General features: G+C 46.7%; 5 protein-coding genes across 8 annotated transcripts; 3 read left to right on the top strand and 2 right to left on the bottom strand.

The window, feature by feature from the left end:
* Positions 1-2,927: 2,927 nt before the first annotated feature.
* Positions 2,928-6,962, top strand: TMEM207 (transmembrane protein 207). Its single transcript, XM_062498768.1, has 5 exons — positions 2,928-3,023; positions 4,831-4,868; positions 5,285-5,329; positions 5,776-5,915; positions 6,814-6,962. Exons 1-5 carry the CDS (start codon positions 2,928-2,930, stop codon positions 6,960-6,962), a joined length of 468 nt encoding a protein of 155 aa, XP_062354752.1.
* Positions 6,963-14,955: 7,993 nt separating this feature from the next.
* CLDN16 (claudin 16) lies at positions 14,956-21,821 on the bottom strand. The gene is made up of 5 exons (XM_062499408.1): positions 21,705-21,821; positions 17,066-17,168; positions 16,659-16,823; positions 15,413-15,604; positions 14,956-15,095 (listed from the first exon to the last, which is right to left on the bottom strand). Exons 1-5 carry the CDS (start codon positions 21,816-21,818, stop codon positions 14,956-14,958), a joined length of 714 nt encoding a protein of 237 aa, XP_062355392.1. The 5' UTR covers positions 21,819-21,821.
* Positions 21,822-35,207: 13,386 nt separating this feature from the next.
* On the top strand, positions 35,208-44,851 carry CLDN1 (claudin 1). Its single transcript, XM_062499088.1, has 4 exons — positions 35,208-35,430; positions 43,506-43,670; positions 44,118-44,202; positions 44,689-44,851. Exons 1-4 carry the CDS (start codon positions 35,208-35,210, stop codon positions 44,849-44,851), a joined length of 636 nt encoding a protein of 211 aa, XP_062355072.1.
* A 41,360-nt stretch (positions 44,852-86,211) lies between these two features.
* On the top strand, positions 86,212-148,543 carry P3H2 (prolyl 3-hydroxylase 2). Its single transcript, XM_062498998.1, has 15 exons — positions 86,212-86,667; positions 133,317-133,463; positions 134,420-134,609; positions 137,332-137,463; positions 138,523-138,665; positions 140,063-140,152; positions 140,626-140,666; positions 141,150-141,244; positions 144,427-144,554; positions 145,093-145,188; positions 145,283-145,433; positions 145,961-146,078; positions 146,239-146,314; positions 147,250-147,390; positions 148,451-148,543. Exons 1-15 carry the CDS (start codon positions 86,212-86,214, stop codon positions 148,541-148,543), a joined length of 2,097 nt encoding a protein of 698 aa, XP_062354982.1.
* Positions 148,544-166,806: 18,263 nt separating this feature from the next.
* Positions 166,807-265,011, bottom strand: TP63 (tumor protein p63). Of its 4 annotated transcripts, XM_062499604.1 has the most exons (14): positions 264,935-265,011; positions 245,872-246,000; positions 245,003-245,135; positions 212,977-213,231; positions 185,775-185,961; positions 183,976-184,091; positions 183,676-183,785; positions 183,290-183,426; positions 182,183-182,265; positions 181,094-181,230; positions 171,202-171,359; positions 170,174-170,318; positions 169,290-169,383; positions 166,807-168,060 (listed from the first exon to the last, which is right to left on the bottom strand). In XM_062499604.1, exons 1-14 carry the CDS (start codon positions 264,994-264,996, stop codon positions 167,767-167,769), a joined length of 2,040 nt encoding a protein of 679 aa, XP_062355588.1. In that variant the 5' UTR covers positions 264,997-265,011; the 3' UTR covers positions 166,807-167,766. The 4 variants fall into 4 exon arrangements, with proteins under 4 accessions (XP_062355588.1, XP_062355589.1, XP_062355590.1 ...); XM_062499605.1 differs by lacking the exon at positions 264,935-265,011 and having other exon boundaries at positions 245,872-246,344; XM_062499606.1 differs by lacking the exon at positions 264,935-265,011 and having other exon boundaries at positions 183,302-183,426; positions 245,872-246,344.
* Between the last annotated feature and the right edge of the window lie 21,830 nt (positions 265,012-286,841).

Here is a 286,841-nt window from a genome sequence, read left to right as displayed (position 1 = left end):
AGCTTAATGCAGAGAGTGGGACTGCCCTGATGTTCCTTGCCCCCCTCCCATGTCTCAGTGTGTTCTTCATTCTGTTCCATGTCCCACCTCTCCTGCTGCTACTCTCCTTCTTCTCTTTCTGAGTCTTTGACAGTCTTATTCTGGACTGTTCTGGGAGGCTGGTCAGAACCTAGCAAGGTGATTGCTTTCCCAAAAGCCACCCCTAGCAACCACCAAATGCTCTGAAGGCAGCCTAGGAAGACCTTGAAATGAGTTTGAGCCTCTAGCTGTGCTTACAGGCTGCCAGGTGTTTTGTGTGGCCTTGTTTGCCAGTGAATTGCCTCCCACTCTAACCAAAATCCAGAAGTCCTCAGGATGTTCCCTGAAATTTGGCTAAATCAAAAACCATGTCTGTAATTAATTGTATGACACCCAATGAAACATAGGCCATCACTTCTAGTACACATAAATACAATTTGGAGCCCATTTCCTGAAATTTGGACCCCTGATGCAACCCTGGCCCTCTCAGACTTGACCAGCTAAATCAGCTCCTCCCAAATTCCTCCTGTCCCCTCAACTTTCATGAAACCCAGCCCCCAATGGAGGTGGTTTCTGTGGCAACTCTACAAGTCACCCTTTGGGTGATCCTAGAACTGCACATCTTCCCACTGAAAGGACCAGGCACTTTAAGGAAAGTGTTAATGGACACTCATAAATTGCTGTATGGTAGTTCCCTTGCTGTCTGGGAGATGCATTTGTCACCTAGCAACGACATGAGGTGATGAGGAAATAACAGCATGTTAATCTAATGGCCACCAGTTAACATCTATCAGGGAGCAGCCTCCCAAGTCCACCAATGAGGTGAATATAATTGAGGAGGAAAAGGACACCAAACTTTTCATCCAGTAAGTAGAGGAGGAGTGAGCAGGGGTTATTTTCATGTGTGTGTGCATCTATCTCCTCGTGGGGGATGACAAAAAGCCTGGAGAAACCCCTCAGGCTGAAGCTAGCCCTCAGACACAGAGATATCCAGAAGATGGGTCTCAGTTTTGCAAAACCACAGCAGGAGGGCCCCAGCCCACTGTGAATTTTAGTGCAAAACTCCTCTGGGTTTTTGGTGTCCAGTCCTGACTGTCTTAGAGCAAGTGCTGAGGCTCTTTTTGACATTCATATGTTCAAGCTGTTCAGCTGATCATGGACAGGGAGAGTTTTCCTGCTGAAGCAGCAGCTCTTTTCAGTATTGGAATCCCTCCTGAAGCAAAAGACAGGGCTATTCATGAACCCCCTTTAAGCCAACTCTCTCTCCTCTTGGCATCACTACAAAGAGTGCAGGACAGGCTTCACAAATTGCCATCATCCCTTGGAATCCCTGTATGGGTCCAACCAGCAGAAAACATCAAAGTTTGCCTCAAGGCCAGGAGCTGAGCAGTGATAGAATTCAATCCTTTCCCTTTTCTTCTGGAAACAGATCCAGAACAGATGCCTTATCTTATTTTTCAGTACCAGGAGCTCATTGAGGTACCTGCCCCCTGAAATTCTGGGGTTAATCCATTTGGTGGCTCTAAATTGAAAGTACCCTGGGTTCTGGCATGAGGGAAGTAATTGTGAGAGGAAGAAGACTGAAATTAGTTCAATGATGGATGACCTCAATGAAGCCTGAAATTGTAAGAGCCACACAGTTCCCAGCAAGGCTGTGCACATTTTTAGACTGCAGGAGCTTTTTCTTTAAGAAAATAGCCAAGAAATTGGTCTGGCAATTTACTGTTGAGCAACACCGAAAAGGATTGGTCTGAAGCAGGACAGCATGTTCAGACCATTTATATTGTGCAGCACATGCACTTAGCACCATCATGAGAGATGCTTTCTCAGCGGGCATCATTTCAGGGGCTTGCCTTTCATTAGTGCTGAGCTGAAAGTAGACATCAGAGAACACCAGGGCTTGGCCTGGGTTTATGCAAAACTTGAACATTAAATAACAAACCTGTGTTGTGCATGTATATCACAGCTGGTTAGACTTCTTGACCTTTCAGCTGAATCAAAGCCACAGAAGTACATCTCAAGAGCAGCTCAGCTTTGTCAATCATTACAGGAGTAATAGCACCCCAGCATAATGCTTAACTCTGGAGTGATGACTAAACATATTCATGGCAACACCCTTTGTGTTAAAATCTGGGAGAACCACAGTTAATGGTGCATTTCAGCCACGGGCTGTAAACTTCAGTGACAACCTATTACTGACTGCTGAACAAACTGGGGTTGTCCCTTCCCAGGGGATCAGAGCTATGGTGCAAACCATCTCCTACCCCTGTTTTACCACATCACCTGGATGGCTCTACAGGAATTGAATGTGCAGTGAAATTCTGTGACCCTTGTAAGAAGCACTGGGGATGTATGTGATTTTTTCAGCTGCATTTTCCTGGCAAACCCTGACAGCTGCATAACAGCAGTACCTGGTGTTGGTGGTGGTTATCTCAGGCTGGGAAGGGTTTCCTTCATCCTTGGTGCAGGTTTGAGGTGGCAGGCACAGCACACAGGACACGGTTAGAGCTACCTCTGCTTTTTCTGTAATGCCAGTATTCCATCTGAAGGCAGCATGCCATGGAAGCATGGCCCCACTGCACGGACACCAGTGACTCTTTATTTGTAGCAGGTCCTGTTAAATGCAGCTGTGGGTTAATATGGAACTAAGTTCAGCAGCAGGAATTTGTGAGTAGCTATGAAAATACTGAAACAACTGCAAGGTGCTGACCTTAAATCAGTGTTCCTTTAACTTCTGGTAGCTGTTTGTGTCCCTGCAAACCCAAATTCACTCCCTGGCTAGCAGTGATTTCTGAGGCACAAGAAGCCATTGGGTAACGTGTTCTCTGGCTGCAGGCACGATGTGCAGAGAAGTTTTAAAAGCACCAAATTACAGAGGGTAAAACACTGCTGCAAACAAAGCTCTTCCAATGTTTCTCACACTGATAATGGGGAGACCTGGAGCTTTGTGTTTTACTTCATGGATCACAGCAGGAACTGGAGTTCTGTGTTTAACCTTCTTCCAGGTAACCAAACCCTTCACTGGGACCAGGGTGATTTTGGGGATTTTGCAGGGGAAAGAGTCCAACTTTTATAGAATTTAGTCATCAGCTTTTTTTTTTCCTGTTATTATTTTATGAAGGATTTTTTTTTTTTTTTGAGGACCTAATGAATTTTGGGAAAATTTAATGCTCACAAAAATTCCAATTAATGCAGAGAAAACATTACTGCCTTTGTCCTTTATTCTGTCTGTGGCTATTGAAATGGAAGAGCTTGGAGCTTCAGCAGCACGGGTGGGTGTTTGGTTGCTCTGACAGATTCCTGCCTCAGAGCAGATGCACTTTGCTGCAGTTTAACTATGCTAAGGTGGCTCTGCTGAGCTGGTTTGAAAGATGATAAAAGAGAGTTCAGAGGTTGTCATTCAGCCATGAATAATACTCAGGATACATGTAATCACAGCAATCAGCTATTTGCTTTTGACCTGTTATTTAATAATCAGTTGAAGTGCAAAAAAAACCCTAAAAGAATTAAAATATTCTGCACCAGGGTGCATGTGTGACATGGCAAATTAGCTCACTTTTAAAAGGACACGTCTGGAAGAGTTGAAGCTTCTGTCTTTCTCTCTAGTCCTCATTTGGGTTTCAGCCACTTGTGAAATTTCACAGATAATGCTTTCTGTGAAAGACTTACTATACGCAAAGACCTCTGGTGAAAGTAGGGACTGAAAGGCAGTATGTGCACAGGATCAGACACATTATAGAGATTTGGAGGGGGATTTCTTGCTGTTTACAGTGGCTTGAGCTTTGCATAACAAAAAGAACCTGTTAATTAGAGATTTAAAATGAGATCTTTCAGTTACGCATATTTAAAACAAATTTCTAATTCAGAGCAGAGCCTTCCAGTTTGACGTAAAGTCAAAAATCTCTAAGTGTTTTGGATGTATGCAGAGGGAAATCCAAAATAATTATTTACAAATTACCTTCTAATTGTTTTTTTTTCCAATAAATAAATCTAAATCCCCCTATCTTGTTCATTCTGCTTTCCAGTGTTATCACAATCCTATACCTGATCTGAATTTTTTGTAGCACCATTGGGCAACTGTAATAACACACCTAACACCAGTCAGCCAAAAAAATCTATTGAATTGGATTCAATTATACTGATGAACTGCTCGGGTTACTTTTTGCACAGATAATATGAAACTGAGGCTAAGATCAACAAGGCTTGCAGAAGTAAACTGACTTGAGCTGAGAATAGAAAATATACCTGAAAAACAAGTTTCAGGTTCACATATTTGCAATACCTGAAACCTGACTCTGGGAATGATGCACCACTACTACCTGAAAACAGGAAAATGCTGGGTAGAGCACAATGCTGGTCAAAACAACTCAAATTTACTGCTGCATTCACAATTATCTCCCCCCAGAAATGAGCCACAGAACAAAAATTTGGTTATGGGGCATTTTCAGCAGGCGTTTCAGAATAGCAAAGCCCAGTGCAGTAAGCAGGTCTCAGACTCCAGCTGGTGTTTCCCTGCTCTTGTCTTTCTTTCTTTCACATCAAAAAGAATGCTTTCTCCTTGGCCTAGTTTTCATCTTCAAGCTATTGAATTTATTGAGCTCTTGGTGAGGTTCTCTGCTGGTTTTGGTTTGAGCTGGCTCAAAGCAGACCCCCACAGACGCAGATCCCTAAGGAGAGGTCTGGTTTCAACCCTGCAGGACCTGCACTCATATGGGTCTTCCTCTCCAACTTCCCACTCTAACAGTAATTATACTGATAAATTGTAAAAAACAAAACATACCTGCCCTCTCTGATTTACATGTGTGTTTTCAGTCAGCAGACTCTGGGTCGGACTGTGAGCTTGGCGAGAGGTGAGTGTGGCTTTGTTCTCTCACTCGTGGCTGCCCCTACCCCATACTCTTTCAGGGTGCTCCTGCCTGGCACACCATCACAGCAGAGGAATGAGGACTTCTAGGAAAAGGTCATTTAGGGTTGGGGTTTTTTTTCAAAAGAGGAAATGGAGGCTGGAAACCCTTTGGGTTCTCAGCAAAAACACTGGTGGCAGGTGCCAGTGTTGAAAGGCAAACAAGTGGCACTCTATTCTTGCATCATCTGCATTGCTCCCATCCATACAGAGAAATTTTTAAGGGGCTCTATTCATGGGAGAAAACTTCTCAATCTTCTGCTTAGTGGTGGTGATTGTCTTTGTGTTGGTAGGTGTGCTGAGGTGGGTACAGCAGCTCCCTCACACTGGACTGGAAGTCCTTTCTATTCTTTCCCTTTTTAGGTGTCTTGGACAGAGCAATGAAAACTTTAGCAGCTGGTATGTGTGGTAAGTTTCAGGTCTGCTTTAGGGGGAAAAACTGGCAAATAATATTCTTTGATGGATATATGGAGAGAAAGGCATTAAGAGAGACTGATAGCTAGAGAGCATTGCTCCTAGGCTGTCCCTGTGTTCTGTCTTTACAAACTAATGGAAATCATTTATCCATATCCTCCTCACTGTATGCTGACAACTGAGCTGGGAAAAAACAATGGATGATTTCAGGGAGAAATGTTTGAATTTCCAGCCAGCACTCGTTGCTGAGCACTCAAGAGTGAGACATTGGTTTCTGGGGACTTTGATCATGTCCAGTGTGCTGGTGGGGAAACCACAACGTTTAAGGGCTATTTGCAAAAGATGTTAATGAATACATTAATTTGAAGATGTGCAGCCATCTGTCAGCACTGCGCGCAGATGGTGACAGTGCTGTCCCTCCCCTGCTGCCTCTGCCTTAGGTTCCTGGTGTTGTTTTTCCTGGCTGTGCTCCTGTCCTGCGGGATCTGCTGCTGCCTGCAGTGCTGGCTGAAGCGGCGGAGCTGCCTCCCCCGAAGCACCATGGCTGTCTTTGCCCTCAGCAGCTCGGATGCCTTTTGTGGTTAGTCCTGTCCCTGCTGCAAGGTCCTGCTGGCCTTCCTGTGGTCCATCCATAACCCAGGAAAAAGCAGTCAGGCTTAAGTGGGGGTGAGATGCAGCCAGGGGCATTGCTGGTGAACAGCTGGCATCTCAGGGACATGTCCAGACCATGGGCTGGAGGGTGAAGCCACATCCACTTTTCACTGAGCCATATCTTGGTGCTGTCCTTGTGTGTCCATGTGTCCCAAAGGTGCCTAGCTGGGGCTTGGCCAGGCAAACACCAGGGGTGTGGGACTTTCTCCTCAGTGCCAGGCCACTCAGCATCCCAACACATGCAGCCACAGGCTCTGGGGTCAGGCAACCCTTTCCAGTGTCCTTCATTTCTCACTCAGTCAAAACTGTACTGGTCTAACTCGAACTACCCCAGTAGACAGCTCAACTGGCTAATACACTCTGGGGTCTGTCACCCTGGTGGGTGCTGTTCATTGTGGCATCCCCCTCAACATTCCCCCAGGATCACCCAGATTTTGAAGACTGGGCTATAATGACTGTGCAGCATGCAGAACTGACCTGGAGTATGGCCAGCAGCATCAGCAGGCTGAGCCGGACAACATCCCTCCAAGAAAAAGAAAGCTAATCCTGTCATTAGGCTAAGCCCTTCCCAGAGGACATATTACCTGCTTTCTGGGTGGTCATAGCCAGGGAGGACCCACCCCAAACCCACCCAAATTCCTCTGTCCCAACTTCTTGTATCTGGAGTTTGTGGTGAAAGACTTTGTGATGCCACCCTTCATAAATTACATCCATGCCCTTCTTGCTTCCAAGTGGTTTGGCAGCTCCTTCTGGGCTTACCCCTCTCACTCCCACACTTGCTCTTCATGCCTGTTTGCTGTACAGTTGTGACTTTGCTTTTTCCCCAGCTACTGAAGCACCTCCGTGCCCATTTGCTGGATCCCTGAGCCCCTGCATGAGTGAAGAGATTTCCTCTTCTCCTGGCCCATGCTTCAGCCTCGGGGGACCTGAATTACCTCCATCTTATGAGGAAGTTATGAAGGAAAACAAGCCTTAGACACCACGTTGGCTTTCGGTGATCCTACTTGGTTCATCAGAGATCTTCCATCAGGCTAAAGGAGTGTGAGGTCAAATCAGTCCTTTCCACAAGTTGGCCGAGAGACTGAAAAGCAGCACATATTTCATCTGAACCTGAAAGACAAGACTAAATGCAACAGAATAAATGCCAAAAATACGTGTTGAACCTGTCACAGGAGTTCAGCTTGACACTTTGATATCTCTGGATTTCAAGAAGCTTCCTTAAAGGCCTGTCTGTATTTGGGGTATCTGGCTCAGCCTCTAGATTTATCTCTGTAAGGCCGCTTGAGCTGGTGCAACCCCATGTATTTTAGAACCAAATGTTGATAAATGACTTGATAGTTACTTCTCAAGCTTGGGCTGCCTCCTTGACTGTGCCAAGAAACACCCTCTGGCAAAGTCATGTTGTTCTAATACATTGCAATGCAATCACTCTGTGATGAAGGATCGTTTGCCATATTTAAAATATTTAGCACAACATATCAGATTTGTCTAGTGCAAAAGGCAGCAAATTTACAGCCAGGGAAGAGAAAAGAGAAGAGAGGGATTATGGAGCAGTAGCAGTGGCAGGAGCTGGTTACAGAGCATTTAAGAAAAGTGAGTTTGCTCATTTGAGATGTTCTTAATTTCATGGTGACTGTCCTCAGCTACTCTTGCCCTAGCACTGCAGACCAGAAGGCTTTGAATGGCCCAGGATCCACATGGAGTTTCCCCACAGACATGAATTAGGGGCTTAGGTACTTAGTACTTAGCTGCAGAAATCTATTAGGATAAAGAACACCATTTTCTTTGAGGTGATCACTGCAGACAGAATGGAAAATTCTTGAACAAGCCATCCAGACTTCCTTGTGCCCAAGCAGGATCATCTCAAACAAAGTCATTCCTTGGAGGTATTAGCCTAACTAGTTCTCAAATTACTGAAGAAAGATGCTGAATTTCCCCCTTAGCTGGATTCCAGATGAAAGCAAAGATTCCCTTTTGTCATGGGCAGGTCACTGAAGGCTGAATTCAGCCTGCCTGACCTCTGTGCCTCTGCTCTCTCAGTGGCAAGGGCTGGGGGTGCAGTCAGACCTCTCCTGTTGCAGAAGGCAATGTCACCCCCGATCCTATGCTCTGGGACCATCAGCCCAATTTGGGCAGCTGGGTCCATCTGGGATTAGATTCCCAAAAACTGAGTGGAGACCCACAACCTGCCTCATGGAGCACCTCCCCACCTATGGAGTGAGATTAGCACCAGTTCCTGTGCTCAGGAAGGAAACTGGGAAGATGAATGCACTGAAGGTTATCATATCCTCATAATTATTCTATGTAAGTACATTTTCCAGATAAAGAATTGCAACGTATTTTGAGAAAAAAATATTTGCCAGCACCACTGCAAATTATCTCCCTAAAATCTGATTTTAGAAGCAGCTTTAATGTTTGACTCTTGTGTGAAAGGAAATAAATGTTACTCGTAGCCAAATGAATATTTGTGCCAGCAGGCTAAAATGGTACTGGGATTATTAATAAGGAAAATCAGCAAGTACAGACTTAGCCAGGGGAGAAATCAAGCAACTTCTGAGTGTCCTCTTGCTGGCTGAACTTGGTAAGAATTGCAGGTAATCCCCACCTCTCAGGATCAGATATTTCATGTACATAACTGCTTCTACCAATCAACCCCTTCAATTTATGCCCTGAAGCATGAGATTTGATTATGTTTGTCACTGCAGTTTGCATAGCCTGTTAGTGGGCATTAAATCAGCTGTCACTTATTCCCACCTACACACTGTTTGCTTCAGTGACCCCTTCATGGCAGAGAACTCCACAGGTTGTCTGCATTATGTGCTGCATAAAACATTACTGCCTCCTGCTTATTAATGGCTTGGCTCTAAATAAATTGCTGCCTTTAATTTCACTGAATGTCACCTTCTAATCAGATGGCTGCAGAGGCTAACAAGCAAGGACTGCTCAGGTTTCAGTGCCTCCAATCCCTCTGCATCCCTCTTTCTTAAGTGACTCCCGAGGTGATAAATCCTTCCCCAGCCACCCAACAGAGGGCAAGCAAGACTTTCAGCACACAGAAACATTCGAGGGAGCGGGTCTGTTCCCTTGCTACTTGTGTTCATACAAGTGCCTTCAGTTTCATGTTTGAGGCACTTTAATTATGCACAGAAGGAATCAAATTATTCCATCAGAATTGTGGCAAGTGGCTCAGAGTAAAAGTAAGCTAGTGGCTGTCCAAAATCAGGTTCCATCTGGAGCCACCAGCTTGGTAGAACCTGTGTGCTGTGGTACCTGTGCAACATGACAGGAACAACAGGAGCTTCCAAAAACTGCTGAAAGCCAGGAGGTATCTGCACAAAATAGCTCGTGTAGGGTTGCTGTGGGGAGGACATAAACTAATATTGCTGCTGCCCTGGGGTAGGGAAGGGAATGGGCTCAGGGTCCTGATCCTTGGTTTCCTGATCACTGGAATGGAGAAGAGGATGGGGTTCTTCCTTCTACAAAAGCACTTTGGGCGGCCCCACCCTTTTATTCCCTGCAGAAGCTGCTTCTCCCAGCTTGCCACCTCACTCTCGTGTTCTCCAGCAGAATGGACAAGGTTTCTTCAGACCTGTGTTCCTATTCTTACACAAGTAGAGATTTTGCAGGGTAATTGGTATTTTTTGTAAGCATTCAGTTCTTAATGAGGGCAGTTAATGAAGTTTGGCTGATGTTTCCAGAATTGCAAGGAAAGAAGAACCATTTCCTTGTAATTCATCACCTTAGGAATAGGGTTCACCTTGGAAAAGCACTAGTCCTGCTGTGACTCTTTGGCTGCCACTCGTCCTCTGACTTACACTTCCTGCTGACTTTGAGAAGAAATGGCAAACAGCTCAAGAAAAAAAATGCAGAAAATACTAGAAGGCAGATGTGTTTGTGGGAAGAATTTGTCATCAGCAAGACTTGTGGGGGGAAATGGGAGCAGTGCAGAGGAACCAATTGCTTGGTGACCTTCTGGAAGCAAAAGACAAAGGGCATGTGGTGAGGCGCATGGCTGGACTTCCACCTCTGCAGATTAAGAGCTGAATAATAATAAATCAAAGTGGCTGTCAGGCAAAATAGAGCAAAACCAGAGGTAGCTGAGCCATAACAGGGCATCAGTTTGGAATGCCAGGAGGGTTGGACATGAAAGATGGGAAAATAATTTATATGCTCATTAATCTTTTTTTTGGTAATTGTCATCCAAAATTCTGCATTATGGGCTGAAGACTTCTGTGCAGGGAGGGTGAGGACGGGACTGGGGACAGATGCCCGCTCTCTTTGGGTCACTAGATGGCACAGTTCTGGCACTTTTCTTCCTCGGTCAAAGGCATTTTACAGCAGGAGCCCAGGAGCTCCAGGGAGGAAATAGTTCTCACTGCCGTAACTGCGGTTGGACAGAGTATTTCAGTCATTAATCACTCGCCCGCAATATTTAACAGATGCAGAAGAGCAAACTGTGGGAGTCCAGCCCCAGCTGAGAGAGAACCTTGCATTCTTGGTGGAATTTTACTTTTGTCTCTTGGAAAGTTTATGAAATGACTCTAAGTAAATGTGTCTAAGCTGGGACAAAGACTTCAGCTGCTGGAGATGCACTGCTGCAGGTGTAGACTGGGGTCTGAGCTTTGCAGCTGCCAGCAAAGGTCTAGGCAGCCTGCAGAATCACTCCCCCATGCCCAAGAACTGGTCCTGTTTGTGCTGCTGCCTTTTGTGTGTCCTTGCAGGACAGCAGTGATTCCCCTCACAGGAGTCAAAGCAGGTCACTTGGCAAAACACCTGAGCAAAACCTGGATGCAGGTTAGGGAGATGCGACACTCAAAGGCAATTGTGTTTATTATGTCCCACTGATGTTACAGCGTGTAAGAAAAACACAGTTCTACACTGCTGCTCCTGTCTACTGGAAATAATTGTTCAGATCTGCTGAATTCACACCAAACTCACATGGCAATGTCTGTGAAAAGGCAGGAAATCCATATCTTGGGAAACTGATGCAGCTGCAATAGGAGATAGCCTAGTTCACAAGGTCACAGTAGGAGTGAGCACTAATTACAGCTGGAGATGTTAAAAGCCCTCATGAGCAAGGTTGATCCAGGCAAGTAGAGGATGAGATGCTGCAGGCAGAAAAGGACAGCCATTGCAGATGTCATTTTTTTTTATCTCCCTCACTTGCCTGTATCAAAATGGGAAATCAATAGCTATCTGCAAGGCATGGAATCAACTTAGCAAAGACCTTACCTAAACACTTCACTGTTTTCCATAACCTGCAGCCAGCTGGATCCCTGGCAGAATGCAGGGAGCTGTCAGGGGAGAGGACAATGGGGAGCCCCAGCTCAAGGAAGCACCCTGGGGCAGGCACACAGGGAGGAAAGGTGCTACTCCATGCTCTCAGCTAAATCCCTGACTCTCCCTATGCCCTGGGAAATGAAAACCGAGGTACCCAAACATAGAAAAATACTCCTCCTTATAAGCTAGTGAAAACATGGAGAAACCTAAAAAGCTGTTGGAACTGATGGATCAAATGACCTCAGCTCACCTGGAAGTTGCAATTGAGCAAAAAACCCTGGTAAGCAGTCAATGACCATCAGGAGAGGGAAATCAGTCTATTGTCATTCCTAGTGAGCCGCTGCTGAATGGAATGCAGGTAGGTATTAAAGAAATACCTTAATAACTGAGCTCACCTGATACATCTTTAGCCTTAGGGACTGGTTCTGATTTTGAAAGAAAAAATAAGTCCTCTTTACTTTCAGGGAGGTTTCTCACTAATGAATATAAAATTAAACTAAAATAGATCTGCACCTGACCTGATAATGAGCTAATGAGGAGTGAATCCTGCAGTCATGAAAACAGTGTCAATATTAAATCAAACAGGGATTAACAATTAAATATTAACAGCTGATCCAAACATCAGATAGACTGTCAGCAGAATTTGAATAATGAAGCAATGCAGTATTGGACTTGCTACAAAACACTAACCCAGCAAAACTTAAGTTTCTGTGACCTTTTCCTGGTTCTCTTGTGCAGGAGATAGATTCTCAAAACCTACCATAGAGTTTGTCTGGAATAGAAGTATGATTAAAGAATTAACTCTTATTCTATACAGATACTGAAAAAGGGAGGCTCACAAGTGTTGCTACAATATTCTTCTTCATATGAAAAGAATATTTGTACATAAATTCTTTGCATCTGAAGTGTTTTTGAGGAGGATGAGTTAAAGCAGTATTTGGGGTATGTGTGTGCTCTATTTGTGTACCCCAAGGAGGAACACAGGGCTGGAGGGACTAAAGAAACTAATCCTCAATATTCACCCCTGATCAGTGCAGAGCCTTTCAGTACCCACTGAGCCACTGCTTGTTGTGATCCACGTGTTACAAGTCACAAAACACCTCCCACCACCTTAAAACAAGCTGAAGACCATTAGGACAAAGGCCCAGAATTCTCCTCAAGCGCTGAAGAGGGGAAATCGGTGGTATGAGATTTGTAATTATACCTGCATTTCTTCTCTGGTAAACAAAAAATAAATATTCACAGCAAGAAATAACCTTTGTGCTCAGAAAAAAAAAAACTATAGAAAACTGCAGCAAGAGGCTGGTGGGCACCCCTGGGTTTTTGTGGGGAGGGATAATGTACTGGCTGCATAGGCTGGGGAACATTTGATTCAGAGTTGAGGATGTCTTTGCTGGGTACCTCCTCCCCAGGAGCCTCTCTGAGCTGGGTGAGCCGGGCTGAGGCTGCCTGCAGCATCTCTCCTCCCCCGGGGAGGCTGAGGGAGTGTTTGGCTCTCTGGGCAGGAGCGGGGATGCGGGCAGTGGAGCAGTCACTGAACACAGCTCTGCCTCTGGGGTGTGTTCACCCTCCATCTCCTTCTCAGTGTGTCTCTGAAGGACCAGGGGAGCAGGGACACAGCCCAGGAAGCAGATCCAAAAATGTTCTCAGAGTTTCCCTCCTCTGGCAGAGAGTATCAGCAGTGTCAGTCCTCCTACCCCAAAGACCCACAGAAAACACATTTCTGATGTGGCTGTAAAAGAAGTTTTTAAAAAATTAAAAAAAAAAATCAAAAAAAAAAAAAAAAACCTCAGCTATCAAGCTCTGAATGTCTGAATGCAGTTTCCTGCAATAACAGACAAAAATTCCTGTCACCTCCAGATCTCTTTGTGCATTCTTGGTACAATCTGTGAATCCATCGCATCACTCATAACTCTTGTGTTCGTTGTCTCTCAGGACCTTGTAAAAAAGCCTCTGTCACCTCTCCTACCGTGTTTACATCTGTTTGATATAGCTCATCTGTTGGCAGTAACCTGCTCTCAGTTTGGCTGACATAAACGTCTGCAGCTGAAGCAGCATGAACTCTGCAGGCACGAGCCTCCCTTGCCTGGGCAGCAGAGCTGCCACCAGGGCTCTTGCTGAGATGGTTGTGCTGTGCTCTGAGCCCTGTGGAGGTGCCTGGGCCTGCAGCAGGGCCATATGGACCTGTCTCCTGTCTGTTCCAGGCCCTGGTGCTTCTTGGCTTGGAGCCACGTCAGGGCTGTGTTCTGGCCTTGCTGGTCAGTTCTGTGCTGCAGCACAAGGCGCTGTTTCCAGGATAATTCATCAGAGGACTCAGCCCTTCGTTTTCCATCATAGGAATTATCAGAAGTGCTGCTTGGGACACAGCTCGCTCCATCCTCAGCCAGCCCATCTCCCTGTGGCCCACATAACATAAGGTTTCACTTCATACTGCCTGGGAGAAGGAAATCCAGCTTCCCCATCAAGCAGTCCATGGAGGAAGCCTACCTCTGGTAGTGCTTCAGCACACACAACTGTGCACACCCAGCTGAGACTCCACCTTTGTTTCTCCACTGCCCCTAAGCAGTTAAATCTCTGTGCTGGGAGATTTTTCCCAACCCTCAGTGCCCATGATAGGGTGTGGTGTCCATGGTCAGAAAGGATTTCATTTGGGCGGTTCCTACCAACCCTAAGTAAACTCCGTCTCAATTTCTCTCTCTACTAAAGGCATGAAAGAATGTCCACATCCCTCCTTAGGGAACATGTTAAGCCATACAGGGTTTTTCCTCCCCCACCCTAGTGAAGACCTGGCTGGGGCTTTAACCTCATCCAGCCTATGGCAGCCTGGATTGCAGCAGGGGACAGCAGTCCTTAACTAGGTTTAAATACCTTTGGATGGAAAGAGACAATGGGTTTTAGTATCATTTATCCTAGTTTCTAGCTAATGTTGGTATATTGTAATGCACCAGTTCAGTTTTTGCATCTTCACTCACTTTGTCCGAGCAATGTTTTTATTAAGCAGAATGAAGCTGGCAGTTTCCAGGTTCCAGTGAGTTTAGAGCATCTGTAGTGTACCTTTTAGCACTGACTGAGAAGGACTGTATTTTTCAGGGAAGAATGCACCTGCATTTAGAATCTTTTTTCAGTGCAGAGGTTCATGGACCAAAGAGAGAGTCAGACATTCAACATGGCTCTTATCTCCTGAAAATCTCCCCAGCTGCCTGTAAGAGGGGCAGACCCCATGCTGAGTGCACAGGGTGCAGATGTTGGTCAGAAAGTCAGTCCCTCCCTTTGCCAAGATTTTCTCCTTTGTACACTCTGTTGACACACTGCCAGACATGGAACAGATCCATCTTGAAATTTGGGGATCTTCATACAGAGCAATGTGGTGTGATTCAGGAATGGCTGATTTATCTCACTTCTACCAATAGTGTTGAAACAAATGCTGAAAAGAGTTTGTGTTGGTTATTTCAGTCCATGCTTGTGCAAGTGGCCTCAGCTTTCAAGACAAGAGGATTCCAGAAAGCAGGATCTTCTCAGTTTACTTTCTTGAAGGAAAGGTGCTTTGAAGCTTTCATAATGCAAACATGGTAGCATACAGTAGATCCTTGGAATTCAACCGCATCTGTATCACAACCACAAGAACTTGAGTCTCTGTGCAATCCGCCAGAAATAAAAGCAGAGCTCCTTCTGGAGCACTTACCTCCTCCTCACACCCTTGTGTCCACTGCATACATTTTGGAGGTGGCTGTTTGTGAGGATGGCAAATGCGCGTTTGTTACGACGGTCGCAGCTGAGGAATAGCCTTTCCTCAAGGAGTAGGCAGAGTGGAATCTTCCAGAACTGGTCTCTGTGATGCACAGGGAGAGAAATAGGAACTGCTAATGAGTGCTTGGTGACTTTCAGTTGCAAAGTTTCATTATCCAGGGAAAGCAGCACTCCAAGATGTGACATAATAACAACACACTTTATGTCATCCTTACACCTCAGCTCCCGCATGAAGACCTTGATGTGCTTTCTAGAGCTGCCTAAGACTGTTCCCATTTTACAGCTGAAAATATCACCAAGGGAGATGAGCAACCATGCCAAAGGACTTTCCCCACTCTGTGCACCCGTAGCACACCCTGAGCACTACCCCTGAGCTGTGCTGCAGCCCTGCTTCCTCACCTCTGAAGAGATACATGCACCAGGTGAGCAGGGACCCGGACAAGAAGCAGCCAAGTGACCCTGCCATGCCGAGCCAGCAGGACCAACCAAACTTGTACTGGATGCCCAGGAACACGTTGTGGAAGAGCAGGGAGGAGCGCTCCACGTAGACATCCACAGCGTACCACACGGAGCCCGTGATGCCAGGGAGACCTGCAGGGCAGGAGAAGGGTGTCACACACAGAACCACGAGGAATCAGATTTAAAGCTATAGCTGCTGTCTGCTGGGTCACACTTCAGGGTGAGAAGACCTTCCTGGGACAGCAGGTTTTGGCCCCTGTCCATGCTCAGCCTTTGGAGGGCTCAGCCTGGCTCCTGCTGATACCCCGTGCTGCCAGGCAGGGGCTGCACCTCATGGCTTGGCACTCACACACACCTCCAGCTCACTGGCAGCACTCAGGTTTCTGCAGAAAAAGGCAGAAAGCTCCTCCCCTCTCAGCTGCTTGTAAAGTTGTCTCCAGAATTTAATTTTCTGATCTGTTTTGATTTTCAGAACTTTGATGATGCTTTTCAGACAAACTTTGAGAAGTGAATGAAAGATGTTTAAAAGAGCCTCTTGACATGTTTTACATGTGCTCCCAGTGGCTCAGGTGAGTTATTAAATCTGCTTAGTCTGAAGAAAAGGTAGCTGTTTGATACTGGCATAAAGTCAAATGATATTATTTGGTACCTAGTTGGCTATTTATTTTTGTATTTAAAATTCTCCCACTGGCTGTAACAGCAAAGCACCTCAGCTAGTTGGGTATTTATCACCTAGAAGGGACAGACATGTTATTATCCTTTTATTAGAGATCAGGTGCAGAGATTTTCGGCTAAGTGACTTGCCCAAGGTCACAGAATCTGCAGCAGAGCCAGGTACCAAAACAGGATGCCAGGACTTTCTAGTCCTTCAGCAATTGGTCTAGAAATGTACAGCAAGGCCTCTCTGCCATATCAACAGCCTCGACTGCTCCACAGTGAAACAGCAGTAAATGGGTGTCAGTCAACTCCAAGCCAAGTCACCTGGTCAAAGCATGAACTGAAAGCTGATAAACTCAACTACTTGCTATTTGAAGCAGGTGGTGAACAGAAGAAGATGTATTACACAAATAAATCAAATAAAGATCCTTCCTCCTACAGAAAATCACCAACCAAAATAAAAGGCTTTTAATGCTTCCCCATTTTGCTAAAGGGTGTCCTACAGAATGGGGACACAGTGTGGAAATACCTGCAAGGAGCAACAAAACCCCAGACACCAGGCAGATGCGCAGCTTGATGAGCGGCTCATCAGGAAGGAACTTCACACAGTCCAGTCCCAGGATCAAGAAGAGAAATCCAAATCCTGACAGGATGTCTGCTGTTATCATCATGGCTCGGGTCAGCACCAGCTTCACTGGAGGACAAAAGCAGATAATTCTCGTGCACAAGGAATAGAAATGTGGGCAGGTAATAGGGTCAAATCCCATAGGAACATTTTTTTTCCCTTGTACAGCTTTTTTCAGCTTGCCTTAGGAGTAACACCTGACTGAGAAAAGAAACATGCCTCTAATTATCTGTCACTGAGTAGAACAGATACTCTTAATCTACACTCAAGTGCTCCCACCACTTGTAGAAACATCTTTGACTCTTACATACCTGAATGCTCAGCGTAGATGGAGTCATACTCATCACAAGTTTGGATCCCATCAAAGACGTTTGTGACACATTCCCACCACAGGCCACGGCATTTTGTACTCACCTGTGGATTAAGACGACAAAAAAGACCATAGGTTAAAATATCCACCTACACAGCAGGTGGTCATCTCAGCCCTTCAACAGAAATCCTGGTCCAGTTACAATGATGGTAAACCAGAGTGTTTAGCTGGAAGAGAAATATCAGAAGGGTGGAGGAAAAGGACAATGTTTTCTGTGTCTCTACTGATGTATTTACATTAGAGAAAAAAAAAATCAGACTAGACATTAGGGAAAAAAATAACCAAAAACCTTTTCTACTGGTAAGGATAAAAATTTTGAAGGAAATTTCTGGGAGGGGCTGGGGGCGTGGCTGACCAGAAATATCTAAGAGCAGGTTTGTTCACTCATTGCCAAATGCTTGTCTAGGTTGAAGCTGGGCAGGGCCATGGACCAGACAACCTGAGATTCTGCTGCCTGTGCTCCCCTTCCTTACACCATCCTGATGGAGGAGGAGCAGCTCAGAGGGTGGCAGAGGAGTGCACAGGAGTCTGGATGCAAGCCCCTCCGCAGACACCTGGGGAGGGCTGTCCCCAAATGACTCAGCCGTAAACACTGGCTGGAAAATGAGAGGCAGCCGCTGCTGATCCTGGCCCTGGGGCTCCCGGTGTGCTGCCAGCCGTGGGACCACGCGTGCCCAAGCCACAGTCACCACTGAGACATCCAGACTGGGGCAGACCATGCCCTAGCATCATGGTTCATCGTCTCTGCTGTCCTCAAGCTGTAGATATCATCCCCAGCCCAGCCTCCCATAAATCACTTTACTATGGGAGGTGTTTTCATTACCAATGCAAATATGGCTACAAGTACCTCTAAAATATTCCTGGAATTGCTCATACAAGGAGCAGAGTTAATGTCGGTGCAGCTTTGGACTCCAGCCCTCCCACAGCTGCCAGCGATACCCGCTGCAGTTAATGGCAAGGGAAACTCTTCCAGCAAATGAGTTTCATGCAGGGGAAGAGGACCAGGCTTGCTTGGATGATGCAATAAATTAATTTTCCTTGCACTGTGTAAATCACAAAGCAGATAATAACATATCTCAGACACGTAATAAAGTCTTACTCAGGATGTATTGAAGTCTGTAGCCAAGTGCAATATTTTCTCCACAACACAATGTCTGAGCCAAACTGTGCACCTCCTCTGTGATACTGCTCTCTGGATCAAAGGTGAGGAGAAATTACTCATTACTTCAGACTGATACTAGATAGAAGAGATACTATTTATATGTGAATGAGAATAATCTACGTCTTTTGTTTCATGAAGATGAAAAGTGCTTAACATTTCTGGGAATTTCAGGGCATATTTAATGAAAAATATGATGAAAAATGAGAAGCATTGATGGAAAAAACTAATTTCATTGATTCTGTGCTTTTCAAGAGAAGAAAGTATTGTAAAACAATTTGTCATTCTTACATTCAATGTATTTTTACCATGGCTCTTTTAATGCAGTTGCAGGTCCTCTTCTGTCTTAACTCACGACTGTTCAAGCTGCACTTGAAATTAGCATATTTTTATTAAATTACATTTTGTTCCACTTGTATATATATAATATTTCTTTCCTCCTAAACCATCATAGGCTTATTTATACTACTCTGCATATATTCAGCTAATAATGTCAATTTCTTCCTCACTTGCTGATGTTATTACTGGTTTTTTTGAATCTTACAACCAGCATCTACATCTAAATTATTTATAAAGAGACTAACGGGATTCCAGGCTTTATCACCCTCCAAGCAAAACAGAGGTCTTAAGCACAACAGTTACAATCTAGCTTGTGAAACAACCTCCTTCCCAGACTAACAAAAACTTGACTAATGATTTTCGACTCTTGGGATGTTTCAGTTGTAACTATTCCTGCTAGAGCCAGCATGGGCAAAGCAGGAACCAGCCCATCTCCACAGAGTCTGTGTGCAGCCAGGGATAAATGTCCTACTGCCTGGTGCAGGAGGGATAGGAGCAGGTGGGGACCTGTGGCTGCCCTGAGCTGCTGCTGAGTTATTCTGGTTTCTGCTGCCAAGGGCCAACACTTGCTTCCCTCTGCTTTGTGCACTGTTGATCCTTCTGGTTGTTAATCTGCTCCCAAACCATCCTTTGGCATCTTCCCTTGCGCTCACAGCTCAGATCTTCAGGCACATGGAAACTCGGTGTTGTAAAGGAGACCGGGGTCAGGGCATCATGTGGGTACATGGATTTCCCCATCCCATGGCTGCACCATGTTGGTGTTGTTCCCCATCACCTCTCTCCCCCTATAGCAAAACATCACAACCAGACTCCTCATCCCCCACTCCGATTACGAAACTCATTGCCACGACCTGCTTTCCCTAACACAAATGTGCATGTAAAACATAAACTGCATAATGACTGTAATACATATAATTATATCCCATTCATAATGTATAATTAATATCAAAATAATTCTCATACAGAAAGAAAAATAAAATGACAGAACAAGCACACACTTCTCCTTCTGGGGAAAGCAGAGAACACAAACACGTAAGGGATGTGAGTCAGTGTTTTACCCCGCTCTGAGAACGTGCCAGCAGACAATGACTACAAGCCCAGCCTGAGAGTAAAACAGGCAGCGTTTAACAGTAGTGATGGTATTTATAATCCACCTGCAACAGCCAGGGACTGTCTACACAGTACAGCACTCGTCGAGAAGCACATTATGGGCTTTTTCCACTACAGACTACAGCAAAAATTGACCCAGCCCTGTCTTGAAGCTTCACAAGGAGTCACCAATTTTAAGCAACTTTCTGTATGGCTGCAACCGGCTGTTTCTGAAGGGAGGTGAGGGGCTGTGAAAGCTGAGTCGGGGCCCCTGCACCCTCCCTGAAGGTGGCTGCTCCTGGCACTCCCTGGCCTCTTCTTCCCGGGATGCTCCTCTCCAGTGGGACCACAGTGAGGGCTTCATCCTCCCCAGCTGCTGGGGGCCAGGGCAAAGCCAAGCAACCAGCCAAGAGCCAGCAGCTGCTGAAGGATTCAGTTCCCCTCTCCTGGAGTCGAAGTTGCCTAACTTACCCTTTTTCCAGCTGAAAACAGGAGTCAGTGGGAACTCCACGCCTTTCTGGCCTTGGACATTCCCCCGTTTAGAGAGGCAGTGAGTCATTAGGGTCATTAAGGAGATCAGTGGTCAGGGATTAAGGCTGGGGGCGTTTTACTGCATTATTTAGTATTCACACTCAGAGCAGGAATGTGAGAATAGTGGTTGCTAATAACCAAACTGGGTGTTAATGGAGCACTTGGGACAGCCCATCGCAGGTGCTTTTGCGTCAGGAAGACAAGGTTACACAGCCTCAGGGTAATGGACCGGCTCTTTACTGGACACATTCTGCTCAGGAGCTGGGCTTCTCTCATCTAGTTTACCCCACTATTGGATTGCCTTGGCTCTTCTGAGTATACTGATACATTCATCTGAATATTTCCTGAAAGGAATCTGAAATATCTCCCAAACGAAGAGTCATATTCCATCCAGCATCACTGGGTGTACTCTATTTGCCCTGTAAAGAGGCTCACTGAGCAGACACACTGACCACCAGGAACTGCATTGGATCATCACCTCAGCACTTACATCCATCTTTCAGGGTTTCTGACAGTCAGATTGTCAGGATTTCTTGTGGCATAGACAAAAAAGTTTTTCTTGTCATTAGTTTTATCCTTTTTTCCTTGTGTAATTCATCCCTTCATGTGCTACAGCTAAACTCTGCATTGCAATCACTGAGTGCAGAGGAGCTCGTGGTTTCATATGCTGGACAGCAGATAGAAGTTTCCTCCTTATACATTCAGCCAAACTTTCTGTCCTGGAAGGTGTTTCACATTCAGTGCCTAAACGATACAATTTGCCAGAAAGCAGATTCCTACACTGTGGACCTGCAGCTTAAATGTACAGAAACGAATGGCTGTGCTAGGAAGAAAATTACAAATTTTCAGTATTGAGTGCTGGAGGAATAGCATGGAGTAGAGTCTTGAGGCGTGGAGCCTTTGGGGCACACCTTGCCTGTAAGGGGCAATCTTCTCCCTTGTTTGCAATTAATTTTTGCCAATACTTTTCTCTAGCATGCGAGTGCTACTGTCCACATGAGTTCTAGGAAATATTGAGTCCCCATGCTTCCCTTAAATTTCTGGTAGCCCTGTAGCTCAATGGCTGTTCAGAGAAAGACTTGAAGACCAGAGTTGTACATGCTGGATCTCTCCACCAAGAAGTCTGAACTACAGAACTAGAAACATCTCTAAAATATCCATGCTGGAGGTACAGAATTCCTCCTCTCAAGTTCATGCACATTTAAAGCTAGAGCCTGTAGAACTTTCCTGAACTTACTAAGTAAGTGCACAGTCCGGATTTAAAAAGTCTGGCAAAGAGAATTACAAAAAACACCACTTTTCTCCTGCTCTTGCCACAGTAATTTTGTTCATTCTCATCCACTTTCATCGAGTGCAACAGGGAGAAAGAACATGAGAGTGGAGCGGAGCAATGATACCAGGAACAAACTCTCTCTGGGACACATTGGTTTTGGTGATCAAGCTCTCCTCACCCCAGTCTTACCTCCAGGGAGTCGTCAGCATTCACCATCCAGCAGTCTGTCCAGGTAGATATAATCAAAAACCCGGCAGAGAAAAAAGCAAAAAAGCAGCCCACATATTGGAGGACAAACTTCATGCCAGCAGGTGCTCAGCACATCCAGGGGAGTGCAAACAGCAGTGCCCAGCCTTGTTCTTAAAGCCGGGGCAGAGACAGGGTCTCAGTGTCCCAGAGGACCAGCACCCTCTGGAAGTGACCATGAAGAGCAGGACCTCCTGGCTTGTGAAGATGCCATGTGGTAGTAGATGGTAGATGGCTGCAGGAGCAGTGCTCACCTGCCAGGGGTCAGGAGGAGGGTGAGAGCGCCCACGGGAGCTGCTGCAGCCAATCCGCCCTGCACTGCTGCAGTTCTTGTCATGCCTGACTGAAGAGAAATGGGGCTGGGCACAAGTGACACGCAGTAACTGGAGCCCTGCACTGGCAGGGGAGGCAGGTGTCATGGCAGGTTTAGTCAAAATAGGGATTAGAAAAAAGAATCAAAACTTTTACTCCAGGGCAGAAGTTTTGAGCACTGCTGAGGGACACAGAGAGGAACTCTCTTGTGCATGCATACATTTATTCCTGTTCAGTGGTTTATGCCATAGCAGAGGGCAATTATAAAGTGTCTTGGTGCAGATCCCAGGCCCCTTGGTTGTTACCCTGTTAGCCTCTGGTGCAGTGATGGTCTAGCTCAATGCAGGAATGTCATTAGGGAGGGAAAGGAAAAGGTGGCACTCACAGGTTTTCAGAACCAAGATTCACTCCCATCCCAGATAAGGAACTCTATATTCTGAATTTAAGTCAAACCTCAATACCTCTCATACCCTGGGCCTCAATTTGTTCGTGGCATGAGTACAACTCCCATGTGGAAATCTTGAAGTTTTCAAACCAATGCCATTCTCTGGAGGATTTCAGTTGGTTGGAATTTCCCTGCTTGCTTACTTTGATTGCAAATTTCCTGTTTTCCTGCAGGTGAGCAGGGGTCACACAGGCTGCCAGGGGCAGAAGGCTGGGACCTCTGTAAGAGGCTTCTCAATGTCGCCTCTCCTGCAATGCTGAGAAAGCCATCAGGGCTCCAGAGTACCTTTCAGGAAAACCAAAGAGGAGTGGGACTAGAAATTCCTCCCACCCCAAAGGAACAAATGCGCAGAAACCATCGCATCCTCAATTACCATTATTTTTGAATGCAAAAAGAAGCAGTGACAGGGTGAAGACCTGCTTTGAATGGGCAGATGCTCAGCACAGGGCAGGGGAGCAGGCTCTTGCTCTGCATCCAGCCCTGCTCCCAGCCCTCGCTGTGTCTGCCACCTCAGCTGTCACCTCCAGATGGAGCCAAGCGGCGCCTTAACACAGCTGCTCCAAGTTCCTCTTCTCCGGGATTCCCCTTCAAATACCACAGCAGTCAGAAGTTTATTCTCACAATAGATAACCCGTATGATTCCAGCCATAACCTCATGAAGCGGCTTTGCTGACAGAGATCACAATTTTTACCCTCGATACCAAGTTCACTCACAGAAGTCACTCTGTGGAATAGGTCCTCAGCACATGCTATGGGAGGCTTAAATAGAGAACAAAAGTCCCAGGTTATAAAGCCAGGAGGCTCTGTTGCTTCAACTTTCTGCTTTCTGTTTCCTAATTCCATTTGTAGAAGCTGACAAGTGAGGAACTTTTCTTCTTCCACCTTTCCCAGATGCAGGTCCTGATGTGGTTATGTGGATATGATGCTTTCTGCTGAGTTTTCTGGTATCCAAATGTCTGGATATGTCAAAGAAACATTTATGATTTTCATTTCATGGCTTTCTGTCACAAGGGTAGCTTTGTGTTTTCAACAGTTCTGACCCATGGGAACATGGCAGTGGCCACACAGATCCCATAAAGGATAATGACTTTCTATAGCATATATATAAATGTATATAGATTGCATTTGTGTGAGACAGGTACTGAAAATACACATCATCTTCCTATACCTGTCTTGTACTGTGTTCATGAACTTCTGTGTGCATCATTTTTAAAAAAGCATCCTAGTCAGTTGTTATTAGTGGCAACTCAGAAAAAGTGGTGTGGTGAGCTAGAAAAGGTCTGAAAAATCTGAGACAGTCTTCCCACAATCAGCATTAAGTCCTTAGCAGTGTCAAGACCAGAGTTTAACAGCAACAGAGCCTGGATTAGCCAGCAAATGTATTACAGCCATATGAATGTCCTTGCCTTCTCCTTCTGTCCTGTACCCAAATGCAAGCCCCTTTCAGAGAGGATAAGCCCAGTGGAAAGAAAGGGGACATTTTCTCTTCTGTGGTGCATTGGTCAAAGTGTCTCAATACAAGCATGACAAAGGTGGAAAGTGAAAATCTCCCATGGTGATAGCCAGAGAGGTGTTTCTAAGCTTTTGTGCTGGGTATATCATACTCTGTTTTTCCAGCCCAGCCCAGCCCATCAAATGTCCATGGATATCAGAGCAAGAGGCAAATTCCACCAAGGGATGAAGGCAGCATGTGAAGCACCAGTGCTGCCTGTGCTTCACTCCATCTCTCCACAGCTGTCATTGTAGTCCAGGTGATGTCTTGTTTATTTTCCACGTGCCCAGAAATGTTTTGCTGTCCCAGCTCCTTCCACCTCCCTGTGCTCACCTTGCCTGCAGGGCAGGGCAGGTGAGTGACCCTTCCTAGAGCAGGATGCCAGTGCTTCCCTGGCCATGAGTCACCGGGGACAGGAAGTGGCTCCAGCCATTTGCATCTAGCTTGGGGCTCTGGAGCATCCTGGCCTGGACAGCAGAGCAGGTCAGGATCCTCCAGTTTTCCCTGGTGTAAGGCTCTCCAGAGTGTGCCACACAACAAAGATGGCTTGTGGCTTTTCATCTGGTGGACCAATATCTGGTCCTTTAGGTCTGTGTCTCCAAACAATCCCATAGAATCTGCTGTAGTTACAAGAAAGAAAATAATATTCTTTATTTAGTTTAAAATTGCAAGATACATGTTCAATGCTCTTTATTTAAAACAAGTCATCATCTTCTCGAAGCAATGTCTGTAGCAGTTTTTCATCATGGTCTGTTTTCCTAACTTGCATGACAGATGTCCCCTCAGCTTCAGAAAACAGCTCTCTCAAAATAACCTCCCAAGATGTCTTTGTATAGCCCAAAACCTTCTCAGAGTAGCTTTCCAGTGAATTTGTAGGCTGTACTACATATGCTAACAGTGCTTTGACACGAACAAAAGCATTAGGATATCCTAATACTTGATTGTCAGAGCTTGGCCTTGTTGGGCTCTCACTCTGTGTGGTATTGATGCAGCAAAACTTTGCTAATGTCAGAGTTTTATCACCTTGACTACACTCAGTCCCTGCTCAGGGACAAATGCACCATGGGTCGATTGCTTTTATTACTCATTAACACAAGGTGGTCTGTGCTCTCTATTAAAGCCAAGCTATTTATGTTAGAGAAACTACTGCCAGTCTTGGGAGGTGGTTGTCACCAGTCTACTGACAAAACCATTTTTGCAGCAACACCCCACTGAGGTTGCAGTCCTGTGAACATAGAAGGGTGGTGTTCTGCCTTTACTTCCTCAGTGTCTAATATATAGTGTAGCAGAGGGCCTGGAGCAAGAAGGAAGTGGTGATGCTGTGCATTCATGCATGGAATACAGACCTCTCTGCAAACAGGCAAGCAGCCCATGAGGTGACGTGTTCAGGACCAGGGGCTTGTCCAGCAGAAAGGGCTCAGGAATCTGAGGTAATGGAGAGCTTTGGAAGGGGTTTCCCTGAGAGCTCTTCTGCTCCATGGGCTTGTCTGCCCAACCCTTCCCACTCCTCCCTCCTGGATGCACCCCCTCCATTTTCCTTTGCACACCACCATCCATGCCCTTTAAGCGTGTTCACCTCCACAGCAGTGCTCCTTGGGTGTGAGATGTGTACACCAATAAATTACAGAGCAGTGTGTAATGTACCCCTTCAGCCATGCTCATGTGGTCTCAAAACCTTGGGATTCAGCCGGGCTTTAGCTCAGTAACCCCAAGGAAAATAGTAAGACTTCTGAGCAGCCTATGATTTTCCACGCAGGCAATACATAAGATTAAAGGAAAATAGGAAAGTAAAGGTGTGTTCTAGTAGATGAAAGCTTAAGATTGGTAAAAAACCTGTTTGTACATGTGTGTGTGTGTAAATATTATACATGCACACGTATGATGCTTGCACACACTCCTTTAAAACAGCTTTTTTAGTCACTCCAAAGCAATAAATACTAAAACAAGCATTTCATTACAGTCTTTTCAGGTCCTCCAAGTACCGCGCTCTCCTCAGTACAATAAATTTAGTTTTATGGCTGCCTATGAAATCTCACACCTGAAAAACATAATCTCAGTGATGTATTACTAACCCCATTTTAGAAAACGAGGGGAAAACGAGGCCCTGACTAAGCGCCTTTAGATGGAGAGCGAGGAGTCCTCTCCTCTTTAGCACCGGGGCAGGACTCTCTGCCCGGGCGTGTAAGACTTTAGCAGTGAAAACGCGTGTGAGCTCTAGGACTCTCTGCCCGGGCGTGTAAGACTTTAGCAGTGAAAACGCGTGTGAGCTCTAGGACTCTCTGCCCGGGCGTGTAAGACTTTAGCAGTGAAAACGCGTGTGAGCTCTCGGCTTTCCCGAGAGCCGCCGGAGAACACGCGGCGCTCGTCACCGCACACCAGCTCCACGCAGGGACGTGTTGGCAGAGGAGCCGGCTAGTGGATCAGACACACCTTTTCTCGGCATGCCACTAGTTGCAGTCCACAGCCCTCGTCCCCAGGCACCCCGTTGATGCCCTGCCACGTCCCTGCGGCGTCATCCTCATCCAAGCGTGTCCTTCCCGGCATGAGCCTGAACTTTCCGTGCGCTGATACCAGCGTGATTAAATGCAAGTGAAGTACAAGCTCTGCCACTGCTAGCAATGGTGCGGGAAGGGAAGGGAAGCATTTAGCACTCTCCGGAGTACCAGAGAAGAGCGCAGGAGGAAAGGTGGAAGAGTTTGTGTCTCGTACGTGCTCGGATGGCTGCTCCTCAGGGACCCCTTAGCGCGCTGCTAAGTCACCCTTAGTAGGTGCGTTCGCCCTGCAGGGCTCTCCTGGCTGGAACCCAGCCCCACCGTGACTCACTGCACAAGAAACATCCGCTTCAGACCTCTGTGCCTCTCGCTGATACTCACCAACCTGCTTATCAGAGTGACGAAAGACCCTCTAGGAGGCTCATCGAGAAAGGGATAAAAGTAACTGCGGGGTTATAGAAATGCACAGTTTAGTAACAGGATGTTTGGTCTGCTATAAAAATGCCGGGAGGACAAGAGCTGAGGCTCGGAGAGAACAGTTGCTGCTGTGATTCACAGAGCATCAACACAATAGAGTTTTGAGATCTGGTTAGATGAGTGGGGGCCAGGTTAGGGTACAGGATCTGCAAGGAGTTTCCCTGCAGTGCTCTGGGGCTGTGACTCTTAAAATCAGTGTCTGCCCACTTGCCTGGCATCTGTCCCTACCGACATACCCCCTGCCCTGTTCTCTCCTCCACATCGGAGTCTCTCTGTGCACTCAGAAAAGAAAGCAAAGCATATCCTTTTTCTTTTACCCTGCCCCTATTCTGCCCTTGTGGTCCTGGTTCATGTAGGGCCCAGTTTCTGTTCTTTATAAAGATGCGTAATTCCTCACCCACGCTCTCCCAAAGGAGATCATCCCTCCCCCATTTTCAAGCATAAAGCTTCATTTGCACCTCCTTTGTCAACAGCACAGGGCGTGGGCTCACCGGGGCTCCCGAAACACCCGTCGGCAAAGCCTCCGTGTACATCGGGCTTAAGGGAGAGTTTCACGAGCGGAGACACAGCTGTGAGAGAAACACCCCCTACCTCTGACCTCCAGCCTGATAACTGGGGTTTTAAACTCCCTCCAGGCATTGAAACATGACCTTGGGTTTCCAATGCGCTCTCCCAGTCCTAGCGATAAAGGGTGTGTTGGAAAGTCCAGGGAAGAAACTCCTTTCCTCCTCCTCTGCCAACACACAGCTCTGCTTTCAGTGCAAATGGGTCTTGCATTTAGCCAAGGCTTTCCAAGAGTTTCTTTTCCTTGCAGGCATTAGAATAACTTGCTACATTCAAATACCCTTCAAGTGCTTAACAATGCTCCCCACCCCACCGAAAAAAACAGCCTTGTGTGTCATGGCAGGGGCTACTGAGTGCTTCAGAAATACCCGGCTGTGATTTGGGTGTCTTAAAGAGGAATGACCACAATGAATGTCAATACTTACAGATCCCATCCTTCTTCTCTTCTTAGTTTTCAGAGACAACTGCTTGTTGAAAGATGTTTGTACCGGCCGGTGTAGCTCTGAGGATGCTGAGCAGTTGTCAACTGTTTCTGGCATGTAATGAGATTTCCTACAGCACAGTAATCTGTGTATCTTGAATTTTTCCAGTGTCCAAGGACAGCACAAATAAGTTTGGTCTTATTGATCCCCAGAGGAATTTCTAACAACATGTGAAAGGGACTAAGTTCAACAACCTGAAAAAGATGTGAAACTTCATCTCCTAATCTTTGCATCACCCCTAAAAGTCTGATCTAGAAATCTGGCAAGAATTTATGGCAGAGCCTTTCTAGGAAAGACACTGGATTGCTTTATCTTCCCAGCACAAATTATCTGACAAGTCATAAGGGCTTAGGAAAAGGGCAGAGGTTGTGGTCCAGGTGACAAAAAGGTGAGACATAGCCATACCCTGAGATGAGAATCTTTGAGTAATTTCTAAAGTGCTGAGTACTGCTTGGGCTTTTCCTTGCCGTGAAGGTTGCCCCCAAAACCAGACTCACAGGTACTTGATTTCATGGCTCACTTGATCAGTGGTTGAGTAATGTCAATGGTGGTAACTCTGACTTCAAAGAGGTAACTCTGTCTTCAGGACTGTCTGAACAGCAGTTCCTGCAGAGGATCTCAGATTTAGTCACTGGGCATCTTCTCCCTATGTCTTTGTAATATCATTCTAATGTCCCCTTCCTGCCTTAATCTGATTTCAGGAAGAACAACCTGAGGTTATTCCAAAGAGGAAAATTTTTCAGTGGCGATTCTGAAGGTGATCAGATTCATGCCAGTCTCAGGAAGTTCATTTCATAACTAGGGCATCAAGTTCATAAATGAGCATGGGCACCATCCATCATTGAGTTCCTGGTGGACACTTGATGAGATTTGGGTAGAAAATTGATTCTAGCTATAACTGGTCTTGGAGGATCATGACCGAGACTTTGGAGGCATCAGGAGCATGATGAGAGCAAACAGGATGGGTAGATGGCAAGGACTAGGTTTTTACAGAGTCCACCTCCTGGAAATGTATTTAAAAATGCACTCTTCCCATGGATGGCACCAGGGATGATTTCTGTCTTGTCAGGACCTTGGTGCACATCTCTCATGGCTCATGCACTGAGCATGATACACATGCACATACACACACACATATGGATCTGCCTCCCTCTCGGTCCAGCCTGGGTCTCATTCATTCTCCTTGCTTCCCCTCTTCTGCCCTGGGAATGTGACACCAGGAGCTGCTGTGCTCCACATGTTCCTCGTGGCACATAGCAGGGAAAGTGGCCACACTTTGTGGCTGACCCTTCTGACAGGGCACACTTTCCATCTGCCATGTCACCACTAAACCTCTTCCCCAGATGCATCACCACACCTGTCCCATTATGACACCATGATTAGTTTCATACCTTTTGAAAATGACATTTGTTGCTGATACAATGTAAAGCTGCCCTCTATCTAGATCATTTAACTCCCTGCTTTTCCCACCATTACCTCTCTAGTTCTATGAAACTCATTGTTTTCCAGGAATCTGATTGTGTCTGACTTTTGTTTTCTGTTTGGCCTCTGGTACAGAATGTCCAGTGAAATAACAATACTAAAATAGAAAAATTGAAAACAAAATAAATCCTGCCATACAGGTCAAATCTCTTGGCCTCCAAGGGTTGGGTTTTGTGCCATGGAATCTCTGTCAGAACTTCCAGTATTGCTTTGAGAAACAACACATAATCAGCCAAGTGCAGGACCACCTTTATTCCTCAGCAGCTCACTGCCTTGCACAGGCAAGCCCTAAGATCTGAGAGCTGTGGGTAATGACACACAAAGTACAGCTTTACACATGCCAAAACCACTTACAAAGAGAAAGATTCCAGTGTTTTGGGGACATTCTGAAGCACAGTCTTGGGCCCTGTACGCATTTGTTGGTTGCTGATTCAGAAGAGAAGAAAAAACAAAGGTAACAGGTGAAAACTGAGAGGCTGGGGAGGAGACATGATTTCTTTCAGAGCCCTCACTAGAGGGAGGTTTGGAAGAGAAGTCAGGAGTTCAGCCAGCCTCACACAACTTCAGTGTTACATATAAGCACATTTTAGCTACAGCTAGATGAAATCTATCATGTGAAGAATGGAACTAAACTACTCCCAAAACTGTAACCTTATTACAACCGGTGGGAAAATACAAATGTTTGAATGACTGCAAGAAGAGGGTTGATTATTAGCTTGGTTTATCTCCAGCTGATTAGGAATTCCAGGTCATGTCTGCTGATCAAACATGGATAGGTTTATGCTGTTTTTGTCCCAAATATTTGAGAATGAATACGATTTTAAATTGCATTTTCAGAATATATTCCCTGTGTGTGATCGGTATCAAATAAATCACATCAGTCCCTCCAACAGATGCTGCCTTCATCAAATCAAACCACAAATTTCAATGCCAAAGAGGAAATCTGAGTTTTGCTCCTGGAAATGATGGCTTCAATTCATCTGTGTAGGTAAAAGCTCTGGTTTTGGTGCTGCTGACTGCTCTGTGGTTTATGGGCAATGGGAGCCATTTGAAGGAAGTCTTCTCCAACAACATCTTTGTAAAACTTTGTAGTGAATGGCAGCGCTGCAGGAGTGAGCAGCAGATGAAGGGTTACACTTTCCTTGTGTTGCTGCCCTCTCCAGCCCTGCAGGCTGTGATCTTTGGCTGCTTCAGCTGCTACCATGGTCAAACACAGTCTCCCCTCACTGCAGACCAGGCTGGACACCACTCTGACTAATCCCAGGGAAGATTTGCAGAGGTTTTAGGTCCTCCTGACATCTGGGCAAAGACATCTGGGCGCTGCCTGCAAAACAGTGCTTGGAGCTAAGGTTCAGCAGGCGTGTTTCTCCTGGACAGATGGAGGAATAAGTGGGAGAGAGAGAAGAAAAAGCAGCCTGCAGATAAACAATGGAGTCTTTTTAAGGTTTTTCTAGACAATGTAAACCTGAGCTAAACACATGTGATTCTGCCAGTCTGCTCTTTTCCTCCAGTACCCTGAGGACTTCAAATGAAACAGCAAGTCACAGTGCTCAAAAGAAACAAGGTTCCGCACTTTCCTGTGAAGCACAGAATAAATCTACAAGACTCCTTCCTGCAGAATGCTGCAAGTACCAGAAGTCTAAAAAAAAAAAATAAAAGCTGAATTTATGGAGAAAATTGAGTGAACAAAATTAAAGTTAAAAGTACTGGCCCTGCCTCAAAATATATTCAGACATGGATCAGGAAGGGCTGTAACACGTTTTGAGGAAGGGTCAATATTGTTGCATTATTTCCTGGTTCTGCAACCAGCTGCCACCAGAAACATGGGCTGGAATGCTGCTGTCTGGCCCTTCCCACTTTCTGGTCCAGTTGTGAAGCTTGTGCCTTCACTCTGAAAAAAGAATAATGCAGCTGTGCCTGCTCTGCACACCTGCTGCTCTGTGCACCTGCCCATACTTATAATAACTTAGAATCAGATGTTTACCTTATTACATTAATTTTAGATCAAGGGTGAATTCAGGGGAGTCTGGGGGCAAGCTTTATGTACACAGGACAGAGAACCACATGTGAGCCTGTGCTTCTCAAACACAGGCGTGCACAGTGAGACTTTCCCCGAGAAATGTCTGAGAGAAGAGGAAACAAGGCTGCTCACCTGCAAGTCTTGGCAAGTGTTAAAGCTTGTTTTTGCCAGAAAAGGAAGCAGGTATCGTTTACTACCCACAGAGCTGAGATCTCTACTGAGTACAGCGCTGAGGCTGCTCTCTGACTCACACCCCCCAAGGGAATGACATGACCAAGGTGTAGAGCATTTGGCCGGTGCAGCCAGGGCTGTGGCACACGAGGGCAATCTCTCTGAACAATTAGAGGAGTCTCTACCTTCAGACAGAAACATCCCGGTTTGATTTCAGGGAATGTCAGTGCACACGCCTCTTCTCACTTGGTCATGCTATTGTAAAGGACAAAAAATTCAACTTGCATGTTTACTAAAGAGCAATCACTAAGGACTGTCACTACGGGAGTACCTTTAGCCTCAAGAATACAGAGGAGATTGCAACATCTTGGACAAACCCAGGTCTTTCAGCTGAGATTAATGATCTGAAGGAATGGTATTTCCCAAAAGTCAGGTATAAAAACTAGGTGAAAATAGAGTGAAAACTCTTCGGGACTTCCAATGGAAAAACAACAACAACAACAACAACAACAACAACAACAACAAAACCCTCAGGCACAGGAGGAAAGACTGATTATGGAGTAAAAAGGTTTTATTTTGCCTATTTAAAGCAGATCAGAAAATCATCCAAGAAAACAAGTAAGATATTTCATATCTCAAAGAAAGGAAGGAAGTTCAGAAGAGGAGACTCTTAGGGTAAAATCCACTGCAAATTCCAGAGCACTGAGAACACTGATGAGTGATGAAGGGGAAAAGTGGAGTTTCAGAGTTTATCTTACTGTGTAAATTCCTCGTGATGATTCCACAGAAATAGTTTCTGGGTTTTGAAATCTTTCATGAAACTTGAATAAAAAGTATAAACCTCAAATTGTCCCTAGAAAGCAAAATACAGTGTTCAGGAGGCTGGCAAGGTGCACGAGGGGACTGTGTAGAGTCTGTACAGATTGTTAGGGATGTTCAGTGGTCAAACAGACACTGTCAACTTGTGCTGCAGCCTATGAGGACTGCAGGAGGTCTGAGAGCATATAAATGTGTGTCCTTATTGCCTTTCATTGGCTTTGTTTGACCCAAGGCCACTCTGTCACCCAGTAGCACTGCCCAGTGCAGCACCACCAGGGTCAGAAGAGCAGTGGGATGGCTGTACAGTCCCTCAGGAGCACAGCTTCCATCTCCAGGCAGGTGAAGGCTGCAATCCCACAGTAACCCTCACAGAATATTGCTGTCTCCAGTCTAAGTCCCGTATCCTCCTGGAAAGGGAAGAAACTGAGCACAAATTCTGCCCTACTGTATGAGCAAACAGTCAGACTCACACTACAGGCAATTCTGGCACAAACTGTCCCCAAAGTGTCACCAGGATAAATTCTAAGATAAATCCTATGCCAAATTTTCCCAAGGACAGAGTGGCCATGAATTTCACCCCATCCAAGAGCTAACAGCATGGTCAGGGTGCTACAACATGCATAACATACATTTTCTCAAGATCAGTCTTGATGTCCCTCCCAGTACCAGTGCAATCGGATCATTGGTACCCAGGACTCCTCCCTGTACTTTCCTAGAAGGTTCAGTATAAAGTCCAAGACCTTCCCATGAAGAATGGTTCTGTTCCCTCTCCTGTCTGCACAGAGTCTGTAGACAAAGGATCTAAACTTGCTAAAAGTGTCTTGGTAACTTTCAACCTGTCCTTGCACTGCAGGAGTCAGTGAGGAGCTGCCCAGTCTGTCGGGGTGGGGGCTGGCAGGACGGTCAGTCAGTGCTCTGAAGCACCAGGATCACTGCACATTCCTTTGTAGACAGACACTGTTGGACTGAAATGACTATGCAGATGTCAATGATCAGATCCAGACACTCCTAACTCCTCAGGTTCACATGAGTTTCTGCCCTGCCTCTTTACCAGGCAAGGAATTGTTCCTCACAGGAACCAGCTCCAACAGCCAGCACCATGCTGGCTTCCCTGCTCCCTGTATCAGAGCTCTTCATGAATACACAGATAAATGCATCTACTTTGTTATCTCTGCACTGCCAAAGAAAACGTTGCTGTCTTCTTCTTCAGTCCCAGAAGTATTAAAACTGTTGTCCACAGAGACTTAGGAAAACAAACATGCAGAATCACAGCTCCCTAATCCTTCAAAAGTGAAAAAACCCATAACTGGAAAAGTTTGCTACCAGGCAACTTGGGTGGATTTCATCACACCAGCACTGCTGCCTGGACACTGGAGACCTGCAGCCACAAGTGTTTTCAGAGCAAACCAGCCTTGCTTTGTCTCTGGCCAGTGGAGTAAGATTGCAGTGGCTTTTCTCCCCTTTGACCCCCTTGGCATTGCACAGGACAGGTCGGGTAATCACGAGTCTGTTTGTCTGTTTGCACATCTCAGGAAGCAGCTCCAGCAAAATCTCCTAAATCATAAGAATGCAGCAAAACACGGTGTCAAAACAATGCAACCCCATCCCTATCTCCAGCAGGACCTTTATCAGGAATTATCACCTATTTATCTCATAGTTTGGGATTACATCAGGTCCAGGCTGAAGGACCCCTCCATCCAGCCTGTGGTGAGGGCAGGCAGCACCACCCAGCCCATGCCGTGCCCTCTGAAGGAGACAACATTTCCTCACTTTGCCTATTCTGAGTCCGGATGTGTCAATATTCAAATATTCGTGCAGGAGAATGGGAAACTACAGTAACTGGGCAAACACACTCCCAAGAGAGAGGACACTCCTTCCTGGTCTGTAATCCCCTGGTTCAATAAACCTTGGCAAATCACTGAAGTGAAATTTCTCCCAGTAATGCAGAGGTGCACAGAACACTGTCTTTATTAAAACGGCAGGTTCAAAAGTTTGGATTTGTACGTGGATGATGAGTGTTTGCACAGCTGCCTCTCTGAAAGCCCTTCAGAATCAGAGCGCTCATAATTCCCATGACTGCTCTGCTGCCTCCTCTGTAGCTGGTTATCTCACGTGTGCAGCATGTCCAAGAGCCAGGCAGCGAATCCTCCAGGGGGGAAATGCCCCCCTGCCTTGCCCGGCCGCACTGAGGTGCGCTGGGGAAGGCGCTCACACACACAGCAGATGGACAGGCGGAACAGGCACAGCCCCGTCCCCACCGCCCTGCCCGCTGTGCCGGCTCCGGGAGAGAGGGAAGGAGAGACGGGGAGCCGGGCGTGCAGCTCCAGCCGGTGAAGGACAGCAGCGGGCTGCTAGTCCCGAGGGAGGCGAGTGGAGGTTCACGCTCTCAGCACCTCCAGGTCGAGGAGGAGGAGGCAGACCCCCGAGCATCCTTCCGAGGTGTCAGAACATCGGGGCTTGGGGTGCCAACGCAGCCCCCGCGTGGGGGACAGAAGGGATCATGGTACGAGGGCTTTCTCCAAAGGGAGGGGAGGGGAGGGGAGGGGAGGAGAGGGGAGGGGCCGGGGCGCGGCCGGCAGGGGGCGCGCTGGGCGCGGGTTGAAGAGGCGCGCGGGGCGGCGCGCGGGCGGCAGAGCGGAGCGCGGGGCAGAGCGGAGCGCGCTCCCCGACCCCGACCCCGGCCCGCAGACATGGCCAGCGGAGGGCTGCAGCTCCTGGGCTTCGTCATGGCCTTCCTCGGCTGGATCGGCATCATCATCAGCACCGCCATGCCCCAGTGGAAGATGGCATCCTACGCGGGGGACAACATCGTCACGGCCCAGGCGCTCTACGAGGGGCTGTGGATGTCGTGCGCCATGCAGAGCACGGGGCAGATCCAGTGCAAGGTGTACGACTCGCTTCTCAAGCTGGAGAGTAAGTTGTGCCTGGGATGCGGTGAGGGTGTTGGGGTGCCCGTCCCGTCGGGGCCGTCCCCAGCGGCGCTTGCTGCGGTCGGGGCGGAGGGTACCAGTCCCGTAGGGTCATCACACCCCCGTCGGTGTCGGTCGCATCAAAGTTCAGGCTGAACTATTTGGTCTGGGTTTGCCGGTCCTATTGCACGTCCAATGTCCTGTCTCCGTCGTCGTCGTCCGTGTCCTCCCCACATCCCTCGCCCTCCTCCGAGTGCCTGTGCTCTCCGAGTGCATTGGGGCTGCTGCTGCTGTAGGGTCTCATGGTCTCTGTCCCGTTGGATTTAGTCAGCCTCTCCCTTCAGGGTTGAAGGTGCAGGGCTCGAAGTCCCCCATCTCTTTCATGCCTCCTCGTCCTGTCGGGGGTCGAACGCGTGTATCTTGGGGTCCCCGCTGGCTCTCCCCGCCGGAGCTGGGGGGTCACTCCCCGGTGACTGTCCTTTGGGGCACCCTCGGTAATGCCGTCTCCTCGGGAGGGGAGCAGGGGCGCTCCAGAGGCAATGTCCAGGCAGGAGCCGGAGCGGCCCCGCATCCCTCTGCCCGCTGCCCGTTTCCCCCCCCCCCCCCAAAAAAAAAAAAAAAAAAAGTCCCGGGGGTAGGAGGGGTAAGATTCTGTACGTGCATTACGGAAAGCGCCGTGATTGCGAACGAGAGATTTTGGCTGGGGAGGTCCAGCCAGGATCTGCGCTGCCCTCGCTGGGCACGGCTGAGAGAGAGCGGAGTTCAGCAGCGTGGATGGAGTGGGCTTTTGAAGCACGGGTCCTGTTTGCCTTTGACTGTTTTGGTCTTTTGTTCTCTGGGAAAGTCGCTGCTGCTCCCGTGGGGCTTTTAAGCTGAGGGCTGCCAGGTGAGCTGGCCTCCTGCCCAGGCAGCACTGCCTGGAGTTTTTAGGCAGGCCAGTGTGCCAAGATAATCTTTGGCTCTCTTATCTTGTCCTGGGACAGCGAAGCCATGTCATGCAGGTAGGAGCTGAAGTCTGGCTGGCTGGGGTGTCACCGGGGTATCAGCCTGGCTGGCTGGGTGTAATTCGGGTGCTCAAGCACAGCTGGAGCCTCAGAGAGGGCTGCTTCTAGAACGCTGGGGCATATAACTTATGCTGACACCCAAAGGGGTTAAAAAAAAAGTACTGCTTTCTCAGTACCGCTCATCTCATCTCGAGTCCTGGGACACCCTCATCCCTCCCTAATTAATAAAATAATAATTGCCACCTTGGTCACCTTCTCTTTCCCAAAGGAATGAGCAGGCAGTTTCACGCAAACCGAGGTCCGCGGGGAGTGTCCCCGAGTCCGATTGCCACCAGCCCTTCCTGTGTGTCACGCGGTGAAGCCGGACCCACCTTCGCCACCAGCCCACATCTGTCCCTCCTGTTTCCCGGCCCCAAAGCCCCGTGGGCCCGGCTTGGCACTCGCAGGGTGCGGGGCTGTGCTGATGGGGCAGGGCTGAGCGCACTGCCCGGAGTGTTTGGAGTGGTAATTATGTGTCAGCTCAGCTCCAAGCCTCTTATCTCTCACTGGGGGTGGGGGGGCAAAGATGCCAGCGGTGGCTGAGGAATCTCCATCCACCCCCTGGATGGCTTGCGAAAGGTAACCTTGCCTCGGGGGCTGTGTGCAGCCCATTGTGCTGTAAATGAGACCTGCCTGCGGAGCCCGGATTGAACGCGCTCCCCAAAACCTGCTCAGGCCCTCCGGACCTGGCTCATTCATGGCTGAGCGCCGAAACCAGCTGCTCCCCTCACCTTTGTCCCGCGAATAATAGGGGCACTTCCAGAGCCACAGGACAGGGAGGTGACAGGGACCGAGGCTGAGCTTGTGGTGGCCTTTTCTGTTCTCGTCGAGCTCTCCAGGACAGTATGCCTGAGAATTCTTAAATAACAGGGAGATCACAGGGTATGTTATTGTCACGGGGAAAATCAGTGAGGGCTGGCAAAAGGGCTCCTCGTTTTTGCGGTGCTTCGGCTTGCTTAGGGATGTGCCTTTCCTGCTTTTAAGCAGGTTATGCCTGGGGACATACACCTTATCTGTCGCTTTCCCTCCTGGTGTCCCTTCAAGGTCTTGCAGCCACAGAGGCCTGGGCAAGGACCAGTAGTGCTGGTTTGGGTGGAGGTGCAAACCAAAATTAAAAAAAAAAAAAAAAAAAAAACTAAAGAAAACTCCCAAGCCATTTATACCCAGTTCAACAGACACACGCTAGGACAGGTGCAGTGGAGAGCTCCCTTACTGCATTCATCTCTGTCCTGGTGAAGGTGGCACAGCTGTGTGGGTAGAACTTCTGCCTGGCCATGCTTTCCTGCCAGGGATTCGTATGCCTCAGGTGCTCTGAGCCACATGTCAGAGCCTCATGCGCTGATGGGAGAGGCTCAGATCCGTAATTACTTTGTCCCTGTAGAAAGGACTGAATCTTCTTGCACCTGCAGTAACTCGTGTCTGTGGGAATGCTGGAAGGCTTTGCCACCAAGTTTTGGAATATCTGGTAGCTGTTGCCATTCCTCTGGATGTGTCAGTGCTTGGCTGCAAGGCAGAGATGGGGTTGGCGCAAGCTGATGAGCACCATTAGCCAAAAAGGGGGGCCTCCAGCTTCCCGTGTGGGCACACTGCTGGAGTGCACCCATGCTGGCACTTCTCCCGCAGCTGTGTTCAGCTGAGGGCTTATGTCACTGCTCCTATTCAGGCAACAGAAAGGCTGAGTTTTGCTGGCTTACGTGAAAAGCAGTGCGTGGCCACACGCAGACACAGAGGCAACAAATGCCACCCCTGCAACAAGGCTTTGTTGCACAGCCTCAGCATTGTTCTTGTGGCCCTCCAGCATGGTCCATGGAGCTTAGCTCAGCTTTGTGCTCCTCGGGGTCTCGGGGGATGGTCTTAGACAGGAGGGAGTAGGGCTCCTGGTACCTGTTTCTGAAAGTTTCCAGCCCCACCTAAACACATTCTCCTGTTCAGAGCAGATGTTGTTCTGGATCCTGTCTAGGCTGTTTGAGCTGAAGATACTTATCGACCAGTTTGGTTTTGCTGGGAGAGGTTCTGTGCTTGAGACAAGCTGAGACTCGTCTATCGCTTCATCACCAAACCTAGTACATTCACAATGAGCCTTTATGTCCTAGCCCAGAAAATAAACAAGGTTTTGAATGCCCTCTGGTTCAACCAACATGGCTGAAATGTGAAATCTTCCCTCCTACACCTTTACCACCCTGGCTGAGCCTGTTCTAGGAGCTGGGGAAGAGAATGGGTGGGGGGGGAAGGAACGGTACATGCTCAGGTTACTGCTGCTCAGTTCTGGGGGTAGGGGATTTGGGACAGTGGCTCAGGGAGGGACAGAGCATGAGGGACATGTGTCCAACTCTCCACCTTTAGATCTTGATTAAGCAGGTAGAACCTGCTGGTATCTGTGCTTTCATGTGGGTTAAGGGTTAATTTGCTACCGTGTTTCTCAATCCCTCTTCGCTCCTGATGAAAAATCATGATTGAGTGATAAAACAGTCTCACTTGTGCTGGCTTTGAGAAGGTAGAGGGTTACTTGGAATGCCACCGAGGCTGTTCCTGTGCAGTGCCCTGGTGTGTCTGCAACAGGGGATGGGAGTCTGTTGCAATACACTGGCTTTATTGCTCTGCGAGCAGCTTCTAAGCAGCTTTTAGTAGCTGGTGTTACTATATGTTACTAAATCTCTTGGAGAGGGAATTTCCAGGCTTCGTGGGAAAACAGGCTGCCCAGGTCTCCTCTGACCAGGAATCTGGAAATGGAGGCATCAAGCTCGTCTTACTACCAGTCTTTATTTGTCAGTGAGGGTAGGAGGGTTTTGAACCTTACTTGCTTTCAGCTGTGCAGAGTACAAGGCCACTGTTACCTACTGAACTTACCTCTTTTGCACTGGACAGTAGGGAGTTCCCAGCCTTCCTATTTTGTGGAGAGAAAAAAAAAAAAACAAAAAAAACCAAACAAACACACATACAAAAAAACCCCAGACTCCCAGTCCTGCCTGGATACCTCAATACAGTCTTTTAGACTTGTAGGGAGGTGCTTTGGAAGTGTCTGGACTGGAATCTGATGCTGATGGGTATGCAAGGTGGGTCTTTTGCAGGGTCTGGTAAGGGGTTTGAAAGCCTCCAGCCATTATCACACTTTGGGTGCAGTGAGAACAACCGCAAAGTGTGAGAGATGTTTGCTGGGCAGCCCTGAAGCTGTTACTGCTTGCTCAGATCTCAGTCCCCTGTCTGCTGTACAGAAGTAACTTTCTCATGCTGGCAGGGCAGACCAGCAGGATCTCAGATCTCACTCCTTCCAGGGAATCTGGCTTTCATGAAACCCCAGTGGGAAAGCTTTGAAGGCTGCTGACTTGTCTCGGAGGTGGACAGTGGAACATGCTTCCTATACTGCAGGGGTGCTTGTAACTCCTGGGGAACTTACCTCATAAGGATTAGAGGGAACTGCTCAGCATCCATTTCACCTGTATTCTGTCATCAGTTAGTTGGATGAAGGCCCATGGGAAGGGAAGGAAAAGTCCTTATTTAAAATTAAGGCAGTTGATGAGCATCCCTATCAGAGAATAATCTGCACACAGAGACATTACAGCAATTTTGCCTTACAAGCAGGCATTACAAAAATCCCATGGCACTTTCCCAACAGCTTTTCTGTAATATAAATGACATAAACAGATTGAATAAGGAAATGGGATGACAGAGAAAACTCTCAAACATCTGCAGGTGAAGTACTGAAGTATTTTTTTATATAACTAAGCAGTTACCAGCAATTACTTTTGTCTCAGTTAATGATAGTTGTGGGAAGGAAAACGTATTACTTAGGCTTCAGATAAACTGAATAAGGTTGTTCATGTCCAAAACCACTAATGATAATTCTGAATGGTTTGTTAGTATTTTTTTAAAAGGTGGGGTTTATTCTGTGAAACAGATGTGAGCTGTAGCTGCATGTTTGTGGGCTCTGGTGGTGTTTTATACCTTGTAGAATGCACATTTGTTATTAATTGTCATCAGGAGTTTTAAGCCTCTGTTCTTGCTGCTTTGTTTTCAGGCCATGTCTCTCACTGCTAACCAGCATTCAAAATGCTTGGCTTCAAAGCTGGTACTGGTTTGTACTGACAAAATACTGTTGCCATCTGAGGGCTGTTGTTTGGTGCCAGGCCAGTTTGTCTCACCTTGTGTAGGACTGTTTTTTACCCAAGGGCTCCCAAGACTGCCTGGGCTTTCCTGTTCCTATTGGCGAGACAGTTGTAGCAGGGGAAATCCTGTTTTCCCTCTAATACGGTAGAAGTTGTAAAGTTAAATTGCTGTGGATTACTTCTACTTGCTGTCAGCAGCTCGTCCTGTTTAGCAGGTTGAGATAATATTATACTTGTATAATTTTGGATTTTTAAAGCATCTGGAAGGGCCCCTGTGAACAACAGAATTATTATTAAGGTAGCTTTCCCAGCCCCTGGATGTGCAGCTTCCATTGACAGTGCGTCTGTTAATGAGTAGTTAATAACTGGTAGCTTGTATGATGATTAACTGGCCAGTGCACTGCACACATTGCAAAAGTGGTAGGACAAAAGCACTGCCTGCCAGGCTGTGCTGGGAGCACAGGGCGGGTGGAGGATGGTTGGCTAGCACAGTCATGTCACATTACAGCTTCTTGGGACAAAGGAACAGAATGTTCTGCAACCTGTTCTGCTGTCCCACTGCAAGTTGCCTACATGCTTCTGTCCCCTTATGCCATGCATGAGGAGGGGGTGAGGGTAGCAGGAATTGTCCCACCAGTGTCTGCTGAGAGTGGGCAGCCCTGAGGAATGCTCACAATGCTGCATTTTGTTCAGCGGCTTCTGCAAAACTTTCGTGGCATGCATCCAGTTAATACTTGTACATATGGAGATTTTGGTGTGTTTCACAGTTAGGTTTTTAGAGGTCATAGTAACTTTTTCTAGCATTTTCCTGTGTTTGTCCCTTGACACTGTGTGAAGGTGAAATGTTTCTTCCCACCCTTATAACTACTTTTCTAGTTTTTAGAGATACTGCTGCCTATTTTGAGCTTCATAAAAGAACTCTTTCAAAACCCTCACCTATAAAGTAATTCCTTCTGCAGCAAGACCGAGCCAAACTTACTGTAGTCTTGATAAAACAGATTTGTTATCTGCAGACAATATGGTTTCCCATGCCTAGTACAAACTGGTATGCAGCCATGGGCATCTCCAGACCTTCTGCTTTAGGGCACAATTTATCCTTAAATGTAAGGCAGCTGAATTGGTTGCCTGGGTGGCAACCTGTCAGCTGGAATCTTTCTGAAAATTGGCATTGCTTTTCTAAGGTAGAAATTACTTTAGGTATGTCATCTCTGATATTGGAGATATAGCAATTAAAAACGAGTGCAGTGGTGATGTATGCTAAGGTGACAGATGTCTTTGTTAATGGGTTTCTGTAGCAGATAGGTTTTGATGAACACATGGGTGATGTGGAGGTGTGTCACCTTCCCCTTTGAAGGAAGTGAGGGATATTAGCCAAGCTGATTGAGGAATTTTTCCCAAGAAAGCCAACACTCATCAAAGTGTGTTCCTTCCTGTTGCTCTGATTGTCTTTTTATTGTGTTGTTTGTAACTGGTTTCATAATCTATTTACAGAACAATAAGGTTGTGTGTGAAGGGGCAGATCCAGATCTGTTTTAGAGCAGAATTCGAGCCTGGTGTTGGTATGGGTCATAGGAGTTTTCCTGCACGAGCAGTTCTGTGGGACAAAGTGTGGTGAAGAACCTGCAGAGGATGTGTGGCTTTGCTCTCCTGGCCAGTGCCAGGTCTGAGCTCTGAATTTCAGATTGGGCCACAGAGCCCAGTGTTGTGGCAAGGACTCAGATGGGTTCACTGTGCCAGCCTTGAGTGTGCAGGTGCTTTGTCAAAGGCTTAAATCTCACAGTTCAAGCTTGAAATGCTCTGCAGAGCTCTACCAGGATGCAGACGGGGTCTTTTGAGGGGTGAACTCCAGACCCGAGATTTGTGTCAGGGGACACTTGTGCCTTGGTTACAGCATGTTCCTTGGAGCTTATTCATTTTGTTAACCAGCCCTCTTTGTTCTCAGGGCTTTACGGGGCTGTATATGAAAATTCATTCTGTTTAAACAGACCTGATTTGCCAGACAATAAAGCTTAGGCTCTTATTTCACTGCCAGTCAGGTGTTTTGTCACCTGAGGATTTTTTTAGTAATGACTTAATATACATTACTACTTTTCTTTGGTACCCGGAAGATCTAAGTTCAGTAGCTCACATTCATAGGGTTAGTATGTCTTCATGCCTTCAGATGAGTCCATATAAAAACCAAATCCCAAGGTACACCAAGTCTGTCTGCTGAGAACTCAGCCAAATTCATAGCTTGCCTATGGGAGGCATCATGCCATGCTCCAACTCTTCAAAAGCACAAGAGGCTCTTTAAGCATTTGTGTATCTTTGAGTCAATTAAGCTAAATATTTTAAGTAGAAAACAAAACATGGTATTTTTCAACTGGCTGGGAAAGTCCTATTTCTTATGCAATTGTATTTTTGTACCCTCTGTGACTCAATCTGAGAATGTAGCACAAAAAGAAAATTAAATCACAGCTGAGTTTATTTGTATACAAGAGGTTTTGGAAGTGTTGAGCAGTAAATGGGCCTTGCTGTCTGCTGTGGCACTATTCATATGTATGTCACTATTCATATTAAAACGTATGCTTAAGTACTTTGTCAAGGTAGAGCCTAAATCTGAATACTTCTTTTGATAAACAGATATATCCTTCCAATTGGGATTCAAATGATCAAGGAACAAAAGATATCTGAGGGCAATTCCCAGGTCATTTCCTGCAAAAAGCCACTGCTTGCCCTTATTTGCTATGCATTTTAGAAGAGGCTGAGAGTCCTCTGATCTTAATGCATGGCAGTCTTGAGACTAAAGCTGAGAAGGAATGTCTTTCTTGGATGTATCCTGTGTATTGGGGAGCAGGAATATGTAGATACAAGATTGCTGAGCCTAGTAATTTGAATTTCGATTTGTATCTTGAGTTTACTTTATGGGCAACTCAAATCCTATTGTCTTCCAGGCAGTCTGCAGGCCACGAGGGCTTTGATGGTGGCTTCAATACTCCTGGGGCTCGTTGGAGTGTTTGTTGCTGTGACAGGCATGAAATGCATGAAGTGCATGGAAGATGACCAGGTGAAGAAGATGAGGATGGCTGTCTTCGGTGGGGTGATCTTCATCATTTCAGGTTGGTAATAGATGTGTTGAGTGTTAATTGTGCTGTTTCCTATGTCCTGTGCAGAATGTGGGAGGGCTTGAGGCTCCAAGAGCATTTTGGTCTGGGAGCTCCTTGGAGGGCTTTGGCCCAGGTTACCTGAGGCACCTGACACTGGCATTACAATCTCTATATGGATTTCGTTCTTCCCATACCTGTAGGCAGAGCTGAATTTGACTGTGCTTCAGTGCAAAAAGGCTGTTAGCAGAGCAGTCCTGCCTTTGCTGCAGTGTAACTGTGGGGAAACCTCAAAACTGTTCTTAACTTCTCTCCCAACCGACACTAAATGGAACAGCTCAGAACTTCAGGGTAGCAACAGCTCAGCTTTACTCCAAATGCTGATTCTGCTGCATCCTTATTTTTGCAGTGATTTTGCCAGTTGTTTCTTCTTAAGCCATGACATGTTCTCTTTATGTGCAGGTCTGGCAGCACTGGTGGCCACGTCGTGGTATGGCAACAGAGTGGCTCGGGCCTTTTATGACCCTTTCACCCCCGTCAACACCAGGTACTGACCCATTTGGTATAACACACTCTGGTTTAGCATGACAAACACTCACAGGGCTTAGTTTTGAGTAGCAGTCACTCAAAACAAAGGAGAAAATTTTCTGAACTAACTGGGTTGGCTTCAGGCTGTGCAGAAAGAGCTGGGACCAGATTTCATTATCCATGTGGCTCTTGGGTCCTGGCTTTAGGGTAACATCACTGCCAGACACCTCACTAGTGGGACTTCTTTGATTTCTGCTGCACTGCATGCTAAAGGCCTGGTTTGCACAGATCTTAGCCTGCAGCTGTTTGGGGGTGACCTAAAATACTGGAGATACCCAGCTCTGAGCTTTGAGGGTCAACAAAGCCTGACTGCTCCAAGCTGCTGCCTTGTAGGAAGCCACAACCATCCCAGTTTCTGCTTCCTTCTGCTTTGTGTGAATGTATTATTACAAGTAATACCTCTGGATTACAGTGATTCTCACTTTTTCCTTTCTTTCTTCTCCAGATTTGAGTTTGGGTCAGCTCTCTTCATTGGCTGGGCAGCTTCATCTCTGGCCATACTGGGGGGATCCTTCCTCTGTTGCTCCTGTCCACGGAGAGAAACTTCATATCCACCCACCCGAGGCTACCCAAAAAATGCCTCATCCACAGGGAAGGATTATGTATAATGAAACAAAGAAGAGGAGCCACCAGCACTGGTAGTGAAAGCATTTTGGAGAGGACACTACAATGCCACTGTCCTGAGCAGAGTCCAGGCTCTAGGTTCTGCCTTCCTCTTCTCCCAAAAATGTGTATATTTTTGTAATCCTCTTTGCTACTGGACGTAACTTCTCCTTTCTCTCCCGGCCCGTGGAGGAAGGCTAGCCTAGATTCATAGGTATTGCCACTGGAAAGATGAAACCTCCAAGCTTGGGTCAAGTTTAGCATTTGGGAGTAAAAAGGAAAATGATACTGTTTTTATAGATGGATGTTGGTGCTTTTTTTTTTTAGTTGGTTGTTTTTATTTTTTTTAATAGACGGTAACAATTCAGTCCCATATCCCATTAAGTTAGAGCCCAGTGTGGTGTGTGTAGAAATTAAAAGAACATATATTATATACAAAATGATGAAACCAATAGCTTAAGGGGAAACATAATTTTGGGGGAAAGCCTTTACATGTAGGAACATTTGAAGAGATGTAAAATGCTCTCGTACTTGTCCTATTGGCATCATCTTCAGCACCCTCCTTTCCATGCAGACAAAGGGTCAGAAACAAATTGCTGTGACTTAAGTGGAAATCCACACTGTCCGTGCACATGCTGTTGGCTAATGGAAGATGCCGTGTAAGGTAGAGATCACAGAAGTTACCAGACTCCCAAAGCATCTGCAGGTTTCCCTGGTGCCAGGGAAGAGCTCAAGGGAAGGATTGCCTTCTGTTTTCACTGTGTGTCTCTGGTGAGGCTGTGGCTGTTCCTTAGACACCGAGTGCTGCCAGGGATTGTTTCTCCATGTTCCCACCCCGGCAGCTGAGCTTGAAGCTTTATCTTCCTGTGTGTGTTACAGGTCACCTTTTAACTCTTTCCTCGAGGCTTTCTCATTTGGGCTTAGTTTCCCAATCTCTGTTTGCCTGATGCAGCTAGCTGTGTTAAACCAAACTGAATGCACTGCCACTCCCTGATGTTTCCCCAAGGATACCTCACACGCTGCCATTCCATCCTGTCTGTTTCTTGTAAACACTTTCAGTGATGATATGAAGGCAAATTCCAAGAAAACTGACCCGAAGGTTATGGCATTTGCATGTAATCCAAGCTCACCAAAGAGGAAGAAACAAACATTTTAAAGATATAGCCATCCTTGCATATTGAGTCGTATCTGAAAAAATAATGCTGTTCATCAAAGGTTCCTGCCCCTTCCCCAGCCAGTCACTTGATGTTGGCTGACACTGGCAGTTAAGTCTTGTGATTCCTAGAGGGATGGTGCCACTTCTCCAAAGCTCAACCTTTTTGTCTAGAAGGAAACTGGTGCTTCTGACCAGGCTTGATAATTGTGTATATGTTCGGAGGCATCAGATCTCTTGATTTCCTTCTGTAGACAGGGAGAGCCTCTGGCTGAGCTAATGTACCACGTTGGTGGTCTGTACAAGCCTTGTACCTCAGTTTTACCTGACTCCTGCAGCATAAAGTTACTAAAAGAAACCAACCAAAGCATTTGCTTCAGGCTCGAGTTGATGTTGGCCTGTACTTACAGCTGGGCCATGTGGCTTCCCCTTCTCCATGGGGAATTGCTTGTGCACAGCAGCTGCCTCAGGAGACCTCTTGTCTTGGGAGGTGGCAGCTCAGGTCACATTAAAGGGCTGCTGAAGTCTGTGCTTTTGTATTTGCATTAACCCTGAGACAGGGAGCAGATGCTTGCATTGGGAACTTGTACAAAGTGTTTAAACAATTTCAATAAATGGACTTTTTTAAGGAAAATCAGACTATTACTTCATTTCTTGTTTTTGAGCGCAACTTGGAACACTGCACATGGAAGTGAAGAGTGGGACTTGGGCTTTTGGGAGCCTGCCTGCCTGGATGGAGCTTGTTTAGCTGTGTGTATCTACAGCAGACATAGGTGGGGACAGATCTTCTGCAGTGAGTCAGGCAGCTGTGGCCTCTGGCAGAAACTCACCCAGTAATCTGCTCCGATTGCAGCCCGGGAACCAGAAGGTCTGCTCTGCTCCTCGGCAAGGCAGGCTGCACCCTGGGTGGAGCAGGAAGGGGCAGGGGGAAGGCAGACAGCTCCCTGGCAGGGGGAGTGGGAGCTGCAGGAATGGGGAAGGGATGGGGTGTGGAGCCAAGGTGCTCCCGGGAGAGGAGCTGTGCCTTCAGAGCAGCGAGACTTCTGCTGATCCATGTGTGACTCCTTCCATCTCCCTCTAAAGCCCTTTAGGGAGTGTACTGTCCTTCTCCTGTTGTGACAGCATGACATTTTTTTGCAGGCCCGGTACAGAATGGTTCCTGTTGGGTATATGGGGTCTTCTAACCTGCACTGATACCTCCCCAGGATAGCAAGGCTCTATCCCCCTGCCTTCTCCCTGCCCTGGAAACCATTTTCTGTTCATCAGGGTTTTGAGTACACCCCTTTCATATTTTTAAGTGCTCGTGATGAGAGGTAAACTGTATTTAAAACATTTTCTAAAGCTCAGTCAAGGAGCTGCCTCCTCTAGTCCCTCACTCTCCAAGGGCTGTTTGCTTTTGTAATTACAAACAATAGGAACAAAGCTAATTAGGCCTTGTAAAGCTGGCAGAGCAAAACAGCCAGGCATGTGGCTGGCTGAGTGAGCTGGCAGTGCCTGGAGCAGGCTGGTTGCCTGGCATAGTTTGGGGTCTATGGTCATTCTTATTCCAACCTGTCAATTAGTCAAGGATTTCCATTGAGATTCATTTTTTCCCATGTTTTCATGCTCTCTCCCTCTCCGAGGACTTTTGCAACTTCTACTCTGAAGTTCCCTGGGTAGAAGAAAATAGGAAAGCAATCCCACCTATAAAATGATAAGACTTCTCAGCAGCTGGCAAAGATAGACCACTGCAGGAGATACAGATCTGTCTGTCTGTGAGGCTGGCACAGAGGCAGGAGCCAGAGGCTACTTTGCTTGTTTGTTTGTTATACTTTTCACTGGACAAAATTCCAAGCCAAACTTTCATTTCCTCTCCCTTTCTGCCATGATAATACAATTCTACTTGGTCACATTTTCTTCAACCCTTTGGCCATCTGTGCTGTAGGTTGCATAGAAAAGGAGTTACATGGGTTGAAAGTTGGGGGAGTTTCTCACTGGATTTCAGACTTTGCACGTGACTGACATTCCTGCTGCTAAAGCCATCTTGCAATGAAATGATGGCATTTGTCTCTGCAGACAATGGGAACTTTGACTGCTACTTGGCATCTTCTTCCATATCATATTTATTATTCACATGGTGCCAGAGCTCTGTATACTATGCAGGGAACTTCACTGTCAGTGGGAATTACATGCTCACTTATATTGCTTAGATATTTCAAAGGAGTAGGAGATCTCAAGATGTTTTTGGAATGGCATCAGCTTGTGGGATTTCTTGGCTTCTGCAGCTCAATAATTTTAAGAAATCATCCATGCCCAATGCCTTTTTCAGATTCAGTTTCTCATTTGCACATGAGCTTCTTGTACCAAGTTTGGCTTTGTTTTCTGTATTGCTCTGAACACATAGCTAAAGAGTGTTAAAGCACTGAAAACTGACAATTAAGATCACAGAAATAGCTAAGAGACCTAGTGGCAGCTGTTAACAGCTGTTTGAGTACTATTTGCACAAGCTCAGAATCTAAAATTGTCTTGGTGTTTTCGCAAAGGACAGCTAAAAGCTGCCAAAAGTAGCAGCATCTTCCAGAGTCTTACACCTAAGTCTACCTGAAAAGTTATTTTGTGGTCTTTGCACGGTGTCAGCGTTGCAGTCAAATCACAGAACAGCCTGGGTTGGAAGGGACCCCTAAATGTCACCTTGCCCATGCCCCTACAGTGGGAGGGGATATCTTCAATAAATCTTGCAATGTCAGGCCTCACAAGTGGCCAAAGCCCTGGCAGCTAGTGTGTATCCCATCAGGATTGCCCTCCCACAATGTTGTTTGCCCACCACTTTAGCACCTTCCAGCTGGCAGAGGAGATTGCTGGTGTCACACCCAGCAGAAGAGCCACAAGCTCACACAACCACGTGTGTCAGCTGGGGCTTTGCATCCAACTGATCTGAGCTTTCCAAACTGGCCTTTGGATTGCAACACAAACAGTATTGCAAGGGTGTCCTCCCCGTCCCCCTTCATTAGGCTTTTCATTCCTCTGCTCCCACTGGTTCTTCAATTTGCCTTGTTGCTGTTTCCCTGTTTCTAGAAGTCCAGCCTATGACAAGGAGCTTGTTCTTCTATAGCATACTGCTTTTGACCCTTTCTGCAGCTCCTGAAGTCCTGTGCTCAGGCATCTGCATCACTGAGCAGAAATGGAAAAGCACTCCTTTGTTGAGCCTCATGTGCTTCATTGGAAAACATCCCAACTCCTACAGCTTTTCCAGAAAAGCCCTGCCTGGATTCCTAGCATACTGCATCAGGGACTTGGTGCTCCTAGGGTCTACATTTCCTACAGGGACCTGCTGTGGACATCAGGAGCCCCTGGAGCTATGGAGCCTGGGGATGCTCCTGCTTTGCTCCCTCAGGGGCCACAAGAGCCTTCAGCTGGTGGGTCCTGCCTGGGGAACCAAGCCCTGGGCAATCCACATGGATAACACATCTGCTGTGTTTGCCTTGAGGCACAGAAGCCACCCTCCCCTCCTATCTGGTTCATCAGCTAGGCACAGAAGCTGGTTTCATGTCAGAAACATGAATTTGGATGTTAAGTTTCCCATTCCTTTGCCTTGCTCTAAAATGGCTCTGCTTCCATTGTGTCCTGATTCACTGTAGTTGCTAGAAGAAGGACTACTTGGAAAAGTGTTTTCATCACCAGTGAGGTCCATCTGACCATACCAGGCTGTTGCTGGCTGGTACAGCCAGGCTGGGTGGCACATTCTGGGAAATTGCATAAGCCCACATTCTTACCGTGGTGTTTCTGTACTTCGCCTACCACATCACAGAATTCCATACCTGCAAAAGCATCACTGCCTCTTGTCCAGGAAGGTGAAGGATGCGATTGACATAAAAACCTGCATTTTCACATCAGGGCAGAGGATCCCCAGGATTGAGGGGTACAAAGACAGCCTTTGCCAATGTCCTATAGCTTGCAGGTGGGTTTTAATGGAAAAAAAAAATTGAGGAAGTGAGGGAAGAACAACATGAACTACCTAGTGCCAAACTTTCTTACTTCCCAAGCTCCTTGAAAAGTCCCAGCTATGTGAAAGTTGCTCAGTGCTAGTACCCCTGTTCTCCCCTACCACAGATTCACCTCCCACTGCAGCCAAGGGCTTTGACTCTTGTTTGGGAACCACACAGCAAGGTTCAGCAGGTGGGAGGCATGGGATGCTGCTATTCCCAGCCCAGCACTCCTGGCTGCCCTTGGAGCCGGCTGCCCCAGCAGGACAGCAGCCGGGGAGACTGAAAACAAGCTAAGCCAAGGGGAAAAAAAGAGCAAGAAATAGCATTCTTATTACAAGGTAAACAGTATTAACTCCGTCTTGGGGGAGTAGAACCATCGCGGCGGTGATCGGCTTTTCTGCCCACGAGCGGTGGAAGGGCGGTGGAACGCGCTCCACCCTCCCCTTGTGTAACACTCCCGCAGCAGCTGTAAATAATCATTTACCTGGGTCTGCTCCTCTTTCGCAGCCTTTTTGGTTAACTGCCGCTGCTCCCGGAGGGGTGGCTGCCCCGAGGTGTGCATGGCAAGCCTCAGCCCCGGGGCTGGCAGAGTTGTGTCCCCGCAGCCCGAGCTGGGAGCCCCGGGTTACTCCTGCGAGCAAGGCTGCCAGCTGCGCTAAGGGGGATGGGAGAGTGTGGGCTGCATTTTTTGTTTTTCCAGGGAAAAGAGCTCAACGATTCATTTTAATTATTGTTTTCCCAGACCCACAATAACATTTCTCCGCACTGCATTCTCTAGAAAAGGTCTGGTAAAAAAACGTTGGCCAAAACACATCTGTCAGAGTGCCAGGTCTGCTTGTTTACCTGATGCCAGGATTTCAACATAGGCACTCAGAGGTCTTCTTTGAACTTTTCCTGACTTCAGGTCCTCAGAAACTGGGGACAGAAATCCCTTCCTACGTGCTTTTTTCCCACTCCCAATTAGTAAAAACCCTTCAGAACTGACCCAGACCTATGGGCGGTCACTTTTGTTGAGATTTACTGGTCACTGTCACATTGTAACACGACAAAAGCATCTTTTGGGAAGTATGCATGGGACGGATGCTCTAGGAGCATGAGCAGAGATGTGACCATGGCCAGGCAGCCCCATAAACAGAGCAGGGGAGAGGAAGAGTAATGAAACCCTCAGCTGCCTCGCTTCAGGGAGGGATGTGGCCTTGGCTCAGCAAGCAGAGTCTGCACAAGAGGGAGTCTAGTTTACAGTGCCCTGTAATTTGCTGATGCCGTAATATGTTTAGCTTGGGGAGAAGGCTGTGTTGATGTTAACGTGTTTGCTCACACTGGAGCTGTGGTGTGTTCCATCCACATGGAAAACAATGCCACACAGGGAAACAATGCCATCCTCATGAAAATAACGGGCAGTAGCTCAGCAGGGGCTGAGCTGCTGGGGCTTTTGTGGGTGGGAGCAGCCCCCTGAACCCTCCAGACCCAGGTAGGATGTGACAGCCCAGCATCTGCTGCAGTGACACTCACTCTTCGTTAAGAACTACTGCCGAGGGTAATTAGACTTCAAATGTCAGCACAGGACCAAGCAGGATTTCCCCAATGCTTTTGAACTGTCCCCAAATCACTGATTTCAGTGTCAGAAAACTTAACTCCATCCCCCCATCTATGACTTTTCCTCTAGCTGGTGCTTTTTTGAGTACAGGCATTGAAGGTGAGAATATTGTTGTCAGTACCAACAGTGGTAGCAGAAATACCACAGATGATCTCGAGACACAGACTGGGGTGCCAGGGTGATACTAGACCGACAGACAGCAAATAATTGCTGCTCTGCAATCAGGTCCTGCTTTGGGATACAACATTGTTGTGGCTTAAGCACCTCTCTGTGTGCCTGGTAGATTTGTTAGTAGTAATTGCTTACACTTGTGCAGCGTTTGAGCTCGCGGCACTGCTCCAGGCTGTCTGCTGCATCTTTCAGGGTAAGACTGCAGCACTAAGCCCTGCAGAGCCAGAAAATGCTTGTTTGAAATTCAATCTAACTCCAGAGCAAGTATTTCTCTCCACAAGACTTGTATGGATCTTTACACCTAAATTCTTCATCATCCTCAGAGCAGCCAAGTGAGTTAGGAGAGTGCGTTTGTTCACTCTGCTTACAGATGAGCAGCAGGCAAACTACAGCCCTGAACCTTAAATGCCTGAAACCAAGTGAAGTGCCTATAGAACCAGGAGACTGTGGACTTGGGTCTTCTGTCATCTGTGCTGGTGCTTCTCGTCCTCCACAAATGCAGCACATACTCAGGGAGCTCTGTGCATGTTGGTGTGATTGACCCTGTCTGCAGGCACAGGATACAGATGGACCACTCCGTCCTCAAGCTGCCCTGGAAAGGGGGAAGTCTCCCTTGCCCCATCCTTGCCAGCCAGATGTGCTTGAGTCCTTCTTTTTGTCATCTCTGGAACACACTGAGCAGAGTGAAGAGCTCTCTGCTGGGTTTGCCAGTGGGTGGTCAGGCCAGCAGAAGGCAGGGAGCTCGGCTGAGACCCTGAAGCTCAGAGGAAAGGGAGAAGAGCAGAGCTGTGGGAAGTGTGTGACCACACTTCTGGCACCAATGAATTGGTGCAGGTCAGCAAATGAAGGTGTGCAGGCCACCAATAAAACAAGGCAGGTCCACAAAGTTCCCAGGCTTTCCACAGAATTCCTCAGAAACTGGAACATTAAGTAAGAGTCTGCCTGGGGTTCTATGTTTCAGAGAAATTCTGAAATTTTCCTTGCACACACCTAATTCTACTGAAGGCAAGAATTAGTCCTGATTCAGGGCAGCTCTAATCACTGCAAGACAATGTTTTAATAGGAATTCCCTTACAATTTGCTCCCAGAGTCAGGCCAGCTTTGAAAGATTATGACATCAAGACCAAAGTTAGGAGCAGATAAAAACTGCTCTTATAGAATTGCACTTGGCATGAACCTTTTTCCAAGGAAGACATATCAAGTGTTTTGAAATAAGTTAAAATCATTAATTACAGCTGTAGCAGTAGTTCAAAATGTGACAGGCATTTTAGAATTTGTTGCCATAGATCACAATGTCAGTATTGCAAAAGAGTGGTTTGTTTCCATCATAATCAAGTTGTCTAGCACTGAATAATGGACTACTGGAGGCTGCCTCTTTATCTTGGCATACACAGAGCTCAGCAGTGTGTGTCAACACCAAGAACACTTGAAGGATTGCATTGCTTTGTCTGCTTGGACCCAAAAATACAAGGGCTTTGGAGGGAATTCAAACTGTTTTGTAAAGTACCTACTCTAAGCCAGCTTACCCCCTTCTCATATGGGCAAACTTGCTTATCTACGTCCTGGTGCTCAGAACTTAGCCCTCCCTTTCCTCCTATTATTCACCTGGATAATGAAATCTGTGCTGTGTGAAATGGGCAGTGACACACAGTGCACCCAGACTTGCAGAGGTTTCCATTGGCTCACTTCTACCCAAATTATTTCAATGTTACACAAATGGTGTCGGCCTCCAGCCCCTCTGAGCAGTGGCTCCTGCTGTACAAACAGCTCAGAGCTTGAAAAAATACATAATATATTAAGGGTGGGAGAGAACCAAATATATACACTTAAATCAACTTGTTCATGGATGATTGGAGTGCAGTAACAGCTCCAGTGAAGCAGCTCAGTGTCCCTGAGCCTGAAGAACCTGGACTCCCTTTTGGGACATAACTTGGCCTTTCCTACTAATTTTAGAGAAGGCATACCTTGGAAATGATAGGACAGATACAGCACAGAGGATCCCAGGACTGACCTTAGTCTTATCCCTGTTTAGCTCATTCCAGCGTTTCATACAGAACAGCTGCAGATGGCACATTAAGTGCAGGGCAAGCTCTACTCCCTCCCTGCTAGAGCAGAGATGTGCAAGTAAATCTCTCTGCTAATCTCTTCCATGATGAGATTTAGATAAGGGCTTGTTTGGGACTCCCCTGTGACATGGGTAATTTTGATTCATGTCTCTTGGACAAATGGGAACTAAAAGCAGTAATTACAACGTCCATGACTTCTCACAGGAGATTCTTTCAAGACATTTGAGCTTTTATCCCTTTGCAGAAATAAAAGAAGTTCAGAAAAAATTGCTAATAAAACCTGAACACACACTCTTCCTTCTTTCCATGGAATTCAACTGCAAAACAACTTACAATGTAGCTAATAAAAAATGGAAAGTTTCCTCTCAGAGTCATAGCTTTTCCTCTCAAGAGCAATTGAGGTGATTTCCTATGAAAGCCTGTTTCTGCCCAGTGCCGGTAGCAGTGTTTTTCTTCTCAGGATAGGTAGCTGCACATATTTGTGCACTTGCTGCTGGATGTGCCATAACACCCAGCCTGGAATGGGAGAAGATGTCCCTCCCCACAGGCATGGGTCTGCTCCTAACACCAGCAACTCTTCATCCCCACGATCCTTGGGGGTTCCTGTTGGCAGTGAAATCTCTTCCATGACAGAGATTTATTTTTTCCTGCTGGATGTTTCTCATGTGGCTTTAATTCTGTTTGTGGAGGCAGCTGCATGCACAGATCAGAGGGACGGGCTGGGCACAGAGTCAGCTTCCCACAACTTATCTCTGGTTGACTAGGGCAGGTGGGAAGGGAGGATGTGGGCTCCATCCGTCCCAAAACCAGTGGGATGGCTCAGGATTGTTACTGTAGTGATGATATCTTCTTGCAGAGAAGACCAGAAGAATGTGGTGGGTGCAACCTGGGACACATTCCCACACCACCTTTGTATATTTACACTCATTCAGCTCAAACATCCCATTAAGCTTGGTGGAAGCAATTTAAAAAAGCAGCAGTAGCTGTTCTTGTTCGTTAGTGAAAACTAGCTAGTGAGATTCTGTTACAGATGAGCAGTCAGATTTTAAACTGACTGGTGAAGTTAGGCTCTCAGGGTAATTCTGTCTTTTGGAAATGTTGTATGTGTGTATGTCAGTGTATAACATAACCCAGCCCAACACAGGGAGCCTTCCAGCAGGGTGAGTTTTAACTGCTTAGTAGAGTGGAGAATGGGGATCTGTTCTGACTAGGACCAACTGGAGAAAAAGTCTTTCTATGCAAGCATGCATGTCTGTAGGTGGCACACACACACTGGAGTGTTTGCAAAGGCCAACACCAGAACACTAGAGGTGATTCCAGCATCTGCTTGAAAAAGACTTCTAGTGGTATCATAAGACTAACAAAAGTTTGGAACTGCTGCCATTTGTGGGGCAGTTCCTGTTGTTTTTATGTGAGGATCCCAGTGGGGAAAAGGTTAAGTCCATTTGTTTGTTGTTACAACACAGGAAGGGAAGAGGTTTTCCTTTTATCCTGCTAGAACAGCTACCTTTGACATCCTATCCCTTTTCTCATCTGGTTGAGATCCATATTCAAACCAACAGAGCTTGTCCATAGCTACCATTCAGTAAACAGTAACGAGCTACAACCAGCTTTTATCTAGATTGAATTGAGCAGGCAGCACATCGAGGGTGTAACATGTTCACCTTTCCTTTTGCTAGACCAGAAAGGGATGGATTGAACCCCACCAGGAAAGGGCCTCCCTTGGTTCTGATCACAGAAGCTTGTGACTGCAGCTGATCAAATAGCAAGCCCTTGAGTTACAATAAAATGTCCTAAATATGGTTGACAAGCTTCTGACAAAACCAGTGGTGAACCCCTTCCTCAGCTGGGTACTCACATCAGTTCTAATCCAGAGATGATCACAGTCTCTGCAGACTGGTACTATTTGAAAATGCCATCAGATTTTCCCCGACCTGGAAGTGTCCTGAGGCAATCCTCAGCTATTGACTCTGGACTTCCAGCAGCCACCGAAACTTAAACTAAGTCCCTTCTTGTTTAGGATAAACAAACCACCCTTTGCCTCCCTGTTCCCCATCCAACAGAACACTCACTCTTGTAAATGAAAGCAAGCTAATTTACTGATCTCAACTGCTCTTTTCACAACATAATATTCAATGCTGTGAGTCACCAAAAAAGGCTCTCCCCTTTTCCATTGAGGTCAGCAGCAGCTTTAGCAGGGAGCAGGTGCCTGGTCATAGCTCCAGGCTGAGCTGGCAGCACCGGCAGCCGTGTCCAGGTGGAGGAAGATCTTCTGCATCTACCTCTGCCACAGATAAAACACCTTGGACTGTAATGTCAGAGGAGGTCAGATAAGCAAGATAAATTGCATTGCCTGAAACTTCTTTTTTAATAACTCTTTTCGGATGCAAATAATTCAGTTTAATACAGGTAGGTGCTGCCCCAGGTCTAAACATAATTTGGGTGACAAACGAGGAATGCCTTAGGGGCAGGGAGCAGTCATCTAACTTTAGAAACAGTTTAATCTCTCTCTTAGAGCTGCAACAAGGAGGACTTTTCTTTGTGTTTCTGCCCCCAAACAAACTTCCTTTGTTCTGGTGCAGTTTCTCCTTCCCTGGAATTTGCTGTCCCAACTGCCTCACTCTAGTCATGCTCAGGCTTGCTCCAATGCCACCAGTGTCTCAGAACCCTGATGAAACCTGAATGCCTTCTCCCCCTGTATGCCTGTGTCCAGCCAGGAGCCATTTCCTGCAACAGTGTTGGCCCAACAGCAGTGCATGAGGAGCAGGAATGGAGGGATGGCACCTGCTGGAGCCGAGCCTTTGGGTACAGATACTGAGTCACTCAGATGTCCAGAGTGGTGGTTGACTCACCAGGAGCATGTCAGGCTCGTCCTGAGACCCTGATGACTCCAGGTGTGTGACCCAGACACACCTCAGCTGGAGTGGAGGATGGGAAGCCACCCAGAGAAGCCACCAGCTCAAGGTTAGGGCACTGCCTTGGGAGGACACTTGCAGCCTCCAAACTGACCTGAGCAGGAACATAAATCTTTCCTCTTCACATGGATACCCCAAAGGTCAGCACCAGCACAGGCTGCCTTTGTTCAAGATGGCCCTGCTTTTGGCTTTGAGCATATCTAGGGCAGCCTGAGCTGCTCCATTTAAAGCTCTTGGACACCTTGGCACAGCTCGGTGAAAGCTTGTTATCCTGATGGGTACGAGAGCACTCCTGAGTGAGGAACTATAGGCTAGGAGCCCATCCCATTCCCACTAGCTGAGACCAGTGGGTCAGCAGTCTTGGTGGCTGACTCAACACAGCTCTCCCATTCGACCTCACTGAGGAGCAGCTTCTAAATCATGGTGTGACTTCAGAGTCAGATGAATCACACACTTGATCAAGAGTTACTCTAGGATTTATGGATTTGAGTGCAAGCTTAACTGTGGCCATAGGCTGAGGTCATTGTCTGAAGGGCAGTATCAAAATGCAAAAATCAGTGAGATGCCTGCTGCAAGAAACCCTCTCCATTTCATAGCTGCTCATGGAGCTGTGCAGCCTGCAATCTCCTGTGTCACAGTTAACCCTTATCAGGTTCCTCTACACATAACTGCAGCAGGTAGGATCAAGCCTAGAGTGAAAAAGCAGCCCCGTGTCCAGCGAGGGATTCTCACTGGTGGTGTCCAAGCCATGTTGCTCAAAGGGCCAGTGTGAAGTTGGGAGCTGGAAGCATTGGAGACAACACAGTTTCACCTGGAGGGGCTGTTTCCATCAGCACTGCCTGCCTCTGCCTCTGTGATACCCACTCTGAACTTGTAAGTGGAGGAGCAGGAAGGGACCCACTCTGCCCCTAATCGAGCCTGTATCTACACCCTCACCTTAGCTTCTTACTGTATCCTGGTTTGCATTTTCTCCTGTGCCTTGTGGGAGCAAAACTCAGGTTTCAGGAAGCATCTCATTAAACTTTCCGTATTTTGAAATGGCGTGACTCACTCTTACCAAACCAGCTGCTGTTTTGTCCTTGCTCTGTGCATTGAGACAAGCACAGGACCCACCCCTGCCCCACGACTGGCCCCAGAATTCTGGGGAGTTAGGGGTCCAGGCAGCAGCAAACACTCATCACCTTCCCCCTCAAAAAATGTCCCTCTGTGGCTTTTAGACACAAACATGAATGCACATGAAAGGCCAGTGGGTGGGGGCTTGTGCTGAATAATAAGCAGTGGCCAAACAAGTAGAGCAGGTCTGTGGAAGCAATTCAGGTAAGCCAAAAAGATCGGTAAGGTGAGATGTAATTATAATCCCTCTGAGCTGGGACACTAGGAGGAGCCGAAGGACCCACGACACAAACATCGCCCGTGCAGCCCTGCTACACCAGGGGGAACTAGGCCTGAGTAACAACTTGTTTACAACTTCTCATTCGTCCTGGCTGAGCCAGCCCCACAACAATGGAACTCTGAGCACCTAATACCTTGGCCAGGCCAAAATTTTTTGGCGTGTAAGAGGAGATAGGGAAGAGGCACACAGGTACATAGGTCAAATTTTCTTTTTTCCTTTCCTGTGTCCTACCCTAGAAATGTTTAACTGAAGAACAATTTATTCAGGATTTTTCCCCTGTTTTCTATTGTGTGTCATGTGCTTTGCTGGTGTGTGTCGATGATGGAGGAACTGCAGAGCAATAGCTCATATCCAACAACAGTAAAATGAAAGTTCAGAGCCCAAACAAATGGTCTCCAAACTTCCAGGACCCTGTTAGATAATAAAGAAGCTAAAATGTACCTTGGTTATCACCAGAAAGTAGCCTATGGGAACATCCTGCTCATTCAGCTATCCCTAACTTGTTTTCTTTCTTTAGCTGTGTGAGGTTTCTTCAGTCTCAGCTGTCCAGTGGCACAACATGAAAGGGTGAAAGGGTAGCCCTTGGGAGCCAAGTGTCCAACCAGAAGCTGAAAAAAAACCAGTTATAGCCAAAGACAAAGCTTAGCCTAATGAGCATCATCAACAGAAAAAAATATGAAAGCAGGAGTTTCAAATTGTCTGTCACTTCAGATAAGATCTGACTTTCTACACGTAAAAATGGAAGTAAAATTAAAGGGGGGGGTGGGTGAGAAAGAAACTGGGGAAGTGCTGAAAGCTTTCAGGCTTTGTTCTTTCATCACAAAAAAAAGAAAAAAGAAAAGAAGGGCACGTTTTCCCCTTTGTAAGTTGCAGTTAAGAGCTAGACCCTTCTTCATTTCGAGCAAAGGGAATTTTTGCTTTTGAGTTTGAAAAAAGCAGAAACAGGATCATGATTTTTAAAAAGCTTAAATCCCAGGCATGTTTTAGAAACAGATTCAAAAGCACATGCTCACTGCAATTATCTATGCCTGCGGTGTTTTCAGACATGTGGACTTCAGGAAAACAATAGCCAGCCCTGTTATCAGCACAAAGGAGGATCAGTTTGGAATTACCTGTAACGTAGGCAGCCCTCAGCTCTGAGGGCTTCCATTCCCACTGTTGTTCAGCTGTGAATTCACTTACAACATTCCAGAAAAAGGAAGAGAAGAGAAGAGAAGAGAAGAGAAGAGAAGAGAAGAGAAGAGAAGAGAAGAGAAGAGAAGAGAAGAGAAGAGAAGAGAAGAGAAGAGAAGAGAAGAGAAGAGAAGAGAAGAGAAGAGAAGAGAAGAGAAGAGAAGAGAAGAGAAGAGAAGAGAATTCCTGACTGAAGTGTGGAGCAAGTGAGAGCTGGCACCCTCTAAGCAATAACTCTCAGCACAGGTCCTGCCTAAAATCAGAGGGATATTCTGCCACTGGAAACTGATGTTTCTTCAAGCAGGAAAAAAATCAGAGAGAGAGGATGTTTGAACACAAGCATGCTCCAGCTCCAAGGCAGGCACTACACAAGGGTAGAGACATGAAGGATGTGTCCCTGGCTGGGATGTTCTCCTGCACAGGTGCCATGATTCTTTCCATCCATTTAAAACAAGGGGCAATAATGAACCATTGCAGCTCCAGAAAAATGGTTCAATAGAAGGGTTTGGCACTGATGGCAAATACCCAGATGCTGTGCTGCCCGGTGTGATCACTCAGAGGCACACACACCTTGGCTAGCCGGGCTGGGCTGGTGAAAGACTGTCTCTTGGAAACCCTAAGCTTGTTATTTAGGTTAACTGCATGTGTCTCTTTCATGTATTTGAATTTAAAACTCCCAGGGATAATACTGCTGAATATCAGAAGGCTGGGTTGGAATCAGAAAGGCATGCGTGGTCAAGCCTTAAGGACTTGAGCTGGGGGAAAGGAAAAAAAAAAAAAAGTGATGGTGAGTTTCAGCAGGTCCTGTCTCCCCTGAGCAGCTGAGCAGCTCCAAGGGGAAGTGGTCCCTGTGTGGTGTTTGCATTGCAAACTATGCTGAGCAGGCAGTGACGTTGCTTAACCAGAGTACCAGAAACATCTTAGAAACATCTTAGAAATCCTGGGTCTCTGTGTCAGGGGCTACAAATCCTCGGTGGCCGGTGTCCTGAGTCTCTGTGCAGCCGAGGGACAGGGGGACAGGACACACACCCCGGTATCTGTAGCAGCCATCTGGGCTCCTTCCATAATCGATGGGGAGAAACTGGGAGGAAAGCGTGATTCATCCCACCTGCCCGGCGCTCCGCCCGCCTCCCCGCGGGTGGCAGCTCTGTCTGTGCCGGCACTGCCCTGCCTGTCACCGCCCGCCTGTGTCCCCTGCTGCTGGCCCCGGCCCGGGCAGAACGCTGCTGGCATCGCTCTGCTGGCACCTTGTGCCGGGAGTGCCGGGATGGGGCAGAACCGCCATGCGGGGCAGCAGCACCCCAAACCAGCACCCCGCTCCTGCTCTTGCCATGTGCAGCAGCACCCCAAACCAGCACCCCGCTCCTGCTCTTGCCATGTGCAGCAGCACCCCAAACCAGCACCCCGCTCCTGCTCTTGCCATGTGCAGCAGCACCCCAAACCAGCACCCCGCTCCTGTTCTTGCCATGTGCAGCAGCACCCCAAACCAGCACCCCGCTCCTGTTCTTGCCATGTGCAGCAGCACCCCAAACCAGCACCCCGCTCCTGTTCTTGCCATGTGGGGCAGCACCCCAAACCAGCACCCCGCTCCTGCTCTTGCCATGTGCAGCAGCACCCCAAACCAGCACCCCGCTCCTGTTCTTGCCATGTGCAGCAGCACCCCAAACCAGCACCCCGCTCCTGTTCTTGCCATGTGGGGCAGCACTCCAAACCAGCACCCCCCTCCTGCTCTTGCCATGTGCAGCAGCGCCCCAAACCAGCACCCGCCTCCTCCACGGGCGATCCCTTGTTGGCGCTTGGCAACAGGACACGTTTTTGTCACCCTTATCTGCGGGATCTCAGCTGTGCACTTCATTTCTCTGTGTGCCAGAGGAGGAGCTGAAACCTGCACCCGGTGTGATTCATGTGCCATTACCATGGATAAACCCTGTGGTGGCGATTAGCAATCGCTTATATAAACCGGGTTTCCAGGGTACTGGGCACCTGCGAACTATGTTAAATCCTAAGCAGGGTGCTCGGGAACCTTCTGGACCTTTCTTGGCACCCATGGGCTCCCCCCTGCTCCAGGCTAGCCCAAATGGATTGCGATGCTGCGTAGTAGGGAGCCAAGGCAATAGGCCTACCAGAGGGCTTTCCCCCGCATGGGGAGCAGCTACCCGAGCCTCCCCAGCAGGCTTGTATGGAGTGAGAAAAAGACAGCAAGAAAGAGGCTGGGGTGGGGCGGAGGTAGAGAGGGGTGATCCTGGAAGGGAGGGTTGATTTGGAGAGGGGGAAGTGCTTGGAGGCTTGACTGGGGAGGAGAGGCTGGTGGAGGTGTGGGGTGAGAAGGTGACAGTGGAATGTGGGGACTCTGAGAGCAGCCTTGCTGGAATGATGGGATGGAGCTGGGAGAAAACCAGTGGAGGAAGGGCAATGAGGCAGATTGTTTTCCAGCTTTCTGCTGCAAATGAACAGAGGTGGGAGAGGCTCTGAGGGGAGATAGGGAGATTCAGCTAATCTCTACCAAATTAGCCATTCTTTAAAGACTTGCTGAGCAGGCAGTCCATCCATGGGGGATACCGGTGCCAGTCCTGATCCTTATCCTCCTGTGCCCATGGAAATGCACTGCTCACCACTAACAGCACCGTGCAGAGCCTGAGTGAGTCTGGCTGATGGCTGGGGGCTGAGGATGCCCCGTGCCACCCTCACACCCCCGGGTCTCCGGCAGGGGCCACACTGAGCTTTTGATGAAGCTGCATAAAAGGATCTGGGAGAACTGGTCCTGCAGGGAGCCGAGCTAAGCCCACCTGACAGCTTGTGTCCAGCTCTGCTATGCACTGGTTAAAGTCAGCTCCATTCTCAGCCAGAAAAACCCTCTGATAAATAGTAAGTCAGCCAGCTGCGTATTTACCTTCCAAGGCTGGCCAGCACTGACATGCTTTGCAGAGCCAGGCCCAGCTCCAGTGAGAGGGGGAGTGCCCGGGAATGCTGCGGCGGGGAAGTGGGAGGATTTATAGCTGTTTGCGATGGGGGTCGGGTGGGTCACCTGAGCCGAGGGGGCCTCCCAAGTCCTTCTCCTTTGCCAAGAAAGATTTTCCTTGTTTGGCCTCCCAGACAGTTGGAGCGAGCAGCCCCTTCCCAGGGAGCAGGGTCACTTCGGAGCAGCTGAGCCTGGGAGATGAACCCATGGGTAGGGCTCCCATCTCGCTGGGAGCAGCATCCTGCTGCTGGGACGAGGAGATGGGCCTGGAGGACGCTCGGCAGAGAAATGAAGCGGGCTGCAGACATTGTTCTGTATTGCTGAGCATTTATCTTTTCCAGCTGACCATCTCTTTGTACACCCCCACCGTTCCAGGCTGCCCTCACACCAAATAACAGCAAAAAATAGGTATTTCCTGGGTAAAATGGGGTCAATGCCTGACCCAGTAGGGGTGCATAGGGATGGACTTTGTTTTCAAAGTGCAATGGCTTAGAGACACTGCTTTTCCAGCCAGCAGAGCGTTCTGCAAGGGCTGTAGCACCTCAGTGTTGCCCCTCCTGCCATGGACTGACACAAACATAGCTACAGCTGAACTTCCCCCAACTCTGCTCACTTGTTGGTTTGTTGGTTTTTTTTCCTCTTTTACCAAGAATGAAGGAACCTGCTGCTCCTGGATGGCTCCGAGATGAGTTTCTGCTTCCAGCACTCCCAGTTCCAAAGCAGAGCTGTGAGTGCAGCCAGCCGAGCTGCCGGAGAGCTGCACCGTGCCAGGGAAGTGCTTGGCAGAGGCACCGAGCACCCTGCAGTGCCCAGAGCAGCTGGCCTCGCACAGGCAAGGGGCACGGGGCATGAAAGGGAGATGTAAAGGGAGCCCCGTGTTCCCCCTTGGCAAGACACAGCTGTGGGGAGCTGGGGGACATTGATCTGGGTGCTGCTCCAGGGGAGGTTGTGTGTGAGGAGGGCTTGTAGAACAGTTTTCCACAAAACTGGAGTGTCACAGAGTGTTTTGAGGGGTAATAGATGACATGTAGGTTTTTCCTCTGAGAGCAGTTCTTGCGGGAAAATACAGAAATCTGAGTAAGGTCTGGCAGGATTTCCTATAGCCAGGCCCTGGGGACAGGGTCGATCTTTCCAGGTCAGAGAATATTGAATATTTATGCTAATTGAAAAGCCTGGCAAGGTGAAGGCTGGCTCTACAGGGTCATGGTATGGTAGTCCCACTCCCTGTCTTAAACTGGGATGAACACCATGTTCAGCTTATTTTCCAGCAAATGCCCTGACATGGTTTGAGTGCTTCTGCTGTTGGCAGGGCACTTTTGTCCAATCCCCATCTCTGAGATTTCTCACCCTGGTTAGGAAACCAGTTGCAGAGCACCACAGATTCCTCTAAACACGACTATTTCCCAGCCTGGTGAACCTCCACATTCCTGAGACAAAGCCTGTGGCCGGGTGGGAGTCTGTGTCCCTCTCCAGCCCTGCCTGGCCGCCTGCCTCACCCACCATGCTTTGCAGGCAGGGGATGCTGCTGCTGCTCTTCAGGACCTGCTCTTGCAGCTCCATCTGCAGGTGCTCACCCAGGTTGTGCCTGCACTTAGCCGCTCCCCGGAGCGTGGATTTCCAACCAGACTACATTGCTCATGCAGGGCTTGCACAGTCTGTTGTTGTCTGTCCCTTTCCATCGGGTTCCTGCCCTGGGTTTCGACACCGGTGTGCTGCTTCTCCTGGCTGTCCCACTGTCTGCCTCTCCACGTGGTGTGTTCTCATGCTTTGCCTCCAAACTCTTTGAACCAGTCTGTAAGATCCTTCTTATCCTCCTCCAGATCTTCCCCCCGAGAGAATTTCTCTAGGGCAATGATGGGAAATTAATCGTCTAGCTAAGAGGAGAAGAAGGGTGTGGGATGGAATCTTTATCTCCCATCCCTGCCGGGACATTAGCTCCTGATGTGATGTGACCCATATGCTGACAACCACGTTTTCAACCTGTTCAGCAGTTGTTCTGCTCACTGCTGGGTGAGAAGAGGATCACAAAGCCACAGGCAGCAAGTCCTGAGAAGATGGTCCAAGCAGTGTGCAAGACTCCTGTACCCATCAGTCCATGTTACCCTGTGTCACAGGCAACTGTCCCTGAACAAGGCAGGAAGGTGTGTTGGCCCCAGAGCAAAGTCCAGCAGCAGTTAAAGCAGAGCTTGTAACAACATTTCATCATCCCCGTGTCCCTCTCCACTCAGTGCTCCTCAGGGCACGCAGGGGACTGTGGCAGCCTGTCCCAGCTTCTGGCAGGGCTGTGGCCAGCACCTCCTGCTGTTCCTTTGGTGGCTGCAGCAGTTGTGATGCAGGCCCTTGCACACCTTTGAAACCACAGACACAGGGTTTCTGCATCAATGTGGACAGTCAGATTAGCATCTGCAAAGAGAGGATATAAGGGCTGAGAAGGGCTTAAACACAAAAAACATCTCCAGATCAAACAGATTCCTCAGGGGCAGTCATGACTGAGGAGGAGCCTTCTGGTCTTGCATCACTAATAGCATAAATTCTACAATACCTAGCGTGGGGTTTGCGCAGGCAATTAATGTCCTGTTGGCTGTGCTTTGTGAAAGACCTGCTCTGAGATTCTGTGGGCAGAGTTTGGCAAACTCTACACAAGTGGGAATGTTGAGATATTGGAGCAGACTCTGGGTTTACTTTCCAGGAAGAAAAAGGATCCTCTGCCCAGGGCTGACTCACTGTCAAGTACGATTTTAGGAGGCTGTTGTACAAGATTATAAAATAAACAGGAACACCAGCCTACAAGGCTTTTAACTTGACAATTTTCCTTGATTTGTGATACATGAATACAAAATGAGCTGGAGGTGATCAGTCCATGAAGTTTCCAGCTCCGTTTGAGACAAATTGTTCAGCCTGGGCTGCTCATGGGATGTGTGTTGTTCCTTTAACCTGAGAAATCATGAACACAGTCCCACCTGTCAGCCATGAGTACTTTGTACTCTGTCACTTGTGCTACATGCATAAGCCTTGTTCATCCTTCTACCTGGAGAAGATGGCAGCAAGGGCAGTTAGAATGACCACTGGCCTAGAGTCTGGGAACTGCTGGCTTGGAATTTTGGGCTTGAAATTCTGCTACTTGTGATGTATAAAATAGGGGGTAATGATGCCTCAGCAAAAGCTGCATAGAGTGGTTATGGGGGTTAACTAGTTAATCCCTGCAAAATGCTGTAGGTATGTGAAGTGTCATGGTTGTATTCCTGCCTTTCACACAGACAAACAGTGTTCATTTGAGAACTCAAAGCAGACTGCTGTCATTAAGACTCCCAGAAGAGTTTTTGCAACCTCTTGTGTATATGACCTTGTCAGGACTGACAAGGCCAATCTGTGTGAAATAAGCTGTTGTGATCCCATTCATTTTTCTAGCAGGCAAGCATGGTTCTTTGATCAGCTCATTTGAATGATACAGTGACCAACGCCTGGGATTTCAGGCCCCTGGACCAAGCTATGAATGGGCCAGGAGACCAGTTCCCTTTCAAAATGCCTTTATTAAGGATGGGGGACCCGAGGGGCCGTACCCACCACCACTGCTCCCACTGGGCAACAGGAAAGAGAAAGAGATCTCAGCTTTATCTCTTAGCAGATCTGGGGTTTTTATTCTCAGGAAAATCCCTACAATAACAATTCTTGCTGCCTGGTCTAAGGGTGCCATGGTGGTGAGGTGCTACGCGGTCATGTCAACAAATCAGAGGCTACTCTGGTTGGTAATCTGATGTCCCTCACTTTCCACCGGCCCGGTAGTATTATTTTTAGTCTTTAATTTTACATTGGCTCATTGTTCTAGGGGTCTTTTTGTTCTGAATAATGCCGGATCTCTCTAATTTGCATGTAGCCTTGGGTGCACAGCTTCTTGGGAGCAGCAGGGGTGATACTTGACAGAAGGGGATACAGTTACAGAAGGGGATACAATTACAGGGTGGGTGGTGAAAGGGGTACAGGCTTCAACTGACAATTTGTTTCAGAACATTTAACAATTGAACCTCAACCTTTACAACCTTAGAACTTCAACATTTAACAAGTAAACCTTCAGCAATTTCAACCAAGGGCCTATAGCTAGGGGTTCCATTTCCCACAGTATTGAGCTGGCTTCACCTGCAAGTTTAGAAGCTCTCCATCCTGAGTAAGCTGGCAAGAAGTACCTGAACAGCATCACCCGGCAGCCCTGTCTGGAGCAGAGCGTGCCTCGAGAGATTCAGAGCTAGGAGCGGGCAACGAGCAGGAGGCGTGCGCTGGGAAATCAGCTGTTGCCCAAGGCTGGGAGGGTGGCAGGCCGAAGAGGATGGCTGTTTTTGGACTCCGCGGGGATGCGGAGCTGCTCAGCAGAGCGGGGCCGGCCGCACGCCCGAGGCTCCCGGCTCCGCGGCGGTGGCGAGCAGCGGCCGCCAGGTGGCGCTGCGGCCCCGGCGCGCTGCGGGCGGAGCGAGCGGAGCCGGTGCCGGGATCCCGGGATTTCACCCCAAATCCTGTCCCCAGAGCACCGTGCCTTCGGCTACAACGGGCTCCAGAGCCCCGAAACTGCACCGTATCACACCCAGTCCTGCGTGTGCTGCTCCTTTGTGCTGCTGGATACCGGCGTCTGTTACCCGGGCTCGGCCGAGGGACGGTGCGGGGGATGGATGGAGGCTGGAGTTCGCCCAGGATGGAGGCAGGAGTTGGCCCAGGATGGAGGCAGGAATTGCCCCAGGATGGAGGAAGGAGTTGGCCCAGGATGGAGGCAGGAATTGCCCCAGGATGGAGGAAGGAGTTGGCCCAGGATGGAGGCAGGAGTTGGCCCAGGATGGAGGCAGGAGTTGGCCCAGGATGGAGGCAGGAATTGGCCCAGGATGGAGGCAGGAATTGGCCCAGGATGGAGGCAGGAATTTGCCACCTGATTCTAACCTTCCTACTGTTACCCCTTTCTTCCCCGTTGGAATGCAGGGGTGGCTGCTCACCCACCTCACAGGGAATGAAGCGCCGAGGGGAGGATGAGAAGGAAGACATTGTGCCCTGCTAATCCTCTCGAGCCCACATTTGTTACTAAACTGTGCAACTTTGTTCTGAAACCGGGTTTTCTGCCTTTCCAGTACAGCCAGGAGACTTTGTCCCTAAAATACTGTGTCCCTTTCAAGTGGCTGCCAAGCTATAAGTTCAGACATCCAAATGGGATGGCAGAACGGCTCTGTGCCTTGCTTGTGCTATCGCTTCTCTTTTCTTTGCCTTGTACATCTTAACTCTTTTAGCAAGAACTATGTGAACTTAGTCCTTATAGTTCTGCCAAATTAAATTTCCCTTTTATCTTTCTTTATTAAAGGGAGATGTTTTTCTGGTGGCAAGGACTCACTCCTCCAAGAGGGGATGAATCGGGGGCTGAGGCACTGCTGTGTTTTGGTGGGAGTGGATGGCACACCAGAGAGCAGGGGGATGCGAGGGGGAGCAACATGTCACCTGGACAGGTTATCAGCCCTCTGGAGAGGCAGGGCAGTGCATGGGAAAGGAAACAGAGGAATCCCCCACCATGGGCTGATATTTTCCAGTCTTATATTTTAGAACATAAACTCTCCCAGGATGAGAGCCTGGGCAAGCTAGGAGCAGAGAGGACACCCTCACAGTCATCTCCTGCAGGTTTTCTGTCTCCTCAGGCTTGCCTGCACACAGCATGACCCTCAGGCCTTCCTCTTGGCCATCTTTGTCCCTCCTTTGCTCTTGCTTCAGTTTTCAGCTCTCCTGCCTACATTCCAGCCCCAAAGGAAGAGCTGGGAGGAGGGCAGCAGAATGAGACAAGGAGCTGGGGTTAGGAGTTAGAGAAAGACCAGGGTGGCCATAACTTCTTTCTAATGGTTCATTCTCCTCATATGCCCCCCAAAATCTCACTGCATCTCATTGCATCCCAAATTTCTTCTGCAATACAAACCCCTTGCTTGCTTGCTTGCTTGCTTGCTACCCTCCAGCTCCCAAAATACAGCCCATACAGTCCTGTACTTTCTCTCTAACACTCCTATACTCTCCTTCTTGCCCTGCCTCCCATTCCAAGGAGAGAAGGAAAACCACTGTCACTGTTCCAGTTTACAGGGCACTGTATCCTGCTTCTCCCCCTTGCACCCATCCTAGCCAAGCAGCTGAGAACAGGGGGCTGTGGACAAACATCCAAACTCTTGGGGCAGCCATAGAAACCATAACTCTGAATAATACTCTCCCATGAAACCCAAGCCAAGGGCTGCCCCTTGCACATGCACCATGCTGAGCTGGCCTTGATTTTCAGCACACATGTGAGGCCAAATCCTGATTTATTCATGGCCATTTTCCAATCAACTGGAGTAGACCAGGACTTAGAGTGAGACACACATGCTCACTAATGTTTTGTGTAGCTATACTTTTTCTTCCAACACAATAGTCTTGTTAGTAGCTGAAAGGCTTCAGAAATGTGCAGAACAGATGCAGGTAATTCGAGATTTCCAGTCTTGGGAATATTTTGTGCCCACTGAAGTCAGTGGGAAAGCTACCACCACTTCCAGTGGGTGCTGGAATGCCTCTGAGCTATTTGGCAGAATAAATTTGATTGCCTTAATAAGTAAAGGGGGGGTTAGTTTTTTCCACAGGATAAAACAAGCAGCAGCAGTGAGCTCTGGAAATGGCTGTGTTATCACTTACGTCTCTCATAAAAACAGACTAAACTCAACAACAGCAACAAAGTCTTGAGTGAGGGGAAAAAGGACATTTTTTTTTTCTTAAAAGCTCTGGGCATCTGGAGCACTGGGAATCATCTCAGTGGAATGATCAGTTTGAAAATGAGGGTGTTTCTTAACCCCAGTTTGTTGTGGGAATATGCAGCCTGGTATTTCTGTTCTGAGCAAAGATCTTATCTGGCAAATGAGCCAAATTACCCAAAAAGCCTGTGTTTATCCCATTTCTATAACGCAACAAGGTCCAAGTCCCACTCCACAGACTCACACATCTGTGTGTTTAGCAGAGCTCATTTCTGGAGGACCTTTGAGATGCAGATTTCCAGGAGTTCTACCGTGTCCATGGGCCACCTTTTTCCCCACATCATGGATGCTTCATGCACTCAACTCACAAAGGCTTTGTCTCATCCTTCTCAACTACCCAGGGAAGTCTGCCAGGTTGGAGTCAAAGGCTGAGATTCAAACCTTTGCTGCACCTCTTCTGTTCTATTATGCCATGTTTTCCCTTCCTCCAGTAAGGAGGTTGCTTTTTTTTTCTCTCTGAAAAGGGGTTCAGCAGAGGCAAAAAGAGCCCTCCATACAAGAGCCAAATCTCTTGCATGGTGTAATGACAATTCTCAGCCTCCTGTTACACCTATAGGTAACAGAAGTGTCACCTGTGTAGTGGGGACAGTATTCCCAGGAGAGCTGAGGAATCTTGGACTAGTTGCAAAAGTATCCCACTATCGAAATTTTAAATCATGAGGCATCAGAGGCCCTTTAAAGAAATCCTGAAAGCATCAGCCCTCTGAGCTTGTTGCTCAGGGAACTGCATGTTTTCCTAATGTGGGAACAGGTGGTGGAAAAGCCCCCTTCCATTATCAAATGTTCATGACTGACCCCGGCCAGGAGAGTGTTTTCCCTGTAGTGTATTTTCCCTTCACATTGTGATATTTCATCAGTTTAATATCCCCTGCTTGAATTTCTTCAGTTCACAGCTACAGAAAGTGGCTTCAGCTGTAGCTGTCCTGCAGCCAAACTGATGTGCTGCACGTACTGTGCATCACCCCGAGGTGACCCTGCAATGACTTCACTCGGTGCCTCACAGGAACCTATAGATACTGGTGCTGTAAAAATGGTTTTGTGAGAAGTATAAATACAAACACGGTGAGATCACATATTCCGGGCTGTAACTGAATGCAGACTCTTGGAATGAAAACAACTCAAAGCCCTCCTGGAAAAAGCTGTCAAGTACAAGCACGCTTCATACATTTTTCCAGAACCTCAAATGTACCATGCACCAAACAGGCTTATTTTAGGAAGTGGGGCCGTGAACCCCACAATGGCTGGGCATTACCTGTATTATTTGTAATCTGTCCTGGATGGGGAGGAGGAAGGTCTATCTCAAGCTCTTGTTGTGTTGATTTTCTTAGGACCTCCATGGGAACCAAGACCATCAGGAAGGAGCTGTGCTTGCTCTGCAAAGTGAGCGTGATGCCTTCAGTCTGGTGCCACGCAGCACTCCCCTTGCCCAGGGAATATCCAGTGTGGCTGTTCCAGGCAGTCCCAGCAGTAAAACCAACCCGTGCCTCAGGAGATCAGCCCACCCAGCCCAGCAGTGACACCGGGCAAGGAGGACACCAACTGTGCAGGAAACTGCTGAACCTCTGCCTTGCTAGACTCAAGTGCCACCAAAGGACCTGAGAGTCAAACACAGACCTGCCCACTACATTGATTTTTGCTGTCTTTTCTCTCTACTTCTAGGCAAGCCAGAGCAAGGACAGTCCAAGCAGGTTTCCTAACAGCTTGCTCTGGAGCCATCATCCTTTAGATTTCATTGGAGAAGGTTAACTATCCTGGCAGATGCACCTGCTTGCAGTCAGAATAGCAAGCATCTGCTGTGCAAGTGATTTATTGACAGTTTACCTGGCTGTGAAAGGTGCCATGACAATGACCATTGCAGCACAGCCATAGGAAGCTCAGAGCTCCCTACATTCCATCTCACACTTGTCTATTAGTGTCTGATAATGTTGCATAAATGCCTAGAGCAGGCAATCAAATAGAATTATGAGCTTAATTAAAACCCACCATGACCATTTAGCTAGGCATAATGAAGCTGTCCAACCTGGAATTGGCTCAGCCCTCAAACATTTGCTATTTCAAATGAGTGAGAGTGGTCAGCAGGGGAAAATGGCTTGTTCAGTCCTACAGTCCCTCTACATCCATGCCAAGGCCTCAGTGCAGCACAGTTGTTTGTGCATCTCCTATCGAGCACTGTCTGGGCACAGGGCCACCCTCACACAGCCCCTGCCAGGAGCTTGGCCCCAGCTCAGTGTGCTGCACACCACCTTCTGCTTCTCTGCATGATTTTCTCCCTCTTTCCAGCAGTTACTCTAATTATTCACTGGAGCAGGGACTGGATGCTGTGACAACAAAACTTCTGCCACAGTCTAGCAGAGTCCCTCCCAGACCAATAAATAGTTGTTGATATTGAAAATAACCTATCTGGGCTTCTGTTCAGCCTCAGAGGAGGAGAATGCAGGGGCTGCACACAGCCTCCACTGCCATCTCCTACTCGTGCTGCTTTTAATGAGGCTTAGCTGTGCTCCTCAAGGCTCTGTCCCAGCAAGGGCCAGCAGCACAGGGACATCTGGCTTGGGAGAGCTGCCAGAGCTTGGCCATAATGCAGGACCCTGTCCATCAACAGGGTCAGCCCTGGTGACTGCTGCAGAGTTGTCCCTAAAGGCACCAAGCATGGGCTGGGGGCCCACCTGCACCTCTGGGCAGCACCTCCCAGACCTTCTGTGACTCTGTTAAGTACTGTGAGCTAAAGGTTTCCATGTGGTCTGTCCATCCCAGGCATTTCCGTGGTGTTGGGATGTTTCAGCTATAATTGTCCTATGCTCTGTGGCCAAGATTTGGGACAGATAGGTAGTTTTGTGCATTCTTGCCTCTGGTTTGTTGCACAAACAAAGTGCTGCCCAAGCCTGGAGGTTTGGCAGGGAGTGCCCACTTTAATTGGGAGGTTTCGTGCTTTGCCCAAACTGGACAAGTTACAGATGTCTGAAAATTTTCCTGTAGCACTTCTCAGTGAGATGGGACTTGTATATGCTTGCTGATATGGCTGATGTTAACATTAAATTGTGTTCTGGATAGAAAAAAATAAGCCATACCCTGAAATATCAGCACATTGATGCCCTGGTAGGCACACCAAAATTTGTTGCTCTATTTAATTTTCATTTTGTGTGGATCAGTTTTATACAGATAACATGGAGCTAATAATATTTATTTCTTGCACAAAGAAACTAATGAATGTCAGAGCAGCATTTAGAGACAGCATAAAACAGTCAGAGAAAAGCTGGAAGTGGTGTCCTCAGAGCAGCATTTAAACACTTGCACTGAAGCTACAAGCTGAAGAGGAGAAAACAGAGGATGAAATTTTTTCATATTACATGAACATCTACTCTCTGATGTGAGCAAACCACAATGCTGAGGGGGAAGGAGGAAGGAAGAGTGAATAATGGACAATATGCCCTGGAGATGTCCTGTAGAGCACTCAGCTCACAGGAAGAGCAGGAAGCAAAATAAAGCACCCTCAGCTCTGATAGTCTCTGATTTCAGAGGGTTTCACATGATCCTTCATTTTCTTTAGCCAGTTTAGGAACAGAGAACTTCCTTGCATGACCTGATAAAGCCATTTATTTGTGGTTTGCCTTCAGTGTCCCTGGCTTTTCAACCTCACCTGGGCTTGCATCAGTCCTGTGGATCTCTGGGGTCCTATGGTTCTTTAAGAAACCTGGCCAGGCTCAACATTGATGTCTTTTTCATCTTCTTGGATTACTGGATGAATGTCAAACCCACCTAATCCTATAACTCAAAAGTGGGGGTTCATTTCTTCTCCCATCTGCAAGGTGCCAGGTTGGGACTGAGGGCAGGGAAGGCAGCAGGAGGCTGGGACCCTTCTGCCAAAACTGGGGACTGGATGCGATGAGGGAAGGGGGAGCTTCACCAGGTTGGTTTATTGCCATGAACTTAGGCATAATAAGTTTCCATTTTATTCATTTTCCTCTTTGTCTACCTGCTTTCTGTTTTTATATTGTGAGATCCTGAGACAGGGGGACTGAGGACTTTTTATTCTGGATTTTTACAACACTTTGCACAAACCCTGAGTGCTGTCATAACAGATGAATATTGTAAAAATTCCTGTATATATAATAGGTTATGTTGTTTCCTGGTCTCATGATGAGGTGCCTAATAAACCTTGCATCTAATGCTTGGACCAGCTCCATAACTGATGTAAACCAACACAGTTGCCTGTTTCTTACCCTGTGGCAGTAGAGTTTAACCTGACAGCCACTGAAATATTCCATGTGTGCAGGGACTTCTGTCTGATTTTCTCACGTGCACATGTCACTGTGAGAGATCATTTTGGTGCAGGGCAGTGTTAGTTATCAGCCCTTCAGAGGGAACTGGTTGCCCCAAGGGGTTGATCTTGGCTCTGTGTTTTGCTGACCTTACAGTCTGTGCAGGAAATCAACAGAACCTTTTTGAAATAAATGGGTAGCACTGACATATGACAAAAATATAGCTCAAAACATGTTTAAGGGAGGGATACCTTGGTCTTTTCTCTCCTAGCTGTTTGGATAAAGGAGAGAAAACCTAGGACAAAAATAAGACAACCAGGATGGTTGGAGGCCTGGGGGAGAAGAGGTTGGGCTGTATTCATGGGTGCCTGCCTGGCACTTTCTCCCTGTCATGCTGAGAGGCAGTTCACAAATGCAAGCATTTATTGTCTGCGTGTCACATTGCTGAATGTCACTGAAATATCTCAGACTTTAGGTTTTCTGTGCTAAGTACAGAAGAAATCTCCATGGCCAAAGCACTGCAGAGATAAAGTGCTCCTGGCATCAGCTGGCAGCTGGTTTCTCTTTATTTTTGGGCTAACTCTTCCCACTTCTGTGTTAATCCTGCTCATTGTTCAGGGCAGGAGAAACCCAGCCTTGACATAGCTTTTGGGCTGGACACACCAAAACCTCAAATATTGCTTTTTTTGAGCACAGAAGCTCATTCTATTCGCACAGGAACGTTTGTGTGCTTGCGAAGCTGGGGGTGCAGCATAGAAAAAAATGAGTTCCTGTGATGTTTTGTGATGAAAAAGTGGACACACAGTTAAAGAAAAAAGGTCCCATTTTATGCCAGCCAAGCCTCACTGGGGAAACTCCAACAAAATCAGTGATGTTTGGCCCAGAGAGAGCATGTTGGCTTAAGCATAAAATGAAGCATCCAACTGGTCACAGATGATTTATGAGAATTCCTCATGCCTTTACTGCCATTTCCTCCAGCTGTCTGAACTCCTTCCACACCATCCTCCCATCAGAGAGCAGGAATTAGCCTCTTTTTTCCTAAATGCTACACTTGGGGAAGACATCTGACTGAGCAGGCCCTCTCTGCAGATGGGAATGGCTTCAGATATCGAAGGGTTTCTCTTAACATAAACATGCTAGCTCCAGCTCCCCTGGAAAACCAAACAGCTCCCTTGGGCTCCTTTAGCAGGCATCATTTCCCCTCATGGAAAGTCTGTGTGGAATGGATACAGCATCAATTAGGGAAAATCTAGCACTGATGGGCAGTTTGGTGCCTCCCCAGTGTAAAAAGGACAGACTCGTTTTACATTGGGTTCTGTACTTGCTTGTACTTGCTCTGTCAGGTTTGTCCCAGAGCTGAAGAATGCTTTTACATGTGTCCTTCTCCACGGGAGGGTCCTCTGGGGCCTCTGCAGGGCCACGTTCATGTCCTGCAGAGACCTGCCATGACAGCTGGGGGAGGAAGAAGGTCACAGACTTTTGGTGTTCCTGTCAACCTGATCATCATGAGCTTGAAAAATCACTGCAGCCTCTCACTTCCACTGGAGCACAGGGCCCCTAATAGGTCTTGCTGATCCCTCGTGTCCAGGGAGCAATGCTCAAACTGGCTTCTTTGCTGCCAAGTGACCTCTGGCTGGAGATGTGCCATGCCGAGGATAGGAGCCAAAGGGAATGGCAGTTTTAAAGCAGCTGGGGGTTGAGGGTGGGTCAACAAAACCACAGCCCTGGGAGGTGCCCTTGGTTGCTGCTACCTGGTACTGACCCTGAAGCCAATATTAACCCTCAGCACTGTCATCACAGCTGAATTTTGCAGTCTTGTCTCCTCAGGTTCTGTCTCTGGCTGCTGTGTTGTCCATGAGCCATCCCTGTGGCCTGGGGACTGTCTCTTGCATCTCCACCAGGATGCTGCTCTTTGGGGTGGGAAAAAGTTGAAGAAAAAAGCTGTGGGCACAGCCACTCCAGGTGCCACTGATATGCAGGATCCTGATTGCAAGCTGCTTTCATGAAGCTGGGGGGAATCCCCTGAAGGCCTACCAGGCAGGGAAGCTCTGGCCAGTGCAGTGTGAGCTATTCTTCTCAGATGTTAGTGCAGAGGGAGAAACTTTTCCCAGGGATGACTCACAAATTCCTGAACGTGCTGAATGTGCTGAGGTTTTTCTGAGATGAGGTCAGCTCTCACAGAAGCAGGACTGCTGCAGAAAGGGGTGAGCTGACAGCTTGATCTCCATCCTGTGTGTGTTCAAAGGGACAGCACAACAGCCCTGGTGCAAAGTCCAGTACAGGCACACATCCCTCTCCAAGGGCTGAGCAAATACAAGGATCTCTGCCAGCCTCCCCTTTGCTACCTCTCCCTGCTGGATTAGTATCTGCATCTGGAAGCAGAATGTCAGCAGTTCCTTGGGATTTGGTCAGTGCTTACAACCAGCAGTGTAGCAGGCTTAGAGGCAGACAGAAGCAGAAAGAAACACAAGGAAACACTGCAGGCAGTGCTAACATCTGACATGCTTTTATTTCAGCTTTCAAGGTGGTTTTCCAGATCTAATTGTGTTCAGTAGTTAAAAAGCACATTAATTTCTTCATTACCCACAGCATATTGGATGTCCCTGTTCTTATGTTGTTTTGATTTCTATGTATTTGAGGGTTTAATAAGGTTTTGTGTTTGTTTAAGGAATTATTGCCCACCCAATTGAAAGATAATGGGATGCTGTAGCCTTGCCAAGTGTTTTTATGCTTCAATAAAACAACAAGCAATTTACACAAGGCAATAAAACGGTACCCTGCCTCCTCAATGAAGAAACACAAAGCCATGTTTGAAACCATGTCTAGCTCAGAAAATAAATCCACCCTTACTCAATGCACTCCATAAAATTAACTGGGTACAAAATCCCCCATAAGCTCTCCTTTTTTCAGAAGTTTGGAAAATTAGCACAAGATGTGTTTGAAAATCCTGCAATGTATCAGCAGAATTTGTCCCAAGATATGATGCTGTCCATGAAACAACGGACTGATTACTCATCAAGACTTCCAAAGAAATGTAGGTTTGATCACATACCCCATCAATCCCTTATTTCTTTTCTCTTTGGGCTCTGTCACTTGATATAAGAAATTGCCTCTTTATCCACTGCTTCAGGTCTCAGGCATTTCAGGGTAGTTTCCACACTGGCATTCAGAAAATTTTGAAGGCTGTGCTGACCTTTAGCCCTCTGAACAGCTCTGGCATCTCTATTCAAGGGCTGAGAGCATCCTTGAGCCCTCAGGGTGGGCTCTTGTTGCCTTGCCTGCTTCTTCTGTAGTAGAAAAGGAGAATTTTGGAGTCTCATGGGAATGATTGTAGCAGGGAAGTAAGAACCTTGTTCCCTCAGGAGTGTCTTGTCATGTGTTTTACCTCAGTTTGAGTATTCAGCTTTGAAAGCCTGCCTGGAGTTCCATCTGAAAGTCCCCCTGGCCACAAGGATGCTCTGACCTGCCCTTCAGGGACTGCCATAGAGGAAAGACTTCAAGCTCATCGTGACTATAGTGGCAAGAAGAGGTCTGAGCTTAAAGTGGAGCAGAACCCCCTTCTTGTTCTCACACAACACTTTACTCCTCAGCAGAAAAGGATTTCTGTTGGCTGTTCCAATGGGAAATGCCCCAACAAAACTGAGCTTTGTGTTTTCCTCTGTGCAGCAATTTTTACTATAAGTGTTGCTGTTGGTAATGCAGCAGGGGCACTACCTATAAATAAAGGCTCAATTTTGCCTTTGCAGATGCCAATCAAGCTGAGGCCCTGAAGCACAGGATGGTGGAGACTCACAGCAATAATGCCCCAGATTCCAGCTGGGAGCCAGTGAGGAGCACACTCCCCACATTCCCCAGTGAATCCTCCCTCAAAACCCATCCAGCCCAGCATATCCAAGCATGTGTTGGTTAAAAGCTTGGAGTCAATCACAACAGCATTATCCCTACTGGCACGAGGCACCCCCAGAGCAGCATCCAGCTGTGGCCAAGGACCTTCTGAGATGATTTTTAGGCCTGCATCTCCACCCAACCAACTGCTAATCCTCTGGAAGTGCTCTGGTGACCTCTGCTTTGGGGCACCCACCAGCTTCTTCAGCAGCTGCTGCTCTGAGTGACCTTCCTGGCTTACAAAAATGGAGGCTGTTTAAATAAATAAATATACAATCTGGCCCATTGCAAAGCCAGGTTGACGATAATCCATCCTGACAAAAAAAAAGGTCAAAATCTTCTTAAATAGAAACACACCCTGGTACTACGATTAAAGCTTTCACATTAAAGCTTTCTCTTTTGCCATTAAAATCCCACTTCTCATGAGAAACATCTTTTCTCCTTCCATTAAGGATCCAGCTCATTTGAGCCATCAGCTTGTAAAAGTATGATGGATTAATGCAGCAAAAGGTTGCTGAGGCTTTTAGCTATCCTTCTCTGGAAGTATACTTCAAAAACCACCCTTGACCTGGCATACAGAGCAAATTTCACTCCTAGTCCTGAAGGCTTGGCCAGGGGGATGCCTGTGAGACCAGATCACTGCTCTCTGCAGAAATGACAGGGGTCAAAGATGTAACCACAGTCTAATTTCTAACAGCTGAGACCTTCGATGCAAGGAGCTGATACAAAAGCAGCACTGTCTGTGTCTTACTTATTTTCCACTAAAAGCTGAAACAGAAACCAGAAAATTAAGAAAAACTGAGTCCTTGCTACTGTGTTTAGACATCATCTCCTCTTGGCTACCCTCCAGAATCTTTTTTTGGACAAGTCCCAGAGGTAATGTAATATAGGAGAGAGGGAGCAAATACACACTGGGGTCTATTTTTAGTGATTATAGTAAGGCTGAAATCTGTTCCCTCCCTCCAGTCCATCCTCAGCTAAGAAAAGGCCCCGGAGAAACTGCTGAATCTGTACTGAACAGGCTGTGCCAGTGACATCCTCTCTGCTGGGGTGTTCAGGTGCTCACCTTCCATGCCCGAGCCAGCAACGGGTGTCCCCTGCAAGAAGAGTCAGAAGAGCTGGTTCCTCTCTCCTGGGTGATTTTGGGCTGCTTGCTTCCCTGCCTGCGTGCACAGCACGTGGTATGCTGGGAATCTGCTCCCTCCACACCTGCTCCACCATATCCCATTGTTTCTATATCCAATCTTTCTGTAATTTACACTACTGTGAGACCAGAGTAAGTTTGCTGCTGCAGGGGAGTTTGTCCAGCTTTACTTCAGCTTTAATGAAGCCTAAATATTATCCATGGGGGAAGAGAAGGAAAAGAGAGAATGAGGGAACATGTCATTGCTTGGATTGGCAGAATCTTTTCCAACCTGAATGTTTTCCACTGGCCTGCAGTAGTTCAAAAAATAATGACATTAATAGGCTCCTTCCAAGTCTCCTTCCTTCATTCACCCCATCCAGCCCTTTCTCCAGAAGGAATGGCCCTTCAGAGCATCTGTGCAGCATCCAGCTCTCCCCAGTTATTGACACAGGTACAAGGGATGGGATGAGAGGAGGAATGATGGTGCCATCTCCTGCACAACTTAGCTGGCCACAGAACCTCAGTTGCCTTATTCCTTTCAGCTGGAGCCCCTGCTGCTGTGTGTTCCCAAGCTGGTGCCAAGCATGGCAGTGTAGGTATTATGGACCCACTGCCAGGGGAATCTGAGCATGGTCCATCACAGGCTCCCAGCACAACTCTGAAATCTTCGTGTTTTCTCTCATTTGCCCCAGGGCACACAGTTGGCTCCAGCACTCTGACTCCAGCATTACATTTGTAAAGAGTGACCAAGACCCCCCAGAGGACTGCATTACACAAAATGTTAAGAATTCCAGTTCTGCTTCCTTTCCCAGGAGTAATTTCCCTTAAGACAGGATTTTGCTGAGATGTTCTGGGTTGGTTATTCCCTTCCCACATCTGGGTGGGAAGCAGTGTGCCAGCAATCTGTCTGCCTAACAGCTGTAGTGAAGTGAATTTTATGTGTATAGCATTAGCAGAACATTTTAGGATTCTCTAGGATGAAAACTACGGCCATATAAACCTAACACCTTGCAGTAAAAACAATTCAGCCAAATGTGCTCTGAAGTATAGTTTTTATCACCTCTGGGCCTCTCTCTCTGCATGCAGTGTCTGTGATCTTCCTCAACAGCGCTTCACCCTCATGAAGATTTGTGACTTTTAAACAGGGCAGGTCTTTAAGGAGATCAAAAGTTATTCAAATTTATACTTAAATACACGTAATTTCTTCTGTTTTCCCTTGTGCTGCAGCTGATAGGCTATACATGCTATTTGCACCTCTTGGTTAGCTCAGTTAGAACTGCATTAATGTTCAGGAAAGATGGACTGTGAAAGGGAGCCACAGGGAACCTAGTGCTTGTGGAAGAAGTCAGCTTAATATCTTTTATAGTCTCTCAGCCCCCACACTTTTCACTGAATCATAAAATTAAAATTGGGAAAGACTGACAGCACAGGAGTCCCCTCTACCCCTCTGCCATGCCACTGTTGCTGAGATCCTCTGGTGTTTGCTGTGGTCCTGGTGGGAGATGCATCCCAGTTATCACTGCTGGTGCTTAAGCAAGGAGCTCCTCTCTGCTGAGCGTGTCCTACCATTGCCTGATTGCTTTTTCATTTCCTCAGTGGACTTTGTCTTTTGGGCTTCCACTGCTGCTTTCTCCACCCCTCTGGCTTCACAGGCAGGATGTTGGGTTTCCCACTGTGACAACTCCCCATTCTCTCCTGTTGGGTTGCCCTCCTTGTGGGCCTCTTCCCCCTGCCTGACATTTCCTTCTTTCTTCAATAAGTTGGGGTCTGGCTCATGTGGAGAGCTCTGTGGGGAAGACAAATATTTACTCTTGGAGTCACAGTCTCTCACTGCTGGGCAATGCAGGAATAAAACCTTGCTGCTTGCGAATTACATTTTGGATGGGATGCAGCATCTACCTGAGCTGGCTCAGCTGCCCTATGGCTTATGAATAATCTTATTTTAAAACGTCTTCTGAGACCTGAATGATATTTTGAAACCAGACAAGAGCTGATAAGATGAATGACCAAAAAAAAAAAAAAGCAAAAAGCATCAAGGTGCCCAGATTATGAGTTAATGCATACGAAAAATAAGCATGAGATCATGCAGAGGAAATTTATGGCCACACTGGATTTAGGGGTAGTTATATTGATTTTAATGAAGTTTTATTTAACATTTCCACTAAAAGACGCAGGCTGTTTCAGATAGATTTTGAGATGCTCCTGAGTATTCTCCTGTTGTCCCACTTCGATGCCCACATCTCACTTTCACAAACTGTGATTTTTCCATGCATCTCAGCCCTCACACTTTTGGCACAAACAGCCCCACTGCAGGCAGCAGAGCTTCCAGCACAAGGAAACCTGGGAATTAAATCCACCAGATGTTCACCCCAAAGGTTTTCATGAGCAGGATTTTAATGGGAAGCTCTTCCCTGGAGACGTGGTGAGTCTGCAAATGTCCACATCAGCTGCCACTCCATCCGCACACACACATCTCCATCCACCTCATTTTGGGCACAGGAGGAGGTTTGCTCTATGGGGCCTCTCTCAGCCATCCCATCCTTTTTCTCCCTCCGCACACCACCACAGAGGGCTGCAGTTTGTCAGATAGAAGTGTCACCTGTGGCTCTGTCCCTCCTACAAGAATTCTGTATCACTCAAACCCTGTTCAAAGAGGCCACCTCAGGCAGGCTGTGCCACCCCCATCCATCCATGTCTGTGACCTCCTAGAGCTGCAGCCAGGCTCTGGCTGTGCGAGTGCACGCTCTACACTTGACCCATCATTTTGGCAATGTCACTGACTTTGGTCCAATTACAGCAGTCATGAATTGGACCCTGTTCCTGCTCTGAAACCACCACAGCTTACAGCTAAAGTTCAGACAGTTACACAATGAAACCATTCACACGTCTCATTAACTCCGGACTATGCATTGAAAATAACTGTGTCATATGAGTCTCTGATTAAATTTTCCCACTTTATATCATTTATAGGTACCTTCCTGTTCATAACAGCAACTCTGGTTATGTAAAACCTTTTGTCTGTCAGTGTAGAAAAAGTGGTATGTAAAGCACAATATAATAATTCTTTAGGGTTATTAATTGTTGTCATCCCAAATAATATAGGCCATGGAAGCACTTTAAATCCAAGCTCAAATGTGACAGGCATGGAGCCAACTCCTTCAAGACACCAGTGTGCCTTTCTGTATTTTGTACTCCTTGAACTTTATTTTTATTGGTTTTTAATTTAAAACAGCAGTCAAGTCCAACTTTCCAAGTAAGCAAAGTGTGAAGGCACTTGGAATTCAATAAGGTTTATATTGTTGTCTACACATGGGAGGAGACAAGGATCTTCTGCTTATGTGATTTATAGGATTGTATTTCTCTGCCGAGTGCCAACAGCAAACCTTATGTTGCATTTGCCTGTGCTCTTGTATTAAGGCTTTTATAACAGATGCAACACAGGGGTTTCTGTGTATCACAAAGCAGTTGCAAACTAAAGCACACGTGTCCAAAGCTTCAAGAGGCACAATGGAGGGATGATTGCAGAGATGGCTTTGGGGAGTTAGTTTTGGTTTGTGCTGCAGTAGAGAAGCAATGGCAAATTCTAGAACACAAAACCCTGTCCAAAATAGGCAGAGATACAGTAAGTCCCGTGAAATGAAGCAGAGAGACAGGACAGACAGAGAAAAAAAAAAGTGCTGTCAAGCCTGTTATTTATAATGGTTTGCTGGAGAGAGAGAGAGAGAAGTAAACAAGCCTGTGCCAAGGCAACTTTGCTGGATGCTGCAAAGGAGGACATGAGATGACCTTGGTGGTCATGGTGTGAGGATACAAGAGCAGGTCATGCACTTTTGAGCAACTCTGTAAGCAAAGCTTTGCTGGCAATCATTTTGTGCTTCTGCAGTGGTAATGTCAAGAGGAAGTCATTAAGAAAAATGAGGCTGTCATCATCAAGATATGAGACGGACATGTGTTGGAGAAATGTCAGGACAGGGGGCTGCTAGGACAGAAGACATTCCAGGTTCTTGAGATTGTAGTTCGTGAAATAACAACAGCTGGTGTTTGATCACAGCTCAGATGTCTGGAAGAAAGTGATAGCTGCTCCCAGATCCTGAGCCAACAGAAATATTGCTAGAAGGAAATAAAAGTTAAAGTGCATAAGAGGAAATATTAAAGACCTGTTCACCTGTGCCAACCTCAAGTCATCTGCAACCCAAGCAGAGCAATGCAGGCCCAAACAGACAGTGGGACAGCTGTGGGGAAGGAGATTTGTAAGCCACCAGCAAAGAAACAACAGGTAAGAACCTGAGGCAGATGAAGTGGCATCCCCAGCAGGAGCCTTGTGTTTTCTCCATCAATATTCTACACTGTTGCAATGTGCTACATCTTGCTATACCAAGATTAATAATTTACAGAGAAAATTCCTCCTTGGTCACTCATCCTTTCACTCTGCCTAAACCCAGACTAGCTTTATGCAACTCTGATGATGGATTTTTCCTAGAAGGAGAGTATCAAAATATGGTGCAGTAGTAATATTGTAGCACATCTTTTTATTTGGTATTAATTTCCTGACATTTACTGAGATTCACAACTACTCTCACACCTTATTGATTAAAAAAGGTGTTGGGTAGATGGAGGCATTCTATGGAATTCAGGTATGGATTTGGGTCTCAATCATGAAGTACTTAACTAATGGATGTGATAAATTAAATTAACTTGCACTTTTGTACATGAGGCAAAACCCAAAGCCCATTAATAAGGGTATGTTGTACTTTTCCATCTGATTCAAAACTCTCTATCTCAATAAGGTACATGGCTGAAGTAGTCACCTGTGTTTGATTTGGAATTATAAAGTTTGTGCATGATTAACTGTGAAAGCAAATCTACAAATGAAACAGAGAGGGCTTGAAACCTAGGTCTGCTTATAAAGTGCATGTTGGAAAGCTATTTTGAACAGCATTTTAGATTTTGCTCTTATCTTGTTGCCAAATCATCAGTGGTTTGACTCACATATCAGAGTTTTCAAGGAAAAAAAAAACCTTCAGATGAACCTATTTATGTAGGAAAAGGTTTTTCAAAACAACTGCACAGGGGCCAGGATCAACATTTGAACAGGGGCTGAATTGTTGCATTTTTAGAATTATTCCTTTCATTAAAGTCATGAGGGATATCTCAGGCATCTTGGGGCCTGATTCAGAGTTGTAACATCCTAAACCAGTAATTGCTATACTGGGTGAGAAATCCTCTCTTTATATATGCAAAACTTCCAAACCCAGTTGCTTTCCAGCTCCACGCAGGCAAACCCACCTTGCCTATGGTGCTGATGGCCATAGCAGCAGCACTGCTGAATGTTACAGTCCAGATCTTCTGCAGGAACAAGACTCACAATAAAGGGACTAGCAAACTTCTTTCTGTCTGGTTGTTGCTCTGGCAGTGAGCAGGCTCAAAAACTAAAGGTGGCTGTTCAAGCAACTGCAGCGAATGTCGGAGAGATACACTGGGTTAAGGGCCTTGTGTGTGCCAATGCTTGTTGAGCTCTTTGCTGCAATTAGCCAAAACAGACCGTCAAGGTGAGGGAAAGCCAAATGTTTGTGAACAAAGAATGTGCGACTCCAGGCAGGGAGACTGCAAAGTGGAGTGGTGCCAGTCTGGCTCTAAAGTGAGTGGGTGCCTACAGAGAAAACCCTGCAAGAAGGGCAGCAGAATGGGGCTGCAGGGTGTCAGAACAAAAAACTTTTTCTTCACTTCTTCACTGTTTTAAAATGGACTTTTAATGAAAAACAAAACAAAACAAAAAAAACCCCAAAAAACCCCAAAAAACGAAAATAAAACAAACAAAAAAAAACTGGACCAGAAGATGCAGCAGTGTGAAATAAAACATTTTGTTTGACTTCCCTCTCTCTCCAGTCACTCATGTACTTTCTGCATTCCTTCCTATACAGGGCCTCAGTTACCACTGCAAGTGCAGAGTTGTTGCTGACTTGGAAACAATGTGGAATTAGGTACAGCACTTCTGCAAATAGATCATCCGAGATGCATCGTTCTGAAAATGCACCCAGGGAGATGAGCATTTTATCCCTGTGATTTGGGGCAGAGGTATCCCCAGCTTGAAACTTCTGCAGTCACCAGTGGCACCTCTGGCACCCTTGAGAGGATTTAAGTAGCCCTCTCATAATGTCACCTCTGCTCCCAGAGGAGTGCTGATAAACTTTTCTTTGCAGAAGGCTTTATCTGGACCTGAGACCTCTGTTTTGCACAGGCAAATGGCTACAGCACGTACCTCTCCCGCTGCAGACACCCCTGCAGGGTTGTCCTGCTGTGAATACATTCCCCAGCATGCCAGCCTGGCAGGAAGAAGGGTTGAGGGACACCCAAACCTTTAAAACATTTTGCATCAATTTGCAAGAAAGCAACAAAGACAATTGATATGAAATCTTTGCCAGATGGGAAAGATCGTCACCAAGAACTCTAGTAATCTCTAGTCATGTGGAAAAAACTTCTTTTAAGTGAAACTGTTGTAAACTGACTCCATAATCTGATCACTTGCCCGATGAGAGGCTGTTGAGCCCTGCTTCTGATCCTGGACACGGCAATATAAACAAGGCATGATTTGATCAAAGTCACTGGAGCAGCAGAGGGGGATGTACAGCATGACCGTGAGGAACATCTGGCTTAATGCAGTAACAAAATCTCTGGACCAAGTGGATTTCAAGCATCTCCCATTTGCAGCTATTTTAGTCTATGAGAAGATGGGCAATATCTCTAGAGATATTCCTGAAATGTCTGAAAGAAATAAGGCCACAATTCCTTGTGAGAGACCCTACTGAGAGGAGCGCTGTACGCAGAGACTTTGGTGTAGCAGAGCTCAGAAAATTGTACAGTAAAGCACCTAGCCAAATCCAGGATTTGGTAATTCCCCATCACTTAGGAACAGCTGATTTCAGCTGATTAATTGTGTTAATATGAAAAACATCTTGGTGACAGGTGTTCAACACTGAGATTATTTAAAATGCCGTCTAAGGTTTTTTTTTTTCCATGCCAACTAAGGTTTTTTTTTATGTGTCACCAGTCTGCATTGCCAAGCGTCTCTTCACAAGAAAGCATTAAAATTCATGCAAAAAAATGAATAACATTTTTGGCAGGGCATGGCATTGCAGCGCTGAAAGAGAGAAATCTTGGAGGAATCGAGACAAACACACAGCTGGGAGCCGAAAAAGCTTCGCCAGCCACTCACTGTGCCCATCCCAGATTATTTATTTGCAGATTTCCCGAAGGAAGGAGGGTGCCGGGATAAGAAAGGCGAGGAGGGTGGAGAACCCAGCCAACAACGGCTCCAAGCAGCAGCCTCGCAGGCAGACGAAACCAAGCATCGTTTGAATAAGTGCGGGGATGCGGGGCGGCAGGAGGAGGTGCGGGGCACGGCAGGGAGAAGCGGGAGGAAAGGCTGCTGCCACTGACATCACTAGGGGACGATTTACATTTCCCGACGTCACTCACAAGCCCCTGCGGCCGCGGGGGAGCGGGGATGCTCCGAGCAGCCCCGGCCGCTGTCGCGCCCCCTCCGCGCCCCCAGCTCGCTGCGATGGGGCCGGGCCGGGCCGGCGGGGCGGGCGGGGCGGGCGGAGCGGGGCCCTTTAAGAGGTGCCGGCGGCGCGGGAGGCAGCGCAGGCCGGGCGTGCGTGGAGCCGAGCCCCGCGGCACCGAGCACCGCTCCCGCTGACGGAACCCCGCGGCCCTTTACACCGAGATCCATCGCACGGACCCCCCCCCCCCCCCCCCCCCCCCGCATCCCGCTGCGCGGCGCCGCTTGCACCGACCGCACTACAGCGAGTTGCGCGGCGCGGAGCCCCGGACCCTGCCGCATCCCGCCGCCCAGCCCCATCGCCCCGAGCGCGCCCGGCCCGCGCTGCCCACGGCGCGTCCCGGCGGGGCGGCGGGCATGGCACCCGGGGGCCGGCCCGGGGGAGCCCTGCCGCTGCTGCTGCCGCTGCTGGTGCTGGTGCTGCCGGCGGCGGGCGGCGGGTGCGCGGCGGAGGGCGGCCCGCTGGAGCCCTTCGATGCGCTGTACGCCAGCGGGGTGGAGGCGTACTACGGCGGGGACTTCGCGGGCGCCGCGCGGTGCCTGGAGCGGGCTCTGCGCAGCCGGCGGGAGCTGCGGGCGGCGCGGCTGCGGTGCCGGCGGCTGTGCCGAGGGCAGGTGCGGCTGGCGGCGCCGGGCCCGGGCGCCGGCGGGGACCTGGCGTTCTTCGGCTCGGTGCTGCGGCGCGCAGACTGCGTGCGGCGCTGCGAGGAGCCGAGCCTGGGGGCGGCGTCCCGCCACCGCGCCGCCGAGGAGGTGCGCGCCGACTTCCAGCGCAGGGTGCCCTACAGCTACCTGCAGCGCGCCTACATCCAGGTAGGCACCGCCCGCCCCTCCTAACCTCCCCCTCCAAAGGGTTGCCTACGCTTCCATACTCCCGAGCATCCCAGCTGGGCCCCCTCTGCCGTCTCTCCCGAGCCGTTCAGGTATGGTCCCCTACAGCGTTCTCACTGGTGTGTGCGGTCAGTGGTCCCGAGACGAAGAATCCTGGGTGGCAAAGTAGATTCTCTCCAGCTTTGGCTCGCCTGCGCTTTTCCTGTCTTGTTTTGGGCCTTGCTTTGAGGAAAGGATGCTTTTGTTTTAGTGTAACATAATATAATTCTGGAAATTGTCTGGCTTCGGTTCCCGGAGAAAAGCCCCCCAGAACCCCTCAGTAACCCCCCCAACACCCTCTGCCAGAGATGCTTCCCTTTCAGACAAGCGGAACCGATTCCGTGTTTCAGGAGCTAGAACTGTACGTGGAGCTGGAAGGCACATAACCTGTGTTCCAGAGACCTGATGCTCGTTATCCTGATGTGATGTGAAATACTCTGTAGTGTTTCTGCAAATTAACAGTGTGCAGTCAATATGTAGCAGCTACTGACATCCTGAGTATCATCCTCTTATCCCAGTAACTTCTGCCTTTTAACTGGTGCCTTCCGTGAGAAGAATGGTGTTACTCTTTGAACTTCCTTGCCAAAAAGAAGAAAAAAAACCAAACCACCAAATGACCCCCATAAACAATAATAGTTAATGTTATTTTTCTTATTAATTCAAGACTTGTGCTCTGTCAAGCTAACTACCTGTAGTAAGTCTTCCTGTTCATGACTCTTAAGGACAGAAACGCTGGGAATTTCATTTCATGCCAAGCGGAATGTTTAAAGCATTTTTGGAACATCTCCCTGTGGATTTCTGCTTTATTTGAGCACATTCATAACCTTTTAGTTGCTATAGGCAACTTAATAGGTGAAGACCTGCATAGTGGAGCACAGGAAGGGTTATTCTGCTGAAATCCATTTCCAGGTGGAGAAGCAAACATCTTTTCTGGGCAGTGCTAGTGCCTGTAGTGCAGTGCTTACACAGTAACACATCAAGGAAGCAAACCATCAGCGCTCTGAAACCTAGTGGAAAATCATAGCTAAGTTGCTTTTTCTATGCTTCCTTCTTTTGTCATTGCCTTAATGTCAGTTTTACAAGTCAGGGATTAGAATTGCATTGGGTTAAACTCGATGTGATGCATAGAGTTCCTGAAGGAAATCCTGGGGGTGAACTGGAACTCTGGCTTGTGTGTAATGCCAGTGCAGCTGGTGGTCCTTATTATGCAAGATACTCTACATAGTGTCAGCATCTGTGGCAAGCGACACAAAATTTTTCATGCTAAAAAATTAAGTGATTTCTTAATCTGATTTCAAAGCCTTTTTCAGACTCACTGATGTCAAACTCGCTGAAAAACTTTCCTCTAAATTAAGTAATAGGGTTTTTGTCTCCCACTTCAGTAAAATTGCTATATAAAACCCCAGAAGACTTTGGGGTATGGGCTGTTCTTGCATGTATGCTTCTACTGAGACTGAGGTAATTTTCATCATTTAAAATGGCATTCTAAGCTTGTCAAAGCAGTGTGTTGAAAACAGCCCTTTTAAAATTTATTTTGTGTGTGACTCATCTTAATTTGCTTTTGCAACATCTGGGGATTTTATGTTCATGCTAACACTGATTTCACTGCTCTCAGATGGTAGTGGATGTTCTTGTTACCTGCATGGCTGTCTGGGTGTTGGGCATTGGAGCCAAGGGAAGGTACTCTTTGACTGGACTTGTTTGTGTTTTTAATACCTTTTTCTTTAACCCTTTCTGATGCTCTTGGGTTTTATAAACAGCACTCTGCCCAACCTCATCCCTCATGGCACCCTGCAGTGATTTGTCTACATCCTCACCTGGCTGCTGCCTGTACCTGAGCTCTGCTCTCAGGATTGCCCTTTTGCTCAGGCTCGACAAGTCTGTGCACAGGAGAAAATACCCCACACGGGATTTGCCTGCACTTGCACCAAACACGAGGTCTTCATGTCATATGCTTGGAAGTGAACCATCCCCTCATGCCAAGGCTAAGTGCCAAGGCTTTGGCATGTTCCCTGAGGGTTGGGATGCATCAGCTCCACGCCCTCTGGGTTGACTTTGGCTGCAGCATCCTTTCAGCATTTTGTCTGCAAAGGGGAGCTGCAAAGCAGGACTTGTGCAGAGCCCCCCACCTTGCTGTGGGTGCACAGACTCTGGGGACAGCCATTTCACCCTTGTGTTTTGCTTCTTGAAACCAAAGAGGAAATGAGATGAGGTTAAATGTCCCGTTGTGTGCCCTGTCCAGCTTTTCCCTGGGCTGCACGATGAGGCCAGGATGCTGGGCACTTGTACAGAGCCCTGGGAGGATGGCAGGGTTCGATGCCATTTGTGGTTTGAGAGAAGAGGAGCAGCCTGGAATGTGCTTCCCACCTCCCACTCTTGCTGACCTCGTGCTTGTTTGTTTCTCAGGAGGGGAGAAACACATCCCGTCAGGAGGGAGTGACAGAGCAAGGAACAGAAGAAAAAAATCGAAGGGTTTGGCTCTTGTGCAGCGCTTTGAAAAATGGTGCTGAATATACATGAAGTAATCCTTGCAACACTCTGTGGGGTAGGAAAAGCAAAGGCTTTTAGTCCTTCTGGACAGATGCACAGCCAAATGTTGGCCAGCACTGTGCGTGCCTTTGCTGTTTTGGGAGCAGCAAAGCCACCTGGATGCCCTGGGAGGGCAGGGCTCCCTGCTGCCTTTGGTGCCCTGGGAATAGGTTGGGGTCTCCCACTGCCTCTGGGCTCTCACTGCAAAGCAAGCACCAGTACAGCCTGGCCCAGTCGTGATGATGTGACTGATACTCCGCAGTGAATTGGTGGAAAAGTGATACTAAATTTGGAAGGTTTGGACTTTTTTCTTTTTTTTTTTTTTTTTTTTTTTTTTTTAGGACTTTTTAAACTGGATGATAGCAGCAGCTGCACTGGGCTGCATTGCTCCTGCTTCTGAGCAGATGCTCAAGATATTCCTGCATAGAGCACTGTAAAGGGTCAGGGAGTTGATGGTGTGTGTAGGTGAAATACCAATGCTATCCCTCTATAAAAGCATGTTCTGTCAGCCTCTGATATAATCATCCCCATCATCCTATCAATTATTTCCTAATTTATCCACACTTTTCTGAAACAGAAACGGTGGTCTTCTGAAGATCTGATCTGAGTGTCTCTGGTGACTCTGGCATGCTGTGAGGGGAGGCTGTGGTGCACTGCAGGAATGGGACAGCTTGTGGATTCAGCTGAAGATTTCTGTTGGCTTTGGGCTCAGGATCAGGCTCCTGAGGTTGACTGCAGACTCTACAGACTGTAGACAGTTTGCATTGAACAAGCAGCCCAAGTCTAAATGTGTTTGCAAGACTTCTTTGCAGCTTCTCAATATGTACTTTAGTAGGAAGACTCCTCCTTTTCCTAGGATAGCTGGTATTGTCACATAATTTGTAAGTACAGTGGTTACATCTGATTGAGGCAGTTAGGGTGGGGTGGGTTTGAGAAGGTGTGGAAACAGAGGAGGAGATGATAACATGCAATGGGTGTAGTGGGCTCTGCAGCCCACCATGGAAAGGTTCTCCAGTGGGTTTCTGCTGTCACATCCCATGGGCTGGACAGTTTACCTAATGCTGGCGAGTTTCAGCTCTTTGCTGACTGCTTGGTCTTTGTCAAAGAAATAACCTCTAGGCTTGGCAGGTGGATGTGGTGGGATCTTTTTGCCCTCTTAAATATTTTATTAGTCATGTCCTCCTTCCTTTGCTGCTTTAGTCATCGTGTTTCTGTAAAAACCTAGTCTGCAGGCCATGATGTTTCTAACTCTGCTTTTTGGAGTTTTTCTAGCTCTGAGAATGAGTGGAGGAGGAAATGTACACAATGTACGTTGACAGCATTTGCTGCTGTGAGCTGCTGACTCAGGAGCTGTGTTGGAGCTTGCACTGGATGGTCTGCCATGAGCCCTGTGACAGAGCATTACTTCCAGTCCCCAGTCTAACTCCTGCAAGTCAGCTTGGTCCAGAAACAACAAGTAACCTGGAAAAATTGATCACTATGTCAATTGCAAAACCAAATCTTGTTTCTCTTCTGCCTTACTGACCCTCCCTTTGAGGTCTCTTTCCTTTTTCTCATCCTCTTCCCAGCCACAGCATTCCCTGGCCTACTTGTGGGGTTGATGGCTATAGCCTGTTTTAATTTTCCCTGGATATTGGTGTGCTGTTGCTGGGCACTTCCTCCCAGTTTGTAAATACTGAGTTGCAGTGGTTTCATCTCCCCACTTGCCTGAATGCCCTGTTGCACATTGGTGAAGCATGGCAGGAATTGTACGTACGTGGTTTGTAACCACCAGCCTTGGATCTAGATGAAAAAAAGCCTTTTTGTCTGTGCTTGGATTTAAAACAATAAATAAAACAAATCCCCAGCATGCTGGACATTGCTCCTCTCTTAGTAATACCAGATTGTAGGGTGGAGCAAAAGGGTCAAGAGTCTGACTATGTCTGGCTTGGTCTGTCTTTGGCTTGAGTTCCCCCTTGACATGTCTGAGGTGTTCAGTTCTGTTACCATCATGACTTCATGTGCTACAAGCACAAAACAATAATGTTTAGGTTTTCTATGTTGTATGAGAGACTGTTTATTTGTTCTTTAAAGCTGTTCCTTAAAAAAAAATAAAAAGGTCTTGTCTGGGGAGAATTTCCTCTTTTTTCTTCAATGCTGGGTTTTCCACACTGCAGCAGATGGGGCAGTGCTGGGGGCACTGCTGGGAACATGTCCCTGGGTCACACTGTGCTGTCCTGCCCACCCACACCAGCCAGATGTCTGAAATGCACGACATAATAATCACTTGATAAAAGACTGCAAGAGTGAGACAAGTGGGAGCCCAAACTTCAGAAACGCTTGTGATACAGATTATTTCCTGACTCCAGTTCTGCCTTTGAAAACTCCCTATTTATGAGAATGCAGACCCAAGGGAGGGAAGTTGTGCACGAAAATCTCTTGGCCTTTAATCTCTCCAGTCTGATTGTTCTGTCCTCTGCCAGTGCTTATGTAATCTCTCCACCAGCCACATTTGGGTGTCTGAGTGCCTGTACCAACCCTCGGCGTGGTTGTTATGACACCTCCACCAAATTCTTTCCACCTCAAGTAACTCCTCACTGCTGCCCACCTCTGTGTGGTTCACAGGTCCAGACACTTTTGTCTCTATGACAGAGACAAAATCATATGTGGATCACCTACCTAGGGATTGTGGAGTAATTCTGGATTCATGCCAATGTAGGTACTTAGGGAATTTGGTTTGTTTTACTCAAGGATTGCTGTTTTCCATGAACATCTTGCTCAGTTTTCCTTTTTTGCCACAATGCTGCATGGACCTAAAAAGATAATAGGGTCCTGTCCTGGGGTGAGCCACCGCCTTTGGGGAAATGTGATTTCACTTGCAGCATCTCATGGGCAGTGACACAGGACAATGTGTTAAACCTCTAACTTGAAAGTCTTTGGAGGAGCAGCTATTTTTCACTATAGGTAGCACCTGTCCTGCAAGGTCTGCTTGTGCAGACCTCTGGTTTTGGCAGGATTTCTGTGACATCTCGGACAAAGACCCATAGTAAAACTGTCAGATAATCATTATTATTTGGATTTTTACTATTAGTGGTGTTTATTTATCTTCAATCTTGAGAATTGGTATTACTCAGATACAGGATAAATAAACAGATCCCAGAATTAATCTCTTGGAACGTCTCTTTATTTAGATTTTCTGAGAAAGCGTTCCTGCTCCTCAACAGAGGGTAAATGTTAGTGCTCAGAAAGTTAAAATTATTTAGGACAAAAATAAACTCAGTTTATGAGGAATGGAAAACTCTATGTCTTGATGGTTGGGTTAGTGTCCTGGTTTCACAGCAGAATATTTAGTCCTGCCCTAAGCCCAGGACACTGATCTAACTGCCCCTGCTCCTGTTCTTGCTGACCATTTCAAATGAAATGCTTCTAAAATGTTTAGAGTTGGAAGTATTGTCAGAGAGGGGAGGAGGTGACCCAGTGGTTCAATTCTGCTGCCAGCAAATGCAGACCAGGTAGATCTTTGTGGTGAAGGTGTCTCACTGTCTTCACAGAAGTCTCAGTCTTGACTTTTTGGACTTGACTATAGGCTTGTGATGTACTAAAAATTAGACTAACTGTAGTGATTTTCTGCTGGTTTCTTTTGCTTTCTGAGTGTTTGGGTTTGTTTTTTTTTCTTTTAAAATAGAGCAAATCCAAAAGCAAAACTAAGGTGTTTGAAGTTTGCCATATCATTTCAACTGGCAGTAAATTAGCATAGCACTGCCCAGCAAATCAGGACACAACCAGTAAACACATACAGGTCTTAAACACACTAAGCTCATTTCATGCAACCTAGTAATCATCCATTTGATAGCCAGAGCTGCTCTTTTTGTCTTGCCAAATTCCTTTTTCTCACTTTATGGCTATGCAGTTGTGCCAGGGCTTCAAAATATACTTTCAGTAGGTCCCAGCCTGCAATATTTCTCAGTCTGTTAGAGAAGACAAGGTATCCCTGAATTATTCCTTATTTCTTGGCAATCTCTGTGCTGTGGCTTGGATGATGGACGAGACAGGTGTGACTCATGTGGTTTGAATGGGTTTTTTGAGACCTTGATCTCAAGGCCTCCGTGTGCAGGAGTGGGCACCGATAGTGAAGGAGAGCTCAGACTCCTGGTGCTGGGATGGGACCCAGGAAGGAACTCTTCCCTGTTTGTGCATCTCCTTAGTTTCTTTTGGTTATTGCACCTTCCCTTGCTGGCTGCTCCTTGGCAGAGCCTTGCTGCTGAGCTGCCCTGTCCATGTGCCTTGGTGTGCTGGGATTTGTTAAGTGGCTTTTTGTGCTGCCTGTTAAATCTCATCCATACATCCAAGAGCTCCGCTCTGGCTTCTGCAGAGCCCTTTTGTTGTCCTTGGCCACAGGAATAACAAACGGCAGCTGATGATGAACTGCATGTGAATGAGCAATGCGACTTAGCCCTGCTAAGCAGACTTCTGCCCAGTTGTGGATGAGGTTTCAGCAAGGATTATTCCCATTTCCTTGTACAACTGATGACTTCATCGTGGATGGCACCAGCAGTGGTGAGAAACTGTCCTGTCAGTAGCTGACACATTTACTGCTAACCTCCTGAGCCCTGCTGGAGCCTTGCTAGCAGGGTTCTGAGCTCAAAGCACTGCTGGACATCTGGAGCAAGGAACTGAGGAGTTATTTATCTTAGTTTTTTTTTCCTTTGGAGGTGGTATGAATTAGTCATTGTGATTAGATTTGTTCCCAAGGAGTAGGAACCCCTGTACTGTGCACAGGGCATATTTCCATGTGTGCAGTCTGGACTGAGGCTAGGTTGAGTTGGATAAATCGATGTGAACCCGGAGTGACCCAGCTGAGGGCCATGGAGGTTCTCTGCCCTAGCACTGGGGAAGCTGAGATCAGGACTTGGCCAGTGCATTTCAACAGTGATGGATGGCAGGAAGGAGGGCGCAAACTTCTCTGGATGCTTTTGTTTCCAGCCAATCTATCAGCAATAAGGTATTGACATTTTTATTTCTTGGCCATGAGCTGGTGATGACTAATGAAGGCAGGGGGTCTGCCTGTGGGTGGGTTCAGGCAGCAAAGAGCTGTTCCTCATCAGCCTCTACCTCCCAACTAGTCCTTCTCCCTTCCATGACAACTGGTCAGTTTAACAGCCCCTCCAGGGCTGACGTCAAGGGTCAGGGATTTGGCCACCAAATAATTATAGCAACAAAAATAGCATCACTTCCCCACCCCTTCCTTCCCACATGATCCTGCTGAATCCCAACTCATAAATGTCCTTTTTTTCCTTTCTTGGATGAGAAGTAAAGCCCACATGTATTAGCTGGAACATATGGCAGGGTTTGGCTGTAGCCCATAAGTTGTGAAGGCCAAATACTCACTCGTAGCTTGTTATTCATTTAAAAAAAAAAAAAAAGGAGAAAGAAATATATTCTTTCAGGATTGGATGAAAGGCTGAGTGTGTGCTTGTGCTGGGAAGGGATGGGAAGCAGATTGGATATGGGACAGCACCTCGACTGTGCTGTTGTGACAGGGAACGTGTTGCCTTGCAGCATGGAGGTGATAGACTGGCACTGAGAGGTGGCCTGGTGGCAGTGGCCACTGTTCCCTGCTCCTTGCCCTAATGCTGCTTCTCAGGTCAGGCAGACTTTGCAGACAGGCCGCTCAGGAGAATGTCACTGGCACCAGGGCCACAGAGCAGTCAGCAGGTTTTACATGTGGGCTAGCATTGTGTAGGAGAAAATCCTGTCTTTGCAGCACTAAAAGTTTTATTAAGGGTCATGGGAACATCTGGGAGGTTGCAGAAAATTTGTGAAGGAGAAGAAAATGAAGGGACATTGTCAGAAATTGACTGTCTGCACCACCAGAATGTACCTGGTGTACCCGAATTTAAAAAATCAGAAAGATCGCAAAAATGCTTGTTAGACACCAACATGCTGCTTTTCACCATGGGTTTTCTAAAGCAGCTGCAGTGGTAGCCTTGATCTCAAATCATATCCCTGCAGAAAGATGAGCCTGAGACTGTGCTGTCAAAGTTAGAAGTGTGAGCACATGAATCTGCAGAGCCTTCTTCCTGAAAAAAAAAAAAAAAAGAAAAAAAGGGTGGGCAAATCCTGCCTCAAAGTATTACAGGTAGGGCACTGCTTACACCCACAGCTCTTTGAAGTAAGGGCTGGAATCCCGATGGTGCAGTGGTGAGATATGCTGAAATTCATTTCCCAGGGCTGTGGGTACAACTTCTTTTGAAGATGGAGCCAGCTATATTCCTTACCAGAAAAGATCAGTGGGCTACAGAGAGAAAGAGCTTGGAAAATATCCTTCAAAATATTTGCCAAAGGTGTTGCTGTGACTGCCCAGGGACTGAAGCACAGTCTGTTGATTCCCTTGCTTAGAAAGCTGCTTTTAAAGTGGTTTTTGCCAAGGCACTGCCTGTTCTAAGGTGTATATTTATTCTGGGGCATCTGTGACCTGAGTTACTCTGTGTCCTTGGAAGCAGATGAGAAACTGCAAAGTTTCACCGAAATAGTCTGAAAGGAAGAGCACTGACTTGTGGTATGTTGCACTGTTCTGCTGCTGGAAAACACTTCCTCATCCAGGGCTGTCAGCCTCATCCAAAGGATCTGTGATGAAGCAAAATATTTTAGTGAAAGGGAGGAAAATATTGTGTCTTATCCCCATTTTTCTTATTTATGGAGTTGCTGGTCTCTCTGTTGCAGAGGCTGAGAATGGACAGGAGTTTTCTTACCTGTGGGCAGCACTGATCCTGGAGATGGCTGTTAACTAAGAGTTTGAGATGCACTGAGCTCCAGAGGTGGGTGAGGAAAGGTTGTTTTTGTGGAGGGAACTCATGCTGTTTTGGGAGAGGCTTTTATTGCATGGTGATGCAGTGTCCTGGTCTTTGCTGCTGAGAGCAGGTGGTTGGGACAGGGTTTGCTGAGTGAGTGGTGCTGGTGAATCTTGTGCACTTAATTACCCTGGTGCATTCAGCATGCTGTGTGTAGGCACTGCAGGCTGCTGCTCTAACTGCAGATCCCATTGTGGGCTGCTGGAGAAGCTGGTCACCACTGCTCCCTTTGCTTTAAATACTAATGGCTTTTGGCAGATGGTGGTTCCTTGGTTGGCAGCCCTACTCCATTTTCTTTCACATAAATGTTGCACCCTGGTACCCAGGTGGCTCTGCTGCTTCTCTGGAGTTTCCTCCAGCCAGCTACCTTGGCTCACTGGGGTGCTGCTCTGTAAAACTTGGCTTCAGTTTGGATCCTGTTACAAGGCAGGCAAATAGCAAATCAGTGATGTGCCATTATAGGGAGCAGCTTGTCCACTCAGCTGTCAACTGCACATCCCTTCTGTGCAGCCTAGGCTGGGCTGCAAGACTGTGGTAGCTCACTGCAGGAACGTCCCGCGTGTTGTGAGGATGCAAAGAACATCCTCAGGCTCCCCAGGAGCTGTTTCCCCAGGTAATGTAGTGTCCCCAGTGTGTCTGTGTCCCCAGTGTCCCCAGCTGAGCCTGGCTCAGACTGGCTTCATGCAGCACTTTTGCCGGCATGGGGGAGCTGAAGCTGTCTGCCATCAGCATGACCTTTGTGTGCTCTTCAGCCATCCTTCCTGCTGCCGGAGTTTGCTCTCCAGCACCCAGTCTGGCGGAATCTTTCTCACTGTAACCTGAGCATTCCTTGACCAGACTCACTGCCTTCTAAAGGGGTGGATCCTGTGCACACTCAGTGCTTTAGTGCTGGATTTAGGTCTCATTCCTGCAGCCTCAGTGACCGGGGCGTAGCAAAAGCACAGTATGGGACAGCAGTGCCTGGTTGTTCCCCAGTGCCTGGGCACAGTTCAGGCCTGGATGCCGGGGGGTGCAGCGAGCACCGTGAGAGGAGGCAGCTCTGCAAGGCTCTGCTTTGTACAGGACAAGGCTTGTAGCTCCCCAATGGCCTGGGATGTGCAGGGCAGTTTCAGTTTTGGCAGCTGGACTCTTCCGTGTGATAGCTGCAGCTCTGGGAGTTGGACTAGGCTATGATTCTTTGAATGTTGCCAAACTCAGAGCTGAGCTTAACAAAAGAGATTTTCCCATCTTGGGAGACTCATTCCAACCTGATTACGGTTTGGGTTGTTCAACAAAACAGTCCCTAGAAAATGACTTTTGCACTGTATCACAAGGCTTCACAGAGTGGTGTTTTTAACTCCAAATCACTGTTTCTTTAATGACTGTGCTTCTGTTTTCCAAATATATTTTTGAATCCTTGCTGGGAAATCTGGCTAGATAACAAACTCCCAAATAAACCATTTTTAGCTTCTAATCCTTTTTGAATCAAACCAAACCATGTAGAGAGACCTACATAACCATTCATCTGGACTTTCTATTTGAAAGTTACAGCACTTAAAGCTGCCAGCAGTTAAATGAGTTAAATGAGTTTCCAGTAGTCAGTACACTCAGCTATTTTGAAAAGCACAGTATAGAAGCCATAGTATCCTTCACCATGCTTTTGAGAAGTATTAGATAGTGAAGGTTTGCATGTTTCAGGGTTATTATTTACATTCCTGTCCCTTTGCTGCTGTTTTACATAGTGGATGTTACAGCTCAGCTCCTGAGTGCTGGAGCCCTGCTCAGAAAGGGTTCCAGGTCCTCTGGGATCTTCTTTGCTGCTCTTTGGGGTTGCTTTGGTATTGCAGCCAGCCTGTGCTGAATAACAAAGTCCTGCTAAGTAGGATTGCCAGTTGAGCTCTTGCATGCTCTAGGTATGTGTTACTGGCTCTCCTTGTGTGCACAGATGTGCATGGAGCTGGGGAGATGAACAGGAAAACACTCCTGGTGTTTGCCTGTGCTGCACACCTGAGATGGGAAGGAGTGCTCATGTGTAAGAGCCAGCAGTGCTTAGCCCCTGAGTGAGGGATTATTTCACTGGGGTAAGAATGTACTCAAGCCTAGAAAAGACTGTCTGGGACGTGATCAGGATTTACTGTGCCAAGTGAAACAGAATGCTGATGTTGCTATCAGTGCTTTTAAGTGCCAGTTGGTCAGTGGTACATCTGGGTCAGTAGTGCATTGTATGAACCACTTTACTGTCCATTTTATTTAGGCCACTTAATGACAGCTTTGGAAGTTATTCTCTGGTATTGAGGGAGGAGAGCCAAGCCCAGATAGCTGAGAGTTCAATTATATTTAAATTTGCTGTTTGCTCTTGAGTCCTAGGGTTGGAAAGGTAAAGACTGTAGGAAGACAAGGAAGGGAAAATCTGCTTTTCTTTTCATAGTGTTTCCTCTGTGTCAGGAGGATCATCAGACATTTTGGAGGTTGTCCTTGTAGATTCCCCTGTTGCAAAACTGCAGTAGAATTTTGGCTGTGCTGTGTTCTCCCTTTTATGTGCCAGCAAGCTTGGCCTCTGCTCTTATCTACACTTAGTATTTTAGCAGTCCTGAGCACGGAAAACTAGATCTGCTTTTGCTTAGCATTATAAGCCAGAAAGCAACACTTGACTATCTCTTGTTTCAGAGCCAGGGTGCTGCTGAGTGCAATCAGAGATTTTGTCCAACCAGTGACGGGTGACAACAGAAAGATGTCAGTGCTAGGGAATTTCAGATAGAGATATGTACCAAAGGCTGCTGAAAATAGCAGGGTTTGAAGCCTTCTAAGCTGCACACTTTGATCTTGGTCCATGCTGAGGACAACTGTTCTGACTGATGGACTGCACTGTAAGTTGGTGATGGATTTAGCAGAGTCCTCACAGGTGTCTGGATTTTAGACCTCCTGATACTAGCAATAAGCCTGTGTAAAATGTCCAATGGTAAACGTGTTTCTGTCCTTTAATCTGAAAGAGATGGAGGTTGTTAGGATAAACGGAAGGGAGTGTGATGCAGCTTATTCAGAAAGAAAAAGAGCTGAAGTGGTGACTATACTTGCTGTGGAGTTACATGTGTTCTAATGACTCAGGTTGATGCCTGATGACTTACTAAAGCACAGCTGCATTGTACATTGAAGCGTGTGTGTTGAATCCAGCCTGCTGGGTTTTCATTCTGCACAGGGCTCAGATGAGATCTGGCAGATCTCAGGCTTAGCAACTGCCTGATAGTCCCAACTGTGTTTTATTTGGGAGCGTGTGACCCAGACACCAGAGCAGCCCGTGAGGCAGGACAGGAATGGCTGGGTTTGCTCCAGCCCAGCACTCCGTGCCCTGGTTTGCCCATCTGTGGAATGAGTTTGATGTGCAGTAATTACACACCAGGCACTTGGCTCTGGAAGACATGACTGACATCACATCTTTGGGCAATGTCAGATGCGCTGCGTGGTGTCCGTGCTCTGTGAGTGAGTTCCAGCAGGAATAGCACACAAACAGTAGCAGATTAATTAAAGATGTCCTGTTCTGCAAAAGGCCAATTATGGAGCAGCTTGCTCAGAGTCAGTCAGCAGGGCTGCCTGGCTTATTAGCAGGGCATGAGCTAACTGTCCCTTCAGAGGAGAGCAGTCTTACAGCTGTGACAATTCACTGTCACAGCTGTCCTGCATGTGAAAGAGGAGGCATGGATATCAGCTGTGCAGACCCAGGGCAGGGTAGCTTCCAACCCTTTATTAAAGCTCCTTCACAGGCAGCAGAGCAGTGTCTGTGCTCCATACAGCAGATATTTGCAGTCAGGTGTTCCTTACTACCTTTGCAGAGATGTTATTGACTTCAGTACCTTCACTGTGTTTATTCCAGATGCTTCTCCTTGAGCTGCTCCTGCTGTTCTTGCTGCTGTTGCTGCTTAAAGGGCCCTCAAAACCTGATAATATCCCTGGGGAAATTGAGCATTTCAGATGAGTGGGAGTCTGAAATCATTGCCAGGCTGCAGAATAATGGTTCTCCTTGTTTTGAGCCTTCAGAGCCTGATGGGATCATTGTAAAAAATGTGACTCAAGGGTTTTCTTTGGAGTGGTTCCTGAGTTACAAACATTTTCTGGTTGGGACCTGGACTGAATGTGGAAAGCTGTCTGCCTTGTCCAAGGGCAGTAGCTTTCATCTCATGGGATGAAGGGTGAAGTGTCATAAATGTCCTAATGTCCTAAACTCAGTCCCATCTCTCTGTCACACCACTGCCCAATGCCATAAATCCCATTCTGTAGCTCACCATAAATTACCCTGTCAATCTTTTCTACACACAACTCTATTTCTTTCTGATGAACCTCACTAGCAAGACCCCTACAATCAGCATGAACTACTGCAAAGAGAGTCAGACCCATCAGCCATGGGGCTGAGCAGGGCTGACAGCTCATCCTGTCTCAGCTGCACTGCTTGAGGAGGGTTGCTGAGAGGGATTCTCCCTTTCCAGCAATACTTTATCTATTTTTCATATTGCCTTACTTAAAATAAACAAACACAAAATCATTGCTGGAAAAATAATTATTTCAACATCCACTGAGATTTGTTTTGAAAGGCTGATACTGTGCTTGATTTCAAATTCATGAGGTGAACTGAAATTTCACCTCTGGAGCATATTTCAGTTTGTCTTCACCCATGGGAGAGTCGAAAGAGAAGTGTAAGTGAGAAATGTGGGGCAGGGCAGAGAAGTGGCAAAGGGATCAGGGAAAGGAATCACAGCATCAAATGTGTTTGGCAGATTCCTGTGCTGAACTGGAGGAGGAGGTCTTGCTTGGATGGGGATGCTCTTGTGTTGAGGGGCACTTGCCTGTACCAGGGTTTGTTTTGTTTTGAAAGGAGGAACTTGCCAAAAGTTGCATTTGAACTTCTTCCTGCAGAAAACTGGAGCAAGAGTTCATGCTGGAGCTGAAGCAGCCAGGCAGGCTCACTGGCTGGGAAAGAGGGAGCTGATGGTAATACCTCACAGGAACCATTGCCAACCTTGCACAAAGCAAACAGCTGATGTTCATGTCTCTTACCTTGTCACTTTTGAAGGTTTTGAAGGCCATGTAGCTTTGCTTTCACTCCCTAAAGCCTGTGTGGCAGGTGTATGGAAGTGCCAGCACTGTCTCATGGGGAATTTGGTCCTTCCTCAGGAGAGGCTCATCCTCCAGGCAGGTAGGCAGAAAGGTTCAACCAGGGTTATTCTCAGGTAGTGTGCATTGGGTTTTCACATCACTGAAACATGTCCTAAATTTGTTATTACTTTTTTCCTAGTTCATAGTAGAAGATTTCATATTTACAATAGGACATTGGCTCTTCAGCAGCAAGCATAGACACATTTCTTTTCTGATCTACAGAGACATGGATTGCTGCAGAAGAAAATTCACAATGACTGGTGTTTTGATGGGTCCCAGGTTAGCAATTGGGAGTGTCTTAGCCTGTCCATAAATGCCTTTTCTACTCTAAGTAAGGCTTTCCAAGAGCTTTTGGCCTTCGCTTTAGCAAAAAGGATACACTTCCCTGGCATGGGATGCAGTACCCCAAACCCTGCTTTACCTCAGACATACATCTTTGTATGAAATGCACAAGTGTTAGTGTGTTCAACTGCTGTGTGATATCTTCCACAGAGGCTTGTAAATCTGGGAGCTCTTGGAGCTTGCATGTGCACACACACTGGTTTGCAGTCATGCGTGCAGAGCTTTAGGAATGAGTGCAACTGTTGTATTCCTTGAGTCTTTTCTTGCTCCCCAATAGAAGAAAACTTGACAAAAAATATGGCACCCTGAATTTGTAACTGTTTGCTTCTTTGTTCTCATTTGCTCATATCCCCAGAGGAATGAAGTCATTTATTTGATTTGCCCTGCTGCTTCCCACTCCTGCTTATGAATGGCTGGGACAAGACTGGGAGTATGAACAGCCTGGCTGCGTGTGGTTTGGAGAGATGTGTTCAATTGCACGTTGGTGTCCAAGCAGAGTAGCTGGCTCTGAAATCCTATCAGTAAGGCTTTTGAGTAACTTAAAACCATTCTCGTAGATGCTTTGAATTTCTTCCACTCTGACATTGTGTAAGCCCCTGTTGAAGTTTCATTACCTCAGTAACCACAGAAAAGCAGCCAGCCTTTTCACTGCAACCTTCCCCACAAAGGTCTGGATTCATTCCCTCACCCCCTTTTTCCTTGAATGTGGAGCACAGTTTATTGTAGTTTAAATAACAGGGGAGAAGGCCAAGACTGCATATGGAGCTGGGTGGCATCATGCTAAAAAAGGAAGAATGTGTCCTGTCCCCTGACTATCTCTGTGCCACTCTGTACTAAATATGGAAGGTGACCTGTATAATTTTCAACGCAATTAGGCTGTTCACTGCTTTCTTTAGAGTACCTTATGACAGACCAGTCCCAAACAGCTGCTGTTTCATGGGCCATTCTTGGTATTTTCTGTGCTTTAAATAACTCCAGAGTTTTGTGATGTGCTCTGGTGAGACTTTTCCCTACTTTCTCTCTGAAATTTGTTCCAGAGCTTTGTGTATTGAGTCACTGATTCACCATTGGTTTAGCAGGGCATTGTGGTGTGAGCAGTCACAAGATTCCTCTATTGCTCCTTCTCTTAGGGGCAGCATTCCTGGCACAGGAACTTCAGCCCTCCCCAGAACGGTTCAAGTCATCCTCAGCACAAATATTCCCTTCCCACATTCACTACTGAGCCCCATCCAGGTTGCTTCTGACCTGATGTTTCCTGCTACTTTTAACATAGATCAGAAGAGTTATCCAGGAATAAAAAAAATGCATTTTTGGCCAATTTTTCATCTCATCTGGTTTCACCCAAGGAGACAATAACACTGTATACCACTGCTATGTAGAGAGGCTAAAATATCCTGCTAAAAAATTTAGGCCAACCTCTGCCAGCAGTCATTACGTGGAGCTTCTGAGGACTTTTCCTTGATGTGGAATATTGATAGAATTATAGAATTTAGGAAAGATTTTAATTCTTGGTTTTTTTGTTTTTTTTTTTTGGTAGCAAACTGAACATCAAGTTGAAAGGTTTTTTTATTTGAACACCACAAGTTACCAGTTTAAATCAAGTCAAGTTCCACTTGCTTATGCTTGGAGAGGGAAAGACCTTTTTAAACACCAGGCCATGCATTATATGTGCCTCCCCAGACACTCTCATTTTCAGCCTTTTTTATATTCAGACACCTTTAAAATTAAGGGATCATTTTCTTTGGCACAAGATCATGTCTATTTTCAGAAGCACCCAGAGCTGCTCCAAATGTTGCAGTTACTGCTACTGGGGGAATTGGTGCCAGGCAGCTGCTTTTCATTTCTAGGGAATTTAAGAAAAGTTCACAGTGTTTAGCTGGTGTTCTGTGTTTAGTAAAGCCTTTGTTTTCTCCCTCAAAATTTCATTAATCACATTATTTGTTGCTTAAGCAGCAAGGTAGCAGTTGGGCAGAAATGATTGATGTTACTCGCTCATATCCAATCCAAAGTTGTTGAAGCAAGAAGATGAGAAATCTGGGTCCTGAGAAAGAAAAGCTGTTACTTTTGGCTGTGCTGTGGGAGGTCCAAGGCAAGTTTACCTTAGCTGAGCGAATAAGCACAAAAAACCCATCTAACAGCTTTCCTCTTTCATGGTGGTTATGGCTTTTTTTCTTTTCCCCCTGTAACTAATGATTTTTTCATGTGCAATTTGCACAGAGCCCATGAGTAGTTCTGCTCTGTGCTAGAGGATGGATGCTCAGAGCCAGTAACAGGTGTACAAACTTTCAGAGTTCTTTCATCTCATAGAGCCTGCAGTGCTCGCACTAATGTGGTAAATAAATTACTGAGAGTGTACATGTTCAGCAAGGTGAAAGCAGGAGAGAGAGTTCTGCTCTTGGTTTGTGCCCGTGGTCAGAATCTGCTGGGCATCAGGCACTCACCCTTGCTGGTAAGATGAAAAGATATGAAAGCACTAGAAGTGTGATCATGTGCTTTGCCACAGATCATACCATGTCTTGTTGGAATTACTCAATTTAGAAGACTAAAAGAGCCCAGTAATTTGCCTTCCATGGAAAATGTTAAAAAAAGAAACCAAAAAAGCAATGTATGCCAGAAGGGCGGCAGTGGGAAATGGACCAACAGGGCTTCTCTGCCCTGCTTTGGAGATCATAAGCCTCTCCAGTGAAATCCATCCCTTTCTTAATTTTTAAAATTCATTTCAGTGGTGCAGCTATTCAAACTGCTGTGCAAGTGGGTGGATTTGCTCTGCATGTTTTCATTGCAGGTAACTGCAGAAGGAAAGAGGGTTCATCACACCACAAGGGGGGCTGAGCTGTGTGTGTTGGCAGGAGGACAAGAATTATCTCTTCATTAGCAAGCTGTGAATGTTTGCTCTAAACGTGTTGTTGTGAATTGGCATCTGCAATTCATGTCCTTCCCATGCCAGATGCTGTCAGGCTCATCAGTAAAGCCACTCTTGGCCACCCTGTAATTCTGGTTAGACCTAACCAAACCCACAAGTGGGGTTTGAGGGGAAACAACTCTTGGTGCATACACACTTGTAAATGGTGAATGTGAATGAAAGAGACACACTCTTGGTATTTTCTTAATGTTTCCAACACAGAGGTTTGCCATCTCTTTGAGTGGATGCTGGCATTGCCCTCTGGATCCCTCTGACTGATGTGCAGGAAACCATTTTGCCATAAAATCTATGGTGCTAGAGCTGCTTCCCTGAGACAGCTGACATTTCACACACTCCTTGCTGAGAAAGCCTTGTAATCTGCTAGATAAGGAAAGTATTTTTATTTCACCTCCAGATACACTGCTTGCTCAGAGTGTGGCTGTCCCACAACTGCACATTTTTGCAAGGAGAGGATCTTGGTTAGCACAGATGCTGATCTTGCCCCTCACAGCTTGCTGAGTCACACAGATGCAGCCCAGACGTGATGTAGGTTGTATCTCAGAATTCCCAGGTTTTTCCACCCTTGCGGATGTCCCATTGTGGTTTCAGCTAAAAATAGAATTGAGGGACTTGATTCATCCTTCAGGGAAAGAGCAGAGGAATGACCTGGATTTTCATGTCTTTTCCGTGCAGCAATTGAAGTTCCAAAGGCAAACACTGGTATTGGCTTCTTGGAGAGATGATTGGCATCCTGCTTCATTCTTGGGGACTCGGGGCACTTTCTGACTGTCACATTTTGGGCTGTGTGCTAGCTCCTGTGGCACTTAGAGATGGGAATCCTTGCTGGGCTGGGAATTTGCTGTGGTGCTGATTCAGGGACGCAGATGGGGAAGATGCTGGAAGATGCCTGTGTTGTGACATGTGACCAAAACTGTTTCCAGAAGTACAGAGTTGCTGTACTTCTTTCACAGCTTCAGTTATAAGCAGCCAGCCTGGAGCAGAGCCTGGAAAATGTAGAGAGTCATGGGCTTTTTCGTCCTTGGTTGTGCACAGCTTCTTCATCTTGGCCCTTGAGAAAAAACAGAGCTCTGGTTTATTATTTTCCAGCTCACAGCCAAAGCAGGCTAGTCTTTTGGAAACTGGATCCTTGTGGAAGGAAATTTTAGAGGGTGTTGGTTTGTTTTCTTTGCCATTTATCTTGCTTGAGGAGATAGATGAAGGAGTGGGAATTAAGCAGGTATATCACCATCTGAATAATGTGGATTGTATAATGTGTTTTGGGATGAATTCCAGTTTCCTTTGGCTATTTTTATCCTAAAAGGTGTCACGTGCTTAGGTAAATTTCATCAAGTGACTTGTTGATGCTTCTCAAGCAATAGATGCTTCAGTTGAAATGAGACATGTTTCCCAGCATGAGGAAACAGTCAGAGCCTCATGAGTGCCCTGGGGGGAGCAGTAAATTAGGCAGAAGCTGGAGGTACCAGCTGAGGGGAAAGCTGATGGTGACAGTGGTGCACCAGTGGCTGCCTGTCTGCCTCTGACACTGATCTTGCTCTACAGATTGTTTTTTTTTCTCCTCTGTTTTCAAAGATGTCCATGATATCAGTCCAGCAGCTCTTTTTCATCTCTTTTACTGTGTCTACACCCATTCAACTGGGTGCCAAGGGACCGCAAAAAATGAGAGGTGCCTGGCTCCTTTGACTTATGGTTTCAGGAGGAGGCAGAGTTGGATGAGAAATTCCAGTTTCCTACCTGGAATTTCCTGTTTGGGTGCTGGGAAGGTTGTTAGGGATTCCAGTCTTAATTACGAGTTTTTTGTTTCAATTAAGATCCCTCCCAGATAAACTTGAGCCCAGTACCAGATGTGTCACGAACTATTGCCTGCCATTCTGCTCCTTTGAAGCTCCTTGCAATAACAGACTGGACATGCAGTGCAGTGCAGAAACTACATTTGGATTTTCTAGTGAGAAAACCTATTTGTCCCAGGCTTTTTGGTGTTGCTGTTGTTGCTCTTAGTAATGTTTGTGTGCGCTAGAAAACACATGATTAATGGTACTGGGGAAGGAGGAGGTTTGCTTTTGGTTTTTGTTTTTATGCAACTGACACTGAGAGCAGCTGCATCCAGTTACAATGAAGGTCCCCAAGAGTGGCCAGCCCTGGGCAGTCAAGCAAGGACAGAAAAACATGTTCACAGCACAAACAGGATGCTTATTTTCTATATAAAAGGCAGTTAGGAATTGCAGTGGTTCATTAAGAACTGGGGCAAACGATCTGGCAAATTTTCTCAAGATCTTTCAGGAATTGTAATTAATTATCAAGGATCATAGATTCCTGTGAATGCTGCATTGAGAGATACTTTGAAAATTTACATAGTCCAGCCATCTACTTGAGAAAGGTGCATGCCAGATTATTATGTGTGCTTTTAAAATCTTCCTGAAGAGAATCTTGAATTCCCAAAGGAAAATGACCTTGAAGTTGGGTATTCTTTTCCCTGATACCTAGATAAACATTTCTACATGGTGCAAACTAAGCCAGTGGCTATATTCTGGTTCCTCATCACCTTTCTTTTTATATGTCAACCAGCATCTGAAGGGTGTTTTCAGCTCCCCTCTGTGTTTTCGATTCTAACCTGAGAAAGTCAACTGCTTCCAGTCCTCCCTCCTGGACCAGACCTTCCAGAGTAATTTTCTCTTGTCTCCTGTCCCTGCCCCAACTCCGCTGGACGTGTGTTTAACTTGGTTCCACTTTCCCCAAAGCACAGACTTGGCGTTTCTTGCTGCTGGTGCCCTGCAGTGGGAATCTCACATGTTATTTTGAGATAGGCTGTTTGCAAGAGCAGCCCACATTCTTCAAGTTATTCTAGCCCTTACATTTCTGCAGAAATCAGATCGCTGGCAGAGCAGGTGTGGCCTTGCTGTTTGTAGGTCCGAGGCTGAGTTAACTGTGCAGGGAAAGAGCAGAGTGCTTGTGAAAGGGCTCTTCCTGCAGAGGGAGGCTCTTCCTTCTGGCATAGGCACAGGCCAGGGGCATGCTGCCTACCCCAGAACACTGACAGCATGTGCAGATGTTTTAGAGATGGTGGGAAGGACAAAGGCAGCATTTCCTGTCAGAGAAGGTTCATTTGCTGAGGAAGGTGGTTTCAGGGCCAAAAAAGCAAGAGCGGAAGAGTCCCGTGGGTGGTTTCTTGCGGTGTTTTTCCAGAGGAGATGCTGATTTAATACTTCCTGTTGTTCAGTGGGATTCTCCAGTTCCCAGGGCAGGAGAGTCCATGGTGCTGAGCCCTTGCGTAATGGTGTGCAGTGCAGTGACCACACATGCTCTCCACGGCAGTAGACGTGGGAGATGCTGGGTGCTGCTGCCTGTCAGGCTGGAAGACACTGTCAGATTCCTGGGGAGGGGTCTAGAGAGCAGGGGCAGAGCTGCAGGGTATCGCTCTGGGAGCAGCTGGCATTCAGGGAGCCTCCTGCCTTGCTGGGAGCTGGTGAACAGGATAAGGTTATAGCAGGGGGTCTGAGCCAGCTCCACAGCAGCTCCATAGCTCCATGAAGCTACTGGTGAAGACAATTGTTCCTTAGTGTTTTACTTATAAGCAAATTCCCCTGCACTGGATAATTAATTATCAGATCCAGACAGAGGAAGTCTCTGATAATTCTCTTCCTCTGAGGTAACAGATTCTTTGTGAATTAACTTGTTTTACAAACTGGAAACATAGGATACAAAAACAGTGGTTAAGAATCTCCTCCAAGTAGTACTCCAGTGGATGGAAAGTTAATATAGGTCAGACAGCTGTGCCAAATCCCAGCTATTCAAACTGGGTAGCAGACTTTTTGCTTTCCTATATCTCTTCATATTCTACATGATGTAAGCATCAATAAGCAGCTCAGGACATCTACTGCAATCATGTCAATGGGTAAAGCTAGACAGAATACATGCTCCTTGGGCTAAAGTTGTCTTTGGAGAACTCGAGCGGTGTTTTCTACCCTTCCCCCTCACTCTGTTATCTCCAAAGAGAGCTGATAAACTGTCTTCCCCTCCTCCTGGCTTTTTACTTGCCATAAACTGCTGTTAGACAATAGCAGACCAGTCTGTGAGTGAGCTGTCACTGAGCAAGGTTATAATCCCACACCACTGCAAAAGTGACAAGTGTTTGATACCATTTGGTTTTTTTTCCCTTTTCCTTCTTCCCTTTTCCGTTTTCCATCCTACAGTGAAGTTAAAGTTCATTTATTTATGGCTGATCACATTTTGTCAACCTTCCCAGCAGCAAGTAGTGCTTGGCAGGGTAATGCTGAGAGTGCATGGACCAAAAATTATAAATACCTTGAAATTTAAGTTGCAGGCTCCAAATTTCAGTTTTTATAGGGGGAAAAAAGTATTGCTTCATGTTACATAAGGGAAGTGGAAGAAGTGGAGAAAATCAGATGCTTCAAGCAAGGTCTTGTCCAGGAATGGAATCCAAACAAATGCTGTCAGCTTGTGGCCTCTACAGAACAGAGGCAATTTGGGAGGGGGATGTGAGCTCGGCACTGTACTCCTGTGCCCAGGGATTGGCTGTGCTGCTGCTGGAGGTTGGGGAGAAGGGCCAGTGAGAGCTTGAAGGTGCTGTTTCCAAAATGAGGAATTCTCCTCAAAAGGAGGAATTAGATGACAAGAGCCCTTCACACTGATCAGGTGAAGGAGGAGATGGACAGGTGTGGGTATCCTCCATAGGTGACCTCTGTGAGTGGTGATAAGTTATGGAAAGGAGGGTCCCTGCAGGGGGTCCAATCTGGAAAGTGTTTTTCCTGTAAATTCTGGATTGTGATGAAACCTAGGTGGAAGAGGAAGTGTGTGTGAGTGACATTTATCCTGCAGAGTTTTGGGATGCTCTAAGGTTATGCTGGAGTGTTGACTACCTGGGTTTATCACTTCAGCATAACCATCAAAGTTCTCACCAAGTGCACACCTGTGAAATGAGGTTTGTAGCCATGGATAAATTCATTATATTTGGAAATTTTCATCACACATATGTAATAAAAAAGGCCAGATACAAACCTGCATAAAATTCTGAGTGAGAACTGTTAGAAAGAAATTTTAGTAGGAGATGAGCAGTGATTTAGGGGAGAGATGATAGTAGGGGTTATAGAAGAGTTGAACTGATACATTTCTGCTTTGTTAATTGAAAAAATATCCCAGGGAGAAAAAAAAAAAAAGCACAGTAAATTTCTTTCAGGAGCTGGACACCCATGTTTAAATATCCACTTTGGTTTTGCCCTGTGGTGTGAGAGAGTAACCCCATTCAGCAATATATTGTGATTAATGTGTCAGTTCCCTTCTCATGGAACACAGAGATCAAAGGTTTTTAGAAAATCCTTCCTTCCCACATGGAGGGCTATTCCTAGTATTGTTTTTGGAACTGGCGTTACCAGAAGTTTTCCAGGAAGAAAATTGCAAATCTCATTGCTCTGTGGGCCATCTGCTTAATTTAATATGTTTTCTTTTTTTTTTTTCTTATACATGAGACATTTTGAAGCCTGTACGTAACCAGACAGTTGTGTTGACTGATTCTGGTGTGTCACAGAATGAACACTTTGTAGCCTGAACCAGATGTGGGGAGGCTAATGAGGTGTCTGTAACCTGAGTGTGAAAACCTGAAGCTGCAGCAAAAATTTGGAATTTGATACCTCTTGAGGTAATGGAAATTAGTGCTTTAGGCAGAAAAGAAAGTGCAGATTTGGGGTAAAATGTTATTAAAGGCAATAAAGCAGTACATTAATTAGAAATGAGTGATGTTGCTTTGAGAGTTGAATACTGGCTAGAAAGTGAGGTCCCAGGAAAAACTTTCATGATGTTTCTTTTTATCTGGTTATTCTTAGCTGCTGAGAAAACACAGCTTGCAAACACGGAGTTTAAGTCCTTAGTCCACTGGGGGTCTTGCACCCAGGCATTGCATGTGCTACAATGATCTAGACAGATAGAAATAACTACTTTAAATTATCCTTCTTACTTTCCTTTGGGAGAGGGCTCTTCACCCATATTCCTTTGAGAAACTTTGTATGTTTGTTTTTGTCTTGTCTGGTATGTTGAAGCAAAATGATGTGATTGACCTTTAGGGTTACAGATGAAGCCTGGTTTCCGATCCTTGTTAATTTAGGATAGCTGCAGGAAAATCTCAGAAGCACTGAGAGATATTACAGATGAAAGCAGAAGCTGAACAGATTGAAGAGGTTCAGCACTTCTGAAATTTGTAAATATTCAGCTGAGAGGAGTGGAGCATGTGTGTGATTTACTGGGTGTCCTTGGCAACCTTCGCCTATTTATTGGAGCAGAGGAGGACTTGCCATTAATAATAATAATAATAAAGAAAAAAAAACCCAAAAAGCAAAAAACCAAAAAACCCCAAACTAACAAAAACAACAACAACAAAAAAAACCACCAGGGAATATTTTTAAATTTTGCTTGCGGCTTCCCTGAACACATTGATTAGGTGGCCTTGCTCTTATGTCCCAGTGAGGGCCAAAGGCGTGGAGAGGAGGCACAGGGCAGAGCTGTGCTGGCACTGCTGTTCCATGTGGCTGCTTCCCGGTGGATCCGAGCCGGAGCCCTGGCGCCCTGACGCCATCCATCCTCCAAGCAAGCGTGGCTCACTCTGCAGCTGCTCCACGCTGGCTGTGGGAGAGCTGCTCAGCATTTTTCTCAGGGATCTTGGAACGTGTGTGCAGCACCACGTGGATCACATGAAGCCACTGGTTCCTGCTGGAGCGAAGGGCGAAGCTCGGTCCCGTTCCCTGTGCGTATGATGGAAAGCTGCCCATCCCTGTTATCTGCTAGGCCCCTCCCGAGGAGTTTCTGAGAAGGGAACAGCAATATCTGAATTCAGCTCCAAGGGACTGTGGAAAACAGGCTCTCTCCTATGCCTCTGCTGTAACAAACATCAGCCCAGAGCCCATGGGACAGACAGATAAATCCTTCAAGACCCTGCTGAGAGGGACCACTCCGTATCACCATGGCTCTGTTAGTATAACACTGAATATTCAGCGAGGTTGTTCCTGTTAAGTGTCCTGGGCTTTGCTTTAAGGATCAGACTAACCCCTGCTTTGTGCAGAATCCCTGTCTGCTCTCAGGAAGATGAGGCTCTAATGGAGCGAAGCCGCAATAATTCACTGGAAAGCATTGGGGTAATTACTGACAAGGCTGTTTACATATCAAGTTCCCTCGTTGTGATGCACTGATTTGGCACTTCGTACACAGCTGCTGGTTTAATGCTGAAGCCAGCCTTTTCCCAAGCTCGGCTGTGAGAGAACCGCTTAAAAATGTGTTGCCTAATTGCTGTTGCTTAATTAACAATAAGAGCATGCCAGCTCTGCATCTTGGCTGTGCCAGGGAAGGGAGGCAAGCAAAACTGGGAAGGGGAAGCTCAGAGGAAGCCTGGAGCACAGTAGGTTTGTGCAGTTCTTAATCATCTGTCAAACACTGATGAACTATTTCACTGGGCTGTGAAAAACTGTTACAAATTTTTCTTTCTCCTGTCCCTTCTTCCCCATAGGGAGCCAACTCTGAGAGCCAGCAGCTTGGTACTGCATAGATTGGAAGGGAAGGTGTTAGGCTTAACAAGTCACAGAATGTTCTGAGTTGGAAGGGGCCCACAAGGATCACTGAGTCCAACTCTTATGTGAATGGCCTGTCCTGGAGGTTTGTTTCTGGATATTCCCATGTTTGCTTTGAGTGTGTGGAGGGTGGGTATCCTGTGGTTGTCAGCATCTGGGGTAGCCAGTGAGTGTGGAGCAGTGCAGCAGCAGCAGTTACCAGAAGGGGCTGGAAGCAGGGTGGTTGCACTACTGCTGTGCACTCAGGTGTCTCTGCACCACGAGCTTGGTGCTTTACCCAGCTGACTCTTCAGCTCTAATGTCATGAGTCTTTTTTTTTTTTTTCGGTAGTATTTTACTACCTTGCACTACTGGACTTGGGCTTACAGAGGTAGGAAAGGCTTGCATAATCTCTTCCTCTCCACCACCAGTGCAGGGGTCCTCTCTTGGGGGGCTGGAGGCTGAGCAGCACTAGCCTGGCTGCTGTCACTGGTGGGAAGTGCAAACAGGAAGGTGTTGATGTTCAGACCCAGTCACCAGCTCCCAGCCAGCCTGTTTTTAGCATTAACTGTCTGCTGCAGTGGAAAGGCCACGTTCAAGCAGAATATCCCTCTGTGGGTCTTGGATGACAGTGGCATGGGTGAAGGTATGAATGAGTGGGTGTTCTTTTGCTGCCTGCAGATGAATATGTGCCGCTCCTGCCCTTGGAGTTCAGAGAGGGGTTTAGATCCATCTGCAGAAGTGCACTGAGCCTCTGCCATGGTTAAATAGCTGTTCAGACTTGGAAGGAAGGAATGGAACATAAGATCAAAGGTAGATGGATGAAGCTGTGGGTCTCGGACATCTGCTAAGTCCATTGCAGCTGGCTGTGCTGCAAATGAAATTCCCAATGCCTCTTGCAGAGGAGAATTCCCATTGCTTGCATTACATGGCAGCTCAAATACACAGCCTGCGCTGCAATAGGGTTTAATTTTTTTCCAGACCAGCTTTTAATCCACTTACTTTTCAATAGGCCTTTTTGAACATAAATGAATGCAATTAAATGTGTGCTTCCCATCTGGATGAAGGCGAGGTAGAGGAAGGCAGATGGCCTGGAAAGGAACACAAAGACTTTGGAACAAGCTGCTGTGAGGTACTCTTACATGGTTTTTGGACTTCATGAGCATCCAGTGAGGGAGATGCCAGGGAAAACGTGGCTTATACCCATGTGAATTACCTTGATCAGAATCCTCTTGTTTGTTGCAGAAGTGCGTGGGACTCATCAGGGGAAGTGGTGAGGAAATTAATGTCTTTGGCATCTCGGTTATTGCTCTGTAGGAGTGTGAACATGCCGTGCTGTTGCTGTAGATCTGTTGCAGCTGTATCATCTGATGAGGTGCTGAGCAAAGAGCTCTTCAGGCCAAGGGGTTTTTGGTGTCTTTCAGTGTTTTGCAGGATTTGGTACACCAGAGTAACTCATGGGAGACCTCAGAGTGTGTATGTGTGTGTATGTGAAGGGAAGCATCTGGGTATGAGCACAGGTCAGGTTTAATTCTCACGCTGCTATAAAGGCAATTCTTCACTTCCTTGAAGTGCGATTGACTTGGACCAGTGGAAATTACCTCAAGTCCTTTAACTGATAGGACAGCAGAGTTCAATACCTGCCTGTTATCTGTGATCAGATAGCACCTGAAGCTTGCTACATGGACTGAGGAAGATGAGTCCCACAAATTTGTCCATAAGTTGGAGTTGCTTAGAAGGACCTCCTGGAACCGAATCTTTGGTTTGTTTATTTTGGGAGGTGAATTGGAATGTAGTTTCAGTGCCTGAATTCAGTACTTTCAGAACTAGACTGTGAAGATTTTTTGATGAAAGTCCTCTGCAAGTTTGAAAGAGAAAAATCCACAGTTTACCATCAAATGTTCTCCCCAGGACAAGGTTCCTCCCAGCAGTGCTCTCAGAATGCTCCCACGCATTCTGTCACCAGATCAGTTTGACACTGGGGAGGCTCAGGGTGCTGCTGGGAGCAGATCAGTGGCCAGCCTGTGCCTGGGGAAGGTGGTATTGGCTCAGGATCAGCTGCTGGAAGGGAAGCTAGCCCGAAGGTTAGGATATAGTTAAGCTGTTGATACCCTGATACCCTCGAGCTGTGGCCACTGCTGGCTGGTGGAAGATGCTGCATGTGTCTGAAACTCTGGATTCCTTTCCTTTTTCATGCAGTCAATGGTAAGACATTGATGAACACTGAGGACAGTACAAAGGCCATGTCTTAGTCTGCAGAGGACCAGTTTTGTTTCAGCTGCAAGGTCCTAGCAGGTGTAGCATCTCCCTTCAGTGGACCTGGGAGAAGGAGCAGGAGCGGTGTTTTTGAGGTTTTGGTGGTGTGGGTGTAGCTGGCCTGCTCCTTCCCTCCCTGTGGCAGCTCAGTGGGGACAGGAGCTGTGTTCAAAGCAGTTTTCTCACCCCATGGTGACAGCAGCAACAGCAGTGCTGTGTATGGAGATGGGGCACAGCTGCTTGTAGCAGGTGACAGATGACAGAGCTCCTGGCATGGGCTCCTCAGGCCTTTCAGCACTGATCCCAGAAATGCTGCCTCAAAGCCGCAAGGGGGACGAGGTTGGGAGGGGATGCAGGGAAACCAAGGACCCACGAGCTGGGGCAGAGTGACCTCTGAGCTGTCCTGTTCCCTCAGTGAGGGCAGCAGGGCAGGGAGGGGAGTCGGTGTTTCCAGCCTTGGCTTTTATGCTTTATTTCTGCTGCTTTCAGAAAACTGCTTTGGCTGGAGGACCTGTGGGGGGTTGCAGACAATGGCTGCTCACATTTTCCAGCTGTCACATACTTAATGACATTAACTCCCCAGCCTCCTGGGTTTTTTGTTTTTTTTTCTCTCTGGCACAGCCAGCTGAAGTGCTTCCAGCAGCCAGATAGACCCAAATCCTGGCCCCCATCAGTGCCCTTCCACTCTCAGGGACCCTGCTCTGCCAGGCTGCCCTCCAGCCCTAAAGGGGTTTCTTAACTTACTGGGGGCAAAGTGCTGAACATCTGAGGTGCAGTTGGGATCCCTGGTCTTTCCCTCCCCTGAAGGAGCTGTAAATGTGCATTAACCTGATGGATGTGTGGGAGGGAAGTGTCTCCCCCTTGAGAGCAAGGAAATAATTCATTTTGTGTATGGAAAAGGCATCTGTTCTCTGCACAGACTACTGACAGCAGCAAAAGCCGCAGAGTCTGAGCATCCCAGAGAAGGGGAGGGCTCAGGAGTTTGCCAGCTCCATGGCCCTGCTCACAGGCAACCACCAGTATCCCTGCCTTTGAGCCTTTGTGGACCTTTCCTGCAGAGGCTGGCAGGGTCCCACGGCTCTGTGCCAGTGGCTGAGCTGCAGGGTCAGTGCGGGAGCCCTGGGCAGGGCAGGGTTGGATCCTCACACCCTCCTGTCTCCTGTCATTTCCTTCAGCTCTGCTCTGCTGGTTTAGGGTCGAAGGACAGGTGAGCTGGGAAGTGTGCTAAGCCCTGCTGCAGCTCAGTTTGTTCAGTTCTTTTTGTCAATTAAAGGACAATTTGCATTCAGCTTTTCCTAGGGGTAGGGGTGGTAGGGGGGAAAGCACTCAGTACATGGAAAAAAAAAAGAAAAGGAAAAAATGCCTTTGAACTTTGTCCAGCTGCTTGAATTCTGGAGTTGAGGTGCATCACAACGCTTCTAAACTGATCCTTTCCACCTAGCTTTGACTCCAGGCATACAGTTTGCCCTTGTTAGAATATATGCACTCTATACAGGTGCATGCAGGTCGGCAGACAGTTGGCATGCTGTCACAACATGCTGCTGCTCTGTGTGAGCATGCCTGTGTGTTTAGATAATAAGAGCTGTAATGCTTGAGGAGGCTTTGGCCTGGGAACATCCTGAAGATTTACAGTGTCTTTATGCCCCACTGTGGTGTGTACCTGCTAGGTGTGTGCTCTCATATGCATTCTGCTTCCCTTCCATTCATGTGCTCTGGATTCCGCACAGAATCTGCATGAAAAATAAAAAAATACCGACTCATTAGGTCATTTAAGAACACTAGAGAGTTTCAATAAGTTGCTTCGTTTATTCTTTGGTGTTCCTGCCTTTAATTTTCTTTCTTTTTTATAATGCTATAGCAGTAGGTAGTCACAAAAAGTCAGTACTTCAGTTTATTAATCAGTGTTCAGACTCTGTCTGGAGTGTGAGACACCCAGCATGGGAGAGCCATGGCACCGAAGTCGGGCAAGGTCTAAGCTATCTTTCTGTGTAGCAGCAAGGAGATGTCCTCTGCAGGTTTTGGTTTAAGAGCTGAGAGCCTGTGGGTCAGACTTGTGAACCAAAATTCCTTACTAGAGTTAAATGCCAGCAAAAGCATCTTTGCTCCCCTTTGTGCTGAAGAAAGTGAACTTAAAATGTTCTCAGAGGTAGCAAGTGAGGATGTTCTTCCCCCAGCCATCAGAGTGGGCAGTGGGACCATCTGGCTCCTGTTCCCAGGGGCTTGCTTTAGCCTGCAGGCACTTGCCAATTTACCAGCAGTGCAAAGGCAGGAGTGTGGGAGGATTCCCATGGGCGGCTGAGTAGGAGTTGATAGGTTGTACCTCACAGACCTCCCGATGTGCAAAAGAAAAACTCAAGTATAAAGGGCACTTGAGGGCTGTTGTTCCTCCAGACCTGACATTATTCCAGTCCACTTCACCTGAGGCTTCTCCTTTTTGCACCATTTCATTTTCTGCTTCACTGCCAATGAAAGCAATATGCTATTTTGATATGATTAGTGGTAGAAAGCCTCATCAGCCCTTTTCTTTCCTTGACAATATCTGCCCAGACTGCCTGAGAGCTGATCCACCCTGCCCAGCCAGTCATGCAGCAGGATTTCCCAAGGGCTGTGGCACAGCATCCTCCTCCCTTTCTTGATGTTTTTCCTATTTACCAGGCACAGAGGGCTGTGGGAAAGAGTCAGGCTGACTTTGTCATCCTCCTCTCTCTGAACTGACACATACTGAAGTCATTAACTTGGCTATCAAATCTCAGCTGTGGGCTGAAACTTGACAAAGAAGGTTTTGGGGCAAAGTGTGTGTGTGGGACAGGATATAGTGGATTTTCCTGTAGGAAGCCACCAGGGTCAGGGACATAAGCAAGAGGGGTCATCATCGCCATGCCTTCATATTTTTTCACTGCAATGTGATTTATGGGCAGAGGACTCATCCTACTTCAGATTTCTTTCACCAATATTTCTGGGCTGTGGTTCATGCTGATCTGCTGTGCCTCTGATCCCCTCTTGTCAGCTAAACACCTGGTTGAGTTTTGTTAGGGTCGTTCATTATAGTGGTCAAAGTACAGTCATAGAAATATGGATTTCTCCCTGGGAAACTTCAAAAGTTTCCCTCTCCCCATCTGCAGATTTTATATTACCATCCAAGAAAGCTATGAGTTAAGTTGTTGAGAAACAGGCAAACTTAGAGCATCTGTTTTTTGGGCCAGTTTACCTGGAGTTGTGTTTTGGACTCCCCCTGGCATTAGGAGATTTGCCATTGACTGTCATGCCTCTAAGTTTTGATGTTTTCCTGCACCTGTATGTGAGCTCAGAACCACCCAGCCTGATATGCAGTAGTTGGGGCCATACTTGGGGCATGTGTTAGCTCTTCTGATGTTCTACAGCAGAGGGTAGGCAGGGAAACCCACCCAGCACCGGTGTGGCTGGCAGTACCCTGTGGATATGGTAACTCACCCATGCAGGACATTGGCTTGCCTGCTGTGGGCCAAGCATGTGGACATGGCCATCACTACACTAGAGCAGGTCTGAAGTGCTGGCAGGGGCGTTTCCCTCTGGTAGAAGAAGGGCCAGAGCTCATCTGTGCCTCAGTGCAGCACCACCATGCCCTGACACCTCTTATGCTTTGCACACCCTGTTTCCCTGCTGGATGCAAGCAAGGAGAGCTGAGGAGAATTTTCTTTCATTTTGTTTCACCAGCTTTCTAATTTGACTCTGCCTGTCACTTCCTTGCTCCAAAACTACTTATTTGGCAGGGTTGGGAGCGTGAGTCATGGCTGTGGCCAAGGATCCTGCCTCCCACTTTGGCCAGCAGTGCTGCAGCTGGGGCAAACCGCATCTGCTGCTGATGCTCCAGTGTGCCTGCTTGCTGCAGGGAATGAAGGCACTAACCTGGAGCAGAGGAGGGGGTAAATCAATAGGTTAATGAGCAAAAGCACTTATTCTGATGTCTGAACCCAGACCGTTTTCTAATGTGTTGCTTTCCAAGGGGAGGGTGTGTGCACTCACTTGGTAACTTCAGCAAGCTTCTCCCAAAGGCAGGATCACTCTCAAAAGGAAAAGTCAGGGGGAGATGCATCTGTGCACAGGCTGTCCCTAATATCATGGGCTGGGAGATAAAACTGGATTCTGAAAGGAGATATTCCTTAGAGATTGAATGGGCTTTGCAGGATTTGTGCTGAATAGGGGTAGCCTTTCCATCAGGATTGTAGGGAATACCGGTTTTGTTGTCTCTTCTGGTATCTGACTTTGTGACTTGTGCTGGACCCACTGCTTGAAGAAGAAATGCAGTTCCAGCTAGTAGTACAATGAAATACAGGGTTTCTTGGAGATATCCATCTTGGCTTCCATAATGGCAGGACCATGTGAGCCAGTCCCCCAGGATTCATCTCTTGCACCCCACTGCTAAAAAAAAAAAGCAGAGAAAGTGAATATCCAGACCCTTCGAAAAACTGCCTGGCAATTTTGTTAGTGAAAATGCCACTGCCTGCTTCTAATAAGAAAGAGAGGGAGGGAGGGAGGGAGCAATATTTTGTTTCTGTTGTATAATGTTAAAAGCAAACAAAAAGCTCTCTTAGGATTAAAGGAGACTCTCAGAAGTGCTGTAGCCTGCTTGAGACATGCAGAACTTTGTCCACAATCTTAAGGACTTCTAGGCCAGCTTCAAGCATGGTGTGTGTTGGCCAGACAGCAATGAAGCCTTTGAACACACTTTGCGTCAGGGTTCTGTTTTCTTGGAGGGGGAAAGGGAAGGGAGGCTTTGGTCTTGTATCAGCAGCTGTCTGTGGTGAGCCACAGATGATTTCAGTGGATGGCAGGGCTGGCTGTGGCTTCTCTGCGCAGGGCTGGTTCCTGAGGCACTGAATCCACGGGAGAAGGTCTGCTGCAGAACCATTGCTGTGCAAGGCTTGAAGTGCCTCTGCCCTAGCTCTGTGGTTTCAAAGAGAGCTTTAAACAAACGTGTGAGTCTGTGAAATTACCCTGCTGTGATATGTCAGCTGTTGACACAGTAACATGACAGTATGTCATCACTTATTTCCTGCTTGAAGGATCATAAAGCCTTTTTGCATGGTTTATTCCCATCTGTCTTCCAAAAGAGAAACTTTATTTTATCTCCCTTGCCCTCATTGTTCTCCTCTTCCAGACTTGGCCTCTGAACCTCACTCATGAGCTCTCTGGGGTGAGGTGAGAGAGGGAGTTACCCACCTTCTCATCCCTGTTTAGGGCTGCACTGGCCCTGCTCCAGCCATCTCTTTGGACTGCTGTCATCTGCTGACAAAGAGAACTGTTCTGTGAGGTTAATGGGTACCTAAGCCTGAACTCTTTACCTGAACAGCCTGGGACCACAAATACCAGCAGGCCAGCTGACCTGTTGAGCATGAGACTAAGAAGTGTGATATGGTACTTGAGAAACAGCAGCTGCTTTGCAGCCCTGGTTTGAGCATCTGGGCATGGTGGGAAGCCCTCAGCCCATACCTGAAGGGGAATTTGAATCTCTAGCTGCAGTGGGAAGCCCACCCTGTGCTGGCCAAATCAAAGGGTGCAGCTCCTGAGGCTTTGGCCTTCCCTGGTGTTTCACTCAGAGCAGCTCTTTTTTCCAGGAGTCAAAAGCTGCCACTGTTATTGTTGGTCCGGTGTAAAATCCAGCCCAGAATTGATGGAACATTGGAGGTTGTTGTCTCTCCTGCCCCATTACAAGACAGAGCTTTTGCTGCTGCTGCTGTCCCATGAAGCAGAGCCTTTTCCCTCTACCAGAACAGGGACAGCCTGTGCAGCTGGAGTTGGACATATGGGCGGTCTCATGGTAAATCCTTTGGAGAGCTGCTGAAGGAGCTTGAGCTTGGCTCAGGTCTCGTGTCAAGTAGGATGAGGGAGGGAAGCGCCTCCAGCTTGTTTGTGGTCTGGCAGCCAGAGAGCTTTCTGCTGCTGTCACTGGAAACCAGGGTTCTTTCTACACTGACATCGTTCCTGGAATGTTTCTGCTGCAAGTGCCTGTGCCACAGCCCGGCACCGTGAGCTCTTGCTCCAGGGAAGTGCTCCCGAAGAGCTGGAGGGGAGGGATGCTGCCATCACAGAGAGCATCTGTAAATCATAGCCCAGAGAGCTGAATGCAGCACTGGGACTAACTGTGCAAGTCTGCCCATGCCTCTGTTTGCCAGTATTCTTATTCTGTGCCCCAGATTTATTCTGGATGGAGAGCCATGTGTTTCCAGTGAAGTTACACCTGTGGGGGTTTATGTTTTGAATTAGCTGCAGAAATGACCAAAACACATTTGTGAAAAGTTCTTTATATTTGTACTTTTAAAAGTACAAATATTTCCTTTTTTTTTCTTCTTTTTTTTTCTTTTTTTTTTAGGTGTAGAATGATGGTCTGCTTTTTTAACAGTAGTCTGATCTGGGAGCAGATGAATGTTTTTCTAACAGCTTCTTGAAATGAACAGCTGTTGTTCACTGAGTCAAACAGAAGGGTTTTGTGGAAACTAAGGCCAAATCGATTCTCTTTAAAAACAAAACCAAAATTGGATGCGGTATTATGGTTAGGTGCACGTGCCAGAGGCTGAGTGAATGTAACAACAGACTTGTGACTTAGTCTTCACCCTATTTAATCCATCAATAGTTGGCTGTAAATCTCTGTTTAGAACAGAAATGTTGGGAAATGCTGCAGCTCCTGCACTCTCCAGCCTGGGATGCTCTGAGCTGTTGTTAGAGGTGTGTGGTGGCAGATCCTTCTCACTGGCTGTGATGGGATTTCTCAGGGCTTTTAGTTTCCACTCAGGGGTTTGGGGCGAATCCCATAGGATGGCATTGCATCCTTCCTGCCTCGCTGCCCTCTGTGACTTTCTGTCTCTGCTTGTCTCAGTTGTCACTCTGGATTGTGTTTAACCAAGTTAAAGGATCTTTGTGAACCAGATGATGACTAGCATCCTTACCAGAAGTTTTGTTAAAATACTTAGCTATATTTTCTTTTTGAAACCCCTGCACTGACACACATATCTGTTTCTTTAAGCTTTCTCTTTTCTGCCAAGGAAAACCTGTGTTTTTTGGTACCAGTGAGAGAGAGACCGGTTCAGTTCTGCTGCTCCAGGCCAGGAAAAAGTTAGTGGCATGAAGTCTGCTAGATAGCAGAGTTCCTCTGCCTTCATCCATGTCATGTGTTGCCATTGGAGCTGCTTGCAGGTTTCATTTTCTAAATAAATAATTTTTAAGGGTTCCTGAGTTTGCTGATCAGGTTTTTAACAAAATGGAAACATCTACAGAAAGCAAAAGGGTGAATCAACATCTGGCAACCTCCTCAGCCACTGTATTTTTTGTTCTTTCTTGTGGACAAATGCAAAAATGAATTTAAGTGAAGTCTTTGTGCACATAAAACCCTCACTGTCCAAGCATGATTGATTAGGGACGCTTGCTGTTCCCCTAATTCTCTTTCTTAATCTTGGCATCATCCGCATTTTCCGTCTTAGCTATTTCCACTGGAGATGAAATGTTTCTTTGCAGAGGGGCAGGAGACACCCACCCACCCACCCACCCACGTCGGAGGCTCCTCAGACAAATGGGTCAGTGTTCCCTGCAGTCACAGGGGAAGCAGGAAGCCAGCCCCTGGCCACAGCTCTGGGCAGCAAAGCCATAGAGAGCCTGACCCTATTTGACTTCTCTTTTCTAGATCTCAGTTTCTATAAACAGCTTTCTATGGTATTTGCCTTTCAAAGAGGAGCTGGGGTGTGGATGGGAACAGTGACAAAGAGCCACTTATAAGGACTGAGTGAGCTCTTACAGGAGTCCACTGCGTAATTTTCAGATCAACAGAAAAATCTTGCAATGTCTTAAGCCCTGACACGTCATCTGAGGTATTTGAATGTTGTCATTCAGCCTTCCAGCAGTCAGGGCCAGAAGATTTGTGCTCCTGTTTAACAGGGAAACTGAGTCATGAGGGTGCTTAGTGCCTGGCAGAAGAATTACCAGCAAATGAGAACCAGAGCCAGCAATTGAAAGCAGAACCCCAGTGCTTGGAAAACACTAGCTTCTCACAGGAGCATGACTTCTGCTGTGTCCTCAGCAAGGGCAGACAGCTCCTCATTTTTTGCATAGTAGAGCACAGCCCTGCTCCAGACAGCAGGTACTGTCTCTCAGGGTGCCAGGGTGACATCAGTGCTGGAGCTGCAGCAGGGACACAGAGCGTGCCAGTGCTGTGAGTGATAACAGCCTGTGCTCAGGGTGTGCCCACAGCATCCCTGTGGGACACACCACTCCCTGGGCATCCTGCTGCCTTCCTGTCCAGCTCCCCACAGGCTCTGGGCTGCGGATCATCCTGCAGCTGGCAGGGCTCCCTCTGCAGAGGGCCGTCCTTCCCTGGAGCTGCACCAAGCAGCTGCTTTGTTCATCCCAGGCAGGCAGAGCAATGCAAGCAGTGATGGAATAAACACCTGTGTCGTGCCTCAAGTGACACATACATCCTTTAGGATGTTGCTTCCTAGTGCCGGTTGAGAATTGAGAAACCGAGGAGCTTGTGGTTGGGTAGGAGAACTGTGAAAGTTATCCATCATCATGCTTTTCAGCCCTTGATGTGAAGAAGGTTGTGGAGAAGTGTGTCTGTGCAGGGTTTCCAGCAAGCAGGGCCATGAGATGATGGAGCTTAACACTGTATGTGTTTAACTTCATCCAGGCTGTGGCTGGCATCCTGCCTGGCTCTGTCCACATCTGCCTGCACTACAGGAATGTGTGCAGATTTAGTGCCCAGCCCATGCACTGCTCTTGTCCAGGGTAGTGGTCTGTGTCTTATTTCCAACTTGCTGTGAGGAAGAAGGGTGAAAGTACACACCTGTAGGAGTGCACCCAGATCAGAAATGTCAGATGTGCCACTGATCAGCCCTTTGCAGAGGGCACATCTCTTGGCTGCTCTCAAGGATAGATGGGTGCCCACTTCCCCTTGGGTCACACACTCCTTTGGCCACATATGAACTGGTCAAACTGGGAGCTGACACATGCCACCTATGTCATTCTACTAATTCTTGTGAAGGCAAAACTTTATCAGTGGTAGGACACACTCTGCATTTCTGTAGGTTCTTTACCGAGACAGGAGAATAGGATTAATAAGAATGCCTGGAAGCCTCAGTCAGTGGAAGCACAACCACTTAGCTCAAGTCTCCTCGCCTTTGTTCTCCAAGCAGGTTTGCCTTAGGTCTCTCCCATTGGATGTGGATGTCTGGCAGCCCTCCGGGATGGGCAGCAGCTCCTGGGCCACTCATGGGGTAAAAGTGATGCTACTGCAGCAGCAGATATTGTGATTTGGTGCTAATGGCTCTATAACTCCATTACTGTCCATTTGTAGAGGGGGGGGGGGGGGTTATACGCTAATTAACCAACAGTTTGATTTGATGGTGATACTCTGGGCTCTATTACAAGTGGGCAGTTGTGACTGAACATCCCACTGGGCCCCATGGCACAAAGGAGGGGTTTGAAAGCGCTGCTCTATGTGCAGAACATTTGGCAAAGGCTCCTTCATCCACCCCTGGATCGAATGTCCTGATAACAGGATGGAGCTGCAGGGTTTGTTTCACTCCTTCGAGGAATGGCATTAGGAGCCAGCAGCCCCCAGGTCTGGTTCTGATTTGCTGTGAGACATCAGACTCCTTTACCTGCAATTCAGTGAAAATGATACCTCTTTGCAGGGTCCTCGCAGGGTTCAGCTAAGATTAATAAGGGAGGGAGGGGAGATGAAATATCTGTGGCATTTTGTTGTTACTATTAATCATGTAGAGTGAAGCCAGGGCATTTCTGTGAATGATCACTGCGTTTGCCTCTTGAGATCTGGCTGTGTTTTTTCCCTCCCCTACCCTCACAAAGTTGAACTTTGCAGTAGAAGGGCTCAGAAACCAGCATTTCTCAGTGTCTGAAGAAAAAACAGCATGTTTCCTGGTGTAATTAGGTCCAGGCTCTCAGGAAATTAAGGCTGTCTAGCTGATAAGTGTTTAGTAATGATTACCAAGCCAAGGCTGGGGAAAGCAAGCAAAGTGTTTTCATTGCAGAAGCAGCAAATCCAGCTGAGACTTGTGGTGTGTGTCACGTATGGAGGCAATTGTCCAAGTGGTATGTGGCCTTGCTCGCTGGAGCATGAGCCAAATCTGCCCTGGTGTAACTTCACAGGAGCCTCTGGAGCTGCACCAAGAGCCTGAGCAGCAGAGCACACATCTCCATACAGTGCCCCTGGGCTGCCAGGGGTGTCATACTGGGGACTGGCGTTACTCTGCTCTCAAAGCCAGCAATTCCTCTCTCAAATTAGTAACAGTGCTCATCAAAGCTGGGGGAGCTGGAGAGGGAAAGAGGCACATTTGCAAGCATAGAATTATATCCTCTCCAAATGAAATACATGTTTCTTCAGTGGTGCTGGGTAAACTGAATGTGGCAATGCATGAAGGTGGGTTCTTCAGTGTGCTTTTGTTCTGGGTGTCAACCCTTATGAAAGGGAAGCCTTGCCCCAGGAGTTTCATGGTTAAATTTTGCAGAGACATCTGGAGGTTGCTCTGCTGTGAAGTCAGCAGTCCATCCCATGCCAGCATACTCATCCTGTCATCAACCCTTGAGACCTGATGTGCTCTCAGTGTTCTGGATGAGAAGGTGGTTTGTGGGCCCCTTCCCTTGCCCTGTTTCATGTCCCTTCATTTCAGAAGATGCATTTTGGTGGGAAACCCTATCCCTGTTCTATTCAGATGGGTTTGAGTTTTACGAGCATTGAGCATTGGAAGAACCTGGAGGAGTTTTGCAGTGCTGCTGCAATGCCTCTTGCCTTCCAATGAATCAATGTGTACTTTGTAGTTCCAAGTTTTCTGAAAACTCTAACATAGACTAGTGGTGGGTCTTTCTCAACCACACATGTACTCTGGTGAAAATAATATACTGATGTCTTAAAACATCCCAAATCCCTTATTTATTGCAGCTTATATAATTGAGTTCCAGAAAGGATTACACAACTCCCAGGGCCATCAGTGGCTTTTCAGCACAGTGGTCCAGAGGCAAATCCTGGTTCAGAAAGCCCAAAGCTGCTGGACATTGCTGGCAATGCCCTGTGTGTGAGGGTCACTGTGAACCTGCCATGTCCTTATGCCTTGCCCACAATTGTCCACCCCTGGCCACTGCTGGGGGAAGATTCCTGGGATAATTGAATCTTAGCACTGAACTTGGCAGCCCATACAGGTAGTGTTCCTGCCTGGCAAGATCTCTCCTTTGATTTTCAGACCAACCAAGATTAAATTGCAGAACTATGGATATATTTTCGCTTCTTCCTTGTACTCTCTCCCTTTCTCTGCAAACTTTATTTGGTGAATCAGTGGTGAATCAGCACAGAAATTTCTTTTCAAATGTGGCAGTTTTCTTCAAACCCACCTAAGGCGTAAGCTTAGTTTTCTTCCCCTTGGCGTCAGTCAGTTCCCATCATGACGAGCAAAGCCCACCCCCAATCTGCAGATTTTCTACAGACTTTGCAAAATGCTTGAAATGGAGTCTGATGGTTTGTTTATTTATTTATTTAATCAGATCTGCAGTGCCCTAATGTCCATCGCCATCATGATGGTTGCCATGAATTCAGCAGCTGTCAGTCCTTATTTTCTGGTTTATGACTTGAGCCCTGGAAAAGGTATTCAAGAAATACTGTGTCTTGAAAAAATGTGAATCAAAACCATTTCCTTGAAGACTGTCAAGGGTTTTGTGTGAGGGGACGATACATAAATATGCTGTGAGTCTGTTGTTGAAATTTATGGTTTGTTTGCTTCTCCCTTTGCTGCCCCATCACAGATGAGGGCAGGGAGAGATAACCTCTTCCTCCAATAGCACAGTACTGTTTGCTGCCCACCCTGCACTCTGCTTTTCAAACTAAAGCTCTGGTGCTGATACCATACACTGACCATGGCCACTGTCCGAGTCAGTCAGCACCTTCTTCAGGAGAAGACCTTTCTACTACTCAAGGGAAAGGTAGGGAGGCAGTCCTTAGGCTGGCACAGGCCTTAAGCCTGATTTACAGCATAGAAGGGCTGCAAAAAACAAGTATCATTTATCACCAGGTTGCTGTTGCTTCCTGGCTCCAGGATGGTGATGGAAAATCATGTGTCTTCTAAGAAGGGCATATTCTAGGGACACACGTAGCTGTTTGGATGTTGTTAAGTAGCAGCAGACAAGCATCTGCATCTGCACAGGAAACTGGCTCCCAAAGGGCATTCAACAGCTCATCATGTCTGACTCTTCTAAGAGGTGCTGAGCCATTGCTAAACCATAGAAAGGGAGGAAAGTTTCTGCTGTAAGAATTTTTCTGCTTGTCTCAGATTTTTCTGCTGTGTTTTTCTTAAGTGTTTTAGTAATTACTTCCATAGAGATACCACTGTGGAGGCAGCTGGGTTAGGAGTCTGACCCAGTTATCAATCAGTGCAGCTTGATTAGCTGCAGTGTCCAGGGAGGCAGGATGCTGGAGAAAATTCACATCTAAACTGCAAAGCTTCTTTTAACTGTCTGCCAAGTTTGTTTTGTTCTTGTTTTCCCTTAAAAGCATGAGACCCTCCTCCCCTGGTAGCAAAGGCCTTCCTCACTCCTTGCCAGCGTGTTCAGTAAGAATCACCTTTCTTCTCCCAGGTGTTTTCATGACTCTGGGGACTGCCTGCCTCTCAGTTATCAGTCAATATATCAGATGAAAGCTCATTATTTGTCTAACAGACAGTGGCCTACAGGAGTGCTGGTGGTCTCTGAGGAGGGGATAGTCACATCCTGCTTGTTCCCAGCTGCTCGATTTCATTACCTTCAAATGCCTGGGCTCATCTTTGATACTTTTCCAGGTGAGCAGCAGCTCAGGCAGCCACAGGGATGTTATAACAACAGGAGGAAGGACATGCAAGGAAAAGTTTTGCTGTGGAAAGCCTGTCTGTTTTCATACTGGCCACCTTTTAGTATCAAGCACTGCTTGTTGCCACTGGTGTGCTACTCGTCTCCAAGGGCACTGATTCATTGTCTGGACAAGGAAAATTCTGGGGTGTAGGAACCTTATGGAATGGAGGACTGAATACATCCCACCTTTTCCTCACTGAAAATACTGCTTCACACACAATTTAGATCCTCTCAGAGTTTGTTAGGTGGAACTGAGTGTCTACACAGAACAAAATGTGTCTCAGAGTGTATTTCACAATCAGTCAGACTGAAGGTTCAGTAAACACAAACACATTTCCCCCACTTGCTCTGCAGATGAATCTTACAATGCTTCAGTCTGTGGGAGATTTATATGGGAAGAGTCCTTCCTGCTGGGAAGTGGTTTTGCTGTGAGTAAATGCCCTGCTCCTTGTGCAGAATTTGTTACACAAGTGTGTGCTGAAGCAGTCAGAAACGTGAGGAAATCTTCATTCTTAAGTGCCTGGGAACAGTTCAAGAAGAGCGTGTTAAAGAGAGAAGCAAGGGAGAATGTAAGGGTCAATCTAATTTGCTTTCTCAATGCCAAATTGCCCTTTCAGACAGGGTTACCCAGTCAGTCTGCTCAGCACAGACTTAGGCACACATAAAATAATGTCAGCATGGCTCAAGTGAGAGATTCATTAAGAAATATGATTTCCATCTTCATTAATTGAAATAATTTTTTTCATGAAGAATATTGAAGTGGTGTGTTCAATTTGGTTTTAGATATCCAAATAACTTCCACTTTGTGGAGACTAATTAATCATCTAGTCAGCTCATTTGACCATGTACCTACCAATCCACATATGTTTGTGTCCTGAAAATCAGTTGTTGGAATAACAAAAAACCCCAAGCCTTTTCTAAATTTCCTTTCTCATAAGAGGTTTTCCCTGTGCCAATTCTGCATTTTCTTTCTGTTTTAGATTTGGGTCTACCAAAGTGATTGGTAGGCAGCTGCACACAGGCTGGGGTGGTCTAAGAGGAGCTGTCCAAAGCAGGCTGGAGGTTGTCTTCATTTTGAAAATGAAAAAACCTCTGAAAAGATCATGTGGAGCTTCCAGAAATGCATCATTATTGCCCCATTCACAGCAGCAGCAGGGATAGAAGGCAGCTTTGTTGATCTTGAATTGGAAGACAAGAAACTGGTAGAAGTTTTAGAGAGCAGGGCATGGTGTGGTTCTGTACTTAGAGCTGGCTCCACACCTTTGGCTCTTGGTACCTACTCCCTGCACTTGATTTAGGTCCTTTCATGCTGTGTGCTTGCCTTGCTCTCTGATTTTTGTGGTTCTGTGGGGCCAGTTGGTGCCACAGTGAGCTGCAAACAGCTCATGCATCATTCTGCTAATGTGTGACCCATCAGCAGAGGGAAAATTTCCCGATTAACTTCTCTGGAGAATTTCTTTCTTCATATTTGCAATAATAAAATAGTTGAGACAAGGTCACACACTATTTATAGCCATCTCACCACTCCTTGCTCCTACTCACCTGGGCAGTAAGCTCTGCACAGATTCAATGAGATTAATCCTTCATGACATTGAACCTTTTATTTCCCTTGTTGTGCTTGCAGGCTCCAGAGCCTCCTTCCTCTGCAGAGCCCAGTGCACTAAGCCTTCAATACAACACAGCAGCACTGGAGCTGTGGAAAAGTTTAGAAAAACATTAGAAAAACATTATCTGTTCAGCAAACCAGGGATTGTCTGTGAGGTTGGAGACTTTGTTTACTAGGTCAGCTGAATGGTTTGAAATTTTTCATCACAAGCTCCATGCCAAGCTCATACACTCTGCTAAATTAACTGAGGTTATGTGCAGGCAGGTCCAGTCCTGGTATGGCAAGAAATGCTGAGGGATCTGACATATCTTCCAGTATATAAACCTTACTTCTGTTCCCATCAAAAGAAAGTTTTAACTGCAACTATATTTTATGTGATGAAGAAACCTTAATAGGGAAGCAGATCGGATTCGGACAGTCCGACCCAGAATGCACGACAGCTGCCAATACCTGATACTAAGTTCAGTGCAATGGGAACTCATTATGAAAAATAGTCTGACGTCTTGGTTATATCACACCTGTGACCTCATTTCTCAGGCAGTCAAAATCAGTATTGCTTTGGCTACATTCTTTCTAAAATCCTCTGACTTTCACACCTCTTTCATCCTTGTTTTTGCCCTGAAAAGCTCAAGGTGAGCTGGGAGCAGCTGAATACCTGTAGTTGCTTTGGCTACAGCTGCTTCCCCCCATAAGCTGCAGTGTGTCAATGTTCAACACAAGCAGAGTGGTAACTGGAGGGCAGCCCTGGCTGCATGAGCCAACTGTAAAGCTGTGCAGTGCTCGTCTCACAGACCTGGCACCCTGCCCCTTCCTTATCCCCACTGCCAAGCTCCTGAGAGCAAATGTAAAGGACTGCAAGTTTTGGGTCATGATAGCTGAAGCCATGGAGCTGCTGTGAGGCCTTTTCCCTGGGGAAGGAACAGGAGTTTGTGCCAGCTTGCTGAGCATCTGGAACCAGTAGGGCTTTGGTCAGAATTCATTTGTCTGCAAGTAGTGAAGGCAAGTGTGAATTTAGAACAGGTGCCTGCCCAGGGGGCTGAGGCAGTCTGGGGTGTTTGGGGGCAGGTGTTAGTGATGAGGTGAATCCTCTGTGATTCTCCTTAGGGGACCCAGCAGCCAAAGTGGGGGTAAAATCAAGCAGCAAGTTTGACATGTTTCAGTGAGACAGCTTGTTTCTTAAGCCCAGCAGGTTGGTGACAGTGGCATCACAGGTACAAATCAGGTTGCTCAACGTGGAATTTGCTGGCTTAAACATATCTTGGCAGGTACCAGAATGGCAATGAATAGTGAGGATCTGTTAGTGTTGTTATGTGTCACTGTGCAGCCCATGAAGACCCCATAAAGGATTTTCTCAATGGTTATCAGTGAGAACTGGGTTCAATTGTCTACTGATAATCCAGATGCTCACTCAAGGTCCTTTCTCCAGCCTGTGTTTGTTCCTGCACAATGCTCCAGTTACAGCAGCCTTCCTAGTCCTATCCACCTCTGCAGGCTGGAAACCATGATCCAACTGAAGCCCAGGCCAGCACTGTCCCAAATGGGAGTGAAACTGAGCATTTGTAGTTTGCTGAAATTCTTTCATCTGAGGTTCTGCTGCTTAAATTTTTTTTTTCCCTATTTTTCTGTGAAATGAACCACTCCTAAATAACACTGAGGGAAATAAACATCTTCCAGCATCAGAGCCCAGCAGCACCTACATGTTGTGTTTTCCCCTTCTGGGCTCTAGATGTAGGTATGTTAAAATCAAAATGGATAGGGCAGAGTGTTCCCAGGGCTCTCTCAGTCCTGATGCTCTGATTTCCTGTGTCCTCTCTGGCTGAAATACACAGGGTTTGGTGCAAAGCAGCAGCAGCAGCAGTCCAGTGATCTCATTCCAGTGGGGTGAGCAAGCAGACCTTAGTGCACATACTGAGGTTCTGAGTCTATATTTGTCATTTTTTCCTTGCTGATTTTCATTCAGCAGTTGTGCAAAGATCCAAATCTTCTTGTGTTACGTGCTTGCACATGCTTATGGCCCCCAAGTTGCTTGCCATCCAAATAAACAAAATTACTACTTTGTGGGAGAAATGCTATAATTTTTATTGTTATTAGTTAAAAACAATGGAAAGTCAGGCTCAAAGAAAACAAAATTATTTTTTTCCAGTGGCTGCACAGTGAGATTGTGACAGGGCCAGGAACTGAGTCCAGGTATCCTGAGTCCCAGCCCTGACTTTTAAGCACCAAAATATCCTGCTTCTTGTGAATTCAGGGTGTTTTGGCAGAAGTTTCCCCAGAGTGTTTCATAACTAATGTCAGAGCTAGACTCTGAATGTGTCTTACCAGTTAGGAATTTTGCTTTTATATACACTCACCCACTTTAAAACTCACCCAAACTTAGCAGCTGTTGGCTTCTTTGTGTTACACAAATGTTTCTAAGGCAAATATGGAACGTGATAAATTGAAAAGTGTTGAGTTGAAATGTTCTACTTCAAGTCCACTTAGCAAACTCCAAAGGTCATATCTTCTGTGTAGAGCCAGCAGGACTAGACACAGTGTGAGCCTTGTTTGAAAGAGATTTTCTGTTGTCTAGAAATCAGACTCATCCTATTTGACAGGGGTGGATGCTATCCAGAAGAACTGGGCCCATCCTGGGATCTCTGACAATTTTTGACAGCTTCCTGAAAAGGATCCAGAACTAAGGGGAAAAAGAACATCCCACAGCAGACTATTGCAGGTTGTGTCTTGAGGGACCACTTCCCCTTCCGAGAGGTCCTTAGTCCCTTTTAAATCTGCACAGGCAGGGGCTGTTTGTGAATAGAAATCTGTTGTGTGGAAGAATGCAGTTCCCCCAGGCAACTCAAATAGTGACTTCTTAGCAGTCCTCTGGATCAGGTCAGCAGCTCACATCTCCAACAAACCTTGTATTCCATCTTAACTGTGTAACTACCAGCTGCAGTGGCATTCCCACAGACATTCAGCAGGACCTGAGAATTCCCTTTGTGAAATGCTCTGGTCAGTCCTTTATCCCCCATCGGATGGTGTCCAGCTGCAATGAACTTTTCCAGAGTGGGATTATGTTGAAATGATCTATTTCAAAATGGAACATATGTTTCTGAATAGGAATGTCTCTTTTTTGAAAAACCAAAAACTTCCAAACTTCTGCTCTGAAAGGGTTTTGTTTTTTTATGTGCTGTCCTAGTTAAAAAATTCTTACAGTCATTTTTCATGCCTGCTGGAAAGCCAAGGGATTATTATGGAGAGTGATGTCCTTTGGAAAACTCCAGATGAAAGACTGGAATAGATGTTGTTTTTGCAGTAAAATCTGGCTTCCCTGCACATGTTGTCAGTACAGAGATAATCCTTAAAAACTTCTGAAGTTTACACAAGACAACTTTTTTGCGTTTCTGTGGGCACTGCAGCACAGCTGTGCTCTGATGTGCAAACCTGAGGAGCACACTGGGATGCCGTGGCTTTCACCTTCCTTTTGGGGATACTCCTGTATGTTTCTTGGGCTAGCCCTGCCCTGGAGCCTGTCTGCCCTGCTGCAGGACGACAAGATGTGAAGATTCTGCTTCCCTGCAGGTCTCTGTTCTCATGCTGCTGGTGGGGTTTGTCTGCTGGGTGCCTGTGCAGGAGAGCTGCTGTACCTTCTCACATGGATGTGCCTGAGCTTGCTGGCTCTGGTGCCTCAGGAGCACCCTTGCAGCACTGGCACAGGACTTGGTGTGGGTTTTGCTGTCAAGGAGAACACTTGGACACAACCTAGCCTGGACTAGCACTAGCCAGGCCCTGGCTGACATGTTTGGGTCAGACTGCTGATATATCCCTGGGACCTGAATGCAGTTTGTTAGTTACTCTGTGGTGCTGCCTTTCTTTCAGAAGCAAGTGTTTTAGTGACTTCTGTCTTGCTAGTTCGTGCAGAGGTTTCACCTGAACATCTGTTCTGCTCCTGGTACTCCCAGCAGCTGCCATGGATGTGTTTAGCACTAACAGTTCTGTTTGTTTATGAGGGTTTCTCCAGGGCTGGTCTCAGTTCTAAATGTCTAAACCCAATATAACCTGGTAAATCGAAATAAAATTTTCTTTATATCTTTGCCACCATCAGCAGAGTCTGGCCTTTTGCAGCTATGCACAGCTGAGCTTAATAAATGGTCCTCAGTCCCATCTCCAGGCTGAAGCCCTCAGCCTCAACATGGTCCAGGCTCCAAGGCTTGTAGAGAGAGAGAGCAGTCTGCAGCTGCTTTCCCCTCCTCTCTCCATCTCATATCTCATGAGAGCATCTTTCCACCTGGGACTGTGCAGGGGTTGGAGTAACTGAGTTAAGAGGATGTGCTGCTGGAAAACAGGCTGGATCCCCTCACCAACAGACCATGTTGCAGTGACTTGTCTGTGTCTCAGGAAATCCAGCTCTTTCCATTTCACTTAGATGGGACTTTCCTCTCAATTCAGCTTTTATCTTTAGCCTCTGCATTCAGGTTTTCCTTTGTTACCCCATAATTTCCCAATCCAGTGGTGTCAAAAGGATGTCAGAGGATGCAGCATAAACTGCTGTGTTCACCTTCCTATATCACCAACCTCACTTGGTCTTTCTCACCTTGTTACAGCTGAACAAGCTAGAAGAGGCAGCAAATGCAGCTCACACCTTCTTCATGGCAAACCCTGAGCACATGGAAATACAGCAGGACCTCGAGAACTACAAGACCACGTCAGGGAAGGTCAGCTTGACTGACCAGGAGGCCAGACAGCACATGGTAAGTCTGAGCTGAAGAGATGCCCACCCTAAGTGTCAGGAATTCTGGAGAGGAGAGATTAGGAGGCCGAGAGACATGCATCTATGAGTGGGTAAATTCTTGCTAGTACAGCAAAACAAACTCTCCCTTTCAGCATTTTCACTTAAGATAAGCCTGCTCCTGCCTTCTCTAAGCACTCTGCTCTTTGTTTGATTGCTACATCCCCAGCCTGGTCCCTCTATTCTGAGAACTCTGGGGTCATCCATGGCTGTGAACAAACACTATCAGACAGCTTTGTTGGAAGCCTCCATGACAGATCTCAGCTCCTGTGTTTTTCCTCCATGACAGAACTTGGCTCCTGTGTGTTTCTTTTGACCTGAGTTCTCCCACCTGGGCAAGGTACTTGCACATGGGTGGCTGTGCTGGTGAGGGTGCAGAGTGGTAGGCAAGAGAGTGTCAGCTGTCTTCACCTCTCCAAAGCAAAAGCCCAAGGGCCACCCTCAAGTTCCCAATTTCACAAGACTCAAGGGAGCAGGAGTGGCTGTTGGGTGTAATTAATGGAGGTGCTCATTGGGGGCCATTCTAAGAAAGATCATCCTTGGTCAGGACCAATTTGTTCCCTTGGCATTCAGTGATGTTGTTTGGTGGAAGGGTAAAACCAAAAACAAAAAGGATTTTTAAAATGTAATGCATAATATAGGAGTAGTACTGAGGATTCCATAAGTAAGGAGGAGTTCAGAAAGGTATTTATGTAGGTTTATTAGGTTCCACTGGTCCAAAAGTCCATTGATGGCTTAACCATGGTTTGGTACCATGTTATATCTGTAGTTATATCTGATAGCTATCTGGGAATATTTTCCTGTCCCTGTCCCCTTGTGCCTTCTTTTGAGAAGCATATGCAGGTGGCAAGGGCAGGATGCTGTGCTCCAGGCAGTGTAGCCTGTTCACGGTCTGTGTTCTTCTTGCCTGCTTTGCAGGAGGACTACAGTGCTGGAGTGAGGCACTATGACAAGGAGGAGTACGAGCTGGCCATTGAATTCTTGGAGCGTGCCTTGAAAGGTTACTACTCTGAGGATGAGGATTGCCAGCTCATGTGTGAGGGGCCACAGAGATTTGAGGAGCATGAGTACCTGGATTACAAGGCTGGTCTCTATGAGGCTATTGCAGGTGAGGTCTGCTTGCATTTTTAGAGTTCTCACCCTTGGCCTGAAGTGTTTTTAATTATTGAGTTTGGGCCTTTGGCTGGATTTGTTGAAGTGTCTTCCCTTCCATCTCTGCTGCTGGTGAGTAATGCTGCAGGAGGCACCTGGAAGCCCAGAAAGTGCAAACTCAGAGGACAGTGAACTAGAACATCTCATTTTGGTCCTGAATAGAAGCTGGGCTAGAAGAATTGCATTTCCAGTTGTGTGGAGCATTTGCAGCTTTCCATTAGAGCAGGAAGTTTAGGTGCTTCATCATAAATTGCTTCTGTTTCCCCTGTAAACAGTCTCGCACACCTCCCTGGAATCTAGACATTGCTGGCCTTTGTTTATGTTTTCTGTTTCTGAGAGCATATGAAAAGAGCAGCAGAGTTCTCTTGGCCATGCTCCAGGTGGCCAGGAATGTTGCCAGAAAGGCTCGTAACATGGATTTTCTCCCCATCCAAAAGGATGGATTTGTCATTAGTGGAGGCCCACCTAATTACGATCTTGACTGAAATCTCTGGAGAGAATTGAATGTTGCTGTGTAATCTTCAGATTTGCATGTGTGGCTCTGAGCCAGAGAGGATTAAAACAATTCATTCTCAGTAGAAATGAGATTACATTTAATTAGTCGTAAGGGAAGGAAGAGCAGTAAATTAAGGTTTGTTTGGTGACAGAAATCTTATTTATCTGCTTATGGTCTTGGAGTTTCATCAAGCCCTGAAATCTTGCTTCTTGTGTGGAAAATACTTCACTAAGATGCAGACTCCTTTTTGGGTTTGCATAATTCTGTTTGTGCCGAGACAGGAAATCTAATTGAAAGGACCATGAGGAGAAACCACCAGAATACTGGATGGGAAGCTGCCCCGGTGGGGGTTTGTTTACCCATGTGAAAAACAGAAGTGTTGGAAAGGCTGACTTGGTACCAGTGTGGCTGTCAGCTGATCAGGCCTGCTTTTAGAGCCTTGACCAGGACACCAGGGGCCACATCAAGAGAGCAGCCTTCAGTGGCAAAGCAAACCCAGCATCCTTCTCCCTGAAAGCTGCTGCTCTTCAAACAGGGCAAGCTGTTCCTGTGCTGGGCAAATCGAGTGCAGCCCCAGTGAGCTGAGGGGTGTGTGTGTGCTGGCCCATCCTGAGCACAGACAGGGTCATGTCAGAGCAGGACATCACCTGGGAGGGACAGCAGCCAGATGGTCCCTGCAAGTGCTGTGGCTTGGCCAGGTGTGCCTGGCCATAACAACCCCCAACCCCAGGACCATTCAGGAACCCAAAGGGAGTTGAAGGAGGGGAATAAGATCCATGATGGAACTGCTTTTCTGTAGGAAACTAGGTGGTTCCTTCCAGGACAGCATAATCCAAAGTTCACACCTGGTCCAAGGCACTCAGGGCCAGATGTTTCAGCAGGGAGTGGGAACATGTAATACATCAAGAAAAGAGCGTTTAAGTTTCTTCAAAACTAATTTGTCTTTTCAAACTTTCAATCCCAAACTGATTTGCTGTGCTGCTGCTCGGGGTTGAAAACACTCTCACCTTTTCCTCCCAGGGACAGATATATTTCAGTGAGTTGATTCCAGTCTATAAGGCATATTTCTAGGGCACTTTGACAGTACCAAGAAAAGGCGGTGCTTCCCAGTGATGGATGGATTATTTCAGATCTAGGATGCTTAAACAGGTATAAATTACACAGATATGATTTATGTCCTTTCACTTCTTGCTTTTCTTAATGTAATAACCCTGGATGTGCATGGTAAGTCAGATAACTACTGAGACTACCTGTCAAGAGCACATAGGCACTGTTCTGAGTTTCCACTTGATTTCATTGCAAATTCCTTAGGCAGTTTCTATGGCAGCTCTAAGAAATGCTTTCGTAGCTGAGCACATGGTTATTTTCAAGCCTGTTTGTTTCTTAAGGTTTTTAATGGTGTGCAGAGACAGAGCAGGCAAAAGAGATTCATAAATACATTGCAGCAAAGGCTTCAAAATGGAATCAGATGTCAGTGTTGGCCTTGAAATTGTACAGCTGGTACAACGCCCATACTGTGGGCTCTTACCAATTAAAGAAACTTTGTTAATGGCAGATGCTTATCATGTGCTTGTGATTCCCTGGGAGATACCTCATCTTTGAGAAGCTGCAAACATGGGGATTTCTGCTGCCCAGATTTGCACCTCAGACCTTTTAGACTTGCCTTGCTTGGCCGTACTGGGAATCTGCACCAACCCCTCTTAGCTAAACCACCCTGCACCCTCAGGAGCTTTCTTGCTGCAGGAAAGGAGAGGATTAAAGATGAGCTGAAGGAAGGGAGTCTGGAGCTGGATTTCACGTGGCACCACCTTGTCTTCACCTCTCTGCTTGCTTTGTGGGTGTGTCTCTTGGGGTTGAAGGGCAACCATCACCTGCAGTCCCAGCGCTCCCCAGCTTCCCTGGGCAGAGGCAGCAGCTCCTGCCACTCAAAAGAGATGCTCAGGCTCCCTCTACAGTTGACAGGAGGATGAAGGCGTTTCTTAAGGGGGGCAAAAATGTAACTTCAACTTTGTCAAATCGGCTTTGGAGAGGAACCTGATCTCTTTCCCTCTGCACACACTCACCTGCTAGGTAAAACTCCGAGCACATCCCACAGCTCAGGAGTTTTAACCTCTGTCTGTCCCTGTCTCAGCACCGTCACCATCCTTCCCAGCTCAGATCCTTCTCCCTCTTTTCCTGGCAGATCACTACATGCAGGTGCTGGCCTGCAAACACGACTGTGTCCGAGAGCTCGCCACGCGCTCCGGCCGGATCTCGCCCATCGAAAACTTCCTGCCCCTCCATTACGACTACTTGCAGTTTGCCTATTACAGAGGTAAAGTCTCTTGTGCTGCTCCTCACAGCACCTGCTGAGTGCTGGTCATTTTGTACGAGTTCAACTGCTCCATGTGGGAGTATGGCTATTTCCCCTGATGTCCATGCTACAGTGATGCAGAAGCATGGTCAGAAACAGAAGCAAAGGACATTGGAAATTCTCTCTTCAAAAGTCAGGTTGACTGAAGTACAGTTGTTTTATGAAGGTGTTTTAGATCATCAGTCAGGTTTAAAAGCCTAACCTTTAGCTTAAACATTATTATTCTTTAAATAAATCATGCTTTTTAAGGATTCTTTCATTTGCCTTTTGATATTAAAATCCTTGGGATTTATATGTTTCACATTTTCTAAATTAATATATAACAGATATATGAGTTAGCTCAAGCTTATCCCAGGATGCCAATTTTCACCAATTACCAGATATTTTAAGATTCACAATAAAGTTGCAGGAGTTGGCAGCATGGCAAAATGTCAGGGGTTGACAGTGCTAAAAAATAATGCCAGTTGTGTGGTTCTGTATGCTATTTTATTGTGTTCAGTTACATAAAAAAAAATAGAAGTCTTCAGAAATCTGGTCTCTCAAGCTTTTGCTAATAACTCTTTACTGCAAAGGGCAGACTGTGCAAGGGTCAAAATTTCTATTCAAACATAAAGATTCTTCATTCATCAACACAACGAGAAGAAAGCAGAAGGAGTCAGTTCATGTGTGGTGTACAGGCTTCTTTATTCCTCTGCCCAGATAGAGGTTTACTGTGGTGGGTATAACCCCTTGGGCCTGCAGAGATGCTGCACAGATGAGAAGCAGTTTGATGCTGGACAGTATCCACATCCTCCCCATCCAGCTGGATCAGTGTGGATACCATGTGCTCTGTGCATGATGGCAGAAAAGTTTTGTCTCTGTGCCTCACTTTCTTTGCTGTGGAGTGGTTAAGACCAAGTCGCATCAAAAGAGCCCTGTGAAGTGCTGGGCTGCCACTTCAGCTGATGGGGAGCTCAGGCTGTGCTTCCCTCTCTGCAGAGCCCCCTGTGCCCCCCTGACCACTGTTGTGTTGCTCCCCAGTTGGTGACTACGTAAAAGCCCTGGAGTGTGCCAAGTCCTACCTGCTCTTCCACCCGGACGATGAGGATGTTCTGGAGAATGCAGGTTATTACGAGGGTCTCTTGGAAGGTACAGTGGATCCAGCCACCATCAAACCCAGAAAGGTGAGAGTGAGTGACACTTGAGAGCTCTTGGTGTGAGGCTTTAACAAAAGAAATCTGGAAATGAAAGCAGTTTGGCAGCTTTCCCCCAGTGGGACCACTTTGAAAAGAGAAGTGGAAGTGCTGGGCTCGCTGGTGATGCTGAGGTGGTGATTTTCAGGGTGCAAGTTCAGAGTCACTGGTGTGGGGGAGAAGCTGGTGGACAGGATCTGCTTTAAATGGGGACTTCAGCCTAGTAAATCCTGAGCAAGGGCAGGGAGGGCAGTGACCAACAGTGCAAACCCTCCTCTTGCCCAGTGCTCCGGCGGAAACACGGAGGAGGAATGCAATGAATGAAACACCGAGCAAAGGGCAGCATCTCTTCAGAGAGGGCCGAGAATTATTTTCCCAGGGGAGGCTGGGATCTCAGCATTACTCTTGAGTCCCTTAGCTTGGAGTTCAGAGCTCAGCCTGTTCTGCAAGGAATAGCTCTGCTATCACAAAGCTAGGCTGGAGTCAAATAACCAAACAGTGTGTGTTCCATCACCCAGCAGGACAGGAGGCTTCCTCTCCAGTCTGGGCAGCCTTTATCTGTGGCCCTGGGGCTGCCTTCCTCACCATACAGAAGTTCATCCCATCCCGTCCCATCTCATTCCCCTCGCACCGTACATAGTGTTGACAGGAACTGTTGTTTCCATTCCTTTGGGAATTCCTTGTCTTCCTGACAAATCAAGGGAAATTTGGTAATGTACTAAAAAAGTAAAAGCAAAATGATAAAAAAGAAAACAAGAAAAAAATGTTGTTTTCCCTCATAAAATGAATCTAGGAAAAAAAAAACTAAAGTTAGCAAAAACATTTAGTTGTTTACATGAATTGACTTGAATTGACTTTTGCTTTGCACAATAGTTTTCTAGGAGAAGTACCAGTGTTTTGTTTGCAGATTTTTCATTCAAAATAAAGCCCTCTGATGGACAATTTCCAGCTTGCTATGCTTTGTGGGCCCCATCCAAGTACTCTGAGTGCATCCCAGGGCCACGCTATGGGCTCCATGTGGGGAACTGAGGCACAGCCCAGACAGGGTCCCTGCTCCACCAGCCTGAACTTGCCCCTGTTCTGCAGCTGGGGTTTCTCTGGACAGCCTTTTGCCCAGATATTTTGAGGCTCTCCAAGGTTCTTAGGACTTTCTGCCAGCTGTGGACATGTGTTTTGGGGATCCAGGCTTCCTAAATGAGTTGTTGAACACCTCCTGTCATGTACTGAGTGGCTCAGCCTTGTGCCTGGGGTTGCTCCGAGCATCCCTCACCCCACAGCAGCCTGCAGCGCTGCATGAAAACCAAAGCCCTGTGAAGCAGAGGTGCATTGCCACCTGTCTTGCAAAAGCTGACCATGTGCACCTGCTCCTGTTTTCCTTCTCTTTTCAGGAAGCCAGAACGCTGCTGAGGCGCCACAAGCTGGAGTCTCACCTCTTGCAGGTGGCTGCGGCCGGGCTGGGATACGCCTACACGGAGCCGGTAACGCCGGGTGTGCTGTGCCCAGCACCTCCAGGGCTTCACAGCTGTAGGACCAGCTCCCCCCTGCCCCTCTCCTGTAAATGTAGTCCTGTGTAGGTGACTCAGGATCTGGGTCTTGGCCTTGTTTGTTCCCTATAGGAAAATAGTGATGGCAAGGCAAAGAAGGCATTCCTGGGGTGAAGGAGAGGCATGTACAGCCTCATCCAGCTCTCTTGGTGTCTGAGTCTCAGCCACTGCCATGGTGATGGGGTGAGACAGAGATGCCTGGGTGAACTGGGTTTCCTAGGTACTCGTCACACAGTGCCAGTTTGGGTTCATATTTTCAATCTGGTGAACTCAAGACATTGCCCAAAAGTTATGTGGGATGGAACCAGAGAGACTGGCTGATGTCCCTGGGAGTCAGTCAGAGCAGGTAATGCCCTGGCGTTTGCTAGAGCATTAAATGAAGAAGTTTGTCCTCTCTTTTCCCACAGAACTACTGGAACAGGTACGGCGCCCGCCAGGACGAGCACAGGTGAGCCACAGCCACCCCAGCTGAGCTGCAGCCTCACCATTCCCCACAGTGGGATCAAGGGGATGTGCTCATGGTGGGGACCGGCCTGCTACTCAGGGGTACTGCCCACCCACCCAGCACACCATTCTGGTTCAATTAGGGCCCTTTGTCCCTTACCATTGCAAACATTCCCACAAGAACTTTATTTTAGCTGTGCGTCTCAAAACCAGCAATGGTCTAGAGGGACTTGGTGGACAAGGCAAGTGGTGCTGGTCAGATTTGTTGGTGTCTGTGCTTTGTTGGTGGAGACTGTTTCTCCCATTACCAGAAAAGCAATGCTTGTCACAGGGCAGGGTGAGGGCTTCAACTTGTATGGTTATGACATTTGTACAAAGTACTGATTTGCTTGGGGTTTCTGTGTATTAGTTTCCAAAGGGTGCAAAAGGGAAAGTCCAAGAACTTGTGGCCAAAGTCATGATGTTCCTCTTCTCTTTTGCTCCTCAGTGTCCCGTCAAGTATCAGCAGTGAACCAGAGGATGGGCCCCGGCTGTCCCTGACAAAGAAACCCATGCCAAAGCCAGATCGAGAGCTGAAGGAAGGTAAGGTTGATGAAGATGTTTCAACAAAATCAGGAATTTTTTTTTTCCTATTGCTAGAGAATACAGACTGCAAAGGCTGGCCACCGAGCAATGAGGGCCACTCCTATTTAAGGGAGTTCAAGTTTTGTTTAAGAGACAGAGAAGTTTTCAGTGCTGCCACAGCATTTCTGGGTCTGTGGATCCCAGGGCACTGCTCTGCCCTTGGACTTGTTTTTACCTCCTGCTGTACTGCTCAGTACAGAGCTCTGAGATGTGGAGCTGGGTCTTCCTCACCATGGGGAAAGTGACAGCAGCAAACAGTAGTCTTTCCTCCAGGTGCTTTTAAGATCAATGTGTCCCCTGTTGTCCAGGCTGCAGTGGGATGGATGCTGGGAGCAGCCTGTCCTGATGCTTTGCTAAATGTGCTGGATCAGACCATACTAGCAACCGCTTCTCTTTGCAGACTAAGCTTGCGATTTCATGTCTTAGCTCACATGAAATCGTTTGTTTATAAGCCTGTCAGCAGACATTTCAACTGATTTCAGCACATTTTCAGCAACCAAAGGAAATACCATAATATCTTCTACTAAAGACAGGATTTTTCCCCTTAACAATTTTGAAAAACAATATTTTAGCCAAGCACCAAAGCTGAGTCGTTGCTGCAGAACAACAGGGTCTCAAGCCAGGAGGTGTCTTGTGTCTCTAGTGAGCCAGCACCACAGCAGCAGGCAATTAAACCTCCCTGTAATACAATGGGTGGTAGTGCTTCTGGGGGAATTTCACAGCTTTCCCCTGCCCAGGTTGTGTCCAGCTGCTCAGTGTTGTGTTTAGAGTGTTGTTATCCCTTCTCTAGCTGTACATAAAATAGGCAAATACCGCAGGAAGATACCAAAGATCTTGCTTAAGCCAAGAGCTGGTTAAATTATACTTGTTGGCCTGTTTGTTGTTTATAACCAAGTAATTTCAGAGTCCTTCTTTCTGTTTTATTTCTTTCTATGCTCTTATTCTGGTTTACTTGCAGAATGTTTTTGTTTACAAAGAAAACTGCAACCATCAAAAAGAAACTGGGATTTTTGTCCATCCAGCTGCTGCCTTTCACTGTTGTCTTTTCTTCTTTCTCTCTTTTTACTTGGAAAAAGAAAAGTCTGAAAGAGAAAAGTCTATTTTAATTCTGTACTCTTCTGTACTTCCACCCTTCGCCCCTTCCTCCTCTCTGCCAATTTCTTCACTCCCAAAAGTCCAAAGAATTCCTCAGTTTCTTTAGGGTGTTTTTCACAGAGCACAGACACAGGAAACAGGTTTGTCTCTCTGCTGGTGCTTCGAGCAGGCAGGAAAAGGAAAGCAGGTGGGATCCCACTGTCAGTGTGGGACGAGGGTTCAGTGCCCATGGCACAGAGCTGCCCCACTAGTTCCCTGGGAGGAACAGGAAGAAGTGTTGGAAGTGTTGAGTGATGCTTTCTATGTTCACCCCTCATGTGCCTGTGGCTGGGTAGGAAAAACACCTGAGCTGGAAAACTCAGCCCTGTGTTGGAGCCTGCCAGGAATTTGAATTTGAGAATTCTGATTCTGATCCATCTGCATTTGCAATAAGTGTGGTTATTAAGCAACAAAATCAGCACAGTGAACACCAGAAACATCCCATCTTTCCCATTTTCAAGAAACCTAACTCTTCAGAAGTGAAGCTGTGGGCTAATGACAGGGCTCTGTGGGGCTTACGTGTCCTCCATAGGCCAAGCAGAGCTGCCAAGAACACATTTTTGACTCGACAGGAAAAGTAAAAGTTACAGAAGTACTGTCACAGAGAAGTTTCCTTGTGCCGTGTGGTGAGAGGAGCTCTGCAGCTTTGTTTCTTGTATTTCATTTCCTGTCTGTGACAACAAATAATTTTCCTCACAGTTTAGATGTATTTCATTTTTCTCCCGGAGAAACATCTAGTTTAGGCTTTTATTGTTACCATTTCTTTCATTTTCTGTCTTTGAGAAAGTGTGTGGAAGAGGCTTCAAAAGATGGTGGTTTAGGGGCCTTGCTCTGGTTTTTTGATCAGCCAAATTTGATGGGGATATTTTGAAGCCTCTCGTAAAAAGCCTGCAGGCAGAGGGAGGCAGCTCAGAGGCTGCATGTGAGGGATGGCAGGGACAGCCATGGCAGCTCCTTTGCCTCAGTGGAGGAGGATTATCCTGAGATGTAGAGGAGATGCATCCCTCTGCAAACACCCCTGAGACAGCCCCCTGGAACCTTCTTTGAGATAAAAAAACCTTCTTGCTTAGAATGATTCATGTTAGAAAAATATAAGCTCTTCTTATTTTTTTTTAGAATATTATTGGTTAGGTTTGGTTCTTTATAATTGGTTGTCCCAAACAAAGATAGATAATGCAGTTGGCCAAAATGTGTTAACCCTGTTTTCCATTGGCTTATTAGTGATCCCCCAAACCCTATAAAAGTACACGTGTGATTCCCCATCTTTGGATTTGTAGCCTGACCCCTTCATGGACGATAATAAAGCCTGTGGAAAAAGTCTGAGCTGCTCTCCCGGTCTTTTTATGCCGGCTGGAAACTACAGGTTGCTGTGAGAAACCATGAAGCTGAGTGCCTGAAAGGCCAGCACTCACAAACCTTGAAACTTTTCCCTGCCCAACAACAACTGGGCAGGGGACACAACAAAAAGTTACACTGAGAGTCCTCTGCCTCACCCACTCCCTGCTCTCCTTCTTGGAGGAGGGCAATGTTTTCTGCAAGCTCAACACCATGTGAGGTTTTCTCTGTGTATAGAAGACAAAAAACACTGATGACAGCTGCAGAGAGTGGCTTTGCCTGCCAAGCCAGCAGCATCCACACAGGACAAATGCAATGGGAACCTACATTGGTGTTGACAGCTGGGCTGGAGAGCCGAGTTAGCCACTGTCCTTGTCTCTCCCTGTGTCCCGCTGTGTGTTTGGTGTTTCCAGACTGTGGTCCCTGCATTTGCAAGGCAGCTGTTGAGAAGGTAGAAAATGCTGATGCTCCTGCAGCAAATTGATTTCATCTTCTTGTGTGCCCATTGCTTCTGTTTCTGTTGTTTCTGATGGGAGGCCAAACTCAGCTCTCTGCTGCGGAGCTCTTGCCTGTCAGCACACCTGGGGGAATTCAGCTGGCCTCCAGCCACTGTACAAGATGTCGACAAGGCTAGGGCATGTTCAGCAGGATGGTTTTGTGTCTCTCCTCAGGAGGCCCTCTTCTCTACAGTGATGTGAAGTTTGTCTACAACTCTCAGCAGCTGAATGGCACCCAGCGAGTGCTGCTGGACAACGTCATCTCAGAGGAGCAGTGCCGGGAGCTGCACAGGGTGGCCAGTGTGAGTGGGCAATGGCTCTGGGCTGAGTGTGACAGCTGAATGTGTGATTAGCCTCTGGAGAGCTTCTGGGTTCATGCCTTGCTGAGTGTTACAGCTGATGGCAGGATGCTTGTGGAGAGCAGGTGGATGCTTGTCCCCAGTGCACACCCGTAACTGCAGCATGGGACATAACTGCTGTCCATCCTGGGCTGTTCTTATGGACACACTGCAGGACAGAGCCCGTGCAGGAAGAGCTCTGTCCTTATGTAATAACAACCCCAAAGGATGCTCATCCGCAAGCCTGGTTGAGCCTTCTCATTCACCATTAACTGAGTTTAGGAAGGGACTGAGGGTGCCTGAACATCCCCAGTTAGGAGGTGAGTGGTTGATATCCAGCATCTGTGTTCACAGAGAGCTGCTGTACCTTTCTATCCCAACTCACCTGGCCCAGTGAATGCTGCCCTGTGTGATTTGGTGAAGAGGGTGCCATGTACTTCCATTGGAGATCCCTCTCTCCTGACAAACCAGTTCATCCCTCAACTGTATTCATGTCTTCCAGGGGATCATGTTGGCTGGAGATGGTTACAGGGGCAAAACCTCCCCCCACACCCCGAACGAGAGATTTGAAGGAGCCACTGTCCTCAAAGCCCTCAAGGTACAGCTCCCTCTTCCTCCTCCTCCTCCTTTCCCATGGCCTCCCTCCCAGTCTGCACATGCACTGAGCTCTCTTTGCCCTTCTCCATGCCCAGTATGGCTACGAGGGCCGTGTCCCCCTGAAGAGTGCCCGGCTGTTCTATGACATCAGTGAGAAGGCTCGCAGGATTGTCGAGTCCTACTTCCTGCTCAACTCCACGCTCTACTTCTCCTACACACACCTGGTGTGCCGCACCGCCCTCTCCGGTGAGGAACGGGGCTGGCAGTGGACCAGGGAGGATGGGAGGGGTTCAGCCCTCCATAGTGGGGAGGGTCCCCAGTGGGGGTCCCAAGCCCAGAGTAGCTCTATTTTGCTTAATGCTTAAATTAGTGGCCAAGAGCTGGGCAAAGTCAGCGTCCCACAGCAGTAGAAAGTGGGCACTGCTGTTCCCAAAAAATAATTTCTGGGATGTTTCCTGGTTTTCATATCTGCAACTCTTCCTATTTTCTCCTCCCTTTTCTCTTGCCTCCTCTTGTCTATCCCTTCTCCTTTTGACCCCAGCTCCAGCACTCCATCTCACTTTCCTGCAGTCAGGAACAGGCAGAGCTGTGCAGATCTGAGTCCTCAGATGTTGCCTTTTCTCCTCAGCCATTCCTTTCCTCCTCTCACCTGTGAATACCTCCTGGAGTCGGCCAGGGTAGTCTCCCACCCCATGATGAGACCCCACAGAGCATGGCATTTCCATCTCATCCATCCCTTCTCCTTCCCCCTTCCTCCACATGGTCCTGCCTAGGCCAGCAGGAGCGAAGGAATGATCTGAGCCATCCCATCCATGCTGACAACTGCCTCTTGGACCCCGAGGCCAATGAGTGCTGGAAGGAGCCTCCTGCCTACACCTTTCGGGATTACAGGTAGGAAGGAAGGGAAGAAATCTCCCTAGGGAATGTCTCCCTCTGGCTGTCCACCACCCATGTGTTAGTGGAGCAATGTGGGATCTGTCCAGGAGGTGGGGGTCAGCCTTGAGACCTCCCCAGTGCTCCCCTAACTGGGGTTTCCCACTTCCTTCCCCAGTGCCCTCCTGTACATGAATGCAGATTTTGAAGGTGGCGAGTTCATTTTCACCGAGATGGATGCCAAAACTGTGACAGTGAGTTGGTGCTGTGGGCCAAAAGCTGTTTCTCAGCAGTCCATGCTCAGGGCTCTGGTTTCCCCAGGCAGCCTGTGGCTCCTACCTTGCAAACATCCCATACAAAATCCTGCTGCAGAGGTGCACAGACCATCTGTTCCCTCCCTAGAGACTGTGCCAATCAGTAAACCTGTGGAATAGGGGTTCTCCCCACCCTAGTGCAAGCAGAGGGTTGGTTGCTTGTTGTCCCTACCAGGAGAACTGCTGAGCTGCCACCCCATCTCTTGGTCAAACATGAACTGGTGTCTCCATACAGATGCAGTGCCTGATCCAGGTCTCTTGTTCCAGAGTGGGTCGCAGTGGTGGACATCAGACTCTGAGAGGGATGTGGCTCAGGCGTGAGCCCTCACCTGTGTTTTGGGGCCATTAAGGAAGCTGGACACCCACTCTCTGGTTGGACAGAGATCTGGGCACCATGCTGGGGTCTCTGGAGAAAGCTGGAGGGTAGATTGTGTCTACTTTAGTGCTTGAGGCTTGATTTGGTTGGCACCTTTGCTCCTAAGGTCCTGCAGGACTCTTAGTAGACTCTGCCAAGAGAAGAAATAAATAAAAATATGTTTCACAGCCATGCCAGGCTTACCCTGGACCTCCTTGGAATTATGCCATGGCCCCATTTTGCTTTAGGTGGTCACCTGTAGGCTTTGCAGAGACTCCATGCCATTATGCCTCCTTTCTGCACAATGTCTACACAGCAGGAGCAAGCTTCACACCTCCTTATTTCCCCCACACATTTTTCCAGCCGTGCCCAGAGCTGTACACGTCCCCCAGAGCAGCTCAGCAGGTCCTGGGGTGATGCAGAGGGATGCCCTGTGAGTTCCCAAGCCCTGGACCACGGTGAGCCCAGCCACAGGCAGTGTGTGCAGCCTTGCCAGCCCGGTTGTGCTGTCTCCCTACAGGCCTCCATCAAGCCCAAGTGTGGGAGGATGATCAGCTTCTCATCGGGTGGCGAGAACCCCCACGGAGTGAAGGCAGTCACCAAAGGGCAGCGCTGTGCTGTGGCTCTCTGGTTCACCTTGGACCCTCTGTACAGAGAGCTGGTGAGTCTCTCCATCCTGATGTGAGGGGAGCTGGGGCATTCCTAGCATCCCACAGGAACCAGGACCATCTTTTCTCCAGTTCCAGTACATCCGTTTTCCTCCCATTACACCCCCACAGCAGCACTCCCATGATCTGAGCTGGTGGCCTCAGGACAGGTTTTTCCTGCCAGTCCTGGTCCTGGGCACCCATGGCCCTTGGCCCGTGGGGTACAGTGCCATGCTGGAGTGCTGAGTGGGGCATGGAAGGGCTCTGCGCAGGGCTGGGCTGGCCATTTCTGACACCTAGTGGCAACAGCCTGATGGATGGGGAACTCCTCCGAAGCCATCGGCAGCTCAGAGTGCTGTGCTGAGTCCTGCTGCTAAGTCCCCTCATAGGCATTTCAGCAACTTGAAGTCCATGGCTCTGGGCACCCAAGATGAGTTGGAAGATCTGGGCTGTGATGCCTTTCACCAGGCACCCTCCACATTCTGTTTTATAAAGCTGCTGTACAAGCCCCTGCCTCTCTTTGGTAGCAATTCTGATCTGTAAAAATAAAAGATATGAAACCGAGCAAAATTAAATTCAGGGAAAATGCAAAACCCTCATTCCTTTGCCTTGTGATGCAGGTGGGCTGCGAGGTTTGGGGAAAAGCTTAATTTCAGACATGTACTTGCATGTCTCTCAGGTTTTTTGCACCAGCAGAAATTCCTCCAGACTTGGTGCCTTTATGGTAGGAGATCAGCCCTGAGCTGGAAATCAACAACAAGCAGAGGGGACAGGAGGAGGCAGTGGCTGCTAGTGGAGTGTTATAAGGGAACTACAGAACATCAGCTCTGCCCCAACCACTGCAACCCTGCAGGGAGGATGGTGTCAGGTATTGAGATGGAAAGGGACTTGATTAATTTTGCCCAGCAAATCCCCAGCTCGAGTCCCAGGCTGTCCCCCATCCTCTCACCTACACTGCTGGCTCTGGGGTGAAATCCTTGCTGTGTGTCCTCCCAGCAGCCTGAGTCTGACTGAATTAGCTGAAGCAGGCACTGAAGCTCTGCTGTTACCATTTCTTCCCTTCCCCTCTTGCAGGAACGAATCCAGGCTGATGAAGTGATTGCAATGTTGGACCAGGAGCATCTAGGACCCAATGAAATGAACATCAACCCAAAGGATGAGCTATGAACTAGGCCAAAGACTTTTTCTATTAAATATTTATTTAATATTGTTAATCTTATTAGAACCCTTCTATTTTTGTACAGAGATGCTGTATAAATTAACAGGTTAATATGATTGTGGAGTTTCAGGAATGCCTCTTCTGTGTTTACCACAGCTTTTGCTGGAACCCTCATCCCTGTGCCAGCATCTCCTGGTGGGGCTGACTCTGCTTCCAGCATTCCCTGTTTTTCTCTAGCACTTCTCAGGATTCATTCAGGCCCATTCTACCCCCTCAGAAAACCTATTTTTTTTTTCCTTTCTCAACCAAAAATAGCTGCTTCTCTTTAGAATCTGCTGGAGAAAAGTCCCAGGTCCTAATGCACCAGTCTTCCTGCTCCTGCTTCCTGCTAGGGGAAATTGGAGCACAAAAATTGGAGTTATGACCGTCCCTCACCATTTGAAATATGCCTTTTAGGGGAATAAAACAAAGGAAAACCCAAGTCCTAGCAAATGGACATGCCTCTGCAGCCATGCAAAGCTGGTGTTTGGGCATTAATTCTGAGCAGAGCTTCCAGAAATCAGCTTCTGAGCAGGGGCATGAGCTATGCATAGGCATGAAGGGATGTGATTTACAGCTGACTCTGTTGAAATAGGGTCTGTCACTCACATTCAGTCCCTTCTCTTGCTGGTGGCCTGGGAACATGAAGGATGCTGCTGCACACTGCATTCTTTGAGCTTCCAGGCCAGTCTGCTCCTGCTAGAACCCAAAGTTTGTAGTTGTAATTTCCAGGTCCCTGTTGGAAAGCAGCTTAGGCAGTTATGGTGCCATGGTGTTGGATGGTCATGGTGCAGCTCTGTACTCTGGGTGTCCTGGCTGCATCCTCTCATGCTGGCAGTGCAGAAGCAGCTGATGTTCATGGTGTGATAGTATCTAATCACTCAGAACTATTAGTATCAGTATCTATTTGGTCAGAACTACCCAGCCTGAGGATGTTACAGTGAAAGCAAGTAGTCAAGTAACTGCTGCTAAGCCGGTAAATCATTCCTCCCCAACCATTAAATTTAGTCCTGTGTGTGGGATCAGAGCAGCCCCTGTCTCTGTCAGAACAGGCACTGAGTCAGAGAATTGCTGTCCCAGACATAAGGACAGCTTTTATTTTGACCCAACAGCTGCTTCTGCTGCTGAAATGCAGTTCCTAAAAGGCTGGTTTTAGCAATCTTCACTGTTGAAGTTACTGTAAGGCTGCAATCTATCTAGAAAACAATGCAGGGACCTTTACTGGAGCTCCTTCATTGATCTGCTTTGCTCAGCTCCCTGCTGCATTGTCTCTTTCATCAGTCCTTTTCTGCTCACCTCTGCCAGCGTTGGCATTCCCAGGATTTAATGTCTGCAATAGAGAATTGCCTTTTCGTTCCTGTAGCTTGTGCCTGTTCAAACCTCCCAGACTCAGAAGCCCCCTCTTCCCATCCAGTCACTGGCTGCAAGGGCTGTAGACAAGGATTGTCCTGTGGAGACCTCCTCAAAAGCTGGTCCTGGGCAAGATAAGGGGAACTCTGTGCATCTGCAAAAAGAAATGCCCAGACTGTGAAGAGGGAACTATTACCATCCCGAAAATGCTGAAAGAGTCGTTTGCTGTACCTTCTCCAAGGCTGCATCTGCAGAGGAAAAGGCTCTGAGCATTTTAAAGCCACCAGTATTGCTTATTCCTTTGTTGTTACCTCCCTCCCTCATAGTTTGTTGAAAAGATTAATCAAGTTGGCTCCCCAAAGAGCTGCCCACAGGGCTCTGCCTTTGAAGAGCCTTTCCTGCTTAAGTGCCTCTTCTTTAAATACTTAACTCTATCTCCCTTCTCAAAAGAGCCAGAGGAAAAGCTGGGGAGAAGAAGGGGAGGGCAGCTGTTCAATTTGGAGACCTGACCCCCATTTCATTGTCTCTCCACGTGCACCATGGTGCTGCATTCAAGGCTTGACTCTGAATGCTGCACCTTCCATGTGGGTCTGTGTTGCCATCGCCCAACAACCACTGCCCAAGTGCATCCTGCAGAGCTGCCCCTCGGTGCAGCCCAGGCCTCCCAGGGATCCCACCAGCTGGTTCCCCTGCAAGAAGGTGCAGGGGCTGGCAAAGGTCATGGTTTGTTTGTTGCTGTGGTGGTTAGCCAGAGCTGTGTCTAAATCCGGGGAAAATAAACTGAACACATCTGACCCGTCTTTGTCATTCTTCAGTCAAATACTAGAAGGGGAGACCGGGGAATCTGGGATCTGCTTCATGATGGTCCCTGTGCCTTTGGGGTTTCCTGCCTTAGCCCTTAGAGCACAGCCCCCTCTCCATGCTGGAGGAGCATGGACTGTGTGTGTGTGTCTTTTGGCTGTCTGTCCACCTGCCTTGCTGTGTATCCAGCTGTGCTGTAACTCCCATACCATGGACATGCTCCATGGTTTGGTGAGCAGGAGGGAGTCACAGTCCCTGTGCACTGCTGGGGTGTACAGGGCCACTGCCACCTTGGGTGAAACAGCTCTGGTGCAGAGCCTTGGAGCACCCTCTCATGGTGGATGCATCATTTCAGGACTCATTGCAAACATCCCCCAAGAAAGGAGAAGACTCTGGGCTGCCTGGGCCATGCTTTTCACTGTGTTACTCTGCCAATGAGACCTGCTGGCATCCTGGGCCAGGCTGAAGCCAGAAAATGGGAATGCAGTGAGTCAAAGGCACTTTTCCTGTTTGCTTGTTTTTTCAGCTCTCTGCTCTGGCAAAGTCCAGCTCAGAAGTGGATTTGTATTCCTGCTGCAGCAGCAGAGGTGGGTGCCAAGTTTACTGGCACTCTGTAGCCTCACAGCAGTGACTCACAGAACTCTTTGGGGTATGCACCAAAAAACAGTGTAGGTTTTTGCATTTGTTGTATCCAAGTGGGATGGGTTGCTGAGGTGGCACTGAGGTGGCTTGGACTGAGAAATGAATTTGAACTCTTGGATTTGATGTAGGGTCCTGGCATGTGCTAGAGCTGTCAGGGTCACATCCAGAGTGCCTGCAGGGCACCTGGATCCCTGCAAAATGAAAGCTGACAACAATACTGAATGTATTCACTCATCCTTGGTCAAATATGCCCCAGGGACAACCTGGTGCACTTACATTTTTGTTTCCTCCTACATTGGTTCATGCTGTTACTCCTCTCCTGACCTGCCAGTCTGGTAATTGCTGCTTCCTAAAGCTCCATCATGAAGCAGCTCCCCAGGGAGGCAGTGCCTGCAGTCACAGCACTGAGTACAAAACTGATGTGTGTTTCAGAGCACACTTCATGGCTCCCAGGCCAGCTCTGAGCTCCTGTAGTCAAGGCTTACCCACCAAAGGGAAGCACAACTCACTTAGGTGTTGCCATGTTGTACCTTCCCCAGTTCTATCAGCAGCACCAGGAGCCTTTTGGAGATGGAGGTGGTTGAACCACACCTTATTCCTTTTTCACTCTGCTGTGCCCTCCTTAATAATAATAATAATATATGTAGAGTGGGATTAACAGGGTTGATTTATGACAGTCAACGAGGGAAAACACAACCTACCCATAAAGGAAATGTATTGGGATTTAAAAGAATTAAAACAACTGAGGTGGTTCTCTCCCTGTGTGAATGTGTGGTGTGTGTGTGTGTGGATGTGGTTTAGAAAGTGAAGTCTGCATGTTGTTACTCCATGCCAGGGGACCTTTACTACCAAGGAGATTTGTTTTGCTTTCATGTCCAAGTGGGCCCAAGCCAAGCTGACTGGCTCCTTGCACAAAGCTGCTGCAGGTTGTGGGGGCACTGGGGGAGCCTGCTCTGTGCCACAGACATGTCTCAGCAAAGGAGAGTCCATCATATTTCAGACAGATGGAAATATACATTACATATACATATGTGTATGCAAAAGTATACATTTCATATATAGATGAAATTATGCCTTCATTAAGGACAAGATTGCACTTCGCAGTCAGGGATGCAGCAACAGAGTGTGAAGAGAAGAGCCAGTGCAGCAAAAGCACCAAGGCTTGGGAGCAGTGACTAACAGGAGTCATGACAGCCCAGCAAGGCACCTGATGCCTCATGCAGAGGGTAGGAGAATGGAAAACACCTCGTGTAAGTAAAGAACCTCCAAGAGAGGCCAGGAGAAGGCCTGAGGCTGAGCCCCCTTGGGCTGTAAATGCCTTACTCCAAGTGGCTGCTGAAGGCTTCTCTCCAGACAAAAGCTCACCCCTAAAGCCTCACCTGAAAATAAGACTTGTGGCTACTTAAAAATTCCTGAAACTATAGTCAAGGCTGAAGTGCCTAAAACCCTTTATGTCCAGTGGCTACAGTCTAAAAGAACCTGGACATTCCATAGGCATTAACCTGAGAGACTTTGTGAGGCATTAATTTTAAACAACTAAACTTTGCCAGTGTTCTTGGGGAGACTTGGGGCCATGTGGACAGTCTCCAACAGCTCCACTGGATAATGACTAATCCCCATTATTCCAACCTAAGCCATAGTAAACTCATGAAATATGGTGTATTTGGACTTTTTGTATGTCTTCTTTATTTCCCAGGCTCTAGACTGACACCCCAAAATGCAGCATCTCTGTTCACCCTGTGAGCCCCACTGACAAGCTCTGCCAGCAGCCAGCCTTGCTGAAAACCCTCTGCTGCTGCCATCCCATCCCATCCCATCCCATCCCATCCCATCCCATCCCATCCCATCCCATCCCATCCCATCCCATCCCATCCCATCCCATCCCATCCCATCCCATCCCATCCCATCCCATCCCATCCCATCCCACAGCTGTATCCCTCCTGCTGTATCCTCACCCTGCTGCTGGCTCTCTGACCTGGTGATGGACAATTTGGGTGGCACCATCCCCACTGTGAGGTTGGCAGTCCCTGTGCAAGGGTATCCCCACCTCAGAGGTGCTGTGGCTGTGGGTGGGAGCAGAGCCTGCCCTGGTTTGTCAGCTTTGCCCTGCAGCTGCTGAGTCTCTGAGACCTGCAGCAGCTTGGACAGAGAAAAGAGTGGGCAAAGCGAGGAGATGGAGTTTTGCACTAAGCCCTGCTCATGCTTCCTGCTTACACCTGGGCAGAGGCAACCTGAGCACTCACAGGCAGCTGAACATCTTCCCATGAAAAACTGTCATTTAAAAAAAATTGTTTCCTCCTGTCCACACCCTTGCCCAGCCTGGGGGAAAAAAAAGAACAAAACAGCTGGCAGTGAGATAAAAATGGGCTAGTCCTGCTTTGGGGAAGAACTGTATTAAAAGAGGAAAGATGTATGTCTTTTGTTTCCATAACTGCTTTTTATGTCCACACCCCACTGTAAGAGCCATCTTTTCCTGGGGGAGATGTTCCTGCTTGTCTGTGGATTGGGGTATGACCCTAGCCAGGTTCCAAGACACTGTGCTCTTCCCCATGTGTGAATGGGCCCATATTTATGTGTGCTTCTCCTCCCACCGCTCCATTTCCACACCAGCACCCAGCTGGATGAGATGCCTTGGTGTCAGCAACAGCACCAGAGCCAAAGGAGAGCAGCCATGCACAGTCAGATCCTGCACTGCTGTTCACCCCAAGCACAGCCCTGCCTTCACTTTGGGCCTGGGGGTCCACATGGACAGGTCCAATAGATGTCATTGAGAGCAACAGAGCTCCCCAGTATCCTCCAGGAGTACAGTGTACCATGTGTGGGCCACCTGACCATCTCCCCAGTGGAAACTGCTGTCTCCACAGTTCTAGAGGGTACCATGGCCAGCCCAGAATTGCTTTTATCTTGTGTTAAACACATGGTGAAAGCTGGCACTGAGTTTGTTTCCTTCTCATTTAGCAAAACTTTTGTTATGCAGAAAAAAAAATCATAAATGTCAGCACATCCCAACCTCCTGGCCAGCATCCAACCCCACCAAAAATAAGTGCAGCACACTAGAGGAACTTGAGAAAGCAAAACAGGTGACTCAGAGAGCTGCCTGGCCATCCTCACCTTTCTGGTTGAAAGCACCCCTGAACTTCAGGGGAGGGGGGTCCAGCTGGGGTCTGGCTGGGCAGCAGCGTGCGGGGGTCTGGTGGCAGAGCACAAGTGCAGGAGCCTGCAGGGTGTGCCCTGGTGGGAGCAGGCACCGTGGGGACCCTGTGGGCAAACAGAGCAGGCTGGTGAGAGGACACACTTGGCAAAGGGGCAAGTCAGCTAATGATTGTTTCCAGGGATGGTTTGGGTAACAAGAATGGCAATTCTAGTAGCTATTTCCTGAAACTGAGCAGGGCAGGGCAAGGGGAATTAATATGATCTCAATTTAGCTTCTACTCCTCCTTTATTTGTAATGAGATAAGCTGCAGAGATGGCAGGGCACCCTCACCCGCTGCTGTGATGGGGTGAGCTGATAAGCACCTCCTGCCCAGCCTTGCATGCCAGCCCAACAGCTGAGCCATGGCAGAAAAACCACCTAAAAAAAACCCACCCTTCCATCACACAGGCCTTTTTGCAATGGTCCTTAGCTCAGGGGTAAAATGTTGCATCAGACTGGCTGACAGTGTCAGGAGTGGTGCTGATATCCCAGTGCAGCCCAGTATCACATCCCCTTCTTGCAGTGCTTCTGCACCATGTCAGCTGAAATGTTTGTTCCCCCTTACTGGTGAGATATGAGGCCACCTCTTGGCCTCCAATGTGCCTTGGGCAGTCCCAGTGCAAGAAATGAGAGTGGTTGATTTGACTACATTGTGGCAGAAGCTGTACAGAAGTGTGAATGCCCTGCAGAGCATCTCCCAGCTGCTCAAGGTGCTGTGACTGGACTGTAGCAAAGGTGGAAAAGAAGCTCTCTTATGATCCACACCCCTTCCCCAGAGAGGAGAATGTGGATGTCCTGACAAATTGTGAAAAAATTCTTAATAACACGCATGGCAAGGTCTGTTCATGGCAAACCCAGAGTCACCTCTGAGTGTACACAGCTGTAAGTGGAGGAATTTTATCTGCAAAACCACTGAAACCTCCCCACACCTGTAATTTAAAGACTCGTATTAGTTACAGCAACCAAACACACATGGGCCAAGTATATCCATCCAGGGCAGAGGCACCAGATGCTCTGGGGCACCTTGGCACCTGGGTTGGCCTTGCAGGGCTCCCTGCCACCACTGGGCATATCTGAGGTGGTGGTTGAGCCTGACGTCCCCTTCACCATGTTGTCACTGGCTGCATTGCCCCAAGCTGGGATGTCCATGCAAACCATCTGTGGTGATAATGCATTTCTCACTCAGCCCTTTCCATTAAGACAAATCAACATGTGCCCATAGCCCAGGGGTGACCAAGTTGCTATAGGGGGCAGTTTCCCAGTCATGTGGTGATTGTAGGGGGCTGCTCCCACCACCAGCACACAGGAAAAAACAACCCACAAGCACCTTAAAACCAGTTTGCAGCCCCCAGGCACCTGGGGGTTGTTTGTTCATCTTCTTTCATTTCGACACCTCATGTGAGAGGCTGGGAGCTGGCATTCACTGCTCCTGTGGTGCCAGCTCTAAGATTATTTTATTTGATCTGCCAACCAAAATGGGTGGAAGGGTGGAGACTGTATTTTCCCCTTTATTTTTGTTTTCATAAAACCCTTCTGGCCCTGGGTGAGGCAGAAGAAGCTGAGTAGTTTCATGTCTATCTACTCTGTGACAGTTACCTGCCTACAGCATCAGGGCACAGCCTGGTTCCTCCAAGCAGAACTGGGTGCAGGTGGATGGCCTCCCTGTCTAGGTGGGGAAAGCCCTCAGCCACTTCCCACAGCATCTTTCCTCCCACCAAGCACACTGGAAAAAGCTGTCATGTGAGCCCCTCCTTCCTTCCTCTGGCCAGTGGATCAAAGGAAAAATGAAGTTGGCCATGGCACTGGGAGAGGATGGGGCAGGCTGTGAACTCCTCAGCAGCAGTGGGGTGATCACTGCACTCATTTTGCACAGCTGCAGGGAAGGGGTTTGTCACTGGAGTGCCCAGGGGAAGCCCCGAGCCATGTGTTGTTGACACCCTGAGGTGCCCCGAGCAAACACTCTCAGAACACCCATCCCCACATCAAAATGTGTCCCAGACAGTGATTGTCAGGGCTGGGATGGAGTGCATCTGGGCTTTCTCTGGAGCCTGGCTGCACCCTGTGCTTCCCCAGGCGACTCACGGAGCCTTCACAGCATCTCTGCAAACAGAGCAGCCCAGGAGGGTTTTTCCATCTTGCTCATGGCTATGAAGAGATGGACTTTCATGTGCGTCTTCCCAAAGTTCAGCCACGAGCAAGCGATGTGCTCTTCTGTGCCCTGCCAGGTCCACCCTGCCAGCCACAAGCCCACGGTGCTGCCACCAGGATTTCCTGGCAGCTTGGGCTCATTCACCCTTCGGGAGCCTCCTGAGAGGCTGTGGGGAAAGCAAACGTGTCTGCACCAAAGCCAGGTGCTGCAGGGAGTGAGAAATCCTGGCTGATGAGCACACACCCTACCCTGCTCAGCTGGCACGGTGCACATCCCTCTGTGTGTGCCGCGGTGCTGCCCCTGCAGCCACCACCTGCTCCCTGCTAATGAGGTTTTAGTTCCCCTTGAGGTGGAAGATGCTACATCCTTTCTCCCTTTTCAGACTAATTACACTGAAACAAAAGGTTAGATGCACCATACTAGGAATGCTACCAGGCCTGTGAGTCCCCCACCCAGTGGGATGAGGTGGGAGCTCTTGATGGCAGGGATATAGGAACCAGCAGCCAGCCTCCCACTCCTCTTGCTCAACTGCTGGCGCCACCAGACAAAAGATAACAAACATCTCACCTGCTCTCGTGATGGGCCTAGCAGCAAAAGGAAATTTCCAGGTCAGAAGTAGTCATGGGCTGGGTAGCCCACGCTCCAGACTATGGGAAAAAGCTGAAATTCTGATTTGCTCCCAGTGTAAGCACTGCATAGTACTGAGGAGACCCATGTGCTGCACACCCCAGGCACTGCCTTGGGTTCTCCCCTGCTGCCTTCAAACTTCATCTCACTTCCAGCACTTCCACCCTTCCAGAGAAATAACATGGCTGCTGCTAATTCCTTCCAAGTACCTGCAGCTTCTGGGGAAAACCCAACAGGACCTTTTGTTTTCCCCTCCTTCAGTAGCTCTGCAAGCCAATAGTCAACGTGTGCTAGGCTATGGTAGTCTGAAGGCAGCTCTGCCTTGCAGAGCTTGGTATAAACAGGGATAAATGCACCACAAGGATCATTCTGTTCTAACCTAGGAGGGGGAAAAGGGCAGAGCGCTGCCTGGGAACACAGGCCAGCTCTGGGAGCACCACCTTGACCTTTTCTCTCCCTGTCATGCCTGGCCACCCCAGTCAGCATTGCTCTTCTCTCACTTGCAGTGGGAATGCTGACAGCCAGCTACAGCAGCATGAATGGGAAGAAAATCAGGCGTAGGAAATTTGCCTGTATTAGTATAGATGTCTCTCTAGGACATCCTTTTCTGCAGCCTCCCTGGGTTTGATTTGCCTGTCTCAGCTAGCTGAGAACCTTGTCAAAGCTATTCCAGATGCCCTGGCCTAACCAGGCATGCAAGGGTTAATCTGCGTTCTCCTTGGGCCCATCATCACCTCACTTCAAATGGAGATATGAGACTCAAGAGCTAGTTTCTTTCCAGCTAGATTCTCTCCATGAGCTTCATCTCCTGTGAAACACTTTGGCATCTCTGTTCTGCTTCCTGGCCATGGGGGCACTACAACAAAAAACCAGCAAATAAACAAACAAACAAAGTCAAATTTCATTCAGCTCTCTGGTTCCTGGGGCCTCTTCTGACAGCAGCTGGTCACTGTCTGTGTAGGATCCAGGTGCCTTCACCTCCTCACGTGCCCATATTTGTGTAGCTGATGGCAACCCTGGCAGGGCTTTCAGTCATGTCCAATTTCCTCACCTCCGAGGCAAGGCTGAAACCGTCTGAGAGAGCTGCTGCCCATGGCCTGACTGTAATGTACTTGGCTTAATGGTTACTCACTAATATTTTACCCTTGGGTGAAACGATAAGGTTCTGGACCAGGTGTAACAGGTTCAGCCATCTCTTCTTCAGGGTTAGCTGAGTCTCTGCTGTTAGAGTTGTGCAAAATCAAGTTTGTGTGTGGTTTTGGTGAATGCATTTTTACTGTGAGCCCTAAACCTCCAATGCACAGTGCAATCCTGCCCACTGATAGCTCCTAAACAACTGACTTCCTCCTGTTCAATCACTAAATAAGCAGCAGGAAAACTAGAATATAAACCATAATAGAAGCAACTGTATTGCTGCCTAGTCACTTAAGGCAGGAATGAAAATTTATTCTAAGGAGAACAAACCCCTCAGTGGCAGGCAGAAACCACCACAGGCTGCTCCTCCAGCGAAGGGAATCCCTGCCCAGGATTTTCAAAGGATGTTGTGTGTTTGAGGCTCAGGCCACAGGGAGAGGACTGGCCCCTACAGGCCAGTGCTCAGGGCTGGGTATTTGCTCAGCATCAGATTTGAGAGGCCAAATACTGCCCTGAGGGAAGGGCACAGGGCACTGCTCGGGGCCAGGCTTCTCACACACGGGCATTGCAGCACCTTCGAGGCACAGCGTGGTGGAGGCCACCAACACCTCCTGTTTATGTGGAAAACATCTCCATGGAAATACTCCTGTACACCTTCAGGCCAGCAACTGTCTGCAGGCTCAGCAAGGGCTGCTTGACCAAGTCCTTGGAATAAGAAATCAATGCCTTTTTCTCACATTTTGCCACGGCGCGTGGATAATTTGATGCAATTGTGTAGCTGCCCACGCCTTTAATTAATCAAAGAGTTTTTCACACAGCACTGTGCAATATTTTATTTCCTAACATCCCTGCTACAGTGTACTAGGGTCTGTTGTAACATTTCTTACCCAATTCCAGCACTGAGGGCTATGCAGCCAAGAAGATGGATCACATGTGTGGAAATCTTCAGCGTTGTCTCCAGAGGCGACTGCCAAGGAATCAGAAGCTGAATTAATCAGAGGCTCACAAAGAGATTTGGGTAAACAAAACAAAAATAAAAAAGAACCAGCCAACAAATGAAAACAACCTCAGGAAGAAAACAGGAAGAAGTCAGCATATTTCTTAGGGTTTTACTTAGGAAGCTCAGGAAAAACTGGAGGACATCAGAGGTTCTCCTAAAAAAAAAAAATGGGAAACACCTTGCTAGAGTTTGGTGTTTTAGGACAGAGCTGAATACCCCTTCCAAGGGGCCACCACAACATCTTCCCCTTCAAACCTTCTTCTGCCCAGCTTCATGTTGGCACTGCTGATGGGGAGAAGGGAAGTGCAGGTAAAGGCTGGTGATGGTTGGGATGAATGCTGAAACCCTGAACAGGAGTGCCTGGAAAACTCCTGTCCACACCTGAGAGCTGAGCAGCCCTCCCACACCTGTGGCTGCAAATGGGTCTTTCTTTCCAGGCTCCCTGAAGATTGTGGTGACCCCAGCCAGGAAAAGTGGGCTGGGGCCAGGAGCCCGAGGCAGGGGTGAGCAGTGGGGGTGACATGCTGCGAGCAGAGAGGTGGTCCCACACAATCACTGCCCATGTACTGCCAGCACTGCACCGTTCTCCACCTGCCAGCCAAGGTGGGTGCCGACCTCTCCAGCTTCTCCTTGGGAGCTGTACACCGTCTCCACGGCACAGCCCCGAGCTGCAGCAGGTGCCTGCCCAGCTCTGGGGGCTCTTCTCACATTTGTCCTCCCCGGAGCAGGACCCACGTGTGCCAGGGTGAGTTTTGAAAGACGCGCCATCGAACTGAGCGCAGCCAGCTGACAGCCTCGGGGCCAGCAGCCCCCGGGAGAGCCCTGGCAGCACAGCCTGGAGCCGCACAGGTGCACACGGGGTGCCGGGGGTGCCGGGGGTGCCGGGCTCCCCACCCAGACCGGCTGAGCTGCCTGCCGGGGCACCGCTGCTGCAGCCAGGTGCTGCTGTGGGAGTTCTGGCTGCGGCGTGTGCTGCCAAATAAACACCCGGTGGTGTTTCGTCAGCTGGAAGAAGCGATGTGTATCGCTGCGGCAGGGAAGATTTCAGCAGCCAAGGCTGTGTGCGTGCGGCAGGGGAAGGTGGAGCGGCCCTGCTGCCCTCGGGCAGGGCACGCACGGTGCCGGGAGCCCGGGGCGCTGCTGCACCTGCCCCGGGCAGGGCGATGCTGCAGCACGGGGCAGCCCTGCGTGGCTGCTGCTCCAGCGTGTGCCTCCTGGGTGGGTAGGTCTGGCTCCGGAGGAGTCTCTGTGCAGAGGTTCACCAGCTAAGGGCGCAGCTTCAGGCTTCTTGAGCCCAAGGGCTTCCTGGGGTGAGAGTCATCTCTCCTGCTTTGGCACGTGATGGGTTTTGGTCTTCATCTTCTGAACTTCTCATTTGTGCTGGTGTGGGTTGGGACGCGCGCAGCACTGGGGTATCCCCCGTGCGCACGGCGAAGGGCAGGGGAGCGGCCGCTTTCCCAACAGGCGGCTGCAGGAAGATTTGTTTTGGAACACTAACGAGTCACTTGCTTATTCCGCCCATGCAAAATAAACAAACAGGAGTTGCTGCTGCTGCTCTTGCACGTGTGGTGCAGGAGAAGCGGCGGGTTTATAAATCCGTGCCCACGCTGTGACACGGAGGTGGCCGGGGAGGGGGAGCTGAGGCTGCGCTGCCGCGCGGCACCGCCAGGGGGCATTGGCTGCTCGGCAGCGCTTTGAGCTCTTCCCTTCTTTTTTGTGATTTTTGTGATTTTTTTTGCTCCTCAGATCCCCTCGACAGGGAGCCCACGCGGCGAGAGACGATGAACACGGAAGAGTCCTGGCTTCTGTGCATACAGATCTCACCTTGTTTCAATTGTTTTTTGCTTTTTTTTTTTTTTAATACAAGCTTGGACCTCTCCTCTCCTCTCCTCTCCTCTCCTCTCCTCTCCTCTCCTCTCCTCTCCTCTCCTCTCCTCTCCTCTCCTCTCCTCTCCTCTCCTCTCCTCTCCTCTCCTCTCCTCTCCTCTCCTCTCCTCTCCTCTCCTCTCCTCTCCTCTCCTCTCCTCTCCTCTCCTCTCCTCTCCTCTCCTCTCCTCTCCTCTCCTCTCCTCTTTTCAGACTGCTGGCAGCTTAACAGAAGAGGAAAAGCAGCTTCTCTTTCCCAGGCCTGCTGATTTGTTTAATTGTTCCCCCCTTTCCCTTCAGCCCCTATACCAGTTTCTTTGCTGCACACAGCTGTGCCATGACAGTGCCTCACAGTGCAGACACAAGCTTTTGGAGCTCAGCAAAGCTGATTGCATGGACAGAGCCACCCTGCTAAATATTAACAAACAACCTTAGTCTTCCCTTGGCCTTGATGCAGGCAATAATGAGACTGCATCTTCCAGGGCATGATTCAGAGTGGGAATCTAATATGCTCTGAATGGCTCCCCAGGGACTTTCTTGCCACTGATGATACAGAGAGCCTAATCTCCTACCCTAGGCTGTTGGGAGAGACAGTATAAGCATGTCCCTTGCATGTTGTAATGGTTGGTGTCAGCCCAGCTGCTGGTGAGTAATTGCTAAGCATGCCAGCAGGCACACACCTCCTGTTGGAGCACGTATCCCCATCATCCAGGGAAGTAGCACAGCCAAAAAGCCACTGGCTGCTGTGCCCACGTTACCACAAAGGCAAAGGGCAGTGTACTGCAACAGCAGTGAGAAAATCAGCTGAAGGGTGCACGGAGACCCTCACCAAACAATCTCAGAGCACTCAAATCGAAATCCAGTTGTCCATGGGCCTCTTACGGATATTGCTGTGGGTGCAGGGTGGGGCATGGCACTGCTGTGACTGCAGTCACCAAGGCAGAAGCACACTGGGCACCATCAATGTCCTCAGCTGTAGTAGGGACCCTTCAGGCCTCAGCTTCAATGCTACAGGTACACAGCCACTGTATACCACTCTCAGTGATGTCTCTGAGTGCTCATCCATGGCCTGGACCTGTAGCTGCAGGTCCCTTGTCCTGCCCCAATTCCTGCATCTCCTGCCTCCTAATCCCACAAAGTCTTTCCTTTACTCACCTGTGGCCCCAGGCACCTGGCTTATTTCATGAAGGCATAGCTGATGTTCCTAAAAATAAAACATATGGCACTAGGAGTGTTTGCAAGGAAGTCAGATTGTTTAAACAAAACAAGTTAATCCCCCAAACGCGCCTCAGAAAATGACTTTGGCCAGTTTGAGCCAAGGAAGTCCATACCAACACTCACCCAGCAGCAGGGCAGGGCTGTGATGGGCAGCCCTGCAACATCCACAGGCAGACAAATGGGGTGCAGGGGGCTCTGACTTCTCACTGAATTAAAGGCATCTACTAACACTAACTAACTGCTGCTGCAGTGCACTTACATACAAATCCAGAATCACCTGTTTTCACAGTGCTGCTGTTAAGACCAGGTGAGAAGGAATCCATATACAATTGGAGAGGCTGGGCACGTGTTAGTTGATGGGGCCCAGATCAGGATAGAGAATCTTAGCAAAAAACAACTACCATACACCTCTGAATAAAATTTTGTCTCCTTCACCTTAGGGAAGCAGGCTGGGAGAAAGCCACAGTCAGTCGTTGCCAACAGAGCATAAAGATAACTTCCTTCCTGTTTATTTCACCTTCGTGGCCAGTGTATCCAAATATCAACAATAAGGCTCCAAAATCCCAGCCTCCACCTTTTGCTATGTGCTCAGGAAGGCAATTCTGCCATGGGTCATAGAGAGGCAAAACAACTCAGGACCCAGAAACCACCAGCTGGAGCGTGGCAGGCAGAGAGAGCTGTTTGCCAAACCTCCCTGGCACAGGCACAGCCCACAGGGGCCAGGCAGGGCAGCCCTGCAGGCTCCCCACTAACCCCCACACAGCAAATGACAAGAGGTACACATTCCAGAGCTCAGTAAATCAGAAGGGCAAACAGCCCAAGCCCTGACTTGGTAAAGGGTGGGCTGCCCACATGGTTTTCCCGTGGAGAAACAACTTGGGAAGAGGCAGAGTGGGAGGCCAGGTCCTGCAATCCTTCCCCCACGACACAGGCATCTGCTTTGCCATCAGGAAGGGAGTTTGCTAAGGCACACAGGACAGGAAGAACATGATGAACAAGACACCCTCCACAGACTCCACTCAGACACTTGACAAGTTTTGCTGTGTCGGGTAAGTTTCATTCCAGAGGACTGCTAGCTTCAGCACACTTAGGGCTAACAGCAGAGAAGGGCATGCATGTCTTCAGAGGTCCACCCAGGCTCACAAAACACAGCTGGAAACTTGTAATGGATCCCTGCCCTGGAACCTTTGTGCTTGCCTATGAAGAATCCCAATATCCAAAGACAAAATTCCAGCGGGTATGGGTGGAGGGCTAAAGGGAGAGCAGCAGCTTGGGATTCCTCAGCACTGAAAGCCTTGCTGTAGCCTAAGCACTGTAGAGGTTCCCTACTTCAGCAGTGGACCACAGCAGTCAGAAATTACAGCCATAGTTGAAGCCTACCCGTTCAATGAAAACTGAAATCTTATTTTACGTGATCCAATTTGCTCATTTAGAGGCAGAACCCAGCAGCTGAAACAGCAGATTCTCACAGCTGTTCGAGTAGCATTTCTCTCTTTTGAGAACAACATACTAATTTTTAATACCACATTCAGGCAGTCCCCAACTGCTGGAGTGCAACCAGGGTGCTGTTACCTCTAGCTATTGATATCTGGAGTCAAGTTCTCTAATCATTTGGGAAGAGGGAAAAGCAACAGTGACCAGAACATAAAAAAAAAAAAAAAAAAAAGAGAGAAAAAATCAGGCAGGCATTCCCTACCCCAGTCAAACCAGCTCCCAAGGGAAGTTGGGGCAGCCTCCTCTTTTAAGACATTTGTAGGACTTTCTTTCCACTCTCCCCATTCCTAAGCATCCTCCTCCAACCGTAGCCCATAAAAACTGTAAGACACAGCCATAGGCCCCCTGTCAGAAACCACTGATGAAACTGGGCTGTTAATGTGGTGGTCCACAGACAGAATGAAGTTCCTAGCTGATGAAGGCTACTCCCACCCACTTCAGGACAGCCACCCCACTGGCTCTGAGCTGTTTCTTACTTCAAATCCTTGGAAGAAAGATTGAGATACAAAGGAGAAGGAAATGGCTTTGCTAGGATGCAGAGGGTGATGCACAAAACCTTTTCTGCACAACAGCCTTTGGTGAGTGGCTATTTCCCAAGTGTGAAAGCCAAAGGGCAGCACTGACCCTGCCGGCTCCAAGCACACACTCCCTCCCTCCAGCAGGACATGGAGTGTGGGGTACTCACTGGTGCCCTGCTCAGAAACAAAATAAACAAAGGACAAAAAAGAGCCACACCGAAGACTGAACACTCTTCACAGTTCATCAAGAGGTTTATGCAGAGGTGATATGCTCCATCTGTCAGAATGGATGTGTGATGGCACCTTGGACCCCACCCTCAGGACACAGATTCTGTGGGGACAGAAAACTGCAGCCAGGGGCAAAGGTGACACTAAGCCCCAGCTGCTCATAGGAAGACATTTCCAAAAAGGCACAAAGGGAGGAAAAGAAGTTGGGAATTCAGTGTCATTTTCAGTTTTGGCTTTTATTTTCATTCACTTCCACAACAAGGTGTTCCAGAACACATTGAGGGCTTGGCACAGGCAACACTGTCATTGCTACAAGCACTGGCAGATTCTCCGGTCAATTAAGCCATAACACTTTGATGCCTCAAAACAAAACAAAATCACAGCTCTACAGGGGAGGGCAAAAGCTACAGCAGTTCAAACTCACTTGAAGATTCCAGTTATACAGAAGTGGCTACCATAGTTGCATACAGTAGAAAGGTGGTTTTCACAGCATATATTTTAATCATCAGTGATGCAGCAGAAAAGCTCCATCTGGCTGCCGCGTTGAGAAGCAGTTACTTTAGTTCTTGCACCCAGACTCTGGGCACAGCATTAATTGTATTAACCTTAATAGTCTGAAGCCCCCTAGATCCTAAAAATGACTGTGTTTTTTGCATCAATGTATGTACAATACCGAAGCAGCTTAGGAGGAGTACACAATGGAGATGCAAAACCTTGGAGGTGAGAAGGGCACAGCCCAATTCACCTCCAGGGATTTGCAAAGTATCTGCACTAACACTTTCCTCACACTAATATTGCCCTGCTGAATTAATCATTGCATCAAGTCAAGAGCAGAATGACTCTCTTTTGTACCACATAGAAAAAAAACAAAAAAACAAAAAACCAAAAAAAACCCAAAACAAAACAAAAAAAGAATAAGTTCTCACACTGAGCATGTTAAATACTTTGAAATCTAGGACACTGCTCTTTGAAGTGTTACAAAATAAAATGATACAACGGGCTTCCAGTACATGCCCCCTCCCCCTCAACTGCAAAATAACAACCTCAGTATGAAAAATACAAATATTTTCATCCAATGACTAGTTTTTTGTTACATGACTTGTAACCACTAGCCTTCTGCATAAAAATAATAATTAAAAAACAGAAAAACAAACAACATTTTATCGTGGTTCAGTCCCAGTAGCCCAAGAAGAAATACAAATTGTCATGTTATGCTGTAGGAAAACAAACAATTCTATGTACAAAGTATTTATATACAGACTTGACAGTGTAATCATTTCGCATCACCATTTCTAGGTAACCAAAACAGGCTTGCACAGCTACCAAAAGGCAGTCTTTGAATGCAACACAGATCTGGCACAACAGACAGATGGAGGATGCTAACCATATTGGAGTTAAATGAAATGCATGGCACAGAGCAGGGCCCACTGCACTGCACTGCAACAAGAGTATTCAGCTGTAGCAAATACAGCTGTAGCAAGGTAGGATAAGAAGTCATTTAAGTTTATTTTTGCCATCTTTCACAATTAAAAAAAAAAGTCAGGCTTACTGTTAAAAAGAGCAAGCCAGCTTGAAAGCAGCTGTGCTGAGCCTTGCTCCTCAGCTTAGGTTTGTTTGGTATACCTTAGAGTATGAGTACTTTGGCTGATAAAAATGTGGAAACATGCACTGTTCAGTTATTTATCCAGAGGACCACTGGCAGTCAGGAGGAAATGCATCAGAGCACAACTGTGGTAGATCCAGTAAAGAAAAAAAAAACAAACCAAAAAAAACCAGAAAAATCAATTTCTCATGTAAACATGGCTTATTGCAGTAACAACACTCAAAAGTACCAGGAACTGGTCCTTGTTTTAAGGCAGCTTGGTGGCTATTTTTTGACTCTCTTCTAGTTGCTTATCACTTAACCTACAGCAACAAACAACAGGTTCCAACCCATTACAGATATATCTAAAGACAGGTTTACCTGGGAGGAAGCCAATCTAGCACGGTCTAAGCAAAAGGTTGTCGGAGTTTAGGATAGCTGAAGCCCTACAAACTTGTGTGCAGCTCTCGCTCCTCCATTTAACTGGAGGCTAGGTGGGCAAATCCTTATGCTTAACTAGCCAGGCTGCATGTGTGGCAAAGCCTAATCCTATAGCTTAAATTTCAGTAGTATTGCAGCATGGGTAAACTTTGGGTGGAGGCAGAATGCAAGAGTGACGAGTAGTTTTATTTACACCAGTGAGCTTGAATGGAGCAAACCAGGGCATACATACGAAAGTATATCCAAAACAAGAAGAGAGCAGGCTTGGTTTTTCCAGAGAAGGTGAGGGAAAAGGAAAAAGTAGGATGCAGGTGCTGTAAGCACTGGCCTGCCCAGCAAAGTGCATGTGCTGTCTCCGCTGGAGAGTATTACACATGAACAGAGCACTCAGCTCCAGGGGAGGAGGCTGTTTAAGTGCAACGTTCAGCAGACCACTTCCCATTTATTTTTCAGATAAACTGAATTGCTTTGGCTTTCTTGCCTTTGGTTGTGCTGTTGGGGTGCGCTTGGTTGCTTGGGTTTTTTTTTTTTTTTTTTGGCTTTTTAGAATTTTAACCTTCCTGCTTTTCAAAGTGGGATGGCTGGGTGGGAGAAACACATTTGCAAGTCAGGGCACCCATACGGTGTGCGAAGATTCAAAAGTTGAGAAAAGAAGCCCTCTCCCCAAAGGAAAACACAAAACAAGTTTGCCTTCTCAAGAAGGTCAATGGTTTTCAAGGAAATACCACCCGCCTTTCCCCCTTCGCTCAGCTCTTCCCCTTGCAAGAGCTGGGGTGAAGGCTGCAGTCCAGGAGCACGAGCTAGACAGCACCCAGGGCATGACCTAGCAGGAGCGAGCAAGAAGGTTCCCTCCGCCCTCTGTCCGGGGGTGCAGTACCAAGCAGAAGGAAGACAAATGAAGGGCTGAGCAGTTCGTGGCCGGGGCGGGGTGGAAGGGGGCCCGTGGGTCTCACTCCCCCTCCTCTTTGATGCGTTGCTGTTTGTTGCGCCGGGCGTCCATGTCGAAGTTGAAGTCGTTCCAGTCGTCGCGGGGCGGGAAGGAGATGGTTTGGCGCAGCGTGAAGCGCACGGCGTCGATGACCCGCTCCCCGCGCGTCTCGCTCGAGCCCACGCTCACCGTGGAGGCGCCGCTGGGGGTGCGCAGCAGGTGGGGAGGGGAGAAGTCATGGAGCTGCCGGTGGTCCAGGATGCCCTTCCAGATGGCATGGCGGAACTGCTCCGGGATCTTGAGGCTCACCAGATCCTGCAAGGCAAGGTGCAGGGCTTAGCAAGGGAACCTCGGGGCAAGCTGGGCTTCAAGAGTGAACACCGCCTCTGGGTCACCCAGAGCCACCAAAGCTGTTAAAACCCAGGTGGCCACAATGCACAGAAGACTAACCACTACTCCTGGAACTGGTGGTTCACTCTGGAACAGGCATGTGTGGCCACCAGGAAGCAACGGCCTGTTTTGAAGGCACAAAGTCCATTTTTCAATTGCACAAAACACTTGCTTACACCTCAGATGTGGTGACCTAAAGCTAGAAGCTTAACTGGACTGCAAGGCGTCCAAGGCAACCTTAGGGAGTTCTGCTAGCTGTCAGAGATGGGGGATACTGAGCTGCTGAAGGTCAATGGCTTTGAAAATTTCCATGTTTATTTCAAAGCCTCCAAAAGTATTTTAGAATCCAAGCCTGAGCTGCAGTATTCTGGGTCTGACTCTATAGGAACTATCTTAATTACTTTACCATAACCAAGTTCAATAACAGACACATAGCCTTAGAAAACCTGTACTTTGAGGGCCCATAATTTTTGTTGCAAAACCTGAGGGTTGTACTACCTAAACTCTGGGATACAGTGTATCAGCTTCCAAGAAAATCAGCAACCAAGTTAATTTGGGTCAGCTTTTCTAATTAGAGCAGCAGCAAAAGGAAGGCAGCCCATGCTATGGAGCAAAAGCACCAGTCTTCCAAATTCCTGGGGGGAAAATAATGGGACAGCCATCTTAGAAGAGAGCAATGGCCCTGGAGAGAAAGCAGCAACTGTGCAGCAAAAGCCATGCAAGAATAAAAAAGGGAAAACAACAAACAGTGATGAGATGCCAATGGCAAGGGAAGATGATTAAGGCAAGGCCAGAAAACAGAAGCAGGGAGGGAAAAATGCAGACCACTTTTGGAGAGCCTACTTGTCTGCAGGCGAACGAGGTGTAAACTGAAACCGAGCCTTACAGAATGAACAGGCGTGTGGGCTGGGGCCGCTCTGGGGGCTCAGAGAGACAGAGCTGGGGAAGGGGAGACTCTTTGTGCCAGGCAAGGCAGTTACAGCGCTGGCCCCAAGTCCAGCCTCTCTTCACCTCACAGCATCTCTCCTCTATGTGCAACAGCCTTAAATCAAAGTAATCATGTAAAAATAAAAGTATACTGAGTCTGGATTTCTGACCTGTTCCTAAAGCAGGGCCAAGAGTGCAAACAAAGGAAATGGTGAGGAGTTACTTACATCCATGGAGTAATGCTCAATCTGATAGATGGTGGTCAGCCCCTGGGTCGTGAAATAATCCACACAGGATGAGCAGCCCAACCTCGCTAAGAAGCTGCAGAGGAGGAAGGAAGGAAGGAGAGAGAAAATAGGATCACCCTGGCTGCAACAGCCCAAAACCACAGAAAACCCGAACACTCAGCCAATCTGCAGCAACAGGAAACAAAGCTTTCACCCTTGGCTTGACCTCCTCCAAGACATCCCAGGCCAGCAAGCCACATTGCTGCCACATCAAATGAATGAGGGAGTCCTTCAGCTCAGCACCCAGCAGACAGCCCTCATGGCAGCATCCTGCCTTAGTCAAGAGCTGGTGCTGCACAGCCCGGGTTCTGAGACAGGAGGGCTCACACAGACCCTCCTGTCAGGCCATGGCACCCAGAAAGTGGTTGAGCCCATGGCAGCCTGGTGCATGCACAGAGGGCTTCAGCAAGGCATGGGGTCTAGGGCTCAGACACATCAAGCACTGGCAATCAGCACACTCTTCCCTAAGTGTAAAGGATTCCTCATTTACAGGCAGCATCTTTCAACTGGTTTGACCCCAGCCACAGCTTGTCAAGTGGCCAGAGGGGAAAAAAGAACAAGATATGTTTGCAAGACAGCCTGGCACCCTCAGACTACAGCAGTCCAACAGATGCTTCATACCTCAGCTTTCTTGCAGTCCTAATGTCCCTGTTTCTCTCACTGTTCAGAGGTGGGGATTTGAGGCTCGGTGCCCAGAGGGTGCCAGCCTTGGGACTGCCAAGGGCCCAGTGGGATCCAGTGCTCCAGGATCCTTCAGGCTCCTGACCCAAGGGCTCTGCTCCCTTTGTGTGGGCAGTGTGCTGGGCCAGCCTGCTCCCGCTCACCTGACGATGCTGCAGTCTGAGGGGTATGGAGGAGGGGGGGTGCAGTGGGACGTTGAAGGCATGGAGAGGGGAGGAGGCAGCGCCTGCGTGGGGCTGAGGCCATTCATGTCACCGGTCATGGCCATGTGGGTGCCCATCATGGGAACTGGAGGAGAGAAGGAGGAGCACATTGTTACCCAGGCATGCCAGACCCCGGCTTCGCCCCCAGCACAGCACCCAAGGACAGCACCCCACAGCTGAAGCAGGCTGAAATCCCCTATAAAACCCTGCACCCGGCAAGCTCATGAGAATTTTCAGACCAGAGCCAAGGACAGACAGTCCTTCTGGAGCTCTCCCCTCACAGAGAAAGTGCCACCATCGCATCACCTTCCCTCCCAGACAGGCTGGATAGAAACCCTGGCTTGCCCTGCCACAGGAGAGGAGCAGGACAGAGCCAGCAGAGTAACCTAATACAGCAGCTAAACAGCTTTGTTTTCAGAGACAGCAAGACCACCAGAAGGAGCTCAGCAACAGGTGTGGGCAAAAGTCCAGCTGTTTTGAAATACATTAAAAAACCAAACACCAACCAAAAAAAGCCTTAACAAAACCCAGGCCCCAGAACCATGTCTGTCATCCTGGACTTACAGGGCTGCTGAGCACACAGCAGCAGCCAGGAGGAACAGAACTACGAGATGTTTCCTTTGAAATTAAGAACTGTCTTAATTGAACTGAGGGGGGGGGATGTTGCCAACGTCTGCATCTCCTCTGCTGGGAAAGGAAGAAGAAACAAGTCTCCAAAGCCAGAGTACAGTGCAGCCAGCTAGATCTGCAGCAAGCAGTAGCTCTGTTCACCCTGTGAGGCTCTGAGCAGGATGCTGAAGCCTTGCCCTGTGGCACACCAGCGAGCAGTATTTATTTGGCTCCGTAGGTTTATGGCAAATGACTCCAGGCTCTCCAGCTTAACACTAGCCACGCAGAGATGCCAAGTCTCCTTGTTCAGACTAGCAGGGAACACGCAGGGAACAGGAGGAGGAATAAGAGTTTCTTACTGTTGGTTCCCATGCTGTCGGGGATGGTGGTTGGGGTCAGGGCATTGCGCTGCTGGGGGTTGATGAGCTGGCTGACCGAGGGCAGCTTGTTCATACTGTTCATTTTGCTGAGCGGTGGAGAGTTGGAGCCATAGGAGGACTGCGACTGCATGGAGGTCCTGCAAAGCAAGGAGATGTTAGGACAGGGATCACAGCAGCTGGGTGTAGAGAGTGTGCACCCAAGGGGCTACACAGGCAGTGAAATCACTGACACCATAGGAGCATCACAGATAAAGATCACTGGAGAATGAGTCAACAGGAAATGAAAAGTTCTCCAGATATTTTCAGCACTTAAAAGTAAAATACAAAAAAAAAAAGTAAAGCTTAACTTTTGGTTGAAACTTTTTATTTAAGGAGAAGTGTCTACGCAAGTTCTTCAGTTGAAAAGAATATACAGAAAGCCAGAAAACATTTATCAAGACTTGAAGAGTATTTTTAAGTTAAACTCTCCTTATGGTCTTTCATAGAAAAAAGAACTGAGGAAACATCTCAAACCATCCAAAATGCTCCTGAAACCTGACTGCAGAAACAGTTTTCAGACTGGGTCATGCTTACCACCTTGTTTTTTCCAAAATTCCTAGTTATTCATATAATCAGGCCATTCTCAGGTATGTGCCTCAGGTGCCAGAGGCTCCTTGCTCAAGACAGATTCCATGCACTTTAGGGACCACTGCTGAGATGGTCAGAGCTGCCTGGAATGACGACAGGCAGCTTTTGCTAGTGTTAAGGCGAACCGGGTATCCAAACCCCTCAGGCTCCTTGCAAAGAGGATCAGGTTCCTGCTACCACCTGACAGCAGCACTAGTGTCCCTCAAGTCCATCCAGCCTCAAACTCCATCCAGCATACTCATGGACTAGGCCAGAAAGGCTTGCCAGAGCTCCCTGCTGCCCAGCCCCAGGGGTCCCAGCTGCAATCCTGCCATGTAAGTGATCCAGACTGCCAAGACTGGGCTGCTTCTGAATGGCAGCCCAGCTCCCAGATCGAGTTACAGCTGCAGCATCCCATCTGGAGTGGGGTCTTATGTGGGATATGCAGAAAGTTATCATTAAAGCCAGTCCAACAGCACTATTGGCACAGCACCACCATGTCACAAGGGAAAAGGTTTTTCTGACACCAGGAGCATTTGTAGGACCAGGCAAAGGTTTGGGAAATGTGCCTGCTTCCCCATGCTTCCCAGGCACAAGGACCCTCATCTCAAGCCATGGTCACCCTGCAGAGCAGAGGTCACCCAGCTCACCACAGAGCCTGGCACTTCTAGCACACTGATCCCATGGTGAGTGTCCGAGGGCACATTCCCATGTTATTTCCCACTGGGAAACTTGTTCCCATCTGGGTATAACTGGTCGCACCAATTCCTGGGAACTGGCTTTTCTTCTATGCAAATCAAGTAATTATTACTCTAAACAAGCAAAGTCTAAAAGGAAAGAAAAGGCATATTCCTAGACAATTTATTAAAACCTTCAGCACTCAAGGTCAAGTTCCATACAATTACATTGTCTCCAGCTTCCTGCACTTTCAAGACTTGCAGTGTTGGGTGGAGAGAACATCTATGCTAACAGACTACAGTATCTAAGGCCCTGAAGAAATGTTACCTAATTCCACAATTACAGGAGGTACAGAAGGGTGTGAACTGTCCTTTGGCAGTGAAGATGCAGGACAAGATCCAGCAAACTTCACAGACTCAAGGAAGTGGAAAGCACAAGAAGCTTCACAAATTAATATTAACAATGGCAGCAACTCCCAAGGGGAAGTGAAACTGAGCCATGAAGTTCAGACCCAACTTTTCAGAGTGGAGGGAATGATTCAGATCTGAGATTTCAATTCCCCAATTATGAAAGTTGAGGGCAGCCATGAAAATCAAGTCAAGCTGACACCACCCTTAGCCTAAAAGGCTTCTGGATTTAGGACCAATGAGCATTTCTTCTTCATGGGTTCAGGCACTTATCTCATCTGAGCTTCAGCTGAAATGAATACGCACCTGAAGAGTCTCTTACGGCAAAATCTGCATGATCTGCAAGTGAGGAGGTCAATGAACACAGCAAAATTCCAAATCAAATCAACAAAGACTTCCCAAAATACACGGAGTTGCACTGTTTGAGGTCAGCAGTGGGCCTATCTTTGCCCTCTCCACCACCAACAGTGATCTCAGCAAAGCTAATTAGGAGACTACAAAATACTCTGGGGTAAAAGAAAAACGAAAACCAATCATACACAAGCCAACCCAAAACTTTAGAAAACAAATGCATATTTTAACATATAGCTTAGGGACTCCAGTCCTATTCATGCTCTTAAGAGTCAAGATGAGCGCAATCAAGTTCAAGGGAATAAAACAAAACAAAAGCTGCTTTCTGTGTACCCATATTAGATTCAACTAAGATATTCCATCACACGAGCAGATGTTTGTTTAAAAGGCCTACAGAAAGCCATCTAGCCAAAAAGAAGTCACAAGATAAACCAAGATGCAAAATTTTATTGAAAATTAATGTCACACATCAATATAGCAAGAGCCTTAGAAATGCAAGAAAATACTTTTGGTTTTAAGCACAAGGACTACATGGTGTTTGAGGGTCCATTTAAAATATAGTGTTTTTCTTCCTCAATTTTTAAAACATAATGTCATGCACAGTGAATTTCATTAAAATTGTACTTACTAAGCCTCAAGAAAGATTAGAAGTCAGAGCATTAACATTTCTTTGATATCAATGCCAATGAAATGCATTTTAATATCAAGGTATAAGGACTTCAATTAAGAGACTATTATACTTCTTGGAACAGTCTGATACAAAAGGCACTGAGTCACATTCTGCAACTGAGTTCTCTCTTCAAGAGACTATGTAATTATTTAGCAAATAACATTTGCAGTTATGCAAGCTCATATGAGGGCAATCAGTCTCTCATGCTTCAAGGCATACACTGATCATCTCAAGAGGTCAGGAAGGAACTTCCTTGTCCCATTTATGAACAAAGTTCAGTTAACAGTCTCGTGTAACTCTACATTTTCCCAGCTCACTGGATACCAGCCCTTCACTAGAGGCAGCAAACTGCTGGGACAGACCAGCTACCTGATGGAGCAGACCAGGGTCCTCCTTCACTAGAAGAGCACACAGCCAAGTAAGCAGCCTTAAATGCCATCAAAGTGTCATTAAAGGCAATTGGGCAGCTCATGCTCAGAGCTCAAGATTTCACCCAGCTCCTGTACCTACAGTTTGCTGTCCCTGCAGACCCACAGCCAGTCAGTGCAGAGACAGAATTAGAGCTGTCAAATTCTGTGTCTGCCCTCCCTCTCAGAAGCAGCACCAAGGATCACATCCCAGGTTCACACAAGGCCACTGTGCTCACAGACAATGGTTTTTAAAGCAAGGTTTCCCACAGGGCTGCATAACACTGGGTGTCACTGATGTGGTCTAGTAACAGCACACAGGTGGCACAGATGATGCTCAGTTTCATTCACCTGCTTTGAAGGCCCATGAAGCAGCAGGATGCTAAAAAGCAGAGATGCCCTTGCTCCTCACATCCCAAACTGCTGCTATTCTAAAGCAAACAATAGTGCATCTCTTCAATCAGTCCAGGGGTTTGAAGGCTTGGTACCTCACTGGGAACATGGAAAGAAGGAGCTCAGTAGTTACTGGGCAGACAGGAACTACAGCACAGGGACAGGGGTGGCAATAATGACTCCCCTTAGATTTCAGGTACGGGAATTTCTCAAGGCAGGCCATGGATGCAATCTGCTCTCCAGGAAATGGGGCTGTAATACAGGGAGTGGATATATATCAAGTAGCTGACATAGACTGATATAACTTGACTACCTGATAAGGCCCAATTAGTCCACTTGGTTATTCCTTGAAAGGAAAAGGCTTATACTTTCCTGAAGACACAGACATGGCAAAGAAGCAATGAAAAGACAGCTGGGAAAAAGTTTTCATTTTATCTGCAGAGGACAGACTACAAAGCATCTCCAATTTCTTTCAGCTCCAGGTATTTGATAAAAGAAAAAAAATAGCACCTTCTAATATAACCACCTGGTAGTTGGAAAGCAAATCAAGTCACCACTAAATCAGCATCACAATCATCATCCTCTTATAGCAAAGTGGGACAAATCAGAAAGGCTTTCCAGAAAACAATAGGATCCAAATAATTTCCATTCTTGTTTAGTGGAAGTCCGAGATGCTGTATTGCCTATTACAGTGCAAGGCATGTCCTAAAGGCCACACCAAATGATGAACTGGAATCTTCTAGTGCAGGCTGTGGATGCCTTCTACCTTCTGGTAGGTTCCCTCCCCAAACTTACTGGTGGACAGGCTCAGGAGCAGTGCTCTAGACAGAGATCAGTATTTCCCTGCCACAGTACTTCCACATTGCCATCTAAAAGCTGACAATGCAAAAATCCAGGAATAAATCCTCACTGGAAGAACAGAAAACAATACCAAACAATCCTATGTCTGGGCTGCATTTACAGTTCATAGACACAATTAGCAAGGCCCTCTGGCTGCAGGATTAGTAGGTGAGGTGGACTTGGCCTGAGGCCACTTGGCTGAGTCAACTGCAAGGTGAGATGGCACTGCTTTCCTCTGAACCACGAGGAGAGATGGGGCAAAAGATAGTAGGATTGATGAAAATGCTAAGGCACCATCTAATAACTTCTGAACATCTGTAAGGAAAGGGGCAAGCTCCAACCCCTCTTGGCAGGTCAGGCACACAGTTTTGGACACTCTACCCTTTACACCCTGAGCTGCAAAGGGACAGAGACACTGGGCATACATGGATATTGTTACAACTCTACCACACATTCAACTTGTGCAGTTCAGCCCACCACGTGGATTGAGCCCACAGAGTTGGGAGAAATTCCCTAAGTTCAGTAAAGCTGGATCAATGTCAGCAGTGCTGGTGCAAAGTCAAAGTCACACAGCCTGCCTTAGAATTTTGATGTACCCTTTAAGGTTGGAAATAAGTGGAAGCAATTCATGATGCCAAAGTCGAGGGCATTACTACAGAAAAAAAAAAAAATCTGATTTCTTAGTAGTGCCAGTTGATACAATTACTACCTCTCCCTGTCCAGCAGTACAAATACATCAGCACTTACACTATTAGTGCATGACCAGCACTAAAACAGACCAAACTGATTATCACAGACCATTTAAACATACATCCTTTGCTTCTGTCCCCCAAGTCCACGAACACATTTTTTAACTTAAGCAAGACAAAAGGCATTTTAAAATTGAGACCTGCTCAGAGAAACCCTGCCAAGTTTCACAAATACAGAAGTAAGAAGGAAGAGTATCAACACTTTACAAAAACAGGAAAAAAAAAGTTACACCAAGACAGACGACATCATGGTTCCCGACCTCACAATGCTATGGGCTACAGCTAAGAGGTCTGTAGAAGTGCCTGTTGTTTTTGCAAAGTTTGAGTCCCTTCAGAAGTTTACTCTCACTATTCACTCTGCTGCTATCAGGCTGTGTATTTGCCCCACTGTTCCTAGTCCTGCCAGCTGGGCAAAGTGACCCTGCCATCTCAGTTTATGGATATATTGATGGGTTTGGGGAGCTGGAATGTTTAAGGATGGCATCAGTCTGTTTGGGAGGGTCTCTCCTTGAGTCCATGAGTTCACTCCTGAAGCAGGCCGAAAGGAGACTGTAAAGAAGGAACCAGAGAAAAGAAAAATATGAATGTACAGGACCCTTTGTCAGCTACCAAGAGAGAAACAGTCACTTTTCACCTTCATGATCACAGTATGGGTTTTCGAAAAGGGAAAAAGCAGATGTCTTAGCACCTACAGTGAGGGTATGTAACAGGGAGATTTAGGAAGCTGGAAAGCCCCAGGCACAAGTGAGTGCTTGGCAAGGAAGGGAAAACAACCAGTTGATAGAGAAATCGGACTCTGTCCCGGTCTCATGGGTACAAATAAGGCCCTGATAATGTTTCCAGTGACAAACAGAGGAGGAACAAAAGCATTCAACCAAAGGGAAAAAGGAGTAGCAGCTTCCATTGCGTCAATTTTTAACTCAAATCACTTAAAAACAAGAAGCTGGTGCTAGAGAGGGAGAACAGTGCCTATTGGCCATAGTGATTACAGCACAACTATTCCCCTTGGAAAAGCTGAGGGGTCCCTGGGGCCACCAGTTGACGCTGAGGGCATCATATCCTCAGAGCCCACAAAGCACTTCTACTTGGCTCCTTTCATCTTGGCCGTTCTATAGTGAGAACACAATCCTGGTGCCTGGAGTTCACGTGCAAGCACAGCACTACAAAACCAAACCAAACCATGCAAAAATCCACGGTTAGCTTCCACACCAAAAGCAAGATTAATGAGGTGAAGGCACAAAGAACACCACCCCCACCAGCCCCCTTCCCACAACAGCAGGCACTGGGATTCTTGCAGCTCACAGCTCAGCTGGAGCACTCAAGGCATTGGATAGCTCAGCTCTGTCACGGCTCACTAATGAGGTTAATTCCTTCTCATTTGGATAACGAGTTGGGCTGCTCACTAGACTGAATGGCAGACACTGGGCTTGTTGCTGCAGCCCTGCTGATAGAAAAGAAGTGTTTGCTAGGGTACACAATCCTACTTGGATGTAAGAGCCCTCTTTGTGAAAACCCTTCAAACACAGGAGTTTGTATTGGTGTTCCTTATGCACTTTATGTATCCCTTCCAACTTGAAATATTCGGTGATTCTCTGCTGCAGGAAACTGCACAGCAGAGTGAAATCCACCACATGAAAAAGTGTTTTCTAGTGAAAAACCTTAAGGACTGTACAGGTAGCTCCCTGGGAATATTGATGGTAAACATATTTCACAGCAGGGTAATGAGGAAACATTCCCTCCCCAAAGCATGGGCCACCTCTGATATCTCTTGCAGTAGTAATCATCTGGCAAATCTAAGTTTCACACAAATGGTAGCAGACTATGAACTCTTCTAAACAAACATGTGCTGCAGTTCAAGTATGGGCCTCAGTATATGACAGTGAAAAAGGAAGAACAGAAATGGAAAGAAAAAAACCCAACAGCTTCCCACCTATGATCATGAAGGTATTTGGCATAACAGTAAATAGAAGAAAACCATGCACAAAGGAGCAAGCAAAGAGAGGAGATGAGACAGAGAAATATTGTGGTCCAGCACAATGTAGAGCATTGCAGTATTTTGGTCATCTAGTGGGATACAAGAATTTTAATTGTCACCAGATTTGTCCTTTCTATTCCAGAACAGTCAGATAGCTGCATCTGCTGGCCTGTCAAATGCAATGCTGGTCTGTATGTGCACCAGAGTCATTATACACCTTCCAAAATGACTGATTCATATTTTTAAAACTACCTTTCATCACAATCATCTCAATCTTGCTTTTCCTACTCTTCAAAGAAGATGAAGCTTTCCATGTAGGAGTGACAGGGAAAACTCTTTCCACACACCTAGATAGTTTTTCTATGTTAACCACTACCCTGAAAAGTAAACTGAAAAATCCAGCAGTTCTTCCACCAAGGTGAGACTCTAGAGCACATGCGGATGCTGCTCCATTTTGAAAAGGAATAGCCAAAGATAACTTGCAAACTTTCTATTCCCATAGAGCCCTGCTGGGACCTACAGCTTCCAACACATTCCACCTTGGTCACGGCATACACACTTTCCCGGCTCCCACTTCTCACATGTGCATTGAACTAAAGGTGAACTGGGACCAACATTTTAAAGTATATCCCCGCACACAAAGTGAAAGGTCAGAACAGATTCAAAAAGGAGTCCCTGTGCTCCTGAGTTTGGCCAGTCTGACAAGGAAGCAGTAGCAAGACATCTCCCAGCAACCTGCTCACATGCAAGGCTGCTCTTATCCAAACCATTCCCTACAAAGCAGCTGCTCTCCTCATTCTCACATTGAGACCTGAAGCTCCTTTTTTGGGGTGCAACTGCATCTTAGTCTTTTCAGCCTAAACATCCTTTTGCCCTGTATGCATTCCTACAGATATTAAGTCATACAGTTGATTATTGAGGAAAAAGCAGTAAAACCCAAAGTGTACCTAAGAAACCGTTGCCTGCATATACATTTCAGCACAGAGGACCCTGCTTGATCCCAGGCTGCCAGCAGAGACAACTGCAGCAGCTCTGGACAAACACTGAAAGTTATTTTTCTCCACACTCCTGGCACCCTTAAAAGCTCTTAATCTTTCTCTCCTGCATGTGAGCACACTCAGCAAATAAGAAAAACGAGTACATAACTGGACAAGTGCCAGGAGACATGCCAAAAGGAGTTTCATTAAATTAAATGGCTGGACTTCTACATGCTGGTCTTAAAGGTAACACAAATACCTACCTCATTTGCCAGGAACTCAGCCTACTGATAAAGAAAGAATTAAAAAAAGTAATTATGGCAAAGCCAACTGTCAGCACCAAGGGAAAGCTGTCATCTGCTGCTGTCCATTTCTGCTTACAAAACTATTTCTCAGCTGAAATGCTGTGGTTCAGGTGAAGCTTTGAAGACAAGCAGCAGAGCACATAAAGGCCACAATGCCTAGGAGCTAGTAAATACAAGCTGTAGTATATACAAACAGTGCAAATGACTGATAAGAGTAAATAATAATAATGAGATTTTTAAGTGCCCCAAGAAGAGTCCATAGCCCCTGGATGCTCCAGACATTTTGGCAGAAGGCTTTTTTCACACCTCCACAAGACTCCAGCTGACACTAAAAACACACAGGTCAAAAAGAGAACACATGCAGAGATCTGGCAGAAAGCTGTGGTATTGCAGAAGTCCTGAGACAAGGCCAAGGCACTGAAATAAATCCATACAGGCTCAAGTGGGACCTATGTGGTGCCTTGGCCCCATGCTAACCTCTGTAGAGGAATGAGTTATATCCACAGCCTCCTGACGTGAGAGCTTCCCAGCAGGAACGCACGGGATCTGAAGCACTACCGCTGGCAGCCACATACAGCCCAGGGCTATTTTCTGTCCCCTGACAGCAGGTGAAGCCATGTCCATGAATGATACTGCTTACAGCCCGTCTGGGAAGTCATGCTCTGCCCAAGCCTCTGACTGCAGAGCTTTGGGAACCCAGACACCTATTCGGCTTTTCTTACATCCTTACACTTACAGCACCCAGAGCAATCCCAGTGCAGCCCTGTCAGCTGAGTTCAGAAAGGATGGAAAATTTCTCATGAGCAATGTGAAAAGTCATCTGGCCAAGTGCAGTTTTTGACAATATTTTAAAAGTGTGTATAGAATCTTTCTTTGAAGCACCCACTAATCACAAAGGAAATTCTTTGTGTTTCAACTTCGCACTCTACTTCCAGCTGCCTGCTTTATAGCTGAACGACCTGAAGTACTCTCGTACCACTGAGACACCAGCCCTGCAACGCACGAGAAACACACCGCAATGGGGTCCAAGCACCCAGCTGAGCTCATGCTCACAGCCCCAGCTCTACACACTCTTAGCAAGATGGTCAGACAAATACCCTACAGAAGGCACTGGAGATGGTTCCATGTTTGCTACCAGTCCCATGGAGTGATGGGAGAGGAGTGCACCCAGCCTGTGCTCCCCAGCTGGGATGGGCACATGCAGCAGGGTTTCTGACCGCAGGCTGTCAATGGCTCTGCCTCACTGTGCCGTGCCTTGGGCTCTGGCTGGAAGTCAGAAATGAGGCACTGAGCCCATCCTCATTCACCCTCTAAGGCCAAAAGCTGGAATATGTGGGATGAAAGACTAGAGTCAGGATGTGCACTTGGGGAAGGAGGACTGCTCTCTCCCACTGCTTGGCCCTCAATTGAGCCTTGTGTCCCCGTGAACAACAGTGTAGAAGCCTTCTGTGTCTGTCTCCTCTCTTTCCCACTGTCCCCACTGCACTGACACTGCAAGCACACTGGTACTCACTGCTTCTGGAGCAAGTGCTGGTGCTGCTGCTGCTGCTGCTGCCGGTAGGTCTCAATCGTGTGCTGGGGAAGGTACTGCATCAGCTCCAGAGACTCCTTGATCTTCAGGAGCATCTCGTACGTCTCCCGTCCCCTCACCTGCATCATAAGAAAAGGAAAGGGGGTTGGGGGGGAAAGAAAAGCTTTAAAGGACTGCATTTATAGACCTTACTGATAGTCACCTTCCAATGTTTTTTTTTTTTACCTGACATTATCTAAATCAGAGCAGGATGCAAATATGCTGTTTACACATGATGCTCACACAATAAAACTGCTAAGCCTTGTTCTAGAGGTGCAGCAAATAATGCTAAAGAGTGACAATCTCACACTGTGGGCTGATGAACATCTTGGGATTGTCATATGGCTCAGTGTGAATCTGTGCTAGCCAAAAGCAACATTCTGATCCAACCTATTGAGACAGAAAATGTCTTTACTTGCCTCAGATGCAAGCGGATCTGGTGCTGAATCTTACATGCCTTCACAAAAGAGAGCATGGAAATTTGGGAGTTGGGCTTGGCTCTCCCTTCTCCTTCAAGTACACCATGATTTGTGATTTATCCAGCTAAACATGCCTCATGGGAAGGAGCTAAATGGCCAATTAGAGATATTTCTTGCCCTTTCCAAGTCTACTTAATACGGCATATTTCATTTCTGACACAGAATTACAATTGCAATACACATAAAAGCCACGGAAGCATCGACCTATCAAGTAAGACAACACCCAATTTTCTAGAGAAAGGTCATGTGCTAGAGACCCAGAAATTACAGAGGAGGAAACCTAGTTAGATCTTAGAGACAATGTTTTTACCAGGACAGAGAGATCCCTTGGGATAGTCTCATGTGCCTTGCCTAAGCCATTCTTAGCACCTATTAGGGTTTTTAGTATTTTTTACTTGGAATATGCATTTAAGATTAGTAGCTCACGGGATTAAAGAAAAAAAAATAATTCTTTCACCCCAACTCCTTCCTCAGCTTCCTCTGAAGCATAGGTGAGCCTTGAGTCACCAAAGATCCTAAACATAGGGTAAATTAAAAGATAAAGAGAACTCACTGGCAAGTACAAGAGCTCATCATCTGGGGAACGTCTCTTTTTGATAGATGTCATCTGTATGCCATGAGTTCCTTGTCGAAAAGCTGGAAGAGAAACCCCAAAGGCATCCCATTATTAAAAAAAAAAAAAAAAAAAAAGAAATGAGGGGAGGGAGGGAGGGGAGAAGCATACAAAGAAGAAAAAGACAAGAGAGATACAAAAGAGAAATGAAGTGTGCATGACCAGCTCAGATCTTTAGTGATCTGAAGGGATCTTTGCCTGAGCCACTCCAGAACCATCATTGCAGTTTCTGGCTCCTTCAGGCAGACATGGCTGCAGATGCTGCCTGGCCATGTCACCTGGGGAAACACTTCAGCCAAGGAACACTGGATATATGACCAAACCCTGGCAAGCCACACTTAGAACAAGCACCGACTCTTTACAGGAAAGTTACAGAAAGTTTTGGTATTACAGGGCTCACAAGTTATTGGTGAATCAGTGATCCATGAAGGTGAGACCACTGGCAGGGAGCAGAACTCAGTGAGAAAAAGCCCCACTGCAGTCTGCCTCCCGTCATAACCTGTGCCCTGCTGCTCAGCCTGCTGCCTTCATTGAGTGCAGGGAAAACCAAAGGTGGATTTCCACCTGAATGTCCACTGAGGACTTGGCTCTCTTCAGAGCACAGAGAGGCTGCTTGCCAGGGTGTCTCTGATGCACAGCAGGGTTTGTGTGCAGCCTGAGTCTAGATCCCTGTGGCTGGAAGACACCTGCCACAGCACAGAACACTGGCTAGATGAAGCAAGGAATAACAGCATGACCCCAAGCAAGTAGTAGAAGTTCAAAGGGTTAGAGTTCCAGACATACAATTGGAAGGTGGCAAATAAACACCCCCTCCACCCACCAATGGCAGGGCTAATCTAACACCAGCAATGCTGCAAGGGAGCCCACAAACCCACACTGTCAAACAATGCTTTGTGAACTCCAGCTCAATTTTTAGGCTAATTCACCCTGGGAGTACAGACTAATGCCCTCCTGCCTCCAAGCCCAGGCACAGAAGCACTCTGTCCCTGTGGCACAAGCACCCAGAGAGCCCCATCTGCGATCTGCCCAGCTCTGCCAGCTACTTACGGCGCTTCGTACCATCACCATTCTTTGTGCTGTCAGACACTTGCTGCTTGCGGATGCTGTCCTCGTCTGCCTTGCGGTCTCTGCCTGGGCAAGCACAAATACGGGCTTCGAAACATCGGCGGCCCAAGACTTGCCCACTGGGAAGAGAGGTGAGGACAAATATCAGCTGGCATCTTGGATACAGGCCAGCAGCTCCCCTCAACTTCACACCACACTGTGCACCTTCCACTTCCCAGTCTGGATTTCCCAGGTGCTGGGCAACTCCCACCCGCAAAGATCTAAGAAATGTCCTATAGCCCCTTGAATTAAGCTGTTCCTAAGGATATGGGATACTGCCCTAAGGGGAAGAGCAGCCAGAAGAGTTACACTCGTGATGCACAACTTACTCTCTGGTTTCCAGGGTCACAATGATAAGGATTGGGCGGCGGTTCATCCCTCCAACACAGCTGCTGTTGCACATGAAGTTGTACAGGACCGTAGTGAATTCAGTACCGACCTGGGTGAGACAAAGGCAACGAGCAGAAGAAGTGGTGGATGGAAAGCTCTGCTTTTCCCAAGCTCTCCTCATATATCCCAAGCTGGGCTGCAATTGGACCAGCATGAAATAGTCCCCCACTACAAAGCTTCCTTAAAAGAAATTAAGAACCCCTGCTCTCAAGGGGTAAGGAGGGTGGCTCACAACATACCTGGGGTGGCTCGTAGGGGACCAGCACACTCTGCCTCCCAGTGATGGGGTCTTCTACATACTGGGCATGGCTGTTCCCTTCCACTCTAATCAGGTGGCTGGGAGGTGCAATCTGTCCTGCAAGGGAAAAGAGGGAAAAAACAAGAGACTATTCAGTGAAGTAAGGTCATGCACAGGGTGGCAAGGTCTGCCATCAAGGGAGATGCACATGGCCCCAGAGGTCCATCAGAGCACACACAGGTGCCTCCCAGCCATTGAAGCACCCCTTCCCAAGATCCCTGCTGCCAGAAACCAAAGGCAACACCAGCTTTCTCAAGTTCACTATGACCACCTGTGGCTAAACCTGAACAAGGGCTTCCCATGACCCCAGACTAAGTGAGGCCAAATGTGAACTGAATGGCAACTTCATAGTTCTTCCAGCAGATAACTCCTGCTGGATTTTTGCACCAGCTGAAAGCCTTTATTTTCCTCCCTCCAATGCATATACAATGTAAATTCCTTCAAGTTTCAATTCCTATTCTTCTCCCCATCAATTGCTAGCCCTCTTCTGCTCCCTTCCATCAGTCTTGAGCCCTAAAAAACAAGATTCAAGGAGTAAGAGAAACATGCATTCAATTAATGGTCAGCTTGAAAAATCATGCTTGCTTACAGCAGCATTAGAAGGGAACATGATCTTCTTGTTTCCTGGGCCACTTTCCAATAATTAAAAGCTTCCTTCCTACAAATTTTCTTCAGTGTTCCTACAACATACAACTAAATTCTGAGGAGAGGACCCTGCTATGGGTTCATCTCAATTTCTTTTCTGCATTAACTGTTCATTTCTTACTTGAAATACAGCCTATTTCTACAGAAATAATTATTTCAGAATAAGAATTTATAGGGGTTTATTTTCCTTTCTTAAAACACCACGACTGAATGGTGCCAAACCTTAATAAATCCAGTCCAGTCATAAAAACACTCAATGTAAAAAATTGTTTTGAAGAACTGTCTCACTCCACTCTTATTTTACACTCTCAAGTCCTTGCTTAATTTCTGGGGCTTTCCTATCAGGCTGCACTATAACCAGCAATGGGGTCCAGGCTCCTAAGACATCCTGCTAACTGACACCAACCAGATTTTTTTACATTAGGAGATAAATAATGCATGTAGAATAAAACAGATGCTCATCTGAACTTATGTGAACTTAAGTGGCCAAGGCAAAGTGGAACCCAGCCCATGAGCTTGCAGAAAACCAAAGGATGTTTTAAAGACAGCTGCTACCTTACTAACATGAGGAGAAATCAAAGATTAAAACTAACACTGAACTGAGAGTGTTACTTGTAGAAGAATGTTGCCTACAGTTGATGACTTTACCCTGCCAGAGATAAACAGCCCCTCCGTCTTTGAGGCATGGATTAAGGACTGGAGATGATATTGCATCCTGTTACTAGATCCCTGTCCCAGCCACATGGACGCTCATTCCTGAGCACAAGAACAGCTGCTTTTCGTTGCAGGAGCAAGAGCAGAGCAAAGAAAGGCTGCCAGAGGGGCAGTGGCTGCCACGGGACAGACATCCATCTGACCTGGGCAGGCGTGAGGTTTATTTCAGTGCTTTCCTCCCAAGGACGAGCTTGCGCAGGGACAGATAAAGCACTGCACGATCCTTCCTGCCAAGCACAGGAAATAAAAAAGCTGCCCAGGGTGTCACAGGGAGGTCTGTCTCCAGAAGGTTTGCTCTGAAGCTGCCGTCACATCCCTCAGTGGCCACTCATCACAAGCAGCTCTGCAGAGGGACTGCCAGCACAGCACTGCCCTCCTTACCCTCGTTGAACTCCCGGCTCAGCTCGTGGTTTGGGCAGCGTTTGACCACTTCGGTGACGTGTTCAGCTTTCTTGTAGACTGGCATAGCCCTGATGACAGCTCCCTGAGGTGGTGGGGTCATCACTTTGATCTGGATGGGACATGTCTTGGCGATCTGGCAGTACAGCTTTTTCAGTTCGGTGGAATACTGAATGGGGAACAGACCAAAAGAGAGTCAGGAGCTCAGCTAGGGGTGAAGGCACACCAGGAATATGGAGATGGCTTTGTCCAGGTAACAAAGCACCAGCCACTGCACAGGTACTACATTTGTTTGCACAACAGCCGTGCTTCCAGAAAAGTGACAGAACCCCTAGACCTCTATAGGCTGTAAAATAGCAAAGCATAAATCTATATACTAGCTTTCCCAAAGGCAAAAATCTTCAGATAAAGAGCACTTCAGTTATTTGAACAAATAAAGCCTTTATTTCTCTTGGGAACACACTCCCTCTAGCACGGGACACCCATTACCCACCTAACAAAACAGATGCTATTCTTTTCACAGCATCCTGTAATCCTGGAAGCACTCAAAACCACAGACATAAAAGTGTTTCATCCTGTATTCTAAGAAGCCCTCCTACTCTTCCAAAGGGATTAAATAAAAACATGAAACTTGGTACTGAATACTACTTGAAAACAAGACTCTGATCAACTGGGAAGTTATACAATATCTGACACTTCACTCACCTTCTTAAAACCACCTCCTACATTTACTGAACATAGCTATAATAATCCCCTCACTTCTGAAATCCAAGCATTAAATGCAAAAATGAGGTAAAAAAAACCAACCCCATAGCATTTTTTTTTTCAAAGGCCAGAAGAGCTGAACAGCTCAAAGAGCAGCCCATGGTGACCATAACCTAGAGCATAACACAGCAGCTGCCTCCAAAGGGAGGCTGTCACCATGCAAGGAGCACTTGGAACAGAACAAGATGCACTTACTCACTGTGCTAATTTGGAGCATATTAGATTTCTCTTAAGATGTTCCCCACTAAAACAGTAAACTAATGCAGCTTTTTTGTGGAGTGGGTTCACATCTGGAAACCTTTACTCAGCAAGACATCGAGGCTGAAGTTGGTGGTTTCTTTACAAAACCCCTCACCAAAATAAAGGCATCTGCTTAGCAAGGAGGATGGCAAGGGAAGACTCAAGTGGTTCAGTATCATACAACTTAAATGCATTTTCCTGGCTATCGCACGTGAAGGAGACTCTCTAGACTCACCTACTGTAGAAGGCTGTTCCAAAAAACAGCAGGTTTTTCAAAACCCTACTCTAGAGGCTTTCATTTTCCTCCTGGTATTCAGACATTCATGACTGCAGAGCTCTCCCTGTAACTCTAACAATGTAACCCACAGGAATTCCCGGCATTTCCCCATCTCCCTGTCCTCTGTTCTTGCAGACAAAGAAAAGTGAAAGCCCCAAGGTGGTTGTTTCCTCACAAGGAAAGGTCTCTAGCAGGCATGAGCCAATAGAGCCCCGTTCCCAGCTGTTCAAACACAGTGGCAGGTTCACGCTGGTCAAGAGAACCCTGTGGCCGTGGACCCCACTGGGACAGGGAGAGCCAGCATGTGCACGAGCGGGTGGCAGATGATGCAGCAGAAAAAGGATTAGCTAGTGATAGTGAGGGATTATTTGCATTTCAGAGTGTACACACTGCTAACATAGGAAAAACCAAACTTGCAAGAGACACTGAGTAGGAAAGAGGGATTAAACATAAGCCAAGGCAGTCCCTTCCCTCCTCACTCAACACCATCCTGCCATGTGGCAGAGAAGATGCTACAGGCATTTAAGATACAAAAAAAAATTAAAATAAAAAATACTTCTTTAAAATGCAAAGGCCAAATTGTGCAATGCATTTTATGTGCCTGCAGGCTAGAGATTAAACCCACGAAGGATTTACCCAGCCCGCAGAAACAAGGAACATGCCAAACAATTACAAAAAAAGTTGCGAAACAGATCTAGATGGTGATTTATATTGTACATCTTTTAAACCTGAAATTCCTTATTGTTTTTTAATTAAAAAGCAATTCCTTACTGAAGGTAAGGATGAGCTCACCATGTTGTCTTTTCATCTCAAAAGGTAGAAAAATAATTACTTATATTTAAAAAGGAAAACCTGCAAAGCATTGTTTCCTTTAACACATCAGATTGCTCATAGCACTGTGAAGGTTTCAAGGACAGAAAGCCTCAAAAATCTCAAAAAGCCATCTAATCACTTGGATGCCTTAACATCAGTGAAGCATAAAGAAATTAGGCACCCAAAGGTGATAGGCTGAAATGCAAGCATAAATATAGTGAAGAGCAGTGGTGCACAGAGGGCACAGCACATGCCAGGAGGCAATGTGTCCAGTGTCTGCTGGCCTCCGGAGAATTGAACAAATGGAAAGAGACACCCTCAGTCACTGATCAGGACTCGTGGTGCTGTCTGTAGTTTTATGCATAACATCTTAGAAAGCTGGGGTTACAAGAAAGTGTCAAGACAAAAATCCACTGCTTTCAGAAAGATTGAGATGTACCCAAGCCAGCATGGTACGGAGGCTCATGATCAAACAGCACAGCCCATCTGGGAGCAAAGGGATCTGCTCTTCATTCACCCTTTAGCTACGACCAGCAAGGAAGACATTGGACCCACACCCTAAATTCACAGAGAGCAAAGAGCCAAGAGCTAATGGGTTATGATGAACAAGCCTATCCAACAAAGAAACACAGAACAGGCTCAAAAGCTGCATGTTCCAGCCAACAGCTTGAACTTGGCATGTCAGGAAAGGAGAGTAACCAGTAGCCCACCTCTGCCTCTGAGACACAGGAAAATTAAAGAGCAGTGCCCAGCAGAGTCAAAAGAGGCAACAGGGGCTGAGCTGCCTTTCTGTCACCTGATTGCAAGAGTTCAAGCCTCACAGGCACTGCACAGGGCTTGGGGACATGGCACAGAGCCATTGTTTCACATCTACCCCAGGCACAGCCGCCTGGGAGCGTGTAATCACTGAAGGGACAGTCATTTAACACCGGTGTAAATCTGTCCACAGGGTACCTGCTGTCAGACAGAGAGGGACTCGAGTTTCCCACCCAGCCAACTTTGCTGCAACCAGGAGTAACCTGATGCACAGCCATTTACTGGCATAAATAGATGCCAAGAACTAGGTCATGGTGACTTCGTCCTGGATCAGTGATAATCGCTATATCCACAGAGCAAGACAGGATATTGTATATAGATTTCAAAGCAAAGGCGCTTCAGAAAGAAAACCGGAGGCAGGAGCTGGTTGTGCGCTCAGTGCCTGCAAGCAAGGATCACAGCACCTCCTGGCAGAATGATGCTCCTCAGTGGTCCCAGACCATCCCACCCTGCAGGAGATGACAGTCCCCCTGGTCAGCATTTTTCTGTGAACTGACAGTCACCATATGAGGGGTAAGATGTGAGCAATTCCCAGAAATCCAAAGCATGACTATTACTCCACACATTTGAGCAGGAAAACTAGATTAATTAGGAGTACAAATACAAAAAATGTGCTTGACCAAACAAGTCTATCAGTGAACAAGATGACGACAACCATTATCTAGCAGGAGGAACAAAGGTTGTGCCAACAGCCTGAGGAGTACACAACACCACTTCCAGAGTACAGACCTGAAACCCATTTAAAACAAAAGAGCTGAGCCTGGAAATGTGTTATCTGCTCAAGAGGGAGAGGAAAGAGCTTTGGCTTGGACTTTTCTTCAGTTTCACTGCTGCCTGTCATGAATTTAGCTTTTTGCTTAACAATAAATTTTAAAAGGAAAGATAAAACATTCCAGTGCCTGCAGCTCTGCTCTCCCCACCTGCCTGTGCAGACTGTATTACCCACTCTTGGCACCCTGGCTGCTAATTCAGTATCACAATACACACACCAGCTACCATAAGGCAACACCTGTCTGACTGCTCAGCAAGCCCCTTCTACTGAAGGTGTGTCAACAAAGGGTTGAAAGGCAAAAGCAAAACATTTGACTCTCAAATGAAGAATTTTTGCTAGAAAGGACTGCAGTCTCCTGAAAGTAAGTGCTCAATGCAATACAAGCCACAATGGCTTTTTACTGAGTATTCAATTCCTCTGCAAAACTGATGCAGTGAAATCCCCCAAACGGTACTTTTGCAATTTACCTCTAATATCTGTCTTACCATCTGATCCAGCAGAGGGATTATGGCTTCTAAACCTTTAAAAGGAGTGGGGTTCAGTCAGCTCTACAAATGCTGATGGATGTCAGCCTGAAGGTGATCCCAGAGGTTGGCTTAAGGCATTACAGCTCCCTGAGCCCCTCCTGCTCAGATCAACAGGTCTTTCAAATCTTGTGCAATCTTCTTTCAAGTAGCCATGTTTTAGTCCAACTCAGTTAACTAGATTAATTTTACTTGATGTTTTCAAAGCTGTCAATCAGCTATGCTTTCTCCCCTACCAAACTAACTTCCAAAGGGGGGGAAAAAAAAAACAGGTTAGAAGAGTGGGAATGCAACAGCTACCTGCACCAAAGTATTCACAGGTGAATACAAGGAGAGCCACAAAGAATTAGAAAATAATTTTAATATGTTTTAATTATTTAGGAGAAAATAAAAGGCAGCAGGAAGAAAGGAAGCTACCAACTAAGAACAAAAAGTGGATTTACACAAGCACCTTAAACAGTTTTGCTATGCTAGACCATGATTTAACTTTGCATTTACAAAAAACCTGCTGGGAGCATGTGGGGGCACATCATAAACACAAGTGTGCACATGCACACACGCTCTCAGGAACCAACTTGTACCCAGAGGACACTCAGTGAAGAGGAGCTGCACCAGGAGTGCTGCACACATGGACATCTCCTTCCAGATTTAACCTCCAGCTCAGCATAGCCTTAACCCCATGGCTCACGAGCTGACTTGTTGCAGCTCCAGTTTGAAGTCCTCCGTCATACCAGACTCCAGAGAAAAGCAGACAGCTTGCTGCTTGTGGGCACAGATGGTATTCAAACCATGGGCACGGCCAACAGGTCCAGTGATCCACCAGGTGTGGCAACAACCCCCAGCCTCACAGCCCGGGCCACCAGAGGGACGGACACACCCGTGGGCACCCCCCATCTGCAAGGGAAGCCATCCTGGACGCCCGGGAGCATGGGAGGGGATGCTGATGCAGCCCCACCATTGCTTTGCAGGCATTCACCAAGTTTATCTACCCCGGGGCAAAGGAAAAACCATGTCACACTCTCTTCCCTCTTGAGGAAGGGCAATGAATCACCCAAGGGCGTCCGCCTTTGCAAAGACTTAAACTTCATTTTCCCCTAGGGCTCCTCTGCCCCCTCCCCGTCCCCACCACCTCGCCAGGCGCTCACGAACGGAGCTGACGAGTTACTAAAATCCTTCCTCCGAGCGCTTTTCCGCGGGAGCCGCAGCCAAAGGCCGCCTGTTGCCACCTGTCAGTCGCGGGGATTAATTACCTGCGCCGGGCGGGGAGCGGCACATTCCTGCCGGCCTCGCCCGCCGGGCTGTTGACATCGGGCAGGTGGGCCCCGCATCCCCCCGGCCGCCCGCACCGAGGGGGGACGCGACCCGCGGGTGCTGGGGACCGGCACGGGCTGGGGGGGGGAGGGACACGGCACGGGGCTGCCCCGGGGCACCGGCAGCTGCGGCGCCTCGCAAATCTTAGCGAAAAAAAATAAATAAATAAACACACGGGTGCGCGTGTGTGTGCGGTGTGCGCTGACCTGCTTAGGTAAACGGGGAAGGGGAGGGCTGGCGGGGAGGAGAGAGGACAAACGTAGCCCGCGGACAGGGATTCAGGGTGCGGCGGGTCCCGCCGGCCCCGGCAGACGGACAGCTCCGCGTCCCCGCTCCTCCCCGCGTCCCTGCGAGCAGCACTCCCCGTCCCGTCCCGACCCCAGCACCTGCGAACACACCCCGACTCGGAGGGCGGGATGGAAAGGGGACATGCACACGTGGGCACGGTATAGAAGACCGCCTGAAATTCCCAAAAATACCCAATGGAGAGCATCTGCTAGATTCTCACATCTTTAGGAAAATAAAGGTAATGCCTTCGTATTACAATATTCAGCATCTCACTTGAGGCTCCCCAGGGGTTTTAATTCAAAACTACCTCCATCAGGATGTATCACCTCTACCTACCACTGTCAGCACAGCCACGATAATAACAGAAATAACAGATCATTTCCCATACTGCTTTTGCACTATTCTAACTGTGAAAACTTTACATATGTGGGCTTTTGCATTTCAGCTTCATACCTACAGACTTAGTTCATCCACAAATGAAGTTGTGGCTGAGGTTCAGCTCGAATACAGTTTCAAAAACAAACGACAACAAAAAAGAACCAACTGAAAAGTAGCCTGTAAAAAGGAAAAAGCCTCAAATGGAAAACTTTGGAAACAAGCTTGACACTTTTTTTGATACTAAGTGAAAGGTGTAAAAGGAAGGCTTTGCTCTGATTTTGTGAGCTAATTTCCTTTGCTAGTCTACAATTAAAATATTTTTGAAATTAATTTATTTAAAACCAGAATCATAAGTCCTGTAGTCAAATGGTCCTAGCTTGTGCAGCCAGTTCACACACTGCTTGTGTACTTGTGTCCCATTTCTCTGCCAGCTCCTAAACCAAAACTTTTGCAGTAGCAAACAAGCTTCAGATGCTAAGAATGTCTAGTAATTTACATTTCTAATAGATTGCTTTGCAGCAGAAATTTTGTGACATAGAAGTATGAAATAAAAGCAAATCTGCTGAAAGGCAAGCTGATCTTAACATCTTCCTTGATATATATGTCTGCCAGGGACTTCTCCACTACGAATGCACAACAAAAGAACAACCTATTTGCCTGTCACAGAAAACGTAACATTAAGAAACATACACTTATAGGAGGTTTACACTCAATCTGCCCAAACTCACCTACTGGCTATGATGTGTTAAATTTCAGCAGAATAGTGAGGGGTGATCAACATTAGTCTAAAAAATTACTTAAAATTGGTTCTGGAAAATATTCAATTCATTAGTAAGCCAACACAATTCAACAGCAAAATTTTTAATCATTGTAGCGACTGCCAAAGCAGCTTTGTGAATAACTCCACTGTATTTCTTCCCTCCTTCCACAGCCCTGCTACTCTCAAAGACGCATGCTTACTCCACATCCTCCTAGCAAGAGGATAACCCACTGCTAACAAAGCACTACACTGCAGTTACAGATGTTTTCATCCCTATAAAATACACACACCTGCTTGCAGGTAATGCAAGCCAGTGGACAGTACACATATGACCACCTTTGCCTACATGCAACTAAGCTGATTGTATTACCTCAAGCATCAGAGCAGCTGAACACTACAACAGTGACATAAGCAGCAATAGTCCTTCCAGGCAATTCTACTCATTACACCAGAATGCATACTCCAATGCTGCAGGCAAAAACCTCCAGGACTTGATTTAGCAAAAAAATCTTCAGCATATGCTTAACTTTTGGCAGCACAGTTAACCACCACCCACTCAAGTCAGTGTGCCTTTGCGTAAGGGAATTTATCAACTCAAACCTGAATTTAAGATCTGATTCAACCTGCATTTTAATGGAAATCCAATTTCTGTTATAAAGGACTCCAGAAATGAACTGAAAAGAACATATTCAGGCTCTCAGCAAAAAGCAACCCAAACAGCAAACAGCAAACCCACCCCACCACATACTGCTCCTGACTCATGTGCCTTGGCCTCTGATATTGAGCACCAGAACTTGTTCTGCTCATGGACTACTTTAAGTAAAGTCCAAGTTGGCCATTTCAAATATCCTCCTAGCTTGGTGTGGGGGATTCAGCCTTCTTACAGTCATCTGTCTCAAGCTCAGATGAAGAGGAAAGCTGCTATGTTTCCTATTAGCCTCCCAGATCTCACTTGTTTCAAGTTCACATGTTGCAGCATGCTCCATCCTACCAGCCAAACTCCAAAAACTCAGCTAGAGGAAACATCACCTGGAGTAACCAGACACCAATTTTTAGTGCATCTCGCCATTACTTTTGTCCCCTGCTGAAAGCCAAAGGGTGATGAACTCCGCCTTGAGGGAGAAGCACAGCAATTCATAAAGGTTGTTCAGTTAAGACAAAGTAAACAACAAAGCAAAAATTCCAAAGCTTACCAAAATTTGTCTGCTCCCACCAATTCTAACCTAATTTCAAAAACATGAGTTAGCAGTAGAAATTCCAGACAAGAAGGTCAGATCTTGCAGCCCCATAGAGAGAGTAGATAGCGGCTTTGGGCTGTCTGCAATTTGTGATACAGATACAGGTTCAGGTAGCTGCACACCAGCTAGAGATCAGGGGAAGAAGCAAGGTACAAGGAAATGATTAATGTAAGGCATTAGTACAAAACTTATTTTAGTTCCTTCATCTGCAAATAAGGGGATTTCATTAATAACTCAGAGGAAAGTGAATGAGTCATTCATACAGTGTATCTGTTACGCCAGAGGGAAGCCAAGCCTTACAAGAGAACACATTAAACCCCCCCCTACACACACACACACACAACACCAACAACGTAACAAAGTTGGTCTGGCAATATAGCCTTTTCAATCAGCAACATCCCAAGCCTGCACATTAGTGGCAGAGTCAGCCCCAGAACTATCAGGCACTCTGCCACAGACTGCACAAGCCATTCAACACCCTGGAAAGCAGGACACTTTACTAGATGGTGACAGATTTCCACCCAAATTCTGGCTCATGCCAAGGGACTGGCCTACTTGTAAAATACCACAGGGTCAGCACGTTGTAAGGGTAAGAGTATTTACATCAAATACTGGCCCGTTTTCTTAGCTAGGGCACAGCCAGGCTCACAGGAGATGCAAACCAGTCTTTGCACATTCAATCTGATACAGCAAAGAAAGCTCAAGCAATTCAAAGCTGAAAAAAAGGTTCAGTGTCTTGGGACCACTCATACTAAACACCTTTGCCCAGATACATTTTCTATCCTACTCATTCTTTCTTGTCTTCAGTTTCAGATTCAATAAACTTTACAAAAAGGGCAAAAAACCCCTGGAGAACTTCACATACAAATAATTTGTATTTTTTTTTTCCTTGCCTTCCTACAGTGGTACCGCTGTTGTGCTGTGACCAAGTGCAGGACCTCTCCCTGACTGTTTCTGGAGTGGGGAAACTGGCCAATGCACCTTAGGGAGCAGGGCTGGTAGCTAACTGGGAAGCCAAGGGGCTCAGCTGTGAACTGGAATAAATCCAGGGGCCACCAACCAAGTCAGTAAATGAATACTCCTCTGGATGTACACTCTCAACAAAGACCAAATATCTCAGATGGACAAAGGTGATCCCCTTTCTCCTGTTCATTTGGCTTCCCCTCCTGTTTCTTCCACCTGAGGGAAGGTGCAGATGCCTCTGCATCCTTCTAACAGATTATTAATCACACCTATGGGAGACGATGGAAGGGAAGACAAAGTATTAAATCTGACAGGCTCTCAAAGTGGCAGTGCCAGTGAAATGAATCATTAAGGTGAGTAACTTTCCTGTTTACTTCATAGGCTCTGAGTCCCCCCCGCTCCTTCCTCCCTGCCTAGATGTGGGCAGGACCCATCAAGGCAAAGCTTTGGAAGCAAGCAGCAGCGTCCCCAATTTCTACATAAATGCTGCAGGCCAAAGAGCAAAGGCAAGTTCCAACTGAGTCCTTGACAGTAATCAAGCACTGCGGCGCCTCTAGTCTTGTCTTGTGCATACCTTGCAAGTAGCATCATGTCTTCCCAGGGAGATTTCACTGGCACAGCACGCAAGCGCCTTGTTCCTTAGCTTCTATCTCAGAAAAAGAAACTCCCAAAAACACATACACACACTCCCTTGCTTTTATGCTCCAAGGGAGACCATTTCCCTCTACATCTTAAGTGCACTGTTAGAAGCCTGTTCAGAACAAAGTTCTGAGTTTGCCAGAAATCTCTTTTGCTCCTGTGCAGAAAGGATAGTGCCAGACCCTTGCCGAAATGGCACTGAGTCTTCTCTGTTCATGTCCAGGAAACTATCCTGAGTCAGATCTTATTACATTTTAAACTAAGTGCAAGTACCAGCAAGTCTCTTCCATGATAACAGCCAGGGCCTGTCCCGTTTCCTGATCACATTACGCTCAACTTCCAGAATTACATCTATGCAAATATTGTTCTCCTGCTTGTCAAGCATTTCATTGATAATTAGAGTGAAAAGCCAGCAAAGCTTTTCTGGCCAGGATGGTGAGCGAGATGACAGACTCACACAGAGACACCAAGCAAAGACAAATACTCTTCCTCTGTATGAAAACCACCAGAAAAGGGCCCTCTCCTTCTCCTAGACAACACAGAATCCAGACTGAGCCAAAACATTCCTGCAAACATCCCTCTGTTCTCTGGAATCATTGGCACAATGAGACCACACTCTAGCTCTGAGTCACAGTGAAAAACATAAGGATTAGGAATGACAAATTACACCTAACTGAGCAAGTCATAGTTTTACTAAGAACATAAAGATGCAGTAACTCAGATCTAAGTTAGATCAATAAAGCATGACAGCAGCTCCAGAACACTTTGGATGAAAAGTGACTAAATCAAACGTTTAAACATGTTATTCATACAATTAAGCTTTGGGGGTGAATAGCAAGAAAGTCAGCTATTACAGCATTTGCAGAGTTCTGGGATCTGTATTTTATGCAGACCCTCCTCCTTCTCAGCTTTCTTCTATCCTCCGTGACCTAACTAAGCACAGCCCTTGAGTCAACTCCTGTGGTTTCTCCTGAGCCTACTTTCAAAGTCAAGACATGATTCAGCAAGGTGTTTAAGCAGATGCCTACCTTTAAGGCTGGGAACAGCCTTGCTGACTCCAACAGAACCCAAGAGATTTCACTGGGAACATTCACGTGCTAGAGGTTATGCACTCACTCAAGTGCCTTACTGAACAGAGACCTTGATTTTCCTACACACCGTGGGAAACAATTCATCAAGTTCCATGCTGAGGAACACAGCAGAGCTGCTGCTACACCATCAGGATATTCCCTGCCCAAAACACAGCACCTTGCCCCCAGCCAGCCAGTGAGGTCAATGCTGTAGCATCTTCTCTGCTGGGAAAATCAACAAACCTATACCAGGTTTGTGGTACTCCTTCATTTTGTCTCCTACTCCCTGGAGCTGTACAACTTCAGCAAAGGGAAGAAAGCTGTTCCACAGATTAGCATTTGCAAAGGGAGGAGGGCTTGCAATGAGTTCAGAAAATGTTAGCAGCAGTCCTTCCTCAGGGACTCACCAGAGAAATAACAAGTCTTCAGTTTCGCATCTCCTGCTCCCTAAGAGTAGAATGTAAAAACACATCCCAGTGGACATGCAAGCTAAAGGGAATTGTGCAGTAACATGTCACAAGAAATGGAAGGCTTGAACACAGCACAGTTCAGATCTGATTTTTAGGCTGCTTTGAAACTTCAGCAAGAAAGCACAGAAGTATAAAGAGAGCTTGCATGGACTTGGATGCACTTCACAGGCAGATCTGCCTGCTAGGGAAACTCAAAAGGAACGACTACCCGAACATTCCATGACATAACAGATCTATAAATTATTGGAAATAGATTGCATCCAGTCTCTCAATACCTAGCAATTGATTTATTTCACTTGGTAGCAAAGATAATGCCATCTGCATGATGTAACTAAAAACATAACAGAAATTCATGTGGATTTAGATGCAAATCCTTGCAACCACAATCTGAAGATGGCTTTCCAAGGAAAACACTGAACAGCCCTTTGTCCCTGCAGACCTCACTACTCTACACTGCTTCATTTGCAAAATGCAGGCTCTGAAGACCCCAAGCAACAGATGCTTTGTGAGAAGACCTAGCCCATTCAAAGCAAGACTGCTTTCCCAAGCAAAAAGCAGTCTTTGTTACTGGGTAACAATGAGAACAAGAATAGTTCCCTGGGAAACACAATTTTAAAGTCAGATTTCCCAACTAACCACACCCAATTAATAAGTAATGCCATGTTTTTGAGTGATTGTGGAATCCCAGATTTTTTACCAGTTCCAATTTTGCGATTTTCTCTAACATCACAACAACAACAACAAAAGGAAACAAACACCTATTGTGATCTTACATAGGTGGCAGGTAATAAAAGACAAGCCCCTTCCTCACTAAAAAGGAGTAAAACAAAATAGAACAAAACAAGACAGTTGCAACATCAGACGTTATTCACTCACGCTGTCTGGCACTCCCATTTTCCTTACAGCTCATATGTGGTGCATCAGAGAAAGGTGCAAAGTCTCCACGGACAGGACATGCTATTGCCCTGCATGACGTTGTGCAGATGAATTCCTGTCCTAGCAGAAAGCAAGCTTTGTTCTGAGACAGCTACCATGAATCTCATAAGCCCGCACCACTGCAAGTACTACCAAGGGTAACGCTTAAAAGCATCCTCTTAGCAGCTCGGAATGCAATGCTATCCAAATGAAAAGGCAGGAGAAGGGCTAGAACTAACACTAGCAACCCATTTGCAAGTGTAGCTCATTGAAGACAATCAACTGGAATGAAAAGTCAAGGACTTGGAACCTGCAAGAGTTCACTGCCTCACTAGAATTTTACCAGCCACTACGTAGAGGAAGACACCATTAAAAAATTGACTCTTCCCATCCACCAGCTTCTCACCTGAACAGAAAAAAGTTCACAGGGAAGTAAATATTTGGCTCTCCAGCTTCAGACAGCAAAGCACCAGGATGCAGAAAAACCCCACATAGGATCAGAGATACTACAAAACACACAACAAGGATGTGACCATGCTACTGCTGTGACAGACAGCAGTTCACTCTTGTATGAAGGTAAAGTGCAAGGCTCCTTTGCACAAAGCACTGGGTTAGAGGGGAAAAAAAAAAAAAAAAAAAAAAAAAAGACACCCCAATTTTACAAAATGTGGAGGCAACAGATTGAAACACTCCAGAGGGAGGCACTTGGGAAGAAGGAGGCTGGTGAGGGAGGAGAAGCCCTAGCCACAGCACACCATCTACCTGACCCTGGCAGACACCAAGGAATAGAGGCCCAGCTAGACTGTAACTGTTGCCATGCATTTCTTATTTAAATGCAATTTGTTTAATCTCAAGTTGGATTCAACCATCAAAGGCTCTCTTCTGTAGCACACTGACAGTTCTCGCTAAATCTCTGCACCTTTAATCCTTTAATTAGCCAAGAAATATGCAATCTCAACTCTTCCACCAACCTAAGCTAATTTTCTGCACGAAGCTTCCAACTCCTATAGGTTACAGGTTTTAGCTGCTTGTGTAGCCAAGGGGAAAAATACTAAAAAAAAACCCAAAAAAAAATAAAACCAAAAAAAACCCCCAAAAAAACCACACACACCCCCAAAACCCCATTCCCACAGAGGCTGATGTGTGCCACTCCAAGGAGCAAGCTTCTTGCAAATCCTTGCAGAAATAAGAGGGACCCACTTTTCCATTGCAGTAGTGGGCTAGGAGGCATAATTACATTACCCAATTCAGATAAAGAGCCAACAGAGGTTTCTGGGAACAAGGCAATGTTTGCACAGGACAGGGATAAAAACTGGAGTGTCAGGCCAATGCTTGACTAAGAGCGTCATTAGTGGCCTCAGCCATCTTTCTCAGTGGGATGGGAGCAAGCAAACAGAACACCAGACAGTCTCTCACTTTGGAAACTCTCCCCAAGAGAGGGCATTTCTCCAGAGACGAGCCCTGATATTTCTCAAAAGTGTCACAGCAACCCAGCTCTGAAGGAAGAAATGGAAGACTGCATAAGCCACCAGAGCATCAGGACAGACCCATCTGGGAAGCTGGAAATACATATCAGGTGCTTCATGCAGCCCCAGCAAGAGCAAACTCAAGGAAGGACAAGAGGGCTGCCTGTATTATTCTTGTCTGAAGCCCTAAGCACGTTAGAGTGAAGTATAATCTGCACCTAAACACAACCCTGACCATCTCTCTGGGTCAGGATGAGTTTGCAGGGCAAGGCAAAAGCAAACAGTGCTCTCGCTCATGGTCATGGTGCAGCTACAGGGACTGCTAGCTGACCACATGTCCGTGTATGACATACAGGGAAAGAAGTTCAGGCACAGCAAATCATCACTGCACAGCCCCTAAACCAGGCACATTCCAGCTGCAATGTTCCAGAGCCAGTGACCCTGCCCATTGCTGCAGCACTACACAGACACAGCACATCTCTTTCTAGGCACAGCCTGCATGTCCACACAACGCTGCATGGAGCCCAAGGCCATGCCTCCCATGGGTGTTTATCTGCCAAGTGTGGACAAGCTACCTCCTGGTAGCTGGCCAGGGAACACATGTGAACAGCAGCAACAAGAGTCATCAGGGACTTGACAAAGGCATGAAGACTTGGAGTACGAATAACCTCTCTCTGAGGAGCCAGTGCACAGAGGAAGAGCCCTGTTGACATCAAAGGCAGGGGACAGGCATTTGTGCATCTTGCAGTTCTTTAATTTGCTTCTACGTTGACGTCCCGACAAAGATCAGCACATGACCAGGGCTGCCCCTCTTACACAAGCACTTTTGGTGAAGTCACAGCAAGATTTGGTTCTGAAAAAGGGAGAAAAAACCTCAACAGTCTGCTGGTTTTAAGCACTAGCAAAATACTAGCCAGGCAGTACGACAACCCCATCTCTACCTAGAACAGAACACTGGGAATGCAGGCCCCTTTCCTCTGAAAGGATTTTAGAGGCACACTGTTCACACTGACCACCGTAATCAGCCCAAACGAGTCCTCCAGTCTGCTCAGGAAGGAATTCAGCCCATTAGACAAGCAAAAAGATCTGAGTAACAGTTGCTACATTCCACTGAGAACAAATCCCAGGCGCACACAGCCCGCACCTTCAACACCCACACTAGCTGCACGTGCAAGCCTGAAGTACAGCTGCATGTACATCTCTGGGGTTGTCTAACAACAACAACAAGAGAACAAAAACAAAAAAACAAACTAAAAAAAAAACCAAAAACCAAAACACCAAAACAATGCAGAGCTCAATATGATGGTGAGAACCATCAGCACAATGATAGGAGAACCTCAGCATGAGAGCCTCTATTGCCAACCTCACCACTCCAGCCACCCCTGAGTCATGTAACTGTTCTCCACTGCCACAGGCCTTCAGAAAGAAGCATTTCAAGTACACCGCCTGCAATTAAAGCCAGGCAAGTGAGCTCTGCAAGCTGCCATTGCAAGATGTTCATGCTAAATTCAGCTCCTACAGGACAAAGAGGATGGGAGTAGCTGGCAAGGAGCTTTGGACTGGGAAGCTGCTCTCCAGGGTCCAGGCAGCCAGCCTGGTCACTGAATCTCTGCACTGTCTTTGATCAAATGCACTAGAGAACAACCTTCCACTGACAGTCCTCAGGCTGAGTACAAAAAAGTAGCAAACAGTTAGCAGATTTGCTCCAGGTCACAAAGCAAGCTCATCTCACAGCACCAAGATGAGCAGAGTTTTTTCTCTATTAAGAAAGGTTAAAAAAAAAAAAAAAAAAAAAAAAAGGAAAGAAAGGAAAAATTGTACTGTGCTCAGAAAGCAGCTAATCAGATTATTAAAGTGCTTGAAAGTTTAATGAAGAAATCAAGGCTATTAAGCAAACATTCAGCTTGATGTCTCTTTTCCTTCTTACCCACCCTTCCTCAATGCATTCAAAACCTCTTTTTGCTATGCTGTAACATGTTTGAACAGGTACTGAGATACAAACAAGTCTTGGCCCCATCTCATACAGAATGGATTGGTTGCAGATGTTCTCCTGCAAGCTACATCTTGCCTCCTGCAAGAGCATTCATCTCCAAAACACATCATTTCACCTAGTTTGCCTGAAGCCAAAACTCAAAGGTTATTTAATTTTTAATATTTTTTATTAACTCTAACATACCTACAGCTGTGCAAGCAAAACCCCATCTGGTTTTTCAAGGCACAAAAAGAGACAAGCAACTAAGTTTAGATAAAAGTAACCAAGTTGGGGCACTCATCTTTCTGCTCACCTCTGCAGGAGCCAACAGCAATGTCAGGGGTGCAATAAAACAAAAACCTGCTATATTTCAGAGTAGCCTGACATATTTCACTATCTTCCTAGGACAAGGCAGACATGAGCTCATACAGTGGCAGGTGAGTCAGTGACGAGTCAGACGAGCTCCTTAATTAAGCTTTAGGGGCAGATGATCCCTCGAAGGTGTAATCAGATTGGTATGGCCAGTGGAAAAAGGGGAAAAAAAAGAAGATTTAAAAGCTGAGTGAACTACTACACCCTTGCTGAGCCATGCAGGCAGGCTGAAGGCAGCAAGCTGCCCTGAGACCCCAGCATGCAGGAATACCTGGCCATCCTGCACCACTCCCTAGCAGTCAGCACCTGCCCGTGTGCTCAGTTCTGCTCCTCCAGGGAGCAGAGAAATGCTGACTTCCCCAGCAAGCAGGTCACCCTGGGGTCACAGTGCCATCCCAGCTATCTGGTGTAAGGAGCTCCCCGTTCAGAGGCAAGGGCTGCCAACAGCTGACCTGCGTAGTGGAAAGAGGTCAGAAGTCAGTCATTCCCAATCACAAACAGACTCAATCTCAGCCATGTGATTTATCAACGTTTAACATGCTACCAAGCCACTTCTCTTAAGAGAAAGGCCCCAAGAATTCTGTGTTTTGGAAGCTTCTCTGAAATAAGCTGCAAAACAAGCATCAGAATATCAGTGCACTGAAACAAAATAGCACCATTAAACAGATTGAGATCAGCAGGGTGACTAACAGCATCAGAGCATTTTTGTTCTCTTGACACCAAACATGCAGCATGGAAATGGTTTTCCTCCAGCACATGTCCCTGCAAATTCATCCTGGAACTCGTCTCTCCCATGTAGCTGCTCTTGCTGTGCTGCAGCGCTCCCTCTGAACGCCAGCAGCATCAGCACAATCCAGCTCTCCCCATCTTTATCTTGTACAGATCAGTCTGCTGAAAAACAGGCCCAGAAAGACAGATTTCATCCTCAAGAGGCATGGCAAAGGGAATGGGCAAAAATGACTCAGAAGTCAGCACACAAAGGGAATGCCAAATAAAGGTCAAATGGATTAACTCCTTCTAGAAAACAATTGCAAACCAATCGGTCCACATGCCTTGTCTTTGTCAAACCCTACAGAAATGGTAACACTGCTGAAGATTTTCCTAAGGCCTCACCACTTTCTTTGTGAGTCCCAATACTGTAAGAGGTTTTAGTAGGATATCTAGAAGCGCACAGACTCCTTTCTGTTAAAGTCCTGTTTGCTCATACGCCTACAAGAACTCACAAAGTATGGGTCTAAAAAAATGACTAAGAATGAGCTGTATGAGAGGTTTGCAGAAGAGATGGGAGACGAGGAACTCATTGCAAAACCAGCCACCACCCTGCTGATTAACAAAGAGGGATCATTCAGTGCTCAGACACTGGACAAACACCTCATGGGAAGACTTTCTCTCCCACCTGTGGTGATGCTGATGCTCCAGTGCAGACAGGATGCACTGCCTGCCCTGCAAACACCCTTCAGGCTGGGCACCAAGCCCACAGCACCACTCCCATCCCTTCCCCACGGGAACCCCTTCCAGCCCTGCCATTTAAGGTGGGGGCCCAAGGAGCTCTGGGTGAAGGTCTGATAGCAAACCTGGGCTCACTTTTCTCCCATTGTAAGGTCAGGAGGGAGGCAGCTCCCAATCACAGGTTACACAGTTGAGCCAATGAGCCCCAACAAGTGGCAGGGTGAGTTTGTTAAGGCTCAGCACCACAGCTAACAGCACTGGTACAGCACTGCTCTGCCTACAGAAAAGGAACAGGCTTCCCCTCTAGCCATAGCCCCCAGTGGCCCATGTGTCAGGAATTGTCACACCTGGTAGAGCCCAGTGCTGGTAAAGCTCAATATCTCAAGCAGGGGAAGCAATAACCCAAGCAAAAACAGAAGACATTCCTTTTACCTCAGAAGTTAGTTTGCAGAAAGACTCTGATGTCCTGTAAACAAAGCAAAATAAGAGGCCTGAAAGCTGAAGCTACTGATAGGGCACACACAGCAAGCAGCAGTGTCCAGTTGCTCCCCTCAGGTATCTCACATCAGGGGTCTAAAGTGTTTTACAGCATGGGATCACAGTTCTATACTTGAGGGAAACAGGGAAGAGGGGGAGTGGAGGCCAAGGGAATGACTTGTACAGTGTTCCCCAGATCACATCTAGATCACAGGGCAGGAGCACTGTGATGGGAGGCTGGGCTGGGAGCCAAAGGCAGGCAGGCAGTGCTGCTCCTGAGCAGGGCATCTCCTCTCCCCAGGAGGAGAGTTCGGTGCACCCCAGGGCACAACACATGGAGGGGGGAGAGCCCCGAGGCAGCGTGGTCATCAGGGCTAATGGGGAAAACACCAGGGCCATAAAATGCAGACCCAAGTCCTAGCTCATTTGTTTAGGAAAGCCAGGTCAGCCTTCAGGTGCTATTTTCCTGTTTCCTCTAGCACATTTTGCACCTTTCCACAAAGCTGAATTTAGGTGGACTTCAGCAGCTAACACCATAAAACACTGCTTCCTATCTGACATGTAGTATTTTGTTCTGTTAAGAAAACTCTAACAGAACACATTTAAAGAGAAAGAAAATAAAACAAATCAGGGAGAAGCAGCATTCTCTTCCTATGGCTCCACCAAGTATTGCTCCAATGTTTAAGTGTTATCTTGAACAACTGGAAACCGTAACGTTTGTATCAATACACATGTCTATTTGCAAGAGGATCTAAGCTCTTACTTGGGTAGCTATTCTGCTGTGTTTACAATAACAAATCTTGACACACCTGCACATAGCAAAACCTCATGAAAAGATTTCCATTGCATAATAAAGTTCATGCTCTTTCTATATAGAAGCCATCCCTACTCAGGACACTTCTTTTTAAAACAAAGTAGGAATTTCTTCACCGTATATGGCCTGCCAAGCACTGCAGCTAAATCCTCAGCACACACAGCACCACCAATGCAACATAGAATTATTCTTGCTTCAGCACACCCTCCAAACTGCTGTGTGCTCTGTACAGAGTTGGCAGGGACATAATATCTATGACAAATGTGGTATTTCAGCTGACCTTAAGAAAGGAATGATCATCTCCAAGGGCGGTCTTTGTCTACATGGTGAGCAATACCTCTTGCACCAGCCTCTCTAAAAAAATTTACCCAAAAGCAACTTATTCACCAGCCACTCAAATACTTTGTGCACAACTTTTTTTTTTTTTTTTTGGTAGGGTTGAAATATCTTCTAACAGTTCTCAGTTGATGCAGTTTAAGTTACAGAGATCAATGGTATGGGGGAAACTGGCAACCTATTAGGAAACCTTCCTTGCCCTGGAGCTGGCTGCCTCCCTTCTGGGCCAGCAGCCGTGACCTTTGGAAAGGTAAGGAGGCAACTGTGCCGATGCCTCTCTCAGCTCTGCCAGGCTGCTTTGCATGCCTTGCACTTGTGAAATCCAGGAGAGCTCAGCAGCTTTTATACGCCAGCCCAGAGGCAGTCCCAGCACTGAATGTTTTTTTAAAAAAATAAAACAAAACAAAAAAAAAACAACAACATAAAAACACACCATAAAATTCCACTCCAAAAACCTGCTGGTTCGGAAACTTTGGCACTTCTGCCACCTTGGTTTCCCTTCCCTAAAATGGCGACTCCACTTCTGATTTGCCTACCAAGCAAAGGTGTTTGCTGATTAGGGAAGTAATGTTTGTGCAGCACTTTGAAGATTTAGAGTACTACATTAATCCTACATGTTGTTCTTAGTAGAAGCCAATTTTTAACTAAGAGGAGGAAAAAAAGAAATAAAAGCTGATTTAAATGGTGACCCTCCCCTACTTCAAGATGTTCACTCATCTCCCAACATCAGCTATTCTTATCTGTAAATGTTTTTTTAACCCTTCATTCTCACAGTTCTCAGAAACCACAAATCTCATTCAGCTTTTATTTGAAAAATGGCTTCTTTCCAGGCTGTGGCTGTTTCTTGTAAAGTTAATTCCTTTGGCAATACTGCTGGAGGCACACTGGTATGTTTGGTGTGTGTATGTACACATATATATTTTCCCCCTTTTCACACGGTGTTGTTTTTATATATGTGTAGTGAAAGATACTTAATCCAGGATTATGATTCTCTTTATTCCTTTCTCATGAAAGTAGGTGGGGCTTTTTCTGTGCAAACAGCATTGATGAAAATTATGTTCAATTATGCTTTTTCCTCTCCACAGACAAAAAAAATCTCCTTAAAAGCCATAAAGGGTTTCTTGTACCTAATTTGCACATAATTTTTACCTTCTGAGTTTTCCTTCAAAAATAGCTAAAACCTTAAAATGAAGAAAAACCTTACCATACCAGCAAAACTAGAAATTGCTTGTACAAAACAGCAGAGGGATCTTCTGCCCCACTGGGGGACATAACCCCTCCCCATCCTACGTTCTAATGCCTCATGGTTTTTCACTTGCATATCCCAGGAGTAGTATAGGATCCCTGTAGTGAGCATTAACTCATCTCCAGTTACAGTGGGAGGGAATCAGCCACAAACATTGCAACCAAGAAGCTAAATCCTGGTGGGGAGAGGAAGCTATTCACACCATCTGATGCCTGCTTTCTCCCAGCAGGGCAGCCATGCTGGGTGCCCCACGCTGACTGTGCTGTTTGAATATCAGGGTGTACACTCAAAGCAGGAGGCCCAAATTTTCAGTTCCTAGTTCTGACAAATACCAGTTCATACAGTCAGTAAATAACTTCCTGGGCACCACTAAGTTGCATGGGATACAGACTGTCCCTTCTAGTGTTGTCCTACACCACAGCTCAGCTCTGTCACCACGATGGGCACTGGTCTGACAGAGCACAGAACAAAACTCCTGTCCACACAGAGAAGCTATGCTGCCTTAGCAGGATTTACCAAACAATCTGGGACATAAAAAAAGGGGGGGGGGGGGGGGGGGAGGCAAGACAGCTTACAACACAAGACATTTTCTAGAAACTGTTCCATAGATCTGTACAGCTGCTTGTAAGGAGTAACAGAAGGTAACTGGTAATAACAACAAAATATACATGACAAAGATATTATGGGGAAAAAACACAATTACATTCTAATGGGAACCGAACGCACTGAGATCTCATTTTACTCAAGCATAAAAACCCAAACAGAAGCCAGCAGTCCCCTCCTGACTGGTTCTCACAGGTGAACTGGTTCTTCCCAGCTTCGTGAGCTTTGAAACACCTCCCTGCCGTGAGAAAGGCACCTCCTTCAAAGACAATAAGCCTGGCTCCTCTCTTTCCAGGTAGATGACCTAGGACAAGTTACTTATGCCTGAACAGCCTTGGTGCTAGGCCCTGTAATGTCACACCGAGCAGAACACACCTCAGAAGCTCCTCAAGCAAGAAAACACAATTGTCACCTCTCCCTGCAGGACAGCACAGTGGCAATTGGCACCTGCCCCGTGCCAAGAGCCCACGCATGCTGGGAGCAGCCTCTGGAGGCAGGCACGGCTGCCCAGGGCTTAAGGGAGACAAACCAGAGCCACTTTTCACCGAGACAAATGGCCAAGCACAGCAGCCCTGCTGATCCACCACGAAGGCCTCAGCTCACAATCAGCACACAGCATCCCAAACTGCAACCCCATCCCCTCCTGTGTCACCTTCTCCTTACAGCATCTTTCCCCCTTCCTCTCTGCCCTAACGAGTGGGGGCTATCACCAGTGAAATAAACTTTGCTGGGGAAGCTGCTGGGCTGAAGACATTTGCCATCAGAGTGGTCCCCAGGTGACCAATCCCCCCGAACAAATAAAGGAGTGTCTCACAAGGACCCTTCTCAGCTGCCCTGAGCAAACAGGCAAAGCCTACACCACTGCTGGCTAGGATATGAAAACCCAAAGCCCTCCTAACAAGGCCACCTTCAATTCCCTCTCTCCTGACAGCTTTAAATACAATGTTAAAGGGTGAAACCGGAAAGCTCAAATTACCCTGACCAACACCACCAAGAAATCAAAGCTAAGATTTCACAGGAACGCTCACCCAGCACAGCCTTACACATATAGAGAGTGTCACCAGCCTTTAAAAAAAGTTCTCTTATGATACTGAGAGATAATCAGCAATCAACCCATACTGGACATGACTAGAGTTACTGAAATGGTGCACTAATTGAACAGATTATTTAAGAGAACACTGAACACATAGTTAGGAACTGCTGAGTCAGGGCAATGTACACATTTAATTGCCTTCTCACTGCTTCACTATGCTTATGCACAGTCCTCTAATTCATTTTAGAGACTGGCAAAAAGTGTCCCAAATTTACTACATGGATCAGAACACAGAATGTATTTAAAATAAAAATGGAACAAATCAAACAGAAATAGCGAGATAGCCCAGCCAAGGAATCTGTTCTCTCAACCACAAAAACCTGTTATTGCATGTGTGGACTAATTTAAGTGCATTCTTGTCAGCTTTCTTAAAATGCAGCTTTTCCAAATTCACTAACCCCAGCCAGCACAATCCACTTATTTATCTTCATGCACGTCACACACTATTATCCAGCTTTGCTAGCAAAGAGTCTGAAATCTGAGCATTTTTCTGATGGTTGTAGGTACAGCTGAGTTTACTGAGAAGAGGAAAAAAAAAAAACAAACAAACCAGTGAGCCTGCCCGGAACACAGACTGCAGCTTTGGAGAGCTCCACGTTTCATAACAAACCCTGAAAGGACCAACCCAACCCACCTCCAACCTACTGCAGGGCATGAGAATAAACTGCTAAACTTGAGTATTGCCAGCACCTGAATTATGCAAGTCTCACAGAGTTTGGTGTCTTCCCTCAGCAGAATCAAAATTTGCAAAGAAATTTCAGTTTTCATTTAAAAACTTTGAGCAATTTCTGCCTTCTTGTGACTATCAAGAACAGTTTGAAAATATTTAGTAGATGCACCCTAAAGGCTCAAAAACCTGGGAGATAATAAGAAGAACCTGTTTGTCTTAAAAAAAAAAAAGTCTCATGACTTATAAGGTGGTATCTTGCTTTTGGGGATGGGTGGATCAGATTCATTTCTTGATAGCTTGCATTTGGCAGTAACATTAACTTTTACTTACCTTGACATACAATTTTAATTTTTACTTTCCTACTGCAATCATGCTTTCCCCCATTTAACAGGTTCTGCTTGTGGCAGGTGATTGCCAAATATTTTTTAGGGGGGAAGAGAATGCAGTTCTTTCTTTATTTATTTGAGCTCTGAGTGGGTGTGGAAGGTCAGCACGCAACTTCCACAAAGAAAAAAATTAATCTGAGGTGGCACACTTTTGAAATGCCTTTTTTTCTTCTGCTGCAGAAACAGGAGCAAATACTGCAGTGCATGGGCATATGAGAATTCTCCCACAATAAATGAGACACTATTCTGCTTAAGTTCTTACTTCATCCAATTCAGAGGGCTTCTCCCTCAACTTCAACAACCTACTCTGTCTCATCATTACAAACAATAACTGCTTGTTCCTTTGCAACATGGTTTTCAAGGTTTTATTGTATGAGGGTGCATGCAAGAAACTTTGTTCAATTTAGACTATAAAGACTTTTGTTTTCAAACACTTCAATAGTGTTTCAATTGTTAAAGACTTTCCTTCTGAAAAGGCTGATTAACCTGCTTATATTCTTTCTTACGTTCTGAGGTCATTAATTAAAAAATAATCAAGGATGCTTATAAAGTCCTCTGCAATCCAATCTCAATTTGTCACCATTAATTAGATCAACATTGCATACAAATGAGACCTAACCTGATTAGACAGCATGTTTTACTGGAATTCCTACTTAAGGTCATGAAAGACTTCAGAGAGAAAATCTGCAATATTTTCAAAGTGAACTGCTCATACATATGGAATCACCCTGTCACCTAGCATCAGCTAGTGTTTCTCTTTGTAATTATGGCTTTTTTTTTGTTTCACCCCCTCCCCCCCTTTAATTAGGAGCCCATCACAACCTTGAGCAGAGAAGCTGTCACACTCATCTCCCTCCCAGTCTGTATTACACAAATACTACTGATTTGGCTGTCCTAGCACAACAAACCTCCCCCACTGCAGAATTTGGAGAAGAAAAACAGTACCAAGAAGTTTTAAGAAAAAAAAAATATTATTCCAGGTCTGTTTTCAGAAACACAGCATTTAAGTAACCAGCAAGTACGCTCTCTACTTTCCCCCACCTCCAACAGAAGTAACTTTGGGATCTAAATTAACAAAGTGGCTTAGAAACCTGAAGCACTTTCACAAGTCTCCAATCACTCCATGAAAGCATGCACTCTTGCTTTTTGGATAAATTAACCCATTCCTCCTACCCAGCTCACTACCTTCACTCCCATGACCTAATCTGACATGACTCAGCCCAGAAGCTTGGAGGAGCGCTGGTGAAGCACCTTGTCAGCCAAGACAGCTGATCCTCTGCCAGGCACCACCAACCCCTTCCCAGAAGGACAAGCTGAGTCAGAGTGGCTTATCCCCTCCATAAAGGGGGAAAGTGAGGAAGTGCATCACATTGCACTTAATATTGTTATCCAGGTAACTGCAAGATGGAAAACAGGGGGGAAAATGTAAAACTAAATCAAACAAAGAAACAAGGCTTTCAAGTTTTGGACTCTTAATAAGGGTGGGGCCATCAAGTAATTAAACTTTTAATAGGTCAGTGCAGTGGAAGAAACTCTTCCAGTTGGGTAAGTTCCTAATCCATCATTAAAAAAAGACGACAGGCATTAATCAAAGTGTATGAAGTCACATGGGGGGGAGCAACTCCAAGAACTTGCTCTTGCTGAGAAGATGGAGCAATCACTCCTTTCATCAACATTTCATGCGTGTTTCCACACTTCTCAGGACAACAGTGGGAAGGAGAGCCTTCACGTCCTTCCCCACCCACCCCACTGATAAAGCTGTCGAACACAGATTACCAACTGCTCAAGAGCTCATGTGAAATGAGTTGGTGGATTAATTAGCAGAAGGGCAGAGCTCTGAAGATGGATAGATGCTCTACTTTGCAAGGCGTATTGATTGAAGGTCCCCAGCCAGCACCACAGGACTGTCATAATCCACTGTGAACGTACAGCACGCTGCCAGCTCCTGCACGAGCAGCTAAATCTGGGTCACTTGGCTCACTGCAAGGACACCTGGACCACACTCCCTCCTCCCTAATCAGACAGCTGTTTAAGAGCCCATTCCCTTAGTAAAATACATGGACTTAGACCTGAACAGACTGCAACATGCATGGGTAATACACTTTCATCTGCTGGTCCACATCAGGGAATGAAAAAGGAGGGAAGGCTAAACAAGCCTTTGCCCAGGCTGCACACATCTGATGACTGTAGTCACCAAATAGTAATTTAATTTCTGTTTCAAAGTCAGTGTGCAATCTGAGCTTTGACCACTACCTAGATTCACATTAAAATTCAGCCCTCACTTCTACCCCAAAAAGCCACTAGCACTGAGGTGAAGCATCTCATTTAAGCTTGCTAGTAGCTCTCTTGCCTTTATCTCTGCTGGAACAACCTACTACATACATTCAAACCTCATAGTTGAAAAGACAGCATCAAACACTCTGGCTCCTTGCAGCTACATTAGGGAATTCTTTGTACCATATGTATCAAAAGACAATGTCTTTTCAATATCTCCTTCAAAGGACCCTCTCCAGAACAGCTAGCAAAAATCCAAACCAGCATGTTCTTCCCCTGAGAAACACGAAGTAGAAATGACCAACAGTTTCCTAAACTACCGGGAATTGAAAATAAATATTATGTGCAGTGTAATAAGAGAAACAAGGACTTGAAAACAAGTGTGAACTACAGTAGAGCATCACTCCCCAGCCTGATAAGCAAAAAATGCAATTTCAACCTCACTTAAAAATAACTCACCCTTTTACGCATAAATAAATTAAAATTTGGTTGTGACTGGACCTATCACATTTTAATCTCACTTAAGATTTTCTGAACAAAGTAACTAACATCAGTTCTAGACACATTTTACTAGAAAAAGTTTTTAAAATATAAGGGATATAACCTTTTAGCGATCTGTGGTTATATAGCATCTTTTCCCAGATGAGAGTACAAGGACTCTACTGCTTTGCTGGCAGCAGTATCTGGGAGGTTTTTATTTAGTTGCTTTGCTGGCAGCAGTATCTGGGAGGTTTTTATTTAGTTGCATTTGCAGCTAGATTGTATCTGAGATCAAAGCAGTTCCTCAGATTAAAAAGAAAAATAAAAAAACCCACACTATTTTAATGTTCTCAGCTTTTGGTAAAAAGTCTATCTTTTATGATTTAAAAAAAAAAAAAAAGCAAGTCCTTGATTTTATTCAAGCAGTGTGGGGCAGGACATTATTCACTGCATCTACTCCAAGTGCCTTCAGGAAAGGAAGGCAGGTATTGAACATCTTTAGGACAGCAACATTCTCCATCGTAAACATCTCTACTCTAGAGCCCCAAACCACAACAGCTGGATTTACAGCTCCAGCAGTGCTGTGTCCTGAGCTACAAAGTCTCTAGAGCTTGAACAGTCAAAGCCAGCACCACCAAAGATCAAGATCGGGGCTTCACGCTTCTACAATTTTTGGTCAGAAAAGTAGCATTCTGACAGCAAAGTGTTAAATAAAAAACCCACAACACCAAACCAACAACAGAACTCCACAATAAAACAACTCCACCTCCTTCAGTGAAACCCTGAACATCCAGGGTTGACCCAAGCAGGTGACACACTGGATTGCCATACCAGCTGCAAGAGGACAAGGACACAGGAAAACGACAGCCTCACACTCCATGGGTCTGAGCAAGGAGCACCAGCTCCACCCTGCTGGCACAGCCCTGCATGCCAAGCCTCACACAAACCCACAGATGTTGAAGAAAGCCAAGGGAAGCACTGAAGCAATGCTAGTGCCCACCTCAGGTTTTACTCCGGTGCTCCTGCGAGGCCCAAAAAGAGCCACTCGTTCATCATGCATGGTGTCTACGTGACTGGCTTTTTGCAAGGCATTTTAGTCTCCTGGGATTTAGTAGTATTACTGAGGGTTAAATTCCCACCACACCCTCTCAGAGCAACCAAGATAAATGTCTTCCTTCTGTGTGACACATCATACCCTGCAGAGGACTCGGGTCACTTTGTTCTTGCACAAGCCTAGGTATGCATTACATGAATAAAGTCACTACGGGCAGAGGGACCAAAGCCAGCAAGGGATGCTGTGTCCTTACCGTCCATGTTGCTGACTTTGCTGTGCTGGACTGTTGAAATGATACATCGAAGCTGTGAGGTCCTGGGTAGTCTGTGTTGGAAGGGATGGCTGGGGAGGGAGAAAGGGCATCAAAAGTGGAGCTGGGCTGGGCATAGGGTGAGGGGGCCGTGACGCTGTTCTGTGCGTGCTCCGTGTTGTAAGGGCTGGTGGAGGAAGAGCCATTCTGGATCTGCTGGTCCATGCTGTTCAGGAGCCCCAGGTTCGTGTACTGCGGCTGCAAAGAGATGCACAGGAACGTTAGAGGAAGTGCATCAGCACAGGCTGGTCAGAGATGGCACAGCCTCCACCATGGAGGATGCACAGCATCCTCTCAGCACCGCTGCTTGCGTCACATCAGGAGGGAGTTCTGGAGAGGATATCCCCCTCTTTACATTGGTGACTGAAACAGAAGAGTACAACTTCTCACAGTCACATACTGGATCAACAGCAGAGCTGGGAAAAGAGCCTGTGCATAACCAGGAGGTGGATCTGCAGGGCAGAAAACCATCACAGGGAGACAGGCTCACTATGTCTAGCAAGACCTAGTCAGACCTTTTCAGAGGTACTCCTGCAACCTGATAAAAATCAGCAGGTTCATTACAGTGCAACCACCTCTAACTTGTACAAGGCTACATCATCTTCACCAGCCTCATGCTCTACATAAAAGCTGTGGATCTCATTCCACTACACAGGATAACATTAGGACCTCTAACTCAGGTAGTAGCTGTGCTTAAGTAGCCTTCAAGTACAAACAATATATGAAACAATTGGAAGCCATCAAAATCAAAAGCATTTGAGAATAGAGCACAGAAAAGCTCTAGATTAAGGAGAGGTTAACAGAAAAAAAAAAAATCAAATACCCTGAATTCAGTGTTTAGCTGTGGTCCCCCCACCTCAAAGAGATGAAAGGGGAACACAGTTTAGAGGAAGGTGACAAGAATAAGCAAATCCTTTTTAATGCTAGCCTGTAATGTAGCAGTAGATGACAACTTTTCAGCCTGGGAAAAACACCATAAGGAGAAAGGTGGAACTCAGTACGACAGAAGCGGATAAATTCCTAGAGGACATTAAAAAAGAGCAAATACAAAATTAATTTTCATGTTCTCTTAAAAGAGGAGTTGGGGAATAAGCAACCATCTTGAGGATAATGTTGGCTTAAACACACAGTTATTCGTCACAACAGGGTTATCCTTCACCAAACCCACAAATAAACACAGATTTTTTTTGCCAAAAAAAATAAAAAAAAATCACAATACAAAAAGCCTAAGTTCAAAAAGGCAGGAGACAATTCTACTTGAGCAAAAGCCATCAAGACAAGTGTATCTGATTTTAAATTTCTCAACTACCAATATTTGGAAGCTGGGAAAGTAATCTGGAGAAAGTTACACAACTGCCACTCATGTTTAATCCTCCAAAGAACATAGCACTGGCAAGAGTGACAGGGGAGCAGACAAGTGAGATTCAGTCAGGGACCTCATGTTCACAGCCTCATTCTTGCATGTGTCCAAAAGGCACCAACTGTGCTCATCTCAGGGCAAGCAGCATCCCAAAAGTTTGTGGTGCTCATTGCCAATCCAGCAGCTCTGGGCTCAGCCAATAAAGGCACCTGGTTCTGCTGTTAGCTGCTGACACAGCAGAAGGGACTCAGGCTCTTCCCCCCATCCAAGGCTCCAAGCAGCTCGTGTCCCTTAACATCCTATAGCTCCAGTCCCACCCAGAGCGACCAAGGTCACCTATCTGCCAGTATTTCAGCCAGTCTGCTCACAACTTCCCTCATCTTTCCAACAGCTACTCCTTTTCTTATCAGCCATGAAGCAAAGGCTCCCCGAGTCAGAGCACCAACCACAAGATCCATAACAAAAAGGTTTCTTAATACTGTGAATCCCAGCAGTCCTGCTGAAGCTTTGAGTAGCATATCACTCCTCCAAAGACCTGAAAGGGAAGGGTACAACCTATCTGCTGAGCTCTCCTGGAAACTTTGGATGAGCCACTCAACACCAGAGGAAAACAGGATGGTCCCTTTGTGAGGATGAAGTGTCTTCCATGCACCCAAAGATTTCACACTCTCAGCTGTACTTCCAGAATGGAAGTAGAGAAATTCAATCCACCCACTGAAGCTCTTCCTTAGGTTTCTGTTTCACAATAAGTTAATATTTTCTGGGGGTTTTATTAAACACTCAAGGTGTGGCTGGTGCTCTGGGATCTTCAGTGAGGCACATGGGACCTTCCAGGGGTGGATCAGCTTGCTGGTAGGAACTGTGTTGTGAAGGTCTGGGCAGGGGGGAACAGCACAGAAAGCTAAATTTTGGAAGCTGGGATAGGCTGCAGAGAGAAGGGAGAGTCGGTTCCCTCCCTTGCACTGCAGTGATTTGCTGTGTCCTTGGGCAAGGCACCTCTCCTCCCCCTCCACCCTCACCCTACTGCAGGCAGCAAGGTCTGCAGGGCAGGGATTGCTCCTCACCATGTAAAAAACCCTGTACTTAATGGGCCTCCTTTGTCTCAGGCCTGCAGGCAGCAGAGTAATAAAAGCAATTACATATTGAGTCCTAATCCTGGGTGAACCAGTGACTCAGGTTAGTCATTTGCCCTCCTTGCCTCAGTTTCCCCCTCTGGAGCAGTGTGGATGTTATTAGTGCCCAGCATCCCTGTTAGATGGGAGAACTTGTATTTAATTAGACTCAATAGTTGGTGGGGAAGAGAGTGATCCAGACTGGTTCTTCCTCTCCAAAAGGAGATTGCAGCTTTGGCAACACAGATGACAGTTATGTCTCATCTCCTGCAGGCTATTCACTCAACCAAGACCTATTTAACGGACTTTGGTACATATCTTCCCTTGAGGTTAATTCCGCATGCAAAGAGCCAGAATTCTGTACCAGGAAGAGTCTTTTACCTGCTCAGTAATTCTCCATTTCATCAAAAAACAGCCCTCCTGCCCCAGAATACCCTAGTGAGACCTGAAGACTTCTCAAAATGTAGTAGTATCACTCAATTGTTTCATTCCTCATGGAGATTATAATCAGACACACTCCCTTAACCAGTATATGATGAGAAGACAGCTGTGATGAAAAGAGTCTCCTACACCAGCTCAGACACACAGACAGCAGAACAATAGTGTTTCAGCTTTCACTTAAAAACTATTTCTCTAATCCTAGGCCACTTAAGCTAATGGGGAAAGATGGCCAAACAAGCGGTCAGTGTTAACAAGACAGCACAGCCTGGAAATGCTGAAGGTGCTGCCTGGGATCCAATTAAACAAAAATAGTAAAATAAGTGCCCCATTAAAATGTAAGATATCCTCAAAATATTCCAAGATCCTTTCCATTCCTTTCAGTCCAGGGACCATCTGTCTAAATGTTATCAGCCGAGCAGCCATTCCACTGCATTTATACACTCACATGCCACAGCCGAATGCCGTGTCCCCATTTGCTCTTTAAATAACTATTAATCTCCTTGCACTTATCCTCATGCTGACACAAGCAGCTGTTGGACTCCCCTTCTGCCGCTTGAATCCCACCAGCCTTTCACCTTCCCTGGCCCCTGGGTCCCCTCTCCAGGCAGGTGCTCCATCCCGGTGACAAAGCCACCAGGTTTGCACACACCAGCTCCAAGCCCGGTCTCGCAGCTCTGCCCCAAGGCAGGCGCGGAGTTGTTTGCGCTCAAGGGGTCAACACCTGAACTGCTTGCAAGGTTTTGGAGGAATCTGATAAGGCTTCGGGAGGCACACGCCTTCTGACAACAGGACAATTAGAGGGGCAGCAGGCCCGGGGAAGGCACACGCAGGAATTCACCCCCTGGCCCCAGCCGAGCTGGGGATGGGGAGAACAAAGAGGCTGCAGACTGTCTGCAGGGTATTGCCCCTCGGGAGGGGGCTGCAGGGCGTGTGTGTGCACACACCGCTTCCTTTCACCATCCACAGAAAGGAACACAACAGCATTTAATCCAGAAATTAATTCTTGGCAGGTTGGGATCCCGGCATTTAACACATGCTCATATTTTGCTGTGGTGTCGTTTTAAATGACTGAAACCGATTCCTGATTTAAAGAGAAAGCTATTTTGTGGAAAGAAATTAATTGCATATAAAGCTGAAAGAACAGATTATCTAATTTTCAGTGCCGTTGTTTGCTATTTTGTTCCCTCCACCAAATTTCTGAAACTATTAATGTCCCTGAACCATTACAAAAACCTTCAGGCAAGTCTAGCTGCAAATAATTAGAGAGCTACAATTAGATCTTAGATTATTTCAGAACATCAATTCAATAATGCATCTTGAACTATCAATTTCGTTTCACTTCCTACATCGCATCAGCTTCACTTTCAGGTTTTCATGCTAACTCATGCTTGCGGATTAGGAGAAACATTTAGGTTCTGCCGGAGGGGTCGCTGAATTAAAACCAGAATGCAAACCGAAGCTGGTTAAGCACGGTTCTGGTGCCGGGAGGGTGGATCTCCCCGGGAACACGGGGGACACGGTCCAGCAGAGCCGGTAGCCAGCGGCTCCGGGGCACTTGCCACCAGAGGGCAATGCAAATGCTGCAGAGCCGCAGGGCAGGCACGATGCTCCAGCCCACCCAAATTGGGGCCCTTCTCACCCTGCCTTGCAGCAAGAACCCACCCCTGGCTCTCCGGAGTAAAGACCATTGTGGGAATTAGTAAGGTTATGAGAAAGATCTTCCTCCGTTGAAAAGGAAGTAACTAATGCAAGTCATGAAAAGATCTGGAGGGGACTTCCACACACAAAAAAAAAAACCCTAAAACACATAGCTCCAACTATTAACTATCCAGTTAGCAGCATTTTAGAGTTTTAAGAGTTTCTCCACTTAAGAGGGGAAAAGTTACCATCTTCAGGTGTAGAACACCTAGAGCCTCTACCACTACCAAAACCCTTCTCCCTAAAATACCAAAAGAACAAGCATTGCCATACACACCTACTGACTGCATTTTAACTTCCACCACTGGATCTAAACAGCTCAACAGCAGTGTCCAACTACCCAAAACCCTTGCAGAACACCTGGTGCTTACTCTCCAAAGATATGAGATGATGAAACTAATAAGCTACAATAAGCTACCATGGTTATTAACAACAAGAAAATTTGCACAGCACTTTGGAAATTCTGTGCTTTGTCCTTAACTGCACCACAATGATGCACCTAACTCTCGTAGGACTAGTAAGCAACTCGGAGCAATATTTTAGTGCTGGCCTAGGGACATATTTAAATTCCTGTTGGAGAACAGTTATCTTAAAAGCAGCAGGATAAATATTTCCTATCCAAATCAGATGACAGACAACCTCAAATACACCCAGAAATATTTAAATCCACCTGAGTTTTCAAACCTTCCTAGCAAAGGATTTTAGTTGGTGGAAATAAGTCCCTCAAGCCCAACAGAAGGGCTTCTATCACAATTGCTAACCAAGATATTGCTGACTGCCAGTTGCTCAGACGGCAGCTGATACAATACCCCATGTCAGCGCCCTGCTTGTGCCATGACAGAGCAGTGCCAAGAAATAAAAGGCTCCACCCATGGCCCTCAGCTAAGATCAGGGCTGAAGCAGAGATAGCTCAGCTCACTCATCACAATGAAAGCTGTGATTTGGTTTTCCTCTTTAGTCTGTTTTCTCTTATAAAAACCCTCAAACAACAAAAAAAACCTAACCAAAAATCAAATTAAAAATAAAATGAGAGCAAGACTGAGAAATTTGTTTATGAGACAAACTCAGTTTGGACACAGCTGTTTCCCTCCAAGCAATGGGGGGAAGATGTGCACAGCTCATTTCTACACCAGCTCAGCCACGCTCCCTCCAGCTCTGGTTCTAAAATGGGAACAAATCCTGTGGCTCTATTTCACAGAGGTTTATCCACAGAGCTACTGTGCAGCTGAACACACCAAGCACCTGGAAACCCTCAGATAAAATGATAATGTGCACTATATACTCAATGAGAAAAGCAAGGGAACAAATAACTTTGGTTGAACCAAAGATATCAACAGTTACCAAGATTGATTTGTTCTAATATAGTGCCTGGAAACCTATCTAATTTGAGTAATCCTACTGTTGGGTCATTGCTTTTTCCGGGAAGAGAGGAGGCTATTTCCCATCCCAGTGGTGTAACAGGTTCCCAGGGCAATGGAAGGCATTAGATTAAAAGAAGTCCTGAGTCAATCACTCCTGTCCTGGATATCAGACCTGCTCTGCAGCACAGCCTCTCCTCAGTTCAATCCCACCTGTAAGCAGGGAGCAGAAGTATTTCTGCACATTTTCTCCTGTACTATTGAGAACAGAATCTACTTGAGATCTACAGGGCTGTGCAAGATGTACAGCCACCATAATTTTCAGAAAATAAATTCAAGACTAATAAAGAGAAAAATGTTCTTCTACCAAGCAGAACAAAAACCAAAACCCCATGAATGACACACACAATCCTCCTGCACAGGTATTTCATGCTAAGTAGTTAAATAACCCCAGGAGTTGCCTGGACAGCTTCCAACACCACCTCAATACATAAGGAAAGCCTAAGGAAGACGCTCCATTTCAATCAGCTGGGTGACAGAAAAAACCAAATCAAACCAAACAACTATTCTCTTCCTCTCAAAACACCCACCATTAAATGACCAACTCAAATCATACTACTGTGTTTCAAGGTTAAACTTGACTGCTCTGCCCACTTTACCAGAGCATCCCTTCAGTCCCAGCCATCTCAAACAGCCCTACGGCCCCTTTGGTGAACAACACACCACAGAAGCTGAACAGTGCATATCACGAGTTTGCAAACACACAGAGAATCACACTTGAAAAAACAATCTGGCTTGTATACTGGAGGAGGCAGAAGAGTCTATGCCATTTTCACTGGGATGAGCTATTCCAGCAGGCACACAGTGCCACATCTATACCCTTTGGGTTCACAGAAGCAGCACAATTTTAAGAGCCACACCCTGTAAGGCTGCAGGTCACATCTCACTGAGCCACGGTACTGTTGAACACAGAACTTCATGCTCAAGTTAAAGTCCCCATATGCAAGTATTTGTGGGCTCAGAGAATGAGACAAATTAATGAAAAGCAATGTGAGGGAGAGATTCTGTCCACCCACAGGGGCTGTAAGCTTTGGAGTTGTCATGTTCCCCCCAGCTGTAATAGTTTTCTATTTCAGCAAAACTGATTTTTGCCCCTTGGTTAATTCATTTAACTCAGCAAGAAGTGCTTTTTAGCCAGGAACAGGCTGTCTTAAAACAAGCACAGCCCAAAGCAGGAATGCCTGTAATTCCCGAGTCCTACCACCTGCCACAGGTTCACGTAAAAGACCTTGTCTAATTCAAGGATTATCAGAATGACAGTACATCCCACTTCACAGAAATATTAAGGCTGGACACTCTACACCATGCAAGTACTTCTAAATATTTTCCAGTGCATATAAAAATAATATCCCTAACCTCCCCAGAGCACCACTTCAGGCTCTTAAAAAAAATTCTAAATTGGGCTCCCAAAAACGTTCTACTTGAATAGCAAGCAATAGTGCTTCTGAAAGACCATTTTAGGGTTTTTAGACTAAAAAACAAAAACCCCTTTTGTAAACATGAACCACTTTCATTAGAGTATCTCGGCTAGGCTCAGTTAGTTTGAAAATTCAGGCAGTTTAAAACAGGAAAGTCCAAGATCCACCCCCACCACACAGTCATCTCTCCACTCTGAGCTTGAACTCAACAATTTGACGTGTAATTTGGAAGCATATAACCAAAAAAGAAAGAAAGGCAGTTAAAAAAAATCATACAATATCATCTCTATGAAACGCATGAAATCACAAGACATTAGAACTCCATGATTTTAAAAGAAATTGATTAATAACCCAAACACTCAGCTTCCTAAAACTTAAAGAGAGGCCAAGAGTTTCCTGCATTCTCCTATTATGAGCTGGACAATGCAACAGCAAAGATCTGAAGAGCCATAAAGTACAGACAAATAGGAAAAGCACCCCCATGCTCCCAGGAGATGCAAACATAACTGAAGACAAAGACCTGCATCAGAAAAACCAGAAAAAGACTGCAAGATCTCAGCAAGGCTTTTTTTTTGCCTGGTTTAGGTGGCTGAGAACAACTGTAAGATCCCAGCCCAGCTAGCTGCCCAGAAATCCTATGGTGCTGAGTTTGTACAACGCTGAAAAGTTGGATGAAAAAATAAAAATAGAGCTTTAAATATTAATAGGAACCAATTAAAACACAAATGGGGAGGTGGGGAGGAGAAGCAGGGGCTGGAGAGGAAAACTCCTGTAGTTGATTAAAGTTGCCTTGTTTCTTAAACTCTTTACTGGACAGTAAGCATTGATGTTATCAGTCATTTCAGACATGCAGCATTTTATTGTGTTGAGAGGGCAGCTTAGGCTGGACAGGATATCTGTGTGTCATCCACAGTGAAAGGCTGCAGGCACAGTAACCACCAAAGTATGGCCAAAGGGCACCAAGACAGTAAATAACCAGGGTCAGAATAGAACCAGGAATTGAAGTTAGCTCTCAAATTTAGCATTATGCTCAATAAAATCCAAATGCATCACCTTTAGACGGGAAAGTAAAATACTCCACCTAGGTAGCATTTTAGCCAGAACAAGAAATTCAGATCATCTGTAAGTTAAATAAGTCAAGCAGTTAAACGCATAGCAAGAAAAAAAAAAAGCCACACACATAAACCCCCCACGCCCACACTTTGAAGCATGGTGCAACCCTGGAATATAAGAATTCATAAGAAGAGTTATAGGAGGGCAAAGGGCAGATTAAAACAAGTTAGAGCAAGCAGAGGAAGAGGGTTACACAGCAGCATCAGAGTCCCTACAGATTGAAAGGAAGATCTACTGAATTTTCTAATGTATTTGGCCATTTCTTCCATCCAAATCAAGCAAACTCCTGGATGGTGTTCCCAAAAGCCTGGACACCAAAGAGAAGACTGAAAAGCTTTCAAGATTGAGGGAGGAATCAAGAAGACTGGATGCCAAATTCTGATTAGATCCCAACTGCAGAGAACAAAAGGAGGCAGGGTTTTGCCTTCCAACACTATTTTTTGTGTGAAAGCAGCTCCTGGCCTGCACCAAGCTGGCACTGCCTGAGTCCAAGGATCTGCTGGGGTTCAGTACAGCAGGATACACACAGCCAGGAGACACCCCCCCCACCAACCCTACCTTTGTAGTTCACATCACAAACAGCTTCACATCACTACTGCAGCCTACTCAGGGGTGAGCAGGAACTTTATATGATATTTTCCAAAGATGTCAGCCTGTGCATACACAAGACCCAAGAGCTGGTCTTTGAGAGAGGGGGCTGTGAGTGTACACAGACACAATATGCATGCAAAGGCACTGCTTCTTCCACAGCGACTTCACTCCATCACCTTGACAAACATCAAGAATATTCTCACCAGCTGTTTAAATCACTTGGCCACATTCTGTACATTCAGGATTTCCAGTGGGCTCTCAATGTATAACAGCAAAACTAAACTCAGTTTTCAATATTTCACCCCCTGGCCAATACTGCTGACTTCAGCAAACACCAGGACACACAGTACCATGGTCACAACACAAGGCACAGCTTCAAAGATTTACATTTGAGGTATTCAGCTGCACAGACCTTTCCCTGTCCAGACAGAAAGGTGTTCTTCCAGATTTTTGAGTAACAATATACCTACTAATTTCCATCTGATACCACATTAAACACCCTACTCCTCCAACCTGAACATTTATAATTCCTTTCAGACACAAAACACAGCAGACTGACCAAGGCTCATCTCAACAACTTTCCCACCTTACTATCAAGCAGTAGTTTCCTGTTTCCAAAATATTGGTGACACCTAGCCAGTGCACATTCTGTTTTCCTTTAAAAGAACTGCTTGCACACTTTTCTGCTGCTGAAAGAAAGTGGGGGGAGATTGGCAAATCTATTCAGTTCTAGTCAGTCACCACCAGCACTCCTGAGGTAGCCAATTCTTCAACTATGGATGAAATACAGAGTAAAACTACAGCAGTGAGAAATCACAGTAGAGGCATGCAGAGGCTACTGAGCATCTCAGAGATACAACTTTTAAATCTGCAGAACCCAAATTTTACAGAGCACTCAGCTTTTTTTTGAGTTATCACTCTCCAAAAAACACTTTTGTGATTCCCAAAGACACCATGGCATTACCAAAAAAAGGCCAAAGCAAACAAGCAAAATTATTAAATATACTTTTCAGTCATTTCCCATACAGCAGTGAGATCCAACTGCTGACTCAACACTTGTGTTGGCACCAACCTATTCCTATTGTGCTGTTCCCCCTGGCTCCCAGGGTGCTGTGCCCCAGCCCTGTGCATCATCCCCTGACACAGCTGGACCACGGCTCTGCAGCACAGAGATCTCTACCTCAGCAGCACAGCCAAACAGCCCAGCACCTCCTCCCCTCTCCCCAAAGTTGGCAAGATTCTTTGTATTTACTTCCTAGATGTGGATTAAAACTGAAAGATTCATATCTGCTGAGACACAATCCATCCCTTTCATTCCCAGACACTACCCCACCATAAAATATTTCCCCTTCCCTCCCTAAACTGGGCGTTTCCTCCCACTTTCTAGCCCTTGGTAAAAACATTCATCTTTTTGCCATCTTGAGGAAGTTGTACTCATCTCAAATTTCACCAGGTCCCCTTGTATACCACTTCCCAAAGTCCTTGGGGGGAAGTTTAATCCGGATCCAAACTCTGGAATCAGTCCCAAGAGACTGCTGGGTTCCAATCAATGCGTTTATTTTCAAGCACGCTCAGCCTTGCCACTTCAGTCCACTTCCAAAGTGAGCAGACGACTGAGCACAAGCCCAGAAATACATCACACCTCAAGCCATCCACTCAAGATACTAGCACACACATCCTGGTTAAAACACTGCTCCTTTAGTTGTCCCACCAAGACCCCAGGTGAAATAGCAGTGGCAGGGGATTTGCAAAAAGACAAGATATCATTGAGTGTTCTTGGATCAATGCCCAATTCACTCAATCCTAGTACAAATTAAGAACTAAAGCCCAACAGGCACCAAAAAAACCCAACCGCCTAAAAGCTCCCCTGCACATGTCCCATGCTTTTGTTGGTTGCTTGTGCATGGAGCTGGTAACACCGGTCAGTAATATCAAATAAAAAAAAAAAAAAAAAAATCACCAAATTTAGATTCAAGCTCCCAAAGAGGATCCAAGTTTACTTTGCCAATGCCAAACCTTTCCTGTGTCTTATCTGAGACTTTTTGGACAGTTGTTTCTTACTGGGTTTGCTCCTTATATTAGTAGCCTTACAGAAGTAAAACTCCAATCACCTTAAATATCATCCTGCTCTTTGTTCCTTGCTCAAGCAGCTAAGCTAACCCTGGAAAGCCTCTTACAGGCTCTCCTTTAGAAGAGAGCTGGGATTCTCATCCAGGACTCTGCATATTTATAAGAAATAGTGCAAAGAAACCTAGAGGTGAAACTTTATTGTCAGCAGCTTACAGCCAAATCATCACTTGCAAAGCCTTGTATGTCCTGGGCTGCTATACAAAAAGCTTATACCATTATTTATTTAGGTTTGCTCCTACTGAAAAGCAGCTCTTTAATCCATCTGACAATTACTGCCTCTTTTCCCAGCACAGTGAAGTTCTGATGGGAACCTCTGGGAGTCTGCAGACTAGAGGACTTCTCAGAAATCATTTACTGCTGTAACTGAAGAAGCCAAAACAAAACAGGGAGATTTTTAAGAACAGCAGGTTTACTCACTGGAGAGACCCACCTGCAAGCCTGACCATGGCTGAGCTCATGCATCACTCTAAAGATCATGGCCTTGGAGAATTGAGAAGGGACTGCAAGGATCATGGCACTGAGACACCTGAGAATCCAGAAAACACATGCAAGGGGGAAAAAAAAGTTGAACCTTAACACCCGTGGAGAGAAACTATTTTCCTCTTAGTTCTACTTGATACCAAAAGTGACTTGACACTAATCCAGGCCAAGTGGCACAGAGAGCTTTGAGCTCACTTCTCTGCTGGAGAGAATGGAGTGAGTGCTGCTGCTAGAGTACAAGAAGCTCCTCTCCTGATGATTTATGCAACCTTGCTTTAAGAGAGTTGCATTCATTTTATTGCCTACTCTGCACATTCTCAAGAGGCGTTGGAGGCAGTGCCAGAAAAATAACAGGGTTTAACAATGTCTAGCACAAATCCATCGGTGCAAGAGCTCCTTTCTGAAGCGTTTCCAGATTTTTTTTTTCAGTGGGAACATTTTGTAAATAGAATTTAAAATTTGCCTTGAGCCAGGCAACACCCACTTTTATTCAGCCCTTCACGATAATGAAATAAGTAGTTTCTCCACTAGTTATAACTAATGCCTTCCAGAGAAGAAGTGCAAAGCAAATGGTTTACACCCTCTCACATCCCACATCCACAGCTTTCCTGTTGCAGATGCCATGTCCTCTTCATAGAACTACTGAAGCTTCTGTCTCACAGTAAACAGAGCTCCAACTAGAAATAAAGACTTCCACAAGGCATAACTTGAGAAATGCAAACCAAAAGGTTGCCACCAGATGGGCTGAAACACAAGGTAGAAAAAATTCCTTTCTGGTGTTTCTCTATGCACAGGGAGAAAAAAATTTCACTCAACTTAAAGCCATTAGTTTGTTATTTAAAACAAACTAGGTAAAAAGAAAGAAAATCACTTCTGAGGGAGCTAGGCAATAGCATAACCAGGCACACGTTGGAAGAAATCATGTGCTGGTGACACTGTTGAAGATTCAAACCATCAGACCAATAATAAAAAAAAAAAACCAAAAAACTTGTCAAAACAGCAGTTCTAGTCCCAAAAGGAAAAAACAAAACCACTTCCAGACCATGGATATATAGATATACCTATGTGCATACGTATATATAGATATACACAGACATATATATATGTGGATAATTTCATCCCGTCTCAAACAAGAACAACTTACAGCAAACAAAATGTATCACCAGTTGCAACCACTACAAGATGTAAAACACCATGACCACACTGCAACGGCAGCTCTTTTTCATCTCACACTGAAAAACTATTTTCAAACTAGAAAATATTCAGGGTTACTTTCTTTTTTCTAAATGAAACAAACTGAGAAGATCCTCTCTCTCTGATTTCTTATTGCTTACTAACTTTCCTTTTGACCATGGAAAATTGCAATATGGAGCTGCAACTTCCAATTGAATGTCAAGTGTGATTACATGACTGCACAAACCCCAGAGCATGTATGTAACTGAGCAGTACCAACACTTCACACACAGCCAGCCTGTCCCGATTTCTGCACTAACACTGCACAGTTAAAGCAGTGCAGATGGCCCAATGTCATCAGGCTTCAATTTTGTGTGATAAAGCACAAATTTTATTCTTTCCACCCACATAAAGGTTACAATCACTTGTTTCTGGGCTACACCCATAGCCTTAGTCTGCTTGTGGTCCCATCCCTCCACCTAAACAAGGAGAGGATTTCTCCAGGCAAAATCCCCAATTCACTGCTCAACGTGTGGGTTGCATTACCTGTCCTACCACAACAAGTTTTTGGTACCTTATGATAGAAGAAAAGGACATTCATGCTATAACAAACCTGCTGCAGTGAGGGATTGGATCCTTAGTGGAAGCATACTCAAACTCTTGCCCTTCCCCATGTTTCTCCTGCAGCACGATCTCCTTGTTTCAGCCAGGAGGGAGATGGGCACATGGCAAGAGGCAGTTCTCAGCTTCCCACCACCCACCTCTCTGGGCTTCTTAACCCTCTTCACTGGCAAACCCAAACATGGCACTAGCATCCATCCACTTCGTCTGTCCAAACAAAAGATCAACACATCTCCAACCCTAGGCTTTTCTACCTCAGACTAAACCTTTGCAACTGGAATACAGTTTGAAAACCTCTTGGGGAAAAAAAAGAACTTGGTTATACACAGCCTCTACAGTCTTGCAGAAGACCTTTGCAGCCCTAGGATAAGGCACATGCCCTCTCAAGCCTGCACAGATGTCATCACATGACAAAAACTTCAATCCCATAAGTGCAATTACAGCAAAAGTACATCAAGGAACACAATGTCCAGTGTATCTCCCCATTTCTTGCTCCTAATGATAGACTGTGCCCAAACATGTGGGGTGTTGATACCATTTAAATAAAGAGGGGCCACTGGAAGGCATGGAACTCACATCTGAATCCTGCACAACTCAGGGAGAGGTTTCCTTCCCTGGGAATTGGGAATTGTTTGCCTGCTCAGAGCCAGCAGAACTCCAGGATAGCATCACAAATAGAAAAGCATTAGAAAGAGTCAGGTTTAGCCAAAACTTTCTTACTTGAGAAAAAAAAATAAGGCTCTATATAGCATATATCCAAGTATTTTCATCTTGGGGTAGGACAAGATGTGCAGTTCAGAGGGTACTGCACAAATAATCCTTTCTTCCTGGTACCTCCAGGAAGGAAGCTGGTGGGCTGCTCTCCTGGGCAGTGACCAGGCAGCATCCCTCAGAGATCACTTCCTTTACCCCAGGTTTGGCTGAGGGCCACAGAGAAGGGGCAGTAAGAGGACAAGAGCCTTTGTCAAAGATGGTCATGATGACTATGCCACGTGGCAAAATCAGCCAAGGAAACCCATCGCTTTGTCCTCTGGTAGTTCTCAGCCAAATCCAGGCTGACAGCAAGGATGATAAACCCCGGACACACTTTTACTGCACCTGAATGAAGCTGATACTCAAAACATCAGTTATACCTCCACCCCCAGATTCTTTAACCTTAAACTAAGGTTTGCTGAACCAATACCTCAGATGGGTGCAAGAAGTGTTTCTCTGAGGAGGTCCAGCTCCCTCAGGGCATCCTTCCAGGCCACCCTGGAGCACCGTGTGCCTGCTCCTACAAAGGACTCACATCCAGGGCACTACAGCTCACATACACACATTTGAATTATTACTTAAAAGCAAAGGGGGAAAAGGAAAACAAAACCAAAAATGCACCCTTCTGAAAAGGCTATCCTAACCCTCAAATATATCTGCAGCCATACATATATAGCTTTTCTTAATTTTCAGTACAAAGGAATGCTGCCAAAAAATCCACAAAGCAGTGCACAAGTTGTTTCAGTATAAAACTAGTTCCCCCCACCCCTCCCAAAACTACGATAAAAATCTTAACGGAAAGAGATTCTTTAATTTGTCTCCCACAAAGAGCAGGAAGATCTTTGGGAAGGATGACGGATATAATCAAAAGTCATGGCACATATTTCTTATCACTGTTTGAACAAGATGTGTTTATTCTTTTGGCAATGATTTAATTTGATTTTAGCAAGCACTCCAAACACTGCATCATCACTCAGCCAAACTGCAGAGGAACCCAGAGTCCCTAAAGGGAATCTCTACTGCTCTCATCTCTCCCCACAAGGACGCAGGAAACTTGGACAAGACCAGACAAACTTGCAGGTACTCTCCTTCACACCCAATTTTGTGCATGCTTCCTCACAAACATTTGTGCACAACACGAAATTCCACATGTGGAGATGAGGCAGAAAGACACAATGTCATTCAAAGAATTCCTGTTCATCGTTACCTCATCATCCTATTAATAACCACCCAGAGTCTCTCTCCTTTTCACATCTCCTACTCATAAGCACACAAGAACAGATCTCCAGGGTCATCAAGTCCAGTGCTCTACCAATAAAGAGCTTAATTGTTCTTACAACTGACCCAGATCAAATGTTGAAGTAGATTAAGCTGGAAAAGTGGTTGAAACAGGTTCCACCTCCAGCCTCTCAGGGCTGTGATTCACTTTTAACACCCTTCTCCCCCCTCTGTTTTTCCCAAGCAGATTGGGTCCATTTGGGAGAAGCCCATCTGATTGTGATGTTCAGCACCAGGCTCGCAGGCACGGGCAGCCCAGGGCAGTGGGCGACAGTGCAAGCTCGTCGTCCTGACCACATAGCCCACACTGGGGCTTGTGCAATGGCCCCTTCCCGGGCTGGGAAAGCATTCCCAGGGCAGAATGCACTGCCCTGCCAGCATGTGAGGACAGCAGAGCTTGGCATCTGCCAGCACGCAGCAAACATCCTAGGGTGGCAGGGCAAAGCACCCCAAGAAATGGGCTTGGGATGAGAGAGGACTCCCTGCTCTTCATTTCAAAACTTGGTTTTCCATATTTTGGGGAATTATTTCCCCTGCTTAAGTAAGGTTCATTTCTAAACCCAGAAGCTAGTCTGTATTAATGTTTTCATGAGTTGGTATGCGTACCCTGTGACCAACCCAGCAACAGCTCTAAAATCTGAACTGCAATTACCAGTGGCAACAAAGTGCTGCTTCCATCTGCACAAAGAGCTTTGGGTTTTTTCTTATTTTCTTAGGAAATCATGCCAAAGTCTACTTCTTGTTTGCAAGCTTAAGATGGGTGAGGTTCATCATCACCAATATATTTTAATTGAGCATTAACAAGTCTCTCTCTCTTTTGAAAGAAGTCATTAGCAAGGCTGTTCTTCCTTAGAAACTAAGCCAAGTCAATGCTAACAGGGTTTTCCTTTCCCCAGAGTACAATGCTTTGCTGGATGAACAAAGTCAGTGCACTTTGTCCAAATCCAACAAGTTAAGAGGGAGAATGTGGGAGAGAGGGGGTAAAACAAAAAAAAAAAAAAAACAAAAAAAAAAAAAAAAAAAAAACCAAAAAAAAAACCCAAAAAAAAAGAAAAAAAAAAATATCAGACTAAAGCCTTTTAAAAACCTCCCCTGACAGCATTAGTGACGAGTGGCATTTAAGCAGAGCGAGAACGCTCCTGAGCGCATCGTTATGACAGATGAGCCCAGCCAGTCAACCATAGGGACTCCACAGCCCCACCGCTGCTATTCAGCGAAAGTTGATCAGATAGCAGCAGACAAATAGCACCAAGCAAACACTCCAATAAGTGCTCTCTCCACATTTAAGAGTTTATAATTAACCTAGGAAAAAAGAAAAAAAAAAAAAAAAATCACCCATTTGGGTCTCCTACATGGAGGCAGCAGAGGAGCCACACGCACACGGGAGTTTGGGCTCCCTGCAGAGAGGATGGGGAAAGCACGCTGGTTTCAGTTTACCCCTCACTCTCTCCGAGTCACAGACCCACCATCCCAGTCATGCATGCCTCGAGTAAACCTTCAACAGACTTTTCCTCAACACCTATCTCATCTCCTAGCTATGCCTTTCAATTTTTATTTTGCTTTCTCTTCCAAGCAGCTGAGCTTCTGTCTGCTTTGGGGCTCAAACCCCGTGCCCTCCACCCAAAGCCTTTTCTTCAGGAATACACACACACACACACACAGAGAGCTTTGGCTGCTTTGCCACTCCGCAAGTGTCAACACAGCTGCTGTCTCCACTGGAATGTAAACCAATATTGTCGTTAGATCCCCCTCAACCCCTGGTAACTTCCTCCAAGATTTGCACAGCGTGTGGCAATCCTCTCCACTGCCACTTTACAAAGCATCGACCCAGCTAGTTAAAAGCAATTAAATAAATAATCTTAAAAAATTAAATCAAAGCTGCACCTGAAGCTCGCATCCCACTCATGCCCGTGAAGTGCAAAGGGCTGTAGAAAGCAAAATGCATCCATTGTACACACACTTATCCTCATAATATGCTTATACAAACACCCTGTGTAAAATACTTTGTTGCTTCAAATTATGAGGCAAAGTATTAACAGCACTGAGTAAAAGAGGTATTGGTATGAACTAACATAGCATTTGGAGTGGAGAATCTTTGTTTGCATATTATTTTACTTTTAAAAGTAACCTAAGAGGGGATTTATAACACTTTTTTAGTTATTTCCTAGATACCATCCAGTTTAAACCACAAGCAGCGACTTTGGCAATAAAAGAGTCATAAAAGAGTCATAATGCAGACAACACAGCTAGTATTCAGAGTGCTACAGGAATGCAATCTGTGTGCATTGCCCTCCATAAACAGCTACCTTGCCTTGCTTCTCCAATGAAAGAAAATCACACTGGTTGATCAGGGCTCCCAAAACAAATTCGCTGTCCCAAACAAAGATTCGAAGTTCACACTCACTCAGATATTTAGCCCAAACTATGCCACCCATTGTAAAATGCAAACATCTCACAAAAACAAGCGTATATTCCACACCTAATTTCAGGGGTGAAGAAATCGCATGTATTCATGAAAAATAAAGATGTATTAGTGATATCACAGCTCAAACCTAGAGTCCTTACCTCGCTATACTGGGACTGGGCATTGTTTTCCAGGTACAACATGTTAGCAGTCAAATTGATCAACGCTGCTGTTCTTTCTTCTGGCTCCAGGATTTTGACAAACACCTCCCACCCCCTAGAAGACCCTAAAAATACGTGATGCTACTGTGGAGATAACAGGACTCGGAGTGCACCTCTCCGCATAATTGAAGTTTCCCTTATATACCTAACTATAGGCAAGGAGGAGGAGGTGGGGCTCTCCTGCCTTACCTGTCCAATCTGTCAAAGTGCCACCTGGAGTCCTCCACTCCAATGGAGAGAGGCCTCTCCCAGCTCATTAAGTAGTTAGAATTCCTTATCACCAATCTCTAAAGAGCAAAGGGAAGGGAAGGGGGGGAAATGGCCAAAAAAAGAGAAAAGAAAAAAAAGACAGGCAGGGAAAAGAAAGGAAACAATAACTTTCCCCTGTCATTTTTCTACAAGTTCGGGAACTCAAAAGAGAGCTATGGAATTGTTCTAATGAAGCTGCTCCAAGAAACTTCTTCTATTTATTTTCTACAATGATTCCTGGGTTGTTTTTTTTCCAGGCACAAGTTTTGCTGCTACCAAGAACCAAACCGTTCAGGAAGGGATAGAGATGAAATGCTCGACACCATTGGTGCAGTAATGCAGACAAGGACAAGACCCCCAAGGAGCCTTCTGAGAATCAGTCACTGGCCCCATGCACCATAACCCAGCTCCATTCTCTGTCACCTGTGTGCTCCCACCCACACTCCCAGCCAACAGGTCCTGTGTTTGCAGGGAACCGCTCCAGCTATGTTTTCCCCCCCTCCTTTCTAGTTTCTTCGAACTTGCATCATGACTGAAAAACGAGTAAAAAAACCCTAACTCGTCTCGAGGGACTCGTGTTTAATTAATACATGGGAGAGGTTTTTGGGCGCTGTTCAGTAAAAATCACCTGGATGGGATGCCCACGGCAAACTTTTCAAAAGATAGGAAGAGCACTTAGCCGAGATGTGCAGGAGAGATCCCCACTGTGATTTCACTCCGGACAAGCAGACAAACCTCTGTCCTGTCCTGGCGTCCCCCAGGGAGCCCCCGGACCCTGCCGGGGTGCGAGGTCAGCGCAGGATCCCCGAGCCCCCGGGATCCGAGGCACGACAAAAGGGAGCTGCTCCCGAAAAGCCACCGAGCCAGGAGAAACACAACACCTTTCCAAAGGGCTGGGGAGGGGAGAGGCAGGAAAGCGAACATCCAGATCAGAGCGCGGCCCAGCCCGCCCAGCCTAATGACAGCGCTCCGAACTTCATTTGAGGACCCATCGTCAAGCAGGGCTCTGCCGAAATGCAGAGCACGAAATGCCAGGGGACACCGAGCGACCGGCCCCAGGGGCTTGGCAGGGAGGGACAAGGGTCCCGGGCAGGGCTGCCACCCACCCACGGGCTGTGGGCCTCCCCGCCCGGAGTGCCCCGGAGCTGCCGCTGCTCCTGCCCCGCCTCGGGCATCGTTCCAGCCCAGCTGCTCGGGGCAGGGACCCGGGCTCACGGCAGGTGGAAGCGAGCAGCCTGTGCCGCTCAGGGCCTGGCGGCTCCTGGGCTGCCCTCCTGCCACACGGCAGCTCCGCAAATTAAAGGACGCTGCAAGCTCACCGGCCTATTCCAGGCTGCAGCAGGCAGCACGTCCCTAAGGCTGCCGCGAACGAAACGGGGCAAAACCATCCTCAGGCAGGAAAGCGAAACGAGAACAAACACGGAGCTGAGGATTAGAATGTCCCTCTTTCCCCACAGCAGCCCCTTGCCACAAGAGGCAGGGGTCTGATGTAGCTCTCACCCTGCAGGCACAGCTCACCGGAGCTGCTGGGTGCGAGCAAAAGGTTGGAAGCATTCCCAGTGCCCCTTCCCGATTCCTCCTCGCCGAGCACAGGGCAGGGAGGCGCTCCCGAGAACAGGCTGCAGAGAGGAGCGCGGAGCCCTCCCGACCTACCGCCACCAGCACCGTCCCAGCTCAGGTGGGGGCCACACACACCTTCAGTGCTCCTGAGCTGCCGAGCACACACAGCCACCTTCCCAGATCACAGCATCGACTCGGACCGCTGCCACAGCCCCTCGCCCTCCTCTCCATCTTCCCCAGCACCTCCTCTGACCAGGGGCTGTGCCCGATGTACTCCTCTGATCTCACCCGATATGGGCACAAGCCAAAAAGCCACACCAGTGGTAATCTCGAGATCCAGGTGAAGTTTGCAGGGAGCAGCCACAGCACCGTTAGCAGAACGGGGCACTTTGCAGCACCTCAGCAAAACTTACAGAGCTGGACGTGAAGCAAGAGTTCATGTCACCCGTGGATTTTCTGTTGTCTAACAGTGAGGACAAGTTATGCTGTGCTCAGAGGACCATTTTGATCCCTAAATAAAGTCAAGCTTTTGATACTGGCCCATGAGATCAAAAACTGGGGGGGGGGGGGGGGGGGAAGGGAGAGCAGAAGGTGGTACATACATAATCTCCCAACCTCAGCAGGTTATTGCAAAAAAACCTCTTTCATAGCTATGCTCAAACTCAAAAGATCCTCCTTTTCCAGGTCACTAATGCAACATTGTTGTGTGAGGTATCTGCCATCTTCTGCCCCACAGGTGGCTGGAGGTGGCTGTGGGTAAAGCAACACCCAGATACAGAGAGATACGTGGAAGTTTATCCAAAGAGATCTGCATGTCAAACACGAGGAGAGGTGTATATAGCATGAATAAATTGACATGTCAGCACAAATCCCTTCCCTCTGTACACACAGTCCCGACCTGGCTCAGTGTTTCAGATGCATTACCCTGTGTGGTCACCTTGCAGGAGATGCTGGACAAATGGCTTTTTGCAAATGCATCATTTACAAGGGACACAAAGGAGGACATCACCACGCCAGCAGGGGTGGCAGGAGCTAACAGAGCAGGAACCAGACACTGAACCCACCAATGCTGCTGCAGCCCAGGCACAGGTGTGACCCTCTCATCATCCCAGGGACCCAAACTTTTCTTCACTAGCCTGTTATCTAAATGCAATCTCTGCATAAGATGCTCTCCTGTCTCTCATGGCTGGTGCCATGCCTTGGACAGTCACACTGGCCACCAGTGGCACAAGGGAAAAGTAAAGGCTTGAACCTTTCTACCTTGTCATGAGGAAGAAAAGTTCCCAGACCCTCATTTGATTCTCTCCTTTTGCAGGAAAAAAATTTTCATGTAGATGAGCCTCCAACAATCTAACAACAGCCAGGCAGCATATTCTTGGGGTTCTGAGAGGAAAACCTGATTTCCTGAAATACCATAGGCTCAAATGGCTGAGTCAAACACAAAAGGACACCCCCACCTCCTTACATTGCACACTCACTTTTCAGCTGTGGGATGGTGATAGTTATAATTTGTCTGAGCCTTCTGGACAGGTCTCCAAGGGAATCATCAACTAAAGTCATGGCAAGACAATCTCTGTAAACAGATTATGCCTTATTGTACCAATTAGCCTAATCAGAAAAAGCAAACAGATTCAGACAAAGGCCCTCCTTTCACACATCAGTAAGAATTACTTCATGCTGAGGCCAGATGAACAAGGTTTAACATTAAAAATAGAGTCCAACAATTTCTCCCCCATCCCAAACAGAAAAAGAATAAAGTAGAAAACAAAAAGCATTGAGAGAAAAGCCTGGTACTTATACTCTGGATGATTAGTTGAATTGAAATTTAAAAAGTAGCTCAGCCTCAGGAAAGGAAGTCTCCTTAAAGTAATTTATCTCCAATACTGTAGGAAACTAAAGAAAAATAATTGCTAGTCAGATTTGAAAGTTTCAGCTGCAACCCTTCCAGGTGTGACTCAGATATTCTAGAAAGCTTCTGGCAATGCTTTGTGGCTCCTGTTGGAGAGGAAAATAAAATGCAAGAATGAAATAAAATGCAAACAAGACCCCTAAGTTTCCAAAATGAGCTGTGGGCCAAGTCAAACTGCTGATTCAGAGTCTTTGTTTAAACGTTGTTTCCTGGTGCTCTTGCATGGTTTATCCCAGCTCCTCTCACCAGTACCACAGGCAAGTTCTCAGTAACCCTTCCTGGTCACAAGGTAAGTGCGCAAAATTGTGACGATTAAAAATGTCATTACCACAGCTGCAGTGTTAATTGGAGATTGTGTAATTTCTTGTAGGAGGAAGGTGTGTGCATGCACACCTGCCTGCATTTTAGGCAGTTCATGCAGAATTTCCTGCAGATAAAAAAAAGTCTGCTCAGACCTCTCATATAAAAATAGCATCTGGATCCACTGCGTCACCACAGACTGTGACATTCACTTAACTCAGAAATGTTTACAAATTAGGACTAAGATAACAGGAGGAGAAGGGAAAAAATAGAACACTGGTTTGGGTAGAATTTTTTTTCAGCTCCTCTGAATAACTGCTGAATGCTCAAAAAACAAGCCTCTGCCAATTGGCTTTGACAGTCTTTCTAGTACAGATCTTCCAGGGACAGATGTGCACTCTGCAATAGCAGAAAACAGGTCAAAGAGCAAAAAGAAAATACTTTTAAAAGATAGCAAAAAAACCCCTGCCTTCTTGAAAATGCATGCAGAGCTGATCTTCATTGCTCAAACCACAAGGAAGAGAGGGAAAAACAACATGGTCCCTGAAACAGAGACTTCCCTCTTTTTTGTTTCTAATCTAACCATCTATGGCAAGACAGAACAAATTAAAAAAAAAAAAAAAAAAAAAAAAAAAAAAAAAAAAAAGGTGAGGTATAAGAGGCAGCATCCTACTTGCTGCTGACTGGCTACAGCCTTATGTGCATCCCAGCACCACATGGAACTGCAGCTGATCCATACAAAAGAGAAGGACCAGGCACCCCCAGCTCTCAGAGTAACCTCTCTGTGCACCTGGGAGCACAAATCCCAACCTCCTGGTTTCCTTACCACCGACCCAGGGACACATCTGAAGCCCAGAAATTCCTCTGAAATACACTCAAATGTATGAACTTTCACATTAGAAACATACCCTCCCTGCAAGTGTTTAGTACTGAAGATCAATCCTTTTTTCCAAGGACTCCTAACTGCATTTTTTTTTCCCCGCACTTTGGAAGTGCAGGGTAAATAGCTGGACTTGCCGAAGGCAGGAGGAGAGCCCCGCTCCTAGATGTGCCCATGGTGCAGGTTAGCTGCTCCTTCCCAAGGAACATGCCCTCCCCAAGGCAATCGCCTGTCACAACAGCCCTGCCCTCCGACCCTGGGTAAACATCTGCACACGCTGCTTATTTGAGCTCCTACAGTCTCGTTATCTCCCCAAGAACACCCCTAGGGCTAATTAGAGAGTTAATGGCATCATGTCAAGAGATAACGCTACATGGTGGGGGAGCAGGGAGAGGGAAGGTGGAAAGGAATTATGAAACAAAACCAGTTCCCTTCACAACCACTGTGCAATATTGGTTTAGGAAGGGCGCGCACAGCCCCGGGGCCTCTGCCCTCTGGCTGCTGAGCTCCAGTTAATGAGAGAGAGCAAGACACTCCTCCAGAGAGATTCAGCTCTCCAGCCAAGGTGATGCAAGGTCCCCACACTTTCCCCACTGCCTGCACAACCAAAAACCCTTAAACCCCATCAAGGGTCATTTCCACCGAAATGCCAGCAGTGACATGACATAGCAGGCAGACAAAGTATACAGATCATATATCAAAAAAGTGTTTCTGCTTATTCCTGGCACTCCTTTTATCTCATTTTCCCTTTTACTGTACCCTAGTGACTATTTTTCAGAAACTTGCCTTCACTATGAAAGCTTAGATGTAAAACCATCTGGACACAGATACCGTGGCATGGCAGCACATAATTCTGCAAAACTACCAGCCAGCAGATGCTTTTGCACTGATGAATGCAAACCCATGGGTAGGTAGACACTCATGCATGCAGATGTGCCATGGGGACTCTGGGGGTTCAAGCCAGGGTAGCTCTTTGGTTGAAGTAATGACCCCCAACATTCAAACTGCATTTTTGCCTCATGAGGATGTTTGGATGCTGAGCACAGCATGATTGACCACACCCAACCCCCTATATTTATACAGTATTTTTCAAAAAGTTGAGAGAGGCAGTTACACATGAAAATTGCTCCTAATTGGCATAAACAGTCCCATCCCTCCAGCTGAAGACAGAACAGGCTCATGGCACAAACCTGCAGCCCCAAGAACAAGTGCTCTAACCAGGGAAAAGGAGACAGCAACAGATTACAGAGCTTTTGTTTTCAGTCAGAGAAAGGAGCAACTGTTGACAGACCAGGGCTGTTCTTACACAAGCATCTGAGGGGAAAGTGTTGTGCTTCCCTTATCTTATATAAACTCCAGACTGGTCTCGTGAAATGCACAACTGTTTATAAATGCACAATCACAGCAGCTCTTTCCAACCAGCCTCCAGGCTGCTGCCAACTCCCTCCCACCCAAGCCCTTTTACAATAATGCAGTATTTAAAAGAAAGTTTCCAGTTTTGCAATAATTCAAGAAGAGTCTTCCAAATGCCTGGTTACACCCTGACCCTGAAACCCATGGCCATTCACACTTGTATTAACACATCACTGTTACTCGATATTGCCCAGGCGCTTCGGAGTGTGACACTTCCCCAGGCAGGAAGCCTGTTTATGCCTTTTTTTCCTACGAAGAAGTGCTGCACTTTGCAGTGCTGGTCTTTTCCCAGAAGACCAATCACTTTTGTTTCATCCAGTTTTAAATCGAGCCTGGACATCACCATGAGGTCCAACATACCCATCCATGCTCTCAAGGAAAAGTAAGAGTGCTTCACACCTTTTCCTTCTATTTAAACCAGCTGGAGATAGAAGTCCATGCTTTTAGAGTGACAGTTTATATCTGTTACTGAAAACTCCTTTGATCTTTCATTAATCTCTGCAAATTCAGCTGCCTGTTAGAGAAGAGCTCAGTGAGCAGTGAGCAAATTAACCCAGGCCACAAACCACTCCTTAAACCAGCACTTCACAGAGACAGATTTAATTTTTTGTGACTGCCTGACAATTCACTCATTAATTCCAGTGCTATCAAATCAGTGACACTGAGGTAGAAAGCAGATGGTAAAGACATTCAGTAGAAAATACTACCTAGTCCACAAGTCTCCTCATGAAATATTGGCGGAAAAAAGTAATACTTATTAAAAGGACTGTGGGCAGGATCTTCAGAACCACAAAGCAACATATATAGTGAGATGCCTAAGACTCTTCAAAGCAAGAATCCCAATTAACGCAAGAGAGAACTTTTAAAACAAAAGCTACACCCCAGAGCTGGCTGTGGCACAGACACTTTGGCTGTGCTGGACAAGGAGGGGGAGCAGGACACTCCCAGGGCTGTGCTCCAGGTTTGTCTTGGCCTGGAAGGAGAAACCCCTCCCTGGCATGGTGAGGTCTGCAGCTTGAAACAGCACTGTGAGGTGCTTCCCACCCACTACTCACCTCACCCCACAGAGAGGGGTACCACAAATCTCCACAAAGTTTTCACTTGGCTGTATGCAGACAGCTCAGTTCATCACCCTTCCAGCTAACAAGGAAAAGGACCTTGTTTTCTTTCTTCAAACAATTTGGTTTAGAATTAAAAACAAAACAACCCAACGAGGAAAGAACACAAAACAACTGCAACATCCACAGGAAGGTGAATTTTAGGGAACAAAAGAGGATCCTATCAGCTAGATAGAAACAATGAGTAAAGTTCCCGTCGAGACAGCATAAAAGTTAAACTTGCTCCAGAGGAAAAAGTGCCTACAATCTATTGTTTCAAGACCAAGATGCCTTTTGATTAAGTGTTTGTGCAGACCTTTTAAAGAGGTAAAACAAGCACTAACGCATTATTGCTCCATACTTGCTCAAGGAGCAGGTGTAGCACCATGGAAACCTTTGGAGGCAGGCCTAGCTGCTTGAGGAAGATGTTTTCTGAAGCATCTGCTTCTTTTGTTTGGAGGCATTTACGTGTAGGCAGAGGACAAGACTACAATTACCACACTCTTCCATGTCAGGTGCTCACAGCAATAGACTTGGGTAGTTAAAGCCACACCTCCTGAAACACCCCATTTCACTGTGACTCTCTCCCAGTAGGTTTGTGCTTTTCAGCTTATTATTAGTTTATTCCTTACCAAGATGAACGTACAGCAAGAGGCTGAAAGGGAAGAAATACTTAAAGGAATTTTAAGTACGCTTCCAAAATTATTACAGAGCAGACAGGTCTCCTACTAGTTTTCTTCAATACCATTGAGAATCCTCGGAAGTGACATTAAAAACAAAACACTTGGTGTAAGGATACTATTCATCATGCAGCCACTCCTGGTCTGCAGCCAGAGCTAGGGCCAAATAGCACAGGAGAGTGAGCTAGGGAAAAACTATTTTAAAGAAACAGAAATACATCTTTAGACCCCGCTACACACAAGATAAGTCTTCAGACTCTGATTAAACTGAACATACAGACACATTCCTTACATTCATTCTTATCTGAAAGAACTGACCATTTCTAGATCTGGATCTGCAGCCCTAAATGTGATGATTAGATCATTTGGAGGGACCTACACAGCAGAAGATTAAACATCCAGCAAGCCTAAATTAGGAGAACTTCTGAGATCAACTGCAAACAGAAGAGGTGCTGGAGGGAAGCTTCCAATAGAATAGTGCCTTTGCTCATTATGGAAATGTCTTTGCATAATCTCCACTTTTTTTGCACAGCTATGGAACGAATAAATAACCACAAAGAAGAGAAACTTGGCAAGCCTCAAACTCTCTCAAACAAAAACCAGACAGTAATAAAAGCTTTGATCACATCCCGGTGCTGTACAAAGTCCTTCCTTCCTTCTTTTCTATGGTCAGTCCTGGAATACTCCAGGCATGGAAACAGATGGCCACACAAGCCACTCTGCTGCAACTCCTTATCAAATCAGCCTCATTCTCCAGGTGCAAAACCATTTCCTAACAAAATGCAGAGCTGTGGCAGCACACATAAGGTGTTAGTCCCTGCACTGCTCACCACATCAGCCCCTCACCCTGCTGTGGGTACCCAGGGACAGTCTTCCCATCCCACAGTTCCACCACCCCATAACCAGCTTCCATATACTTTTTCAGCCCTTACCTTGCAACAAGCAGATTTCTCCTCTCCTGGCTCCGAAAAACAATTTTAAGAAGCAATTAAAATTAACAGAGCTCAGAACCTGCACTTTAATATTAAAGTGTGGGATAGGATACAAGAGTCATACAGGATGGGGGGGGAGCTTTTTCTGTATGTCCATCAGATGCACAGTAGATCCTGACCACAGTTCCCACATGATGGGGACCAGGAATTCACTGCATGGCCATCAAATATGAATTACTGATTTACATGGTGCTAAGGATGAGAGCGCACACAAGAGAGCCAGCAGCCACCTCAGGCCAGAAACAGCTCCTCTACAGCTTGCTGGGCTATAGCCTGAGAATGTGCTCTGTACAAGGTGGTTTGGTGGCTCCTTCATGGCTTCTCCTACAGCAGATTAAATATGGGAAAGGTTTCTTGTTTCCATTGCGAAGCATCAAATACCAACTCTGAGATGTGTCTTTGGCAAAAGGACTGAGGCTGAGAGCCTCAACACCTCCATTTCCTACACAAGATGCACCCAGCCTATCTATCCTACAGACTACTGTTACTTCCACTTCTATGCATAAAGGAGAACAGCAGAGCCACAGTGCTGAAGTCCTCAGTCTTAGAACTATGAAACACACACTGCACTACCAAAATTTCTGTACTTAGCAGGCTTGGGAAACCCACAGACTGCAAAGCTGTATACCCAAACACAGCCCTACACACACCACCATCCCCAGGGCAGAAACCCACCCCACAGACTGCTCAGCACTGCCTAATCAAGCCACACACAGCAAATCCCCATGATTATCTGCAGAAGATGAGGGAGAACAAATAAATTTAAAACAAAAAAAAAACAACCCAAAACACTAAAAAAAATTTAAAAAAAAACCAAGGAATTCTCTCTGCCTTTTATGGGGAGGGATGGATCTAGGTTAAGAAAACTCTGACCACGGCACTGTCTGGGGAGCAGGCATTCCACTGAACTGGTTAGGCAAGGGGCTGTGGGAGGACGGCTTGCTCAGGGGCATGACAGGAAGGTATGTACAGAGGGAGGGGGGATGAGCTGCTCCATCCCTGGGGACAGCACTCCAGCTCCTGCCAAAAAGGCCCCCGGAGCCCTGGCCACACTGCTGGGATGGTAATGGCAGAAGACATAAAACTCTGCAAACCGCTCAAACAACACTTTTACCAGGATGGTCTTGCTGAAATCCTTAGCCCAAAACAGCTTTGTTTGCGTCCAGACCAGCATCTCTTAGCATCAGTGAGCAGTTTACAGGACTTTAGAGAGATGGTAAAAGAAAGCAATTTTGCACCTGGCAAAGCAGGCTGACAGCACTAAGAGGGCTCCAGGACAATGCAGGGGTTATTGCACTCCCACACACCCACTCACGGACATCTCCAGACCCCTCCTCCTCAATGCCCCAGGGCATTTAACAAGTCAGACAAACAAAATTGCTGTAACATTACCTGATTTCTGGCACTGCAGGATACAGGCTTTGCAGTCAGTGTTAATTCTGAATGCAGGAACTAGACATCACCCCACAACTGCTGGTACATCCCTGATCACAGTAGAAGCTGGGGACCACCTCCTTAGGTGCACTTAATGAATGGCAGGAGGCCCACAGGGACACACATCCAACTTACCTTCCTGGCCATCCACAGCTCCCTCCCACACCAGGGCCATGGCAGAAAGTAAGTGTTCTCCACACCCACAGGGACCACCAGCCCTTCATTCCAGTTATGCAAAACAGGCAGATCTTGGCTGGGGTTTCCCAGTCTGCCTGTGGTTCACACCAGGGGAAAGGAAGGGCCACAGCTGACAGCCAGGATGGGCCACCCAGGACATTGTGAAAGAGCTGGTCACAAGGCACATGGCTGGGGAAGGTTGCTGACTGTCCCGTGTCATCCCAGACCCAGAAATCTCTTCCTGCCCCCTCCAGATCTTTTCATCCCAAGGTAGTGCAGATCACCAATTTCTCCTACCCTTTTTTTATACAGGCACGGGACGATTAGTTCTTCCTCAGAACAAGTGTGTGAGAGCTGTGAGGTCTCAGCAAGGGACAGCCCAGACGAGAGGGGGTTTCTGTGTCACCCAACCTGCTTCCCCAGGTTTCTCCCCAAAGAGTAGCATTTTCAAGGCAATGAACACAACTGATAGGTGTTCAGCAGGGGCAGGACTTGTGCTCATTTTCCAGTCCACGTGTGGGATAGTTTCTTGAGGCACTGCAGCTCATTCCCCACTACTAGTTCTGTTGAGAACAAACACTTGTACTCCCTAAAGTCAAATAATAATAAATAAAAAAGATCACAGGTTTCACCAACACAACTCTTAGGCTCAAGGATGGACATCTTCTAACATTGCAAGGTTCATTTTTCAGCCATAAATTGCAAGCAAGTGCAAAACCTATTTTAAAAGCTGGTTGTAATTGCTTTAAGGTACACACAAGGACAAATGTTTTAAATAAACCACCCTTAATTGCTCTGCACCCATTTAAATCTCACATGGTGATGCATTTTAGAGAAAAACTGGCCCTGCTCTTTTCCTAATACAAATGTAATACTATAAAGCACTCTGCCTTCATCTCAGTGCTCATCTCCCAGGGCCCCTGTGTTTCTGCTGCATTCCTTTGTGTTTATCTGCCCTCTTCAACCCTTTGCTGCAATCAGCTGCGTGCAGCACCTCGTGTCTAGAAATGACATGGCTGAGGTTACAGGAGAGACAGGTGCAAGGGAAGCTCGTGCCCCAAAGCCATCCAAAGGAAAAGAGAAGCTGGAGGGGAAGAGAGTTGTAAGGTATTTCAGATTAAAGCAAACACCTTGCCCCAGGCTACACATTCTCTGCCAATGAAAGCTGCAGCCGCTTCGAGCCCCAGAAACAGCAAAGCAAACACAGACTTCTCTGCAAGGGGAGTTGTCACCTGTCAGGGATGTTTGCAAATTTATAGGGAGGTGGTGGTGGTGGTAAGGGGAGTAAAAAGAGCTTTCCTCATTTTAAAAGACTAGCTGTTTGCACAGGTTTGCAATGCATATTTTGCTTTGTGAAGGCTTTTGTCCAGCATTCAACTGAGAGAAGGTGCTGTCTTCCACTAAAGACAAACTGGAACATTTATTCATGTACATACATTAATGTACTCCGAGCTGCTGCCTTTGCGGTAAGGGTGAGGATGGGATGGAATTTCCCCACTCCCCCTTCAGCTTGTCACGTCAGTGAAAAACATGTCTTAAAAAGAAGTCACCCTGCAGCCTGGCCCCTCCAGAAATGCCTTCTGCAAGGCTGGGCTCAAGCCCATCGTTAGCAAGAAGTAATTGCATAGAGAAAGCTTCTTGTTCCCTTCCCAGGCACCAGTGCTCACCTCAGAGACAGCAAGGGGAAGGGACTTTCCATTCATGTTTCACTGCACCAGTGACAGGACAGGGAGACCCTGAACAGGTCTTCAGTGAGCCCAACAGCCAGTGACTTACAGGAACAGGAGATGGGGAGCTCAATGCCACAAATCCAGATTTGAGCATGGAAGGAGAAAAGTTACTGCTAATGACCTTTAGACTGTTGGGGCTTGCTTTTTAGGAGGACACAGTTCAAACAGACCATTAGAGTCCACTTTGAAAATCAGAATCCCCTGTAAACACGGAGAATCTTTTGAACTGTTGAAGAGACACCATTTCACTGGAGCTGTGCTATAATGTGGAAAAAGCCAAGATCTAGATGTTGATAGGAGGTTTGTACCCCAGCCAATGCTGAATCAAAAGACAACCAGATGTGATGTAGGTCACCTCCCCTTGGGCGCTTGGATTAGTTCACCACATTAGCCACGCACATACCCCACCTCAAACTGGCTTTTTAACCTTCCATGGAAAGGGAAGGGCACCACAGCCTCCCCACCTGTCACACCAATGCAGCACTGACAGGTGAAACCTCCTGTCACCAGGGACTGCAGCCAGAATGACCCAGGAGCTCCTTCCTTGCAGACAATCCTCCAGGTCACAAACACTACCAGGATACAGACCGCCTACACACTACCACTAGGCACATCAAAAATTGTGATTGAGTAGCCAGGGAATTAAATGACAAGTTTCTCAGGATGGAAAAAGTACAAAAATATTTACAGATACCAACACATTTCAAACTACACTTTATTTTTACCCCGAAGTATACAAAACCCAGGAAGAACAGAAACAGGACATCAGCAACTCAAACTCCTGAAATGCCTCCTGCTCCAGCCTGCAAGAAAAACACCTGGCTTCTTCAGAAGAGCTATTGCTAAGAAAGAGCCAGTCTGTTAGTGCCAAAGGCAATGAACCAGCAACCACCAGTGCCTCATCTGCATTCCAGTCTTGAGCCATATCCCTGAGACACCTATGGCCAAGACTGATTACACACCCTAGTCTGAAGAAACAGGAGGGGAAAAGAGCCCAACCACAGTCTGAAAACAAGTTTTCATTCATATATGACCCTTAACAGAAGAAAAACCAATGACAAACCTCTGACCTTGGTCAGCAAAATTGCAACCATGCCCAGAATCCAAATTATTTGAACCCTGATGTCAAACTAACTCTCAGCAGGGAGAGTGCAGGGATGGCTGAGTAGCCTGTGCAAGAGGCTCCTCAGCTCTCCTGCCAGGGCTGCTGCAGGAAAGAAGAGGAGGTGAGAAGGCAGCCAAGGTAGGAAGATGGCCCTAGGGCAATGCAGCTGGAATAGGTCCTGCAAAACCTCCCCTTTTGCCCCCAAAGGTTCAGGAAGTTTCTCATTACTCACCCACATTGGGTCATTGAGCTCGGTGTCCTGCACCCGGACACAATCCATGCTGATCTCAATTTTGTTTGTGGAGCCATCTTCAGATGGGCCATCGATGAAGTTTAAATCAATGGGCTGAACCGAGCATATTGGCCTGGAAAGAACAAAGTAATGCAGTTAAAACTGGCCAAATTCCATTTTCCACCACCTCACCTTCCTTCCCTTCCCCTGTGCCCAGGACTTCAGTGTTACCACAAGCCAGTCTCATGACAAAGTAAGGAACTACTGAGGAACATCTACCTCTTCAACACCAAGCTATAGCAGCCCCTGGACAGGACAGGGCCCAGAGGGACATTTCACTTGCTCTGAGGCAAGAACAGAGTCGAATCACTGAAACACAAAACTCATGGAAGATCTACAGCAGTGATTGTTTCACCATCAGCCATGGTAAGTCAGGAATAGGAATGGAGTCAGTTTTCTTTCAGTCAATGGATCTGACAGGGTGAGCTCTGCACCATCTTTACCTCCTCTCCCTCCCTGGCATCAGCAAGGGGAAAACAGAACCTGGACACAGAGTGATGAGCCCATGTCCTGAGGGGAAATGCCAGCCATGAACCTTAGGAAGCAGCCAGCTCAGCCACCAGAGACCTGGCAGAGAGTCAGTGTCACTGCTGACCAGTGCACGTGGTCCCCACAGCCTGGGTGTAGGGCCTCTGGAGAGCTCAAAGCTGTCAGTCACCACAGACTGACACATCCAATCATCACATACATATCTAGTCAACAAACACAGAAGATTCCAAAATTCCCAGCATCAATCCCCTGAGCAGCCTAGTTATAGAAGCATCCTGTCCTAAAACACCTTCCATATGTTCCATGTAAGGGCTACTTACTGTTCCAGGAAGTCCCAGATATGCTGGATTACTTCTGGGCTGAGGAATTCCCTGGGCTGAGAGCTCTGGGACATGGCTGAGCAGTAGTAACTCTCCTTCCAGGAGAAGGGGCTCGGAGTTTCTACAAACCTTAAAATACAAAAGAAAGAAACAGAAAAAAAAAAAGAAAGAAAAAAAAAGAAAAACCAAAAGAAAAAGAAAAACATATGCAAAGACATGTTGAATGCATGAGTCCAGCTCAATTCAAACCCATAAATAGAAGCTATTGTGTGAAAAAGGAGACACACTGAATGCCTGAGACATTCATAGCTGTACAACACACATTCCACACTGCTACAGATGCTGCATTTAGATGGGAGAGAATTTGGACACCCTTCCCAGTAAGTTAAATACCCCTCAGAGTCCACTGGGATGCTGTGTTACAAGAATCCCAGAGTGAGGAAAAAACAACCCAAACAAACCACTTTCCATTTCCCCCCAAATAATCAATGTCCATATGAAGCAGACAGTCCTGGCAGCCAGTTAAGCAGCTAAGCAATGTGGGATTCCAGTGTCCCAGGCTGTTTGCCTGTCAAATGGCATAACCTTGAATGATTTAGGTGACTTCTACACCCTGCCATTACAGCTAAGGTCTTGAACTAAGCATTGGGTTGTGTTTTTGTTTGCTTTTGGCTTTTAAATTAGAGTAGCAATAATAATAAAAATAGTATTTTTGTTTTCTATTCTATAGAAATAAGCTGAACCACATCAGATTTTTTCTGTTTGTCTAGTGCCTTCTCACCTCATCAATTTGTGAGCCAGACCAACTTGATTCCCACCAGGTCTGCTAATTACCTTGGCCATTTTTATCCCCTTAAGCTCCTACAAGCCTCACAGAAATAGGTGGGCTCAAGAGGAACAGCGACAGAGCTGGAGCACTCATGCCTTCCACAGCTGCACATTCTCATCCCACTGGCCAATTTCTAAATTCAAACACAGCAGCTTTCACACTCATATCAAAATACTTGACGGCTGTAGGGATGTAAAGGAGGCAGGAAGAATTTCTCCAGTATATTTGCAGTTGACAAAAACTCCCCCTTAAACTTCAGAGTATGAGGCAGATGACCACCTTTACTTCTACAGGGTTGGGGCTGTCCTGCAAAATTTCCATACAGGAGTTCTTTCAGCACAACACAAGTGAACAACCACATTCTCTGCCAGGGAAATGGCTGTGGCAAGAGCCAAGGTTATGACTGAATTCCAAAGAGAATTGAACTAGTATTTGGTTTGGCACATACTGGTCCTGATTAAGACAATGGTCTAAAACTGCATGGAAGACCCCAACTTATGAAGCTGCCAAAATTAAGAAAGTGTTTCAGAGGGAGGATCACATTATAGTGCTTTTACTCCACTTTTCCAGAAGTATTTACTTCTGGCTGCTGTAAGAGAGGTATCTAGCTCTCTCTACTGAATTTTTATAGCTGCTTGCATTTTGAGGATGACTAGTCTGCAAAAAGCTGGACTTTCCTCACCTCTGCTGTCCACAGAACTGCATGCTCTTAGAAAAGGGCAGACTCTTACTCCAAGCAAAAGGAAATCAAAGTGGCTTAAAAGCCCCCTGGAGCTGGTGCTGGGCTTGCCTCAAAATAGGTGAAAGCATCACTTCAGTTCCTCATCCTTTTTGTGATTAGGAAAGAAATCTCCAGCATAATTTAAAAGTTCATAAACAGCCAGAAAAAAAAGTAAATGCAGAAATACATGGGTAACAGCTCTGCCTCACAGATGAGAGCACATGCCCACACCACATGTGAAAAAATAATCACAAATCCTCTTAGAACAGCAGTTATCCCACAAAGTACATAAAATTACTCCTTTCAGGCTTTCAGTCAGATAAGACACTTTCAAGAATGCCATACTGAAATCCAGAAGAACAGATCTGGCCTAAAGCCTGTCATATAAACTGCAGGTCAATGCCACCACAAGCCTTGGAGGAGCACGGTGGGAAGCTCTGCAACCTCCTCTGCTGCTAAACCCAGACAGATCACAGGCATTGCTCAATACCCTACAACCAGTCCTGAACATCATGATTGGGCAGAGAAGCCCCACAACAAGTTCTCTCAAGCCATAAAGTACTCATTTTTAACAGTTATTTGCCACTTATCAACTGCTCTTGACTTGTACACTGAAAACCACTTTCTATTACTACACAGACAGGAACTAATTTCAATGAAAAAAAGAGTTCTAACAAGCTAGACCTTTCTCAGAAACATTTCCTTCAAAAAGTCTCAGTGCAACAGGGCTCTTGCATGCCACAGCATGCCCCAGCTTTGGTTCACTGCTGGACAAAGTTCTCAGTCTCAAAAAGACCAAGTGTCCCAGTTTGCCCTGCCTGCTCTGGTGGTCCTGTTCAGCTGCAATTCCACAAACCTGCCCCAATCAAGCAGTGCAGAAGACACCAGCTGCACAGACTGATAAGGCCAGGTTTGTTACTCTACACCTTTGCAGCTAACAGAGCTGTTGGAAAGCACTGGATCATTAAGGGCACAGCCGGTGCCTCCCTCCACTAAACACAACTTTGAATTTCTCCATAGAGGGACATTTTCCAGCTGCATCATCCTTATCCCTGTAGCCAGACAAGCTGCTAGCTTACTGATTCTAGAAAAAGCATTACCAGATTTTACCTGATGGCCAAAAAGGTATGCTTCCCTATACCAAGTACAAGGAGTCTCCTGATTAATGTTCTCAGAGACTCCTTCAACACTCTCTGCAACACCTTTACTACCTGTCCAGCTCTATTTCCAAAGGAAGCAGCAAGATTAGGCAGTCAGCCTTGGCACAGCAGCTGTGACATGTCCACAGCATTAGAGAGACAGCCCCAGCAGTACAGTGAACATTACTTTTTACTCAGTTTGGTGCACCTGTTCTCAGATGGGAAAGAACTGTCCAAAGGCAAGAAAACTAACTTCAACTCAGCACAATGCTGCGGTCAAGACAGACTGTCTCCTTCCCTGTGGTCTCAATAGAATCTAAGCCTAGTGTTACTTTCCTTAACTAACAGCCTTCAACATAGAGGAGAAGGCTTTGTCTATTAAACGCATACTTAGGTGTGTGACTTTCCACTGGAAAATAACAGCCTAAAGCATAAGTAAAATCTGGGCATAAATCTCACTACTTTAATTGTTTTTTCCCACATCAGCAAATGCTCTGCTTTCAGTAAAATAATCTCTGGGTGCCTAAATTTAATCACAAGACTGCATTGCTTAAATTGCTTCTATGAGCGAATGTTTTTTTTTATTAAGAGACATTTAAACAACATCCCTTTAACTTACATCTGCTCATCCCAAAGGCCTCTGCAGGAAATAGCATACTGAACACAGCCTCTTATACCAAAATACTGACTATACTATAAGGCATGGCAGTGAATCTTGTTCTTAAAGTCTACAAGGTAAGTCCCTGCACCAGCTGCTGAACTATGTGACAGGATGCTTTTCACAGAGAGAGCACTAACTGCACCAGGAACTACGGGGGATTTACAGCCCCCACCAAACTACAAGCTAAATAGGACATTGCATCCACCAGCCCCTCCTTTAAAAAAACCACCAGGGGATTATTAATAGCAAGTTAAGTGTTCTTACAGAAGCAGCACCTCACCAAGAGCAGCGTTCCTTTGTGCAGTGCTAGGACACTGCTCCCGAGCCCGTGAATCCCAGGACAGGTTTCAGGCAACCATGCCCTTCTACTGAAGTCCTATTTATCTGACTGAAACAAGAGCAGCCCAGAGTGCAGGTGAAAGCACTTCTGCAGATTCACCTGGTGGGGGGGGGGAACTCCAGGCACCTGATTGTTGTGGTTGCCTCCTGAGCGCTCCCCCAGCAGAACTGTGTTACAGCCCTGTGAGTGGGGATGTGTCCGGGCTGATCCCATCTGCTGTCCCTCTCATCAGGGACATCTCTGCAGAACACAGCAGTGACAGCACCATGCGTGCCCCTGTAGCTGTGCCCACACAGCACCCCATTCCGGGGTCTTCTGGAAGGCTGGGAATGTTAAACTTTACAAAAACAAAACAACCAACAACCAAACAAAAAAAAAAAAAAAAAAAAACAACAAAAAACCCCAAACAAACAAAGAAAAAAAAAACCAAAAACAAACAGAAGAAAAAAAAGAAACAAAGAGCAACTCACCCTTCCAAAAAACCAGTGAGCAAAGCACGACATTACGACATGTGCCTCTCATAAGCTGTGAGCACACTACTATTGCCTTTCCCTGGAGCTGAGGATCCCATCGCAGGGAAATGAAGCACCGACTGCTTGGCTCAGCCTGACACAAAAGTGGTGGCAAAGTGGAGGGAAAACAAGACCATTTCTGCTCCCTCTAAGCACATCCTTCCATTCCTCACCCCCTTTCCTACCTTCTTATCAAAGAGATTAAAGATAAAGCAAACAAACCACACTCCTCTCCAGGAAACAATGGCAGAAAGAGATTAAACTCCACTACTGCAACACGGCAACACTTGTCACCTAGAATACCACCTTTCACTGCAAAGAATCCTTCTTAGAGAGGGCTTAAACCAAAACACCCATGTTTTTGACTTACCCCTGGAGAAAAGCCAGGAGCTCCCGAGGAGAGCCAGACCCGGGGTGACAGTGAGCATGTACAGCCCAGCCCCTCCTGTGTATCTTTGAACCTTAAAGGCAGATGCCACCTGCTTGCACTGGGAGAGGGTCACATCTGACACAGGGCACAGCCCGAGCACCGCTGGCGCATGTGTGACTCCAGCTACCTCCTTCCAAAAATAAAGACTGTCGCAACCAAGAGGTAGCTGGTTTCTTTTGTTTTTTCATCCAAAGCGGGCTTGGTGCTGCAGCACTCTGAACTGCTCCTGGGTTAGTAGAATGGTTTATGAAGGAACCAGAAATAAATAAGGTATTTCAGTGAAGCTGCTGTTGTTGGGTTTCAAGAGGTCTAAGGAGCTCCATTTCTCCATAACTTCCCTAAAAAACTGGAGCTCTGGTTTGGTTTGAGATTCTCCTGCAGTGTGCACACTCTCAGAAATTATCAGTATGGTTTATGGGTGCAGAACTTTGTGGCTTGATGTCGGTGTAAAGCCACACTGTAAAATTTTGTAACATAAAATCTTTCACAGCAGGGACAAGCAAAATGATTTGGAGCTTTCTTTCTGCTTGCTGTCAAAACTATGGGGTGTTGATTTCTGCTTCTCCCCACGAGATGTCTATCAATGGTGTGCAGTTTTCTATCACTGAGCCTGTCGTTCTCAGTCAGTGGACATGCAGATGGGGCCAGAGAAGTCTTACTCTGTAAGCTACAAATTTTGTTCTTTTTTCACAAGTTACAGTCCCTTAAACAATATGCTCGTGGAGTACTCAGGAAACTTTGATGCAGAGAGAAGAACATCTATTCTTATGAAGAAAGCACTTCCACGTTATACAAATGTACCCAACAATTTATTAGTGATGTCTAAATAGGGATCTCTAATATGCCTCATTTTATTCATAGTTCTGAAAGTGCTCTGCAAAAGAAGGTAAGCGTGATTACTCCCATATTACCTGCGAGAAGACTAAGACACCAGGTCATAGAATCACTCACCATTAGTCAGCAAGCCATAAATATAGCCTTGGTCACCCAAGTCCCAATCTGGTGCTTGCTCTAAAAGGAACTAGTGATTTTGGGTGTTTAGACAGAGAAATTCAGAAAGGCCTTAATTTCTCCAGGTAGAGTATATGCTGTACCTCCTGCACTAAGAAACTCTCAAACTTTATTTATCTTCAGACACCAAAATGCTGATGCCCAGGAATGAAAATCAAGGGGCTGCAAAAATGCTGTGGCCAGCTTTAAGACACACACAGAGTTCAGGGTGGAAGGAGAATTCCAATCCAGACTAAAACCTAATCATTCTTCCTGAATTTATACAGCACTTAACCCCTTAAAATCCCTTAATTCATAGTATATTAGCCCTCAGCCACCACGGGGTGTGAGCTGGATAGAGATTTAAGTCACAGAGGAGTTGGCAGCTTCAGGTCCAGCAATCCCAATCCACTTGCTCGTCCCTGCCTTCTCCAGTTACACCTTGAAGCGCATCAAAAGCAATGGTAAACGATTTAAAGTTCATGAGCATTACGTCTAAATGCCTGAATCTTGGTGTCGGGTTGTATTTTTAGTTTTTGCGTGGGGAGGGGGCTCCTTTTCAGATCGCACCGTTAAAACTGGAGGAACTTGGCAGCCCTCGTAGTGCTGGAATTCCCCTTGCTCTGCACTGTAACACTGCAGTGATCTGTAGACATCGGTACCTAATGAAGCTCACAGCTGTGCAAGAGGAGAAGGATGCGGGGTCTGGCAGCACGGGACAAGCGTGCGCCTGGCAGGAGATGTCATCTGGAATTCCCCGACTTGCGGCTCTTGTCCCCCGTGCCTGGAGCAGCCACCCTCAGCCAGCAGAGCACACCCTGGAATCACCCCCTTGTAGCCCTTTTCTAAAGGCTGGAGTCCTTCGGAACTCAAACAGGTTTGTTGCTACCCCCTAAACAGGGGAAAAATGGAACAGGCTCTCCACCCCATCGGAGAAGATTGCAGTTGAATTTCATCAACCTCTATTGCACCTCTTTCTACATCTGCTTCATCAACAAGCAGCCTCTCTTCCCACTGTAGAATGGATTTTCCTGCGTCTTTCTTTGCCTGATGCCATATTCCAAGGTCTTAGCTCACATGTGGCCAAAAGAGACTGATTCCCATCCTGGCAGAGGCAGGTTGTGCTGAACTGAGCTCACTAGTGTTTATTCTCCTTTTGATTTCAAGCCGAGCTTTACGGTTTAGCATCTTAAAATTTAGACTTCCAGCAAATTCTTTAAACCCTTCAGATTGTCTTTGCACATAATGCCACTCCTATGTGTCAGTCCTAGAAAATAACTCCAAAAGAATACTGACAGATGCATGGGTGAGAAAGGACAAATGTAAGGTATAGCAAACATCAACACAGGATTCTTTTGAGATAGAATATAACTGCCACCTATGGTTCAGGTTTTTCTCCCCAGTTCCCCCATTTGTCAGATATTTCACAGATCTGGTCTCTCACAAATAAACGTGGACAGCAGCACAGGTTACAGGGAGGGGCAGCAGTGAGAAAAGTGGTCGAGTCTCAGAGGGGTGTGCATTTAAGGAAGCTGACTGCCAGAAGGGTGAACCCTGATCTCAAAAGTAGCCAACAGCCAAGGAGATGTGGGGGAGATGTGGGGAACACGTGAAGGAGCAGGGAGTGGCAGCAGCAGCGGGCATTGTGACACTGCTGGTGTCCTACAGCATCTGTCAAGGACAGACCAGAGAGCACTGTTAACTTCTGTCCTCTAGGAAAGGGTGCTTGTCCTGCACATACCCTGTTTCAACTGTGAGCTGTAGGGTATTTAGAGGAAATGGAACAGTTCTGTTCTCACAGGAATGCTGAGTGCTCTGCTAGGGACTACTCTAACAGTGCATCCTGATCTCCCTGTGACTTGGATTTGTCTTTTGGAAGCGTATGTGTGTGAGATGAATGGAAAGGGGTAGGAAGGGATGGTTCCTGGTTGCTCTTTACTCAAGTCTTCAGAGCACAGGCAACACTGACCTATATTAAAGAAAGTGAAACTGGCTGTACAGAGTAGTCCTCCTAATTCACCATGCTGCACAACACAAGGGGGATTTTTCTCCTTTCATCATCTCCTTTCAGTTAGAGTCATCTTGAGTAAGACTGCCTGCAGTGAATGCAACATTTGCAGCTGTGTGGCTGCCCCTCAAAGCACATTATATCACTGCGACCCTGTGCCCCACACCAGTGCCCTGCTCCAGTGCTGGCTGCAGAGCTCCTCTGGGAGGAAAAGACTCCCTCTGCATTCCCACTGGGGTTCCCAGAATGAGCACTGCATGGCCGGCTCCATGCAAACTGCTGGCAATGGCTTCTCGAAGCTGAGCAATTTCAGTAGCTCCACAGCCCAGGAGCCCAGTACATCTCCTATCAACAGCTCATCTAGTCAGCTATCTACATATTGTTGTTGTCAGCCTGACAACAGTGACCACTTTGCATAACAGAGATTTCATCCTCAGGGCTTCAGGCAGCTCTTCACCCCACCAGCACTTGAGACTCTCTCTCCTAAATGTAACCCCTATTTTTTTTTTTCTTCAAGGTTTTCTGCAGCACCTTGTGAACTTTCCCAGATGTCTCTTATCTCCCACTCAGCTTTTGACACCCCCATTTTACCCATCCTCGGAAGCTCAGCCACGGACATCCCCTCCTTTCTGTTCAGCCCTGACACCCACTCCATTTCTCAGCCCTAACCAAAGTGAAGCATTGCCACAGCAATTCCTTCACCTGCCCACTGCAATTGGTGCTTTCTAGTCTGGGCTACAAACTCCTCATAAGCCACAGAAAGCCACCCAACCTGTGTGGAGAAGCCCAGAGTTAGAATGCAAACCTGGAGCTCAGGAGACCCAAGCTCAACCCCCAGCCCCTGGGTGACCTGTCCAGCTTTGTTTTTCCATCCCTGAGGTATAACAGTATCCCCAGACTGGTAAAGCACTTGTTCACAATCAGTGCATCTCCAGGGAAACATGGTCCCAAGACTTTCCAAATGTAGATAATAAAAGAAAACATAAATAATCTATTTCAAGAAAGACTTGAACCCAAAACCAATTAAAAGCATTTGCATTATTTTGTAACTCACTTTTCCAGTCAATCCCTTTTCCAAACCTATTGTAGTGGTGGTGAGAAGCAGTGCCCATCTGCAGAAGGAAGAGTCAGAGCTGCTGGACAGAGATGAGATCTTTTACTGCAGTAAGTGAGAAAGTCTTCTCAAAAGCAGCACAAGTGGAAAATCCAGGCCCAGCCCTCAAAATTCTGAGGTATTTTTGGTCCAAGTCCAAAAATAAGTGTTGTAAGAAAAACTTTACAGGCAAACTCCAGAAGCCACAAAATATTTGCAAGTCCCTTTAAAAAATAATAAGTCACTTTGGTCAAAGTAATAGACATAATTTGATCTATTTTCAATACTCAGAAGAGAACATTTATTTGAGTCTAACTTTCAAAGTTTATACAGGAGTTTTGTAGCCAGTTTCGACAGCCCTGGTATCTTCACACACAGCAGGATGAGTCCTCCCCTCAGGGGAGGAGGGACAAGCACAGCTCTCTGCTGAGGCTTCTCCTGATGTGTCAGTGCTGCCTCCAGCCCCGCTGCCACATGCCAGCCTCTGCTGTCCAGCTGCAGCTACAACTGAAGACAACAGACACCATTTTTTTTGTCTCTCTGGGCTCAGTGCCTAACCCAAAATCACTCCATGGCCCACTCGTCCACCATCAATAATCTGCAGCAGGTGCCTGGGGGCACCTGGGGAAGTAAGAACTCAGACACCTCTGCTATTGCATTCTGCTGCACAGGGTGGGGAGACACCTCATCTTCCCTGGAAGAGCAGTGTTAAATACCCAAAGCAGCCTAAGTCAGTTAACCACATCCTTTCAGATACTCAAATCTCTGCAGCATCAGGGAATATTAAAAGAAATGAAACAAAAGCCCCAGAAATAAAAGTGGGCAAGGTCATTGGCAAGGTCATTTTCAAGAGGTGTCAGTCATGAGAAACATACAGCTATCCCAGGTCTTTATCACTACTGTTCTACAGAGATGTCAGATATTTAATAAGGAAAATTGCAAAGTTCTGAAGAGGCAATGGCCAGAAATCTCATCTTCTTGAGGCATGCTAAATCAAATTCCCCTCTTGAGATTTGGTCATCAGTATTTTTTCCTGCTATCATAGCATTTACCCAATAAAAATATCTACCTCATATCACTGCTATTTTTTTTTCACAAGGAGCTTTCAGTATTTCCCACAGGAAATGAGACTGTCTCTTAATTATTGTCTGTCAAACTTCTGCAGTGTTGAGTGCAACCAGCATCTCTAAGTTTTCACTGGTCTACCTCTATCATATCAGTACAGAGACCACAACAGAATGAAAAAATACTTTATTTATTTATTACAGATGGTAAAATAATTCAGCCAAACAGATTAGAGCTTCAGAAAGGCGGTCATGGTGTCAGAAACTGGTTCTGATTCTATGAGGCACTGAAAGAGGCCAGAGACAAAGGAAAAAAATATCCAAACCTAGCAGGAAAGTTCCACTTGCAGCAAGGGTAGAGTGTCAAGGAAAGACCTCAGCTACATCCACACTGCTGCTCTAGCCAGAGGCCAAGGTCTGGTTTGTGTGCTATCCCTTACCTACATGCAAGCATGTTTTTGAGACATGGCCCTGGCCTGAGCCCTGGGCTGTCTGGAGAGGAAATGCCCATGAACACTGTTAACCCAAACCTCTCATTTTATGTAACATAGGCAAGTTAGGCACAGCCTCAGCTCAACTTCCAACAGTCCAGTCCACCTCCAAATGTCCTGAGCTCATCTCTTCCTAAGGACTGTGCACCCTCAGAGCGAGTGCCAGCTGCAGGCAATACCTGACCACGAGAACCTGAGAGAACCCCCAGATCAAGGGTTCATCACCAGTATGGCACCAGGGACCTGCTCTGTGCTGGGTAACTGCAAGGGAGATCTCTGTGAGTTCCTGGCTGCCCTGCTTGGTGACACAAGTGGAGACTATGTGGTGCAAAGAGCAAAAGCCTGCAGCCCCGATGGCTCTTGATGGGGTCGTAGCCCTGAAACATGCTCCGAGCTCTGTTCAAAGTCTGGCATGGTGCCTGCAGCCTCTTCCCTGCTTGCACCATATCACTATCAGTAGTATAAAGGGCATATGGTCCCCAGGACAGTAACACACTCCACCAAGAGTAAAGCTTCTTCTAAACTTGCTGAGATTTGAACTTTTTTTGATGTGTGAAGGAGTCAGATCATGCCTCCGCCAGGGTTGTCCCAACAGCTCCTGGGGTTTTTTTGCCCAAGTGCTTGGCGAGCTGCAGCTGCAGCCTGCAGGAAGGTGCTGGGCACGCCTGCACACTGAGCAGCAAGCGCTGAGCTGCTGTTGTCCCAGTACATACAGGACAGGCATTTCCCAAATTTGGCCACTGTGAGGAGGCAGCAGGGAGAGGACATCCCACACGGGATATCTCAGCATGTCCCCTCCACCAAGAGGTAGCAAAGCAAGAGAAATCAGGCAGCCCACACTGATTTTCAGCCCTGGGAAACTACACATTGCAGGGCGTTTAGCCATATTAATATAGTGAGAAAAGAGAGAGACAGACAGGGAGCATGACATATGTGTTTCTTTTTTAGAACAGGAGGGTTCTCAGACTGCCTACTGCAAAAGGCTTGTGACATTTTGTGTTGAGCCAGGTAAGACACTTGGTTCCCTAACGTACCTACTCTTACAGAAGTTGCTTCTGTCTGTAATTACACAAACTCCTTATGAACGGCTCAGGGGACTTAGAAAGTCCTTCTCACAAGCTTTCTCTCAAAGGCTGAATTTTTAAAAAATATCAAATAAATCATCATGATAATACAGAAAGTCCCCACAACTCTTTAGAAGCAGGAAACTGTAAACATCAGCATCCTGAGTTTCAGTAAATAATTAAAATGCAAAACAGAAACACCAGCAAAGCAGATGTTAGGGGCAGATTCCTGGAATAGGAGTTTGGTTGAAGCTCTCCAAATTTGTACCCCCCCCCCCCCCCCCCAGCCAACCTGTGAAATCTGGTGTGCTTTGGATACTAAACATTGACTCCCACTCCTCACCCTTGCCACCAGTGATACTCCTACAGGAAAAGGAGCTCTTCTGCTAAATACCACGAGGGCTGCGTTTTTCAGCATGTAGCAACTCTGTGGCAGGGCAGCTATTCCTAAGCCCAAGGGCAGAGAATCTTTCTCTCAAAAATAAGAGCACTTGCAAAAACCTTTTTGTGTGCCACAAAATAGCTCCAAGATAGAGCAGATGAAGGACAAAGAATTAAGAGCAGATTATAGTCCTGGAGGACAGGAACAAATGAAGTATTTGTCAGGAACACTGCTGGTGTGTAAGGGAATGCTACCTGGAGCGCTCACAGGATCTCTGCTTTTGTAACTATGCCGGGTGCTAAGAAATTACAGGGTTGGCTCCCTATAATTTTATCTATACATTGCCACACCTAATGTGATTTACGATTTTTTCTTGTGATAATTTTAAAGTTGTAGCTGCTGTAGTGCTATGAACACATGCAGCATCATCCTTTTCATCAAAAACAGGAATGACATTTCGAGCTGGTATGTTTCAGGATGAAAATTCACAAATATGAACAACCAAACTTGGAAAACGGTATAAAGAACTTCTGTTGTTTTTCATGGTGAGTTTTAACCCTGTAATATTTGACCACCTAATGCCCATGTTAACTCTCAGAGCCAGCTGAACTACAGTTTCACACCTGTCACTGCCACCTCATATACCCCACTTACAGCAATTCCAGCCATCCCACTGTTGTTCCCCCCCAGCTCCTGCTCCCCAGACACTGCTGGCAATACACAGCTGAGCCACTGCTGTTTGCAGCATCCAGCTCACCAGCACAATTCGAGCTTCTTTCCATGCATTTGTTCAGCCTGCAATGACTTTTGTGCCTATCAACATTACTAAACCACACAGGCAAACCTCCCAGGGCAAAGTTTTATAAGCAGGCTTATTTTTATGTTGCAAAGAGCCTACTGAAGCCCTGATCATTTACTGCAGGGTTTCCCCCTTCTCACTTGGGGAGGTGGCTGTTCTCTTTATAGCTCCATGCACTAACTGAATTCCCCTTGCTTATGTGTACTGGTATTTATCACATCAGACCACCTGTGGCATTTAAACACCTGATTGGAAATGACTCAGCAGCAAAATCCTGTGGTGGTGGAGTGATCTGCTACACAGGAGTGATTGTAAACAGGCACCAAAACCTCCCAAGTAAGGCCTAAGGACAGATGCAAGTTTTCATGACACTATCTGAGCTGATGTTATCTATTATCAGCAGAGGTTGTCAAACCTCAGAAATGTATTATAGCAAAATATTTTCCTTCTCATTATTTCAGTGTTGATCATGGGCTACAAAATTTTCAGGTAAAAAGAAGTCAAAATTTCTATGGCAGTATAACCATTGGCTCCCACTACCTTGTCCACGTTCCCAGGACACATAAGTGCAAAACTAGCTTTGAGCCAGGCACCAAACTGAAAGCCAAGTTTTCTTGATTTCTTCCTCATCCAAAACCCTCCTTCCTCCCCCATACCTTATTACTCCTATTGAAATTTTTTTACAAGGAAGTCTTCAATACTGTTTTGGACACATGTTGAGCAGCAGAGGGTTTTATTTTCCCCCAAATCATAGCCAAGCCCTTTTGCTTTGTATCAGGCCAGAAATCCTGGTGTTTGTTGAGAGGAGCTTTTGCAAATCAGCTTGTAGCAGAAGGTACAATGTAAATCTGCATGGAATTGTAACATGCACCATGAACATCCTAAACGCCTTTGAACAGAAGAACTTGCTTCTTTAATTTCTTCAGGAAATTAAACCTTTTGGAAGTTGGGCAAACTTGGTATCCTCTCCTCACAGTACAAAGGACCCAATGAAAGATTTCACATATTCTCCTTGCAGTCCTTTGGGATCTGGGGGAAAAAAAAGTTGGTTTGGTTCCACTTCAATCCTTTAAGCAGCACTAAAATCCTCCTCCAAGCAGACAAATATTTTCTTGAGACCCCTATACTGTTTTGAAGAGGAAAAAGTGCTGTCTTTGTCAGTGACTGTGGAGTAAAGAGGTCCAGCAGGGACAGAATGGAGGAAGGCAGTGAGGATAAGCAGACTTCAGGGGCTCTGCCAGGAAGAGAGAACTGAAGAACGTTCGATGTGCAACACTTGAGCTCTGTTTTGCAAGGATTCTATCTTTTAAACCCACCTTCTGATGAGATTGCAGCACAAGAACAGGACAATGACCAAAGAACAGACCTCAAAGATAAGATAAATACCCTCCCCTCCTCACCACCAGCAGCACACATCCATGATGAGGTGCAGGAGGCAGCTGAGAGATCCCATGCTGGCAGCATGTCCACTGCAGAGCTGCTCTGCAAAGCCCTCCTGCCAAGGAGACCACTCTGCAAGAGCTGTTTTGGCAAATTGAATGCTGTCCTCTCATGTGCATCTGGCTCCAGCTGTGGGCCTTCCCTCATGGAATTTTTACCGGGGCAGCAGCATAGCTGTGAATGTGACCAGCGCCCCACAGAAGAGCTCACAAAGGCCAGAAACAAAAGCACTTTCCCACCTCTCCTTCCTGGATGGAGCCAATTGTGCTCCTTCAGGGGCCACCGGCTGCTCTGAGCACACCACAAAGCTGCTCAGAACCATTTCTGGGCCATCTCTGAGTCTCTGGAAAGTACCTGCACTATCACTGGCTGTTTGTGCAACTAGATCTATACCAAGTCATGTGTCTTTCTTTACTTGACTACAGGTCCTTCTGCCAACACAGCAAGTTTGGGCTCCCATAGCATAGATGAAGGCTACTGAAATTTGCCCACTCTGTCATAGCAGGAGTTCAGTTATTCCTCAGCAAAGCATAGTATGAGGAAAGAGAAAAAAATGCGCAGTTGCCCAAATGCAGTGATTCTGGAGAGCCTGCACGTGGGATGAGATGCTCCTGCAGAACACGACCCTATGACAACTTAAGCAAATCTCTGTCCCAGTGTCACCCAGCTGATACCTGAGTGAAAGGAGAGCTGATTACCCCAGGATCAATTCACAACCATGAGGGACACAGCCCTCTGCTGCCTGCAGCCAGGATGTTTTGTCTGGATGTGTCCCTTCCCAAGCCAAAGGAGAGAAGCCTGCAGTCCCATTAGTGCCTGTGGGCAGCGATGAGCACGGGGTTCAGTGAGTGTGTGCACCTTTGTGCTGTGCTGCAGCATTGACTCCTACCTGATAACTGCAGTCCATTCACCAGCCCTGTTTGATAGGTGTGGGAACCAATGAGGGAAGGTGAAGTGACACATGCAATGCTCCTGATGAAAAATCTCTTTGAACCCAGGAGCTCTGGCTGGCTGGAACTAGGCCCTGCTCACCAAGATCCACCCAGATACAGCACCCAATAGATGATGTTTCCATGGCCCAAACACTCCCCTCCTTTCTAAGTAATTTCTCATACCCTCCTTAAGTATTTTTTTCCAGTTTTCCTCGTTGTTTTCTAAAAACAGATTTTTATTTTCTACATACCTGGCTAGAGGGTTTTATTTTTTTGGTTTTAGCAACCTCCTCAAAACCCAGGACCATGTCTGAGAAACGAGATTTCCAGTACGGATGCTGCAGAGACCAGAGGATTTCAGGGTTGTTCCTCTGTTATTAGTGAGACTTGGGAGGCTGGACTGTATCACATTGTGTTGAGAATAGAAAGCAAGAAATGAAAGGAGAAAGAGCAGCTTGTGTGAGAGCCCTTTGATTCAAAAGGAGGAGTGAGCCACAGTGAACACCTTCAACACAGCATTGATGTGAAATCCTGAGGCCACCAATTAGCCTGGGCATGGGGAGAGGGAGGAGCAGAGCAGGCAGAACTACAGTGCACCAGCAGGTGCATTCTCAACAACCCCCAGAGAAGAGAGCTCCTGGGTAAAACACAGCCTAATGACCATTATTTCCAAGAACACAAGTAACTTATCTGTAAACATCACTCCCCCAACCAGGCATTAGCTGAAAAAAAAAAGCAGCTTTGGGGAGAGATACTAATTACATAGCTCTTAACAACTGGACTTTGATCATAATTACAGTGCCTTCTTCATCTTACATTAGTGGCTTTCAGCTGCAGCTAGGTGGGCACTTCTTGGAAGGTGGAAATCCTGCCTGTTTCAGATAATCAGCTCTTTTTATGACTCAGAGCTGACTTGGGTTTTCTGTAGCACAGGATGAGATCCCACGGTGCCATACAAGCCAATAATTCCTGGGGTCAGTGGCCTGGCACTTCAGTGCAGGTGCTTCTGTCATTACAGCAGAACTTCCCGAGTCCCAGAAGCCAGAGCACTGAGTTGCATATTCCTGATTTCAAATACTTCCCTTTACAGGGAAGTAGAAGGAGAAATACTTTGAGGTCTGTTGATTTTTGGCATCTCTTAGCTCTTTCTGTTTAAGAAGAAAGATGGGCAGATTCAGGATACACCTGCCCAAACAACCTCACTTTGGTCACAAGCTATATTTGCATCCTTCACTTCTGCAAAAGGATGTACATCCCCATCAGCACCCACTGTTCCTCTGCCCCTCTGTTAGGTGGGCTGCAGCTCCAGCACTGAACTCCAACACACAGCAATGAGTGGAGTTGTGAAGGAGGAGGCTGCTGCCCTGGGACCCAGCTGAGTTCCCTATGATTTTTTTGTGATGCTTTGCTTTGATACACACATTTACAAAGAATTTAATAGCCTAAATGAGGGAGCTGGGCTGTTGAGACAGAGGCTGAAGTGGCTTAAACAATCACACAAGGCACAGAGTCTGGGCACTCAGCTATTTTTCCTCATCTGTGGTACTGAATTACCGTGTTGTTTGGATATATCGTTTTACAATGGCTGTGAAATGACAGGCATAAAGCATATAAGCATCATAAAGACACATTAGCTAATGCTCCTCAGTGTGCTGTCTTCACCTCTTGACAGAGGAAATGTTTTAGCTGGCTCCCATGTGCCCTGCCAGCTGGACACCCCCAAACTGAAGAGATAAGCAGATGAAGCAACAGCAGAGGGTAAATCAAAGCCACAAACTTCAGAGTTAACTGGGATTTATAACTGCTTCCCCCTCCACATTTGAACTACAGGGAAATCTGTGTGACATGCATACCCTCCCACCAGTTTAACAGGGTTTAAAACACTTCTCACTATTGGTGCTTTGTCAGCATGCTTCAGCTCAGTGTTATCAGTTTGCTGGCTAGATAATTACTAGATGTAATTTTAAGGTTGCAAAGAAGCACACTGGTATAGGCTAAATAAAGTATTTGGACCACATCAAAGCAGAAATGTTTCAAACTGTGTAGAATAAATGCAATTCTGAAACTACTGAATTTTGTTAAAACAGTCAGAGAAATCTCACTTAACACATCATGAATATGCAACCAATGGAGCTTAAAGATGAAGACCATCTATGTCTCAGACTGAGAAAAGTATCTTTAAGGCCAGCTTTGAACTGATTTTGACCTGTGGCAGAGCACAGTCACTAATAATTGAACAAATGCCACTCTTGGCTCATGTAAAGAGACATGCATAACAGCTGAGACATGTTGTTACTCTAAGCTACATCTCAAACAGGTTTTATGACTGAGGGGTGTCACAAATTCTCTCCGTCCTGAGGCTTCCCACATTGCAATGGTCACTTAAAATCTCATCATGCTGCTAAGGCGTGTGGTGAGGAGCAGCATTTCTACTGTAAGGCCTGACTCTCTGGAAGAGGCAGATTTGTAGGGGTGAAAGGCTTTTAAAAAAAGTTTTACCAAATACAGCCAATGGATTATTTTTCTCTTTAATTTATATTCCAGCTGAATTTTTTTTGCCTGAGCCACAGCACCAGTTTTCAGAACCTGTTATTTGACATGAGATGGGATAGAATCTGGCAGGAGTTCACAGGCTGAAAAGCTGTCTCACAGCTCAGGTACACTTCCCAGTGCATCTTCACACTCTCCAGTGTCAGGGTTTTCCCCGTTTTTTCCTTTTTTCTTCATTTTCAGTTTTGGAATTTGCCTGGCTGGGGCTTCCAGCCATGGAAACATTAATGTGCTAAAGACTCCACCGCTGCCAGCCCAAATCCACCTTGCTGGGTGGGCATGGTCCTGTCCTGCTTTCTGCTGGCCACTGGCACATCCCTGCCGGGGTCAGCGGGGCTGGGCGGGTTTGCAGATCAGAGCACGGCTGCATGTGCCTGGCCAACCCTGTGCTGGTGTTGTGGAAGGTCTCTCTGGGGAATCCAACACCCCTGGCTTCATTCCATCTTCCTGTGCCACGGCAGTGCGGCCAAGGACCGTGCGCTATTCCCCAGCCTCTCCTTTCCCTCTGCTGGCCCCAGCGCGGCCACTCCTCGCTGCCAGGTCTGCACTCTCCTCCCCAGGACCTTCACACAGCACTGGCACCAAACACCCGGATTAAGGGGGGACGAAAGCCCCCACAAACCTTGTTACAAAGCATGACAATGGGGAAAAGAAGCAGAGATGGCAAAGCTCCTGCAATGCCATGGGCTGGGTGATGGTGGCCAAGCCCTTTCCCCAACACAGAGCTATCTGTGCAGCAGGGCACACTTCCCCAGCAGTTAATAGTTAACTCTTCCAGAAATTAATGCCTCCATGAGACACCAGCCAGGGCTTTTACAAAACACAGACAGAAAGCAGTCTTATAAAGGAGCTCAGCAAGTGCCCAGAGGATTCCACCTCTCCGAACTTTACGACTGGAAAAATACCATCTATATGTCATTTGCATGCTTAAATATAGTATCTTCTATTGGGAGAAACAAACAAACTGACAATGTGATACTGTGACACCTCGTGTGGACATGCTCTTTTATCTGCTGGAAAGTTATAAAACTCAGCGTAACAACAAAGCTATAATAAGAGTGGTTGTCAGGCTCTGACACTGGCTGTTAGACAGAAGGAAAAAATATTCCTGGAAAATTGCTCTCTCTTAGAAGGCAGTTTCCCTTTTTTTTATATTTTCTTTCTCTGAATCTTTTAAATTAATTATTTATCTTTTAAATTCCAAACTGTCAGGGATTAATAATTCAGATCATATTATTCCCAGGAGTTTCTTTCACTCTAAAGAAACAAACACACAAAAGAAAATTAAAGCCATTCCTGTACTACCCAAAGCACAGTGCAACCTTCTGCTCCAAAACACCAGGGAATGATACCATCAGCTTTTGTGTTTTTTATCATATATTTTTTTTTCCTCTAATGCCAAAGAGGAAAAGGGGATATCTTAAACGGATGCCTATAATTAAACAGTAACCTGCTAGAAAGCCAAAAATAATAATAAGCTCCACTGAGCATGAAGAGAGCGGCACATTTTTTCCGCGTGCAGCCCAGCTGCCACCGGCCGATAGCAGGGAAGTTAACAATTACTCAGGAGACTCCGATCAAACCTGCGATAGCAGAGCTACGTCACGCTCAGACTCACCGCTGGATGCAGGGATCAGGGTAGTATGGCAAGGTGGTGAAAGGTGCTGCTTCAAAATTCATTTCCTTTGAGCCCCTCCTTGGGGACAATGCGAAATAAAATAAATAAATAGATATCAAGCCAGCAGGCTAAAAGCAATAAGGTCAAGTGGTACACGAGGTACAACTTTAGAGATTTATTTTACACTTGTGGATGGGTGGGATCTGCCGGGGACTTGGCCAATGGGATTCACAGAGTCACCCAAGCATCACCACCACTCCCTCCTCGCCAGCTGGGCATCTTCTGCACAGATATTTTCCCCTCCTCTCAACATCCTTAATAAACTTTGGTGTTCGCTGGCCACACTTGTTGTTGGGAGCTCATCTGGGGCTTCTCTGAACTTCTGATCTCGCCGGTCATTGGTTGCCTTCCCGCCTGACTTCACAGTTTAATTTTGGCAGCTCTTGCAATTTTACAAACTACTGTGGCCGCTGGTCATCCTCGTCTCCAGATGGCTGGAGTTTCCTCTGCTGGGTGCAGCCCGTGCTGAATTTCATCATACTTTAAAAGCTTTCCTTGTCAATTCTGGGGTTAGTACCTGCTTTTAGTTGCCTGGGGAATTTTTCAGTCTCTCTCACACCACAGTTCAAACAGTCTGTTGTGGTCACAGTTTCAAAAGCTGAATGACAAAATATGGGGAAATTCCTCAATTAAAATTAACTCTGAACTTTTGCTCCTCTGCCTCCCCTTCCTGCCTCCTCCCTGCAAGAAAACTATCATATATATTTAATGTTTCCCTTTATAGCTTTTCTCCATTTTTTTTCCAAAACAACTGAGATGATACAGAAATCTTGCATTGTTTGGTGTTCTGTAAATAACATATACATTTTCTGCATTAAAAAACAACAATATTTTCAATTATCTTCAGAAGAAAGTAGAAGTAAGAAAATAGTAATCACATCTTTTTCAGACACTAAAGCCTACAGAAACAAGAGTGAAGTCCAGCAAAATGAACTACCAAAGATGAAAAGCAGATCTGATTTTCCTGAAGTAATATGAAGGCAAGAAAGGATGGCTTTAATTCTCTCCCCATCATCTCTTTTTCTTTTTTTCTTCTCTCTTTTGAGTCACACAGAAAATCATTCAGGAAAGCAACCTGTTTTTTTTCCCCTGTTCCTTCCCCCTCCATGATTTATCCAAATAGTACAGGCTGTAAACCTATCCTGGTTTTGTGGGTTTGGAGAATGAATGAAATATGAATCAGGAGCTAAATTAAAATGGATTCCAGCAGGAAAAAAATAGCACCCACATATCTGTGCACCAGAGGGATTGCATCTTCAAGCAGACCTTTACGTTTGTGGGGACAAGGAGAAGTGTAAGGGACTGCCCTATAGCTCTCCTACAGTGCATATTTTGTGCCTATGTCAGCACTAATTCCAGCCACCCCTGAGCAAAAGTCAGGAACCCTCCGAGATGGCAGCAATTACCTCTTATTTTTCCCCTCTGTATTTTCCTTGCAGGAAATGTTGGTTTGAAGAATGTCACGTGGAAACATTTTCCTCACTGCCTGTGCCAGGGTGGCAGGAGAGCTATTTCAGACTTGACATTCTCCACCCACACTCAGCCTGATAGTTCCTAACATCTGTGAATTGTGAATCCTGTAAACTCGCAGGGCTGATCCCCAGCCAAGTCCAAGCAGCTTTCACTAAGTGGCACTCACCAAGGAAGAGAGGCTGGAAGTGAAGGGTGTGTTTATTAACTGGAGTTAAGGGCTCCCTACTGCTGGACACTGTTTCCCTTGTCTGGCCTGTGGAAGAGCAGTAAAATCAAACACCTTTCCTCTCTTAGGCAGAACCCTGGAGTTAACATCAAACCTTGTTCCTTGTGTTATTGTGGAAGAGGTATGGGAATCTCCAAATCTGCTGGGGAGGAGAGAGGAGGATTCACAGCAGGGTTTGCACACACACAAAGCAGCCCAGGGAGCGCTTCAGAGCGTCTGCATCCTCTCCTGCTGCTGAAATCAGGGCTGTGGGCAAATACCTCCAGGGAATGGGCAAGGAGGGCCCCACCAACTCATGGTCCACTCTACCAGCCTGGCTCTGGTCTAGGTCTTCAGCATCCACCCTTAACCAAAGACACGGCAAGGAAGTGCTCTCCCTGCCCAGACCATTTGAGAAAGAGCTTGGGTTTGTGCTCTCTTGATCCAGGACGTGGTTTCAATCTGCACCCATGGATGTGGGTGTGAATGATCGACCATGCACACAGGCACCAGACTGAGCTCTGGGCACACTGCTGGGACCTTGTGCTTGCTCCTGGAGAAACACCAGAAGCTGGCTGGATTTCATGTACCATGTCCATGGTGGCATTAACTGTTACCTCCTGAAACCTGACTTCATGGAAGGGTGGTCACGCATTGTCTGCTCTCCAAACAGCCTGGGAAAGTCTGTCTCTCCTCATAGATTTCAACCTAAAAAGCAAAAGAAGTGTCATGAGAAAAGACGTGTCTTTGTGAAACCGTGCTCTACCTACTTCTTCATGGGAGCTGGAGAAGAGTCTTTCCCAGAATGGCCTGGGTGCAATGGCCAGTGCATTGGGAGGAGGGAATAACTCTCACCTGGAGACAGATCCTCTTTTGGTTTTGGCCAGTCTCCTCACCTGCATGTGCCCAAATCACACATCCCAAGGGCTTGTGAAGTAAAACTGGCATCTCCTGACATTGCTGCTGTTGGGCTGGCCCTGTCTCTGAGGGTGAACCTGGCCTCTGGTTTTACACTGCCTTAGCTCTGCACAACCTCGGTACCCCAGGCACAGTAAATACAAGTCTGTTACAGCCTGAGCCCCCAGTCCTGTAGTTCCTGTTTGCAGTGCTGAACACGTGTTGCAGTGCTGCAGTTAAGAAGTGGTAGTCTCCAGCTAGCAAGTCACACCAAAAAAATAACTTCTCCTGAAAATAAAAAAAGAAAAAACAATTAAAAAAGCAGCACCACATAATTCCGATGAGAGATAGTGGCTTGTAGCAGAGCTCTCTTCTCACACACAAGGCACTGATAAGAGATGTTTCTAGCAAGGACGTTTCCACAAAAGCTTCAAAAGCAGTCACCAACTGCCTAAGACCTCTACCACCCCTCATGCCAGGGGTTGAGTAAAAGAAAATTGCTCATGGTTTGGTTTGCTTTGGCAGTGCACACAGCAGCTGCCTGCTTTTCCCAGAGAACTGGACATTTTGAGCCTCCCACATAGATCTGGACCTGTTCTAAGGTAGCTCAGAATGTATATATTTTGCTTTTCCCAGCTGGAAAACAGCCATGGAAACCCACTGGCGGTAGTGTACAGAAGCCCCCTGTAAAAGCCAGCAAGTGTCCCGTCTTCTCTCCCACAGCCCAAACTTCCCTCCTCCCTCCTGCTCACAGCCAACACTTAGCTGTGGGTTGACAGACCTGGAATTTGGGCAGAGATGCTCACCAGCGCAGTGAGGTTGCACCCAGCTCCTCCCAGCTTCAGGGCACGTTGCACAGCACAGCCGGCAGTGGAAACACAAGCACAGGGTGAATTGCCAGTGCCCCATGCATAGCTGGGAGGCTCTCGGGGCCCAGTGGTGTTTGGCCAAGTTCATTTGCACTGCCTTAAAGGAAACCTACAGGGAGATGGAGCCTGAGACATTTGAGAGCTGGGGATAATTCTGAGGGGGGTCTGAGCGAGTACACGAGGACTAGTAAACTTCTTTATTTATGAAGAAATTCTTTGCTGTGAGGGTGGTGAGGCAGCGGAACAGGTTGCCCAGAGAAGCTGCGGGCAGCCCATCCCTGCCAGCCCTCAAGGCCAGGCAGGACGGAGCTCCGAACAACCTGTTCTAGTGGGAAGCGTCCCTTCCCCACAGCAAGGGGCTTGGAACCAGATGATCTTTAAGGCCCCTTCCAACCCAAACCAGCCGTGACTGTGATCCTGGGAGCACAGGCGAGGGGGAGCTTCTTCCAGCGGCAGAGCCCCAGAGGAAGCGGGGCTGGTGCCATCCCCGGCGCCCCTGCCCTTCCAGGACGCTGTCCCTCTGGCGGGGCGCTCCGCCGGCTCCAGCACGGGAGGAAGCCGCGGTGTCGGGGATCTGTCTGGACAGCGGATTTACGGCCGAGCCCGCGGTGCTGGCCGCAGGAAGCATGTGTGTAGGTGGGCAGGAATGCGGTGCTCCGCTCTGCTCCGCCGCTTCGAGGGACCAGCAGCCAGGGGACAGCTGTGGAGCTCTCCCGTTACCTCCCTGCGCACCCTCTCTCCATTTAAGCTGTCGCTGAAATGGCCAGGAGATTATCTTTTAGCATTTATATCCCCGGGAGGAGACTGCTGGGGATTTCTAATGGTCACCGGCACCCAAGGTCAGGGCCGGGATGCCTGTGAGCAGCCCCAGCCCTGGGAAGGGCACAAGGCAGTCGCAGTTTCCTGACATCTCTGTGCCTCCAGTCCTGCTCCATGGGGCCGGGGACTTCTGAGCCACTTGGAGCTGAAGAAGAGAGGAAGATGCCGGCTTTGCTCTGAGCCGCTTTTGCAACTGCTATTTACAGGGTTTGCCTGAAATCAGACCCACCCTTTACGCCTGGGGATGAAGTGTTTCATTTACAGCTCGGGGTTTCCAGGGGAGCGGTTGTGGTCTGTCTTTTTTTTTTAATTAATTTCTTCAGTCTGTGGGATATTTGGGGATTTTTTTTTTTTTTGTCAGAAAACGTTGAAGAGAAGGAAATAATTCCATCCTACCACAATAAAATGCTTTGAGCTTGGCTATCCAAGGGAACAGAAAGCCACATCAGCATGCCTTTTGAGCACATTTTCCAATTTTAACTAAATAATAGGGATATTTAAAGGTTGCAAAGGAACTGAGGTTTTAAGAGTTTCATAAACAGAAGTAAGCAAAGACAACTCTTCAGTAACTCTAGTGGAGGGAAAGAGGAAACAAGAATATGACCCTCACAGAATTTGGAGGATCTACCCGAATGCTGTGATGGTGGGAAAAACTTCCTTAAGAATTCAGATTTTACCTCCGGCTAATTTCTGATCCCACTGCTCCAGAAGTGTCAAATTTCTGGCTTTTGCTTCATCCAAGCCTTCCCCCCTGCCCCTTCCATACTGAGACAAAAGGGACAGGGAGGAGAGCAAACTTAAGAAATAGATTAATAAATAAAAACACAATTCTGCACATGATCCTACCCATTCCCCCAGCACCTTTTGTCCCTGGTGCAAACACAAAGCACTAAGCACTCATACCCCAGGCCCTCCATGCTGGCACTGCCCTGCCTGGGGAGCACAGACCTGCCGGTGGGGCCTGAGGGACTGAGCCCAGGCAGCAGCTCCCCACATCTGTGCAACATCTGTGCAGGTCACACTTGGTCACTGATGGCCAAGTGTGGGCCCAGGATTGATGACAATCCAGTGAGCAAGCAGTCCAGCACAACGCTACAAACACATCTGGACAGATGATGGCAAAGGTGTCTTAATGTACCACTCCTCACATCCTTCTCCAGCTAAACCTGAACATCTCAGTGCCAACAACTGTAGGCTTTAAAATACACACCAGCTTCAAGCTGCCATCTGCATGTGAATACCATACACCTGACCTGGAGCTCTGCATAATCCTGATGCTGGCCATCAACTGTTTAGGCAGAGTTAGGAGGAAGCAAAGGACAGGGCACTGTTCCAGCCCTGCTCAATGGGACAATAGAAACTGCTTTCAGAGCTGTCTGGCTGCCTTTCCTGTGTTACATCTGTAGTGTCAGAGCACCATCCACTCACAGCAAATGTCAGTATAGTTTCCATTTTTCAGTACAGTGTTCTCCTTAGCAGGGTTAACAGATGTTTTCATGAGACACAAACCACTTCTTGAGTGCTCGTCCCTAGGATCTTGTCTCAGCAGGAACTCAGATGACAGGAACAGGAAGACTGACTGCCTCAGAGGGGAAAAGATGTTCTCATCCCTCACCATCACCTACTTTGTAGTTTTTTTCAGGGCATGCCATAGTTCTCTGCTTGAGCAACCCTGAAACTATTAATACTTTCAAGTAACCCAGAACAGCTACAACAGGAGTTTCCCACTGCCTCCCTTTCTGCTCCAACCCCACAGCTTCTAGCAAAGCACTTTCTACTCTTTTCCTGTTCTCCCACATGCTTATGGAGACTTCCAGCTCCCACGGAACACTTAGTGGCATCCTATGTTTGCTCTAGGCTTTCCCATCTTCCAAGTCTCAGGGCAGAGACTGGCTCTAGGAGAAAGCCCAGAGCATCCATCTCAGCAGGTTAATTGAGCTTTACTCTAGGCTTCCTGCAAGCACCAACTCCTTGTGTTTCCATGAGATCAGGACAAGCCAGAAAGCTTGCCTGAGGCTGGCCTCACTTCTAATCCATCAATCTCTTTATCTCACTGACCCCCTATCAAGATCCCCAGAGTTGTAGTTTCCTATGTCACAGTCTGTTGGTTAAGCCTCAGTACAGCTATGGCTGTCCCCTCTCCTGGAGACAATCCCACCACTGAGGGCCAAACCATGTCTTCTTTCTCCAAAAGTAGGGGCAGCAGAAAGTTTTGAGCTTTGTTTTCGAGTAGCTGGAAGGAGATGGCATAGGAGCAGACCCAAAGCTGAACATGTGCTTTGGAAGCTGCAGTCTCCATTCTGTCCCCTTTGAGGAGTCATCAAACAAACCTAACTGTAAGGGAAATACCATCAACAAAGAGTAGATATGAGCACTGGAGAGGTTTCTTTCCACTGTTACTAAAAACAGGGCACTTCTCGCCATGAAGGGGAAGCAAAAGGAAGCAGGTCTGAGAGACCAAATCTGGAATATTGCTTTATCTCCCTTACCAAGCTTTATGGTTATTCAGGCACACGTGAGGAACGTAAAACACAGAGTAGTGACTACAGTGATAAATCAGAAACAAGGCCAAAAGGAGGCTCTGCCCCAGCTCTTGCCCCAGGAGAGCCTGCCCTGTCCTCGAGAGCTGGCAGGCCACTGCACAACTCCCACTGGAAACTCCTGCCACACCAGGGGGAGGGAGGGAATTTCCCTCCCTGACGTCAGTGCAGCTGTGCCACCTCTCCAGGCGTTCCGAGACATAGCGGGGCCACATCCTGGCCTAAAGTGGGTCTGGAGGCCAGAGCGCCCCAGGACAGGTGGCAACACCCTGCTATGGGGTCAGGATTGCATATCAAAGGAGCGGCAGGAGCTGTGTAGGTGGAAGGCTTGGTCTCCCCATTCAGCTGCCACACGACATGTCTGGCATTCTGGCAAGAAACGTGCCACAAATACACACAGTGTCATCACACCCTGTAGGGTCAAGCCCAGGTTGGGGACAGGAACCTCGGTGACCACATCCCTTGTGGCTGAAGGTCTGCCCCAGCCCTGCTTGGAAGTAGAGGGGGTGATGAAGGAGGGCAGAACCAGGAGCTCCCTGCAACTTCCCATCAGTTTTCTAGCACAGGCTCACACTCATCCTCTCCCCACAGACCCATCCCGGAGTTTTCTCACGCTCTGCTCACATCTTCCAGGTGTTCACATCTGCAGAGGCTGGTTCACGGAATTCCAGGATATCAGCTTCTGAAGTGCTGGTGACAGGCAGCAGCACCAGCCCATCAGCAAATGAAAGAAGAGGCTTCCTCTACAAGAAGCAAAGCAAAAGATTTGCTGAATCAAGTTGTCTATGTGGAGAGATTGACTCAGAGAAAAAGCTCTTAACAAGGAGAGCATTTACTGTCAGCCTCAATGGAAGACACAGAAATGCAGTTAACCAAGTTTATTGCTGTATCACTCATCTTTCACAGCCTCTGACTCTTCCTTGTGAGTCAGAGCTGAGCTGAATTGTAGCAATGTCATGTTGCTGCTATCAACCCTGCTGTTCCTGCACTTTCCCATCTCCTGCCTGCTCTGCAAAAGCAGAAACCTCTCTGCCCTTTTGGCAGCTTCAGAAAAAAAATCCTCAATGCAAAAGCATTGGTCTCAAAAGAATTTCTCATTTCCAAACAGGACACAACAAAAACTCACTGCTTGGCTGGCAGAGCTCTAGTTCCCAGCATTAAGGCTATGTCTCTCCTGCAATCCAAGGTGCAAGCACAGCTCCTGCAGGCATACCTGAACTAATGGGATTAAAGCCAGTTCAAGAACAGTAGCAATTAAAGGAAAAATCCCTAAAGCAGTAACCACTAGCAATGGCAGCCCTGGTTGCAAACCTGCATATCCTCTGCTAGAGCCTGCACTTCCACACCTCCCCAGTCAGCAGTACCCAGCTCACCATTAAGGTGGGTGTGTTCACATAGGTAGTAATTTCCCTCCTGTCTGTGCTGGAGATAGAGCCCAACAATGCCTGCAGTTAGGGGCAGAGGCTTACAGTTTGAAAAACAACAAGGATGGGACATGCTTAACTCTGCTAGTTGGTCCATCCTCCTCAGGATGGAGCACAAAATCCACTTAATCAGTGACAGTACAGTACATGGGCATAAAATAAGAGTTTGGTGACACTTAAGTTATTAAAACCTTCTTTCTTGTCTCAGAGCAAAGCTGAGGAAAGCTGAAGAGCCAGTGTTTCATGTCTTTGTGGAGAAGATAACAACTAAAAGAGAGTCTCTTGCATTACCCCCATCCTTGTGCTTTGATGTTAATAACCATACATGCATCCCTGAAAAAAAACAAAGCCTCACATGTGATATGATCAAATCTTTGCACCTCACTTCTTCCAAAGTGAAACAATTTCTGCTGTGACTCAGACTAAGCACGTCATACATTGCACCCTTGAAGTAGGCAAAAGATAACTCCGTGTCCCAAACTCCCAACTCAGCCTTCAGCTTTTCAAACCAGGGTAATTTTCCCACGGCCACAGGATGGCAGAAGCCAGTATTGCTCATCCTTGGGAGGTGAAGCTGCCAGAGGTGACACCATCGGTAGCACAGCTAGAACAAGAGGTACTCGACACACAGGCAATCCTACATTTTTAGAAGCCCAGTCCCTCTTTCTGAGGGAATCAAATCTCCCCCAGGCAGCAACACTGTGGGCAGACTGAGAACCAATAGCTGCTTTTCAACAATCAGCCTCTTAAAAACCTCGGCAACTTAAAAACCTCGGCTGCCTGTTCCTGTGCAGGAAAGAGAGCTACTGCGAGTGCGCTTAACAGTGCCATCTGGTGATCCCTGTCACCGGTGATCCCTGACACTGGTGATCCCTGTAAATGGTGATCCCTGTAAATGGTGATCCCTGTCACCGGTGATCCCTGTAAATGGTGATCCCTGTCACTGGTGATCCCTGTAAATGGTGATCCCTGTAAATGGTGATCCCTGTAAATGGTGATCCCTGTCACTGGTGATCCCTGTAAATGGTGATCCCTGTCACCGGTGATCCCTGTAAATGGTGATCCCTGTCACTGGTGATCCCTGTCACTGGTGATCCCTGCCATCTGGTGATCCCTGTAAATGGTGATCCCTGTCACTGGTGATCCCTGTCACTGGTGATCCCTGCCATCTGGTGATCCCTGTAAATGGTGATCCCTGTCACTGGTGATCCCTGTCATTGGTGATCCCTGCCATCTGGTGATCCCTGCCATCTGGTGATCCCTGTCACTGGTGATCCCTGACACTGGTGATCCCTGACACCTGGTGATCCCTGTCACTAGGAATCCCCTGCCACCAGGGATCCCTGTCATTGTGGATCCCTGCCCATGTCATTATTGGTAGCTGGGCAGTGGCACCCAAAACTCCTGGTACCAGTGGGAGTGGTTCCAATGTGCTCCACAGACCCTTTACTGCCAAGTCTCTCTGCTGGTGTCTCACAGGGTAACAGATCAGAAACACTTCACTTCAGAGCAGGGATAAAGGGGAAGGAGGATGCTTTTTGTTCTCCCTGCATATTAGCTTTCCTGAGAAGTGTTGCAGGCATGAGTTTTAGTGAAACTGAGCTAGGTCCCTCTATTCCCATCTATTGTTATCCATGAAAACTCTGCATGAGCCAAATCCTGCCTTTCATGGTGGCCATTAACTTTCTATATTTTTTTTCCAGGGGGCTGCTCCAGATTCACTTAGAGACCATGGTCTGTGTGGGTGTGAAAGCAGAAGTCAGCTCTGTCTTGCAGGAGTGCACTAGCCCTGAAGAGAAAGGGTATTTTAGCCCCTAGGTCCACATTTGAGACAAGTCCAGAGATGGAAAATATTCTTCCTTTTTTTGTTGGAAGTGCTTTTGTTTGATTTTTTTCCCCAAGTCACCCTTTTTAAGGGTAGGGTTCCAAAGCATGTAACAAATTGCTCAAACAGCAGCAGTTCAGAAACCTTAACACACCACCTGCCTCCTGCTCAAGGACTCCCAGCATTAACTCCACCAAATGCAGCATCTTTTACAAGTCCTGTGGAGCCCAGAGAGGACACACACAACTCCTGCACCAAAATCTGCTGTAGCTTAAGACATCACTGAGGGACAACCAAAATACAAGGCATGCTGATTAGCCACTGAGCAGTTATGGGCTGTCTGCATGCCTATAGCCCACAATAAATATCAAGTAACTGGCATTTCTTGTTCCCTTCATGCTCACTATGGAAGAGATGCCACCCAGGTCCTCCAGGGACAGGTTCTGGAAGAGCAGTGGCCACTCCAGGCTTATGATAGCTTTGAGAAAAACCTGTCACTTAACACTGCTCTTTCCGGCCTGCTGCCAAAGGGAGGAGGGGATGCCTCTCAAACCTCTCAGGCACCTGTAGCCCCAGCAAGTGCATCATTACTGTACCAATGCACATCCCCATATCCCAGGTAGATACAGGTCAATCTTTCCAGTGAGTCTTTTCAGAGGATGAGGAAGGGGAATGCTCATAAGAATTTTTTCTGATGTTTTATCCAGTCTCCAGGAATGGTCAAGAACTGTTCACATTCTTCTTATAGGAAAGCTGGCTTCACAGACCTCTGGCAGGATGTATTATAGACCTCCCTATGCTCTAATAAGAGTAGGGTGCAAAAAACCAACCCCAAACATATAAACCATCTCCAGAGTCTACAAAGCTCACAGTAACACCACTCCATGTTAGTTTGCCTGATGCTGACTCCTAATCTGGTCTCTTGTCTCTCAGGAAATGAGAAGCTTATTCAACTGCTTCCAGTTCTCATGTCATGAGGTCTCTTCTTGAAAGTGGTGTTAAATGTGATTTAAATGATATTTCTGAAAACTCCTTTTAAAACAGATTTATAAATAAAATATGTTCCTGTCTAAGAGCACCTAATTAATGTCTCTTTCCAAATACCTTAACCTGAAGCATTGGCAATCAATGACTAGGCAGACAGGTTTTAAGAAAGTCTCTTCTGAAACGGATTGCAACATGTACATTCTGTGTCGTTAAAACAATTCACATGCCTTTTTCACACATGATTTCAAGTTACTAAGGTAGGCAAGACCACACAATATAACTTAATACATAGCAATCAAAATTTTCCACACCATCCTTTAATATAAAGCCATGTCCCTATGTAAGAAGTGATGCAACAGACTTACCCTGAAGTCCCAGTTCCTACAATTGAAGCTTAAGCCCTGCAAAGAAAGAATTAAAATTCTTTGGTTGCTTCTGAATCACTGGCTGCATTGGGTTATTTTCCTGTGCATTAGACTTTAATTATAATAAGCTTTAGCCATCTGTTCTACTCCCTAATTACAGATGCAACAAATATTTCACAATTCCAACCGTTAAAGAGATCTAAGAAAGCTCCATCTATGGTGTGCAACGTTGGCTTCACTGGGGCCCTTTGCACTCCTTTTTAAAGCACTGGGGAACAGGACAGGATCCTCTGCACATGAAGCAGATCCTGTTATTAATTTCAGGAGACCTTTACTGTGTCACACCTCTCGGAAGGACTATAAATTTCCCTGTGCCAGGGCACAGAGGGCCACAGCAGTGCTACCTGCTGGTGGCCTCTAACCCAGATGTTCCTGTCCCACAAAGACTTGAAAGACAGATGAGGAATTCAGAACAGTTGATGCATCAGCAGTTACAGCTTTGGGAAAGGACTCTGACAAATTCTGGGTGGTTTTGGTGTGGATGATAAAGGTGCTTCCACCCCAGCAGCCCACCTGGCTCTTCTTGCTATGGCTGGACTCACACCACACACATGCTACTAGGGTAAGTCCCTGTGAGAATTTAGGCTTTATCACTTCACGGGCCAGTTTCTCATCCACATGAAGAAAGGTGGGACATCAGACATCATACTGTGATGAGCAGCATCTGAAGGCAAAGCCCCCATTGTGTTCCCTGTCTGCTGCAACAATAATTAGCAGAGAAAAGGATTGGATGAAGACATGATAGTGCCCCCACCATCCAGAGCAGCACATCTGGCCTTGTTGGGAGCATGGTTACCAGCTCTCCCTGCACAGCTGGGGCTGGCTGTCCTTGCCCACAGGCTGTTGGATAGCCCAGGAGGAGAAGCTTGCTGCAGACTCTGGAGCTTCTCAGTCACCTTCCCCACAGCTCTGCTCACTGTCACAAGACACAGCTGCAGTTGCCTGAGCTGCCACCACCACACTCCCTTGTCCTGAACCCTGCCCTGTCCAGAGCCTCAAGCACACTCGTAGCTATAGGGTTGTGCTTGTGCCTCCACCAACCATCTGGACAACTGCCCAGTGTTTTGTAATTGCACACGCTGCCACTAACCTCAGCAATCCCTTCACCAGTCATAGTCAGGCACCTGGTGAGCTCCAGAGCTGTTTTTCATCATAAAAAGATTTGGTTTCACAGCAGCTGCCTGCAACTGTGTCCATGCCTAGTTGTGGAGAGGAGGGCACGTCCTCTCCAGGTACATGCCATGGGCTACTTTTTGTTTGTGTGGGTGTCTGGGGAAAGCACAGAGGATAGGAAAAGAAAAGGTTAAATTCACAGAGCTGAAGTGTGTTTATGTTTGTTAGTGTAGCAGAAATAATAGAGCTTTTGAGACAAATGAGAAAGCTAAGAAAGGGTAGAGCTACCCAGAAGCACATACAGTTTCCATGGTGGGATTTCACACAGTTGTATTTAAATTATCTCATCTCCTGTATCTACAGTAAGTTTTCAAACGATATCCAGTGGTTTCTCACCACAATTATATGTAAGACCCTCTTTACATCTCTAACATTTAGGTATACGCCCAGACTTTCATTCCAAATGTAATATTAAGGTGAATTTTATAGAAGTAATCAACCAACACTCTTCTCTGCTTTGACAAGGACCCAAAACCACCACGTTTCTTGTGGTTTTCTTCTAAAATCATTATGACAGGGCTGAGTGGAATCACGAGGCAGGTTTGCTGAGTGGTTTGGTTCTGAGGATATAATAGAGTCCAGAGTCAAAGTATTTATCTCTTGCATCAGGGCAAGGGATCACAGTGTTTCTGTGGGTATTCATAACCATGTGCTTGCATGTCCTAGCCTCTGGGTGATTATATATCACACAAGGTGATAACATGCACACTGAGAATAACCCTGCAGGAGACACCATGCATGAAGAGAAGCCACTCTCCATGATGACTTCCTTGAAGTTGGTCCCAGAGCCAGAAATTCCTGCTCTGTCATTCTAGTTCAACTTTAGGCCATAAGGAAAGCAACAGAAGAGTAATATCAGTTGCTTCAGCCTCAAGGAAGAACAGAGTCTAGCATTCTCCAAAGACCTCCTAAAGCTTTCCAGAGACATATGTGGAGTTATGCCCTTGGGCAAAGCACAGTCTTTTTTATCTCTGCAAAGGGCCTAAAATGGTGTCTTCCCTTTCTGCCACAGAGGTCTGTTTGGTTTGGACTTTAATGTTGTATTCAGGAACCATTTGAGAAGTGACCAGAGCCAAGAGCAGCCCATGGATGAGAGTGCAACATGAGGTTCAAAACCCAAATGTAAGCAGCAGAGGTTTAAATGGCCCAAAAGCAATGTAAACAGGGCACATGGATACAGGGCTGGGCTGAAACTGTCCTTATTCTAGTCACAAAATAATTCTCATCTCACTGACTTAAGTAAGGCTCCAGCTGTATCTTTGCTTTTCCTTTTTTTTTTTTTTTTTTGTATTTTCCCACTTTTCATGCCCTGGGGAGTGCTCAGCGAGCAAGCAGCCTGGGGAACAGGTATGCAGAAATCCCTTTTAGCACAGGAGTCAGAACAGTGAGCAACTTTCCCTGCGCTGAGGCTTACAGGGACACTGTGAACAAATGCCTGTGAGGAAGCCAGATGAGGGGATCTGCTTAAGGAGATTAAATAATTCACTGTGGCATTTTTCAAGAACTAAGTTAAAAGGGAAACAATCTCTTCATTTGAATGATCCCCCTTCCCGCTTGCATAAAAGGATAAAAATCTGCTTTTCTTCCCACACATGATCAATTTTATTCAATATGATTTCTGTTCCTGATCTTCCTCTATTGCACCCCTGAGCCAGTCAGTTCTCTACTGCAAAGGCCAAGAAAGGAAGAAAGCAGCACAGTGGAATACATGAGCCCAAATAGGAGCTGTGTGCTTTGAGTCAGATGTGTGTTCTTACTCACAGATAAAGCACAAATTCTGAATCAAACCCCTGGATTTTCCCCACCCACCACCCTATGTTCACTGAATATCTCAAGCAATAAATCCAACACGTCACTCTGGGAGATTAAGTTATGCTCCCTGCCTAGCAAGGACAGCTGCACTGTGCTGAGGATACACTTGCAACGTAGAATTATATTGATTTTGGCTGATCTCAACACTGTTGACCTCAAGATGGGTGATGCCAGATGAAGATTAATGGTGAGGAATCTGGATGGATCAGCTACTAGATTCTGTAGACAAATTTGCCATGTGTGTGAGATATGTATGTTGAGTTGTCCTGCTGGTCTCTGAGAAGACCCATGGCAAGCTCAGCCCCAACCAGATAAGATTCAGCTCAGGACCTAAAGCTGTGCAGTAATTTGAGTCTGGCTGATACCCCAGACCAATATACCCAGTACAAACATGGCCATTGCTCAATCTAGTGCTGGCTTTAGTCCAGGCCAGACAGGGGCTCACATCTGTCTGTAAATGCTGCATTGCCATCCTCTCCATCCAGCCAGGTATGATTCTGCAGGGCTCTGTGCCTCATGATGCACTCCCAATCACTTCAGATCAGACCACCTGTAAGCTGTAGGAGAAACTCCTGCCCTTCACAGTGCTCAAGAACTGTGCAAGCCAGGCTGGGGAAGCCATTCAGCAGATTCAGGCTGTCCTTAGATGATGCAGCTGACCAAAAGCAAGTTATTTGCAGGTGACTGGACAACAGTAAACAAGTCATCCTGCTTGCAGCAGCAGAAAGCATCACAAATATGCAAGTTACAGTAACTTTCCAGAAAAGGAGAGGGAGGAATAGGTGGAGACCTGCTGGGAGGTGATTAAGTGGATAGAGTCATATGCCCTAACCACAGTGCACCTGCTCTCAGGCTGTCCTGCTCCAGCCCTCGCCACCCTCACCTCACCTTCCCACACTGCCACATCAATGCAAGCCTCATGCACCTCTCCATGCCTGAGGCAGCTTAAGAATTCCCAGCAGTGCAGGAACAGGAGCAGGGAGAGGGGCAGAGCTGGGAGAGGGAGCTAGGAAGGGTAAGAGAAAGGTCAAAGAGCCCTGTGGTCACTGCTTGTTTGCCACATGGAAAGGATCAAAGGAACAGCAGCCCCTTTCTGCAAACATCCCCTGCCCTGCAAGAGCCATACTGGGCAAGGTTTCCTGAAGCAGGCACACAGCTGGTGTGGCCACCAGCATGGCTTTCTTAGGCTCCAGTCTCAATGAAATGGAGAGCAACTTTGCCAGGACTGCCTTGCCATTTTGGCAGCCAGCTAACACAGGCAACTGCCTGTGGTTAGAAAGTGCCCTACAGGCAAGGGCACCAGATGCCTCTTGTGGGGAATTTCTGAAGAAAATCCAAGAGGACCATCTGAAAGTGTAGAAAGAAGTTCATAAGAGCAGGAAAAATTAATGACTCTGTCAGGGAACAGGAAAGCAGCCCTTAAGCAATGAAAGATAAAAAACTTTATTATAGAAGATTGCATTCAGCACAGACAGACCCAGCAGAAAGGATAGGCTGGAGTCCCAAAGTTAAAGCTGTAGGGATTCTCTGAAGATGTATTTGAGCACAGGTCTCCTCCAAAGCTGGATATGTAGGTGTAGAAACTAGGGTTGGTAGAAATGGTTGAACAGTGCCACAAGGCTGAAATAAGTGCCATTCTGGAGCAGCCTGCTGGAAGAGGTTTTGCTATGATCCTGGAAAGACATTAGAACATGAGAATGGATCTCCAACAGATGTGGATGGGAGGAAAAAGTAAGAAATCAATCTGGGGACGTGGCAGGGCAGTATCCTGAAAGGGATACATACACTCTCATTTCCCCAGCTTCTATCTACTGTCAGTATGAACTATTCCTTTTCTTTCCAATAAGGCTGGCTCACCAATTAGTTACTGTTTTCATTTTTTCTTTTTTTTTTTTGATTAATGGGTCAAGCTGAGGCCAGAAGTTTTAGTACATACACTATGTCAACGGCTTGAACTGATCATACAGTCATGGTCTTGTACCAACCCACAGCCTTCAAAGACTGAGCTTTTGCAACAGAGAGCACGTGCACGTGGATGAAAAGTCTTGTGAATGTCACCTGATTTCCTTGCAGACTCCCACAGATGTACAGCCCCAGTATAGATGATGTATATAAATGTGCAGTGAGGTAGAAAAGAGAGCCCGCAAAAGAGTCAGGACAAGGATAGTCCTCAGAAAAATCAAAGTTGTTCTCATCTATGTGCTAACTCAGCTGCCAGCGACCATGAACCTCTGTCTTGAGCATCACAAATGAAAAAGATTCATCAAGGACATGCTAAGAAATGCTGGGCTCAAACACCAAGTTTTCTTTCTAATGGAAATGACCTGCTAGATATTGAACATTGTGGGTTATTTGCTGGTGCCAATGAAGAACAAGTCTCACAAGACTAATTCATAAACATCAGAACTCAAAATACTAATTCTTGGCTTGTGAATGAATGTCACTTCAATTAAGATGTTGCCTTGAGTTTGCAAACACTGGAGCCCCTGAGGCTCTTATGGGCATGAGGATCAAAACAGCCAAGCTGTTCTGATCCAGAGCAGTGGTGCACACAGTGCCATTACAAATGAAAAAAAAAAAAAAAAAAGGACCAAAATTTCTCCTTCTCCAAGAACCAGGCAGCTAAATATTGTAGTGTGACCATGCTACTCTGGTAGAACCAGGTGAGGATAAACCACATGAAAGACAACTTGTCCACACTGGAAAGCCAGCTGGAGCTGGTGCTGTGAAATGCTGTCACCTGCTACTCTGCAGTGGATCCCAGCTGGCCACTCTGTTCCCGAGCAAAAGTAGCTCCAGCTCTGGGAAGTTCAAAGACAACTCATCATCCTGGGCAGCTTGTCTTCTGCTCTGTACCCATGACCCACGACTTGGACAAAGTCTGTCATTCTAAAGCAAGATAATTATACCAAACATCATTAGCAACAAAACAATTAATTCCTAATTCCAAAGTGCTTATACAAAGAAGATGAAGATAAGAAGGAGAACAAACCCTTTGAAAATGCAGCAGAGCATTGACTGTCTGCATATGCCTCACTTAATTACCTATTCAAAAGGAACAAAGCGTCTTTCGTACTGTGACTCCAAAAATTAATTAGTCTCAGATCTCATTAAATAAAGATCCAGTTCAACGCTAATTACATTAGGCTGCCTTTGACAATCAGATGCAGTCTAGCTATTGAAGGTAGCAAGCTCCTTTTCCTCACATCTCTCCCAGGTGTCAGCAGAGGCAGGGATGCTGGCAGCATCTGCAGCCCCGACCCTGCCACCACTGGAGCATGGAGCAGGACCAGGATGTCCATGGGCCTTGGGAGTAGCTGGCACACAGGAAACCTCTTGGACTTCAGGTTTTCTGTTTCAAACACTAATGTCTCAGGAAGACTCAGCTTCTCTGCAGCCAGACAACATGCATTCAGCATTGTATTTCAGCATGTTCTGCTTTTTGTCACTGCTGTGTTCAGCCCCAGATGTTCCACATAACCCTGAAAATTCTCTTTCTCTGACTGCTGGAGCAGACTCAGCCTGAGCTCAGAATTTGTTTTCATGATTTCCCAAGGACAAACACAATGCAAAGATTCATGCTCTGGGCTTCAGCTAGAGAATGAAAGAAAAGGACGAGATACAGTTTCTCAAAAAAAAAAAAAAAATGGGAGGACAAAGTTTATGACATCACCCTATCCTCACTGATGCTGACACAAAATCTGCCTTGTGAGGACCGAACACAGCTTTCAATGCAGGCTTCCTTTTGCACCACTTGAGAATGGTGGGATCTCAACCACACCACCTTTCCTGCTGAACTGGTGCCTTGCAATTCTCATTATCCTGCAGCTGATACAGGACAATTCACCTCCCACATTTTCTGCTGTTCTGTTGGACCCTGAAGAGAAGCTTAAGTGAGAGGGACCAGGCTCATCCTTGGCTTAAGGGGGTGGTTTACAGCACTCCAGACTCACCAGGACCCTACCTGCAGCACTTTATCATTCTTTATCATTTTCCAGCTTTGGGAAGCCGGAATAGTCAGAGTCAAGTCAGAGATGTTAATGTTGCATTTAATAACCATATATCATATGGTCATATATCCTTCATTACCTACCTAGTTTTAAACTGGAAGGAACTTTTTGTACTCACACCTTCCTCTGGTAACAAGTTACACCATGTAATGACTCAGTGTGACAAAAGCAACTTTGATAGGAGAAAAGAAATGCACAGCTGCAAGTTGCAGGCACTCTCCTTTGGATTGTTCTGGACTTCACAGACACCAATTTACTTTTATGCTCCAGCTCGTGAGAGAAAGTGAGCAGGAAGCATCTGGATAACCTACTCCATGTCACTCACTATTAGTGGACTCCTCTTCCCTTTTCCCTCACTTTTTTGAGGCTGGAATTATCAACTCCTTAGCTGTCTCTTTTATCAGAACTGCTTCATGTCTTTACTCATCAATTGATTGTTTTGAGTCTTGACTAAATTACCAGAAAACTAAATGTTTCCCAAAAAATCACTGGGAAATATAATGAGCAAGAAACTCAGGGTAACTGCCACACCTAAGTAGCATTTACTCCTGTAACATTTTACATCTCCCAAGAGCAGGAAAATTCATAGAGGCAAGGAGATTATAACTGTGAATAGATCAACAGTGACAAACCAAAGATAAGCTTTTCTGAGAATTTGAATAATAATCTGTTTGTCAATGAGCTGTCAATAAAATCGGACTAATAGTAACCTTGTAAAATGAAGTCCAGCTCTTCAGCAAATACCTACATTAACTTTCTCAGGCAGGATCACTATTCACTTCAGTCTGAAATAGCACCTCTGCAAAAGACCACATGCAGGTCTCCTTGAGCCTTCATCACCCCAAGGTGGCTATTAGGTGACAGCCAGTGTCCTTACTCATTCAGTAAATGCCTGATCCAGCAGAAAGGCAAATGGACCTACTGATTCCCCTGCTCATTTCCCAGGCAAGTATTGCAGCTCCTAACCCCACCAAACACCCATGCTCAGATCTGTGGAAACTTGTAGTGTTCCAACAAGTTCAAGTTACCCTGAACTCCCTGCAATCTGAGAGCTCCCAAAGTGCCCCCACATTAAGGAGATTACACAAAAATGTGAAATGCTCCAGACACTTGAAATTGCCATGTGATCAGCTCAGAGTGAAGGGACATTACTGGACTGCTTTGGATGGTTCTGTAAAGCCTTGTAGCTTGGGATTCAAGCAGAACTAGGAGATGCACACACACCCCTTAAGAGGTATCAGGCAGAGATGGAAAGGGGCAAAGAACAGCTGTATTGGGGTCTTCTCTCAGACAAGATCTTTATGCCAACCACATCCAGATGCTGCTGCTCTCCTTACCTGATAAGACCTTCTAGGAATCAGTGAATGAAAACCATTTGTGTAGGAGAGATACAGATGGTGGTGCTGGGGAACAGGACAAGAAATGTAAGCAACTAGAGAGAGAGACAGACCTGCAAGAACTGAGCCATTTTCTCAAGCATAAGGAAAAAGAAGTAAGTGTTCTGGTTTACATCCCTGCAGCACACATACAGAAACCTCCAGAGAACAGTTCAGATGTCTTTGTCCAGGGTCTGGTGCACTGTGACAGCATCTGAATGCTTTGTTCCCATTTCTCCTTACAAAGGTTTCAGCAGAAGGTGATCCTGTCACTGCAAGAAAGCTTTAAAGAAGATTGTGATAACATGCTTTTCCTCCCTCTGATTTTACAACTTTCCTACTTTCCTTTGGAACTGGCTCTTTCCCACTGCTGCTGACAGATGCTCCCGAAAATGCCCAATTCTTACAAATTTTATGCTGCCTGGTGATCAGGTAGGTACAAAACACGAGTTCCCTGTTCCATAACAGGAAGGATGCAATAAGTGGTTCAGACTTCATCAAATTTAAATTAATCTTAATGAGAACATCAATAAAACTAGGATGTAGGAGAAGTAGCCATGGAGGAGAATATTTTGTTAAATAGCAGAGGATCCCTTTGTCCATCAGGGAATCCCTCTGCTCTGCATATATAATTCTTATTATTACATTGCAACCTCAATATAATGCAGTAGGGGAAAGAAGGTTCTGGAAAAAAAGCCAAACCAAACCAACAAACCAGCCCTTCATTTTCCACCAGACAAAGCCCAAGGAAATCTGACTTCATTGTCTGCCAATCACTGAACCCAGTTGCCCGCTGTTAATATTGAAAAATGTCATGGTCTGTCTCAGCATGGAAGAAAGAGAGCATGGAAAAGCACTCATTTTACAAGCTTTGCTTTCCCACTGGCATGAGAGGGAGCTGGTGGTGGTTTTGCTGCAGAAGGAAGCAGCTCTGGGCTCCTGTCCCAGAGCATATGCTGCAGGGACAGAGCTGGCCTGGGGACTCACGAAGCAGATGTGCACATGCAAGGAAAGCCCTGCAAAGCACAAGTGACACAAGGTGGATTTTGTGATTGCAGCTCTGATTGTGACCACTTGTGCATCGCTGCAATGAAATACTTACCTGAGCTGGGGAGGGACACACCTGGGAACAGGGGCCAAACATCACACTGTGCTCCAGGGAATGGCTGTGAAGATGTACCCCTGGATTTCAGGGACACCCACCCTGTCACTGAAAAAAGTCATCAGTGCGCATAGGAGTAGTTGCTTTGGAGGTGTAAATTTGGACAAGCTCCAGTGTGGGTGTGTTATTTTGGATGCCAAGTACCTAAGTTAATGCTATTTTAGTGTTGCATTAAGGGAAGAGTGAGCAGGGGAGGGGGAGACCAAGTTCCCTAGCTGGAGCAGAAATAAAGCTTCTCAAGCTGAAAAATGACAGAATGTGCAAACAGATCCCAAATTCAGAGTGGGTTGGGGGGAGCACTGCTCCACAGTAAATGCTCCTGTTTGAGTGGGGTGGGACATGCACAGTGCATCTCTGTCTTGGACCACAAGTGAAACACCATGTTGCCAAGTAAACCAGCAAACAGCAGAAGCCTTTTTCCTCTAAGAGCAGCTCTTGGATTCAAAGCCTTTTCAAAGCCAGTGAAAAAGGTACCAAGAACTCAAATTTACACAGTGATGACAAGCTGCAAGAGAAGGATTCCACTTCTTACATTGTACATATTAGAATTTCAAGGGCTTTTGACTTTGTCTAATCAAAACCCATTTTCACTACAATGCTCAAAGACCTTGAATGAAATCAAGATAACTCCCTTGCCAAATTTTCTCTGAGTAAACTATTTCTCCTCACGTGCCAAGTTGAATAAAAAGGAAGAGTAACAAGTTTTAACATTTTTCTCTGCTATTAGTCAGAGAAGAAAGTTAAACCACCAAGCACTGAGTTTCCACAAAAAAAGTCACTCTAATTAAACAGAAAAAAGTGTGTAGGACATTTTACTAAGATTCCTGAAAAAGGAACAGGGGATAGAAAA

This window comes from Cinclus cinclus, chromosome 10, assembly GCF_963662255.1.
Source record: "Cinclus cinclus chromosome 10, bCinCin1.1, whole genome shotgun sequence".
Lineage (NCBI taxonomy): Eukaryota > Metazoa > Chordata > Aves > Passeriformes > Cinclidae > Cinclus > Cinclus cinclus.
Note: the sequence above shows the minus strand (reverse complement) of the source record. Positions and strands in the feature narration are given on the sequence as shown.

Coding starts and splice junctions, on each gene's coding strand:
- CLDN1 (XM_062499088.1), top strand. CDS start 35,208: ATGGCCAGCGGAGGGCTGCAGCTCCTGGGCTTCGTCATGGCCTTCCTC. Junction 35,431..43,505: donor CTCGCTTCTCAAGCTGGAGA/GTAAGTTGTGCC, acceptor ATTGTCTTCCAG/GCAGTCTGCAGGCCACGAGG. Junction 43,671..44,117: donor GGTGATCTTCATCATTTCAG/GTTGGTAATAGA, acceptor CTTTATGTGCAG/GTCTGGCAGCACTGGTGGCC.
- TP63 (XM_062499605.1), bottom strand. CDS start 246,089: ATGTCTTTGCATATGTTTTTCTTTTTCTTTTGGTTTTTCTTTTTTTTT. Junction 245,136..245,871: donor ATCTGGGACTTCCTGGAACA/GTAAGTAGCCCT, acceptor TGTTCTTTCCAG/GCCAATATGCTCGGTTCAGC. Junction 171,360..181,093: donor CAGCACTTGCTCCAGAAGCA/GTGAGTACCAGT, acceptor CTTGCTTTGCAG/GACCTCCATGCAGTCGCAGT.
- CLDN16 (XM_062499408.1), bottom strand. CDS start 21,818: ATGAAGTTTGTCCTCCAATATGTGGGCTGCTTTTTTGCTTTTTTCTCT. Junction 15,605..16,658: donor GGTTTTGTTGCTCCTTGCAG/GTATTTCCACAC, acceptor CCTGCCCTGCAG/GTCTCCCTGGCATCACGGGC. Junction 15,096..15,412: donor GTGCATGTATCTCTTCAGAG/GTGAGGAAGCAG, acceptor TGTGCATCACAG/AGACCAGTTCTGGAAGATTC.
- TMEM207 (XM_062498768.1), top strand. CDS start 2,928: ATGTTTCTCACACTGATAATGGGGAGACCTGGAGCTTTGTGTTTTACT. Junction 3,024..4,830: donor TGTGTTTAACCTTCTTCCAG/GTAACCAAACCC, acceptor GTGTGTTTTCAG/TCAGCAGACTCTGGGTCGGA. Junction 5,330..5,775: donor TTTAGCAGCTGGTATGTGTG/GTAAGTTTCAGG, acceptor CCTCTGCCTTAG/GTTCCTGGTGTTGTTTTTCC.
- P3H2 (XM_062498998.1), top strand. CDS start 86,212: ATGGCACCCGGGGGCCGGCCCGGGGGAGCCCTGCCGCTGCTGCTGCCG. Junction 133,464..134,419: donor AGGAGGCCAGACAGCACATG/GTAAGTCTGAGC, acceptor CCTGCTTTGCAG/GAGGACTACAGTGCTGGAGT. Junction 141,245..144,426: donor AGATCGAGAGCTGAAGGAAG/GTAAGGTTGATG, acceptor GTCTCTCCTCAG/GAGGCCCTCTTCTCTACAGT.